Genomic DNA, 268,797 nt, shown 5'->3' on the forward strand with positions numbered 1-268,797 from the left:
GCTATTTTACGATTCCTTTTATTTGGTATTGTTTGTTCTCATCTTTGATTGAAGACATGTTTATATAAATGAAGATTGTTTCTGTTATGGGCATTTTACATATGGACATTTGAGGTGTACATCCTATGTTTTTCGCGACTATAAGCTATATAAATAAATAGCATTTATGAATATTGAAGTCGGCGTTTGTACCTGACCTTAATAAGCATTCTTGGTGAATGTACTTATTTCAAATAAAAATCTCTTTTTTGCTTTAGCTTACAAAAATTGGCGCATAATCTATTTTCTGACATTCAGTGGTATGGAATGCGAGTCTCGTGTGTTTTTGTTGAGATTTCATTTTTTAAATAACTCAATATGTGCTTTTTATATTCCTCAAAAAGTTCTTCACCAAAGAGCTTTGTTAATACCAGACCCAGAATTGCTGCTTCCACAAGTAGGCGCAGGTTAGGTTGGTCAGTGGTCCCACTCCGGACAGGTTTGGTTTAGTCTGGTTATCCATCCCCCTGTCCCCCCCCCCCCCCCCCCCCCCCAATATCACAAGGCCACTGATACATTGAACTGGACAACATTAATATTCCAGTAAAAGTTAAACACAAATGTTCCGCTGACAAATATTTAAAATTCGCCCCAACTGTAAATGTTGTTTGATTTGTATATGTGCATGTACATATTAGGTCGCACCGCCATTACAATTACTGTTAAAATTGAATCGCAGTAAGCCTTGCGAGTTAACCCTATGCATGCTGTGAAATTTGTCTTCTGCTAAAATGTTGTCTGCTGAATTTCTAAAATTAGCATTTTGTTCGATTTTTTTTCCATAAAATACTATCAGAATAGCAAACAGTTTGGATCCTGATGAGACACCACGTTCTGTGGCGTCTCATCTGGATCCAAACTGTTTGCAAAGGCCTTCAAAATTCGGATCCAGCACTGAAAGAGTTAATGATTGCTGTCAATACCACTACCAGGCAACGCTAGATGCACCGTATTGTAAGCACACTGAAAATGCCAAGTTCTCGAAACACATTGAAAAGAAACATAGCCTGCCAAGTTTAGCGAGTGCCTGCTTTCACACTTTGAAGTTAACCCTCTGAGCGCTGGAACCGGATTTTGAAGTATTCTTTGAAAAAAAAATCAGAAAAGAAAATGCTAATTTTAGAAATTTAGCAGACAACATTTTAGCAGACGACAAATTTCCCAGCATGCAAAGGGTTAAATAGTCGCCTTCACAATGCTGATAAACAGAAAACCCATGTTTGCGTATACCCGGTAAGTGGAACGCAGATCGATACAGCTATCTCAAAAGCGAAAATATCTAAATCGCCGAAATGAATGATCGACAGTTCGATCGCTGTTTACACGAGCGAGGGCATTAAGCTGTGTATTGATTAATGTGAACATTACAATGTTCTGATTTCTGTACGATACGGCATTTTTTTATTTTCATATGTTTATCGAAATCTGGATTGACTATGATATTTGTGAATATGGACTAAGGCATTTGTGAATATGAGATGTGAAATTTTCATGTTCGTCTTTTGTACGATAGGCCGTAAATGTTGAATAGCGGTTTGGATTTATAAATTTCTGTGATCGACGGTTTGAAAGACAAACTGTATGGTGTGTTTTCATACTATCTTTATATAATATCTTTTATTTAATCGGTCGAGTTGTCTGTCGGTAAATACCTAATAATAAGTAACGAGTACCAACTGTAGGTACACGCTGGAACTAGTGAGTACATATATTCACTTTAGACTAGTTTGTGATTCGGTTTGTGCGCAATAAAGACATTTTTAAAGGCAACATAATTTTTCACAATAAGCTTATCAATCTGTTTGGTAGTTATAAACTTACAAATGTATCTAGATTTATTTGTAATGGAAATTCAGAAAGAAATACACATCATATGACTGCTATCAAGGATATGTCATTACGACCATTAAGTGAAAATTAGAATATGAATACGCGAGAAGCCGACGAACATGACGGTATGCGAGAGATGTTTGCTAGAAGCACATGAGAATTAGACAAGACATTAACTAAAGAGAAGAAGTGCATAAGTTAGTCAGAACAACTGTCTACTTATGATTATCATTGATTGATCTTTGGCCAGAAGCAAGCGATGATTTACCACTCGCCACCTGCAAAATCAAATTAACGGATCAACCTAACAAATATTGGTTATTTCCGCCAGATGGTCAAACAAAGAGAGCTGGAGCCTCGTACTAAGCTTTTTATACAGAAATATATTTATTGGTATTATTAGCCCAATATCGGCATATTTGCATCTTGTATACAAGATTATACTGTTATTTATATACATTGTACGTGTAAAAAAAAGCGGTTGCGTCACAGCCTCTGTCGCAGGATACATAACCACGTGTTTGACAACCAACGACGTAATTATAAAGAAGCAGGTAACTTTGAATATTATCTTCTCTCATTTTCATAGCAAAATATGAATGTTTTGCAAGATTGTTAACACGCTTGCTATTTGTGTGGACACAATACGATTGAATTCAGCTTTTGATGGCTGCCTTTGTGCAAATCATGTTATTATAATGCTACAATCTATATTGTAGCGAGGATTGATGTTACACATATTTACAATACATAAGTCAAGTATGACACACACAGTCAAGTTCCATTTGTTTACTCCTTACTTCTGTCCATAGCAGCGATAGCCACCTTTAGTTTTGGGCGTTTGATTGTTTTTATTCAGTTTCTTACACTTATGGATGAATTCAATTTCGCTGAATCGCACTATATAACCCGATTTTTATTAAATGAAGCGAAATATGCTGGAAAATACACTAAACTTACCCTGTTGAATTATCCGTAAATTTTCAAATCATCCGGTCCTTAGCGCCACCTTCGAAATAGCATTTGCTATTGATTAATGCATCGCCAAAAAGAGGTGGCGCCCGTGATTAACGACCGTGTGACGGTAGTCCTACAACTGCTGAACTTTTTAGTCCATGTCTCGACTGTAGTTGCTCGAACGTCGCAATTGTCTATTGTCCTCTTGGTAGATCGTTCTTCACTGTAACGACAACTCCCTCGGTAGGAGAATGGTCAGCTAGGGCACTCCCTCGGTAGGAGAATGGTCAGTTAGGGCACGCGGTCAATTTTTCAATCATATGAGCCGCTGCAAGGGCCTGTGTCGGTTAATTATTTGTTTTCTTCTTTTGTGAGGGTGAAGATCATTCATTGAATAAACAGTGTCCTTTTGATTTTCTTTGTACACTTTAAAAGCCATATTTTACTCGCTCTCTTCTGTGTTTTCGCTCGCTGCTTTGAACTGGCGTTACTATATTCACGTAATTTTGCTAGTAGAATTAATGTTCGGCCTGTTTATATTAACTCGCAACATTGGTTAAACTTATAATACACCACTATTATAATTTTCTTCATCTTTATTGTACCTTTTTATGCCCCCGAAGGAGAATATATAGTGATCGGACCGTCCGTCCGTCTATCCGTCTGTCTGTCTTTCCCTCACACTTTGCGTTTAGTTTTCTCAAAATGCTCACAACTTGTCCCTTGAGATATAACCTTCATATTTGGAATGCATGTGTATATGGTAAATGCCTTTCCATACGCACAAAAATGTTGACCCCTGTGACCTTCACCGTGAACTAAGGGTCCGCATTTAGGTTTCGAAATCTGCATTTAGGTTTAGAAAAATTCCCATAACTTCTATGTCCCTTGAGCCTTCATATTTGGTACGCATGTGTATATAGACAAGGCCTTTCCACACCCACACACATTTTGACCACTGTGACCTTCACCTTGAACTTAGGGTCCGCATTTAGGTTTCGAAATATGCATTTAGGTTTCGAAAAATGCTCATAACTTCTATGTCCCTTGAGATATAACCTTCATATTTGGTATGCATGTGTATATGGACAAGGCTTTTCGATATGCACACACATTTTGACCCCTGTGACATTGACATTGACATTGAACTTAGGGTCCGCATTTAGCTTTCAAAATCTGCATTAAGGTTTCGAAAAAAGCTCCTAACTTCTATGCCCCTTGAGATATAACCTTCATATTTGGTATGATCTGTATATGGACAAGGCCTTTCCATGCGCACAACAATTTTGACCCATGTGACCTTGACCTTGAACTTAGGGTCCGCATTTAGGTTACGAAATCTGCATTTAGGTTTCGAAAAATGCTCATCACTTCTATGTCCCTTGAGATATAACCTACATATTTGGCATGCTTGTGTATATGGACAAGGCCTTTCCATGCGCACAAAAATTGTGCCCCATGTGAACTTGACCTTGAACTTAGGGTCGGCGTTTAGGTTTAGAAATCTGCGTTCAGGTTTCGAAAAATGCTTATAATTTCTATCAGAGCGTTTATAGGGGGCATATGTCATCCTATGGTGACAGCTCTTGTTCAAACATGTTTATGTTTTTATTTTACCAAACGTTTCGCAATATATTCCAAATTAAACTGTTTTTACTTTAACACATAACTTTAGTTACAGTACTTCCTTATTCTAAGCCAAAATTTAACTTTTAACTGCTGTTTACTTATTGCTAGTCCAAATTAAACTGTCCCTAAAACCCCTAAAAGTTTAGAATGTCTGAAGAATATTGTGTCTTGATTATTCAAAGAGATTCAGTATATACATGTTCTCGTATTATCATAAAGCGCGAGCTTTGAAATATTAATATATAATCTCTTTGAACTACTAAAGTAATTCATAAAGTTAATCAACACTTACATGAGGTATGGTAAATTATTGGTGAATTACTCGCATTTCGCGACATCTATATGCGCTGCAACATCAAAATGTTCTTTTTAAATATGTTTTGGTTACTTTATTCACATAATTGATCTTGTCTGATAACATCTTAATAACAAGTCGTTCCGATACTTTTCATTTTCAAGCTCGACTATTCACCAACATGGTGGCGTCTGCGTTATATCCTGGTTAAGTTTTTTTTGCTACAACATATTTCATTGAATATTACAACATGGTCTAGGGGTAATTGTTTGGGGTCAGTTACCAATTTCTTTTAATCTGACCGACATTTAGAAGAACTATTCCCTTTTTATTTACTTAGAAAATGTGTTAAGATAAACGCGCAACTTTTCCGTATCACTGTTTCTACAATAAGTATTCATCCCAAACTTCACACATTTTTTTTGACTTATCAGATTGATTATTTAAACCTTGCGAACAAACGCCCCGTGTTTGTTCATTTAATTTAACCAATATTTTTTAGCTCTCTCTACACGTATCACAAATTGATGGAAACGTCTCAGTTCGCCAAATTTTTATACATTTGACGCCCAATCCATTATTTACATTTACAAAATTTCATATTAAGATTATCTTTTCTTTGAAATCGTACTTACACCAAACATCCGTAGCCTGAACAAGAACAGGTACCACAAACGCACACATGCAGATAAACTCTACTGAGTACAGATAATTAGCTATAATACTCTTAATAACGCTCAAAATCAACGAAAATTTCGTTAAGTTTTTCGTAAAATAAAGTTAACACCTTAACAATCAGTGTTCCTTATAGCAATAGCCAAAATTTCAACGCTAGATGTGATATGATTACTTAGATTTTTGTAGATACAAAATGCTCGTTTTTATTTATTTGTGACCACAATTAATTCCCGCGAATATATCTATTCATACGACACACGAACACCGTGTTAGTGTTTATGTGTCGTATGAATAGATATGAAAAACAATAATAAAAACGAGCATTTTGTATCTACAAACATCTATTTTATCAGACCACATCTGGCGTTGAAATTTCGACAATTGCCATAAGGAACACTGAGTTTTAATTGGTTAAGTTTATTTTACGAACAATTGTACGAATTTTTCGTTGATTTTGAATAGTAATGTTACTTTAACATTTTTACCACAGGCTGCATGTAAGGAACCTTATTAATCGGATCGATAGCGAGAATCAGACGTACCTTTGGCAAGAGATACAGTCCTATGTTCAGCGAAAAGAAAACGACTTCTTAGGAAATACCAGAAGCAAGTCATCGAGAATCAGACGCGAATTTAAACAGAACCAGACGACACATCGGGATAAGCAGACGGCACTTATAATTAAAGCGGAATCAAAACGAGATGGCAGAGCGCGTTGTCCGAAACGTGGAGAATGACTACTTGATGTGCAGCATCTGCCTGGGTCGGTACCAGGACCCCCGCCTGCTGCCCTGTGGTCACAGCTTCTGTCGCCAGTGTCTGGATGATCATGTCAAACAGACGGTCACAGACAGCGCGGCCCAGTTCTTCATGTGCCCTAATGACCGTACACAGGTGAAACACATCCCCGGTTTATAAGAATACATATATTTCACATGTCAATATACTCAGTATATAAAAATTATATTTATGTTTTTGTCGCAGAAACGAATTGACGAGTAAATTTAAGAATGTTTCAATCAGTTTCACACACGAGTATATTGTCAATACTCCGTATGAATCCTTTTATACCCTTTTGGGGGTTTTATTTCCCCAAAAAGTATCTTTCTTCTTAACATGTACATATCCATGTTTTAATGTGTGTCTCGACTTACGGTGATGCCAATTATTACGCCAACTTGACGATTGTTTTAGATTGAACGACCAGCGGTCGGCCTTCCACCGAAGCGCTGGGCAGAGGCGTTTCCGGTGGACACGTTCCTGAGCAGCCTGGTGAGCGCCGTCATGATTCACGCGTCAACGGCGAGCGATGGCGAGACATCCACGGCCGTATGCAAGCAGCATAAAAACCGCCTTAAAGAGTTCTTCTGCGTTCACCATTGCGTTTCCGCGTGCGCGCTCTGTGTTGTGAAGAGCCACAAGGAAGACAAATGCGACTGTGTTAGTCTAGAGGAGGCGGTTGATCGCCTCCGACCCAAGATGGACGCGTTACGGAACACTTTGCAAAAACAGGTCAAAGTGGCAAAATCGCTTCAACAGAGGAACGATGCGTCTAGGATGGATTTTCTGGACGCAAGTAAAGATCGCGTTTTAACGGAACTGACCGATTTAGAAACCAAAATGACGTTCTACTTTCGGACGGCATTGCAGCAGATCGCTGATATGAAATCGACGGTACAGGAGGCGGGAAAATCCATGGTGACTGAAAACGCTTCGGCTATAGTCAGCAATATTAACGAGACGATTGAAAAATTTGACGAAGTCTGCAATAACGGATCCGGTCCTGAAATTTTCAAAATTGTCTCCAAAATGGAAACACAGGTAAAAGAATACGAAAACGCGTTAAAGACTCTCGTGATGCTGCCTCCTAGAATCGAAGTACATTTCGCAATAAATAGAAACACTGAGCGAATATTTGAAAACTTCCCTGTCTTGGGTTCAGTTATAATCCAAAGCCCCGGACATCAAGGTTATGTGTGTCGCGGTCACCACGGTTGCTCTCCGACCTCCGCGTACGATCATGCCAACGCAAAGACTACGCCTGTCCCCAGGCTTTCACTGGGATCACTCGAGACTGCCCGGACCGCGCGTTCTTCGCGGTCTGTCAGCCAGAGTACTAACCGCTCCGATTTCACGGATTCTCCCCGTTCCGTCCGCTCCCCAACGCGGCCAAAGGTCACGGTCAGCGTTCAGATTGTGGATCAGGCGAACACTTCGTGGCAACTGACCGGAGTGGCAATCATCGGTGATTGCCTCGTCATCACAGACGCTCATAACAACCAAGTATTCAGGTTTGAGACCCGGCCGTCCGGCGCAATGCCCGAACAGCTGTCCATCGACTGTCCTGTGTGTGTAGCTCCTGGTCATGGAGGCTCGGTTGCCATGGTAACGCAACCGGAACACCGGAAGTTGTCGCTGCTGGACGTAGGCAACGGTCTGGTTGTCAAAGAATTTATCGAAACTGCGAAACCGTATGAAGGGATTGCAAAACTCCTAGAGGAGAGATATGCGGTGTCTTGCTGCGTGGTGGATCGACAATGCATTGACATTATTGATGTCGCCGGTACTATTCTCCAAACCATCGATAAAGACGATACAGGAAATATGATTCTTAGCTGGCCACGGTTTCTCTCCGCGACGACGGGCGGCGACATTCTGGTCTCAGACCGGGACAAACGAGCGCTCATTTGCATATCTCTCGCCGGCCGCGTCAAATGGACGTACCCGACCAACGCTTCTCCCTGGGGTGTCACTTGCCACAACTCGGGTTCCGTCTACCTGTGCCTGGATACCAAGGAGATTCAGGTGCTCACCGAGGCCGGTTCCCTTGTGAAGCGGGGATTCGTCAGCCGGCGAGACGATATTCAAGTGCCGTACGCTATACACGCCGTGGAGGACTATATTGCTGTGACGGAGTGGGGTTCGAACTTGTTCGCTCCGAGCAGTCCGCGTGTGCATATGTTCGCCACGTAAATAAGAAACGATGTGGCTATCAATGCTGTTTTCATAAGAAAGTTAAAATTCATGTACGAGCTTTATGTCTAAGACTCTGTTATCAAGTGTTAGTTCACACTATGTTTACCGGTATGTTTTAGACAATGAAACCTTTAGGTTCATTCCCTGAAACAAATAGACTTGAAAAGTCAATTTGTTTAGAAAATATAGGTTCTTGCCGAAACGCGTTAAATTATTTTGTGATTTATGCTTTGATTATGATCTCTGACTTAAAATGTAGGTTACATATTTCATTTAAACTTTTAAAGTAAATGTTTCAGCGCTTGAATTCGTTTTGATCATTTAAAATCTTCCTAAATCTATATAAAAAAGTTTTTACTGTGGTTCATATTACAGTTTTTTATGTTGATTTATTTTCATTGTTAAATTTCTCCATTATTAGTCTTTAACTAGATTTCACTTGTGTTGACCTTTTCCGTGAGGTCGTGCTAAATATGTGCAAAGTCTACGCGTCATATACATGTAGTTTATCTTGAAATGGAGTATTGGTTTTCTTATGTTTTATTGTTAAACGTGTTCTAAAGCTAGATATGATTGTTTTATTGTTTAACCGACTCTAAAATACTTAGTTGTGTTATGTTTTGTCACTATATGGTAAGTAATAAGACTCAGGCGTAAGTATTAGGACAATAATGGCACGGACCGTAAGCGATTTCCACTGTTCATGTGATAAATGTTTCAGCTTTTGCGAATTATATACATAAAATGTACATATATTTTTATATATTAAAATATGCGCATGCTTTATAAAGAGATATGCGTTGCTTTATTTTAAATTATTTAATATAGCAAGTCTCAGCAATGTCATGGTGATTTAGTGTACATACATTACTTTTACTAAATACTGTACATTAAATTTTCTTCGATTTAAATGTTGAAAAAGATAGGCCTATGTTTTCCTTTGCTACCGTTGATGACAATAATCACGTGTTCTAAATATATTTTAAAGTCCTGTGTGTATTTATTTGTAGGCCCAATTTTTTTACTTGCTACAGAATACAGTCAATGCGATTTATTTCACAAAAATATTGTTTGAATTTCCTTCAATTTCTTTGACTGAAGTTTCTTTGAAGTTATTATGACAGAAATTACGTCAGCGATGTCAGTTAGTAAAAGAAACTTAAACCCGTTGGTAAAATGTAACAGCGTGTTTTCGTAAAAATTTAACCTGTGTTATCGTTTGAATGTATGTGATAACGAGAAATATTGTTAAAAAATATATTTGGCATTCCATGATGGGAAATTAATGTTTTAAATCTATTATTTCTTAATAATTAAATTAACTGCAAATGCGTTTAGTTATCGATGATTCTAAGCCAAATATAATATATTTTCCCTCACATGGCATATATCCGTTCGTTGAATTGAAATATGTAAATTTCCAATCGCAAAGGCATGTTTGTTTTTACGTTAATTTTAATGAAATATATGGTCTAAACGTATTTTACTAAGGCGTAGTTTTTACATGCAATTTGTAAAACATGATTATTTAGATTTTGCTTTATTGCGGTTTGTAAACAAAACATTTGCCATTATATGTTTGAAGTCAGAGACTAAACCTTCAAAATGCGATTTCCATTCAAGGTGACCTTGATATCATGTCACCAAGTGCACATCATGCGGCAAATATTAAGGCAAACGCAATATTTATTCATTTCGAGAGGTGACTAAATAACTGCTGTATCTGCCTTATATTTTAACTCAAGATGCAATACTAAAATGTTTTTATATTCGGTTAATATCGTAGCAAAATGCGTTTATTGCCTCCATTTAATTTGCTAATTAGCCAATGCAAAATAAGAATTTATCATTTGGGCTTAGGTTACGCAAGATTTCCTCAACATTTCATTTGAAATGAATATACACAATGTACTTCAAAACCTGTGTAAGACACTCGGGCGATCTCAGTTCATACCATATTATAAAAAAAAACGCAACAAATCAATGCGGTAATGAAAAAATAATAAGCCTCGCCGTTATGGTATTCTAAGCCTTGGCTGATATATAACAAAAAGATCAGACAGTAACCTGTTATTCTCTATAGAGCATGCAGATATCAATGCGGTGGGATGATAAATCGATCGACCATTGTTCAGTCCGTACTCTAGTTTAATACGATTCTGGTGTATTGCATCGTATTTATGTTTCAAAATCAATTTGAATCGATAAAATATTTATTTACAAGTGGTTTTCAATCAGGATTTTATATTCGACTCGTGTAATTATTGGAACTTGGCTGACTTTCTGTTCACTGCGTTGTAGCGTTCAACCGCTAAGTCAGCACATGTGCTGTGTTTGCGTATTTAATCGGGGGCAAAAACACAGTTTAAAATTAAGATTATACATCATTAAATCGGGCAAAAGTACGCTTTTCAGAACATTTATGTTCATTGAAAAAATATTTTCTTAAAATCATTTTAATTTGCGACAACTTTGGCCAATACTCTGTAACTATTCGCCGTACATGACTTTAACTATTCACCGTACACGACTTTTGCCATAAACAACTATTTGCCGTACACTACAGTTATTTTTATTTTATAGATTTCCACGAACAATAATCAAACCAAGACAAGAAATAGCGTTAAGATGGTATATATTGCATATGAAAATAGGAAATCAACTCCATACCCGATGGCAAACCATGTAATCATGAAAGAAAAGCTGTTTCTTCGAGAAGTTCCAATTTCAACTCGGTATCAAGCAGTCATAAATTTGCGTAAATAACGCTTCATCAATACGAATTGCAAGATAGATACACATTTTTAAACAGAGTAATCTTTCTGTAAGATGCCTAACATGCACTGGTTATCCAGGGGTGAGTTATTATTAGATATTTTAGGTAAATACTGACAGCACTCCATGGTTGGTTTGTTTACTTTCGCTTCGCTGGTAATCTATTTCCGGTGGTGATGATAGACAGTGATACAATATCTAATGGAATTTCGAATATTTATGTCGCAAAAGAAAATAGGCAATATCCCGGACAGACGATTAAATTTTGCCCAGATCTTAACCAAAGACGTGCTAATTTGGTGACATGAAGCAACGATAGTAATCCAAGCACCATCCATTACATACACAAATGATTCAACGTAACATAACAAAATGAAGCAGAAAAATGGGGTAATATTGTTCGAGAATGAGAAGAAACACGTATAAATAAAATAATTCAAACAATACAGAATATGCCGTTACTATAATTAACAAAAAGGTTCTTTCATTAGAGTGCAAGTTTTGCAAAATTTAAAATGAAATGCGTTTGACGGAAACAATATAAGTGTTTTTCTATATTTGGTAAAAAAGTTACACTTAAAAAGATGGCGAAATGCGTAACCAACTCGGTTTTTGGATACATTAAGGAAATACTTTTTGATATCTTTCTACAAGATAAGAACTTCATCTTTTCGTATGCATTTTTATGTGTTTATATAAATTTACAGAACTCATTTGCTTGGTCATTAGGCAATTAAAATATTAAAGCAATACTCATGCATAAAATAAAATCATGTTTATAAATTCTGTTGTTTTTTAACATTTACTACATTCTTTTACTGTTTTACGCCATCATTTTATTTATTTTGTTTATTTATCTTTAATCTCTTCATATAATTGTCAAGGAAAAGTCATATTTTCATTAACATACAGTTGGTTACAAATAGTATGTAACCAAAAAGAAATTGAATAATGTTTATCATTTATAATTTTACTCGAATAAGTCAATATTCTGCTATTTACTTTGAATGAAAGAAGAACAACATTGAAATCACCAAATATCATACAAGTTGGTGTAATTGATTTAAGTTTGAGTATCAATTTTAAAATCTTTAGCTGTCAATAATATCAACATGTTCAATACCACTCACCTCAGATCCATACTTTTAAATAGGAGCAATAATGGAGAAGTGTTTAGGGGCCATAGATTCATTGGATCGTAAGGTGTCGGCTTTCGAGTCAGAATTGACAAATATTTGGTTAGCGCTTGACGAACGTGCCAAACGCACGGAGGAGAAGGTCATGCGACTCGAAGACAAGGACGATTCAACAGATATCGGTATCGGGCTCCTAGATTCACACGTTTGAGAAGAGGAGACAACAGCTAAGTGAAGATGTGGCCTACCTAAAGTCACAATCGATGAGGAATAATCTGATCTTCACCGGTATCGACGAGGACAACACAACCGGAAATGAACCTCTGGCGGTCACCGAGAACAAGCTGTGCGCCTTTCTGCAGGAGAAGCTTAAAATTGCAAAGGAATCAGTCGATTCACACGTTTGAGAAGAGGAGACAACAGCTAAGTGAAGATGTGGCCTACCTAAAGTCACAATCGATGAGGAATAATCTGATCTTCACCGGTATCGACGAGGACAACACAACCGGAAATGAACCTCTGGCGGTCACCGAGAACAAGCTGTGCGCCTTTCTGCAGGAGAAGCTTAAAATTGCAAAGGAATCAGTCGATGCGTTGCGCTTCGAGCGCGTCCACCGTTCACCATCGCATCCGGTTACAGGGAAGGTGCGCTCTGTCGTTGCGAAATTTGCCTTCTTTAAAGATCGTGAGGTGGTGAGGCGTCAGTGGCCGAAGTTGAAAGGCACGCCTTTCAATGTTTTCGAACAATTTCTTCCTGAGATTCAGGAGAAACGGCGGCGTCTTGTTCCGAAGATGAAAGAAGCCAAGAGGGATGGCAAGCGAGCCTGGACGCTGTATATTGATGGTCGACCAGTGAGCCAATAGGACTACGCAGGAGATGAACTTTCGGTTATTTCCTAGAACATTTACGGGCTAACGAGGGACAAAAAAGAAAATGCTGAATTTGTTAATATATTAGGTAAAACTGATATTTGTTTTATTTCTGAATCTTAGTGTAATTCAAACTCTAACATTGATTTAAACGGTTATATTTCTCATAATTTTTATAGAAAATACCAACATAGAAATGCTAAACGTAGTAGCGGTGGTTTAATATTATACTACAAGGAATACTTAAAAAATGGAATTGAAGTAGTTCAGAGCAGTTACGATACAATTGTCTGGCTTAAGCTTGATCGAGATTTCTTTCATACTGAACAAAACATTTATCTATGTGGTGCATATATTTGGGGTGAAGAATCGCCAATTTATAATATTTTTAACGTCGACCTTTTTAATTCATTAGAGAATGATACAAGATAAGTATTGATGCAAAACATCAAAGGGCGTCGGGAATTTCAGTGTTAAAGGCACTCAATGAAGTTAATTTTAAACAAAATAGAAAAAGATACTGGTATAACCATTATCTATAATTTTGTGTTATAACCCCAAAATAAACATTATTAATGATGTGTTATAACTCCCAAATAACCATTATCTATGATTTTGTGTTGTAACCCCCTAATATTTAATAGTTCATTTTATTTACATCGGTTTCCTTTTTTTACTGGCACCCGTGTTCAGTTTTCCTTAATGGAACAGAACTGTGTAGGCTTTAAAAAATCTGCTTCATCTTGTAAGCGTAATTTCATATTTTTCTCAACTTCAAGGGTAGATGATTCTGAACTTATTCTTACGTTGCTCATTTACGATAGGGGTTGAGTACTCATTGATATGAAAACACTGTAAAAATTTGAGAATTTTTTTTAATTAAAACTGTAAATTGCATAAAGAAGCTGCTTTTCACAATACTTTGAAATTCAGTAAAAGATCATAATAGATTTATTGCTCCGATATTCATCATTTTCAATAGGGTTCGAGTAATACTGATATAAAAACACTTAACAAGTTTGGAAAGATTCAGACGAAAGTTGTGAAATCTTTTAAACAAGTGAAAATTGTTTATTTTGTCAAATTTAATAGAAAAAAATCTGGACTTATTGTCCCGACGTTTCTCATTTTTAATGAGGTAAAAATGCTCATTGATATGAAGACACTGTAAGTTTGGAAAGAATCTGATGAAAAATATTGACATAATCACCTAACCAAGCAGTTTTTCATTTTTATTTTTAAATTCAAAGAGACAAATTCTGGACTTATGGTCCGATATTGCTCATATAGAAAGCTTGGGTTGAGTCCTCATTGATAAAAAAAAACCTGTGCAAGATTGGGAACAATCGGATGAAAATTTTGGACTTCGAACAACGATTTCAAAATTTCTCAAATTCTAAGGATGATTACTATGGACGTAATGGTCGGAAAATGCTAAAGGGTCCATACCACGTGGATAGTAATACGTGATCGCTTCGCGCTCTACATGTGGTTCTTAAAACAAAATCCGAGGAGTGATTGAATCTAGGGAAACGGGTTGCTGGGACACAGCTCCTTCTTGATAAGCTGCTGCTTCCTTTATCGCAACTCATTGTTACAATCAATAAAACGTGTCGCGCTTCGCGCTCTATATGTGGTAGGCATAGTACTTAGGGCCTATGATAGACAACCATAAAAATACATGGATAATAGATGTGTTGTTTGCATTTATTTGTTAATATAAAAACACGTGTATGTTTTATAAGATATGTAAGTGATATAAGAAATTTTAATTAACGTTGTCACCGCGCGGCATCCATTAATTTTAAAGGGATCTTTTCACGCTTTGGTAAATTGACAAAATTGAAAAAAGTTGTTTCAAATTCGCAAATTTTCGTTTTAGTTATGATATTTGTGAGGAAACAGTAATACTGAACATTTACCATGGTCTAATATAGCCATTATATGCATCTTTTGACGATTTTAAAACCTAAAAATTATAAAGCGTTGCAACGCGAAACGATTGAATAATTTGGAGAGTTCTGTTTTTGTCGTTAAATTTTGTGAAACTACGAAGATTGCTTATATAAGGTATAAAATACGTCAATATGTGTACTCGGCGGAATAGCTCATTAGGCTAAAGCGTTTTTACTTCAGGACTCTGGCAGGACTCCAGGGGTCACTGGTTCGAAACCTGGTCCGGGCAATGTTCTTTTCCTTTTTTTAATTTTATTCTTGATTTTTTACTGGAGCTTTTACGATCCAATGTTTACATTTATCGATATAAAGCATTTAATGAATAAGTTAAAAAAATGCCAAAATCTGTGAAAAGGCCCCTTTAATAAAAATGTCCAATTGTAGTAAAACGGATTTTAAAATGTTTACATAAAATGAAACTTTAATATATTTATTAACCTTCTGAAAAAAAAAGTCAGCCGCCGAACTGTTCCGTTCGTGCCGGAACCGGGATTGAACCGGGGGCCTTTCGATGATTGTTGCGTAAACAACTTCAGTCTAACGCTCTCCCAACTGAGCTGTTCCGACTGACATCATTTATGTACTGCTATTTGGTGAAGTTGTGTATAGCGATCGTTATTATAGGTCTATTAATAAACTAATGCATTGTACGTTTTCGTACCACTACGCCTTCCAATAAACTTGCTTGCGCGATAGGTCGTCAAATATCGTACCACATTGATTCGCCACTAAATAAGCAAATTAGAAAAACCACAAAATAAATTTCTTTTGATTATGTTTTGTTTTTATACAAAACCAGAAAGTTTCGCGTATCTGCCCAGTCCCTGTGATCTTTCCCCTGTGATCAGTTGCGGATCAGTTATTAATTAAAACAATTAGCTTTGCATTATTGCCATAAATGTTGTAATAAATGTAATAGGCACAAATGCAGTACTTATTTACACTAATTTACACACAAAAAAATCCCCACTATGCAAGATATTCTTGAAACAAAAATATATACATGTACATTGATCCGTAAAATAACTTCTCCTCCCATAAGCGAAAAAAAAATGCATTACATACTAGTCGCCGCTCTCCAAAGCGACGCCAATTAATGTGTATAGTAATTTAGGAGCAGTGTATATTTTTGGAGATTTTAATAGTAGGGTAGGTCAAAAGAATGATTGTATTAAACATGATAAAATTAATTTGTGTATGGATGATATTGATTACACACCTGATAGCACCTCAAGTAGGGCCTCAATTGATGTCCGACACAATAACCACGGGATTAAACTTTTGGATTTATGTATAGCGACCGGTCTGCGCATTGTAAACGGTCGACTAGGCAATTCGAACAATTATACATTTCTTTCACATAACGGTTGTTCTGTGATATATTATTTGCTTACTTGTGATTGCATTTTTGCGCAAATTAACAATTTCACTATTGGTAGTTTTACTGATCATGCACCGTTATTGTTTTCTTTACAATGTAACAATGTTATTTCAGTAGATTCGTCTTTTACAGAAACAAAATTTAAATGGAATGAACAGTTAAGAGATCAAGTTCGATCGGGTGTAATTGCAAATCTTTCAAACTTTAATGTGATTGTTAATAACACAAATTGTACTGATAGATTATCCGTCTACAGTATGCTTAGTGACTTTACAAATATTTTACAAGAGATTGCAAACCCATTATTTTCCAAAAAAAGTTTTTATAAAGAAAGTACGTATTTTTATGAGTGTAAGCGCATTGATACTAAATGGTCTGATACTGAATGCAAAATTTCTAGAGACATTTACATAAACGCCTTAATGCGGTAAATAGTTTTAATAACGAAAAATCGGAACTGAATAGAATTAGTTTATGTGAATGTAAATCACATTACAAACAGATAATAAGGAAGAAAAAGAATGCTCACTTTTAGAAGCAAATGCGTGAACTTGAATGTATCAAAAACAGTCAGCCAAAGGATGTTTGGAAACACTTCAAATCATTTTCAAGTAAAAACACTGGGAATATAACGTTAAATGATTTTTGAGATTATTTCATAAATTTAGGGGGACATTTATTAGATTGTGTAAATGAAGAGGCAGAGAATTTCAAAATTAACAATGATTTTAATATACCGAATACTGTTTACCCTGGACTTGATAATCCGATTACCGCAGAAGAAATCATAACTGCTCTCAAATCGCTGAAACGTAGCAAAGCTTATGGATGTGATAACTTGCTAAACGAGTACTTTATTGAAACTATTGATATTTTATCAGATCATCTATGTGAGATTTTTAACAAAATTATTGATTCGGGCTTTTCCCCCGAGGAGTGGACAAATGGAATTATTATCCCATTACATAAAAAAGGTTCAACTGCTGACGTTAATAATTACAGGGGCGTAACTCTTGTTAGTTGTTTATCTAAAAAATGTACTACAGTTTTAAATAAACGTATCGAACATGTATGTGAACAAAATAATATAATTTCCGACGCCCAAATTGGATTCCGCTAGGGGCGCTCTACAGTTGACGCTATGTTTATTCTCTTTCACTTGTTCAGGATTATTTGTTTGAAAACAAAAGGCTTAACGTTATTTTTGTTGATATGATGAAATGTTTTGATTCAATTTATATAAATGGTATGTGGCTAAAATTGTATAAGTCTGGAATACAGGGCAAAAATTTAAGAATTGTTAAGGATATGTATTGTAATGTAAAATCATGTTTTAAATCATGCTCTAACTTCTCTGATTATTTTAATTATGCCGTTGGTTTACGTCAAGGAGAGGTAATGTCCCCATTATTGTTTTCCCTAGTTGTTGAAGATTTAGAAATGTTCCTTCAACAAGATATTCAATCTGGTATGCCTATTGATGACATTATTTTAATACTTTTGCTTTTTGTCGATGATATGGCGATTATTTGTAAAACACCTAGTGAAGTTCAATATCTTTTAAATAAGCTCTATCAATATTGTGATTCATGGGGTTTAAAGGTTAACATTGAAAAACGAAAATTATGGTTTTCCGGAAACGTGGAGGTCTTTTAGAATCTGAAAAATGGCATTATAATGGGCACCAAATTGGAGTAGTTAATGCTTTTAATTGCCTAGGTACTGTGTTTAACTATACTGGTAATTTTAACATAAATCAACCTAGAGCACTTAGTTGGTAAGGCATTTAAAGCCATGAATGTTTTATTAAGTAAGTGTAATAAATTTGATTTAAAACCTAGAATTTATTGCCAACTATTCGATGCCTTTGTTGGATCTACGTTAAATTATGCAGCAGAAACATGGGGATATTCAAAATCGAAAGAATTCAAAAGAGTACACTTAAAATTCTGTACAAGAATACTTAATGTTTAACCTAATACTTGAAATGCCACAGTTTATGGTGAATTGAGTAGATACCCACTATATGTAAATAGGTACATCCGTATGTTAAATTATTGGTTTTAGTTTATAGCTACAGATAAGATTATTTTAAAAAAGGTTTACGAACAAGCACTTGATAACTGTTCGAAGGGTAACCGTAACTGGGTATATAATATTAAACTGATGTTGGAAAACCATGGTTTTGCTGATGTGTTTAATAACATTCACAACATTAACCCTAACGAATTCGTTAACATTTTTAAACAACGTGTGATTGACTTCTTCAAACAAGAATGGTTTGGTTCCCTAGAAAAGAGCTCTGTTTTAGAAATCTATATGCAATTCAAGCAAACGCTGGAGTATGAAATAAATCTTGATGCTCTTCCCAAAAGTCTAAGATTTTATTTTTGTAGACTGTGCATGTCGGAACATCCATTACGTATTCAGACAGGTAGATATGCAAGAAATAATACACCGAGACAGGAACGACACTGTTTAATTTGTAGCACAAACGATATAGAAGATGAATATCACTTTGTATTTGTGTGCCCGAGATATGAAATAATCAGAAAAAATATATCAAACGTAAAAACTATATAAGGGCATCAGTATATAAGTATTTAAAATTACTTAAATCAAGTAACAGAGCAGAACGTATTAAGCTTTCACTTTTTATAAAAGAATCACTCACTATGCGGGCTGAAATTTTATATGCTCGTGATATATCCAATACAAATTAATGTTTGTTGTTCTATTTATGTATGAATACATATGGAACAATTGTTTGAATTGATCGATTGCAACAAATGTAATTGTATTTACATTAAAATTGTCAACTGTGATTGAATACGCATAGAGCAAATAGTAGTTGTATTTATAAAAATTGTTAACCGCGTCTGTATAAATATATTTTGCAAATACAAATGTATATTCATTACTAGCTCATCTCCACTACAGAGATGGCATTGTCATTTATGTTTACTTGACATCTTTTTTCTTCCTGTTGATTTGTTGTTGTTATTATTATTTATTTTTTTAATTTTCTCTCGGAAATACGGAAATGAAAATGTCTTAGCATGTTGACATATTATTTGTAAATGTATGTGTTTAGACGATGTACTTTGTACAAGTGTTTAATAAAATGTCTGTCTGTCTGTCTGTCTGTCTGTCTGTCTGTCTGTCTGTCTGTCTGTCTGTCTGTCTGTCTGTCTGTCTGTCTGTCTGTCTGTCTGTCTGTCTGCCTGCCTGCCTGCCTGCCTGCCTGCCTGCCTGCCTGCCTGCCTGCCTGCCTGCCTGCCTGCCTGCCTGCCTGCCTGCCTGCCTGCCTGCCTGCCTGCCTGCCTGCCTGCCTGCCTGCCTGCCTGCCTGCCTGCCTGCCTGCCTGCCTGCCTGCCTGCCTGCCTGCCTGCCTGCCTGCCTGCCTGCCTGCCTGCCTGCCTGCCTGCCTGCCTGCCTGCCTGCCTGCCTGCCTGCCTGCCTGCCTGCCTGCCTGCCTGCCTGCCTGTCGGTCTGTCTGTCTGTCTGTCTGTCTGTCTGTCTGTCTGTCTGTCTGTCTGTCTGTCTGTCTGTCTGTCTGGCATCAAACAAATGTAATTGTATTTATAGGCATAAGACTTTGCATAAACAGCAAAACTTCGCATGAAACGTCTAAGAAAAATACAATTATATTATAACGTTATAAATTATCAATTGATTCAGACACACATGATTAATATGTATACTTATTAAATGGACACAACGTCATTTAAATCATTAAAGTAAAAAAAGTATAGGCGATACGTTTTCAACTCGCCTTTTTCTGGATTGACTGCAAACGAATTCTGATAAGTTATCATTGACCAGTGCACATGAGTTTGCTTTGTCATACATATGATACATACTTTTAAACATTTCCAAGCAATATGTTAATTCCTGATCGTGTTCCTAAAGCCATACCTAAGCCATCAATCATAGAAACTAATGCCTTATATGATAAACTTGATCTTTATCCAAAACTCACATAATATTTTTTTTATCCTATAATTTCCCCCTTTTTTCATAAATAAACATCTAATATAGCATTTTTGATTATTTTGTTTTTCCGTAGTTCATAAAAAAAACGGATTCTTCATTTTTTGAAAACCCGAAATCTGATCTAAAAATAGCGATAGTATAAAGCTAAAATTTATACGATCGTTGTTATACTATCGATTTTCATCTGGTAATAGGATAAAAACAAATATAGCTCGCCAGTATTAACATGGCACTGCCCTTCATGCATGATTATACTAAAATACCGTTACGAGTCGATTATTATAATTGTTTCCGTACCGGCCGCGATTTTAATTGATTGAAGCGGTCCCTATCAAGTTGACTGTTATTTCCTCGTTAAACTCGTGCAAAACGTGCACGAACAAAACCGATAGCAAATTGCAATACAGACTTATCAGTTATGCTAATGCGAGTAATGGAGTTCAGAAGTGAGGTCAATGTTGTCAGGCATTTAAGAGTAAATAAACGTCTTTTCTTCATCCAACCGATGGATAAGAATTTTAAAATTGCTTTAAAGAATTCACAGCGCGACTTAATGAAAATGACGTTACGCTATTAATACAATGGTTCAACCTCCGCGCAGATATTTTACTGGAACCAGCATAGCTGGTTCAAATGTATGTCATTGAATGTGAAGGAATGGAACGAAAATTGCGTGGAGATTCAAATTGGTGATCATCGCGTACCTCCGTAAGAGGATTTAAACAATAAAATTAATCGTCTCTGATCCAGAGTGTGGTAAACAGTTCGACAATTAGTGTGCTTTAGCCTCTGCTACCTGGAGTTGCTTCCCTTGACACTTCTCCAGTATGGCGGATGTTTTGAAACATGTTCGGACAAATTGACTTAAAATAAAAAGGCCATGTTTTAAATGATCGGACACAAAACCATGGCAGAAACATTGAGACAAGATATCGATTTTAATTCGCTGTTTAAGAAATTAGGTAATAATATTTATTATTAAGTATATCCGTAACTAGCGATGATTTAAAAATGAAATCGATGTCAAAATCAAAATTGAAATGTCAAAGTAAATGATGAATTATGCTTTCACTGGTACTAGCGCGTTTGTGATTGTTATACCCCCACAAACGAAGTTTAGGGGGGTATACAGGAGTGAACTTGTCTGTCAGTCTGTCTGTCGGTCCGTATTAAGTGTCCGCTCTTTAATTCAAGTTGTTTTCATCTGATCTTCACCAAACTTGGTCAGAAGTTGTATCTATGGTGGACGAACCAGTTATCGAACACCTAAGAAATTACCTTAAATTATGTTAAAATTGAAACACTTAAAATGACAAAAACATTTTGTTTTAACAAATGACTAACAGTTTAATCATTTAATAACTTATCAGTAAAGTTTTCCAGCAAATATCATTCAAGAATTCATAACAATGATTCCCTGGTTATTGTCACCTCTAGCAGACAAAACAAAATGGCGGCCAATGTAAACATGACCTATTACCGGACACTTCATAAATACTACTCTAGCATATACAAAGTCACATGACTGTCATGTGACCCGGACCCGGCGAAAAAATCTGCGTCTGCTGCCATCAAAATTACAAACGGAAATATACTTTTGGTGTGTAAATGCACGTTTTGATAAATGCATTCAAAAAGTAATAGCAAAAAACACATAAAACCTTGTAAATAACAATAAATGCATTCCTTTAACCTGTTTTCGGCACATTTGTTTCAAGCTAAGTAGGCAAGTAGGTCATGCACTTTATGTGCGACCATTTGTTTATCAATGTGACGTAATGCGCACTTTTGCGCATGTGCATACAAAATCAACACAAAACGTCCGATAATACGGGCAAAAGCCCGCGAAGCGGGCGTTGACCGTTCATACATATGGGAATTTAGACATAAAATTACATAAGAATACCACATATGGATACGTCTAAAAAAAATTGCCACGCGACATAGATTTTCGTCCGATAATACGGGCAAAAGCCCGCAAAGCGGGCGTTGACCGTTCATACATATGGGAATTTAGACATAAAATTACATAAGAATACCACATATGGATACGTCTCAAAAAAATTTGCCACGCGACATATATTTTCGCGATGCTATTTATGACCTTGAACAAATCAAAAACACTTTGACATATGCTTAATCACATGTAAATACATACCTCAGGAAAAGTTATATCAATGACATCATAATTGTGTAGCGAATCGCACTAAATATTCTCGCATTATTTGTTTTTCTTCGCAACCGTTCCAGAATTAAGTCATTACTCAATTATCTCCCCTGAATGCTCTTCTTCAGTGGGTATAAGCCGAAGACTGGTTCACTACATATAGTGACAGTCTTTACCAAACACAATTTACATGTAGGTGAACATAACCCGTCTTTAATCTATTGCCGAATCTCAGATTTCTGTCGAATTTATTTGCTTTGATCTTTTCGATATCTTATTGTTATTATTATCCTGACAAATCACAAACGCTTGTTTAAAAATTATTTGTTTTAAACATTATAGTTGGCATCTCTATTCTTCCAGTATTCTTGCGGTATTTCAATAACGACACCCCACTGTTTATTTGTCAGAATTTGTGACGCATTTTCCATTCGCTATCAGAAAGAAGTTTTACGTGTGATCATGAGCAATATTCTGGTAAGTTGTGGTTGTTATCCACCAGAAACACATTTATTCACAAAATTTAAAGATATTCCGATCTAACTTTTTAGTCTTTTAGCTTTAATTTTTAACGTATTTACACCTCGTCTGCTCGCACTTTACCGATTCCCAAAAGGTTACATATCACTATAATTAGTTTAGGCCTAAAACCACAAAATCCGATACCGTTGGATTTTCGTACCACAATCTTACGTAAAAAATCTTCCTGATTCGAAATCAACAAAAAAACAAGACATTTATAAATTGTCTGCATTATTGATCAAATTTTAAGATATTTGATGGTTTTCCGTTTTTAGAAGCTGTTCTGCCAAGGCAAGAGCTGGGCATCATACAAGCCATTCTATCCAGCAAAATTGACAGTTTTGGTTTACAGAAATCAACAAAGGAGGGATTCCTGAACTATCAAAATTTCCAAGCTATACACACAGTTATTATCTTTGGTGATCTTTATTGGTTCTGTTTGTTTACTTGGATGGAACATGTGTGAACTTTTATAGAACTTTGAAAAGTCTATATGTGTATATCTATAACCAAAAATCAGCTATGGTATAATAAGATCAGATGTGCAAACAATGTCAAAGGGTTGTTAAATTAACAATTTGAAGGCAATTATGCTGAAAAAAATATGAAAGTTCCAATGCAAATTTTGTCTGTATATATCGACAAGTGTCTGCCGATAATTGTCAAACTAGTTCTAGTAATACAAAACTTACCACAAGTATGTAAAAGCACTAAGTACCTGTGATCATTTTTAGTAAGATAGTGTAATTCTAAACAGTAGCAAATAGCTTGTTTAGTAAATGCATAATGCAATTAATATGATTTCCGTTCTATTGTGTAATTAATAAATTGGTTGTTACTTGTTAATCCATGATAAATGTTTGATGGCTAGTACAAAACCAGCAATGTTAATTTTGTAAAAGGTAATACAATAACACCACTTTGTAATTTCATATACGTAAATATTCTTGAAATGTAGGTTGATGACAGTGTGTTAGTTTTACTTATTTTGTAGCTATTATTTAATGTGCAAATAAATGATGTGAAGTGTTTTGTATCTCCACACAATACCACATACCTTTTTATATATGTACTGTGCAATGTGTTATTTGAATGTTTAAATAAAAAAATATGGATGATATAACATGATGCATTCTTATATTTGCATTCCAATTGTAACTATAGAGCTAAGTGTATGCAGTTTAGACTGTGATTTTAGAATTGCTACAAAATGGCTAGTTTTTTAGTGGCGACAAAATTTAAACTGTTCAACAATAGTTTGCGAACGAAAATTAGAAACCTGCAAGATATCTGTATTTATTAAATTATTATTTTAATTGCGAAACAAGTGTGTTGTTATGCTGTTACACATAATTATACATTGATAATAAATAAGAAGACAATTAGTGGCGTTAACGTTTCCCAACAGTAGAAATCGTTCTTCTGATGAAGTCAGTGATATACAGACGAAAGCTCCAGGTATGGCTCTCAATACGTAGTGTGTGCTATTTGACAGTCTAAAAAATATTGTATTAAAAAAAATCCTGTCAAATTTGTCAATCAAAATTGATTTGACACATCACATGATTTTGATTATGTTAAATCAGTGTACTGTATGCTAAATGCAACTGCTTTAGCAAGCTGTCAAGTTGAATTGAGACATTTGATGAAACAAACTGTTTCCTGGGTAGGACCAATACTTAGTGTCTATATGACGTACCATGACGTTGAAAGTCTACAAGACCTACTAGGTAGAACGAGAAATGTACTTTGACGTACAATTTTCACCGACCATTGAGTGTTAGCCGATCAGAAGACACCTTACGTCTGTTGCTTTTAGAGATATTTGACATTGAACATTATTATTATTATTATTTATACCGAATTATGCGACCATCGACCGCTTACTCATATATATTGTGCGTATTTATTAAACATTATTATTATTATAATTTATACCAAATTATGCGACTATCAACCGCTAACTCATAGATATTGTGCGTATTTATTGACCTGGCGTGGCGGAATTAACCTCTGACTAATGCAAGTTATGGTTATCACAAAATACGACCAACGGGGAGGTTATAATACATTATTTATCCCGTTAATGCTTGGTAACTGTTTGGTTACAGTTTGGTTACAGTTGGGAATTTCCTACACAGTTATGCGCTGGACGGTCGTGATACTCCGCCCTGCATGATCAATAAATACTCACAATATGCTGAATAATTTTAATTTTAAAAAGGTAACAATTGAATCTTCTTCAAATTTGTATATAATCTATTTTAATGCATTAAATACTTGAAACTTCTATGTGTTTTTTTTTTTTGCCATTCTGATATTTTTATTCATTTTGTCCTCAATTAAAAAAGAGATTTTAAACATTTATTATGAATAAATCTGAAGGAAAAGCGGCTCAAGAGACTAGTGTTTTGATTGGCTGTTCAGAAAATGTGTATGTAGAAGTAAAAACATGTATGTCGAAGTACAAATTGTACTTTGACGTACAAATATATACTTCGAAGTGTATTTTATATTTATGTCGACGTACAATTATTGTACTTCGACGTACATTTATCTTTTTAACTTGTAGGTCTTCTTGACTTACAACCCAAATGGTACGCCATAGTATGTCTTTAGGGTTATCTAAAGAATGCTCCCACTTAAGGGATCAATGCAGATACCTCCCAGTGACTATGCCAGTAAGCAGACACCCCATCCACTATACCACAGACACCGAACCAGCTATAAATTCCTGTGGCTAGAAAACAAAAAATATATAAGATGCTAGATCTTTAAGCTTGGAACATGTAACTCGTTTCAAGATTGATTTTTTGGATGTATTACTTAATTATTGCAACAATTATAATATTTTGAACACAATCATGTCCATATATTTATTAAAAATACATGGTTATCATCAAAAAAACTTAAAAAGCTTTTGCCCGTAAATAAGGTAGCACCTATAATCATATTAGGTGCTGTTCGATAACAGGTACTTACACGGTACATGATGTCTAGGCCAAGTTCGAACACAGGCCTTGCCGGGTCAAAAACTAGGTCACGGGGTCACTTATATATAGTGCGTTTTAAACATTCAGCATGTTGTCCGCTCTCTAATTAAAGTAGTTATCATCCGATCTTCACCAAACTTGGTCAGAAGTTGTATCTAGATGATCTTAAGACCAAGTTTGAACATGGGCCTTGCCAGGTCAAAAACTCGGTCAGGGGGTCACTGAGTGCGTTTTTTAACATTCAGCATGATGTCCTCTCTCTTATTCAAGTAGTTTTCATCCGATCATCACCAAACTTGGTCAGAAGTTTTATCTAGATGATCTGAAGGCCATGCCAGATCAAAAACTAGGTCACAGGGACACTTAGTACGTTTTACACATTGAGCATGGTGTCCGCTCTCTATTTCAAGTAGTTTAAATCCGATCTTCACCACACTTGGTCAGAAGTTGTAACTAGATGATGTGTAGGTCAAGTTCGAACATGGGTCATGCGGGGTCAAAAACAAAGTCACGGGTCAATTAGTGTGTTTTAAACATCACAATGTTGTCCGCTCTCTAATTCAAGTAGTTTTCATCCAATCTTCACCAAACTTGGTCAGAAGTTGTATCTAGATGATGTCTAGGTCATGTTTGAATATGGGTTTTGCCGGGTCAAAAACTAGGTCACGGGGTATCTTAGTGCGTTTTAAACCTCACCTTGTTGTCCGCTCTCTAATTCATTTCAAGTTGTTTTCATCCAATCCTCACCAAACTTGGTCCCAAGTTTTATCTTAATGATCTCTAGGACAAGTTTGAACATGGGCCATTCCGGGCCTCAAACTAGGTCACAGGGTCACTTAGTGCGTTTTTTTAATTCAGCATGGTGTCCGCTCTCTAATTCAAGTAGTTTACATCTGATCTTCACCAAACTTTGTCAGAAGTTTTATGGAGATGATCTTAAGGCCAAGTTAGAACATGGGCCTTTCTGGGTCAAAAACTAGGTCAAGGGGTCACTTAGTGCGTTTTAAAAATTGAGCATGATGTCCGCTGTTTTTTGTGAAGATGACATGCAAAATATTATGTGTCAATGCGGCATGTGGGGGTATTCGTCACGTCTGTGACAAAGCTCTAGTTTTATTAAGCATCAACTTGTAGACTAGCATTTCGTTGTTTTGCCATTTAAGCCAAGTCTCAAGAACCAATGCCAATTGTTACTAAATTTTTAGCAGAAGTGTTCATTCAATTATTCATAAGTTACATCTATTCCTACGTTAGCGTTACTGACCGCCGAAATCGCCATAGGCGATTAAAATTCCTGGCTGGCGATTAAAAATAAGATTTTCATGAAATTGGCGATTGAAAAAAAAGACCCTATGCTTTTCAAATGCACAATGCAAGTTTTTAGGTCGTACAAATCGCCAGAAACATCGATAAGATTACACCGATAACACCCTTACCAGAAAGGCTCTAGGGGAATAAGGACGACCGCCTAGGTCAATAATCAACATGGCTTATGTCTTAATTTTTCACGCTTTACACTGCGACCAGACTTTTTCGAACATTTGGGTTACGCGGCGATTTACGTGATTACTGAATCACTGAAGCGTGTCGTGTAATTACTTATTGTTGTTACGATTCAAGGTAATCGAATTGACCAGTACGGAATTGTCATTTAATAAGATAGGCGGAGTTATGGAATTATTGACATAGCCACTATAAACTAATTTCCCAAGAAACAGCGATTTTGATTGGCTAAAAAGTAGATAAGAGTAACTTCCCTTTACGGTCGCTATGCCACTTGAAAGCCCGATTTAGAAAGTGAGTTGCAGATTCTGGGAAAAATGGATGCTTCGAACGAAAAAGGAAAGTCAACAGAAATTAACACAATTCTTTAGAAAAGAAAGCAGACAGAATAATGTTAGCTCAGGAAATGTCCAAATGTTAGGTTCACGATTGGAGAATGTCTCAAATAGTGCAGACGCGAATGCAGAATCAGAAACGTCTTATCTAACCAGTGTATATAAACAGTTTAAAATAGTTTCAAAGTTCTACAGTTAACTATATTTTTATGCCCCCCTTCGAAGAAGAGAGGGTATATTGCTTTGCTCATGTCGGTCGGTCGGTCGGTCTGTCGGTCCGTCCACTAGGTGGTTGTCAGACGATAACTCAAGAACGCTTGGGCCTAGGATCATGAAACTTCATAGGTACATTGATCATGACTCGCAGATGACCCCTATTGATTTTGAGGTCACTAGGTCAAAGGTCAAGGTCACGGTGACCAGAAATAGTAAAATGGTTTTTGAATGATAACTCAAGAACGCATACGCCTAGGATCATGAAACTTCATGGGTAGATTGATCATGACTCACAGATGACCCCTATTGATTTTGAGGTCACTAGGTCAAAGGTCAAGGTCACGGTGACCCGAAATAGTAAAATAGTTTTCGGATGATAACTCAAGAACGCATACGCCTAGGATCATGAAACATCATAAGTAGATTGATCATGACTTGCAGATGACCTCTATTGATTTTGAGGTCACAAGGTCAAAGGTCAAGGTCACGGTGACCCGAAATAGTAAAATGATTTTCGGATGATAACTCAAGAACGCATACGCCTAGGATCATGAAACATCATAGGTAGATTGATCATGACTTGCAGATGACCTCTATTGATTTTGAGGTCACAAGGTCAAAGGTCAAGGTCACGGTGACCCGAAATAGTAAAATGGTTTTCGGATGATAACTCAAGAACGCATACGCCTAGGATCATGAAACATCATAGGTAGATTGATCATGACTTGCAGATGACCTCTATTGATTTTGAGGTCACAAGGTCAAAGGTCAAGGTCACGGTGACCCGAAATAGTAAAATGATTTTCGGATGATAACTCAAGAATGCTTTTGCCTAGGATCATGACACTTCATAGGTACATTGATCGTGACCCGCAGATGACCCCTATTGATTTTCAGGTCACTTAGTCAAAGGTCAAGGTCACAGTGACAAAAATCGTATTCACACAATGGCTGCCACTACAACGGACAGCCCATATGGGGGGCATGCATGTTTTACAAACAGCCCTTGTTGAATTGATTTCTTCAATTTTCATGAACTGACAAGTTCAGGATAGTTTCAATATGAACATACGTTGAACATATTCCTAGTTTATACAATATTGGTTCGTAAAAGAGATTTGTGTGAGTTTAATCAATCTTTTCTTTGGGTTCTCCACTTTTAAATGTAAGAGGAGATCAAGCCCCCCCCCCCCCTTTTCCTGAAAGTGAGGGGGCAAGAACCCCTATCTACATTTTTCTAGATGCAACCCTGTATATTTCCAATGAGCGACATCGGATGCTAGCCCAAGTCAGTTATGAAATCATACATTTCAAGTCTCATGGTTTTGCCATGAGTCTGATGGTCTTTGGCATGCAATGACGGTCTCACGCTGACTTAGTAATTTTAAACGCATTTTTTCAAAAACAAATAAAAAAAGAAAAAAGGAATGTTTGGATTTCATAAAATGTCGTATAATTACTACCGAGACGGTGGGCTGTTTTAGTGGTTTCTAACCTACATACCACATGTACCGAAAACTGTTTAACCGTGTTAATGTATCATTATCACTACGCCACCGGTGTCTATGTAAACAAAAAAAAATTGGCTGCAAAATGTCAGCAAGTGACTCACCAGCGAAAATAAAAAAAACTTAATTAGTCTTAATTTTGCTCAGGAAATAGTCCCAAAACGCACCACAGATGATCTAGGATCAAAAACATTTCCAGGGGGGCATGCCCCGGATCCGCCTAGATTTGGCTACTAAGTTTTTTTCCTTAGCGCTAACCTAGTATTCTATGGTACTGGGTATTCTCACCCGTAACGCTTTTCTTAAGAAGTAAAGGTTTGCATGCAACAACTCTATATCTCTATTACCACTAGTACTACTATGCTGTTTCACGGCTATTAGTGCTCTCACAAAGATTTTATTTCAGACACCTTGGTTTTGGGACTCAGTTTGTCATGGTAATCTTCTCCCACATACATCATTCATGCCTTTTCAAGTATTGTATCATCTGTTCCTGTGAATTTGGTACAGCTGGATATGCAATATATCATCTAAATTTGCATTCACAAAACTTTCTAATTCATGGCAATCATTTATTAAATTTGCATCAGGGCTGAATGGCTGAATCACACATTTATGTGTTTGTCTCTTAGTGTAGGGATGGAAATTAGTTTTCTCCTGTTTCCCCGGGTTGACAATATTTAGGCGTGGGCAAGTGAATAGCCAAAGTTGGTAGACTGGGCAACTAGCTTAAAAAAACTATTTCACATTTTCCACACGGATTATCCTTTTTTTTGAAGAATCAATTTTCATGTTTATAAAATGGCATTATGCATAGTCATTTTTTTGTATTGTGTGATTTTGTTGTCTTAGAGTAAGTATTAAATACTTATGATGTGTACTTGTTATTGGGCTTCTTTTTATTTGCCCAGGCAACCAAACTACTAAAGATAGTTCTTATAAGTTACCAGTCAGGAAAACTTATTGTAAAAAATTATTTTTTTATCCCTTAAGTGTGTTCAGCATTTTATTGCGATCAAGAACAGAACAGAACAGAAATTTTATTCGGCTTGTACATAGTACATCGTCAGTCTAAACCATGTTATTATAAACATATCAAAAGGTCATGTGAAAAGAAAGAGCTCATACAGTTATAAGAATTGTACATACTATCTAACATAATACATGACAGTGATGGGTTAACACAAAACAATGAAGACAAGAAAAAATTGAATTTTTACAAAGTATGTGTGCAACAGAGTGGCAATCAGCTATTTAAGAAATAGTAAACTCCACTGAGGTCCCTATGGCATTATAGTGACCAGCCAGGCAGCCACAAACCGTATATGGACCAAAGCCGTAGGCTGTCACTATAATGCGATTGGGACTGAAGTGGAGTTTACTATTTCTTATATAACACGGAAGAGAGTTTCCCTATACCATTGTACAGTGTTGTACGATTGTTTATGGTTTAGATCTAAAAGAGATAAACTGAAGAATTTCGCAGGAATAATGATGTCATTTTGTTAAAAAATGACGTCATTTTACAGTAAAACAGTGCAAATTTAGTATATGAACGGTCCATATACAAAAAATAGTAACCGGTCCATATACTATTAGGTTCCTCTATCGCATTTTATAGACTGAAACCGGTCATATAGATATAGAAGGACCAATATCTCTGAGGTGTAATATTAGCATTTATGCAATAATAGGCAAGCACTTACTTTAACTTGTTTTTAATCTAATCATTTGTTTCAATAAAATTACTTAAGAATTTTTATGGATATTAATGTAAGCCTTGAACTACATTATGTCACTTTTATGCCCCTGAAGGAGGGCATATATTGATCGGACTGTCCGTCTGTCTGTTCGTCACACTTTGCGTTTAGGTTTCAAAAAATGCTCATAACTTCTATGTCGCTTCAGATAGCAATTTCATATTTGCCATGCATGTGTATATGGACAAGGCCTTTCCATAGGCACAGTCACACATTTTGACTCCTGTGACCTTTACCTTGAACTTAGGGTCCGTGTTTAGGTTTCAAAATCTGCGTTTAGTTTTCGAAAAAAGCTCATAACTTCTATCAAGCGTTTATAGGGGGCATAAGTCATCCTATAGTGACAGTTCTTGTTTTTTTGGCATAAACAAAAAGCATAATTAAGTCCTTTTCGAAGATTGCATTCAACAGTTTTATTTTTTTATATCTATAAAGAGATAATCAATTAAAACTTCTGGCCACTGACCAAGGCTCATTTTAAAGCCTTAAACCATCATTTTGTATGCCGATATAAACACCTAGAGAAACCGTTATGTATATTTCTAAAATTGGGTTTTATGTCTAGTTAATTAGATGGTTTTAATTTTCGTATTGAAGGTCACCATTTAGATGAAATAAGAGTGAGAGCACTAGAAAACATCTTGTCCAAGTTGGAACATAAGCTGATTTGCGACTCGGACCTCGTCCAAGAGAGACACCTGTTTATAAGGCTGCTAGAATGGTTCAATTTTCCGAAGTCATCAAGGCACTCTGATGTGCTGAACCTGTTTCTTAGGCTGTCACAGGTCTGTTTACTTACTAATAATTGATTCAAGCTTTTTATTACCATATTCTGTAATGTGAACATCTGACTATTCAAATGCTGTAAAATTATTCATTAAGAGAATTATAGGATAAGATTATGTGTATGTGTATTTTTGTATAGTACAATGTATTAAAAGCTTTTTTTTGCTATATTGTTTTAGAAGATAAGATGATGTACAAAATCCAAATATTAACCCTTGAAGTCTCATTCATCATTTGATAGGAAGTTAACTCTTTCAGTGCGGGAATCGAATTTTGAAGGACTTTGCAAACAGTTTGGATCCAGATGAGACGCCACAGAACGTGGCGTCTCATCAGGATCCAAACTGTTTGCTATTCTGATAGTATTCTTTGAAAAAAATCGAAGAAATGGCTAATTTTAGAAATTCAGCAGACGACATTTCAGGAGATGACAAATTTCCCAGCATGCAAAGGGTTAAATAGCTAAATATGAAAACATATCAGGGCAATTCAGTCATTAACCAAAGCAGGGTTCTGCTGTGGGCCCGTATTCGCCAAACAATTCTTAGACTTAAGTCTAAGAATAAAGAAAATTCTTTAAATTAGAATATTCAAGAATTTCTTAAATTTTGAGTCAACCTCTGCAGTAAACATCTCTATCTATATTAGTCTTCATATAGAACATTTTGTTAATGACATAATCACCAGTGGAGGCCTGTATATATTCAAACACTGAACACATTTTTCTTGGTTCTAAGTCTATTCTTTATTCTTAAGTCTAAGAATCGGGCCGTGGTTGTGGACTGTTGGGGACGAGAGATTTTCTAGCTTTTAATAGTGGGGACCAGTTATAAAAATGTGGGGAAACAGAAACAAGTCTCTACCATTGGCCAATTGCTTGATTTCTTCTTATCGTCACTTGATTCAACACTCATTTGAAGACTAACTTGTAAAACGGTTTTAACAGGGAACAATTTTTGACATGTTTTAAAAAATGTCTGGTTTTTTCATTATCATTACATGGGGAACATATAGGATATGTAGGGCTATTCGGACATTGTTGGGCTGTATATAATTACACCACATTTTCTTACTTTAGCACTAGTTGCAAAAATAAATTAAAGTTGATTATGTTTTTGACATTTGACACATTTTTGTTCATATTTACCCAAATACAAACCAAAATGAGTAGAATTTATATGTTCTATGGTAAATTTTTCTTACAGATTATTTTTAGCCACCCGAAGTTAACACTGCAAATAATGTAGTTCATCTAAATGATGTGAACAAAAGTTCTGCTGACTTGATATTATTAACCCTTTCCCACTCAGAAGCTAAGTGAAATGACTACGTGCAAACTCGCAGTCTGTTCAGGTTTTATGCTGTTTTCTGCTCATCAGTATCTTAGGGTTGGAGATGAAGCTTTAAAAACTTGAATCTAGTAAGAAAGGTCTTAAATTAGATATAACTTTATAAGGGACTACACATGTGTGAAAAAAGGTTTTCTAAGTGGTTAAAAAAAGGTTACATACCACTATCCTTTGAATAAGCAAGTCAGTGTGACCAAGCAAGTCAGATGTCTAATTTAACCTGAGTTAAAACAAAATGTTACAAGCTTTTATGATTAAAACAAAGTGTGAGCAACATCAACATCAACGGGCCTGCATGCTTGTGCTTATTTCTGTCACTGATACCAGTAAAAATTCACCACTCCAGCATACATCAGCCGCAGAGACTATTCAGGACATAGGCGGCATAGAGTTCCTGACTCTGCTACGCAAGGATGTGGCCAGCAGTCTTCAGCCATTGGTCGACCAGATCTTGGAGAACTGCATGAGACTGCCGGATGTCGACGTGGGACTGGATCATGCGCCCGAATGTATTTACCAAAGACACGACCATACAGGTATGTGTTTTCTTGAGACTGTTTTCAAGAAATAAAAGGAATGAATTCAAATAATCATGAAAAAAGATGCAGTGGATATAGTGTTTTACTTACAATGTGGAATTCCTTGGTTTGATCCCCACTCAAGATGCACAGAAAACAGAGTGAGACTTGAGGGTGTCTCTTTAGTATTTTGATACATTTGAGCTCAAATAATAATTAGGGTTTTAATATTAATTGGAAAGTGTTCTTTAATACATGACATGTTGTTCAATCATTTAAAGCTGAAAATTTATTTTGAAAAAATAATGTTTAAAAAGTTTCTTTTATAAATATAACAAGACTTACACTCATTCAGGTATGATTTTCTCCTAGATTTATGGCTATGAAATTAATACTAATCAGGAATGGCAATTTTGATGGACTTCACTGGCTATCAAACATGATAACGAAAGGTCAAAATTGTTGTATTATATATGCGATTATATAGGAATTATTAATTAAAATAAAACAATTACTAGTTGTAGTTATCCTGATTTCCAAATCTCTGATAAAACTTTTATTATGGAGGTAAAACTAATGCTGACCAATTTAATGCACCAATGGAAGTTTCAATGAAAAAAACTGAAGTTGATATGGTATGTGATTTTGAACTGATTTAAGATGCTTTAGTTTGGTTTGTATCCCCCCAAAAATAAATGGCTTTGTACATGTACCTGCAAATAAGCACGATTTTCCTAATAGAAGTACATGTAGCAGCGATTTTTGGCGCAATTGGGATGAGGACTGGTAGAACGCAAATTGGGAAAAATAGCGCTAAAAACACGACATTATTAAAATTGTCATTGTGAGATCTTTAGATTGGGCATTATGGGTCTTTCTTATTGCTTAGAACTTACTTTCACAAACACATATTATTATTGTTGTACATGCCTTTTTGCTTTCCTGTGCTCAGGAAATTCATATTTATTCATTCATTCATCAAATTCATGTTATTTTCGTGCAGATAATGCACTTTTGCATTAAAATAAAAGCAATATTCCTCCATTTTGGCAATTTTCCAGGATGGCCATTGGGAATTTTGTACTTTTTTTCCCTCCAGTCAGAAAGTGTAAAACTTGTTTTATGTATGATAGGAGCAGGGGAGACAACAGTGGAAACCATGGCAACGAGACTTACCCAGGACTGCTCCCTGGACCCTAGCAGCCGACATGCTCCATCAGAAGTGGGTTTGAAGCTCCCCAATTACCGAGAGCCGCCCCTTGGGTTCTTCCAGGGTGATGCCCAAGTATCGACCAATCAGCTGCCACCTACTGATCTACCAGTCCACGTCAACGTAGGCACTGGTTGGTAGGCTTGGAATGACTTTCCAAAGATCTTAGCTTTGGTTAGCAGGGATGTGAACAACATTAATTTTGAATTAGTTTGTGTCTTAAAAATACAGAAATGTTTCATAAGCCTTTAGATATTTGTTCCACAGTTGTTGATTCTTCAGGAGAGCACTGTTTATGCAAAGGAAATTGTTCAGTTGTTGAACAATATTTTACAAGTTAATCTTAGATAGTGATGTATAAATACTGTATTATTTTCAAGAAAATTTCTGTTGAATAACAGTGGTTTTTAATTCTTATAAATAAATTTTTGAACCTATATATATCTGTGTTTCAATATTGTGTTTTTCTTCATGTTGAAATAGACTTTCAAATATCCAATGAATACTTCTGCCTCATGTATATACAGATAAATAGATTGGGTCTTTGAATTGTACTCTTAGATCAAAGTGCGTACCTTTCATTAAAATTTCAGATTGCTGGTTATCTTTGATTATTTCATTTTCGTGCTCTGTGAAAAGGGGGTTTAATGCATGTGCGTAAAGTGCCATCCCTGATCCCAGATTAGCCAGTGCAGTAAACACCTTTTTCGCTAAGAAAAGACTTTGAACATAGAATACCATTAATGCAGAAAGTGTCCCTGATTAGCGGGTGCAGACTGCACAGGCTAATCTGGGATGACACTTTACGCACATGCATTAAACGCCCTTATCACAAATCACGGCTCATATAATTTTTAGCCCCTATATTGCAGATTGCAGCAGCTGTTTCCGGATGACAATATTCCCTTGGCTTCCCCTCACACCCACCGATAGACATGTGATCTCTTCCACCAACAGGTGAGCACAATATTACTTGTCAGCATTTATCCCATCATTACGCCTGCACTGACAAAATAACACCTCTCAGTACAAGCCGTATTTCAGTCTTTAAAAAAAAAGCTAACATGCACAGTGTAGTGTCATGTTGTTTACTTTTGTAATGTTATTTAATAGTTATCCCCTGCCATAGGCAAATGGATATTGTTTTGGCGTTTTCCGTCTGTCAGTCTTTCCGTCTGTCTGTCCGGAGCCATATCTTGGAAGTGCTGTGGCGGATTTCATTGAAACTTGGTATGAGTATATATATGGATAAGAGGATGATGCACGCCAAATGGCATTGAACACCATCTGTTAATAACGGAGTTATTGCCCTTTGTATCTTGAAAAATTGCTTTTTAAGTGTCAAATATAACACTTTTGTGTCCAGAAGCATATTGGCGGGGATATCAATTCAACACATTTGCTTGTTTTTATGTAGTTTTTGTATGTTTAAAGTCTAACCTGACCAAGTGGTCACCTTGAATTAGCAGTGACCTTGTTAAAGTGGTTAAGCCTAAATTCATCCATACAAAAATAGTCATTAATACAACTGAAATAAAAGGTAACCAGCTGTATGTGGCTAGTTGTCATCATATTTCATAACAAAATCCCCTTTTCACCTTGTTCATTGATTACCAGACCAGGCATTTCCCCAGTGGTTTATGCTCAGTTACCACAGTTAATTTCTTAATCAATGTCACAGTGATGCTTGAATTTCTTATCATGATGATTCAGCGCTTGAAATTTAGACAAGCACTTAAAACTGTAATTTGATTGTTGCTTTTATTCTGCTAACGACCAATCAACAATTTCTGAATACTTGAACTTTAGCTGAATAGAAGGGTAACTCCACTATATTTAAGTTAATCCTTTACCCCTCAAATACGCATTTTGACGCTTTTGTAGTATCTTGGAAAATAAATAAAACCTTTCTTAATTTATTCAAGTTTTAACGGCTACATTTTCAAACCAAGATATTGATGAGCAGCAAACAGTAAAATACCTGAACAGATTGGCAGTTACTCGCAGTCTGTTCTGGTATTAAGCTGGTTACATATTACCATTTTCAGTTTGGGTCTGAGTGGGAAAGAGTTCAGTCAGGTATTCATTGCCTTTTCTCACTACAGCTCCCTGCAGAGTCGTGAGGGGGCCATGCTGGTGAGCACCTGTGAGTTCCTCAGTGACGTCGTGTTCCAAGACTTCCCCGCGGAGATATTCCTCCAGAGACCCAACATCATCAAGGTGAGGAGGGATTGTTGCTGGCCTATCCTTATGATTTTGTTAAGGCACTGGGGCAAGGATCCATAATTTGAAGGGTTTGATTTTTTAATGAGTGAAAATGGGAAAATGGGGCTTAATGCATTTACGTTTAGTGTCGTCCCTGTCTAGCCTGTGTAGTCTGGACAGGCTTATCAGGGATGACACTTCCCACTTTTATGGAATTTTGGGTTTATATGAAGTCTCTTCCAATGAAAAACAAGTTTGGGCGGGAAGTGTCGTACCAGTTTAGCATGTGGGACCTGCACAGGCTTATCTAGGACAACACTTGACGCACATGCATTAAATCCAGTTGTCGGAGAGCGATACTCAAGTATTTAATGTGTCCTACATATTGTAAACTTCTATATTTCTCCAGAGCTGAAACAAGCCCAAAAGGTCATGTTTGAAAATGTAGGCAAAGAGGTAGAGTTGAGGTACAAGGTAGTACAGTATCAATGCTCGGAAAAGCCTTCTTGGAAAATGCAAGTTGTTGGTAAATGTTCATATTGCAACTCTTTCACGCCTTAAAGTGGAATGTCTCTTGCTGTGACATCATCATTATGGTTTGTTGTTGATACTAAAAAGTCAAATAGATTAACAACTTCATCTTACTTGTAAATGAGTGCGCAACCATGTGTCTAGAGTGGAAGCTTATTGAAAATGTCTGTACCCTTTACCACTTAGATAGGTATTTTAACGCATTTGTAGTCCCTCAGAAAGTTAAATTGAATTAAATCCCTTTCTTACTAGATTCAATTTTTTTAAGGCTTCATCTCCAAACCTTAGTTACTGATGAGCAGCAAACAGCATAAAACCTGAACAGACTGCGAGTCATTTTCACTTTGCTTCTGAGTGGGAAAGGGTTAATCGAAGTGCTCTTGATTACTTGATTACCAAATGGGTCCATGGTATAGTGGTAGGATACTGGTCTAGGAATCGGAAGATCCCTGGTTTGAATTCCGCTCGGACCATGGAATTTTTCTGAGCAAAAGAAATTTTTGTTCTCCTCTCCCCAAGGAGTATTTGTGTACCTGAGAGAGATATTTCTTAATAAACCAATATACGGTGGCTTCATACTGTGCCAAATGTAAACTTATACCCCACTTAGATGTGAAAGTTGGCTGATGATGTCTTCAAGTATCAATATCAGACTACATATATCGAGAATATTATGTGAGTTTTGGATAAAGATCAAGTTTATAATGCAAACCGAGCATGATAAACTGGATCTTGATCCCAAACTCCCATAATATCCTTTTTATCCTATTATTTTTCCCCCTTTTCCATTAATAAATATCAAATATCACATTTTTGGACGATTTTGTTTTTCCGTTATTGACAAAAACAGATTCTCCAATATTTGGAAAACCCCAAATCTGATCTAAAAATAGGGATAGTATAGAGCTCAAGTTTACACGATCGTTGTTATACAAGCTATTTTCATCTGGTAGTAGGATAAAAACCGAAACCTTACTTTTACCTTGTACTTTCCAGAACCTGATCTCGCTGCTCAGTGGTCCTTTGCGAGACCAGGGTGCCCCCCGACTGGCTGCGATACATACACTCGGGGACTACATGGCGTGTTTGCGCAGCAAGATACGCTGTCACCAGGACCCCAACCTTTACACTGTCAAACAAGGTAAGATGTCAGTGATGTAATATTGCTTATGTGTATGATTATTTTGTAACCGATTGGATCTTGAGTTCTTGATTGATGAATGATTGTTGATAGACTACGGTAGTTACAGTTATCTGCAGTTCAGTGATATGGTTTAAGAAAATTTAGTATCTAACAACATTTATCCTGTCTTTCATGCAGATAATGTACGATATTTTAATGAATGATCAGACAGAAGCACTAAATAGCCTCTTTTTTCTGTATGTGAAGAGCTAAATTGACTTTGTATCATAAAAGAAAACAATGTCTACACCTTTTAGCCATTTAACATAAAATTTAAGGTAATTACCATTAAGTAAAGGGAAGATAATTTTGACATTATCGATTCTCACAGTTATAAACGAATTCTGCAAAAACACTCTGCTGATATAACCAAGCTTGTCATTCACAGATTTCAGTACCACCCCATCCCCGTTCTCCACTCCCAGTAGCTCCTCCTCAGCCAATCAGAATGCAGGGGATGGCAGGCCCTCTGTGATTGGCTGGACTGATCCACGGCCACGCGGTGACGGAAGGGATGGGGATACATCAGCTTCTTCAACTGGGTGAGAATTGTTTCTTTGTCTAGTTTATTTTGCATAATGAGCATTACTTGAGCTTTCATTAGATTTTTGGGTGAAATTAATGCAGAAATGTGTCATTTAATCAAATAAACCCTTGTAGTGCATACAAATATATATAATTGTGGCCAGGAAGTGATTTCCACCTTTTTACCACCAAAGGATGTTAAACTGGTAAAACTGGTAAAAAGGTAAAACTCATTGGGGTAGGAATCAGATAAACATCGATTATACTTCATGTATGCATATATAATTATAATATAAAAATAACAAGAAGAAACAAATAGCTGAGTACTCTTGTCATTGGATGCTTACAACTATTAATGAAAAACCATTTCAGGACCTCACGGGCCTCCAGCGTAGGTCTCAGTCCAGTGGACGGCCTTGACCCTGGCATCGACCTTGAAGACACGCCCTCCCTTCAGTACATGCAGGTCACCTTGCCTCAGTTATGCGCTCTTGTCCTGCAGAAGGCCTTGCCCCTGCTTGGGACCCCGGATGAGGCCCTTACTAACGAGGTGTTTTACCTTTTGAACCTGACCCTTGATATCGTTGCCGTGGTGGTGACCCCTGACCTATGGCAAGACCAGTCCATGGCTGCTAGAGAATGTGTAAGTATAGATAAGGGACGGTAAGACAGCATACTCTAAATTATTTTACATGTAAGAAATTTCTTTATCTAACACTTTTAAATCAATTTAAAATCACATTTGCAATTCAAATGTTTCTTAAACATTGTAACAAAAGGAGCAGGACGCAGCACCCTTGTACTTCTGTAGATCTTTTCATATGTATACATTAATGTGTGAAAAATAAAATGATTAATGCCAATTTTGTAGTGTCTTGAAAACATGTTTTAGATAAATTAAGCTATAAATAGCTGACAGATTTTTTATGTCCCCACCACTATAGTGGGGGACATATTGTTTTTGCCCTGTCTGTTGGTTTGTTTGTTTGTTTGCGTGTTTGCGTCAAACTTTAACATTTGCCATAACTTTTGCAAAATTGAAGATAACAACTTCATATTTGGCATGCATGTGTATCTAATGGAGCTGCACATTTTGAGTGGTGAAAGGACAAGGTCATCCTTCAAGGTCAAAGGTCAAATATATGGTTCAAAATCCCTTATTTAATGTATACTTCTGAAACATTGGAGATAGCAACTTGATAGTTGGCATGCATGTGTATCTCATGGAGCTGCACATTTTGAGTGGTGAAAGGTCAAGGTCATCCTTCAAGGTCAAAGGTCACATATATGGGGACATAGTGTTTCACAAACACATTGCTTGTTGTATTGGCTTTTGATAAGGGGCCATAGCCTTCTAAATTGGGGGGAAGGAGCGTGTTAAAACCAAATTTGTTGATAAATTTCAATGAAAAGGAACATTTATTTGTAATTGTGAGTTTGATTATGAGGAACAACTCTATGATTTTGAAGACATTTTTCCAGGGAATATAGCCTATATTTGGCTACTGTTAAAATTATAAAAAGCCCTGTCTGAATACTGTGTTACAAAATGTGCTTTTTGGTTTATTTATGTTTATGTTTATAGGTATAAAAAATGTGAAAATTAATCCAAATGCAAAGAGTTGATGTTAATTAATTGGTTGCCTTTAAGCCAAGGAGCATTAATTTGATTCCACGATTTGAGAATTTTTTTCATTGTGTCCTCTTTCATCACAGCATTAACATAAATTATGTTTATTACACTTGCAGAGTGAAAAGTTCATTGAAAGCCTCGACATGATAGCTGACCTTTTGAAATCCCATCACCATGGTAACGCCCCGTATGACCCGGAGAGTAGTCCGGACCAGGGCCCAGAGGACCTGGTGCAACACAGGCTGTGCGTGCTGGGGCTGCATGTGCTGCTGTGTAGATTCTTGAAGACCCTGGTGCCTGTAAACATGGTAGGTTTAAAAGTTGGGAACTATATGTATGCATTGTAAAGGGTTTAATGTGCAGATGTGGAAAACTCAATGCCAATATTCATATGTGCTCAATCATAAAAAATGCTTTTCAGTGTAAAATTCTGTTAAATCCTCTCAATTGGTACCAGAATATTCATTAGCTTAAAATATGTTTCTTTCACACTAGATTTTCCACAAAAGTTTTTATACCCCAAAGGATAAATTACAGAATCTGCTTTATTAGTTTTTTAGCTCATCTATTTTTTGAAAAAAAAAAATGAGCTATTGTCATCACCTTGGTGTCGGCGTCCGGTAAAGTTTTGCGTTTAGGTCCACTTTTCTCAGAAAGTATCAATGCTATTGCATTCAAACTTGGTACACTTACTAACTATCATGAGGGGACTGGGCAGGCAAAGTTAGATAACTCTGGCGTGCATTTTGACAGAATTATGTGCCCTTTTTATACTTAGAAAATTGAAAATTTTGGTTAAGTTTTGTGTTTAGGTCCATTTTATTCCTTAAATATCAAAGCTATTGCATTCATACTTGCAACACTTACTAACTATCATAAGGGGACTGTGCAGGCAAAGGAATGTAACTCTGACTGGCATTTTGACAGAATTATGTGCCCTTTTTATACTTAGAAAATTGAAAATTTGGTTAAGTTTTGTGTTTAGGTCCACTTTATTCCTACAGTATCAAAGCTATTGCTTTCATACGTGCAACACTTATTAACTATCATAAGGGGACTGTGCAGGCAAATTTATGTAACTCTGACTGGCATTTGGACGGAATTATGGGCCCTTTATACTTAGAAAATTGAAAATTTGGTTAAGTTTTGTGTTTTGGTCCACTTTACCCCTAAAGTATCATAGATATTGCTTTCATACTTGGAACACTCGCAAACTATCATAAGGGTACAGTAAAAGGACAAGTTGCATAACTCTGGTTGTCATTTTTACAGAATTATGGCCCTTTTTTGACTTAGTAACTTTGAATATATGGTTAAAGTTGAATTTTACCTTGACCTTTGAATGACCTTGACTCTCAAGGTCAAATTATTAATTTTGCTAAAATTGCCATAACTTCTTTATTTATGATTAGATTTGATTGATACTTTGACAAAACTACTCTTACCTGACATACCACAATAGACTCCACCCAAACCATCCCCCGTGCCCTCAACCCCCCTCCACCCCCCACCCCCCCAAATCCCCCCCCCCTACCCCCCCTATTTTTTTTATTTTTTTTATTTTTTTTTAATCATCTCACAAATGACCACCACACCCTCACACTATACCCCCCCACCCCCCCCCCTTCAATTTTTTTTTTACAACGGTTAAAAAACACAAATATTTATTTTTATTATTTTATGTTTGAAATACCGTCCAACCATCGCACCCAATAATCCCCCCACCCCCCTCCCCCCCCCCCCCTCGAATCCCCCCCCCCTATTTTTTTTTTTTTTAAGATCATCTCACAAATGACCACCACACCCTCACACTATACCCTCCCCCACCCCACCCCCAATTTCAATTTTTTTTTTTTTTTAAACAGTTAAAAAACACAAATATTTATTTTTATTATTTTATGTTTGAAATACCGTCCAACCATCGCACCCAAGAATTCCCCCCTCCCCCCCCAACCCCCCCCCCCCCATTTTGCATTTTTTTCCGCATTTTTGGAAGATAATGTAATAAATGTCCACACCCCACACTATACACCCCTCTTCACTCCACCCCTCCCTCCTTTGTGATTGAAAATGAGAGTCCCTTCACCTTTTAAGAGAAAATAGATGAGCGGTCTGCACCCGCAAGGCGGTGCTCTTGTTTCCTTTGGATGAGGCTGTGTCAATTGATTACATTCCTTTGCTCTCTGTTTCATCAAATTGTTAATGTAACTGTCAAATTAAGCACATTAAGATCAAAGATCACAAATTTGATTACTTATTCATAATTTAGCCATTACTTCACTATGTTTCAACGGATTCTGTAATAACTTTCTACAATTGTTCTCCTTTTTTCGACTGTTTGTAACAGGTATGAGTCAGGTCTATAGGGTCAAGGTTACACACTAATATGCCTTATTTTGTAAGAATTTAACTTTACATCCTTCCATAAACAAAACTTATTTGGATTGGGATTTCAATGCACTGAATTTGTTTGTTTTCATACACTTGTTCCCTACCTTCTTGCAGAGTCAAGGCATTGTGTCAGAGAGACTTCTCTCCATGATGAACATCCTCGTGTATGATGAGAGCCTTAGCAACACGTTCCCGGACCTTCAACTTCTGTTGCTAGGTTACCTGCAGCAGCTGGATGTGGGCCGCTTCAACGTCTACGTCTCAACGGCAACCATATGCCAGTCGTTGCAGAAGACTTGTAAATTCATGACCCTCGCTCAAGAAGAGGTGGGTTAACAGTGATTTTTATTCTTAGTCAGTATTAAATTGTTCGGATATCTGTGGACTTGATATAAATATAATTATTTCCAACAGTCTCATCTGAACAGCTTTTATTAGCTGCTTAAGGAAAATCTTTTACAAAATGCGAAGAAATAATGCTAAGATTTTCTTATTATTATCTGCGCCTATTTCTTACTTTTATGTCACATCCGTTTGAAGACATTTGTCACATTGCCAATGATTCAAACATTCCTGAGTTATGTGACCATCAAAAAGGCTTATCAAGTTTCCTGGGGGTATAAGTGACAATGCTCTTGTTGATGTTCAAGTAACCAACTGAATTATTAACATAATATCAAAGTCGTAATAAATTACAAGAGTATCTCATATATGCCATAACCAGGGATCATATTTTCCCACAACATCAATCGGTCTGGATTTAAAATGATGGAAAAAAGGTATCCAAAAAAACTACATCCGAAATCCATGCCAGAATTGTTCAGGTCCAAATCGGGACATTCCGTATAAAAATTGTCGACAGACTGGCGAGCGTGGCAGGAGCTAGATAGAGACGTCTCCGCTATACTGGAAACAACCCTCCAGGGTCCAGCTGACCGAAAGATAAGAGCAATGACGGGCCTCATCTATACTGTAAGCAAAGAGAGGTTTGGCTTGGCTGAGAAGAAGCCAGAGAAGCCAGCCCCAATCATCAGCAGAAGACAGAGGCTTATCAAACAGACCAGAAAGGAGCTTACAAGTGTAAAGAGGCAGTATTGAAAAGCCAAGGAAGAAGAGAAAGTAGGACTCCAACAGTTACGAAGCACTTTACGAGAGAAACTGAGCACTCTCAACAAGGCTGAGCAAACAAGACAGAGGAAAAGGAAGAGGGAGAGACAGAGAGCTAGATTCATCCAGAATCCATACCAGTTCTCCAAAGACATCTTTGACAACGAACGATCAGGAACATTAGAGAGCAGTATGGAGGAAATAGAACAGCACTTACGCAATGTCCACAGTGATCCTTCACGGGAGGTTCCACTGGGTGACTGTTCAAGGCTAGAACCAGAAGACCCACCAGAAACTCCTTTGGACACAAAGGAGCCATCATTGTCTGAGGTACAGCACGTAGTGAAGAAAGCGAGGACAGGCTCAGCCCCAGGCCTGAATGGCATTCCTTATCGTGTCTATAAGATGTGCCCTGGCATTCTTCGGAAACTATGGACCCTACTTAGAGTTATTTGGAGAAAGGGCAAAATCCCGGATTGCTGGAAGAGAGCGGAGGGAATATTCGCCCCAAAGGAGAAGGACTCGAAGGATATTGGTCAGTTCCGGACCATTTCTCTGCTCAACGTAGAGGGGAAGATATTCTTTGCAGTCCTAGCCAAGCGACTGACAACGTTCCTTACTGACAACAACTACGTTGATACGTCAATTCAGAAGGGTGGAGTTCCCGGATTTTCAGGCTGCGTCGAGCATACCAGTGTTCTCAGCCAAGTGATCAGGGAGGCACGAGTGAACCATGATGACCTGACTGTAGTGTGGCTAGACCTTGACAACGCTTATGGATCAATACCCCACAAGTTGATTGAGAAGGCACTTGAGCAGTATCATGTACCAGAACACGTTTGTAACCTGGTAAAAGACTACTACAGAGGCATTAAGCTACGCTTTGCTGTGGGAGACAAGACAACAGCATGGCAAAGCTTGGAGAAAGGCATTGTCACAGGATGAACAATCTCTGTGGTCCTGTTTGTGATGGGTATGAACCTCATCATCAATGCGGCGAAGAGAGTGACACGTGGTCCAAAAGCAGCAACAGGAATCTACCTACCTCCAGTTAAGGGATTCATGGATGACCTCACTCTGACAGCAAAGACCCACATTCAAGCAAGGTGGATGCTTTCGTCCCTAGAAGAGGCAGCAACTTGGTCCAGAATGAGGTTAAAACCCAGAAAGTCCAGAGCACTTGTTATCAGGAAAGGCCAACCAACCAAGAAATTCAATCTGACAGTGCAAGGTGAGGACATACCATCGATAATGGACAGCCCCATTAAATGCCTTGGGAAGTGGTATGATGCTACACTCCAAGATGGAAACAACATCAAGCGCATCAAGAACCAGCTCACTGAAGGGCTGAAGCAGATTGACAAAAGCGGACTACCTGGCAAATTCAAGGCCTGGTTATTCCAGAATGGACTTCTCCCACGACTGATGTGGCCACTGATGCTTTATGAGGTGGCAACAACAGTGGTGGAAGGACTGGAGAGAACCATTAGTAGGCATTTGCGAAAGTGGCTTGGCGTACCACCCAGCTTCAGCAACATTGGACCTTATGGACGATCAAATCAACTACAGCTCCCATTGAGTTCGTTGGTGGAGGAGTACAAGGTGGCAAAGGCCAGACTTGTCATGACGCTGAAGGATTCAAGGGATGACATGGTCCGAAGAGCAGGTGTTGAGACCAGGACGGGAAGAAAGTGGTCCGCTAGCCAGGCTGTAGCGCAAGCCGAGAGCCGCCTGCGACACAAAGACATTGTGGGAACAACGGCAGTGGGAACACAAGGTCTGGGCTCTGCGGAGACGAGGAGTTGGAAGAAGGCGGACGGTAGGACAAGGAGGGAGATGGTCCAGGCAGAGGTACGTCTGGCCAAAGAAGAAGATCGAGGCATAAGGGCAGTGGCAATGGGGTGCCAGGGTGCTTGGACAAAGTGGCAGACTACAGGAAAGAAGATGACATGGGTGGATATCTGGCGAAGCGAACCTCTGCGCATCAGTTTCCTGCTCAGGTCAGTCTACGACCTGCTACCTTCACCAGCAAACCTGCACAGATGGGGAAAACGTGACGACCCAACCTGCCCACTTTGCGGAAAGATAGGCACGCTAGAACATACACTATCATCCTGCCAGACAGCCCTTACACAAGGAAGATACAGGTGGAGACACGACAAGGTCCTCCAAGAACTGGCAGACATAGTGGAAAGGGAGAGGCGAAAGAAGAAGACTGTGAAAGAGACCAGGAAGATGCAGTTTGTAAAGGAAGGGGAAACCATCAAGAAGCAGCAGGCGCAAGCAGCATCGATCCTAGATCGTGCGCAGTCATGGGAGATGGTTGTTGACCTGAAACGCAGGCTGGTTTTCCCAAGTGTAGTCCAGACAACACAACGCCCCGACATGGTGATCTGGTCGGCAAAGGACAAGTGTCTGGTGATGGTTGAACTCACAGTTCCTTGGGAGTCGCGCTGTGATGAGGCGATGGAGAGGAAAACAGCAAAATATGCTGATCTGCAGAGGGAATGCAAGGAGAAGGGGGGGTGGCACACGTGGCTATTCCCAGTGGAGGTCGGCGTCCGAGGCTTTCCGTCAAAGTCTCTCTGGAGACTTTTCACTGCACTTGGCCTGACAGGAAGAGACAGAAAGCGAGCGGTCAACAGACTTGGGGATGCAGCGGAGAGAGCATCGAGATGGCTTTGGCTGAGGAGAGGAGCTGGCAGCCGTCTACTGACACGTAGGGGATTGATCAACTCCTGCGGACCCACCACCAGGAGAATGTATCGAGATTAATGGGTCGAAACATTCAGTGATTGGTGGCTCTCGACTGAGGATGTCAGTAGTCCAGGAGTTTAACGACTGTTTACATCTCGTCGGGAAATTTGACCAAAAAGCAGGACACCTAAAACGATCAATCATTCCACCTTTACTTTAAGCAGTATATTACTTACAAAAACTCTAATTTTCTGCCCAATTTTGACGAAACATGTGTTTCAGAAATTCGTGAACACAGCGTTCTCCATTATCCGGAAGTAAACAGACTCCATAAACTGAATTGGGGGTTTCTCTGTATGCCTCGATTTGACATCCAATCGGTACAGGGATATCCCCTTGAACATATGTAAATCGTGTGACGCGATGTGCGAGCACTTTTATTATTCAACCAATCGTCAATTAACTCTTAATTTAGATTGATGCAATATGTTACAAATTATTTTTCTGACCATCAGTCGAAAACGAAATTTAATTTATGAAACATCAATGCGTATTGGTCTGCATCCAATTTGTTTGATGTACAAAATCAGTGTTTTGACAGGTTTTATAACATTAGGCGGTATAATACACAGGATAATAGTTTCATTGGCGTATATTTCTGTATGATACATCTTTCGATAGCAATTAGAGACCCCTATCATAAAAACACTGTGGTGTGAATGCCTGATAAAATCAATAATTGCCGATAAATCGCCGATAAGGTGTCAAAAATAACACTGTAGCACTCGAGTAGCAGAAGCGGGTTGTTAATTGGGAGCAATAAAAGGATTAGCGTTGGTAAGTTTTTGCCAGACAGAGCTGGAATAGCGAATTTTATTGGGAACTTATAGACTTTACATCGTTTTTTACGAATGTCAGGACAGAATCGGACCGACTGTTTAGGGTTTTCAATCGGTCTTTCATGACCCCAATCGGTCTAGGACCGACAAAACGGAAAAAATATGATCCCTGGCCATAACGTTTATGCATATTTTTTGCATGATATGAATCTCGTTCTGGGAGCACTGGACTTAATGCCTGTGCATTCCTCCCAGGCCAATGAAGGACAACACTTGCAGCTTTTATTGTTTGTTTATAGGAAGTCTTTTCTTTTTTTTAATTCCGGCAAATAGTGTCGTCCCTGATTAACCTGTGCGGACTGCACAAGCTAATCTGGGACAACACTTTATCTGTATGCATTAAGACCACCCAAAACCTTGATTCTGTGACCTGCAGGCCTCTCGCCTATCCAAGGACACTTTAAGCCTGTGCGAGGGAGCCTTTGACAGCCTGCCATATCACAGACACATGGCCTATGTCACGGAGACAGTCAGGCTGTGCTCAGATATGTAAGTCTCTCTTTACAATGGCATTTCAGTTTATAATTTAAAGAAACAAAAACAAGCTGGGACTGATTTTACTATGCTTGTAATATCGGAATCTGAGTCTTATTAAATGGAGATTATTATTATGAACATTTTGTGAAAATAGGATATTAGACTTGAAATATGGAAAAATATGGAAAAATAACAATAAAGCACTTTTAGGTAAAATTTTAAAAGGTCTGTGTTCAATTTTGTGGCTGATGATATTTATGGCATGAAGAAATGAGCTTTAATTGTCACAGAGCTTTAGGGACATAGGTCCGGGAGTCAAATATATACAGGCTTTAAATGTGCTGCGTCATGCAAAAATGGTCTTTATGACATATCCAAGCAATGTAGCTCCAGATATGCCTCTGCGTCCGTCTCCAGGGATGAGGAGTCATAATGTCCATTGTCCCTTCACCACTAAGATATGTTTTTTTACGCGTTTGTAGTCCCTTAGAAAAATAATTAATTAAAGACCTTTCTTACTAGATTCAAGTTTTAAAGGCTTCAATTTCAACCCCTAGATACTGATGAGCAGCAAACAGCATAAAACCTGAACAGACTGTGAGTTACTGGCAGGCTGTTCTGGTTTAATGCTGTTTGTACATACATGTAGCAATTTTTACTTTGCTTCTGAGAGGGAAAGGGTTACTGAGACCATGAAATAATGCGTGACTTTGATAGCTGACAGATTACTAGCTGATAGATTACCTCCGGACTATGAATGCGAAGGCTGGTCTGGGCTACGCTGGCCTCAAATGGCATTATGCCCATTTTCACACAACAGGGCTCTAGTATGAGAATTTAAAAATCAAAAGTTCTAGCACTCAATGGTCAACAAATTGGAATCACAAGAATGTCATTTCGTAACGCATGTTTGATGTTTAACATTTTGTTGATATTAATTTCTTTGAATAAAGGTTAATAACTTTTCAAAATAATCAAGTATTTTTTGTAAGTGTAAGTGCTTTTTAAAGTTTTAAGGCGACATTTATAGGTTGCGATGAACATTCATTTGTGTTATGGGACAAAGTACTTTTACCTGTTTTGGGGCAGAACCAATTAATTGATTGTGTGTTGATATAAGCGTAATGTGTTTTCTGAAGACATGATGAGGAGCCTATGTCCAGGTATAGAAGTGCACTACACGTAGCACCTAACACTAACTCTTCCAGTGCTGGAACCGAAATTTGAAGGCCTTTGCAAACAGTTTGGATCCAGATGAGACGCCACAGAATGTGGCATGTCATCAGGATCCAAACTGTTTGCTATTCTGATAGTATTCTTTGAAAGAAATCAAAGAAAATGCTAATTTAAGAAATTCAGCAGACGACATTTTTGCATACGACAAATTTCCCAGCATGCAAAGGGCTAAACCAAGAACCTTTATTCTATGTCAACATTAACTAAATTAAGCAGAAAACATGAATAACCAAGCACAAATTAAGTCGAAGTTTTGCTTGTGAAGGTTTTTAAGTTTTTGAAAAGATTTATGAAGATTGATGAAATATATATACATTCTTGAAAACTTTATGTTTACACCATCCAAGAAAACTACAATAGCATGTGTCAATCGTTTGTGATACTGAGTTACAGATCACTTGATATTTTTAACTAAATAGTTTTTGTCTTACGCAGATCACACAGTTTAATAATAATGTGTAATAAAAAAATTATCTTAGAAATTTAAGCAACTAAACATTTATAAATGATTACTACAAAAAAAGATAAATGTTTACACTTTTTATTAGCGTGGTATTCAGGCAAACGTTCTTGGCTAATAATGTTTACTTATCAGAATCAAAATAGCCTTATTTCAAGTTAAAAGCAGATAATCAATTCATAAAACTTTTTTTTTTTTTGCTGCCCCTTGTTAGACTTTGTTTATATCTGTTGGTGGAAATTAGAAATCAGGAACATAAACTAACACTTGATGTCCATATGTGGCTGTGTACTGTGTCTCGATCAATGATTGTGTGTTACTTGTATATCTTTGTCATGTCATAACAATATTCTTGTTTTTAACATATTGGTGGCGTGGTAATTGTTAGGTGTATGGTATACCAGAAATTGTGCAATCAGCATAATCATATGCTATATATATCATACATTTATGTTGATTGACTCCTTATTGGTAGTTTTTTCTTTGGGCAGAATAGTAAAATTGTATTTTTTGATAATAAATAATGATGCTTACAGATATTATGTAAGATTCAAAGCACTTTTACCTAGTTTGCAGTTAAATTGAATTTGTTTATTGACTTTATACACTCCGTTATTGCCTCCTGATAAGTTTTCAGTCACATATCATATGCAAATCTGAAGTCGCAGTTGAAGTACATTTTCTATATGAAAACAATTAGGTATTCCTCTTAAAAAATGTTAAACTTTTCGAAATGACCACAAAAAACCCATATCAGTTTGGATCTCTTGCTTGGTGTCAACATAGGGTTTATTTTGTGATTTAAGGCTACATGATTTTACATTAAAGCTACATCCAACTATTTAAGACTAAGATAAATGAAGTCCGTTGTTGTTGGGCAAGCTTTTTTTTCTTCATAATTTTATTGTAAGATACTAGCCAGATCACGCTATGTATTTCCCCCCTGCCAGTTGTGCCCGGTCCCAGCACTACGAGACCCAGAAGTCCCACTACAGGAAGCTGGTCCTACAGCTGCTGTCACACCCCATAGACAAGATACGCCTCTGTGGCTATAGCAACGTCCTTCAGGTTGTCAAGGTAACGGGAATATATATAAACTACAGTGGGGCCCCTCAAAACTGAACTCTTTGATTAGAAAAAAAATAATCAAGAGACAGTTGCATATGGTTAGGAGGTTTTTAATTACTGAAATCTAATTTTAATCGAAATACTTAAAAAAATCATACTTTTACGGTCTACAAATAGGAATTTAAATAAACAGTTAGTGATGTAACATGATTTGCCTAATTAAGATTTAATACACACTATCATCAGTATTAGCACTTCTATCGATGAATGTACATATGATATCATATATGATTGTTGCTTAAAACAACAACATTTATTTCGGCAATTAAGCTACAAATAAGCTTCTAGCCTACAATTTGATAAAGCAAATGATAATTCTTCAGGTAAAGATTGCTGTGATTGTTAGTTGAATACAGAGGAAGACAAATATTAGTATTACAGGTCAATATATTCAGGAGTTTTACAGCTTTGTAAAAATTTAATTGCAAACAACTTTAATCTGCAATTCACAATTTTTTTACCTCATTTTGATGTGTAGTAAACAATGCGCAGAGTGGTTTAGAGGGGTACAATTACATTCAGCATAAACCTGTTTATATCAGAGTGTCTGTCAGGTCGTCATTTTTTTTATGTGTTGGTGTTGGGTGTTAATTCGTTAAATAAAACCTGGTTGGATTCAATATGATATTCTCTTTGAAATTGAAGAACACCAAAGGCTGAAATAGTTCTTTGTAAAGAATATCTTATTGTGATAGGTTGTTGATAATTTCTGTGCCCGCAAATGGTGTAAAGAAACTTTGTAAGTGGAAATGAAATATGTGTTAAATAGATACCTCTGAATTTATAAACATGGTTCCCCTTGGGCAGTTGTTTTTGCTTATAACTGTATACATTGGAAATAAATCTACTTTTGTTGCAGAGTAGTTTAAGCGTTATGAAAGCCTGTGAACCAGGGTCTACATCCAGTGAAAAGGCAAAGTTCCTACTGAACTCTGATATCCTATATGAGATTGTGCAGTTCGGGCTGGCCGACAAAGATGATCAAGTATGCAGGGTGTTGATAATTATGTATTACATGTATTACAATTCTCTATTTAACAGGGCTTAGTCTGTCATTTGCCAAATTAGCCAATGGCTACAAATAAAGAAATTTGGCTACAAAATCTTCCATTTGACAACCAGATTTCCTACATTATCACCCATAAAATATCCAAATGATTAGAATTTTGCTACAGAAATGTTTTAGCCAGAGGAGCCCTGATTTAATACTACAAATGAATGACAAAGAACTTTAGGGGTGGTTTACAATCTTAAGGTACACGACTGTGACTTGCATTACTAGAACATGATTCTAAACAGGAATGTCTTCAGTACCAATAAAATTTGTGTCTTGTTCTGAGAAAACTGGGCTTAATTCATGTGCGTAAAGTGTCGTCCCAGATTAGCCTGTGCAGTCCGCACAGGCTAATCAGGGACGACACTTTCCGCCTAAACTTGATTTTCGGTAAGGAGGGACTTCCTTGAAACTAAAAATACCATAAAAGCGGAAAGTGTCGTCCCTGATTAGCCTGTGCGGACTGCACAGGCTAATCTGGGACGACACTTCACGCACAATCATTAAGCCCAGTTTTCTCAGAACAAGACACATTTGTTCTTTACCGGTTTCACAGAATGAGACTGTAGGTCACGCTTTCACACTTTATGTGTCATGTTTGTCCATTTGCCTGTCAATCTCCACGCAGAGTTGTCGTTCCATGCTCTCACATACAATCTCTGCCATCACAAGAAAGTCCTACCAGATTTGGTAGGATTTTATATTTTTGTCCAAGTATTATATTATGAAAAGTTGTGTCATTTTCTTTTACATTTTGAAAGTATTGTAAAGGTTTTGGTTCATAATTAAAAAAAAAAAAAACTAAATAAAAAAGTAAGAATAACAGCAGGCTATTTTACGACATTGCTCGGCTATCATCACGTGGTTGGTAATGAAGGCAGGGATTTGATCCAGCTATGCTGGTTCCAGTCATATCTCTGCGGAGATTCTGGTTGCAGGTGTCTGGTGTTGCCTCTGACCTAGTGACCCACTTACTGAAGAGTCAGCTACTGATGCCTGCAGACATGTGGCAGCGTTTTATGAAGGAACTCATGAGGGGACTTCCCATTCTACAGGTAATGAGACCCAATGACAGGGACTCTTTGGGAAAATGGGGTTTAATTCATGCAATCCGCACAGGCTAATCTGGGAAACACTTTCCGCTTAAACTGGATGTAGCAGCATCTGATGAAGGAACTCTTTTGGGGACTGCCCATTCTACAGGTAGTGGGATTCTTTGACAGACGTGTCTTTGAGAACAATTGTTTCTGTTACATGGTAGTCTTGTCCTGGAAAAATTGGGTCTAGTGCGTTTGCGTTAACCCTTTGCATGCTGGGAAATTTGTCGTCTGCTAAAATGTTGTCTGCTGAATTTCTAAAATTAGCATTTTCTTGGATTTTTTTCAAAGAATACTATCGGAATAGCAAACAGTTTGGATCCTGATGAGACGCCTTCAAAATTTGGTTCCAGCACTGAAAGAGTTAAAGTGTTGTCCCAGATTTGCTTGTGCAGTCCAAATAGGCTACCGCTAATCATTGACAACACTTTCCACTTTTATGTAATTTGTTTGCCAAAAGGAAGACTTTTCTAATAAAAAATCCAGTTTGGTTGGAAAGTGTCCATTTTCCCAGGTGGAAGCTCATTTCTCTTGACAGTAAGCTTGTGCAGGGAGGTGATATATAGTTATCACCATATTGGTTATTGTTGGCCCATCTGTAGATTTGTTCACGTAGAATGTGATAAAGGTGTGGAGCAAACTATTCTGTGGACCATTTTAACAAAAACTTCAGTTCCAATCGAATTACTCAACTGTATAATATCATCATTGGTCAGGTGTTAACATGTCCACACAATTTACCCTGCATATAATGCCAACAAAATTATTGTTATACTTCATGCCCTGTCATAAGCAAGTCTGAAAATGTACATGAGCACCTTTATATTTTCCCTGCTGGAAAAATATAATAGTCAGCTTTTTTTGTTTTTTCACAATTCAATTAAATTTTCACAATGTTCTCATTTGTTTCCAAACATAATAGAGCCGTGCTCTGGGTAACAGGGCTTAATTTATGTACATAAAATGTTGTGCCAGATTAGCCTGTGCAGTCTGCACAGGCTAATCAGGGACGACACCTTCCACCTAGACTGGATTTTTGTTAAGAGGAGACAATCGTTTAATGGAAAATACCATAGAAGCATAAAGTTTGGCCATTGATAAGATTGTGCAGATAGCACAAGCTAATCGAGGACAACACTTTATGCACATTCATTAAGCCCAGTTTTATCAGAGTATGACTCAATTAAAATCATTCTCCACTATTTCCTGACAGTCATACGCCAGTCTGAACACCGTGCTGGGCACCTCCATTCTGTCCATGCTGGATACGACCTCCAGCAGTAGGCCCGGGGAGCTGACCAGGACTGATAAACTGAGGGGCACACTCAGGTGTATGCTGTCAGCTGATATCAAGTGAGTCTACCATGATCACAGCTTGCCAGCATATTTATCTGTAAGAATTTTAAGTTGAGATTTCCCTTAGCGAGTACAAGTCACTGGTATTCACAACGGAATCTTCAATTAAGATTCTTATGGATATATGCATATTTCCACTTTATGTTTCTGTCTTAATTGTATAAGCTCAGACAAACTAAATGTCACTTGTGTCATTCAAGTAATAATACTCTTTTGTTTTTTTTAGCTCACCTGAGCACAACGTGCTCATGGTGAGCTTTTGTGATCGCCTTTTTTCCGTCGTACGTCGTCTGTCATGCGCCATCAAAATTTGCCTTGTTAACTTTCTAGAGGCCACATTTATTGTCTAATCTTCATGAAATTTGGTCAGAAGATTGGTCTCAATGATATCTTGGATGAGTTCGAAAATGGTTACGTTTGCTTGAAAAACATGGCTGCCAAGGGGCGGGGCATTTTTATACGCCCATTTAAAAAAAAGGGATGTATTATAGTTTCACGTTGGCGGAAGGCGGGCGGCGTCCACAACATTGTCTGCTCTCTAATTCAAATAGTTTTCATCCGATCTTCACCAAACTGGGTCAGAAGTTTTATCTAGACAATATCTAGGTCAAGTTCGAATATGGGTTATGCCGGGTCAAAAACTAGGTCACAGGGTCACTTAGTGCATTTCAAGCATTTAGCATTGTGTTCGCTCTCTAATTGAAGTAGTTTTTTTCCGATCTTCACCAAACTTGGTCAGAAGTTGTATCTGGACAATATCTAGGTCAAGTTCGAATATGGGTCATGCCGGGTCAAAAACTAGGTCACGGGGTCACTATGTGCATTTCAAGCATTTAGCATGGTGTCCGCTCTGTAATAGAAGTAGTTTTCATCCGATAATCATCATACTTTGTCAGAAGTTGTATCTAGACAATATCTAGGTCGAGTTAGAATATGGGTCATGCAGGGTCAAAAACTAGGTCACAGGGTCACTTAGTGCATTTCAAGCATTTAGCATGGTGTCCGCTCTCTTATTGAAGTAGTTTTCATCCGATCTCCACCAAATTTGGTCAGAAGTTGTGTCTAGATGATATGTAGGTCAAGTTTAAATATGGGTCATGGTAAAGTTATCAAGTTGTCCAAAACCTTCAAACGGGCGTATTTTGTGACAGTTAGGCACTCTTGTTTACTTATATGGCTATAGTAAAATCTTGTTAACACTCTAGAGGCCACATTTATTGTCTGATCTTCATGAAACTTGGTCAGATTAATCATCCAAATAATATCTTGGATGAGTTTGAAAATGATGCTGGTTGGTTGAAAAACATGGCCGCCGGGGGCGGGTCATTTTTCCTTGTATGGCTATAGTAAAACCTTGTTAACACTCTAGAGGCCACATTTATTTTCCAATCTTCATGAAACTTGCTCAGAAGATATGTCCCATTGATATCTTGGATGAGTTCAAAAATGGTAAACTTTGCTTGAAAAACATGACTGCCTAGGGGCGGGGCATTTTTTCTTATATGGCTATATAGTAAAATCTTGTTGAGGCCACATTTATTGTCTGATCTTCATGAAACTTGGTCGGAAGATTCATCTCGATGATATCTACGACGAGTTCGAAAATGACGCCAGTTGGTTGAAAAACATGGCCGCCAGGTGGCGGGGCATTTTTCCTTATATGGCTTTAGTAAAACCTTGTTAACACTCTAGAGGCCACATTTATTTTCCGATCTTCATGAAATTGGGTCAGAAGATTTGTCTTATTGATATTTTGGATGAGTTCGAAAATGGTTATGTTTGATTGAAAAACATGGCTGCCAAGGGGCGGGGCTTTTTTCCTTATATGGCTATAGTAAAATCTTGTTAACACTCTAGAGGCCACATTTATAGTCCGATCTTCATGAAACTTGGTCAGAAGATTCATCTCAATAATATCTTGGGCGAGTTAAAAAATGATGCCGGTTGGTTGAAAAACAAGGCCACCACGGGGATGGGGCATTTTTCCTTATATGGCTATAGTAAAACCTTGTTAACACTCTAGAGGTCCGATCATCATGAAACTTGGTTAGAAGATTTGTCCCAATGATATCTTGGATGAGTTCGAAAATGGTTTTGGTTGCTTTAAAAACATGGCCACCAGGGGGCGGGGCAGTTTTCCTTATATGGCTATATATGGCTATAGTAAAACCTTGTTAACACTCTAGAGGCCATATTTATTGTCCAGTTTCATTAAATTTGGTTAGAAGATTGGTCTCAATGATATCTTGGATTAGTTTGAAAATTATTATGTTTGCTTGAAAAACATGGCTTCCAAGGGGCGGGGCAATTTTCCTTATATGGCTATAGTAAAATCTTGTTAACACTCTAGAGGCCACATTTATTTTCCGATCTTCATGAAACTTGGTCAGAAGATTTGTCCCAATAATATCTTGTTATCTCAGGTGAGCGACTTTGGGCCTTTCAGGCCCTTTTGTTATAAAATATACGTTGATTGATGTAGTTATTATACAATCACTTCTGATATTGACAAAAACTATATTTTGAATTGAAAAAAAGAAAGAAAAAACACAATTATTAAAAGGTAGGTGGGGTGATGAATAATTTCAAGTGAAAATTGAAAAGGATTATTTTCATTTTAAATAATCAATTTGTTGATATAAACATGCTTCTTATTATCCCTCCCTTATATATGATGCATTCAATTCTATGCAAATTCTATTAAATTCTGCTATCAGGGTGAGATCAGAGGCATTAAAAAGGCTGTCATGGTATCTGTCAACTGAAGACGGAAGCTCTCGCAAGCTGCCGACATTCTCAGAGTTGGATGTCTCCCACCTGTCCAACCTGCTGATTGTGGACACACCGCGCTCAGTGGACGAAGACCTTGGCAGATCTGTCTTCCAGGTTAGTTATTAATTACTCTACCCCTGCATGGTGAGGAGAGGATTTATTAGAGTCATATTTGTTGTTCAGTTGGTCTATTGATCTGTCCACTGAAATAGTTCTCGGAGCAAATTTCTTCTACATTATTGAAGCAATTTTATTGAAGCTTGAACATTTTCATAATATGAAGCGTTAATTGTGTAAGGCACATTTTTTATGCCCAGTGATAAAAAGTTCCTGAGTTATGTGCTCTTGAACTCAGCTATTTTTAGCTCGGCTGTTTTCGGAGAATACCCGAGGTATTGTCATAGCCAGCTCATTGTCCGCCGTGCTTAAACCTTAACATTGGCTCTAAAATCTAAGTGCTTAAACCTACAATGTTGAAACTTCATATGTAGCTGCACCTTGATGAGATCTACACGCCACACCCATTTTGGGGTCACTAGGTCAAAGGTCAAGGTCACTGTGACCTCTAACAAGCTTTCATTTATTCAAAACTGCACCCGCAGCCAAGCATTGACACCCGCTATGCGATGCTCTTGTTATTGCAATAGCATAATGTATTATTAGCATGTGAAGCTAAGTACTTCCATATTTCTTAAATAAATGAAATGTAGATGTGCATTACACTTTTTTCTTCCCCTGTGACTTACACATTCTTTCATCTTTTTATTTTACCCTTGGATTTGATGTGAAGGGAGTGCAAACTAGAATCACTCTGTCTGTCTGTCTGTCTGTCTGCCTGCCTGTCTGTCTGTCTGTCTGTCTGTCTGTCTGTCTGTCTGTCTGTCTGTCTGTCTGTCTGTCTGTCTGTCTGTCTGTCTGTCTGTCTGTCTGTCTGTCTGTCTGTCTGTCTGTCTGTCTGTCTGTCTGTCTGTCTGTCTGTCTGTCTGTCTGCCTGCCTGCCTGCCTGCCTGCCTGCCTGCCTGCCTGCCTGCCTGCCTGCCTGCCTGCCTGCCTGCCTGCCTGCCTGCCTGCCTGCCTGCCTGCCTGCCTGCCTGCCTGCCTGCCTGCCTGCCTGCCTGCCTGCCTGCCCTGCCTGCCTGCCTGCCTGCCTGCCTGCCTGCCTGCCTGCCTGCCTGTTTGTCTGTCCGTTTGTCTGTCCATTTGTCTGTCCATTTGTCTTTCTGTAGACACACTTTTTTCCTGAGAAGTTCTTCTACCCGTTTAATTGTACACAATTAAAACTTGCTTGGATAGTACCTTATGATACTGAGCTGTTCATGTGGTATTAATATCATCCTACAGATCGAATAGTTTCAATCGACTAACCTTTGAAAACAAATTAAAAAAAACATTGTTTCCTCTAAAACTACAAGGCCCAAAACGTGTTATATTCAGTATGTTACATCATATTGCAACTGTCTACAAACATTGTTTTTTGAAGTCCCTGGGGTCAAAACTGGCAACACCCTAGGGCTCAATTTTTTATCGTTACAACATGCTACATATTATTATATGTGTCAGTGGGTATTTGTTATAACTTAGACTATTTCTAGTCACACACACTTCATTTAAATACTGCTCAAAACACAGTCATTTAAGAACCATTACAGTTCTATTAAAAATATATTAGTCATTTTATGTGCATATCAATGTCATGCATACTGTTATCAGTAAAAAAAATGTCCTTCTAAATTTTTGTTTTCCAGGTGGACGGCCTTCGTAAAGTGTATGAGATTTTCACAACTTTATCTGCGGATCCAAGTGTCAAGAAATCAGCAGCTGACCAGCTGGCTATTATTCTGCAAGGTGAGATGCAAGAAAGGCATTCACTGTCATGTACTGTATCTACTCCATTTTGAGACATATTGATGTTGAATATGTGTAGAAGTTATAAAGTATATTTAAACTTAAAGGTGAACATTTATAACTTAAAAGAAGTTTCATTAAAATGATTTTTTAAAAATGTTATCTTAGTACATTGTATATGTAAAATTTACAATTTATATATTGAAAGACATTTAATTAAAGCAGATAATACAAAAAGAAGTTTCATTAAAATTATTTAAAAAAAATGTTATCATCTAATATAGTACATTGTTTATGTAAAATTAACAAATTTATACATTGAAAGACAATTAAATAAAGCAGATAATACAAAAAGAAGTTTCATTAAAATGATTAAAAAAAAAATGTTATCATCTAATATAGTACATTGTATATGTAAAATTAAACAATTTATACATTGAAAGACAATTAATTAAAGCAGATAATACAAATTGGTAACCTCATCCCTCACTCCCTTTCATTATGCCCGCCTTCGAAGAAGAGGGGGTATATTGCTTTGCTCATGTCGGTCTGTCCGTCCACCAGGTGGTTGTCAGACGATAACTCAAGAACGCTTGTGCCTAGGATCATGAAACTTCATAGGTACATTGATCATGACTAGCAGATGACCCCTATTGATTTTGAGGTCACTAGGTCAAAGGTCAAGGTCACGGTGACTCGAAATAGTAAAATGTTTTTTTGAGTGATAATTTTAGAATGCATACGCGGCCAACAGGGCACACTCTGAACAAATTTACTGAAGCAACTGGTCTGTAATCCTAAATCTATAATTATCAGTCCAATGAAACATGTGTTAATGTTTAATTTTGTTGATTAATATAAATATAAGCAGTACAGGGGAGGTAATACACTACAGGGGAAACAAATGCAATAAGTTTAAATTTATTGTTACAGATTTGCCTCCCTTGTAATATATTTAAATTTTACCAAATGTAAGGCTAACTGCATTTTTGTAATGCATACTACTACTACTACTACTACTACTACTACTACTACTGCTACTACTGCTACTCCTACTACTACTACTTCTACTACTACTACTGCTACTACTTCTACTACTACTACTTCTACTACTACTACTATTTCCACCACCACTACCAGCACCACCACCACCACCACCACCACCACCACCATCACCACCATATATGAACGTATTCAGTGACAAAAAGCGTATTCACTCAATGGCTGCTACTACAACTTATAGCCCATATAGGGGGGCATGCATGTTTTACAAACAGCCCTTGTTCCTCATTCCCTTTCATCCCTCTACATATGTGTGTGTTTGCCAGATCCGTCCCTGCATGGGGCCTTTAAGAAGGATGGAGGCGTGGAGAAGATTCTGGAACATATACAGCTTGGAACCATGAAGGACGGGGACTCAAATATGGTAACAGTTTCGTATAGATTTGGTCAGCAGTTTGCTCTTATTTATGGTAAAATGTGAAGTTCCTTATTTTCTTTGGAAGAATAGGTAAATGTACATGTCTTTTTATATGTGCTTTTTAACTGGTCTTTTAATCCAATTTTTTCACTTAATTAGATTTTAAGGTTGCCAAAGGCCTGCTTACTAATGACATGCCTGGACTTAAATATGGTTTGAAATTACAACTTTTTGTTGAGACTAACAAATAACATGAAATTTGTGAAACTCGATACGTTATGTTGCAAGAATGGTAACTGGTTTACAAGTGGTAATTCATTTTTGAGAGCTTATTGAAACATTCTTCGGAGTATGGTCATGTGTTTACAGAACTCTACCATGCAGTACCTGCCAGCCTGCATGACAATACTGAGACACCTGGTGCATAATGACTACACCCTCAGACACAAACTGGCGCATGACGCAAGTCTCTATCTCACCCTTTTTAGAGGTAATTTTTAGTAACCATATCACTTGTGGCTGGTCCTGGTCAATATGCAAGTGATTGCACTGATGCCTTGCACTCAAATAAACACTCTCGAATTTCTGTATAGAGAGTTTGAGAACATGTCCTAAGGTTCTATAGTGGTTTTTTTCCAATTATTTGGTGCAAAACATGGACAATATCCTTTTGAAATTTCATAGATTAAGACCAATATTTTGATTGTAAATGGAGGTCAAGACTCTGGGCTATGTTAACTTTTATCTGAACCTGGATTATCAAGAATTACTTTAGTGATGCAATTTAATTTTAAATGTTTATTCGGCATACTGAAATGGACCCATTGGCAGAGTTTGGTAAGCATAGTTTGAAATGGGGAGGTCACGGTCACCATAAATATTGAAAAAACGGTTTCCTATTTATAACTGGAGAACAAATTTAGCTGTTGTTATGAAACTTCTAATGTAGATTTATTTAATCCAAAGCCTTCTCGTGGTTTCACATGATGATGGAATGGTTGAGGTCAAGGTTACCATTACTAAACAAGAAAAAGGTCTTACGCTTGATATCTTAAGATCAGAATGAAACATTGTCATGCACCAGCAAGTATAGATGCTTTGTATCTAAATTTCGTTTGCAGTTGCATATAGGCATATGGGATCAAGGTCAGTGTTATAGAATATGAACAAGATTTCTAATTTAAACATTTTTTTGGTCCATGATAGCAGGTGTGCTTTAGAATATATCCAGCTCTGTACTCCATGTTCATTGTTCCAGTTGGTTTGCTGTTCTCGAGAGATGACAGAACGTGCTACGAGGTGTCACATCTGCTCACTTTGCTGCTCTTTGATGAACAGGCTCGCTTCCATGTGAGGTAAGTACATTTGAAGGAACTTGCTCACAGATAATTTGACCAACTTGACATGATTTTCAAACAAGAACAACAGGTGTTTTTAGAATATGAATGTAGTGTTATTTTTCTCCCTATGTGCGTTGATCACTGTTTTTTTATGTTTTGAATCAGTGAGGAAAAACTATGGAAACTGTAAATATGTGAATCTGGGTACAAGTCCCTTCAAAGGACTAAGTGTAAACCAATAAATTTTAGTTTGATAGCCTCAGGATCCTACAGGCTACTATAGACACTTTAGTAGGATTCATGGAAAGTACAAGTTCTTGGTGTCTATGGAAAGATTTGGAGAAATACTGTGAGGGGGGACATACTGTAGGCATCTCACCTTTTTGAACAATTGATGTTTTTAGGTAGTTTTTAATGGCGTCACAATTCTGCATTATGTAATAAAAATGCTTAAGCAAAATGATTTTTTTGTAAAACAATATCAGCATGCTTGTTTTAAGGGCAATAATGTAGATATCATTATTTTGGACAGATTTTGAACAATTGTTTAATCTGTCTGAAAATATGCTCTTATAATGTTACTTACAGATTCAATATGATTTGAATTACATGTATATCCAATTATATTAAATCTTCATATACTAAAAAATCAGCAATTAATAGTGAATCATTATCAAAATGAATACAAAGTGATCCTGTAGCATTTCGAAAATTGAACTGACAGACTTTGTATGACCCCATTATCATTGATAAGAAAGGAGTTTTGAAATTGTTTTGTCCATTTTTCTATAAAACAATAATATTTCGTCTAGATTTTTATTGCTACGACACTTCGATACTTACACAGTTGTTGCATATGACCAGTTCCTATCCCATCATAGTAATATAATCACCTATTCTCAGATTTACCATGACTTTTGTCGGTTGGCAGGGTTTGCATGAAAAGACTTTGTTATTTTAAAACTTCCTAAAGAATGCTTAAGATTTCTAACACTTAAAAATATCAAACTCCTTCAATCGAGGACTTAAACTGTGCATTTCAGTGCAATGCCTGTTTATATTGATAATTAAATGTTACTTATGAGACACAAAGAATTATGGTTGGTGAACAACATAGGGCCATCTTGATACTCATCTTGTTTTGTAATTTGTTTCCGAATCTATGTATTTTCCTTTCAGTGGTTCAAAGAATTCGACCTTTTCTGTGCCACATATTCTGAAGATCAGGTGAGATACTTACAAAAATTAAGTCAAACATTAACATTGTATTTACTCGTTTACTTTTGGTTTATTCTGAACAGTTTATTTTGCATTACTTTCATAATTGTCTTCTAGCATCTTGAAAATCAAATTAATTTCCAAATGTGCACAGTACTTAGCCTATTCCTTGTATGTAGATACTTAATATTGAGCGTTTCTAGAGTTGTATACCCATTTATAGTCATCCAATATATCTCTGTATAATACAATATGAAGGTATGGATGAAGAACAAATATTCCATATGACAGTATCACATAAGTTCCCATGCATCTCCCATGCCCCTTAATACCCCACATTTTTTTTATCCTACCTAGAGACAAACTGTCATTCTACCCAGCCAATCTGTGCGACACAACCCCGTCACCTTTTTTAAACCCTCATATATCACATTTACAAAACCATCCTAGAAACTGGGGACAGTTTTCTTAACCCTTTCAGTGCGGGAACCGGATTTTGAAGGCCTTTGCAAACAGTTTGGATCCAGATGAGATGCCACAGAACGTGGCGTCTCATCAGGATCCAAACTGTTTGCTATTCTGATAGTATTCTTTGAAAAAAAATCGAAGAAAATGCTAATTTTAGAAATTCAGCAGACGACATTTTAGCAGACGACAAATTTCCCAGCATGCAAAGGGTTAACCCTTTTCCGCTCAGAAGCAACATGAAAATGGCTGTGAAACCAGCATAAAATCAGAACAGTCTGTGAGTAACTTGCAGTCTATTCAGATTTTATGCTGTTTGCTGCTCATCAGTATCTAAGGATTTAAAATAGGGTCTTTAAAACTTGAATCTAGTAATACATGTTTTAAATTTGATTTGATTTTATAAGGGAATTAAAAAAACGTCAAAGTAGATATCTGAGTGGTATAGGGTCAATAGAAAAACTTTGGTAATCTAAACCTGATGATTCACGTAAACAGATATATCTCTACAGATATAAGCTACCACTACATGGGACAGATTTTTATCCCCACGTTTTTCTGAGAAAAAGTGGGGATATTGTATTGATGTGCGTCTGTCCGTCCGTCCATCCGTCCGTCCTGGCCACCTGCTCCTCCTACACTATTAGCACTAGAACCCTGAAACTTACATACATGGTATTTATGAGCATATGTGCGACGGTGACAGTGACCGAATTTTGATCTGACCCCTGGGTCAAAAGTTATGGGGGTTGGGGCGGGGCCGGGTCAGAGATTTTCACTCATTTTTTAAATGTTATTTTACATTAACTTCTTCATTTCTGCACCGATGTACTTCAAATTGATACTGAGCCTCTCTTATGACAATTAGGTCAATCTCAACTATGCATGGCCCCATTACCAACCCTGGGGCGTCCCGGCCACATAGGCCACGCCCACTCAAACTTGCCTTTTACTATAATTTCTTCATTTCTACACCGATTCACAAATTGATACTGAACCTCTCTTATGACAATACGGTCAATCTCAGCTATGCATGGCCCCATTACCAACCCTAGGGCACCCCGCCCACATAGGCCACGCCCACCCAAAATTGCCTTTTACTATAATTTCTTCATTTCTACACCGATTCACTTCAAATTGATACTGAACCACTCTTATGACAATACGGTCAATCTCAGCTATGCATGGCCCCATTAACAACCATGGGGCGCCCCACCCACATAAGCCACGCCCACATAGGCCACGCCCACATATGCCAAAATTAGGTCAATCTCAACTATGCATGGCCCCATTACCAACCCTGGGGCACCACGCCCACATAGGCCACGCCCACCCAAAATTGCCTTTTCCAATAATTTCTTCATTTCTACACCGATTTACTTCAAATTGATACCAAACATCTCTTATGACAATACGGTCAATCTCAACTATGTAAGGCCCCATTACCAACCCTGGGGCGCCCCGCCCATAGTAGGCCACATCCACCCAAAATTGTCTTTTACTATAATTTCTTCATTTCTACACCGATTCAATTCTAATTGATACTGAACTTCTCTTATGACAATATGGTCAATCTCAACTATGTATGGCCCCATTACCAACCCTGGGGCGCCCCGCCCATAATAGGCCACACCTACATAGGCCACGCCCACTCAAAATTGCCTTTTACTATAATTTCTTCATTTCTACACCGATTCACTTCAAATTGATACTGAACCTCTCTTATGACAATACAGTTTATCTCAACTATGCATGGCCCCATTACCAACCCTGGGGCGCCCCGCCCACATAGGTCACGCCCACCCAAAATTGCCTTTTACTATAATATCTTTATTTCTACACTGATTCACTTCAAATTAATACTGAACCTCTTTTTTGACAATACAATCAATCTCATCTATGCATGGCGCCATTACCAACCCTGGGGCGCCCCGCCCACATAGGCCACGCCCACCCAAAATTGCCTTTTACTATAATTTCTTCATTTCTACACCGATTTACTTCAAATTGATACTGAACTTCTCTTATGACAATACGGTCAATCTCAACTATGTATGGCCCCTTTACCAACCCTGGGGCGCCCTGCCCATAATAGGCCATGCCCACCCAAAATTGTCTTTTACTATAATTTCTTCATTTCTACAATGATTCACTTCTAATTGATACTGAACTTCTCTTATGACAATACGGTCAATCTCAACTATGCATGGACCCATTACCAACCATGGGGCGCCCCTGGGTCAAACATGTGGCGTGGGATACGCGTCGGCCTCTGCCGCGCCTTTTCTAGTTTAATATGACTTCATATAAAATACTGGTAACCTTGAAGTAAAACCCGTCCACAGATATAAGCTGCCATTCCGCCCCGCCACTCAGCCGGATACCAGCCCCCATGCCCCCCTGGCCCCTATGGACCCTGACCCCCTGGTGACGGGCGAGCCACTGGAGATGATGAGGGTCACTTGGAATGTGGCGTGGAACGCTGGCATGGACACCCTTGTGGAGGGCTTGGGCAAAGCCAGGCAGGGCAGCGATAGTGACCTAGAGTATGTATAAACTTGAGATCTCTGAGAAAGTCTCAGATTCATGGATTTTACTGATACTGTAAAAGTCCTTAATCCATTGATAAGATGGTCTCTTTGAAAGTCCCGTAGCCATTACTGACTACCGTAAATCCACGAATATAATACGCCCTCGTGCATAATACGCACCCCCGAGTTTGGTCAAAATTTATCGGTAAAAATTGAAAATCCGAGATAAATACGCACTAAAAAATCAGTGTCAGAAATCGGCCAAAAAAATGTGTCAATATATTTTTGTGTTGTGAAAATAGCAAATCAATTTGGTGTTGTCAACTATCTGTTTCACAGTAATACCCCGGTATATTGATCGGGATGTGTTATAGTGCTGTTGTTATGACAGTTGCATAATAAATATCTCTGTCTGTTGTTTGTATTACCATTGATTGTTACCAATAACACACGGGCCCCTTGCTGACATCCGGGTCAAGCAGTCATTATTACAAAAGAAAGAAGCAGAGACGCTGTTTTTATGTCCCCCACTATAGTAGTGGGGGACATATTGTTTTTGCCCTGTCTGTTGGTCTGTCTGTTGGTCTGTCTGTTTGCGCCAACTTTAACATTTTGCAATAACTTTTGCTATATTGAAGATAGCAACTTCATATTTGGCATGCATTTGTATCTCATGAAGCTGCACATTTTGAGTGGTGAAAGGTCAAGGTCAAGGTCATCCTTCAAGGTCAGAGGTCAAATATATGTGGCCAAAATCGCTCATTTTATGAATACTTTTGCAATATTGAAGATAGCAACTTGATATTTGGCATGCATGTGTATCTCATGGAGCTGCACATTTTGAGTGGTGAAAGGTCAAGGTCAAGGTCATCCTTCAAGGTCAGAGGTCAATTATATGTGGCCAAAATCGCTCATTTTATGAATACTTTTGCAATATTGAATATAGCAACTTGATATTTGGCATGCATGTGCATCTCATGGAGCTGCTCATTTTGAGTGGTGAAAGGTCAAGGTCAAGGTCATCCTTCAAGGTCAGAGGTCAAATATATGTGGCCCAAATCGCTTATTTTATGAATACTTTTGCAATATTGAAGATAGCAACTTGATATTTGGCATGCATGTGTATCTCATGGAGCTGCACATTTTGAGTGGTGAAAGGTCAAGGTCAAGGTCATCCTTCACAAGGTCAAGGTCATCCTACAATGTCAAACATCATATAGGGGGACATTGTGTTTCACAAACACATCTTGTTTGTTTTCACGTTTAATTCAATTTGACAATATTTGGGACGATAATAATTATAATAATAATAATAAAGAAATAAGAAGACAAAATGGTTACTTCCGTTTTTATAGCTGTCTAGATGAATTACTTTTCCAAAGTGTTACACACTCGATACTTTAATATAACTTAAAATACAATTAAACTGCTCATGTTTTTCATGATCTCTTTAATTAAAATAAGCTGCTGTCATTAAGGCTAGTTTTGGAGTAAAACACAAATTAATAAATTATCACCTTTCAATTTAATTCGGCAATCGGCAGACAGGTGTAAAAGACTCTATTAGCATCATAAAACTAATGATTTAATTACCACTCTTTACATCAGATATGGTAAATATGCGGTAGAAAGATAAATAGTGGTCAGCTAAGAAATATTTATGTACGGGTATTGTCAGGTTGTTTTTTGCTAATCTCTTTATACGATTTAACGTCCAGTCGCTATTTTGTAGGCAGACAACGATATTAACTGTGTATTCAAATTATATACAGTGTCTGCGCATGAATTACCCAATATTATCCGATAGCTCCTCCTGTTCTCACGTTTCATTCGACAACGTCATTTCATGTGTAAGCGAGCTCAATGTTGATTGGCCAGCTACCATGCGCACTTCAATAACAATAAGGTCAAGTGATGTCTCATAATCAGGTTAAGACCAGGTTTTGTTTACTGTTCGAATTGCGAACACTTTCATTAAAACAAAGAGACAAATATAGAAAACCAGCCCGATATAAATGGCGGATGTTTTCAATGAAATTTTACTAGATTTTCGCATTTTTATTGAGCCAAATTCTCAATATTTTCGCAAATGACTCAAATGGCGAATGACAGCGCGAGCCCTGTTGCACCCCTTTGATGTAATGGTGTAGTTCAAAATGGCTGCCGCAAAGCTAATAACAGCGATTAAGTTGAAAATTTGCACAGGAAAAAATTTGTTCTGCTCTAAACTCGTATATTATACGCACCCCCTACTTGAAGAAAAAATTGGCAGGTAAAAAAGTGCGTATTATATTCGTAGATTTACGGTACAAGGTCTTGTCATCTGGTATCTATTACTGGCCCAAACTGCAAGTAACAGGCGAGGGAAGTACACATTGGAATTTAAAAAGACTTTTTTTAGGCCATGAGTGTCTTAATTTATTTGTTCATGGATAATTCTGTAGAGAAATTTGAAGAGCATTGTCAGAGGGCGGACATTTTTTGTGGAGAGTGTCATGGTCTAAAAGGGTTTTAGGATGTTTTTGTTTTATTTTGGCACAGTTAAGCAGCTTGATTACAATTACTTCTGGTATTGTGCTTTCAAAGTGTGAGTCATTCAATCAAAATACATGTAACTTGAATATAATTGGTCCCTTGCATGTCTATTTTGTATTTGTGATTTGATAAATGATAAGAAGGATAAAAAAAGGAGCAAAATGGACACGTGAAATTTGTCGCAGACAAAAACATGTAGATCTAGATACATAATTTTATGATTAAGAATAACACAATTTTATGATTAAGAATATTATGATATATACCATAATAAATCTAAATAAAATTTTGATACAGAAAATATTTAAAAAAACTTCAGGTGTCCGAAAATTTAGAGACAAAAATAAAATATCCAAAAATTATAAATATATTGAAATAAAATCAATAAATCAATGCACAATAGTGTATCTACTTAAAAACAAAAACAACTGCACATCTTTGTTTACTGTTGCCTGAAATGATACATTACAGAACAAAAAAGTTAAACCATTTAACATACTGCTTCCTTAATAGAGAGATATCATTTAAAATGCTGTTGGGTAAAGCTTTTGTTTTCTACCTGTATACATGGTTATTTACCCAATTGCGCAAATGCAATAGTCTGTTGCCCTCAGGCATGCGTCTCCCAGGTTTTATTACCTTAATCTGTTTGTAAAACCCCATGATCATAGAGCCACAGTATAAGTGAATACAGTGCCGAAATCTGGTAAAATAGCTCTCTAAAATACACTGTCTCAAAATGTACAGTGATTAATCATAGACGAAAACATTCATGTCCGAAAATTTAGAATTTAGGCGGAGGGATATTGTTTTGGTGTTGTCTGTCCTTCCGTCTGTCCGTCTTTCCGTACTTCCGTCCATCTATCTGTCCGTCCGTCCGGCACGTTTGTGTCGGGAGCCATATCTTGGAAATGCTTTGGCGAATTTCATTGAAAGTTGGTATGAGTATATATATATATATATATATATATATATATATATATATATATATATATGGATAAGAGGATGATGCAAGCCAAATGACAATGAACACCATCAGTTAATAATGGAGTAATGGCCCTTTGTATCTTGAAAAAATGCTTTTTTGTGTCCGGAGCCATATCTTAGAAGTGCTTTGACGGATTTCATTGAAACTTGGTATGAGTATATAAATGGATAAGAGGATGATGCACGTTGGCGTTGTCCATCCGTCCAGAAATATTTGTGTCCAGAAGTATATTGGCGGGGGATATCAATTCAACGAATTTGCTTGTTTGAAAATATATCAGTATGCATTAAAGTCTTTAGGTCAATGACCAATTCTTAAATTTCTTGTTATTATTCAGGTTTTCTGCTAAACTACGTCTCACTCCAACAGACAAGATCATATTGAAAACCAGCCATCTTAAACAGGGACTGCAGTCGGCCATCCATGATATCACCAACTCGACCTCCCACTACGCAGTTCAGAGGTCACTTAGGCGTCTCCTTAGTTACCTGGTTGTCAGGGGCGACGCAGAGGTCATGAATGTTTTCCATACATTAGACTGGTGTGGCGCTTTAGCTAGGTAAGTTGTTAAAAAAAGTAACAGTAACAAAAAATAGGATTGTTATCAAATAATAAACCAATAATAATCATGTCATTTTTATATTATAACAATTGAATGTTAGAATACATGTATATCTTAAGTTTATTTATTGTTAATATGAACACATTATAATTTATACTAAATACTTTAAAAAGTAATGGCTTATTTGTGCTGTAAACATTTTCAAAAGGAATGTATCTTTTTTAAATATCACAACAAACAATAGTACAAAATATTCTTTAATTTCTCGTAACAGAATAAGTGTTGTAATTTTGCTCATATTGCTTTATTTTTTTCTTTCTCTGCAGATTTGTGAAGGTCACACCTTCATCAATAGCGGACGAGAATCTTTTATTAGATATTCTGAGATTTAACAGCCTTGTTTTGAGACTGACCAATCATGCGCCAGATAACATCCTGCAGTGGATTGGGGAGATACTCTATCATCCAAAAGGCCCTCTGATTGGTCTGTTACACAGGCAGACTGCTAGAGAGGTTCCTGATGAAGGGTCAGATAATCTTGTTAGTGTGAAAAGGTGAAGCTTTAGTACTTGAGATTTTCCATAAATAAAAAAAATACAAATGTAATGTTTTAATTTGCATAATTTTTTATGCCCCCTTTCGAAGAAAAGGGGGTATATAGTTTTCGCCCTGTCCGTCTGTCTGTAAGTCTGTCTGTCAGTCTGTCTATCACACTTTGTGTCCGCTCTCTAATTCAAATAGTTTTCATCCGATCTTTACGAAACTTGGTCAGAAGTTATATCTAGACAATATCTAGGTCAAGTTCGAATATGGGTCAAAAACTAGGTCACAGGGACAAAAAACAAATCCAAGGGAAGTAATAAGCTTTAAATGGACATAATTTTCTGACCTGCCAAATTATATATTTTTGTTAAATAAATCAAAGTAGCGCAGTAGGCGGCATTGTGTTTCTGACAAACACATCATGGTAAAAGGTCAAGGTCAAAGTCATCCTTCAAGGTCTAAGGTCAAAAATACAAATCCAAGGGAAGTAATAAGCTTTAAAGGGAGATAATTATTCAATATTGGACATAGCAACTTGATATTTGGCATGCATGTGAATCTCGTGGAGCTGCACATTTTGAGTGGTGAATCTACAGTCACGGTTAAGGCTTTTAATTATTTGCTACTAAAAATAGAGATTTGTTAGAGACAATTATTTTCAAGGGAAGTAATTTATATAATTATAAATCTCAGATTATATATTTCCTCACCAAGAATATAAGTTCTTTTCCCAGTTTCTGTACATATTTTTTATTTTGATTATTTATAACTCAAATGATTGATTTGTCAAAGTTTTTTTTTTAATGATATAATTATCATTTCTTTCCTGTACTAATTTGTGAATGGTAGGGTTCATTACATACCTGTGGACTTATGTCCATAGATACATGATGAACTCTGGCTATGATCTCTTTGATAAACCACAGGCCTTGGTTGTCAGTGTGTCTGCCTTGGTCATTTTTGACTGTCTACAGACCCCCCCACCCGGGTTGGATTGGACAAAATCCAAGGGAAGAAATAAGCTTTAAAGGGAGATGATTTCTATCCCTGCCAAATGATAAATAGAAATTTTATTTCAAAGCAGCGCAGTAGGGGGCATTGTGTTTCTGACGAACACATGTCGTGTTTTGTTTTTCGACATATTTTTATTTATTTTTTTTTTTTTTTAAAGTTTATTGGCATTAATATTCCCCTACGGTTGTAAGCAGAAGGGACGATAGGTTTAATCCTTGTCTGTCCATGTGTGTGTGTGTCTGTCCAAGTCTGGATTCATTGATAACTTAAAACGTTTTTTCTGGTTGCTATTGTTACAGAAATACCTGATATCTTAAATCTGCATCATGCAATAACTTAAAAATACTTAAGCCAGTTTAAAGATATTTATGTAGATTCTGATCTTATTCCGACAACGTTAATACAGTAGGCATTTGCTGTTTTGTCTGTGCCAAACTTGTTAAATTTTTAAGTGATAGGAAACCAAATGTACAAGCAATACATATAAAGCATTAAGGAAATTTTATAAAAGAAATAACTGTTTGAAAGATTACTTGATCCTATTATTTGTTGTAAAATTTACCCAGAATATTCTTGAATATAAAGTATCATGGTAAGAAATGTATCAAGGTATTTTAAAAATGTCTTCCAGGTCCTTGGACAAGGCTCTTCTTGCATTTATCTCGGAATACAATAGTTCTCTCCCTTACCAGCTGACTGTCAGGTATGCACCAAAGTATTCTCCCTTTGTTTTTGTCGTGAATATTGATTGTTCAGACTTTGTAAAAGTATTGCTTGTCTTTGACTTGCCTTTGCTCCAGCATAACATTTAAAACTGTTTAGCGAGAATTGTTAACCATTGCATTTAAACAGTAACATGCAGTACAAAATAACTTCAATTAAAACCAAGAAAAACTGAAACAGATGCATTAATACATTACGATTTACTACAGTAGATAGTAGGCCCAAAACTTAATTTGAGCTGTATCCTTTTGCTTTATGATGATTATATTCTTTATATGCAGATTTAAATGCCAAACCTGAAAACATGTGATCCTTGCTCTGGGGAAAACAAAAATGTCCATAAAAGCAGAAATAGTAAGTCTGTGCATACTGCACATGTAACCCCCATTTTCCAGATTAAAGTTCCACCAGCTGCGAGGTGACCTTGTACATCGGCTGATCCAGCGTCTGAATGTGACGGAGGCCCCACACTTCTATAACCTGGCATCGCTGGAGGGAACACTTCTCTGCCTTATGCACATCACAGCTAGGTGGGTGAATGTTAGATGGAAATTAAGGGATATAGTTTAGATATTTCTCGCAGCCATGAATTCTCATGCTAAGTCCCACTTAGTTGGTGAAGGAATAGAGAACTGTAGCAAGTTGTCCAATTTGGCTTGTTTTCATTTTCGTTTTTTAAAAATGTTAACATTTGGTTGGTTACAACCATGTTTGTGTGCGTTTAACAAAAAAACAACAACAGGAAGTTGCTGTTTCATTTTCCAACGGTTGATGGGTTATAACCATGGTTTTGTGTGTTAAACAACAAAAAACTCAACAAGGAGTTATCTTAGAGTTTCTTTTTATGCCCCCGGTAGGGTGGCATATAGCAGTCGCAATGTCCGCCCGTCTGTCTGTCCGTCACACTTTTGCGTTTAGGTTTTAAAAAATGCTCATAACTTCTATGTCCCTTCAGATGTAACCTTCATATTTGGTATGCATGTGTATATGGACAAGGCCTTTCCATACGCACACAAATTTTTACCACTTTGACCTTGAACTTAGAGTCCGCGTTTTGGTTTCGAAATATGCGTTTATTTAACTTTCATTGTCACCAGACCTGGTTGGAGCACAGAGTGCACGGACCAGGATGGCCTGGCGCTGCGCAGGAACGTGCTGGGCTGCCTGCTGGAGGTGGTGAGTGCGTTCCATGTTGGCCGCGGGGGCACCTCAATGTCCTTCATGGGCAAGGGCGTTACCAAGGCGGCCACGCTGTGCTTGAGGAATCTCTCCTATGAAATGGCTACCCTTGCTGATGATAAGGTATTGGTATACAGTCAATCTTGTGGATGCGACCACTTGTATTAAGCGACCTTTGTCTTATGCGACCATTTTGAAATCCCACGGAGCTTTTTCGCTATATAATGATATTGTATTCAGCGACTTATGTCTAACGCGACCAGCGACCGCTGATTTCTATGTATTTTGATGTCCAAATCTTGAATTAAGCGACCAATAGGAGATAAAAGTGGTTAATGTATTGATCTTTCAGGGACAAATCCGTGTTAATTGTTTATCTAAGCGATAAGATGTACTGTTACACCGCTGCTTTGTTTTCACACCAACCATTATGATTATGCTTTGTCTCGTTGACCGGTTCTGACCGGTATTGTTGTAGACTGCATATCAATTTATTGAGTTCAATAACAGAGGAACGTTTTACGCACAGTCTACAGCTTTAAAAGTTTACTATGTGGAACGTTAAAAGACAACGCTGATTTTTCTCGAGTATAGATAACAGGTGCAGAAACAATGCACTGTACGCGACAAATATTTCCTGAGGAGTGCGGAAAATAAACTAATAATCGGCAACATCTGTCGAAATCCGTACATTACCAATTTGAAATTATGCTAATTAGTAGATATTTGTTAGCCAATCACATTGTTATTTACTTAATAAATTTTCCAATCAGGTCTGTTTGTTTGTTTTCAATTGACGTGTTTTAATTTTTTCAGCTCATTATGTATCATAATCGAGTCAGATATCCTTAAGCGTACATGCAGAAATTAAAATGTCAAAACGAAAAGTGTTAACGTTGAACGAGAAAATTCGGGTTTTGGAATTGTCAAAGAGTAAAAGTGCAAGTAAAATTGCAGATGAGTTTGGAGTCGGTAAAACTCAAATTCAGAACATTCTTAAGCGTAAAGCCGAGATGCTTGAAGACGTGGACAATTATGTGTCAGGTGAAAAAAAACGCGAAAAATATTTCCTAGTCTATGTTGTTTTTGCAAATAAATATCTACACACAAATCATTTATAATATATGATAATGTAAAATAAGTGAAAAAATAAAACACATTATAAGTAAAATATTGTTTATGTATTGTGTTTATATTCATTTTATTATAAAAGATAAAATCATTGTTGACAAAAGAGATTATCCTTCATATAGATTTAAATTGAGGGTAAGCATTCTTCCAGAATGGTCTTTTTTATTTAAAGACCATTTTATTAAGAGACCACTTTTGATTACTCCCTTGAGTGGTCTCTTAATACAAGATTGACTGTATATGATTTTAAGGCATCTCACATATAAAATGGCTACCCTTGCTGATGATAAGGTATTGGTATATATAATTTTTAGGCATCTCACATATAAAATGGCTACCCTTGCTGATGATAAGGTATTGGTATATATCATTTTTAGGCATCTCACATATAAAATGGCTACCCTTGCTGATGATAAGGTATTGGTGTATATGATTTTTAGGCATCTCACATATAAAATGGCTACCCTTGCTGATGATAAGGTATTGATATATATGATTTTTAGGCATCTCACATATAAAATGGCTACTCTTGCTGATGATAATGTATTGGTATATATATGATTTTTAGGCATCTCACATATAAAATGGCTACCCTTGCTGATGATAAGGTATTGGTATATATGATTTTTAGGCATCTCACATATAAAATGGCTACTCTTGCTGATGATAATGTATTGGTATATATGATTTTTAGGCATCTCACATATAAAATGGCTACCCTTGCTGATGATAAGGTATAGGTGTATTTGATTTTTTTGTCTTATAAAAAGTGTGCAGCTTGATTTAAATTATCAAGGGGCCCTAGATATTACTTTGGAAACTCGTATATTTGTTGTACCCAACGTATTGAAAGGACAAGGGTAGTCAAAGATGGGAACATGTCAGTTTCTGTGGTGTACAATATATGAAATAGTAATAAGTAATATAAGTTATTGATTTTTTTGTTAGTTTACTGAGAGTTTTGTTGATTTGATGATCAATAACAGGGCTTGCGCTGTCTTTAAAATTTATTTTGTCAAATTGACAATATGGCTACCAATCACTTAAGAATTTTTCCGATTTAAATATGTTCTAAATGTTTCTCAGACTGTATTCAATCAATCGCAGACTGGAGATGCTTGTAGCTTGAATTTTGTATGAAACATAAAAAAAAAAATTAGATAGCTACAGTGTAATGAAGTTTCCTTGATTGTTTTCATTTCAAAATTCCAATGTTCTGCAAAGTAAGTGACTAATGAATGTTTATATGTTTATGATCTTTCATTGAAATGGCCTTTATACTCCAAATTGTTTTTTTCAGCCCCTCCCTAGTCATTATAGAATTTTGATAAATTAAATCCTATAATAGAAATCCTTGGATTACACATCTGCCTGTCTAGAATACAGATTATTTTAGCCATGTTCTGAAAAAGTAATTGCTTGATGCATGTGTGTGAAGTGTTGCCTAGATTGGCCTGTGTAGTCTGTAGGCTTACCATGGACAACACTTTTCGCCTAAACTGGATTTTCAGTTAGAAGAGACTTCTTATAAACCAAACAAACCTTAAAGAGCGGAAAGTGTTGTCGCTGATAAGCCTGTGATGACTGCAGAGGCTAATGTGGGACGACACTTTACGCACATGCATTAAGCACAGTTTTCTCAGAACAAGCCTCAAATGTTCATTTGCAGACCTGGACTAAGAGCTGGTTGTACAGTCGTCACAGTGGAGGCCTCTCCAGTGAGTCAGGCTTGGACTGGATGTTGACCTTGTGGGCCTACAGGGATGCAGAGGTCAGTTGGACACAGTGTCTACAAAATACTGTCCTTTTTTTGCTGATTAACTGTAGTTGTACCAGCAGAAACAATGTTTTGTAGACATATACATGCATTCTTTTTTTTCACCATATCAGAAATGGGGCTGGGACCCTTTGTACTGGGAAACATTTCATCAATTTGACTTAGATTGGGAAATTAAGTTATTTTTATCCCCCGCCATAGGCGGAGCAATATTGTTTTGGCGTTGTCCGTCCGTCTTTCCGTCCATCTGGCACTTTTGTGTCCAGAGCCATATCTTGGAAGTGCTTTGGTGGATTTTATTGAAACTTGGTATGAGTATATATATGGATAAGAGGATGATGTACGCCAAATGGCATTGCACACCATCTGTTAATAACGGAGTTATGGCCCTTTGTATCTTAAAATAATGCTTTTTTAGCTGAGTGTCAAATATAACACTTTTTTGTGCAGAAGCATATTGGCGGGGGATATCAATTCAATAAATTTGCTTGTTTTTATTGCTTATCTATACTTAAAGATTCAGTATAATCCTTTGTTTTTACTCTCAGAGCAGGAATGGAAAAACAAGGGTCACTTTAAATAAAAAGTAAAAAAAAAAAAAAGAAACTTTATATCGGGAATTTTTGCAGGCATATGGGAAAAATATATACTTTTTCTGGCCCAGAATGCTACCAAAAAAGTTATTAGAGCAAACAGCAAACTTCTCCCAATATTTCTTTAGATTAAAAAATAGCTAACAAATAAGATACAGTTTTTATATCAAAATGCACAACACATTCCTGAGTGATTTGCTCTTAAACATGTTTTCGGCCCCAAATGTTACCAAAAGTAATTTGCTTACATTTTTGCAAGCTAACATTTACTAAAGTTTGAACCACGGTCACGAGGATGATGTGCAACTAAAGTTGTAGTTTTTATAATCATTTAATAGTTTTAATGGTTGCCTAATTTAAACAATCATTGGGACACTACACAGATGAGTCTGACCTGAGCCATGACACTGTATTGTGAAATCATGTTTTAGAGTTATACATGTTTATGTATTTGGGATGGCTGACATATTCATGAAGTTTTAAAATTTCATACATCTAACTTTTTATATAAAATGCTAAAAATCAGTGTGGTCATAAACTCATGCAAAATTGCAAAATGCACAAAATAAGTTAATCCACAGTATTATTTAGGCCTTGCTATTGGAAAACAGGGCTTAATGCATTGACATCAAGTGTTGTCCCATATAAGCCTGTGTATTTTGCACAGGCTAATCTATTGGACACTTTCCTCCTAAACTGGATTTCTGTTAAAAAGAGACTTGCCTTTAAAAAAAATTCTATAAAAGTGAAGTGTCATCCCTGATTTTACTGCAAAGGGTATAAGCAGAAAGTGTCATCCCTGATTTTCCTGTGCAGACTGCAAAGGCTAATCTGGGATGACACTTTATGCACATGCATTAAGCCCAGCTTTCCGAGAGCATCGCTCATACGTGTAAATTACCAGGTGCGCACGGCCGGACTGGGGATAGCAGTGACCTTGAGTTGCGTGGAGGAAGGCCGTCTGCTACTCACCACCAACTGTAAACATATCCCAGGAGGCATCTGGGCCGCCGCCTTCAGCCTCCTCCTGGACCAATCAGAATGCAGCATGGTCAGACAGCAGGTATACAGCATAATAAAACTTCAATATGAGCAAAACTCACGTGCTTGTTCAATCCCTGTTCCCAGAATTATGTGATTTTGGTTGGTGGGGGGTCACCATACTGGACATGTTTGGTTTCCTTAGAGTACTGTCAGTAAAAGTCAAATTGCTGTAAATTCCAGCTATAATTCAAAATGTGTCCCAATGTTCTTGAGTCTAATTAGGTCAATTAGGTAAGAGTGCTGGCACATACCCTCTGTCCTTATATAATGCAGCCTCAGGTGCAAAGGACCTCATAAACATTCAAAAGCACACATATGAGCATAAGGATATGTTAGTGTTGACTGTTTATAGCAGCTGTCGGTTCACACTCTTCTCACCTAAATACAAAGAGAATAACAGGTTACTGACTGATCTTTTTGTAGAATATCAGGGAAGGCTTAGAATAATATAACGGTGAGGCTTGCAAAGCCGATATTTTATTCATGCCGAGGCTGATATATCACTAAAAGATCAGGCAGTAACCTGTTTTTAGCTCACCTGATTGCTCAGGTGAGCTTTTGTGACCGGTCTTTGTCCGTCGTATGTCCGTCCGTCCGTTAACATTTGTTCGTAAACACTCTAGAGGCCACATTTATTGTCCGATCTTCATGAAACTTGGTCAGAAGCTTCGTCCCAATAAAATCTCGGTCGAGTTCGAAAAGAAAAACTTGTAAACACTGTAGAAGTCACATTTCATGCCCAATCTTCATGTTACTTTGTCAAAAATGTTTGTCTTAATGATATGTTGGTTGAGATCAAAAGTGGTTCTGGTCCGTTGAAAAACATGGCCGCCAGTGGACGAGGAAGTTTTCCTTATATGGCTTTAGAGAAACCTTGTAAACACTCTGGAAGTCACAATTTTTGCCCAATCATCATGAATGTGGGTCAAAACATTGGTTTTATTGATTTCTCGGATGAGTTCGAAAATGGTCCAGATCGGTGAAAAAACATGGCCGGCAGTGGGCAGGGCATTTTTCTCGATATGTATATTGTGAAAACATGTCAACACTCTAGAAGTCACATTATTGGCCCAATTTTCATGAAATTTTGTCAGAACTTTTGTTTCCTAGATACGTGAGTTAAGTTTGAAAATGGTTCCGGTCTGTTGAAAAACATGGTTGCCAGGGGGATGTGGCAGTTTTCCTTATATTTATATAGTAAAAAGGCTTGCAAACAATCATAAATTAAGGTCATATAACATGTGAGACAACTCTTCTTAATATTTCATTTAAGAATACAGTAGTTACTCCCCTTTGATTATTAATGTTTTCAAAATAATACAGTGTAGTTGTGTTTCATTTATGTGTTAATTGTGATTCAAGGTTGGATGTTTTTATGCCCCCTTTCGAAGAAAAGGGGGCATATAGTGATCGGACTGTCCGTCCGTCTGTCTGTCTGTCCGTCTTTCCGTCACACTTTGCATTTAGGTTTCCAAAAATGCTCATAACTTCTATGTCCCTTGATATATAACCTTCATATTTGGTATGCATGTGTATATGGACAAGGTCTTTCCTTACGCACACATTTTTTAGCCCTGTGACCTTGACCTTGAACTAAGGGTCCGCGTTTAGGTTTCAAAATCTGCGTTTAAGTTTCGAAAAATGCTCATAACTTCTATGTCCCTTGAGATATAACCTTCATATTTGGTATGCATGTGTATTTGGACAAAGCCTTTCCATACGCAGAATTTTTTTTACCCCTGTGACCTTGACCTTCAGCTTAGGGTCCGCGTTTAGGTTTCGAAATCTGCATTAAGGTTTCGAAAAATGCTCATAACTTCTATGTCCCTTGAGATATAACCTTCATATTTGGTATGCATGTGTATATAGACAAGGCCTTTCCATAGGCACACAATTTTTAACCCCTGTGACCTTGACCTTGAACGTAGGGTTCGCATTTAGGTTTCAAAATCTGCGTTTAGGTTTCGAAAAATGCTCATAACTGCTATGTCCCTTGAGATATAACCTTCATATTTGGTATGCATGTTTATATGGACAAGGCCTTTCCATCTAAATCTGCGTTTAGGTTTCGAAAAATGCTCATAACTTCTATGTCCCTTGAGATATAACCTTCATATTTGGTATGCATGTGTATATGGACAAGGCCTTTCCATACGCACAAAAAAATTTACCCTTGTGACCTTGACCTTGAAAAAGGGTCCGCGTTTAGGTTTCAAAATCTGCGTTTAGGTTTCGAAAAATGCTCATAACTTCTATGTCCCTTGAGATATAACCTTCATATTTGGTATGCATGTGTATATGGACAAGGCCTTTCCATACACACAAATTGTTTTTCCCCTGTGACCTTGACCTTGAACTTAGGGTCCGCGTTTAGGTTTCAAAATCTGCGTTTAGGTTTTGAAAAATGCTCTTAACTTCTATGTCCCTTGAGATATAACCTTCATTTTTGGTATGCATGTGTATATGGACAAGGCCTTTCCTTACGCACACATTTTTTAGCCCTGTGACTTTGACCTTGAGCTTAGGGTCCGCGTTTAGGTTTCGAAAACTGTGTTTAGGTTTCGAAAAATGCTCATAACTTCTCTGTCCCTTGAGATATAACCTTCATATTTGGTATGCATGTGTATATGGACAAGGCCTTTCCATCTAAATCTGCGTTTAGGTTTGGATAAATGCTCATTACTTCTATGTCCCTTGAGATATAACCATCATATTTGGTATGCATGTGTATATGGACAAGGCCTTTCCATACGCACAATTTTTTTTACCCTTGTGACCTTGACCTTGAAATAGGGTCCGCGTTTTGGTTTCAAAATCTGCATTTAGGTTTCGAAAAATGCTCATAACTTTTATGTCCCTTGAGATATAACCTTCATATTTGGTATGCATGTTTATATGGACAAGGCCTTTCCATCTAAATCTGCGTTTAGGTTTCGAAAAATGCTCATAACTTCTCTGTCCCTTGAGATATAACCTTCATATTTGGTATGCATGTGTATATGGACAAGGCCTTTCCATACGCACAAAAAAATTGATCCTTGTGACCTTGACCATAAAAAAGGGTCCGCGTTTAGGTTTCAAAATCTGCGTTAAGGTTTCGAAAAATGCTCATAACTTCTATGTCCCTTGAGATATAACCTTCATATTTGGTATGCATGTGTATATGGACAAGGCCTTTCCATACACACAAATTTTTTAGCCCTGTGACCTTGACCTTGAGCTTAGGGTCTGCGTTTAGGTTTCGAAAACTGTGTTAAGGTTTCGAAAAATGCTCATAACTTCTCTGTCCCTTGAGATATGATCTTCATATTTGGTATGCATGTGTATATGGACAAGGCCTTTCCATCTAAATCTGCGTTTAGGTTTGGAAAAATGCTCATTACTTCTATGTCCCTTGAGATATAACCTTCATATTTGGTAGGCATGTGTATATGGACAAGGCCTTACCATACGCACAATTTTTTTTACCCCTGTGACCTTGACCTTGAACTTAGAGTCCACGTTTAGGTTTCAAAATCTGTGTTTAGGTTTTGAAAAATGCTCATAACTTCTATGTCCCTTGAGATATAACCTTCATATTTGGTATGCATGTGTATATGGACAAGGCCTTTCCATCTAAATCTGCGTTTAGGTTTCGAAAAATGCTCATAACTTCTATGTCCCTTGAGATATAACCTTCATATTTGGTATGCATGTGTATATGGACAAGGCCTTTCCATACGCACAAAAAAATTTACCCTTGTGACCTTGACCTTGAAAAAGGGTCCGCGTTTAGGTTTCAAAATCTTCGTTTAGGTTTCGAAAAATGCTCATAACTTCTATGTCCCTTGAGATATAACCTTCATATTTGGTATGCATGTGTATATGGACAAGGCCTTTCCATACACACAAATTGTTTTTCCCCTGTGACCTTGACCTTGAACTTAGGGTCCGAGTTTAGGTTTCAAAATCTGCGTTAAGGTTTTGAAAAATGCTCTTAACTTCTATGTCCCTTGAGATATAACCTTCATTTTTGGTATGCATGTGTATATGGACAAGGCGTTTCCTTACGCACACATTTTTTAGCCCTGTGACCTTGACCTTGAGCTTAGGGTCCGCGTCAAGGTTTTAAAAACTGTGTTTAGGTTTCGAAAAATGCTCATAACTTCTCTGTCCCTTGAGATAAAACCTTCATATTTGGTATGCATGTGTATATGGACAAGGCCTTTCCATACGCACAATTTTTTTTACCCCTGTGACCTTGACCTTGAAATAGGGTCCGCGTTTTGGTTTCAAAATCTGCATTTAGGTTTCGAAAAATGCTCATAACTTTTATGTCCCTTGAGATATAACCTTCATATTTGGTATGCTTGTGTATATGGATAAGGCCTTTCCATACGCACAAATTGTTTTTCCCCTGTGACTTTGACCTTGAACTTAGAGTCCACGTTTAGTTTTCACAATCTGTGTTTAGGTTTTGAAAAATGCTCATAACTTCTATGTCCCTTGAGATATAACCTTCATATTTGGTATGCATGTGTATATGGACAAGGCCTTTCCATCTAAATCTGCGTTTAGGTTTCGAAAAATGCTCATAACTTCTATGTCCCTTGAGATATAACCTTCATATTTGGTATGCATGTGTATATGGACAAGGCCTTTCCATACGCACACAATTTTTAACCCCTCGACTTTAAACTTAGGGTTCACGTTTAGGTTTCAAAATCTGCGTTTAGGTTTCGAAAAATGCTCATAACTTCTATGTTTCTTGAGATATAACCTTCATATTTGGTATGCATGTGTATTTGGACAAGGCCTTTCCAACTAAACCTGCGTTTAGGTTAAGAAAAATGCTCATAACTTCTATGTCCCTTGAGATATAACCTTCATATTTGGTATGCATGTGTATATGGACAAGGCCTTTCCATACGTACAAAAATTCTTACCCCTGTGGCCACGACCTTGAAATAGGGTCCGCGTTTAGGTTTTAAAATCTGCGTTTAGGTTTCGAAAAATGCTCATATCTTCTATGTCCCTTGAGATATAACCTTCATATTTGGTATGCATGTGTATATGGACAAGGCCTTTCCATACGCACAAATTGTTTTTCCCCTGTGACCTTGAACTAAGGGTCTGCATTTAGGTTTCAAAATCTGCGTTTAGGCTTTGAAAAATGCTCTTAACTTCTATGTCCCTAAAGATATAAGCTTCATATTTGGTATGCATGTGTATATGGACACGGCCTTTCCTTACGTACACATTTTTTAGCCCTGTGACCTTGACCTTGAAGTTAGGGTCTGCGTTTAGGTTTTGAAATCTGCGTTCAGGTTTCGAAAAATGCTCATAACTTCTATGCCCCTTGAGATATAACCTTCATATTTGGTGTGCCTGTGTATATAGACAAGGCCTATCCAACTTTATCTGCTTTTAGGTTTCGAAAAATGCTCATAACTTCTATGTCCCTTGAGATATAACCTTCATATTTGGTATGCATGTGTATATGGACAAGGCCTTTCCATACGCACAAATTGTTTTTCCCCTGTGACCTGGAACTTAGGGTCACCCTTTAGGTTTCAAAATCTGCATTTAGGTTTTGAAAAATTCTCATAACTTCTATGTCCCTTGAGATATAACCCTCATATTTGGTATGCATGTGTATATGGACAAGGCCTTTCCATACGCACAAATTGTTTTTCCCCTGTGACCTTGAACTTAGGGTCCGCGTTTAGGTTTCAAAATCTGCTTTTAGGTTTTGAAAAATTCTTATAACTTCTATGTCCCTTGAGATATAACCCTCATATTTGGTATGCATGTGTATATGGACAAGGCCTTTCCTTACGCGCACATTTTTTAGCCCTGTGACCTTGACCTTGAACTAAGGGTTCGTGTTTAGGTTTCAAAATCTGCGTTTAGGTTTTGAAAAATGCTCATAACTTCTATGTCCCTTGAGATATAACCTTCATATTTGGTATGCATGTGTATATGGACAAGGCCTTTACATCTAAATCTGTGTTTAGGTTTCAAAAAATGCTCATAACTTCCATGTCCATTGAGATATAACCTTCATATTTGGTATGCATGTGTATATGGACAAGGCCTTTCCATACGCACAAAAATTCTTACCCCTGTGACCTTTAACCTTGAAATAAGGTCAGCGTTTAGTTTTCAAAAGCTGCGTTTAGGTTTCGAAAAATGCTCATATGCGCTATGTCCCATGAGATATAACCTTCATATTTTGTATGCATGTGTATATGGACAAGGCCTTTCCATCTAAATCTGTGTTTAGGTTTCGAAAAATGCTCATAACTTCTATGTCCCTTGAGATATAACCTTCATATTTGGTATTCATGTGTATATGAACAAGGCCTTTCCATCTAAATCTGTGTTTAGGTTTCGAAAAATGCTCATAACTTCTATGTCCCTTGAGATATAATCTTCATATTTGATATGCATGTGTATATAGACAAGGCCTTTCCATACGCACAAAAATTCTTACCCCTGTGACCTTAACCTTGAAGTAGGGTCCGCGTTTAGGTTTCAAAATCTGCGTTTAGGTTTCGAAAAATGCTCATAACTTCTATGTCCCTTGAGATATTACCTTCATATTTGTTATGCATGTGTATATGGACAAGGCCTTTCCATACGCACAATTTGTTTTTCCCCTGTGACCTTGACCTTGAACTTAGGGTCCGCGTTTAGGTTTTAAAATCTGCGATAAGGTTTTGAAAAATGCTCTTAACTTTTATATCCGTTGAGATATAACCTTCATATTTGGTATGCATGTGTATATGGACAAGGCCTTTCCATGCGCACCAAAAAGTTTACCCCTGTGACCTTGACCTTGAACTTAGGGTCCACGTTTAGGTTTTGAAATCTGCGTTTACGTTTCGAAAAATACTCATAACTTCTATGTCCCTTGAGATATAACCTTCATATTTGGTATGCATGTGTATATGGACAAGGCCTTTCCTTACGCACACAATTTTTTTAGCCCTGTGACCTTGAACTTAGTGTCCACGTTTAGGTTTCAAAATCTGCGTTTAGGTTTTGAAAAATGCTCATAACTTCTATGTCCCTTGAGATATAACCTACATATTTGGTATGCATGTGTATATGGACAAGGCCTTTCCATACGCACACACTTTTTTAACCCTGTGACCTTTACCTTGAAGTTAGGGTCCGTGTTTAGGTTTCAAAATCTGCGTTTAGGTTTCAAAAAATGCTCATAACTTCTATGTCCCTTGAGATATAACTTTCATATTTGGTATGCATGTTTATATGGACAAGGCCTTTCCATATACACGCAAATTTTGACCCCTGTGACCTTGACCTTGATCTTAGGGTTCGCGTTTAGGTTTCGAAATCTGCGTTTTGGTTTCGAAAAATGCTATAAAAGCATTTATAGGGGGCATATGTCATCCTATGGTGACAACTCCTGTTTTTAGCTCACCTGATTGCTCAGGTGAGCTTTTGTGATTGGTCTTTGTCTGTCATCCGTCCGTCCACATTTGTTCGTAATCACTCTAGAGGCCAAATTTATTGTCTGATCTTCATGAAACTTGGTTAGAAGATTTGTCCCAATGAAATCTCGATCGAGTTTGAAACTGGGTCATGTTGGGTAAAAAACTAGGTCACTAGGTCAAAAAAATAGAAAAAGCTTGTAAACACTGTAGAAGTCACATTTAATGCCCAATCTTCATGTAACTTTGTCTATATGTCTGTGTTAATGATATGTTGGTTGAGTTCAAAAGTGGTTCCGGTCCATTGAAAAACATGGCTGCCAGTGGGCGGGGCAGTTTTCCTTATATATATATATACAAGGTTTCTCACCTTGTAAACTCTCTAAAAGTCACAATTTTTGCCCAATCATCATGAACGTTAATCAAAACATTGGTTCTATTGATATGTCGGACGAGTTCGAAAATGGTCCAGATCAGTGAAAAAACATAGTCGCCAGTGGGCGTGGCATTTTCTCTATATGTATATAGTGAAAACATGTGAACACTCTAGAAGTCACATTTTTTGCCCAATTTTCATGAAATTGTGTCAGAACATTTGTTTCCTTGATACGAGAGTTGAGTTGGAAAATGGTTCTGGTCAGTTGAATAACATGGCTGCCGGAGGTGGGGGGCAGTTTTCTTATATTTATATAGTAAAAAAAAAGCTTGTGAGCACTCTAGAAGTCACATTTTTTGCTCAATCATCATGAAACTTGGTGAATAGATTTGTTTTATATATATCTCAGATGAGTTTGCAAATGGTCCTGATGGGTCAATAAACATGGCTGCCAGGGGGGTGGGGCAGTTTTCCTTATGTGACTATATAGAGAGAAACCTTGTGATCAAACACTATAGAAGTCACATTTTTTGCCTAATCATCATGAAACTTAGTCAATACATTGGTTTTATTGATTTCTTGGACAAGTTGGAAAATGGCTCAGATCGGTGAAACACACTTTTTAGCTCACCTGATTGCTCAGGTGAGGTTTTAATATTGGTCTTTGTCTGCTGTCCATCCGTCTACATTTGGTTTGTAAACACTCTAGCATTCACATTTCTCAAGCATTCTTTATCAAAGTTGCTGAAAGATCTCAGTCAAGTTTGATGATGAGTAAAATCACATAATTAATGCCATAATTATTGCCCTTAGATTGTCCAAATTTTCATTATATTATACAAAATCCTTGTAAGCAAAGTTTGATGTTTGGGGGGTCAACTCAAAATATAGGTCACCATTTCAAATCTTACAAAAACACTCCCTACGCCAGAGTTTTGGTTCAATAATGATGAAACTTGACCAGGATGTTTGTCTGGTCAATATCTAGGTCTTATTGACTTTAGGTAAAGATAGAATGAACTGACTCCTCTCAGGTGAGCGAACTAGGGCCATCTTGGCCCTCTTGTTCTGTTTATCATACCTTTACATCGCCGAGTCTAAAGAAATCACGGAGAAAAAAAAATGCTTAAAAGCTACATTTTTAGTGGGAAAGAATATGATTTTTTGTCGTTTGAAATGTTAATAATGACGTCATGAGCTCTTGTGCTTAATATTTGTAAAACACGTTTTTTGCTGTTGGTGTTACATTTTGTGTTTAAAATATATTACATCTTGGTATCAAATTGTTTGTTTTGTTGAATCTGATTCGATTTTAATAAAAAATATTACTTTATAGTTGATTCCGAGTAATATGACCTACTTCCTATCATCGACTGATATAAGAACTTCCTGTTGAACTGATAAAAAAATATATCGGGCAGTGTTATATCAGGCAGATATCAATTCAGCGGTATGATAAATCAAGTTAAATTCCCAAATCCCTGTTTTTATAAGTTTGGTTGATTGTCAACATATGGAACATATGGGGTTTTCCTCTGGCTATTCTGGTTTTTATCTTGCTATTCTGGTTTTCCTCTGGCTATTCTGGTTTTCCTCTGGCTATTCTGGTTTTCTTCTGGCTATTCTGGTTTTCCTCTGGCTATTCTGGTTTTTCTCTGGCTATTCTGGTTTTTCTCTTGCTATTCTGGTTTTCCTCTGGCTATTCTAGTTTTCCTCTGGCTATTAAGGTTTTCTTCTGGCTATTCTGGTTTTCCTCTGGCTATTCTGGTTTTTCTCTGGCTATTCTGGTTTTTCTCTGGCTATTCTGGTTTTCCTCTGGCTATTCTGGTTTTTCTGTGGCTATCCTGGTTTTCCTGTGGCTATTCTGGTTTTCCTCTGGCTATTCTGGTTTTCCTCTGGCTACTCTGGTTTTCCCACAAGACACCAACACATTTGAATGTTGTTGAGTAAAAAAATAAATTGTGCAGATTCATTTTTAAATAAGTACCAGTTTGTGTTACTCCATTACATTAATTAGGTAGCTGGGTCTGGACATACTCTGGGTCATTTCATAACACCACATCTTAATGGAAGGACCTTATATTCTTTGAAACAAACATGATGGCATTTAAGTTAACTAAGTACAATGTAAGTCTATTAGGAGTGTTAGAACATTAAAACATTACATTAAAAAATGTACCTTTTTACTGGTACATGGTTTCTCTGAATGTATCATCTAGAAATCTAGAAAAAAACATGATTCTTTGTCTTTTGAAACAAAACAGGTATCAAGTCTTTTCTAGGTACCGGTAAATCCTTTCACCACTCAGAAGCAAAGTGTATGCGGCTATATGCAACCAGCATAAAACAATAAAAGTCTGCAAGTTACTCGCAGGCTGTTCAAGCCTTTAAAACTTGAAACAATGAAGAAAGTTGTTAGAATTAATGTGATTTTCTAAGTGACTACAAATGTGTCAAAGTGCATATCTGTGTGGTTAAAAACAGGGCCTAATGCATGTGCATTAGCCCTTTCAGTGCGGGACCCGAATTTTGAAGGCCTTTGCAAACAGTTTGGATCCAGATGAGACGCCACAGAACGTGGCGTCTCATCAGGATCCAAACTGTTTGCTACTCTGATAATATTCTTTGAAAAAATCTAAGAAATTGCTAATTTTAGAAATTAAGCAGACGACATTTTAGCAGACGACAAATTTCCCAGAATGCAAAGGGTTAAGTATTGTCCCAGATTAGCCTTTGAAGTCTGTACAGGCCAACTGGGGATGACACTTTTTGCTTAAACTTTATTTTCATTGAGAAGAGACTTTCTTTAAAGTAACATTGTTACTCAAAATCAACGAGAATTTCGTACAATATTTCGTAAAATAAAGATAAACAATTAAAAATCATTGTTCTTTATGGCAATTGCCGAAATTTCAACGCCAGATGTGGTCTGGTAAAATAGATGTTTGAAGATATAAAATGCTCGTTTTTATTATTGTTTTGTATTGGTACCATTTTTGTGTTTGTGTGTCGTATGAATAGATATATTCGCTGGAAATTAAAATGGAATTAATTGTGTCATAAATAAATAAAAACAAGCATTTTGTATCTACAAAAATCTATGTAATCATACGACATCCAGTGTTGAAATTGTGGCTCTAGCTATAAGGAACACTGATTGTTTAGGTGTTAACTTTATTTTACGAAACTTTTTACGAAATTTTCGTTGATTTTGAGGGTTATAGAGACTTAACCAAAAGATGCAAAAAAAGAAGAAAGTGTCGTCCCTGATTAGCCATGAAGACTGCACTGGCTAATCTGGGACAACACTTTACGCACATGCATTAAACTCCATTTTCCAAGATCAAGACTCGTACTGCGATGTTTGCTTTCTTGCCAGGCTGCCCTGCTCCTGGTCAACCTTACATCGACCCCTCTACCAAGCGGCTCTACGGAGACTGACCACGGCACCTGGCATGGTCCGGTCGTTATGGATACCGAGTACCAGGTCAGTGACTTTTTGCCCCAAATTACAGCCTCTTACAGGCTGTTTTTCAATGGCAAAAAGTGACACTTTCCTAAAAAGTCTGACCAAAATCTCTCCAAAAAAGATGCCAAAGTTTTTCAATTAACTCAATAATTGGTTAATTGAGTTTATTATACATATTCATGATATTATTCTGTAGCACTTTGTAATAGTAATTCAAAAATTCAGTTACACATCCACTTATAAACAATTAATAAAATAATGTCATTAATAATGTTTAATTATTCCGAATCTCATGGTTTATACGCGCTTCTTCCCTTTTCCCCAAAAATTATAGCAAATATAAGCCTATTTAACAGCAAATATAAGGCTGTAAAAATATAAGCAAACACAATCCCTGCAGGTCTCTCTGACGGGTCTCACAGCCCTGCTGGCCCTACTGCACCACTGCCAGTTCTACCGTGAGATGACCCTGCTGCTGTCCAGCTACTATACCCAGCCCACCATTCAGCCCTCGGTGACTTCAGAGCTCTATCAGCTGTCTGCTTCCACATCCGAGAATACGCTGTCTGTTTTAGGTAGGAATAGATCTTTGTCAGGTTTTAGTCGCTTACATGCAAACTTTTTCCTCTGTAACCTCGAGGTTGTTATCAATTGTTGAGTACATCTTCCATGAATTAACTTTTTTGGGTAGCAGTTGATCTTTTGTTTTCTTGCCAGGACATTCGTGAGCAAGCTTAGTAGATGCTTGATTTCTCACAAAGTTCCTGAATGTTTGCTATAAAACTTGGATGAAATGACAACATGTGTCAGATTCTTTATTCAGTTTTATCCTATTATTGCTTCACATTAAGACGTCAGCTCATAATTTTTAGCGAGGCTGTTTTTGAAGAAAACCCGAGCTATTGTCATAGCCAGCTCGTTGTGTCGTGTCGTGTTGTCCGCTGGCGTCGTGCTAAAACCTTAACATTGGCTCTAAAATCAAAGTGCTTCCACCTACAACTTTGAAACTTCATATTTAGATGCACCTTGATGAGTTCTACACGCCACACCCATTTTTGGGTCACTAGGTCAAAGGTCAAGGTCACTGTGACCTCTAAAAAAAACAACACAATCTGACAAGCTTTCGCAGCCGAGCGTGGCACCCGTTATGCCGTGCTCTTGTTTTTCCAAAGCTAATGGTAGCAAAATGTTTCTGTTACTGTTACCTGTAATGTAAGTGTTTATGTTATCTGTAATATTTGTGTTCCTGTTATCAGCTGATGCTGGGCTGGTACCAAGGCCTGGCAGTGCCTCCCACCTCAACACCATGTCCCTGCTACAGGTCAGTACCTCATAGCTCATACAACTGCTCTCAATAATGCCTAGTGACTTGAACTTACATCCTCAACAGTATTTAAACTGAAGTGGTTTTTAGCTGTTTTCGGAGAAAACCCGAGGTTTTGTCATAGCCAGCTCGTCACCCCGCGTCAGCCGTCTGCTGTCCGCCGTCTGCGTCATGCTAAAACCTTGACATTTGTCTCTAAAATCAAAAAGCTTCCACATACAACTTTGAAACTTCATATGTAGATGCACCTTGAGGAGTTCTACAAGTCACGCCTATTTTTGGGTCACTAGGTGAAAGGTCAAGGTCACTGTGACCTCTAAAATAAAATAAAAATCTGACAATCTTTCATTTATTCAAAACTGCACCCGCAGCCAAGCGTTGGCCCCCGTTATGCGGTGCTCTTGTTGTTCAAGGTTTAACTTTGATTTTTTTAGCTAAAATTATTTTTATTAATGTCTTTTCAGGCTACTTGACATAAGTGTAATAATGTTTCATATGATAGGACTTTGTTGATGTCAGTAAAGTTATCATAGTTAAACATATTAATGAAATGTCTTAATCATCATGAGATTGATTCTGTAAATCTCCAACTTGTAACACTGCTTGCAGTCATCAGGCGTGTCGTCACTACGAGGACTAGAGCGTCCAGGGGTCATAGGGTCGGCTAATCCATCTGCTGGCAACCAGACCCCAGGCAGTTCTAATGCTACCTCCCCGACTACCTCCCGACAACAGGGTGAGTCCTTCTGTCATGTGTCGTAGTATTGTTGTTTCATTACAAAAGCGCTTAGTTCTCAGTACTTGGTACTGAGGCATTTCATCATCGTTTCATCTATGCCTCCAAATTAGGGGCTTGAAGTAGTGATTTGGTTTGTTAAGAGGGTTATGTCAGTAACTTTAATCCTTTACAAGGAGCGTATTTTGTAAGCATTTGTAGTCCAATAGAAAGTTTTATTCAATTAAATACCTTTGTTATTGAATTCAAGTTTAAAAGGCATCATTTCCAACCCTTAGATACTGATGAGCAGTAAACAGCATAAAACCTGAACAGACTGCGAGTTACTCCCTAGGCTGTTCTGGTTTTATGCTGGTTGCAAAAGTCATTTTGACTTTGCTGCTTATGGGCGAAAGGGTTAAAATGGAAATGCACTGTTTCAAACTGTACAAAATAACATTGAAAATTATTTATTGTGAAATGATGTCGTATTTGATGTAATATCGTTATAATTCCTGGTTATTCTCCTTTTAAAGCGGTTTTAAATATATAACATGCTGAGAGAGCATTGAATAATTTAAAAAATGCTGGTTTTGGTAGATTACCAATGTAAAAGTCACTTGTGATCATATAAAAATGGATACTGCCTTAACTGTTCATGTTTTAAAATTATTTTGTTTCTGTCCTCTACAGTAACTCTAGTGTACATAAAAAGACAGCAAATTGCCTTTAATTTGTCTAAATTTATTTCCATAAATTACAAAAATATAAATTTGTTTTCTACAACCTAAAGAAATAAACATACACATGTGAAACAATTAGTTAAAACTCTTATGTCTTTAAAATACCATACTGACACACTGTCTCTTGTACGATTTTCTTTACTTCAATTATCCCTTATCCCAAATCCTGATGTTCTATTTTTAGATACTAGGCAGGGAGGCAACTCTAGGACAGTTGCTGGAAGGGAGACAACTCCAGACCAGAATGTGACCACACCTTGCCTGGTGTCGGCCGTTTCCCAGCTTGTTCGTAACCTTATGATACAGGCCCCACAGAACACAGTGACCGCTTTGAAAAATGAGTCCCTCGTACCTTTCTTTGTAAGGTAAATTTGCTTTATTTAGCATTGGATTTGAAATTAACAATTAGCTTTTACTGTCAAAGAAATGCTAGCTCAAGTCAGTTGTAAATAACTTCTCTGTACGGTGTGAAAATTCACTGTTGCAAATATATTCATAAATATCACAACATATTTTTATTGTTAACCAGGTTTTTCGAAGGAAAAAACTGGTTATTAAATTGGGGTGTGGGTGGGTGGGTTGGCGGGCGGAACAAGCTTGTCCGGGCCATAACTTTGTCGTTCATTGTCAGATTTTAAAATCATTTGGCACATTTGTTCACCATCGTTAGACGGTGTGTCACGCGAAAGAATTACGTCGATATCTCCAAGGTCAAGGTCACAATTTGAGTTTGAAGGTCAAAAATGGCCATAAATGAGCTTGTCTGAGCCATAACTTTGTTGTTCATTGTCAGATTTTAAAATAATTTGGTACATTTGTTCACCATCGTTAGACGGTGTGTTGCGCGAAAGAATTACGTCAATATCTCCAAGTTCAAGGTCACAAGTTGAGTTTGAAGGTCAAAAATGGCCATAAATGAGCTTGTCCGGGCCATTACTTTGTGATTCATTGTGAGATTTTAAAATCATTTGGCACATTTGTTCACCATCATAAGACGGTGTGTCGCGCGAAAGAATCACATCGATATCTCCAAGGTCAAGGTCACAATTTGAGTTGGAAGGTCAAAAATGGCCATAAGTGAGCTTGTCTGGGCCATTACTATGTCATTCATTGTGACATTTTAAAATCATTTGGCACATTTGTTCACCATTATTGGGCGGTGTGTTGCGCGAAAGAATTACGTCAATATCTCCAAGGTCAAGGTCGCCACAACTAAAAATAGATTGATTTTGAAACAACTATGTAACTATGAACAATCAGTAACAATGCACATTTTGATTTTGAGTTGTCTCTCTTTATCAGACTTTTTATGCACCCGGTAGGGTGGCATATAGCAGTTGAACTGTCCGTCAGTATGTCATTATGTGTGTATGTCAGTCTGTCCGTCCGTCCGTCCGAAAAAAAAGCTTTAACGTTGGCCATAACTTTTGCATTATTGAAGATAGAAACTTGATATTTTGCATGCATGTGTATCTCATGAAGCTGCACATTTTTAGTGGTGGAAGTTCAAGGTCAAGGTCTTCCTTCAAGGTCAAAAATGAAATAAAAATCAAAGCGGCGTTCTCATGAAGCTGCACATTTTCAGTGGTGGTAGTTCAAGGTCAAGGTCATCCTTCAAGGTCAAAGGTCAACAAAAAATAATAAATAAATAAATTTTTTCAAAGTGGCGTTCTCATGAAGCTGCACATTTTGAGTGGTGGAAGTTCAAGGTCAAGGTCATCCTTCAAGGTCAAAGGTCAAAACAAAAATTAATTTTTTTATTTATTTCAAAGCGGCGCAATAGGGGGCATTGTGTTTTTGATGAACACATCTCTTCTTTTTTTTCTAATTGAAATCAAGGTCAATTTTACACAAGGGGGTTAACAATACACATTTTGAATTGTCTCCCTTTATCAGACTTTTTTCAACTGAAATCCTGGTTTTGTGATAATTCTGTCCCTTGTTTTTACTATACATTCCTAAAACTTCATAATTGCAAATTCTTCAAATGGCTTCTTTTTTCAGTTTAAGATTTAGGAAAATCGGGCAGGAAGGGACAACTTATGTATATTATTTGTACTTAGATAATTTCATTGTATCTCGATTAATTGTACTGTGTTCAACTGAAGAAGTAAATCTTGTCATTAAAGCAAACAAATAAAACTCCTTCCCTCAACTTCACAACATGCTGGACATTCAACCTACTCCATAATTTGAAAAACTTACCCTTTAAAATTGAAACTAATAACTAAAATAAAGACTTTGAAAATAAAGTAGTAATGATGAAGAAACATACAACTCCCTGCAAATCTGCAGATAAAATGATGCAGGAGGTTCACACCACCACCTCCTGAAAATCTGGAAAAATTAATCTGGTTAAATTATTTGAAAGACTTATTAGTAAATGATGTCATCAAGACCAACATTTTTAAATCTTTACCTCCATTTTTCAGCATGCTGGATGCTGGCTTCCTGGAAGGCATACAGGTGTTGACCGGGTCCCCCCAGCTGGAGTTGTTCTTCACAGAGCTGGTGGAGATGCACATAAGCATCCTGCGTCTGCTACAGACCAGCCTCGTACACGACCCAACAATGCGCATGGAGATCCTGCAGGACCATGTGGCCCTTGGGGGAGTTGTCTCCCTGTTCAGAATACACTCTAAAGGTACACCACAGTTGTCCCTCTACTCAGAACACACTCCTAAGGTACACCACAGTTGTCTCCCAGCTCAGAATACACTCTAAAAGTACACCACTGTTGTATCCGTGCTAAGAATACACTCTAAAGGTACAACGCAGTTGTCTCCGTGCTAAGAATACACTCTAAAGGTACACCACAGTTGTCTCTGTGCTAAGAATACACTCTAAAGGTACACCACAGTTGTCTCCGTGCTAAGAATACACTCTAAAGGTACACCACAGTTGTCTCCGTGCTAAGAATACACTCTAAAGGTACATCACAGTTGTATCCCTGCTCAGAATACACTGTAATGGTAAACCACAATTGTCTCCCTGCTCAAAATACACTCTAAAGGTACACCACAGTTGTCTCCCTGCTCAGAATATACTCTAAAGGTACACCACAGTTGTCTCCCTGCTCAGAATACACTCTAAAGGTACACCATAGTTGTCTCCCTACTCAGAATATACTCCTAAGGTATGCCACAGTTATCTTCCTGCTCACAATGCACTTGAAAGGTACATCACAGTTGTCTCCCTGCTCAGAATACACTCTAAAGGTACACCACAGTTGTCCCCTGCTCATAATACACTCCTTAGGTACACCATAGTAGTCTTTCTGCTAAGAATACACTCTAAAAGTACACCACAGTTGTCTCCCTGCTCACAATACACTTGAAAGGTACATCACAGTTGTCTCCCTGCTCAGAATACACTCTAAAGGTACACCGCAGTTGTCTCCCTGCTCATAAAATACTCTAAAGGTACACCACAGTTGTCTCCTTGCTCATAATACACTCCTAAGGTACACCACAGTAGTCTTTCTGCTCATAATACACTCTCTAAGTACATCACAGTTGTCTCCCTGCGCAGTATACACTCTTAAGGTAAACTACAGTTGTCTCCCTGCTCATAATACACTCTATAGTACACCACAGATGTCTCCCTGCTCATAATACACTCTATAGTACACCACAGTTGTCTCCCTGCTCATAATACACTCTATAGTACACCACAGTTGTCTCCTTGCTCATAATACACTCATAAGGTACACCACAGTAGTCTTTCTGCTCATAATACACTCTAAAAGTACACCACAGTTGTATCCCTGCGCAGTATACACTCTTAAGGTAAACTACAGTTGTCTCCCTGCTCATAATACACTCTATAGTACACCACAGTTGTCTCCCTGCTCATAATACACTCCTTAGGTACACCACAGTAGTCTTTCTGCTCAGAATACACTCTCTAAGTACATCACAGTTGTATCCCTGCACAGAATACACTCTAAAGGTAAACTACAGTTGTCTTCCTGCTCAAAATACACTCTAAAGGTACACCTCAGTTGTCTCCCTGCTCTGAATACACTCTTAAGGTACACCACAATTGTCTCCCTGCTCTGAATACACTCTTAAGGTACACCACAGTTGTCTCCCTGCTCAGAATATACTCTAAAGGTGCACTGCATTAAGAATGTACTGTTAACTCTTTCACACTCAAAAGCAATTGCTATATGCAACTAGCATAACATAACAGCTGTTACTCATAACAGCTTGTAAGTAACTTGCAGGTTGTTAAGGTTTTTATGCCCCCAGATCGATAGATCAGGGGTATATTGTTTTTGGCCTGTCTGTCTGTCATTCTGTCCCAAAACTTTAATATTACAGTAAAGTTTTGCAATAACTTTTGAAATATTGAACATAGAAACTTGATATTTGGCATGCATATGTATCTCATGGAGCTGCACATTTTGAGTGGTGAAAGGTCAAGTTCAAGGTCATCCTTCAAGGTCAAAGGTAAAAAAAATTTAAACTTTAATATATTAAAGTTTTGCAATAACTTTTGAAATATTGAACATAGCAACTTGATATTTTGCATGCATGTGTATCTCACGGAGCTGCACATTTTAATGTCATAAATACTGACCTGTTATCGTATGCTTATACTTTCCAAGGGGAAATAACTCATCCGGAATTTTAACTGGGAATCCGCCACCTCAATACCGTTATACAGGCCAGGTTAAACATAGTGCAATGCAACCTAGCCAAAAATCGGTAACCAACCCTCAATATTCTTTCCGGATCAACCAGGTGTATACGTGTCTTTTACGGCTCTGAATTAAAATATTGTTTTTCACTTGGTTGATTGGGGTTTTGAATAGATAAATTGTGTTATTTATCTTTTTATTTCTCATTCGGATTAATTTGTGTGGATTTAATGGATTTTGTTTCATTTGTAAAAGGTAAGCCATGCTTGTTTTTATCGAACAATGATTTATTTCTACCATGCTGGGTGTTTTCAGGCGCGAACGACCACGTGCAAAACGTGCTCTTCTAATACATTGCTAGAACGTGCAAAGCATGTTCTTCTAATGTGTTACGAGATCGTGCAAAGCATGTTCTTCTATTGACAGATTGTTTATCATTTGCCATTGTGTGCAATAATGATTTTAACGTTCCGTATGACAATCTAATTGATCGTCATTTTATTTTTCATCTGTTTTGAATTAAACTTTTGTTTAATTTATGATCTACGGCAGTATTATTATAATTTTCATTATGGTCAAATAATGATTTTATGTGCTGTATGATAATCTGGTCTGTGACCAGTTTATGGTTGAATATGCTTTGCTCTTGTTTTTCATATATTCGACTACATGATGGTCGCAGAAACAAGAGTGGATAAATACCCGGTGACTTCGCAGATCATGGATGATAGTTGCAGTATCAGTCACCGGGTATCGGGCACGATCGCGACCGTACTATGCTAAGTCTCTTAGACAGTCGGTCAACATCAGACCATATGGCGACACCCGTCAGCCGGTCTTTGCCCGATGGCATTGGTCAAGGACATCGACCAATGCCGGACCATTTGGCATCCGCCATACGGTCATTATCCGGTGACAACACTGGTCATGATATGACCGGTACGTCACCGGGGACGTTGATCACGGACCATTGATCGACGTCTGACCGGCCGGTCCGGTCACCGGTCATGTCACCGGTCCGGTCCGGTCATTGATCACCGGTCCGGTCACCGGTCATGTCACCGGTCCGGTCCGGTCACCGGTCCGGTCCGGTCACCGGTCATGTCACCGGTCCGGTCACCGGTCCGGTCCGGTCCGGTCACCGGTCCGGTCATTGATCACCGGTCCGGTCCGGTCACCTGTCCGGTCCGGTCACCGGTCATGTCACCGGTCCGGTCACCGGTCATGTCACCGGTCCGGTCACCGGTCATGTCACCGGTCCGGTCCGGTCACCGGTCCGGTCATTGATCACCGGTCCGGTCCGGTCACCGGTCATGTCACCGGTCCGGTCACCGTACATGTCACCGGTCCGGTCCGGTCACCGGTCATGTCACCGGTCCGGTCATGTCACCGGTCCGGTCATGTCAACGGTCCGGTCACCGGTCCGGTCATTGATAAAAGAGAAAAAGACAAAAAAAAACGCTCCGGTCACCGGTCAACAGTCATCAGTTAGGCCTGCCACCGATAACACCAGTCACCGGTCAAGAAGAAGAACTCGGTCTTCTTCATTGAATTATTCTCCTATTCTTCGTTGAATACATCGTCTTCATCAAGGATTAGACATCGGACACGCTCTTCTTCGTCGAGCAGTTCTCATCGTCGCGGCTCTCGTAAGCGATCACGTCGTCACTCACGGAGACGTTATTCTAGAAGATCTCGGCCTCATCGCAGCCGATCCACATCTCGGCCGATCCAGATCTCGACATCGCAGGAAACGAGGACGCCGTCAACCTTCACGTAGACATCAGCGGACTGCATTGAGCACCACTGGATAGTTATCGAACATACCTCTCCTTCATTGAGCAGTTCTCGGCGTTGATACGCTCGTAAGCGATCATGTCAATGCTCACGGAGACAATATTGTAGAAGACAATATTTCCAGCGTAGCCGAACAATATTTCGGCATCGAAGTTATATGGATGTCGCCACCTCTCACGTAGGCGTTAATGAACCTACTGGTCATATCGACGTTCTCCATTTTATTCCTTTAGGAATATCATGTCTCCATTCCACGTGTGATGGTTCTTCTTATGGCATCCACACATGTTGCAGTCACCGAGCCGTAGTTGTATACGAACACTAGTTCGTTTAACATTCAGGCTTCGGGATAAGCTGTTCTTTTCTCCACTACGACTACAAGGACACTTATGCCTATTAATACTGATAATCTACCGTTGTTTTCCGGTTAACATTATCAGATGACTTCGTGGATGGTCATTCTTCTGCACCAGATATTTCCATTCTGACGCAGTTATATTATACCGGTCCCGATCACCGGACATCGGTCACCATTCATCGGTCATATCACCGATCACTGATCACCGGTCAGAATAAGTGATGTCTCATCGCCATCGGATTGGATTTTTTTGGCATGATCTTCTTTTCCGAGCAGTGCTTGACATTGATAACAGACCATATGGATTCCACCATTTTTCGGTCTTTAACTGGTAACGTCACCGGTCATATTATGACTGGTCCGTTCACCGGGCTACAGTTACCGGTCATTGACCTGTCCGGTTCGGTCACCACTTACCAATTACCGGTATTCCACTGTGTTTTCATCGGTCAATTTTTAGTATCACGGGTATCGTCTACATTTCATAGTTGTATACCCCTGGCTATGATTGTATTGAATACTATATTTTATGGATTCAACAATCTACATGACTTTTTGTGTTTTTCAATACTGATGTTCTACTGGCGACGGTTACCAAATCATGCTATATCTGTTATTTGTACTTCTATCTCAACCGGCTACATGAAGACTACTGGTCTTGCAGATAGATCGGCTGAAGTGGGCTCGGAGACTAGCATTGAGGTCGAACATTACTATTTGACCTCTATTAATTTATGTTCGAGACCCGAAGGATGAATTGTTTTAACCGCCTTTACCTGTCGGCTACAGACTTTGCAGTCAGTGTCACGGAACAGTTGGGACACATTAATGACGCTAGCAGGATTAGCAAGACGACATTTGTATCGACTTCTGCTTTTCTATTGCTCCTACGGCAGTGCATATTTTCAAGCTACTGGAATCAACAAGAGTTCTGATACATAGGATTGCCTATCAGATTGACGGCTACAGTCTTGTAGATGGCTTAGGACCTATTGAACTCAGATCTTAGATCCTAGGATCTGGAGGGACCTCATCTTAAAGTTATTCTTCTATTACACTTCTGGCCATAACAGGCCGTCTTCCTATAACTGGTCGTATTCCTTTCGGAATTCGTCCAGGTTAGAAGTCTTGAAGTAAATGGATTAATCAAGTCAGAATTTAAGACTTCCATGCATTCTACCGGCAAGCGTGGACCCGCTTAAGGTTATCCCTAGGGTTTTCACCTTTTTTCTGCCATCACACCTCCGATTCCGGAGGTACCACTATCAATCATATTTCCGTACTTCGCAAATCGATGACTTCGCGACCTGTATTATCCAGGATTTTAAAGGCGCCTGTTATTGGTTCAAGAAGAGGCTATATTCTGTAGATAGGTCATAAACTTATAAGTGTTAAACACTGTCCTATTCTACCAATTTTCAAGTGTGTTTGGAGTGGGAAAGTTCGGCTTGCCGTGGTTTCTTTGCCCACCCATCCTTGACAAATGGTTCCGGTCACCGGTCGGTATTTACCGGTCCGGTCACCGGTCCTTCTGCTGAGACGTCTTTTCTTACGTCCGTTTCAGCTTTATTTTTAAGATAATTGTATTAATCTCGGGATTATTTAATGACACAGATTTCCATCCTTTTGTCATTATTTACCACTATTCAGTGGTGTCTATACTAGAAGATTATCTTGGCAAGAATATAGTTTATTCTACCACAACCTTCCTTACATCTTATACAGATGTGAGCAGATAAGGTTATGGACGATCACATAGAACAACGTATCTTGATTTTCTCAATTATGTGGTATCCTAACGAATATCACCTGCACATCTACATCTTGAAAAGCGAAAATTCTTTATAGCTGTTTTTCATTTACAACACATTTTCACGATTCCTTTGTGATGGTTTCAACTATCACACATCGGTCGTGGTTTACTTACAGACACGGAGGTGATCATATTATCACTCCTTGTAACTGGAAATCAGGAACTTATTCGTTCTTTGCAAGAACAACAAATTTTCTCTATCGTCTTTCTCATACCAGTTCGTCTCGCCCTGTTGGACCTTTTGTCCTGCAGTTCTTTCTTTCGAATTATTTTTTTCCGTTGGGTTCAATAATGTAATTGCGCATGCGCGGCAGTGAAGTTGCAGACGAGTTGCATGGTGTACATAGTATATCAAAGAATGTTGTTTATCATCAAACGCTAGTTATTAGCGTTATGCGATCGTATATCGCAGTGTATACCGGTATGCTGAACAACGTCAACAATGCAGTTCACAGAAATCGATCCAGCAGGGTGTGCGATTGTTATACATTCGTCCATTGACATAAACTGGAATATCTTGCCTTCTTGGTGAGTTTTTGCAATAACTGAGTTTTTGCCATAATTTCATGAAATATACTTAATGAACCATGGGATTATGGTTCTACGACCTTTTAAGTCTCCTGTACAATTATTTTCAGGAAACTTCTTCACAGGTCAAATATCATATCTCACTGAGACATATTTTTACTGATCCAAACATGTGCCACTTCATGTCTGGCCATTAATAACTTTTAGTTATCTCTACAGAAGAACGTTTTTCTGTTAGAGTTTCAATCCTTGTTACTTGTGCAAGGATAATTCCATCAGAACTGTATAAAGGTTCTATGGAAATTCATTTTTTACTGGGTAATTGAGAGCATAGTTATTACCTTAATCACTCTGCTAGATACATAGAGGTTTTTCTCATCTTTTTCTTGATGATAAGAAATTTGTTCTTTTCTTCATCAAAGGATAGAGATTATGCTTTCGTATACCTTGTTTTGTGTAAGTCATCGCAACTCTGTGCTGTCTTACCTATTTTGGAACTGATCCAAACTATGGAACGTCAACACTATGTTTTTCGTTCCTTTACCTTCTTAAGCGGTTTTGACTTGTGTAACATGTTGGGATGCTTAATGAGCTCCTTATGAACCTTTTTCATCAGGCTTATTAACAGTTCCAATATAATTTTAAGACGGTTTTCCTTCTTATTATGGCTTTTACGATACAGAGAAGTGAAATTCATGCTTTTTCTGTTGAATACGACCAATTCCAGTTGGATCTATTGTCGTTTTCACTTTGTTGTGTCAGCCAGGATTCCTTGCTTAATATCAAGTCCTCTATATGGCTTCTACCTTCAAGTTTCCAAGTTTTCTTAAACTGGTAGTCATGAAGATGAGGATAAACTTCTTTGGGCAATCAGGGCTTTGAAGTTCTATCTCAGCAGTGTTAGTCAGAAGTCCATTCGAGGTTCTCAAAGACACTCTTCATTTCCCCAAAAAAGGGGGGGGGGAGATGTGTCTGCGGCTTCTATTTCTCGGGGTTAGACCTCGACTAAGGAAAGTTAATCTTATCCTATCTAAGGATTCATTCCTTTTTAGGATCTGACCGCATGAATTAAGAGCTCTGTCTGTTTTGTGGGCATATATTAATCACACCCCACTTTTTGACGTGCTCTAAGCTGTTTACTGGAGGAATCCGACCACCTTGTCATCTTTTTATCTTCGTTTTCTGAAGTGCCAACAATACAATTTGTATACGTTTGGGCTTGTTGTGGTTTCACTAACGGTAGTGTCTTCTTTACGACATAGACATATTACTCTGTCCGAGAAGTCATAATTTATACCGTTTTAACGAAGATTACTTGATATCATTAGCTGATAACCCTGTTTATGGGTTCTACTGTGTTGGGAAAATATATACGAACCTTCCCACCGCAGCTGCAAAATCAGCATACGATAACAGGTCAGTATTTATGACATTAAAACAAATTTTTTAAATAAAATTCATTTTAATTATTAAATACTTACCTGTAATCGGTAAGTCCCACCTCCCACCCCGCTATTCGATTAATATTTTTGTATATATATTGAAAGAATATTGAGGCTTGGTTACCGATTTTTGGCTAGGTTGCATTGCACTATGTTTAACCTGGCCTGTATAACGGTATTGAGGTGGCGGATTCCCAGTTAAAATTCCGGATGAGTTATTTCCCCTTGGAAAGTATAAGCATACGATAACAGGTAAGTATTTAATAATTAAAATGAATTTTATTTAAAAAATTTGTTTTGAGTGGTGAAAGGTCAAGGTCATCATTCAAGGTCAAAGGTCAATAATTTAAAACTTTAATATAGTAAAGTTTTGCAATAACTTTTGAAATATTGAACATAGCAACTTGATATTTGGCATGCATGTGTATCTCATGGAGCTGCACATTTTGAGTGGTGAAAGGTCAAGGTCATCCTTCAAGGTCAAAGGTCAAAATTTTTAAACTTTAATATAGTAAAGTTTAGCAATAACTTTTGAAATATTGAACATAGCAACTTGATATTTGGCATGCATGTGTATCTCATGGAGCTGCACATTTTGAGTGGTGAAAAGTCAAGGTCATCCTTCAAGGTCAAAGGTCAAAAATTTAAAACTTTAATATAGTAAAGTTTTGCAATAACTTTTGAAATATTGAACATAGCAACTTGATATTTGGCATGCATGTGTATCGCATGGAGCTGCACATTTTGAGTGGTGAAAGGTCAAGGTCATCCTTCAAGGTTGAAAATTTAAAACTTTAATATAGTAAAGTTTTGCAATAACTTTTGAAATATTGAACATAGCAACTTGATATGTGGCATGCATGTGTATCTCATGGAGCTGCACATTTTGAGTGGTGAAAGGTCAAGGTCATCCTTCAAGGTCAAAGGTTGACAATTTAAAACTTTAATTTAGTAAAGTTTTGCAGTATATTTTGAAATATTGAACATAGCAACTTGATATTTGGCATGCATGTGTATCTCATGGAGCTGCACATTTTGAGTGGTGAAAGGTCAAGGTCATCCTTCAAGGTCAAAGGACAACAACAAAAAAGCGGTGCAATAGTGGGCATTGTGTTTCTGACAAACACATCTCTTGTTTCCGTTGGTTTCTCATAACTATCTTTGGGTAAGAAATAAATTTTGTAAAATTAGTTTCTATTAAAAAAGGTCTTTAATTTTATGTGATTTTCTAAGATACAACAATTGGTGAAAATGTGTATATGAGTGGTAAAAATGCAACAACATTTAGAATGTACTGAAAAAGAACACCTCATTTAGAATGCACTTTGAAGTGGTAACCTAATTAAGAATGTACTGTAAAGGGGTAACCACATGTAGAATGTACTGTAATGAGCAATTACATGTAGAATGCACTGTAAAGGGGTAACCACATGTAGAATGCACTGTAAAGGGGTAACCACATGTAGAATGGACTGTAAAGGGGCAACCACATATAGAATGTACTGTAAAGGGGCAACAACATGTAGAATGTACTGTAAAGGGGCAACCACATGCAGTATGTACTGTAAAGAGGCAACCACATGTAAAATGTACTGTAAAGGGGTAACCACATGCAGAATGTACTGTAAAGAGGCAACCACATGTATAATGTACTGAAGAGGGGCAAACACACTAATAATGTACTGTAAAGGAGCAACCTCATGTGGAATGCACTGTAAAGGGGCAACCACACTAAAAATTTACTGTGAAGGGGCAACCACACTAATAATGTACTGTAAATGGGTACCCTACCCATAGTATTTGGTTGTGATGAAGGAACTTAAGCTTTTCACAGAAGAATCATATCAAAAGTTTTCATTATACAGTTTTTGTTTGGGTTTGATAGATTTGCTTTAATTATTAGCCCACATTAGAATATGCAGTCCACACAGGCTAATCAGGGATGACACTTTCTGCTTTTTGGTATTTTTAATTTAAAGGAAGTCTCTTCTTTGCACAATTCCTGTTAAGGCGGAAAGTGTCGTCCCTGATTTGCCTGTTCCGACTGCACAGGTTAGTCTGGGGTAACACTCAATGCATATGCATTAAGCCTGGTCTTCCCAGAATGAGGCTTATATGACTAATGTTTGTTTTCAGTGTCCGAGGACACACGTGCTACATGCAGTGAGCTGTGGGAGGCGGTGCTCTCTTTTCTCACCACGCTGCTTCAAATGCAGGGAGGTCCTGCTGTGGAGGTGCTTGCCATAGTGCTCAGTAAACAGTGGGAGCCAATCACAGGTTAGTTGTTGGAAGTATTTTTGTCCCCTACCGGTGAAACCGGAGGGGACTTATGGTTTGCGCTCTGTGTGTCAGTCTGTCAGTCAGTCAGTCTGTCTGTCACACTTTTCTGGATCCTGCGATAACTTTAAAAGTTCTTCATATTTTTTCATGAAACTTGAAACATGGATAGATTACAATATGGAGATTATGCACGTCATTTCATTTTGTTCCTACGTCAAGAATTCTGGTTGCTATGGCAACAAATATATATATATATATATAAAAATACTGACAATTGTGGAGTTTCACTGGTGGGGGACAATATTGCTCGGCAATCTCTTGTTCAGTCATTTTAAAGTACACAAGAGTTTGAGGACAGAACAAAATTAATACATGAACCGTTAAGACAGTGACTTTAAAAGAGTCATGTTCTTGTATTTTAAATAGAGGATATTTGTTTGTTATCGATTTTCGATTCAAGATTAATCAAAGAAATTCATATTTTCATGAGTGGTGCGTCCACGAGTTAAAATATTATTTATTCTATTATCACTTGTGAATTGAAAATAGATAATCTAATGAAACAAGCAAATGTTCGTTTTATTTAATGCTTTTCCACCGTTTTCTTATACATTTAAAACAGGTTCACAATGTTTATTCCCATTGATCCACACACCCCTATGTTGTGTTCCCTTTAATTTAGTACTCCATCTCCAATATTTTTCAGACTGCATTCAGCGTATCTTGGATGGTGAGTTTGCAAGCCGCACTCTGTACGTGATGTGTGTAGACTTCCTGTGTGTGCTTTGTGCTGAGGAAGGCAAACTGCAGGCTCGCCTGGGCAACGAGAAACAGGGGAGGGAATCCCTGACCAAGCTGCTCAACCTCCCAAGAGGTTCAGGTGGGTCAAGCTTATGTGGCTTTTAGTTGTAAATTTCAGGGATTATTTTGAAATAAGTTATAGATCCTTAATGGAATTGTCTAATATCTGTATCAACTATGTCAAACTGTGTGTGTTTTACTCAGCAGAACAATTTGATTAGTGATCTTCGAGAAAAGTATTAATTTTCTCAAATTGTCTCAGTTATAAACTGTTGTTGTAAAGCATGTTCTTCAAAAGGGGATTAATTTGTACCACATGTGAATTTTCATTAAAAAATTTAACTCTTACAAAGAGGAAAAAAAGGACATGTATGCGCTATATCTGATGTTTGCATTCATTTAAAAGTGACTGGCCAAAAAGATACTTTTACAGGTTTCATAATTGCATAATTCCCAAATTGTTAGACTTGAATTTAAATGAATGAATGAAGTTTAGCCCTACTATTAATATTTTGTAATGCTATCTGTTGTTGAGCCTACTTGTGTTAAGAGTGAATAAGCTGTTAAAATGGTTGAGTGTATGTGTGTGTTTGGTGCCTGTGTAGTTCATCCAAGGTTGTCTACAATTTTATTTCATCATTAATCTTTCAATTCTAAGATTTCTTACCTCAACCATTCAGCATATATCATACTTTGGAGAAGGTGTGTGACTTGTTAAACCAGTGAGCCTAGCCTAATTTTGTAAATAATCAACAATTCCAGACACAGAAAATACAGAATCTGGTCAAGTGACAGGAGGCTCAAGCTTCTGCAAGTCCCTGATAGCTTCCTGTGACCAGTTCATCCTCCGCAAGCAGGAGAGCTCACATTCAGGGGAGAGAATCCATGTGATTTCTGCATTGAAATGTCTGCTGGCCATATCACAGAGTGCCAAGGCTAAAGCTCTGGAACGTAAGGCTGTTGTTTTTGCCATGACAACATTTTGGTAGAAACATCCAAAGTGTTCTCTATTTATCTTGAAACCTTCACTTTATTTTGAAAAAAACAACAACACTATTGTTGATCTTATAGTCTTTCCAGATGTAAGTTTCATTTACAAATTTATTGAATGCAATTTGATGTTCATGTTTTAATTAAATGCAATAAGAAAACTTATTTATGTAACTTGCCTATGTAGAGTTGCCTATAACGATAGGCCTGTCCGTTCTTCTTTCTGTCCGTGTAAGGTTTACCCTAGTTGACATGTTATGTATACATGTATAGAGAATACTAGGTCGGTGCCGAATAAAGCAAAGTTTATTTTGCGAGGCTTAGAAAATCTGAACCACAAGCCTTGGCCAGTGGTTCGTATTTTCGTGCCGAGCAAAATACACTTTGCTTTATTCGGCACCGACCTAGTATTCGATTTATCCCATCAATTTTCATAGTTGTAAATTATTTCTTTAAAAATAGAATAGGAAAATCGAACTACACGGAAAATCGCAAAGTTATTTTAAGCAAACATTGTTTCATTATTTTAATCGTGCCGAGCCTAATACATTACAAAAAGATCAGTAAGTAACCTGTTTTTCTGTTTATCATACCTCTACGTCCCTGATTTTTAAGATATAATGAAAAAAAAAACACACTAAACAACTGCAGCTTTAGCGTGAAAGAATATGCATTGTGTCGTATGACGTGTTACTAATGACGTCACGAGAAGGCGCACTTAGTATTTGTAAATAATGTTTTTTTGCTTTTTGAGTTGCATTATGTGTTAAAAATATATATCATCTTGGTATCAAATTGTTTGTTTTGTTGAACCTGATTCGATTTTACTAAAAATGATTACTTTATAGTTGATTCCGAGTAATATGACCATTCTCCGCCTCGCGTGACAGCTATATTTCAGCACTGCCGAAATAGAAGAAAATTTATTCCACAGTGGTTTATTTTGACAATGCACGTCTGATGATGGGATAAATAATAAATATTGCTTCCTACAAAATGTTGATACTTGCATAAATATTATCAATGAACACTCAACATACCTTACCTTCTTTTGGACTAAGACTTACTCAGAAGGTACAAAGTTTTGTTTAACCTTAAATGAGGTGACTGGTCTAACATCAATCGTTTTTTCTACAAAACTAATATTCTTACATGGATGATATCTTTTAACACTATCAACACATCAAAGCACCTGACCACATGTTTGCCTTCACCTTACCCTACTCTTTGACAAATTCAGAATGTCAAAATTCTTGGTTAATCCAAACTGACCATACTGTTAACATAAATATAACTTATTAAAATGCTTTGATACTTCCATTCAGCTCTCAGCACACTCAATTACTTGACCTGGATTTGACCTTGAATTTTACCTTGTTTCTTTTCCAGTGGGTCTGGTTGAGAACCTCATGGAGCATGTGAAGCAGACGCATTCCAAGCTCAACTTGACCTCCCTGCAGACCAATAAGCAGGGGTCAAAGGTCAAAGACGAGCCTGCAGTTCAGGAACTTATTCTGACCTTTGACCTGTTGAGAAATTTCATGTACAGAAATGATGATGTGAAGGTGGGTATGAGGTGGAATAAATACAAAAACGAATTTAAAGATCATTCTGTTACTTTTGGATCAAATGTACCCAGGTATGTTTTGTTCTTAACAATTGAATACCAAGTTACAGAAGATTTTCAGAATGATGGACCCTGCAAAAAGTACTTGAATTTGTCAACCAGAAGTGCACCATAACTTTGGACTTTTTAGTTATGTATTTTAGTAATCAAATTATGAAAGAAATAGTTTGAAACTTAGGTACCACAACATTACTGAGGACGGAATAAATCATTCTTAGCCTTTGTCACCAATTATTTTATCAAAACAAAATCATTTGGCAATTATAGTTTAGACTTAAGTTTGAGATTTACAACTATGTTGTCATAGAGTCTTTAGACACTTCGTCCTCAATTATCACATACGTTGAAAAAACACATTGTGCCAATTGTTACACATTAACACGTTGTCCCCAATGTCATATATTTACACATTGTCCCCTATTGTCACATATTTACATTGTCCCCAATCGTCATATACAAATCCCTGTTGATACCCCGCATGTGTTCCAGATGGCCTGCTACCACTGCGGCCTCCACAGCCTGCTACATCGCCTCTGGTCTTGGTGTCAGCTAGATACGGGTCTCATGGCCTGTGCCGTGGCCCTGCTCACCACGTACACAGCTTCCTGTCCAGCTGGTAACAAGTCTGGTTTTCTTATAGTAACAGCTGGGTTTTTTTTGCATGCCAGAAGCATAATTATGTAATTTCATAAATGAGTTGATTTATTTAATGTTAAATTTAGTGTATTGATCCTTGTTTTTAAAAAGTTGGATTTTGTTAATCAGGTGAACAATTATTTATAAACACTTGCATAAAAAGTAATCAGTTAATGCAGTATTTTTTTAGCTTGGCGTTTTCGGAGAAAACCCGAGGTATTGTCATAGCCAGCTCATCGTGTAGTCCTCCGTCTGACTTCCGCTTCGTGCTAAACCCTTAACATTAGCTCTAAAATCAAAGTGCTTCCACCTACAACTTTGAAACTTCATATGTAGATGCACCTTGATGAGTTCTACAAGCCACACCAATTTTGGGGTCACTAGGTCTAAGTTCAAGGTCACTGTGACAAGCTTTAATTTATTCAAAACTGCACCCGTAGCCGAGCGTGGCACCCGCTATGCGGCGCTCTTGTTATACTAAATATCAGATTTAATGCTTATAATAAATGATAAGCCACTTATTTTTTTTTTATAAATTACTTAAAGCCAAGAATCAGTTAATTGGTCCTCACAAGAGTAACCACTGACAACATTAACCCAGCAGGGGACTAATGTGATAAAGCTTTTGTTATCCTTGCAAGCAAGTTAAGAAAGACCTTAAATATAGAGGCAATTTAGCTGCCATTTAAATCCATTTGGGCTGAAAAATATTAGGACATTTTATTTGTTTACTGTTATGTTAAATTGTAAATATTCACTTTTTTCATAATTAATGTTTTCTAAAGGGAAAAATGTAAGTGGTTGTAAACATTGATTCATATGATTGAAAAATAAATTATTAAAATAGGAGGTTTTACTAAATGAAAAAAGTACATGTACATTTTTGGTTTTAGCTACCAGCTCCTTAGCCTACACCAGCCTAGGGGTCACACAGGGGTTGCCCCAGGGCAAGTCAGGGCTGAGCCCAAACTCTCTGGTGCACTGTGTGATCAAGCACACCTGCAAGGAGGGCCTCAAGGAGCCCATGGTGAAGAGCCTGTTTGGTCTGCTTGCCAACCTAGCCCTGTCTGCCGAGTGTAGAAACATCATCTGGAAGGTATGGTAAAAAGTACACAAAGTATGAAACAGACAACAGATTAGAATATATCGCCCCCCCCCCCCCCTGGATGCAAAAAGGTACCATGTGACATTGAAATTAGAAGGCACATGGTACAGTTTTGCATCAATGGGGAAATATGGTTCTTTCGAATTTTTTAGGTATATTTTTACACTGGACACATGATATTAAACCTTCCATCTGCTGTTGCTTAATAAAGACAATTTGGAAGATATTTGACACTCTTATAATTGATGAGAATACTAATAAGAAAATATTTTTCTTGGAACTTATCCCAAATCTCTTGCACAGATCCTTCATAGGCCTTCTACTTGAACTTTAATTTTGCTTCCATACTCTGACATCTTGAAAAATAAGAAACAAAAAAGGTTGTTTCGTACTTGAAAGTTGAAAAGAAAGCTTGCTTTATACAAGAACCAATTCCTTCAGTATAGAGAACTTCTTCAACTAACAAATAAAAACATATGCTATGTTGAATCTGCGATGAACACCTTTCACGTAAATTTAGAATAGACTGACACATGTGGTATTATCACCTGTAATTGGATCCTGTCAATTTATAAGATTTTGTTCTACCGTTTTTTGCGTTTCTAACTTACTTGATTAAAAAATATTGTATTACTGTAGTTTATAATGTAAACTGATTTTTAACAAAAAGCACTTATTTTAAAATAACAGAGTAACTTCCTGCAAGACTTCAGCAACCTTAACCCAAAGCGCTCGAAGGCATTCAAGTCTAAAGGGAAACAATACCTCACTGAGACGCTGTGGCTAGAGTTACTTCTCAACCTGTCCTTTTCCTTGGAGGGTCAACAGATGATCCTGAAAATTCCAGGTACAGTGACAATCAATTGATTGTGTATGGGGGTAGAGGGCGGGGGGAGTAACCACAGATATTCATGTTTTATTCTGCTGACAAAGTGCTAAAGGTTTTACAAGACAAGTTCCTTACAATAATTATTTCTGACTAGCCAAATTGATAGAAAGAAGAGCTTATAGTGCCTATTTACTATTTACTTAATATGGGTTGCAGTGGTGTAATGTACATAAGTGACCACACTATCAGGAATACAGCGTTATCCATCTATCTGAGAACCACTTAAATGATCTTGTTAGACAAAATAATAATGGATCTGTGAAAAAGCCATTAGCTATATTAACATTGCTTTTGAGATTAATTCAAGCTGAAATTTTATGTTCAATTGTATATTCAATTGTTAATTCAGGGCCGGGATTTCTCTTCTTTTAAGCTGTTTTAGTATTTTATATTAATAGCTTTACAAAATAGATATATGTTTTGAATAAATTTTCTTGATCTATTGAAATATGAAGATTTTCGTGGAATATGGATGGGGTATTTTTTCCCTTTAGGTGTATCCAAATTTATGTAAAAAGTAAACTAATTTACAATCCCTTTCCTGGCCTACAGACTGTGTGGACATTCTACTGGAGTTTTTGGAGAGCCCCCAGTCTGGTCTGCAGGAGTCCGCTGTCGTGGTGATACGTAACCTCTGCTGCCACACCAGTAACAAGCCTAAACTCCTGGCTAGTGGTATGTAACCTCTGCTGTCACACCAGAAACAAGCTTCAACTGCTCGCTAGTGTTACACCAGTATCAAGCTTAAACTTCTCACTAGTGGTATAAAATCCTGCTGCCACACAATTTAAAAACCTAAACTGCTGGCTGGTGGTATGTAACCTCCGCTGCCACTCCAGTTACAAGCCTTAACTGCTAGCTTGTGGTATGTTACCTCTGCTGTCACACCAGTAACAAGCTTAAACTGCTTGCTAGTGGTATGTGGTCCATTTGCTGATGCTGAATATGCAAGTGGCTACAATAATACATATTTTGGCAACACAAATATTTTTCTAATGTTGTTACTTCTGTTTCTTAAGTCACATACAAAATTCTACTATTTTATCTAAGAGATATAGAAATTTGTAATGTTAAAACTGCTCTTTCAAAAAATCACATAAAATACCTTGCTTGAGTTGACTTTAAATGTCTTTTGGACAAAAATGGCTAAAGATTTTAGAAAATCAAATGCCTGGGCAAAAACATGTCTCTGTTTGGTCTAGTGTCAAATCGCTAGAACTTAAACAAAAAGTTTTTTTGCCTGAAAAGTTGTTTTTCTGGATAGCAAGTCATTTCACATTTACTGTACACCATGAAAACGATCTTTCCACAAAAACCAAGCTCATTTACTACAAATATCCCCCCCCCACTCCCCCGCACACACCCAAAAAAATATTGGCCTGCAATCAATCATCCAGTAAACATGCACTTTGACTTTAAATGTAAAATAATAAATGTTCACAACTGTACTCCTGAATTGTTGTTTTTCCAGAAAAATTGTTGCCAAGGTTACTCCAGTGTGTCGAGTCTGACATGGAAAAGTTGAGGACAGGGGCTGCGTCTGCCCTCTGGGCCCTGGTCTACAACAACCAGAAGGTGAGATCATGTATGCCCTGTTCTGGGAAAGCTGGGCTTAATTCATGTGCGTTAATCGTTTTCTCTGATTAGCCTGTGCAGTCTTCAAAGGCTAATCAGGGACGAACTTTTCCTCTAGACTGGATTTTTTTTAGAAGAGGCATTCTTTATATAAAGAATTTCATAAAAACAGAATGTGTCTCCCTCATTAGCCTGTGTGGACTGCTCAGTCTTGTGTCTCCCTCATTAGCCTGTGTGGACTGCTCAGTCTTGTGTCTCCCTCATTAGCCTGTGTGGACTGCTCAGTCTTGTGTCTCCCTCATTAGCCTGTGTGGACTGCTCAGTCTTGTGTCTCCCTCATTAGCCTGTGTGGACTGCTCAGTCTTGTGTCTCCCTCATTAGCCTGTGTGGACTGCTCAGTCTTGTGTCTCCCTCATTAGCCTGTGTGGACTGCTCAGTCTTGTGTCAACCTCATTAGCCTGTGTGGACTGCAATGTGTCTCCCTCATTAGCCTGTGTGGACTGCTCAGGCTTGTGTCTCCCTCATTAGCCTGTGTGGACTGCTCAGGCTTGTGTCTCCCTCATTAGCCTGTGTGGACTGCTCAGTCTTGTGTCTTCCTCATTAGCCTGTGTGGACTGTTCAGTCTTGTGTCTCCCTCATTAGCCTGTGTGGACTGCTCAGTCTTGTGTCTCCCTCATTAGCCTGTGTGGGCTGCAATGTGTCTCCCTCATTAGCCTGTGTGGACTGCTCAGTCTTGTGTCTCCCTCATTAGCCTGTGTGGACTGCTCAGTCTTGTGTCTCCCTCATTAGCATGTGTGGACTGCTCAGTCTTGTGTCTCCCTCATTAGCCTGTGTGGACTGCAATGTGGCTCCCTCATTAGCCTGTGTGGACTGCAATGTGTCTCCCTCATTAGCCTGTGTGGACTGCAATGTGTCTCCCTCATTAGCCTGTGTGGACTGCAATGTGGCTCCCTCATTAGCCTGTGTGGACTGCAATGTGTCTCCCTCATTAGCCTGTGTGGACTGCAATGTGGCTCTCTCATTAGCCTGTGTGGACTGCAATGTGGCTCCCTCATTAGCCTGTGTGGACTGCAATGTGTCTCCCTCATTAGCCTGTGTGGACTGCAATGTGTCTCCCTCATTAGCCTGTGTGGACTGCAATGTGTCTCCCTCATTAGCCTGTGTGGACTGCAATGTGTCTCCCTCATTAGCCTGTGTGGACTGCAATGTGTCTCCCTCATTAGCCTGTGTGGACTGCAATGTGTCTCCCTCATTAGCCTGTGTGGACTGCTCAGGCTAATCATGGATGACATTTTGTGCACATTCATTAAGCCAAGTTTTCGCAGAATCAGGCACATGGGACCTTCATCTTTTGTACCTCTTTTCGTTTTACAACTGTACAATCCCATTTTATATTTATAGGATGTATCAATTTTGATGAGGGCTTGATTTTAAAATTACAATCTGCATGTTGACCTGTTTTGTTATTTAATCTAGTGCATGTTTGTTTGGTGTAATAAACTAAATATCATAGACATTTTTGAGGTATGATTAATATTGCCACCTTTGAAGATAAATATTAATCTCAGCTTTTGGCCTTGGTTCTCATTACTTTCTACAACAATGTATTTTCTACTTTGCCCCTCAACTGCCCATGATATTTTATAAAACATGGGCTTTATTTGGAGAAAACTGACCTAAATGTAAGTACGTCTGCACAGGCTAACCAAGGGCCTCACTTTCACTTTAAGAAATTTTTCATTTGAAGGAAGTCTCTTGTAAACAAAAATCTGGAAAGTATCTTCCCTGATTAGCCTGTGCGGACTTCAAATGCATCAAACCCTTTCAGTTCGGGAACCGAATTTTGAAGGCCTTTGCAAACAGTTTGGATCCAGATGAGACGCCACAGAATGTGGCGTCTCATCAGGAACCAAACTGTTTGCTATTCTGATAATATTCTTTGAAAAAAATCGAAGAAAATGCTAATTTTAGAAATGCAGCAGACGACATTTTAGCAGACAACAAATTTTCAAGCATGCAAAGGGCTAAACCCTTTTTTCCAGAGCTTGGTTCTTATAATATTTATCTGGCCCATTCAGGCGAAGGTGGTCATGAAGAACTGCAACGTGGCTGCTAAGCTGCAGGAGATGCTGTCAAGTTGGGAGGACGACACTGGGCCTCTGTCAGACACCTGTCTACTGGACATAAATGCAGTGATCACCACCGTCAGTGAATAGATCGCCACCGTGAATAAACAGATTATCACTGTCAGTGAATAGACTCCGCAAAGGGCTACACTTCATAAAAACTCACTGGTGGTACAAATGAGTCTTGTTATTGGAAACTTGGCATAATGCTTTAGGTTAAAGTGTCTGCCATTGTAAAATTGGTTATAAAAATCTCTTTGCGCATAAATCGTTATTGTTTGTATGAATTATTAGTTGATCACATATGACAGCATTTGTTTTATGTTTAGATTAGATGTTTTTTTCTGAAGCTGTGAAGATTAAGAGTTACTTTCTTTACATTTATAAGAAAAACTTTCTAAATGAAAGACATTTGTAAGATACTAAGAAAATCGCAACATATAAAGTTAAATAAACTATGCATACATATTTTTTGGTAATAGACAAATATGCTTAGTCAGTAATTGTATCCTAATTTAAGTGGGTCATACAATGTTAAGTACCAATGATTCAAATGCCTCCTGTAAATAGGAATGTGCTATTATGACATTAGACTGAGTTTGTCAATTAGTTACAAATCTTAGCCTTGTTCTTTATAAAATATGTGTGTTGTTAACTTGTGTAATAAGTAAGGATGCTATGTCCATTGAATAGTATTCTATAAAAATATGCTGTGTGGTTAATTTAAGCGCAAGAACAGTAGCTTTCATGATGTATAACCTCTTTGTTCCTTTAGTCTGACTATTGGTCTGTTTGGAAACTTGCCCTGACTTGAAGGCCACCAATTATTTTAGGAGTTCACAATTATTTTAGGAGTTCAAAATAACCTTGTGTGCACATGTCTTACTCATGTAAAATCATTTACTGAACGCAAGACTGCAAACTTTGAATGTCAAGTCATGCTGACTCTTTTGCTGAACTTCATTAAATTAATGTGCTTTTGAAGACATCAAAATAAATGCTACACTAGAGTAGATGAAACATCTTATGTTTCACACAAGAATCATATACAAAATAAAAGCACTTTGTCAAAATTTTGCCCTTTTTTGCATAATTATGCTGATCATTTTTAGTGTAAATGCAGTATTTGGAGGAATTTTCACATTGAATCCGTGTGGTAGTTAAATTAACTCTAGCAGTAAAATAAAGTGTCAGAACATTTTCTGTGATAGGTTTAGAAAGTTCAGTAAAGATTTGATGAATATAGCATTACTTTTAATCAGTAGCGGATATATGTTTATTGTAAGGTTGGCACTGTTCATTCAACACTTATTTATTAATTCATATTTTGAACAAATAAAATATAAATTTAAGGAAGGCATTAAACAATTGTAATCAGAGAGATAACTGAACTTATACTTGTTTATTCATTTGAACATAACTTTCAGCGTTCAAATTTGCCCCATTTTGTACATTTTATGTTTTCCGTCCAATTGTATCGTGCTGAGGATAAATAGAAAGATTTGTTGTAGTATTTATGTAATAAACACAAAAAAGGTTTGTTCAGTCACATTCCTTCTATAGTATGTGTAATGTAGTTTTGTGTGATGTGCTGTGTGTGCTTATACACATAGTTGCCACGGTTACTGCAGTGTGTTGAGTCTGACATGGAGAAGTTGAGGACAGGGGCTGCGTCTACCCTCCGGGCCCTGATCTACAACAACCAGAAGACACCCTGCAGTCATAATGAAACTACGATAATGGTAGCAAGAAATATCCTTTTTTAAAGATGCTGGGTGCATATCCCTATCGTGAAAATTAAGGTTGAAATAAAACGTTTTAATTAAAAAAAATGATTTTGTTTATAGTTGATATCAAACACATCAAATGGGCCATTAAATACAAAAGCAGTCTGCTTTTATTTCACTACGATGCATCTATCGCTAGCTATTAGTGACCCCATCATAAAAACACCATGGTGTGAAAGCGCGATAAAATCAATAATTTGCCGATAGATCGCTGATAAGGTGTCAAAAACAACACTGGATCACTTGACTAGTAGATATGGTTTGTTAATTGGTGGCAATAAAGAGATTAGCAATGATAATTTAAGCCAGACAGAGCTTGATAAGCGAATTTTATTGTGAACTTATAGAAAAAAGGTCGTTTTTCTTAATTTGACAATCTAACCACAATACTTTACGACAGAAAATTTAAGTTAGACTAATATATAAGGGAGCTGGCCGATGTCTGATCTATATGAGATAACTTGACGCTGAAATGGATAAAAAAGGGATCACCACAGCAGGTTGCTAATACACAATGTAGACTTCCGCTGTTTTATTGTTGTAACATGTTTGTTTAGAACGCATAGGCAAAATAATATGGAATCCAATTTTGAAATAAAAATTCGTCTGGAAAGCGCCGTTGACTTTATAATTGAAGAGCATAGATGACATCAAAGTCGATGAAGTGATTTTCTAGACAACTGGAGATAACTGAGGACGACACATACAATTAAGTAAATAATAAAACAGCTAATAAGCATCCCATGGAGGCAGATAATATCTTACTTAAAAGTCAACAGATAAGTTCAGGCTAAAAATCGTATTTTATAAAGGAATGTAATTGCATCTCTGTCCCATTAGATGTCTTGCAAGTGAATGTTTATTTCAAATGTAGTATGTGCTGTTATAGAAACCAACTTTGCGCCCAAATTATTAAGTTATTTAATAACGTGCATTGAATTTTTTTCCTGGTATGTGAGACTTTAAACTTGTATTATACTGTGAAAAGCACCCATGTTACTTCACCGATGTTATTTCCTTGAAGACAATTACATACGGACAAGTTTTTAATGTACACACATTCAAATAGACATACATTATGGCAAATAATCGTATCAATTTAATATTTATCAAGCATCTTACTGAATGACCAGGATGGTTTAATCGCCTTTCAATTAAATATATATTTTTAGTAATTTACACTTTATCAATTGAGAACGTTTTTTTAATAATTTTATTTAGGGAGGGAGGGAGGGAGGGAGGGAGGGAGAAACGAAGGAAGGAAGGAAGGAAGGAAGGAAATAAAGAAGGAAGGAAGGAAGGAAGGAAGGAAGTGAATGAATAAATGAACGAACGAACGAATAAATTATCGAACGAACGAACGAACGAAAAAAAGAATTAACCAAAGAACAAATTAAAAAAAAGAACGAAATAACAAAAGAACAAACAAACGAACAAACAAACGAACGAACGAACCGAGGAACGAATCAAAGAACGAACGAACCAACCAACCAACAAACAATAAACAAACGCACGAATGCACAAACGAACAAACAAACGGAGGAACGGGCGGATGGACGGATGGAACGATAATTGAATAAATTAATTTATAATTAGATAAATATATGGGTTAATAATTAAAAAAATAAAATAAATAAAATTACGTTCACACTTCTTGTTTGTTATTATTTTTGCTATTGCATACTTAAATATAAGTTAACTACATGTATCAACAAATGCATAGTGTATTTCAATATTATGAATCTATTGTACATTTCACAGGTATTACAAATAAACCACGCGGTAACAAGATTCACGTTAGCATTTATTATAATCAATCTTAAAATGTTCTAAATTCGTTGAACAAAATATAAGTTTATAACCAATATTTCCATTCTTTACTGGTTTAAGACCTAAAAAGGCGTGTTTCTTTCATTATTATTAATAAATAATCGAGAAGATCGAGATGCCGTAGCCTAATCCCTTTTCCTTCGATATCTAATTATAGACTATTTATTTATAGATCTTTGAGCCAGGTTATCTAGAGGCTAACCCCATACCAAATGGTATGCTGGTAATACCATTGCCTGTCCGTACAGGCTAACTCCGTTAACCTAAGGCCTGTCGAACAGACTAACTCGAGTCGTATCGGGTGACTAATAGCTTTAATATACCGAACCATGAAACTCCGGAATTTTTTAAGAGAAAAAATATTGTTCTTAACCACTACTTTCATAACATGACACCATAACCATACCATTAGGTCTTTTCGTAATTACGAAGTTGTCTCCCATTCGGGAAGGTATCACGAGTATCCCGTGTAAAACGCGGTCCGTCTAACATGCGAATATGACTCATATCCGCGGATTGACCGAAAAGTGCGGATATGGACGAATACAGGCAATATCGACACTTTGTCTGCAATGTGTAATAAAAAAACACAATATGGGTTAAATATGTTAGTATTGTCTCAAAATATAACAATTTAATAGACATTATCATTTTTCCAACTCTTAATTCATATCCGCGAACATGACGAAGTGCCAGAAGATTTTTTTAGGGCTACACACCATATACAATATACCCATGCCGACACCACATATGTTTTGTTGAATAAGTTTACATAATGTTTATATAATATACTGAATGTATCATTATTCTTGATGTCGTCTCAAAACTTTAGTATTTAGATAAACGATATGCTTTAGAAAATATTACAATATTTTTGGCCGATTACCGCCAGACCACAAGTAATTAATGATGTTACTTTTTCCCTGGTTATAATTTTATTTGATATAAAAATGTTTATATACTGAATGGTATGAATGCAGTAAATATTGTCTGAAATTTTACTGTTTCAAGTGGCATTTTTCATTTGAAAATAAATGATGATTTTAAATGCGCGAATATGATAAAATCGACGAATGTGGTTTATCCAATAAAGGATCTATATTTGAAGTGCTATAATAACTTTATGTAAGGTAAAAATATCTTATATTCGATTGTTACTATTTATTTTATGCTTTCCGGTGGTTTATTGAGAAATATAAGTGAATGGAAACTGATAATGTCAATGTTTCAAACAGTGAAAATTAACAGTGAAAAATATCGATAATTTTCACTTTTTACTGTGAAATGACGACATTTTTTTGACGAAATGACGTCATTATCCCACCGAAAATCTTTAGTTAAACTCTTAAACAATATGTCCCGATTATCGTAATTCCGTCTTGACAGAGTTGTCGTTCGTGCGGGTAGGTATAACTACTTCCGGTGTTAAGGAAAACAATGGGGAAATACTACTGGTCAATCGTCAAATGCCTTATTTGTAGCGGTATAATAGGTACATTTTCAACAAAAGTAACATTACATAAATTGCCTAAATACGCATTACAAGAAAAGCTTGGATGACAGCAATTAGCCGGAAAACTTGGTTTCCAACGGCGTATACTCAAGTCTGTTCCGACCACTTTCGAGACGGAATCGGTCCAAACTCTGTTGACCGAAACAAAATTCCTACTGAAAATTTTCCTCAGCGCAAAGTAGTAACAAAACATGAAAGAAAGCAGTGTATATTAAGGCAGCCACTTCCGGAAAATATCTCTGTCACCTCTGCCCTACATTTCCATTCGTAAGTACCAGACAGGTGACATGTTTTGTAGTCAATATCCAAAATGTCCACATCATGTTCATAAAACCATTATAGTTGCACTGTTATTGAAAAGCAATGCATGTCCCGCTAAAATATTATATTTATCGTTTATATTATGTTTTATAAGTGAATGTAACAGCTGTAATATTAATCTTAAACATATAGGCTTCGTATTTTAACATTTCGGGATATTGGATATGAACTGTTGAAATATTAACGACAAATCTAAAAAATTTGCGGGACATGCATTGCTTTTCAATAACAGCGCTAATATAATGGTTATACTCATTCTTGAAACATTTAAATGTAGCACTACGATATCCTTTGTTTATTTGAATAAATACAATAACGTGCAATTTTTTACGTACCAGTAAACTATAATGTATAGTAACAAACAAATATAAGATATTTCACCTTGCATATTTTATACATATTGTGTATTATTCATTGAACATTGAAATGAACATTACAGAAAAAGTGTCGATATTGCTTATATTCGTCCATATCCGCACTTTTCGGTCATATCCGCGGATATGAGTCATATACGCATTTAAGACGGACCGCTTTTTACTCGGGATACTCGTGATACCTTCCCGAATGGGAGAAAACTTCTTAATAACGAAAATCCCGAATTATTAAAACTGGGCTCACCGCAATGGAACAGTCAAAGCAAAGCATTTGGGGTTTAAACCTGTGTGCGGCTGGTTAAACCTCACACCTATCCCAGTATAAATCACAAAATAAATTAAACAATTCTTTCGCACTTGTGTATATAATGAGCAACAGTGATTAACCGCTTGGGTCCTTTAATGGCGTCCGCAAACGTTGCGCCATTTTTGTTTCAGCAATTGATCCGGATCGGGTAAGGTTCAATGTGACATGAACGAGTAACTGAACTGAAAATAAACTCAAACGCAACTTCATTGAAAATCCACACTTAAGTAAATGTGGTATTTTATCTATTAAAAAAACAATATAATGAGGGCGGGTTTTTCGCCTTTTTCTCCTGATCCATATTTAATCACCGTCAAAACACACGCATCGAATGACGAATCTATATATAATTACAATCCATATAAATCACAACACGCTTTTAAGCACTAAACCATTATCGTAGTACTACCGTGGATGTCTCTTTTAAATAAAATGCATGCTAGCAACACAAAACCGTAGTTTTCTAAAAGAGAATAATATCATTTGTAGTTACATATTGTTCTTATTTCGCTTAATTTGTTAAAGGCTAAACACGACTTCTATAATGTATGGTTACATGTATTTTCGTTTTCAAAAATAATATGGTTGAAACAGACAAAAGAGTACCATCGCAATCAACTCCGGATCCTGATATTACCAATAGCATAATAGTGCGTGTTCGCTTTCGTGTTAAATAGTGAAGGAAACATAACTCAATAAAGTATGGCTGGAGTTGGTTGGAAGAAGTTATTTTCCTAGTCACAAAAGCACTTAAGCAGGTTAGTATTATTGCTGCTGTTCCGCGCATAAATTTTAAACATTTTCTGCTATTACTAGAAATAGAAATAGGATTATCTAAAAGAATTTGGTCAGGAATTTTCATCGCCCTTGTGTAATTAGTTAAGTGTAAGTTATTTATCATGCGTGTCCTTGTTACATATTGACGTTATTAATCGCATTCATTCAATTCTGGTTATGTATTGCTAACGTCCATGGATTGTTTATTCTTCATCACCTACATGTATTAAAAGAGCTACTTAATATAAAATTTCCCGATGGATTCCGAAATTCAATATCTTTCAATGCGATTGTGTTTGTGATTTACAAATTATGTAGATGTAACATTTCTCTATGATGTGGATCAAAATGACTTCCGCCTTGGCGTTGGATATGACACAATTAAACACGGTTTATTGAACATATTTAAGGACTTGATTGGCGTTGTGAATAAGTCAATTTTATTTGTTTATAATCAAACGCCTAACGACCAAATTTTATAACTTCCTGAGTCATAGTTCATTGCAGTTAAATTTGTTACGCTTATGTTCATATTTACAGGTTATGAAACGGAAAATGTATTCATGTCTTATTTTTCTGATTTTTCTTATACAAAGCATAATATACGAAAGAAACTCAATACAATTCGCATAATTACATGTGGATGTACTTCTTGAAGAAAATATACTAGCCCGTGGTCAAAAAGTTTCAGAGCATCATCCGGATAAACGATTTCAAACCAACATTGTGGCTAAGTATCTAAAAAACATCATGAAATTTCAAGTTGATATCGTTAACCATTTTTTAATAAATAAGAATTCTACAATTGTTAGACGTGCGACTGAGAGTAAATGCCGACTATTAGATGTATTTGCAAATTAAAAAGTGTATGGGGTTCTTCCGTTCCCGATGATGCATTATGGGGTACCCATGTTGGAACCCATCTCTCCTACCTTTAACTTTTAAGTACAACACAAGTTAGGACAAGTTCAGAATAAGGGCTATTTTATTCCCTTAGGTTATTACTGATACAAAGTTTCGATTGGCAACGGGTGGTCGCGGTAACGTGCGCGTATTTCAACCGTTGCGCTTAGCAAACTGTTGTGCCAACAAAGTATACATAACGTTATTATTTTATTTTATCAGTGCTTAGCATCAGTCCTAATAATGTAAGTTACATATTATAAAAGTAAGCTCAACTTAACTTATTATACGTATTGAAATATATTTCCTCCGATTTCTTTGACCAACTAGTTTTAAAAGGCCATTAACACTCGAAATCAACGAATATTTCGTACAATAATGCGAAATAATTTACGAGCGAACGCGAGATTGGCTTCGGGCAGCTCATGAGACCTACGTATATCTTCCCATACTTCCGAAGCTGCCAGAAGACAATCTCGCGTTTGCTCGTAAATGTGCGGATATCGTCGCGGGAAATTCACATGGAATATATTGTGACACGAAAAAAATAAAAACGAGCATTTTGTATCTCTTTTAATCTATGTTACCATTCCACATATAGCGTCGAAATTTTTACTTTTGCTATAAGGAACACTGATTTTTATGGGTGAACTTTATTTTACAAAATATTATTCTATTTTTTTATTTATGTGACAAAATGTTTATAATTGATGGATATTAAACAATGGTAATATCTCAATATATTGTTTCAATTTTCAAAACTAATTCATTAAAGTGTTAAATATTGATTTTACACCAATATTTAATCGTTCACATTCATATACAATAACTGTTTAGTATAATAAATAAATACCCAGTCAGCGATGTTTTGCATATGCACGTGTTCTTTAATGTTTGTTAAAGGTATGTTCGAAGACGTATGTTTTTCTGTTGATATTTTTATGGCGAAATATAGTTACTCTGAAAAGTTTTTCATGTAAATCGGGTTACACTTCAACGCAGTGCTCGGTTCACAACGTGATTTCACCAATTTAATATCATCTATGTATGCGTGCAATAGCCTGTATCTATCACTATTGATCAGCGTTTATCTATCAATGAATCAGGGATCTGTCAAACGACCTTTTTTACGTGACACAGTGGTTATCATATAAATAAGTACTATATACAACTATAAGAACATTCTGTTATATGCAAGTTTTTATCTGTTAAATACTAGCTCAACGCTGTTTAAAACTACAATTCCTAACAATAAACGTCAAAACAAGTCGTTCTATCGATCGATCTATACTAATTAATCCATATTTAATCGTTCTTAACTTATTGCATTAGTAATGCTCACCTTTACCTTCCTGGTATGTAAATATAAGCCATTTTATCAAACATGGGTAATAACCGACTTCAAAACATTAATTGCAAAATGCTAATACTGGATTTCCCCTAAAGAATTGAACGTGCCCGGGTTATTGCTTGTGAATGCAATACTTCGAAGTGAATCATTCTATTCAACAAAACACACATTTTTTTTAAAGGAGAAGTAAACGACCCGCACATGAAAAATGGTAATTATCAATTGAAATGGAATAAGCTCCACATATTTGGAATCAAATGTTAGTCTGTGATGTTTTTAAGTAAAAAGACGTCATATTAGGGAAAAATATCTGGTCGTATACGGTTTTATTCAAGTGAAATGGGACAATTAACTATCTGAAAAGTTTCTTCTACAACAAGGCACCAAGCAAGGAGCAAAGTTATCAACAACCTTATATAAATGCTACCACAACAGCACGCTAGACTCTTTAACCAGAAGTAACATTGGGGCAAATTTAGGAGAAACGAGAGTAGCAGCTCCTACATGTGCAGATGACACGGCACTGTTAGCGACATCCAAATCAGACCTACAGTCCATGCATGGCATAGTTAATTTTTGCACTAGTAAGGATAAAGTGACTATTAATCCAGAACAATCAGATATACTTACAATTAAAGGAAACTCCCCTGGCTCCATCTATCTCAACGGCGCACCTGTAAAACATTCTACTGAAGTAAAACACATAGGAATCATAATAACACCAAAGAACAACCTCAATACGGACGATCGCCTTAAAACTGCAAGGCAGACAATATGTGCACTTCTTGGCCCCGGGTTACATGCAAGATAAGGTTTCTCACCAGTTGTTGCTCTCAAATTATGGAACACCTATGCAATACCAAGAGCTTTGTATGGGGTTGAAATCTTAAAGGTCACCAAAGGGGATGTAGAAAAGCTTGACATACAACAAAGGAGTATGTTTAAGCACTTCCAAGGCCTATCAACTCGTACTGCGACTGCAGGAGTACATTACTCATAGGCAGTTAACCTATTGAGTCGATCATAGATAGACGAAGCCTCTCACTCTTCACCAATATCTCTAGGCTCTAAGGCTCAGCAGAGTACATCATACTCTCTAGACAAATTACCATGGCCTCATATGGCAGTCACTCTTTAGCTTCTGTCTCCAGGAAGGCTCTTCAAAAGTACAACTTCCCAGACGTCAGATACCTTTTTGAGCATCCTATTGAAAAACCCAAATGGAAAACCATGATAGACAAAGCGATCAATCAGTATGGGCATCAGAAGTGGTCTGAATAAATTCAACAGAAACCTACACTTAAGTACATACAAATACAGGACAACCCCACAAAAGTAGCCCATAACATTTGGAGGACGGTTCTCCCAATGGAGCATGATGTTCGAAAAGCAGAGATCAAAGCCAGAGTAATAACAGGAACTTATATCCTCCAGACAAATACAACCCAATATAACAAAGTCAAGGTCAGTCCAACTTGTTTGATGTGTGGAAATGGTGATGAGACACTGCAACACTGCCTGCTTGATTGCGAACAACTCGAAGGAACACGAAAAATTGGGACCAAAATGTTAGCAGAAATCATTGAAGAGATCCATCCCCTTGGACTTTCACTATTCAACACCAGGGAGGACCTTACCCAACTTATTATGGACTGTTCACACAAAAACATTAGTATCATACAACTACCCATGCGACTACAACTCCGTAGAAAGAGCTAGCCAATGCTACATCTACCATCTACACAATAAAAAAGTGCAACAGGCTACACCTGGCCCCTTTGTTCACCCCACTTAATAAGTCAGACCACACATAAAAATGGCAAGCGACAATAACTTTTTAATAACTTTCAATAATGATGCGGGACCGAATATTTTAAGCTAAATGATATATCATCTGTCCATATACCATAATAAACCTGTGTTGAGTCGCAGTTTAAACCAATGCTGAGACACGGTCTGCTGATTTAAGTGCTGTATATATTGTACAAAGGCATGCGTGAAAAGTGCTGTATATAGTGTACAAAGACATGCCTGAAAATTTCAATGTGTTTATGTGAATTCACTATTGGATTTAAACGTGAAACTTGATTTAAACCCTATCTTGCCTGGACTACCTGCCAAGAGTGCCTCAATCAGATTGGGGGAAAGTACAGGACAGAACAGAACAGAATGGTAAACATTTGTATTTTTGTTTTTCCACGCATACGTTTTAGAAACAAAATATGCATAGCGTTAATAAAGAGCTCGCTCACTGTTATAATGCCAGCTAGATTATTATGTACGGGTAAATATATACAAAATATATTAATATATACAAAAAAGTTATTATTGTTTGTAATAAATATATTCAACTTAATTTGTTTATAGAAATGTCCGAAAATCACGGTAATTAATATATACAATTTATTTGTTTACAGAAATGTCCGTAATCCTATATATCGTTTTAATTAAATCATTATTAATAATAAATCTATATACATCTGCTTCTCTTATTATTTATTTTAACTATTACATCGCCATTACTAGATCTGTTGTTGTTGTTTTTTTTGTTATAAATGTATGCACTGCCATTTGTTTACAGATTTTTGCAAGCTACTACATCACACTAACGACAACCTTTGCTGTATCATTTTCAACGGCTTCGACGTCGTGCAGCAAAGCCTTCTCTGAATGGCGTCCAACGTGGATGCCGTTACGCGACGAACTTCGATGCAAGCCGAATTGTGATGCCGACGTTAAAACGAGCCATTTTTCCGGAAACTGGACCAGCTATGACAAATGCTGCGTCTGCCACTCGTGCGCATCGTGGGAGGGAAACGAAATTGACCTTGTCATCGAGTATGTGTCCGTTATGGGCAAATCATTGGTTATTGTTGAGAAACCCTTTGAGAAAGTTTCCGTGTATAAGATAGAATTACAATACGGAGAAATGTCAGAGTTTCCGAGCAATATATGCAACTGGGACGACGACGTAAGGATTGGTACGCTCTTTGGGAGCGTGAGTATAGTGTCTTCGTTTATTGATTTCCAGGAAAATGTGGTAACGATTGATCTGACGGGAAATAAAATCAGAAAAATACCCGACATCAATTGCCTTATTCGACTTGACACATTAAAACTTGCCGGGAACAAAATAGGCCTGTTGTCGAATACATCAATAGCCAATCTAACATATTTGCGACACGTTGACTTGACCAATAACATTTTGAAAGCAATTGATCCTAACACCTTGGTAAACCAAAATTTGAACATTTTAGTCGGCTTATTTGCTGGAAACGAGATTACGACAGGGGACGTTAGTAATTGGTTGAAGGAACGACCCTTTTGCGAATATGACTTCAGTAACAACAAAATAAGCCAGCTAACAAACACCAAAAATATAACACTAAATCCGGATAAAATCTATGGAACGGGATTTTTGATTCTTGCAGGTAACTTGATCACTACATTTCCTGACTTGAAAACACTGTTAAACCTTGACAGTCTTAATATGTTCGGAACGTTGATCAATTTCGGATTCGATTTGCGGAACGTCCCATTAACGTGTGACTGCCACATGCAGCCTTACCATCATCTGGCCAGCAGCACGTTGGTACAGCTGTGGAGAGACTATTTCAACTTGACGTGTGCCAGCCCGGAATCTTTAAAAGACGCGTCCATCTATAGTGTTGACCCACATGACTTTGTATGCGAGCTTACACAGGCGGACAAATGCCCTCGGGGATGCAAGTGCATTGATCAACCTCAAAACGACACCATATATATCGATTGCGAAAGCGCAAACCTTCTGGAAATGCCAACCGAGTTGCCAACGTCGACTTTTTCTAACAAGATCTCGCTTAACTTGGCTCAAAATGATATAACCACACTCGCAAATGTGTCATACCTTCACAAGCTTTCGCTAATCAATTTGTCTCGTAATGATCTGGGCGATGTCGGCAATAACATTTTTGGAAAGCTCGAGAATGCCGTGATTGACATCTCAATAAACCCTCGAATCCGAGTTCTACCGCGTTTGATTCAGTATAGGAATGTCTGTGAAACTGTGCTGTCCAAATTGATAGTGGATTGCAACTGTGACACTCTGTGGATTGAAAGCTGGCTTAAAACGCGGTCATGTGACAATATGGACCAATCGAATTACTTCAAGTGTCATGTACCTGGAAAAGGTACAATCTATGGTACCGAGTTCTCTGAAAGTTTACTTGATTGTCAACATGACCTCACGCATTTGATTTCAACACCCATATTATGTTCAACGGCCCTGGTTATTGTCGGTGCCATTGTAACTTACATATTTAGGTATGAAGCACTAGTCATTTGGTTAAAACTCACCCACAGTACCGACTTTGCCAGCTTCTCATACGACGTTGCGTTGAGCTTTAATTCAGAAGACGAAATGTTACGTAAATGGGTCATCAAAACCCTTGTTCCTGCAATTCACAATGAAGGCTATAAGACATTCATGCCGTTTGTTGATGTAGAACGTGGTGATGACAGAACAACGGGTGTTATTGAAGCCTTTAAAGATAGTCGGAACTTTGTCCTTATTTTATCAACCAGCTACTTGACGGATGGTATAGCTCCAGAAAACGACATAGAAGAAGCAAATGAACTAGAACGAAAGTGGATCGAGAACGAATGGAAATATGCTTGGCACCTGTTCATAACTGACCGTCGCAGGAAGGCAATAATCGTCAACTACGATCACATATCAGCCTCTCAAGTAGCCGACAAGAAAATAAAAGCCATTCTTAGAGTCGGCGACATGGTTAATTTTGGAAATCATAACGACGACATGCTCCAAACTATTATCCAGAAGATAGAAAAACGAGTAAAACGGACAGGAACGGACGATTTTGTAGAACTAAGGGTCAGGCCAAACGCGAACCAGGTGACACCGGCGATAATAAAATTTCGTACAAACTATGTAGACGAAAAATATCGCTACTGAACTTGTATGACGTGAATGCTTATACATTCCATCAATGGTTTGCCCCATTTATTGTTATGTTTGTTTATTTATTTTTTTCATCATTTTTTTCTTTTTTGGCATTCCGTTCATGACCATGCCATTTCGTATTACGTTTGGTCAACGTTTTTTGCATATGTGTACCTTTTATATCAAACAGGCTGTGAAATTATCTGCACTTTTTATTGTTACATGTTACATGAATAGTTCTGTTCATAATACTAAAGCGGATACCCACCTTAATAAAAAAACAATTGAATCGGGTGCTAAGGCACTGTTGAATACCAATTCAGAAAATATCATGACAAATTACTTTAATATTTATTGCATGACATTATTTTTTGTAACCTGATGTTGTACCGACTTTCGTGGTTACATCGTATCAGAACTACGATAGATACCCATTCTTTTAGTTGTGTTTCTTTCATATTTTGAATTTGATATTGTAGCAGAATATTGTTTGAAATTGTTGTTCTGTCCTTTGTTCTTTGTTTTCACTTTTGAAACCCACAGCAATGTAATAGTATTGACATGTTTAATTGACCAACTACAATATACGTAAGTTTGTATTTGAAGCCATGATTTCAAAAAAATGTACAAAGACGACCAATTTAATCTAACCGTGAACGTTTAACGTGCGTCTCTGGCCTAGTTACTAAACGCTTTTGCCGGCTGCAGGACAACGTACCACCTTCCAACCTCCGCACAGAGATTTGACTTGAACCAGCATAGCTGGATCAAATCCCTGCCTACATAACCAACCACGTGATGATAGCCTAGCTATACTTTTACTGTTGTTATTTTTACTTTTATATGTAATTAATATTTTATTATGAACCTAAATTTATACATTATTTCAAAATATAAAAGAGAATGATACTTCTTTTCATCATATGATACTAAAACCAAAAAATAAATAAAAATAGTAAAATCCAACCAAATCTGGTAGGATTTTCTTGTAACGGCGGAGATTTATGTGAGTGCACGGAACGACAACTCTGTGTGGATATTGCGCACCTACTAGTCAATGCATCAATACACACACGCCATTGGGTACAAATATTTTCTTTTTTTATTGGATCTCTTAATAAAAACGATAAAATTTTCTGTTTTGGGGTACGAAAACATGTATTTTATATTTTTGTATTTATTTAAATATGCTTGGAATTACTGTTAAATTAAGCATTTTAGTTATACTAGCATCTGCTTGGACACATCGCCTACTGAATGTAATAAGTCATGTAACTGACATTTTTATAATTTTTTACTTTTTTCCATTTTTGTGTTTATTAAGGTGACATGCATCAACTGTTAAAATATTAAGTCAACCTTTTTGGTAAAAATAATGTTTTTATCAAATTTTTGAAATTGACAAAACCAACACATGTCATTTTCTGAATGCAAAAAGTAGTGTAACTGACATTTTGTTTAATTTTCAGGAGAAGCAAAAACATGTTCTATTAAAATAATAAACATGTTTCCGTATTCAAAATTTCTGATTAGTATTATAATAACACTTGAAAAACGAAACAAAACTCCAAATTGATATGTCTTTTTTAAAACAATAAAAAATTAAGAAAGGAGCAGTTACCATAATTTTCAACACTGAAATATTTTGAGCGCAAAAAATAACGTAAGTGCTCTTACTGTATTTATGAAAATGTCTGAAAATATGCTTTCCTGAACAATTCACAAAATGTCAGTTACCCTAGTTATTACATTCAGTAGACGACATGGATACAACCGATATACTTTTAATATGCATTCAATGTTCAAGATCGACATTATACTTAATAAAAATATAAATATTGAAAACACGAATCCTATACTAAGTACTGCTCATTGGGTCATTGTCGACCTGAAATGGCTTGAAGTCACCCGGGTGTGACTAGAAGCTGATTCATGTCACCATGGGGTGACTTCAAGTCGATCGATTTTAGTCGCCCGGTCGGCTTGAAGTCACCATAGGATGAAATGAATCGGCTTGAAGTCACCCTAGGGTGATAAGAATCGGCTTCTAGTCACCCCCGGGTGACTTCAAGCCATTTCAGGTCGACAATGACCCAATGCGCCTAAGTACTCGTCAGTTTGGTCATTGAGTCAGTGTTGACCTGAATTGGCCCACAAGTCACCCGGGGGTGACTAGCAGCCGATTCCTGTCACCCTGGGGTGACTTCAAGCCGACGCTAGTCACCCCCGGGTGACAAGAATCGGCTTCATTTCACCCGAGGGTGATGAATCGGCTTCTAGTTACCCGCGGGTGACAATAATCGGCTTCTAGTCACTTGATTATATTTTTATCAAACGGCACCGCATCCAGGTATCTTATATAGGCTATTGTGGATTTAGTTTTTATAGACATTTAGCTCTGACTTTCGTTTTTGTAGTATTTTTACACAAATTCCCTCGCATATGAACGATCAATCATGTATTTTTATTGAAAAGTAAAATTGTTGCCGAGGGTGACTTTATGCTGATTTCGAGGGTGACTAGAATCGGCTTGAAGTCACCCCGGTCGACAAGAATCGGCTTCATGTCACCCCCGGATGATTACAGTCGGCTTCATCATGTCACCCGGGGGTGACTCGCGTCGGCTTGGAGTCAACATAGGGTGACAAGAATCGGCTTTTAGTCACCCCCGGATGACTTGTGGGCCAATTTAAGTCGACAATGACCCATTGAGCCTCAGTTTGTGAACTGAAACGAACCGAGATTGTTCAGATGTGTGTTGATGCTCTAGTTTAAATTATTATTGTCTGTTACGGACATATATCTGAGATACTCTTATCTTAGTATTTATTTAACTTCTAAGAATCGCTAATAAATAAGCAAATGTCGGTGGTTTAAGCACGGTATAATTGTATGGAAACAAAACTTTTACATTCAATTGTGTAAAACACTTTTTCTATATTACTAGTATACATCAGCTAAACCACATCAAACATTTAGGAAATTAATAAAATTGGCGTTGTGAACAAGTCAATTTTCTCCGTTTATAAGCAAACGTCTACGGCCCAAATGTGTATAACTTCTGATTCATAGTTAATTGTAGTTAAATTTCTTACGTTCATGTTTATATTTACGTTCATTGGGTCATTGTCAACCTGAAATGGCTTGAAGTCACCCGGGGGGTGACTAAAAGCCGATTTATTTCACCCTGGGTTGACTTCAATCCGATTCTAGTCACCTGTTCGGCTTGAAGTCAACCCAGGGTGACAATGAATCGGCTTGAAGTCACCCTAGGGTGACAAGAATCGGCTTCTAATCAACCCCGGGTGACTTCAAGCCATTTCAGGTCGACAATGACCCAATGCGCATTAATGTGAATATAATTATTTAAAAAAAATATCCGACAACGACCCATTTAGTGTTAAATTTCCCGGGTACCTTTTAGTATATTTACCGTACCCGTGGTACATGTAAGTATACTTAAGAGTACCCGGGTTACATGTTAGTAGTACCCGAGCCGACAATGACCAACCGGTTTATTATTAGGACTGATTTTTAAGCACTGCTAAGCGCAGCGGTCGAAATACGCGCACGTTACCGCGACCACCCGTTGCCAATCGAAACTTTGTATCAGTTATAACCTTAGGGAATAATATAGCCCTTATTCTGAACTCGCCCTTACTGGTGTTAATCTTAACAATTAATTAGACACTGGAAGGAGACAAGGGTTCCACTTCGGGGACCAGATTATGCATCATCGGGCACCGAAGAACCACACACACCCTGTTTGGAATATACTTCCGGTACTCTCAGCGCACGTCTAACAAGTGTATAGTTCTTATATCTTAACAACGGTAAAGGACATTCACTTGAAATTTCATGTTGTTATTGGAGATACTATGTTACAACGTTCGATTGAAATCGTTCATCCAGAAGATGCTCTGAAACGTCTTCACCACGGGCAAGTATAGCTCGATTGGCAATTGTCGGCTCGGGTACTACTTACATGTACCCCGGGTACTCTTAAGTATACTTACATGTACCCCGGGTACGGTAAATATTTTAAACGTACCCGGTCGATATTAGACTATATTAGAGTTGTACGGTAAATATACTTAAACGTACCCGGTCGATATAAGACTATATAAGAGTTGTATTCCCTACTAAAATCAGATGTTGTAAAACGCGCTACCGATTACCGTAAAACGATATTGCTTGTCTTAAACTAACTTCTCGTTTAAAAAAAACTGTATCAACATGCTTTTTGAGTAGGAGTTTCGATAATATAGAGGCCATTTAACAGAAAATTGACATTAATGTGAACATAAGTAATTAAAAAAAATAGCCTACAACGACCGATTTAGCGTTAAAATTCCCGGGGACGTTTTTGTATATTTACAGTACACGGGATACATGTAAGTATACTGAAGAGTACCCGGGGTGCATGTAAGTAGTACCCTAGCCAACAATGACCAATTATATTTTCCTCGAGCAGTACATGCACATGGAGTTATGCGAACTTTCTTTCGTATATTATGCTTTTTATAGGGCATCCCGATCAGAAAAATACGACATAAATACATTTCCGATTCATTTCATGTAAATATAGCGCATTGCGTCATTGCCGACCTGTAATGGCTTGATGTCACCCGGGGGTGACTAGAAGCCGATTCTTGTCAGCCTAGGGTGACTTCAAGCCGATTCATGTCACCCTGGGGTGACTTCAAGCCGACCGGGTGACTTCAAGCCATTTCAGGTCGACAATGACCCAATGAGCCACATTAATGTCAATTTACTGTAAAATGGCCTCTATATTTTCGAAACTCTTACTCAAAAAGCATGTTAATGCAGTTTTTCTAAAGAGAAGTTTGTTTAAGATAATCGGTAGCGCGTTTTATGACATCGCATTTTTGGCGGGAATACAATTCGGGTACAGTCTAATACCGTCCGGGTACGATTAAGTATAGTTACCGTACCCAGGGTACATGTAAGTAAACTTAAAAGTACCCGGGGTACGTGTAAGTAGTACCCGAGCCGACGATGACCAATAGAGCGTAAGTTACAGATTACAAAAGTAAGCTCAACTTAAGTATGCATTTTGCTTATACGTAGTGAAATATAATTCCTCCAATCACTTTGACTACATAGATTTTAAATGCCCATTTTAACTCGAAATCAACGAATATTTCGTACAATAATACGAAATAATTTACGAGCGAACGCGAGATTGGCTTCGGGCAGCTCATGAGACCTACGTCGTGCTTCCGAAGCTGCCTGAACACAATCTCGCGTTTGCTCGAAAATGTTCGAATATCGTCGCGGGAAATTCACATGGAATATACTGTGACACAAAAAAAGCATTTTGTATCTCTTTTAATCTATGTAACCATACCACATCTAATGTTGAAATTTTAGCTTTTGCCATAAGGAACACTGATTTGTATGGGTTAACTTTATTTTACGAAATATTCTTTTATTTTGATTTAATGTGACCTAAATCTTTATATGTGATGGGTTAGAATAGATGGTAATATCTCAATATATTGTAACAATTTTAGTTTTCAAAACAAATTCATATAAGTGTCAGATCTTGATTTTACACCAATATATAATCGTGAGTTAACATTCATATACAATAACTTTTTACTATAATATAAATACTCAATAAGTTATGTTTTGCATATGCACGTGTTCTTTAATGTTCTTTAAAGGTATGTTCGAAGACGTATGTTTTTCTGTTGATATTTGTATAGCGTAATATAGTTACGTTGATTTTTTTTTCATGTAAACCGGGTTACACTTCAACGCAGTGCTCGTTTCACAAAATGATTTCCCAAGCTATTACCATATGTGTATGCGTGCAATATCCTCAATCTATCACTACAGAAGATCGACGTTTATCTATCAAGGAATCAGGCATTCTATACATAGATGGTGACGTCACTACGTCAGAAAGACCGGTGTGTCCACAATGAGGAATCAGGGATATATCTGTCAGACGACCATTTTTTCAGTTACACAGTGGTTATCATATAAATAAGTACTAAATATAATTATAAAAACATTCTGTTATATGCAAGTTTTTATCTTTTAAATACTAGCTAAACGTTGTTTAAAACTACAAATTTTAACAATTAACGTCATAACAATTCGTTCTATCGACCGATCTATACTAATAAATTCACATTTAATCGTTCGTAACTTATCGTATTAGTAATGCTCACATTTACCTTCGTGGTATGTAAATATAGGCCATTTGATCAAACGTGGGAAATAACCGACTTTAAAACAATGGCAAAATGCTAATACTGGTTTTCCCCTAAAGAATTGAACGCGCACGGTATTTATTGCTTGTTAATTCAATTCTTCGATGTGAATCATTCTGTTCTACAAAATGCACATGTTATAATAGTGAAGTAAACGACCCGCACATGAAAAAATGGTAATTATCAATTGAAATGGGATAAGCTCCACATGTTTGGAATCAAATGTAAATCTGTGATGTTTTTAAGTAAAAAGACGTCATATTGGTGGGAAATATAAAGTCATGTACGGTTTTATTCAATTTCCCCTTGGATAGGCAATGCAAATGGTAAACAGTTGTATTTTTATTTTTCCACGCATAATTTTTAGATACAACCTACTCATAGCGTTAATAAAGAGCTCACTCACTGTTATAATGCCAGCTGGATTATTATGTACGGGTAAATATATACAAAATATATAAAATATAAATATATACAAAAAAAAAGCCAATTGAATTGTAATAGTCATTATTGTTTGTAATAAATATATTCAATTTTATTTGTTTATAGCAATGTCCGAAAATCATTGTAATAAATATATTCAAATGTATTTGTTTACAGAAATGTCCGTAATCCTATATATCGTCTTAATTAAATAATTATCAATAATAAATCTATACACATCTGCTTGTCTTAAAAAAACATAAACTACCTGTACTACATCGCCATTACTAGATCTGTTTTTAGCTCACCTGAGCACAATGTGCTCATGGTGAGCTTTTGTGATCGCCTTTTGTCCGTCGTCCGTCGTGCGTTGTGCGTCGTGCGGCGTCAACATTTGCCTTGTTAACACTCAAGAGGCCACATTAATTGTCAAATCTTCATGAAATTTGGTCAGAATATTGGTCTCAATAATATCTTGGATGAGTTTGAAAATGATTACGTTTGCTTGAAAAACATGGCTGCCAAGGGGCGGGGCATTTTTCGTTATATGGCAATATATGGCTATTGTAAAACCTTTTTAACACTCTAGAGGCAACATTTATTGTCCGATCTTCATGAAACTTGGTCAGAAGATTCATCCCAATAATATTTTGAACGAGTTTGAAAATGAATTTGGTTGCTTTAAAACATGGCCACCAGGGGGCGGAGCATTTTTCCTTATATGGCTATATATTGCTATAGTAAAACCTTGTAAACACTCTAAAGGCCACATTTATTTTCCGATCTTCATGAAACTTGGTCAGAAGATTTGTCCTAATGATATTTTGGATGAGTTCGAAAATGGTTTCGGTTGCTTTAAAAACATGTCCAACAGGGGGCGGGACATTTTTCCTTATATGGCTATATGTGGCTTTAGTAAAACCCTGTTAACACTCTAGAGGCCACATTTATTGTCCAATCTTCATGAAATTTGATCAGAAGATTGGTCTCAGTGATATCTTGGATGAGTTCGAAAATGGTTATGTTTGCTATAAAAAATGGCTGCCAAGGGGCGGGGCATTTTTCCTTATATGGCTATAAATAGCGATAGTAAAATCTTGTTAACACTCTAGAGGCCACATTTATTGTCCGATCTCATGAAACTTGATCAGAATATTTATTTCAATAAGATCTTGGACGAGTTAAAAAAAAATGATGCGGGTTGGTTGAAAAACATGGCCGCCAGGGGGCGGGGCACTTTTCCTTATATGGCTATAGTAAAACCTTGTTAACACTCTAAAGGCCACATTTATTTTCCGATCTTCATGAAACTTAGTCAGAAGATTTGTCCCAATGATATATTGGATGAGTTCGAAAATGGTTCCGGTTGGTAGAAAAACATGGCCGCCAAGGGGGCGTGGCATTTTTTCCTTATATAGCTATAGTAAAACCTTGTTAACACTCTAGAAGCCATATTTATTGTCCGATCATCATGAAACTTGGTCAGAAGATTCGTCCAAATGATATCTTGGACAAGTTCGAAAATGGTTCCAGTTGCTTGAAAAATATGGCCACCAGGGGCTGGGAATTTTTCTTTATATGGCTTCATGAATCTTCATGAAACTTTGTCAGACTATTTGTTTAAATGATATCTTGGATGTGTATGAAAATGGTTTTGGTCTGTAGAAAAAGCGACTTTGGGCCTTTCAGGCCCTCTTGTTTTTTTTGTTATAAATATAAACACTGCCATTTGTTTACAGATTTTTGCTAGCTACTACATCACACTAACGACAACCTTTGCTATATCATTTTCAACGGCCTCGACGTCGTGCAGCAAAGCCTTCTCTAAATGGCGTCCCACGTGGATGCCGTTACGCGACGAACTTCAATGCAAGCCGAATTGTGATGCCGACGTTACAAAAAGCAATATTTGGGGAAACTGGACCACCTACGACAAATGCTGCGCCTGCCACTCATGCGCATCGTGGGAGGGGAACGAAATTGACCTTGTCATCGAGTATGTGTCCGTTATGGGCAAAGCCTTGGTAATTGTTGAGGAACCCTTTGAGAAAGATTCCGTTTATAAGATAGAAGTACAATACGGAGAAATGTCAGAGTTTCCGAGCAATATATGCAACTGGGACGACGACGTAATGATTGGTACGCTGCTTGGGAGCGTGAGTATAGTGTCTTCGTTTATTGATTTCCGGGAAAATGTAGTAACGATTGATCTGACGGGAAATAAAATCAGAAAAATACCTGACATTAATTGCCTTATTCGATTCGACTGGACACATTAAAACTTGCCGGGAACAAAATAGACCTGTTGTCGAATACATCAATAGCCAGTCTAACATATTTGCGACACGTTGACTTGTCCAATAACATTTTGAAAGCAATTGATCCTAACACCTTGGTTAACCAAAACGTGAACATTTTAGTCGGATTTTTTTCTGGAAACGAGATTACGACAGTGGACGTTAGTAATTGGTTGAAGGAACGACCCTTTTGCGAATATGACTTCAGTAACAACAAAATAAGCCAGCTGAGAAACACCAAAAACATAACACTAAATCCGGATAAAATCTATGGAACTGGACTTTTGATTCTTGCAGGTAACTTGATCAATACATTTCCTGACATGAAAACACTGTTAAACCTTGATAGTCTTAATGTGTTCGGATCGTTGATCAATTTCGGATTCGATTTGCGGAACGTCCCATTAACGTGTGATTGCCACATGCAGCCTTACCACCATCTTGCCAGCAGCACGTTGGTACAGCTGTGGAGAGACTATTTCAACATGACGTGTGCCAGTCCAGAATCTTTAAAAGACGCGTCCATCTTCAATGTTGACCCACATGACTTTGTATGCGAGCTTACACAGGCGGACAAATGCCCTCGGGGATGCAAGTGCATTGATCAACCTCAAAACGACACCCTATACATCGATTGCGAAAGCGCAAACCTTCTGGAAATGCCAACCGAGTTGCCACCGTCGCCCTTTTCAAACAAGATCTCTCTTAACTTGGCTAAAAATGATATAACCGCACTCGCAGATGTGACATACCTTAACAAGCTTTCGCTTTTCAATTTGTCTCGTAATGATCTGGACGAAGTCGGCAATAACATTTTAGGAAAGCTCGAGAATGCCATAATTGACATCGGAATAAACCATCGAATCAGAGTTCTACCGCGTTTGATTCAGTATAGGAATGTCTGTGAAACAGTGCTCTCTAAATTGATAGTGGATTGCAACTGTGAAACTCTGTGGATTGAAAGCTGGCTTAAAACGCGGTCATGTGACAATATTGACCAATCGAATTACTTCAAGTGTCAGGTACCTGGTAAAGGTACAATTTATAGTACAGAGTTCTCTGAAAGTTTACTTGACTGTCAACATGACCTCACGCATTTGATTTCAATACCCATATTATGTTCAACGGTCCTGGTTATTGTCGGTGCCATTGTAACTTACATATTTAGGTATGAAGCACTTGTCATCTGGTTAAAACTTACGCACAGTAGCGACTTTGCCAGCTTCTCATACGACGTAGCGTTGAGCTTTAATTCAGAGGACGAAAGGTTACGTAAGTGGGTCATCAAAACCCTTGTTCCTGCACTTCACAATGAAGGCTATAGGACGTTCATGCCGTTCGTTGATGTAGAGCGTGGTGCTGACAGAACAACGGGTGTTATTGAAGCCTTTAAAGATAGTCGGAACTTTGTCCTCATTTTGTCAACCAGCTACTTGATTGATGGTAAAGCTCCAGAAAACGACATAGAAGAAGCAAATGAACTAGAACGAAAGTGGATCGAGAACGAATGGAAATATGCTTGGCACCTGTTCATAACTGATCGTCGCAGGAAGGCAATAATCGTCAACTACGATCACATATCAGCCTCTCAAGTAGCCGACAAGAAAATAAAAGCCATTCTAAGAGTCGGCGACATGGTTAATTTTGGAAATCATAACGACGACATGCTCCAAACTATTATCCAGAAGATAGAACAACGAGTAAAACGGACAGGAACGGACGATTTTGTAGAATTAAGGGTGAGGCCAAACGCGAATCAAAGGACAGCGTGGTCAATTGGTTCAACAAGAGAACGTTCTGCTGTTTCAATGACTTTCAGCCGGCAGAGTACCATTACGCCCAAAGTAATTCACGTGACACCGGCGTTAATAAAATTTCGTACAAACTATGTAGACACAAAATAACGCTACTGAACTTGTATTGCGTAAATGCTTATACATTCTATCAATTGTTTGCCCCACTATGTTAGTTTGTTGTTGTTGTTTTTCATCATTTTTTCCTCTTTTCAGTTTGTTTAGGCATTCCGTTCATGAACTTGCCATTTCGTATACGTTTGGTCAACGTTTTTGTATGTGTACCTTTAACATCAAGCATGCTGTGAAATTATCTGCTCGTTTTGTTTTGTTTCATGTTACATGTATAGTCCTGTTCATTATACTAAAGCGGATACCCACCTCAATATAAAAACCATTGAATCGGGAGCTTAGGTACTGCTGAATACCCATTCAGAAAATATTTATGACAAATTAAATTCAAGTTTTGGTAAATTGACAAAATTAAAAAAAGTTGTTTCAGATTGGCAAATTTTCGATTTAGTTATGATATTTGTGAGGAAACAGTAATACTGAACATTTACCATGCTCTAATATAACCATTATATGCATTTTTTGACGATTTAAAAACCCGAAAATTATAAAGCGTTTCAACGCGAAACGATTGAATAATTTGAAGAGTTCTGTTGTTGTCGTTATATTTTGTGAAACTACGATAATTGCTTATATATAGTATAAAATACAATTAACATTGTATGCGGAAGAATGGTCTATGTCGCAGACTTTTTACGCCAGGACTCCAGGGGTCAGTGGTTCGAGCCCTCAGGAGGGTTACTTTTTTCAATTTTATTCTTGATTTTTTACTGGAGCTTTTTAGAGCATATGTTTACATTTATAAATAGAAAACATTTCATGACAAAATCTGTGAAAAGGCCCCTTTAATTTAATATTTTTGCATGACATTATATTTTGTTATTAAAATGTTTTTATTTATATTATGAAGGTGTGTTGACTTTTGTGGTGAAATCGTATCAGAACTACGGTAGAAAACCATCCTTTTTAGTTGTGTTTCTGTTATATTTTGAATTTGACATTATAGCAGAATAATTTGAAATTGTTGTTCTGTCCTTTGTTCTTTGTATTCACCTTTGAAACCCACAAAATGTATTAGTATTGACATGTTTAGTTGACCAATTACAATATTTGTAAAGTTTGTATTTGGCGCCATGATTTCAAGAAAAATGTATAAGCATGACTAATTTAATCTAACCGTGAACATTTAACGTGCGTCTATTGCTCATTTACTTAACGCTTTTGTCGGCTGCAGGACAACGCACCTGCCAACCTCATCGCAGAGATTTGAAGGGAACCAGCATAGCTGGATCAAATCCCTTTCTTCATAACCAACCACGTGATAATAGCCTAGCCACGTGGTACAATAATTTTACCGTTGTTATTTTTACTTTTTTTTAATTTTGGTAATTAATGTTTTTATTATGAACCTAAACTTATACACTTTTTTCAAAATATAAAAAATGATATTGCTTTGTCATAATATTATACTTAAAACAATAAATATCTTTAAAAAGATACACGGCGACGCGTTGATTGTGGTTGGAGTTTGTGAAAGGAAAAGAGTTCAATGAATGGGATCAAGGATAGCGAATGCCTTTTTCTGTGCAGTTCTTAGCTGCATCACACGCAGTACGGGATGTTACGCGGAGTTTTCGCGGCTTATTTTACATTATTACATATTGCTGGTCATAAACCTATAGATACAAAACAGAAAACCAAAAGAAGAATGGAAGTGAAATTAAAACATATGAGTCAACCGGCCACACGCGAAGTATCCGTACGTATTTTTAATATTTATACGCGCGTTCTTTGAACAAACTTGTTTTAGTGGTTTGTCGGGCATTGCTATTTGATTCGATTATTAACAGTATCGAGAATCATCGCGCTCATGCTTAATTCACTAGTCAATATGGTGGACTAATTCTTGTTAAATTAATCAAAAATAATATTTATCATGGTATTGTTGAAAACACATTAAGAATCTATTATTGACATACCATATTTATATCGCTGAATATCTTCATTTAACATATTTCTGGTCTAAAGAAAATTCCTGTTCAACTAGTTCACGCGATAGCGTCTATATTATATAACGATTATTTTACTGGCCGCGAACTCAGGTCAGCACATAAGGTAGTCGTGAAGACGCAGCGATGACCTGTAAATAAACTCTGACATTCACACACACTGGCCGCGAACTGACCCCGATACCTCGCGGGTTGAAATGCAATGCATTAAAGTGATGCCACGGTTCCACTGCTTTTTATGATTTTACATGTTAACATGTTGACAGGAATATAGAAGTCAGTACTAAAAGAACATAGCCTTTAAGTACAAACGCTCTTGCGCTGGCAATCCTCTGAAAATAACAGGTGCACGCACAAACTGTATTGATGTCGAGAGTTGAGTGTAAAACTGTTCTATTCATTAAGCCTTTTCATTAGAGATTACAATTGTTTCATGCAGTTAAACAGTGTTACAAAGACGCGGACATGTTTCCAATGTTCTGGTGGTATACTCAAATCAGCCAATGGAATAAATGAAGTGTATTCATTCTTGTCTAGCCGCGGGAAATTGTATTTGAATTTTATTGGAAACTTACACAGGTCAGGTAATGTCAAAATTGACGTTAAACAGATACGCCGAAAAAAATGGTACCAACTCTGGTTTGGGATGGCAGAGTTGTATGTGAGGACAAGGAACGACAACTCTGCGTATAGATTACGCACATACAAGTCAATGCATCAATACAAGTGAACACGGCGTTGGGTACGAATATATTTCCTTTTTGAATGAATATGTTTTTGTTAAGTTCATATATCTTTATAGGAAACACAAACATTTTACATTATTACGTTGAATAATAGGCATTAAATGTAAATATTTTTATATTGTGTACTTTTGTGAATTTTTATTGTAGAGTTAATATACTAGTTTAATTAATTTAAAAAACGTAAGAAGTGCGATTTCAAACAAAACTCAAATTATACAAGCCAAATATATAATCAAAATTGTATTTCAAAACGAATGTAGCGAGCTGATTCACAATAATGAGGCATTACACGGTTAAAAATATGACGAACTCGATATTTCTTTCTTTATTAATGTTACTTCTCGTCACATCTGGTCATTTTGACTAGCAATGTTCCGATGATTATTTCTAAAACAATGTTTTAAAAACATGTTCACACATTGTCAAAATGACATTTTTCCCAACTTTTTTTCACAGATTCAAAAAATTAACAAAAACGTTGCCCACATATGAAAAAATAATTACTATGGTTTTTAAACACATTTAGTTAAAAAAACACACTTATATAGTAAATAATAAATAACATTGTACATCAAGGAGAAAAATTACACTAATGATTTTGATTCATAATGCAAATATAGTGGGTTTTTTTAATTTGTATTGATCAATTGAACTTGATAAAATATAGAACGTTACAAACGCGAATCAATTGAACATTTTGGAATGTTTCAGCTGATTCGTTAACTTGTGTAGTAAAACTAGGTCCAATTTTATCGAGTATAAAACCACGGCTGTTAATCACGGGCGCCTCTCCCTTTTTTGCAGTGCATATATAAATGATCCAATGCTACTTCCGGTGTCGCTAAGGACCGGATGTTTTGGAATGTCATGGATAATTCAACAGTGAGTATGTTTATTTTTCAACATATTTCGCATTATTGTAAACATCGGGCAATTTAGTGCGATTAAGCGAAGATTTATCCATTCACAAATGTACAGAAACATGGGATAACAACCCGTTTGGAAACGTGATTACCTTTATAAGTTGTGGAATGAATGAGTCTTTAACAGAAAATCGATGTATTTTGCCTGTGTTACGAGCAAATTTCCACACAAGGAAAGCGCTTACATAATCAAACAATTGCTTTGAACACGTATTAGATGTTCAATGCACAAAAACATGGCTTCTTGTCGATCTAATAGACAATGTTGTATTTTCCCAACAGAGATGGAGCCAATGCCAAGGAGATAGGAGGTGGCGCCGATGCACTGTTCAGCTATTTTATTTTTCGATGCCGACCATAAACTTTTTGTGTCGTATTCCAGGTTGAGCGTTCGATCTTTTATTTTTCTTAATTCGACCATAATGAAATATAATAAAAAAGTGAAGTCTGCATAATTATAAAGAAACATTCGTTTCTAAGAGAATTTGAAGATAACTGTCATTGAATATACTATAAAACTTGAAAGACTCTCGAGTATAATAAAAAAACCTAAACGATCAAAGCCGGAGATATCCTATTTGTTTGCATATTTAGTAGGAACAAACGACGTAATTAAGTTTCGTTGACCTTTGCATTTTACTGAATTAAGCAAATGGAATAGAGGAAAAAACTCGTCGTTTCAAGTAGAAGTAATATCTTTTAATTATTTCGAGGATTATATTACTGTATCAACACATTTGTTGTAGAAAATAATATGTTTAGAATTTTAGGAATCTAATCTAATTATAGGATTTATTAAATATTACATTTTTGGGGATTATATATTTACATTTCTTAAAGGATGTCTATTTGTTCTATATATATTTGGATTAAAGTATTTACGTTGACAAATAACAAGAAATATGGAAAATGAACATTATCTATCAAATGCAAGTCATGTGATGATTTATATATCGTGTATTGACACCACCTCCTGTCATTAGCGCCACCTCCTTGGCATTGGCTCGATCTCTTTTGAATTTTTCTATTTTTTTATTTATTAGATCTGCAAGAAGGCAGTATGTTTGTGCATGCAGCAACTAGTATATGTTGAACGCAATCGTTTGATGACGTTCGCGAATTCATCCGGTGGAAATTCGCTCGTCAAACGGGAAAAAGACATCGATTTGCTTTCAAAAACTGCACCATGCCGCAACTTATAAAGGTCCTCACGAATTCAAATGGGTTTTGATTGTATGTTTCTGTAATTTTCGAATGAATTAATCTTCCGTAAATCGCACTAAATTGTCCGATTATTTAAATGATAAAAAATATGTTGGAAAACAAGAAACCGTCGGAGACGGGTGATGCTCCCCAAAGTTTTTTTTTGTCACAATATTGCACTATATATTCAGATAAAAGGAAACGTCTTGAGGAGCAGAACTTTGGACAAAACAAGAAACCGTCGGAGACGGGTGATGCTCCCCAAAGGTTTTTTGTCACAATATTGCACTATATATTCAGATAAAAGGAAACGTCTAGTAGTTGGGGGGACAAGAATTGCACTATATGTACAGTTTATAGAAAATTTCAAAGGGCCATAACTCTGTGAAAAATCATCCGACCAGAACCGGCTGATAATATGCACATCTCCTCTTAGTAGTGAAGCTTCCCATAAAGTTTAATTGAATTCCGGTCATTAATTGCTGAGAAATAGCCCAGACAAAAATTGTGCACGGACGGACATACACACGGACGGACAAAGCGGCGACTATATGCTCCCCCCAACAATTTTTCATGAACCCGGTCTTATTCAACGCAGAAATGAATTTCCTTTTTGGAAATGTATATATCTTGCTATATTTCTACACATGCTGGGTCAAATTTTAAGAAATAAAACGATACACAATTCGCTTGACCTACTTGATACCGATCAGACAGAATTCATGAATGAAAACTCCAGTTGTAAAGACACACCTTCGCATTGGACCAATGGAATCACTCGTGTGTTTAAAATGTCAGTTTGTTGAAATGTACAAACAAATGTTTCAAACGGCGCTGGACAGTTAGTTTTGATGCATAATGCGACGGCAAGCACGGTAAGAATGTTTTTTATACGTTTTATTGAATTATGGTATCGAGGTCCGTGAACTTTGCAAGGAAAATGCCTTTTACTCCGTGGAGATTTCAGTCTTAAATACTGTCTGATCGATGTTAATTGGGCCATGCGAGTTGTGTATCGTGTTATTTCTTAAAAGTTGACCCAGTATTTGTAAAAATATTGCAAGACATGTACATTTCCAGAAAGGAAATTCATTTCTGCGTTGAATAAGACCGGGTTCATGAAAATCGCTGCACAATTGATGAAGTAATGGCTGTTTTCGGGTGATTTCGAGTTGAATATATTTGAAAGGGATTTTTTTAAAGAAAAGTTGATTTTTCGTTATAATATGATTATTTATCATTCAAAATGATGTTTTCACTAGTTAATTTAGCCACACGCTAATTAACCACCTGTGGATCATAGTGTTCGTAAAACTGTTGATAAATACATATATTATGGTTACTTTATAGTCTATACATTTCAACACGATAACCTTATGTTACAATACTGCAAAAATATGTGTCAAATGTTTCGTAAAACATATCTAAGCGTCAAATATCCCGGGCAAATATCACTATAATTCTATGTGCATAATATAATATATAGTGCAAACCGGTAATGTAACGACTCGCCCCCTTAACGACTCGCCCCATAACGACTCGCCCCACTTTTTATAACGACTCGCCCCACATGTATAATGACTCGCCCCACATATATAACGACTCGCCCTATCAAAATAAAATGTTATATTATATATGGTAATATAAATGAAATCAATTCATAATATGAATTTAATGTTCGGCATTGTTTGATAACCATCGTTTAGCGGTTTTTTGCCTTATACCTGACCTTATATACGTCTATTGCAGGCATATTCTGAGAAGTAATAATTGTTATTTAATGATGTTTTTTTTACATCTGTGTTCAGTGACAATATTATCATAAAGCAACACTATTGGATCATGTCATACTTTCCTTTATATTTATAAAAAGAAGCAAAGGCTAAGAACATATCGACAATTAAAGATTCCCAGGTTAAATTACTCAAGAATTAAGGATTATCGTTATAAAGGAGACCGATGAATTAACAACATAATTGACAGGTACATTACCGCGGGCGGGTGATGACAATCAACAATACACGTGTCATAATCGCGAAAGCGTGTAATACCTTGCTACGTGGTAAAGATATTTTCATATATACGGGTATTGAAAGGTAAGAAAAATGAAAAAAGGTCTTTGCCGAAATTTATTTTTTGCAGAAATTTTACGGACACAATTTATCTGTAAGATAATTTTTTATTTATAATTTTAAAATTACCATTATAATTTTAAATCTACCTATTTATTACCTGTTGATCTGAATACACAACACACTTTAAAAGATATTTTTTCATATTATAAAAATGCGTATCAGTCCTTTTGTGTTTTTCACACAAACTTTAAAATGCTAATCATATGGCGTTTCTTTTAAATTTTGGTGTGAACAATTAGCGCGGAAAGTTTTCAATGGTTTCAAATAAACATTAAATGCTAATTAAATGGCGGTTCTTTTAATTTGTAGGTGTGAACAATTATCGCGGAAAATTTGCAATGGTTTCAAATAAACAAGAAACCATTCGTGATAAATCAATTAATTCCACGATTTGTTTAATTACTTTAATGGTTATAACTTTAATTGAGTAATACGTGCCACTGCGGAGTTTAGTATTTAAAGATGTATACATGGTAGTATACCATTATTTAAAATTGATAATTCGACTAACACCATGCCTGTGCCTCCTTGTTTGTTTTGCCTACTACGGGTGTACCATAACTCCAGAGCGGTGACATGTGACAACTGTTCACGGTGGCATCAGATAAAATGTGGTAACACTGGTAAATACTTCTAAAACGTACAATCGAAGATAAATTATTTCTTTGCGTTGTAGTATTTTCGTGTGTCAACTTTGCACTCTGTATTTGCAGCGCAGCATCGTTTACCTATATATATGAACAAACTTTCAAGCAAATACGTTATACAGTTTATAAATATTTAAGTATATAATTTCAGGGATCACAGATGAGCAATACGACGCCACTGTTGCCGAAAATCGGGATCTTCAATTTGTGTGTATGCGCTGTCGGCACAACAACACCGATGAGAATGGTGATCTGATGGACGAGATAGTCAACTCGATACCGGATTCGACAAACACCACCATGGAATCAACGACAACGTCAGCCATGTCACTCCTTGAAGAGGAAATGGAAGTTGACCACGCGTTCGACATCACACGACCGGAACGGGAACTCCCATCGGAAGAAATGGAGCAGTCGCTACATGACGCCACAGTGACGGACATCGTACCCACTGCTCCAGTCACCTTGAAGATAAAACGAGCGTTCCATCTCAACTAGTCAGCTGCTGGACTTGTGTTCAGCCATGTACGGACCTGTGTAAATAGTTGTTGTTGCTGTTGTTGTTGTTTGTGTTAATAGTGTTTAAATTTGTTATGAATAAAACGTTTGAATAAAATCATTTTCATAAATTCAATGTTGATAATATTAAGATATAATTATATTGATTACTGATGTATTACTGTCTTTTTGTAAACTTTTCTTATTAATTCAATGTATTGATATTATTATACACACTGCGTAACTTTCTATTTTTATAAGTTGTTGTTGTTGTTGTATATACGTACATAAGTATCTATCAAACCATCAATACAAAAAAGATTTTCTTATATATTTCTCTTTCTATTCATCTGTACTGTTTACACTTAACATAGATACTAAAAATGTAACAATAAAAATGAGGGGTCGAGTCGTTATATATTATATACGCAAAAACATAGTTATGTTACTGTGGTAACGCATAATATTAATTGCAAGAGTTGATAAAATTCCAGGTGTAGAAATCTTGAACATATCATGCAGGATGCGATACAGTATTCCAGTTTCTGTTGAAAGTTCCTGAAAAAGGTGAAAGTTAAAGTAATGCATTTAAAAAAAATTTCATCAAACTTCTAATTTGCCAAATCTTAAGATATTTTTTCAATACCCCACCAGTTTTTACCGACTCAAAACACATTAAAATCGAAATTAAATAAAAATCCTACCATATAACACGGACTCTAGATTACACGGATATGAAACGGGACCGTTACGCCAAATATCTTGTTGTGTCTAAGTCACGTGACCGTGTCGTATCTGTCGATCTTTTATCGAAGCGCCGATGTTATACATTTGATGTACCCACTCACGTATTTTGTTAAATTATAGTTTCATTTCTAGGCCGAGTTTGACAAATTATATATCATTAGAAAGCTTACGTAATGTAGTTTTCAGATATATAAATATATATTAAGTTTTTCTTCTGATTTTGGCAGCTCGGCGAGTTATAACTTTAACTTTTGCAAATATCATACCGTTTTGGAGTTTTAGAATCTAGATTTACGGTTGACATGTTCGTACTTTATACCGATTTGTAGCGTTTATATTTGGAGTTCAGTTTTAAAAATAACATCTTGCTTAGGAGAATAGAATTCTGTATATGATAGAAAAAAAATTGGTTTAAAGATGAAAGCAAGTAAGGAATGAAGGCGGAAATAAGTAGCGCGCGGTCCTAACGAACCGAACTGATGGCGCTTATGCTTTTGTTTAGATACCGGCCATTGAATTTCCTTTGCCACGATTATTATATTTTTTATGGAATATATTGAAATATTTTGTTCTAGAGACATATCCATAAAGCTAAGTATTAATGAAGCTTAATAAATTTACGAGTTCAGCTCTTGATTATAACACAGAAAGGGTGTTAATTTTATGATGAAACAGCGTATACAAATGTATAGCGGACCCTCTTGATATTTTTCGGCTTTGCATACTTCAAATATAATGGGTGTCAAAACATTCATCGTTTGTTGTTTATTATCAAAAAGGTAATTATGTAAAATTATATGAAAGGTTATTAACCATAAATTATCAATTAATTAAAATTATTTAAAGATTCTTGAAAATCACGGTCAACTGTCTATGCATGTATATTGAAATATCTTTATAAGTTAACAGAGTTATAAATATATAGAATTCTAAATTAAAACTCTGTATTATTTGTATTTTTCGGAAAGATTATTTAACCCCGTTGTGGTCAAATGAGAATGCTGTTTTAAATTATGTTGTTCCGTACACTACCATACACTCTTTATAGGACTACGAAATGACGGAGTTTTTTTACCGGTACCCGCTAAATACGTTAAATGTTAAGTATAAGATTTTTTTAAATGTTTAAAATGTACATGTATAGGTATTAAGCACTTATAATTATTGTGATTTAGCTGGCTGACATCTATACAGTATTTAGTTTATGGCAATCTGTATGGGCAGATGACTTTAAATGTTTTCAATACGCTACATATCTTATAAACGCAAAATTGAGTATTTGGCGTTACATTACTCCAAGAAATGACCACTAATACCACGATAAGACATGGAGGTATCATAAAAAGTGTAATCTGACCAGACATTGCCACCTGTGGTTAGGGACCAATATACAAGTATAGGTCCCTGCTGTGGCGTATGACACCATAGTGTTATTTAGTATTGGTCGGCACAGTTTCTGATCATAACGAGATAATTGGTTTGTGCTGAACACAGGGGCAATAAAACCACAGATCTATCAATAAACAAGATTATTGAGATATCTTTTTTGAACACCGCGATAAAAATGCTCAAACCATGGACTCTAGATTACACGGATAAGAAACATGGCAACATTCTCAGAATCATCACTGCTATATGTGTAATCACCTAACAATTCGTCTAAAAATAATTTATATATTTGAGTTGAAGACGATGTACTGTTGTTTAAGTCTGAATAAACTATCTGTCTGTCTGTCTAAATCCAAGCCGTCATCGTCCGGTGAAAAAAAATCTGATTTTCAATAGTTGGACATGATGCCCTGATGTCGAAATACGAAATGACCCGCGTAACACGGACCGTGATTTTTAAGAATCTTTAATAAATTGATAAGTTAAGGTAAATAACATTTCAAATAATTATACATAATTACCTTGTTGATAATAAACAGCAAACGATGAATGTTTTTGACACCAATTTTATTTCAAGTATGCATGCAAAGCCGAATAATATCGAGAGGGTCCGCTATATACGCTGTTTCATCATAAATTTTACACCCTTTCTGTGTTATAAACAAGAGCTGAAATCGTTGATTTATTAAGATTCATTTATAATAAGTTTTATTGATATGTTTCGTGAACAAAATACTACAATATATTCCATAAAAAATATAATAAGATGGCAAAAGAAATTTAATGGCCGGTTTCTAAACAAAAGCATAATCGCCAAGACCGTAGCATCAGTTCAGTGCGTTAGGAACGCGCGCTACATTTTTCCGCCTTCATTCCTTAATTACTTTCGTTTTTAAACAAATTTCTTTCTATCGTATCTAGAATTCTATTCTCCTAAGCAAGATGTAATTTTTAAAACTGAACTCCAAATATAAACGCTACAAATTGGTATTAAGTACGAACATGTCAACCGTAAATCTAGATTCTAAAACTCCAAAACGGTATGATATTTGCAAAAGTTAAAGTTATAACTCGCCGGGCTGTCGAAATCAGAAGAAAAACTTAATATATATTGATATATCTGTTTACTACGTAACGTAAGCTTTCAAATGATATATAATTTGTCAAAATCGGCCGAGAAATGAAACTATAATTTAACAAAAGACGTGAGTGGGTACATCAAAATGTATAACCTCGGCGCTTCGCTGTACGCTAATCGTAAAAGATCGATAGCCACAACACGTTAAAACGCGCGGTGGTAAAACATAAAATGTGTATTTCTTGTGTTTAACTCGCTATAAATCCATTAATAACAACGGGAATATACTCAAAGTTATATTTTTTTGAAAGAGGAATTAATAAGCAACAAGATAACGTATAAACCAATAAAATTGGATGAATAGTTTTTGCATAAGATTGAATTTACTACAGTAAGGGTCAAATACTCGATTCATCTCCTGTCAATATACACTCCGTGCATATAAGTAATGATGGGGCGAGTCGTTATCTATGTGGGGCGAGTCGTTATACATATGGGGCGAGTCGTTATAAAAGTGGGGCGAGTCGTTATAAAAAGTGGGGCGAGTCGTTATGGGGCGAGTCGTTAAGGGGGCGAGTCGTTAGTAAACCGTGCAAACCGACCAATTGCAACAACAACAACAACAACAAACATAACAACAACTTACTTCAATAACATTTGACACAAATGTGTTAATTAACAAGTTTGACATCCATATCAGCAACCTGAATTTTAGTATGTGTATGTTATTGTAAGATATAAACGTTTGATGTTATATTTTGTGGTTAATCTACTTTTAAATAATGACTATAGCACCAAAGAATGAGTTTTATTTGCGTTGAGTAGTTATTCGGATAAAAAGTCACAAGTGAAATCAATAAATATTATTATTTTACATGCGAAATCGATTGAGGTAGTTGTTTCTTTATGCATTATTTTGAACTTTTGACTTTGGCATCATAAAAACGACATCAATCGAATCTTATACGATACTGTCATATATATATATTGGGTACTCGGATGTTTCGCCCCCAAGACGTTTCCGCCCTCGTCGTTTCGCACCTGGTCGTTTCGTCCCCAATAAGCGGAATGTTCAAATGTAGAATGTTTTGTCACATATCATTATTGTGTAGTTTATTCATTGATGGTATTTTAATAAAATGTGTAACAGTTTAATTGGTGATAATTATATAATCATCAAAGAAAGTATCCTGAATCAATAATGAAAGTATATCACGCTTACATCCGACAAAGGGTAGGTGATAAAAACACTGAGTCACAATAAGTATATATATTAATGTAAAATGCATGCAGTCCAAAAAAAATTAATTGAGAGTAAGATGATGATTTTTTTATTGACTTGATAATCACAATCCAATAAATTTGATACAAGTATCTTTTATAAGGGGGTCATAAAGCCGGTATACACATATATATTTGAGGCAATCGACTGTTAATTTTAATAGCATGAGTATTAAATTAACAATGTATTTCATTCCTTCATAATGTAATTGTGATAAAACAGGTGTTAGTTATGGTAGCTATAGCGCTTACTATTTGTAGAAAACGAAATGTGAAAACATTTGGCGATCCTGATTTATGAAAAAAATAATAGTGTTGCTTTATTGTAATGTATAATAATTACGACTCATTCAGTTAATAATTGTGATTTGCTGTATATCCTTATTGTGTATTATGTATACTCGAATAAATGAAGTGATCTGTTATATTCACAAAAGAAGTTAATGGTAAAAAGTTAATGAAATGAGAAGTTTTAGAACAAGTATCAGTGAAATGCAACAATTTGGTAAAACAAAATAAACTCCTTTTGGGGTGATGGAATATAGTATCGCTAATCAGATATGGTTTTAATGATTATGGAACTTCGGAACTCTTAATGTTTTTTAAACAGTGTTTGTTTATTTACCTATGAAAAAACTACAACATATTTATGTACTGCAATTTCATATTTAATACATAATAATTTAATTTAAGTCGTAAGACATTATTAAACATATTAGCTGCGTTAAATTCCTTTGATTAACTTGACAGCTAACGCACAAAGTGGTGCTTGGACAACAATCAATTAATGACACACGCTTTCAATTGTCAATAACCAAACAATTCGGTGCTCGCTCAATGGGTATTTGATTAACAGTCTGAACAAGTGTCATAAACATGCCACTCAATGCGGGCATCTTATCTTTGACAACAATGCCGCTAATCTGATGTTAAATAGATAAAGATCGTCATATGGAGTGGCGGTTCTACCAACTCTCAATGATATTTACATGCTGTTGTTGTTTTTTTAAATGAAAACATTACAATCTCAAGTTTTAGTCTTTTGTTTTTTTAAGAGATATATATTTTTCAATAATAGTTGTTATACGGAACTCTCCAGTCTGGGGTTTTCCGATATTTGAGCACACGCGGTAGGTACACACAAAAGCCACCTAGCATATTTTAAAACAGAGAGTGAATCAATAATTTCCCTTATCGCTCAATAGTAAACACCACTTTTTCTGCTCAAACGTTCGTTATAATTGATAAAAATACCACGATTTAATCATTTTCCTCGATCGTAGTACTAGAACTAATATATCGTTCCAGATCAGTTGGATATTTATATGTCTATTGATATAGCTCTATTGTGATGCTTTTTTTACCATACATTACTTTTATTTGCTATATCTATAAAGCATGCCGAAAAAACAAGAACATGAATAATGCTTTTCAGAAGAAATAATGCATATACATCTGAAATAGTCCTATTATGAATGTCTAATATATTAAGTGTATTGACAAATATATGATTTAAATATGTTAATTTTCAAATACACATTTCTTTGTCAACAAAACTTTTGCGCAAAAAAATAAACGAATAGATTATTGACTTATATGAAATTTGACAGGTGTCTCAACCGATGCATTATAAATCATTTTGATATAAAACTGTTCAAGCATACACAAACGCAAATGAAACTGTGTGTAAGAAGCATATTACAACCGTTTCTTTCTTATTTCTGTGTTCCTTATTATTGAGAAATAGCGTATTATTAATTATTAAAATGAAAGGACAAATAAACTTGTTTTTCTATGGACTTGATTTACTTATAAAACAATATACATTTGAAAGGACAAATAAACTTGTTTTACTATGTACTTTTACTTATAAAACGATATATGTGTACTTATTATGAAAAAGTTATTATATAATCCAGCGATATATTGTATGGATAATCTGATAAACAATAATTCCGTCATTGCACAGGTATTTCTCTTGAGGAATACAAAGCTGGTGTGAAGTAAGGATGCTAGCTTGACTTCGTATGCAGTCCTTGTTCAAAAGAACAGACATGTAGAACAGAGGCCACCGATATTGATGCCCACTACGGACTTTTCTTCATGTTGCTTGTACGCTGTTATGCTTTCATTGTCGTTTACTACTGAATGATCGTATGTGTTCATCACGTTGTTTTACACTGTTATTTTACTTTCTTTTATGTCAAATAAATGAATAAATAGATCAGAAAATTATTTCTTATTTTGTTTTTTGTTACTACTCCAGACTATAAGTTAAATTATTGACGTGATAAATATCCTCTTATTCAAATTAAAATTGGGGGCAAAACGACGAGGACGGAAACGTCTTGGGGGCGAAATAACTAGGATGCAAAAATACTTGGGCGCGAAACGTCTGGAATTCTATATATGCAAGACACAATGTCAGGGTTTTTTCTCAGCATTTTGGGAAGATAGCCCATGGCTTTGAAATTGGGAATATTATCGGCACTTTTCAAAAAATTGGGAAAATAAATTGGGATTTAAAACTACATGAAAGAGTTCAACATCTTTAATCACAAACTCCACAAACACCATCATGATCAACAGTTTTCCACATAATACACTCACACAAAGTCTTCAGTCACAAACTTATTTCCCTAGTTTTAACATGTTGAATATCAGTCAGCACTTTGTTTTCGGAAATCAACGATGACGATGCCATAGAGTCATTTGTTATTAAATTACTATCATTGACAATGGAAGGAGTTTCAATGGGAGGACTTGTACTTGTTGACGATGTTTGATTATTTAATGATACTTGCTTAAAAAAATCAACAGTTTTTGTTTGGCCACATTTTGGCTAAGGAATCTTTTTCAAGTTATATTTCGAATTGTGTGACATATTTGTTTTCCATTCAGTCGAATCACAAAACACTTAAATTTCATCACAAATATAATAAGCGCCTGAACAACACAGAGAATATCAGCACACGAATAATGCCTACGTAATTGTATGTGCTATGTTGTTACACATGTATCATGTAAATGTTTTAGTTTATAAGTCGGCTTTAAAAGCTCTTCAGAGCTTGTGCTAAAATGTTCTTACATGCCCGACTTTATAAATAAATATTACTTGACTTGACTTGACTAACAGATTCCAAGAATATTGACTGACCTATGATGGTCAAATATCATGTAATTTACTGTACGCAATAATAATTTCATGGCTTTCATTTAGGGGAAAATATTAAATTTCCTGTCTTCCAAGCACATAACATTGTAAATTGTGATCATTTTCAAACATGAAGAAAGCTTTGTTTAAAACAAAATTTGGTTTCTTTGTCAATAGGTGGCTGTGCTTATATGCATAGGGTTTTGATGGCTCAAATTCCTGAACAACTGGGAGTTAATTTCTTCCACGCTACCATGCAAGTTGTCCTGTAGTAATTATGAGTAATTTTTGTTAAATTATTTTCTTTTAATTTTAGAATGGATCTACTTAGAAGAACACTCTTGTCTGCAGTTTCCTTCTCCAGACTGAAATGCATGAATCAGACAATAAGGTGAGGTGATATTAAACTTATCGGACAAAATACTGTAACAATTTACTGACAAGATTGTCCTGCCAAGATAAAATATTACTGGCCAGTTGAAAATTTCACCAGCCTAAAATATTTATGTGCTAAATTAATTTGTATTCTACTGTTTAATGGGAAACTTCCGAAATTACTGTAAGTTTTTGGACAACCCCCTTTTTGTCCCAAATAATTAATTTTGGTGACTCTTCATTTTCGGACATGCGCGTTTTCGTCTATCATTAATGACTCTTAATTTTCAGACAGTTTTGTTTACAGCGCTATTTTTACAGCACTGTATTTGTTTATCTTGTAACACTTTGATCATGGATTTTTACAAACGGATTAACGTCATAAAATCTGGGAGAAGCATGGACCATAACATTTGCATAATTGGGTAAATAACCATGTTAAATGGTAGAAAACATTCGCTTCACCCAACATTCAGTAAGCAGTATGTTTAATGTTTATACCTTTTGTTCTGTATCATTCCAGGCATGAGTTAGCAAAACTGTGAAGTTGTACGTGTACTAATTTTCAGTAGAAACACTTACGTAAATTGAGTTATTGAATTTATTTCAATATAATTATAATTTTCTGACATTTAATTTTTGTCTCTAAATATTCGGACACCACTGTCCTGTACTTTTGGAATATTTTCTAATCTAATTTTTTTATTTATTTTTAAAACTAAGAGTAATTACGGTACACACTTTTCTTTACCGATAAATATTCCTGATATATATGTATCCTCACACAAAGAACATTCAAGATTCTTCTCTTATTTTAATTTTCAATTGTAAATTTTTTACACACAAGGTAATTAATTTCTTTCATATCTCAGTGAGTCAAGCGCAAAACCAGTTGATCTATTCGATGAATATACAAGAAGTCAGTGTGTTGATATCTTCCATACCCTTTAAAAACGCCACAAAAAACTTTGCCAACAATTCTTAAAACACAATGGTTTGTTCACTACCATTAATGAAACAATGTTTAATGTTTTTATTTATAGAAAGGAAACAGCAAAATCCTTTTTTTAAAACATGAACACAAAAGTAAGGAAGCTGAAATATAATTGCAAATACTTTTACTTTTGAAAATTACTTTTTAGTAATTAATGTATTTAATATCAATTAAATGTTACCTTAACAAAGTTTAATAAAAATGTTTTAATGTGATCATTTGGAATACCTCCTTTAGTTATATATTTTTAACATCAATAAAGTGTGATGTTTGACATTATCTGTACATACACAATTAGGAACTTAAATATTGAATGCAAGATCAACATTCTACTAAGAGGACATTCATCTGCATACACTTTCTCATTGGCTGAGTGTTAAGTTGACTTTCAGGATCATTCTCAGGAGTTATCGATGTTTCAGTGACTACACTTAAGGTTGATTAGAATGTATGGAAATAACATAGTTGTTTGAACTTCAAGAGCATTACAATCTTGAGAAGCAAAAACTACAGGGCAGTAAGTCAGGCAATCTTGCATTTCATATTATCAGGTCAACGATTTTTTGCCATGTCTGACTTATTATCCCCTGCCAAAGTTGGAGGAATATAGAATTGGGCCTGTCCGTCCGTCTTTCACAAGACTTTTTAGGGCAATATCCCAGAAACTATATAAGATATGAACAAGAAACTTCATAGGTGTAAAGATATCAATGAGGAGAAGTGCCATGCACAAGAACCATAGCCATACACTTTCTTTAATCAGAGACATTGCCCTTTTTTTAGTATGATGAATTTTTTTAAGACTATATCTTAAATACCATGCAAGATTTCCACATGAAACTTCATGAGTGTATTGATATTAATGAGGAGAAGTGCCATGCTTAAGAACCATAACCCTTCATTTTCTTAAATGAGAGTATTTCCCTTTGTTGTTTTTGTTTGACAAAACTTTTCAGGGCTATATCTCAAATATGATACGATATTTCAACATGAAACTTCATATATTTCATATCACCAGTGTGGGTGGTCATGAATGAAATCATGCTGCCATAGCACAAACTTTCAATATTTCGCAAAATATCACAATATATGAGCAACACAATTTAACCCTTTCAGTGCGGGAACCGAATTTTGAAGGCCTTTGCAAACAGTTTGGATCCAGATGAGACGTTACAAAACGTGGCGTCTCATCTGGATCCAAATTGTTTGCTATTCTGATAGTATTCTTTGAAAAAAAAATGAAGAAAATGCTTACATTACAAATTTAGCAGACGACATTTTAGCAGACGACAAATTTCCCAGCATGCAAAGGGTTAAAAATGGGTCTTATGCCATACACGGCAAGCGTAGCTTCAAACTAGCCTGTGTATTCATGCAGCCTTGTCAGGATTAACCCAATTAAAAGACCACAAAATATTGAATGAAGAAATGGAATCTCCAAAACAGACTGCGCAATTGTGCAGGCTGGTCTGGTGCTACGCTTGGCGTATATGGCATGGGCCCATTTTTGCATGACGCAGATTAAATACCATTGGGTGAATAATGCAGTTTTTATGATTGAACCAATAAGATTTTCATAAATTGTGATTGAATTAGCTGGTTTTTTGCTAGGCTGGCCCTATTTGGCATAAGGCTCATTTTCACATAACGCGGGTAAAATAAAATTGGTTGAATTATCATGCATAATTGCAATCCATTTTATAATGCAATTATGGTTAATAAAACCACGAATAATAAAAAATGATTACACATTTGACCGATTTATTATCGGTACCAACAATGAAGCAACTGTTTTGTTTTAACAAAGTCAGAAATATGTTCAAGATTTCTTTATTACAGCTCAAAAATTGCTAGTCTTTCTTGAATAGCAGAAAACAAGATACCGTCAGAGACGGGTGATGCTCCCCAAAGTTTTTTTTCCCCCACAATATTGCACTATATATTCAGATACAAGGAAATGTCTTGAGGGCACAGTAGTTGGGGGGACAATAATTTTTTTATAGAAAATTTCAAAGGGCCATAACTCTGTGAAAAATCATCCGACCAGAACCGGCTGATAATATGCACAACTCCTCTTGGTAGTGAAGCTTCCAATAAAGTTTCATTGAATTCCGGTCATTAGTTGCTGAGAAATAGCCTGGACAAGAATTGCACTATATGTACAGTTGATGGAAAATTTCAAAGGGCCATAACTCTGTGAAAAATCATCCAACCAGAGTTGGCTGATAATATGCACATCTCCTCTTGGTAGTGAAGCTTCCCATAAAGTTTCATTGAATTCCGGTCATTAGTTGCTGAGAAATAGCCCGGACAAAAATTGTGCATGGACGGACGGACACACGGACGGACAGACGAAGCAGCAACTATATGCTCCCCTCAATTTTTTTTTGGGGGGGGGGGGGTGGGAGCATAATGAACTACATCTATTCTATTAATTTTGTTTGTTTTGCAGACGTTTTTCCATTACAAGGCTGGGTCTATACAAATGGGAACCAGACGGATTGGTATGTAAAACACTCTAATGATACAGTCATATAACACTAATCAAGGTGTAATTTCTTTCGGACCTGAATAGATTTATTTTCTTAAGCAAATCTTAATTAATTCTCTGTTCTACTGATAGAAGTTTTGAAATTGCCACACTTCATTTTGTTTGTTATTGCTTGTGCTTTTAGTGTGATTCAATAAAGTGTTGTTGGTTTTACGAGTACCGGTAAAAAAATGTTTAAATTATGCGTGATTTTATGCAGGTGATTGTAATGTAAACTACATATTAATATTTGAGGTACTCATTCATAGAGAGTAAGGATCAAACACACCACCGTGACCTTTAAGTGTTATTACATTCTCACAATTCATTCATTTCTTTACAGAAAATCTTACTAGCTTTGTTATTTTGTTATATATTTTGTATGCTGAAAGCAACTGTAATGATGTTCTTCAATACAGGATACACGTTTTAAATAATACTATGCACAAAGCTGACTATATTACCAACTGTGTTTGCAGGTCACAGAACCAGATATTCCCCCCTATCCTGGAGTTTTGGTCAAGCTCCAAGGTTACGACTACACAATACTTGAGACTTATGCCAAATATGTAAATCGCATTGCTGGAATCATGCGAGTAGAAACCAACATGTGAGTGATTGAATTTGAGAGTTAAACATTTAATTGTTTTCTGCTGAATATCTCCACATTTGAAAAATCCATTAGAAAATTTCTGCTTCTTTTTGCTTCCTACACTGCTGCACCACTGGACGGAGAATCTCAAAGTGTGTGAACATCTTTGGAAATTATGAATGGCTAAAAATCTATTCTTAAAAAATAAGACTGTCTTAAATCCCTAATTACAAGTGTCTACTATACTAAGAAACTCATCAGCAAAGTAATTGAAATATCATATGCCCTTTATAGCAGTACCCTTGACCATGGACGAGACCGACGAGTATTTATAAATATTATTCAGTAATAATTGTATGTTTCCTCACACAGCAATATCATTCATATATGTGAACATTCTCTCTTCAGAAATATACCTAAGAAGGAAAATGTTTGATAAACGTATGACTTTTTTTATTGGGATTTAAGGCGAAGGATTTTGTTTATCTTTTTAATATGAAACTGGAAAAGTGTCACAGTCAGTTATGTTCTATATGTTTTGACACATACACAGTTGAACAATAGACAATTAAATGGTCATAGATTCAGATAAAAATAGTAGATGTTAAAAGTATTTTTTCAAAAATAATCTGCTCAGTTAGGTCAGTCAGCTGTCAAAGTTTGATCGAGATCTATCCAGACATAAAGAGCATCTGAAAATACATCATTTTGGGATTTTATATTTTTTAGTGAAAAAGTTTACCAAGGGTCATAATTATGGAAAAAAAAGTTATAGTCTAATTTGTTTTATTGTCCATTATCATCACATTAACCCTTTCCCACTTAGAAGCTATTTAAAAATGGTTATGTGCAAACAGCATAAAACCAGAATAGCCTTTGAGTAATTTGCAGTCTGTTCAGGTTTTATGCTGTTTGCTGCTCGTCATTATCTAATGGTTGAAACTGAAACCTTTAAAACTTGAATTCAGTAAGAAAGGTCTTTAATAAAATATAACTTTCTAATTAAGTGACTACAAATGCGTCAAAATACGTATCTAAGCGGGAAAGGGTTAAGGTCATTCAACTGTAAAAGTTTGTGCGAGATCCATCCAGTAATTAAAGAGGAGTAGAAAACACAAGCTTCACGACCTGAAAAGTAGACAAATGGCCTTATTAATACTCCCATTACTGGTAATGGAGGCTATATAGGAGTCACTTTGTCGGTCTGTCAGTCTGTCCCGAAATTTCATCCGATCTTCACCAAACTTGGTCACAAGTTGTATCTAGATGATGTCTAGGTCATGTTTGAATATGGGTCATGCCAGGTCAAAAACTAGGTCACGGGGTCACTTAGTGTGTTTTAAACCAAAAGTTTGTCCGGACCATAACTAATTGTCAGATTCGTTAGATTTTAAAATGACTTGGTACATTTATTAACCATCATGGGACGGTGTGTCGTGTGAAAAAAGTACGTTGATGTCTCCAATGTCAAGGTCAAATGCTTGTCCGGGCCATAACTTTGTCGTTCATTTTGAGATTTTAAAATCATTTGGCACATTTGTTCAACAACATTGGACGGTGTGTCGCGCGAAAGAATTACGTTGATATCTCCAAGGTCAAGGTCACACTTTGAGTTTAAAGGTCAAAAATGGCCATAAATGAGCTTGTCCAGGCCATAACTATGTCGTTTATTGTGAGATTTTAAAATCATTTGGCACATTTGTTCACCATCATTGGACGGTGTGTCGCGCCAAAGAATTACGTCGATATCTTTAAGGTCAAGGTCACACTTTTAGTTCAAAGGTCAAAAATGGCAATAAATGATCTTGTCTTGACCATAACTATGTCATTCATTGTGAGATTTTAAAAAGACTCTGTACATTAATTGTGTTCACAGTCATTGCACGGCGTGTCATGTGGTAGAATTTAAGAGTTCAAGGGGCAAAATTGCTATAACTATAAATGATAATGGCATAATAATTCTTAAAATTTGCCATAAATTAGATTCTCTTGTTTTGTGAAGACAGCATGCAAAATAGTCTGTGTCAATGCGGCATGTGGGGGTATACTAACGTCTGTGACAAAGCTCTAGTTCTGCCAAAAATGATTCCATCCACAATTTCTTTCTTAACAATTCTCAAGTCTCTAGAGATCCACCCATTAGTTAGACGAGTTGAAAACACAAGCTTGGAAGATATGGACAGACCTTAATGCCTCCCACTTCTTGGTGGCTTGAAAATAACATTCAGAAAAGTGCTAGGTTGTCAAAAACAACTTAGACCTATGTTAGGGTTACCGATTGCCAAAATCACATGTGGCAATTAAAATTCTTGGCCAATTAAGCTTTGACCCCTATGATTTTTTATGCAGTTTATACTCGCAGATGTGTCACCCTGGTTTCATTACATTTTGAGAACTAGTTATAAAATGTTGAAAAAGACCCATGGCGTGAAAATATGAAGGATCAAAATGAAACATTAGAAACATGGTCAAAATACTATTCATCTATTTGTTTCTAAATACATGTTTGATGTTTTTAAAAAGGTAATTTGTCAGAATAAATTAGTTATAAAATGTTTAAAAAGACCCATGGCGTGAAAATATGAAGGATCAAAATGAAACATTAGAAACATGGTCAAAATACTATTCATCTATTTGTTTCTGAAAACATGTTTGATGTTTTTAAAAAGGTAATTTGTCAGAATTAATAAAGTAAAATGAAGTAGATCGCTAACAAAATTACTAATCCAAGGCAATTTATTTGCTAGAATTTTTAAACATGAATTTAACATGAGGGGAATAGCTCTATTTGCTTGCATTAAAAAGCTGGGTTTTGTTTCTTTTGAAATACATGTTGTGTGTTGATAGGTGGCCCTTGCCAGCACAGAAGTTGGAGATGCAAACTCTGCAGGCCAACTCCACAAAAATACAGAGCACATGTAACTTAAATGTTTATCAGCGAGTGGTTGAGGTAAGAATTGAATGCTTTGATTCATAATACTAGTATTTTCTTGTACAATATATAAGCAGAACACTGCGAAAAAAAAGAGTGCAGTGAAGGGTTGTTGTTAAATACAAACAAGAGGACTATGATGGCCCAGAAGCACTCATCTGAGTTTAAGGAAGACTAATCGTCATAAACTTGACATGCTGACCTATTGTTTAGACCCCACTTTACCCAAATGCAAATATGGCATTAATTTGGTAAAAATAAACATTCTGACCAAGCTTCGAGTCATAAATGTGAGACTACTAATATGGGTGTTCTTACATATGACCTTGGGACCCTAGTTTATTAGACTCCGTGGCCTAGATTGAATTCCACCTATATATTGCCAAGATTACCATTCATATTTATGAGCTTCGAGTGCCAATGATGGATAAAACAAAAACTTTTACAAACTGACTTAACATTGCAAAGCAGTTGATATTAGTAAGTTCCCATTGGATAGCATACGCAATATCACAATTACTTATCAGGAAATATATTTTGAACTTAATATGTTAATCAAATTAAAGATAATGTTTATATATATATATATACATTTCAGAGTCTATTAAAGCGGGTATATACGATTTTTATATGTGCTGAATTGTAAAATATTGATACAAATATGTTATAATAACACACAATATGCAAGAAAAATGATACATTTAAGACGAATTTCATAAAATACAGCAAATACAAATTAGCGCCCCGAGCCGATTGTGACGAAGATAATTCGTAATTATTTTCCTACAATAACCGATGCATTCGTCTTTTTAGTAAGTGTTCGTGTGTCGTATGAATCGATATCGCTGCAGGAATTTCAAATGAACCGTTAAACTAAATTTAGATTCACATCGTACATGCATGATATACATGCTGGCGAATTCGGCTGTACAGCCTTTTTCGATTTCAGAATTAAATATCTGGCTTATTCAGCATTTTTCGACACATGTTCTTCTTAACTTTTATTTTAGTTTATATTGAAATATATGTATAAGTTTTTTACACATTTTATATTAATTAATAAATATTTGACAAGATCGTATATACCCGCTTTAAAAACAAGATCCACAGTCTTGTGTAAAACAGTTTCCTTCCTTACAAATTGCATCAATAACATATGACATTGTTTGAACACAATATTTTGTCTGAAATAGGTATTTACATGCATCTTCAAATTTACCTTTGATATATTTCAGTTGCAGAATATAGACTCCACCAAGCTTCCCATTTTTCTGGACAATATCTGGTCCCATATACCAGAGGGCGTCAAAGTCACTGTAGCTGAAGTATGTACTTAAATTGAGCTGTGTCATGAAAAAACAGGTCTCATGCCATAAACAGCCAGTCGCAGTCTGGTCTGAAGCAACGCTGTCCACTGTCAAGTCATGCAATGTTTTGTGGTCTCGTTAGCTGACAGTGTAGCTCCAGACAGACTACGCAGATGCGCAGGCTGGTCTAGAGCTGTGCTGTTCGCATGGCATGTTAGACCCATTTTTGCATGACAGGGGTCAATTGATATTGAATTTGTATGCTTTTCACTTCATTGTGGAAGTCATTGAGCATTGCCCTTGTCTAATGTCTGTTAGTCAATACATCTAGAAGTTTATGTACATAAATGTTTGGGTGGTTTTGGCTTAAATCTTTACAGCTGATTTAACTTTAACTATTTTTTAAGCTACGACAAATATAGAAGTCTGCTATGCAAATGTGGTTCAAACTTTTACTGAAACTGAATGACAAAATTTTAGTATCTAGTATTTATATTTTTGTGTATGGAAGCAAGTATTTTAGCTGACTAGTGGATTTGTCTGTGTTCAAACATACGAGTCGTTTTCTGAGAAAACTGGTCATAATGCATGTGCGTAAAGTGTCATCCAAGATTAGCCTGTGCAATTCGCCGCAGACTGCACAGGCTAATCTGGGACAACACTTTACGCACATACCTTATGCCCAGTTTTCTCAGAACACGACTCGTATGTCTGTGACTCATAATGTTTTAAACTCTTGCATAAAGGGAGCTTTTATGATACAGTTATGTCTGTCATCCATTAGTCTGTGTGTTCATTAACTTTCTTTTCTATGCATTTCTTTTCCTAAACTGTTGGGCAGATTTTATTAATGAAACTTCACAAGAAACATTTTTGGATGACTACTTCTATGCAACCCCAAGGTCCAGAAGTGATCTTTGGCATGTAACATGTAATAGTGTTCCTATGCTTAGTGTGTTAAAATAATGTCCCTGGGGTCAAAACTGTTCATTACCAGGGCCCATTGATTTAGAAAGACATAAACAGTAAAAAAAATCTTTGAAACTGCAAGTAAAAGGGGTTTAATATTTGGCGTGTAGCCTTGTTCAGTTTTCCTATACTGTTAAAGGTTGTTCAAAGCATGTCAATTGGGTCAAAACAAGGTTTATCTATGTCATGCATAGTTAAAAACCTAGATAAGAGCCAGGCATATCTAAAATTCACAAAATCTGCACACAACAGTTTAGTTATACCCCCACAAACGAAGTTTAGGGGGTTATATAGAAGTGAACTTGTCTGTCGGTCGGTCGGTCCGTGTCCGCTCTCTAATTAAAGTAGTTTTTATCCGATCTTCACCAAACTTGATCAGAAGTTGTATCTAGATGATGTCTAGGCCAAGTTCGAACATAGGCCTTGCCGGGTCAAAAACTAGGTCAGGGGGTCACTTAGTGCGTTTTAAACATTCAGCAGGTTGTCCGCTCTCTATTTCAAGTAGTTTTCATCCAATCTTTACCATACTTGGTCAGAAGTTTTATCCAGATGATCTCTAGGCCAAGTTTGAACATGGGTCATGCCGGGCCAAAAACTAGGTCACGGGGTCACTTAGTGCGTTTTTTAACATTCAGCATGGTGTCCGCTATCTAATTCAAGTAGTTTTTATCCGATCTTTACCATACTTGGTCAGAAGTTTTAACTAGATGATCTTAAGGCCAAGTTCAAACATGGGCCATGCCAGGTCAAAAACTAGGTCATGGGGTCACTTAGTGCGTTTTAAACATTGAGCATGGTGTCCACTGTTTTTTGTGAAGACAACATGCTATATATTCTGTGGCAATGTGGCATTTGGGGGTATTCGTCACGTCTGTGACAAAGCTCTAGTTCCTACATGCATAGGTGAGCAGCCTGGAGTATTGAGGCCCTCTTGTTAAATATTGTAGCCTGGCTACCAGAAGGAAAGATTGCGGATTGTTTCGGTTGTAATTTATTTTGAGTTTTAACTTAATAAGTTCTTAAACTAACTTGCCAAATTTGAAATTTCATGGCACAAATGGAGCTTTCATAAAACATTCAAACTTCATCAAATGAGCCTGGTTCTGGAACAGCTGGGCTTAATTAACAGGTTAATCAGGGAGGTCACTTTCCGCTTTAATCAAACATATCCTTTAAAGGAAGTCTCTTCTTAAAAAAAATCCAGTTAAGTCAGAAAAAAATCATTCCTGACGAGCCTATGGCAAAAAGTATTGTTCCTGATTAGCCTGTGCAGACTATGCAGGCTTATCTGGGAGGACACTATAGCAGTTGCATTAAGCCCAGTTTTCCCAGAAAGAGGCTCAATAATACACACAAGTGCACAGCCAACCCCCCTGACTAAAGTTAACGCTCCGAGATTGCTTGTGCTCCAAGATTGCTTGTGCTCAGAGATTGCTTGTGCTCCAAAATTGCTTGTGCTCTAAGATTGCTTGAGCTCCGAGATTGCTTGTGCTCAGAGATTGCTTTTGCGTGTTTTCAGTCAACGGATGAAGAGCAGGAGGCCAGGTATGTACCAGATCACGCCAAACAGCAACTGATCGATGCCCTCGGCGAACTACCATCGAAGAAGAAGTAATCTTCTGTGACACACTGTTTGCATGAGAAATTCTAAATAAATCTTGATTAAGCGTTATCTTTTAACTTTTTATTAATTCAATTAAGATTAACTCATATCATGTTTTGTTGTTTCAACCCCTGGATTTTGTTAAATGGAAAGTGTGAGGAGCGTATTTTCAAATTGAAGCTGTTATTTTGCAAGATTTTTTGTTCTCAGGATTTTTTAAAATTCAAAACAAGAATATTGCCAAGCAATAAAAGTCCCCTACCGGTAAAACTCCACCATTTTCAGCAATATTTCTAGTCTATTTGTTGCCATAGCAACCAGAATTCTTGACGTAGGAACGAAATGAAATGACATGCATAATCTCCATTTTTCCATCTGTCTATGTTTCAAGTTTCATGAAAAGATATGAAGAACTTTTAAAGTTATCGCAGGATCCAGAAAAGTGAGACTGACTGACAGACACACAGAGCGTAAACTTTAAGTCCCTCTGGGTTTCATCGGTAGGGGATTAATAAATAATACAATGCATCACAAATAAAAAAGTCGCAGGTTATGAAATGTACAAGCTTTTTAAAATGGTGATTGTGCTTGTTATAATTTCCAACACAGAAGAATAAAAGCACTAGTCATGATGGAAATCAAAGCAATAATAGATAAAAGTTGTGTGATATAAACAGCTATGTCGCAGCTACAGAAATTTTTAAACCTTCCACAATGCATTATCAGCCCAGTCTTTTTCCCCCTTGTAGGTTTATAACCTGTCAATGTACCCCACCGATTCCTACTACACTGTAATACTGCTCATATTTACATAGCAATAAGTTTGAGACCTCCAACTGCACAAGTTGAACAGATAAACGCAGACCACTTTCATGTTTTGTTTTAAACCTATTTATTTGAGTCATGTTCTGAGAAAACTGGGCATAATGCATGTGCGTTAAGTGTCGTCCCAGATTAGCCTGTGCAGTCCGTACAAGCTAATCAGGGACAAGACTTTACGCCTAAATTGGATTTTTGCTAAGAAGAGACTTTATTTAAGCGAAAAATGTCATAAAAGTGGAAAGTGTCGTCCCTGATTAGCCTGTGCGGACTGCACAGGCTTATCTGGGACGACACTACGCACATGCATTATGCCCAGTTTTCCCAGAACGCGACACATTTAAGCTCGATTGCATATAAAAAACTTACTAATTATTTGAAATGCTCTCAGGTCCATTTCCTGGGCCAAGAACCAGTACTTGTTTGGAGTCTATGGGGGGAGATCTAAAGAACGCTCCAAGTGATTGATCCTGTGACCTCCCAGTTGCTAGGCGGATACCACATCCATTACACAACAGCGACAACTTTCATGTTGTTGAGCTTTACCATAGGCAAAGTTTTAAGGAACTTTTTGTTTACTTTTTATATTTGTTAAGAAAATGGTCAATGAACAGGTTGTTAAAATCCTTTATTTCAGTTGTTTTACTGATTACACATTTACAACAGGATATTTACAATAAATAACACTACAATAACAGTGCCATCATATGTCTACATTTAGAGCACTACAGTTTGAACAAAATAAAATATACCCCTAGCATTATCTTGTAAGGAATATAAGTACATGTACTTTCGAAATCATTTCAGAAGCCTGAAATGTTGGTTTTTTATATCTATATATTAGAACAGTTATATTGCCCCATGGTTGTTTGTTTCACACATCAAAACAAGAGTTCCGCCTTCGGAGACATGCCCACCAAACAGGGCTTTGAACTCGCCATTCTGGCCCCAATTTCAATAGGGGTCATCTACTGTCCAAGGCCAATGCACATCTTTAGTATCAAGCCAATCATTCAATTCGTTAAAGAGTTATTGATCAGAAACTATTTTCACACTCATTGTGACCTTTGACCTAGTGACCCCAAATTCAATATGGGTCATCTTCTATCCGAGGCCAATGCACATCTCAAGTATCAAGCCAATAGGTCAATTTGTTGAGTTATTGATCAGAAATGATTTTCAAACTTATTGTGCCATTGACCTAGTGACCCCAATATCACTTCTTCAAAGGGGGCTTAATAATTAAATAATATATGTATTATTTAAAAATAAGTATTTGATACCAGCTCATCCAAGGAATATATCTGTAGTCTAGAGTAAAAGTCTGTAAGCATTTTCAAAGATGTACACAAAGGTTTTAACCCACAATACAAGGAAAAGTGACATATTTTCTAACAAATCAGAATAACTCATAGGACTTATAGAGGGTCACCCTAGCAACATTTCTTAGTTATTTTAAAATTAATTAATTAATTTCTTAAAATGTTAAATGTCCTCAAATTAGCCAAGTTACTCCTGAGGATATCTCAGCCCTGCCTGGAAGCCACGTTTTTCTAATCAAAATTATTTGGAATTTGGTAGACGTCAGATCACCAAAACTGCCTTGAAGCAAGTTTTTTTTCATAACAATTCAAAATATTTTTTTCAGGAATTTGCTAGAAGTTTAGACTTTAAACATTTCTGTGAATAGCATTTTGAAATTAATCTCAATTTTTCAGATTTAAAGATTTTCAAAGTTTGCTAGTACATTTAATTCAGCTTTGTTTGCCATGGCGGTCATATTTTAATAGACATCTGTTTGGTAGAAAACAATTAAGTCAAGGACCATCAAGACAAATTATCATCAAGTATTGGTCATACTCCAACAAGAAATTTCAGAGGGGGTAAAATGATGACCCAACACAACAGACGTGTGACAGCAGATGATGATGACCACAGTAGCTTACCATTGAACACAAAACACGCAATATCTCCATATTTCACTGATGGAAACAATCACACACACAGGAAAAAAACAGTTCAAGTAGCATCATATTCTAAGGACCTGAGCAGTTATGTTTTTAACAAGCGACTGTCTACTGGAAAGCTTATTTGTTTGAATCGCAATCTTGGCAAATGTGCTGCCAGTGAGTCCCTTAGTCAAGCGACCTGGATTGATGCAGCAACAGCCCTTTATGTCCTGGAAATGGAGCAAGATCATATGCAAGTACTCAGTGAACTGAAATGAGTATTTTGGCATAACAGTGTCTTGCAATTTAAAAGGTTCTTTGATGGGTTAGGTAGATTATTGATTATAATTTACAAGAGATCAGAGATATGAATATTTTAATATTGTTCTAAATGTTTCAGTAATAGACATGGAAAAAATGTCATACTTAATTGCAATTGTTCACATGTAAGCAGGTTTATCTGAATACCCACAGACAAGGAGAACACTGACAATGCAAAATACTTGTCTTCCAATGGCGGGCAGTCGGGGTATAACCAATTCAGCCCTAATGAACCTTGATGACGTGTGACTCGTTCTGGGAAAATGGGACTTAATACATGAGTGTAAAGTGTCTTCCAAGATAAGCCTGTTCAGTATGCACAGGCTAATCAGGGACAACACTTTGCACCTAAAACAGATTTTTGTTAATAAACTTTTTAATAAAATATTCCATTAAAGTGGAAAGTGTCATCTCTGATTAGCCTGTGCATATTGCACAGGCTCATCTTGGATGAAACTTTACACACATGCATTTACTCCTGTCTTCTCAGAACAAGATGCATGTTATGCATCATGTTTACCTTGACAAACTGTTTAAATTCCGATGGCACCACAAGGACATGCGGGGTTGTGGGCAGAAAACATGTGGTCTGAAATTTCTCAAAGTCGACACACATTTCCTCGTTTGGTGGGCACAGAGGGTAGTAACTGCAAAAGAAGAAGTTTTAACAATATACTAGCTATGGAGATTAAAAAGTAAATGCACATGTAAAATGGCCAGAATAATATAATTCTAACTGGGGTAATGGTTATGGAAAAACACTCCTAAAATCCAAATATAACATTCTAAGACTAGATTGTCATTATTGTTAACATTATTAGCTCACCTGAGCACAACGTGCTCATGGTGAGATTTTGTGATCGCCTTTTGTCCGCCGTCCATCCTGCATCGTCCGGCGTCAACATTTGCCTTGTTGACACTCTAGAGGCCACATTTATTGTCCAATCTTCATGAAATTTGGTCAGAAGATTGGTCCCAATGATATCTTGGATGAGTTCGAAAATGGTTACATTTGCTTGAAAAACATGGCTGCCAAGGGGCGGGGCGTTTTTCCTTATATGGCTATAGTAAAATCTTGTTAACACTCTAGAGGCCACATTTATTGTCTGATCTTCATAAAACTTGGTCAGAAGATTCAACCCAATAATATCTTGGACGAGTTCGAAAATGATGCCGGTTGGTTGAAAAACATGGCCGCCAGGGGGCAGGGCATTTTTCCTTATATGGCTATAGTAAAACCTTGTTAACACTCTAGATGCCACATTTATTTTCAGATCTTCATGAAACTTGCTCAGAAGACTTGTCCCAATGATATCTTGGACGAGTTCAAAAATAGTAACCTTTGCTTGAAAAACATGGCTGCCAAGGGGTGGGGCATTTTCCCTTATATGGCTATATGTGGCTTTAGTAAAATCTTATTAACACTCTAGTTTGCCCAATCTTCATGAAATTTAGTCAGAACATTTGTTTCCTGTGTAGTAAAGTTTGGTTTTATTATGCCATTATTATGTAACATTAACTGTATTATGGAGTTTTTCATAACACAGAATTTTCATAATTAACATAACTGTTTTAGCCATTAGCACTTATGATAAGCCTATCAACTAAGATTTAGCTGAAAGAAAGACAACATGTACATGATTTTGCAGTATTTATCTCCCTTGTTTAACCTGGTTCAGTAATCGATTTTTAGTTCTGCTCTGGAATTTGGGAAGATATTGATCATTGATAAATGGACTGTTCTGAGGGAAAATATACTACTCTGCCAGTGATCTCTTCTGAACTGTATAAAATAAGCTGTTTTGGCTGATTTAATCACCTCTTGATGCTTTCTTGAAAAGGTAACAGCTCTTGAAAAAGGTTGGAATTTTGAAATAATTAAACTCTAAATTATTTTAACACCAGCATCAAGACATTTTGGCATTATAATAATACTAAATTATTCTTATTATTTAGATTATTTTTATTTGGTATTTTCTAAATTAGAAAGACTCTATTGTATTTCAATTATTGTATTTCAATAACTTTAGTAAATTCTTCTTATTTTTACATTTGATTCACTGAAGTTTCCTAATCTCCATAAATATTGTTCTTTAGATTAAGTTAGACCTATTTTGTAAACTAGATTTTTGAAGCACTTTCTAGACTTACAGTAACTAATATTTATATCAGTTTTTTGACAGATTGTGAATTTCTTTTTACATTCATTAAGGTATTTGCTGTATGTTGTTCATTTTTGTAACGATACTTAGATTCCTTAGACTTGGCTTGTGCCTGTTTTTAATTCTGTCATTGTTCTTCATTTTCCGAGTTCTTGGAATAAAAAGTAGTTATTTTTGTTAAAGCTGCTTTGGTTTTCACTTATAAATAAATTCTTTGAGTTTATTCAGGCGTCTCTTGCTGGACGCCTTTAGTTAATTGAATTACAACCAGTCAGTGGTGTCATCCAGACCAGAAATAAGCGTTCGTCAAATAAATATTTCCGCATTACATAAGTGCTCACAAAGTTACATAACTTGTAACCGTCCTGTGACCGGTTCATTTGCGTAAGCGAAGGAGACCGCACTACCACACCTGGATACGACAGTTGAGTTCGATAATGGTTTGGATCGGTAAAAAAACATGGTCGCCAGGGGGGGTCTTTTTCCTTATACGCTGTATTTATATAGTAAAAATGCTTGTGAACACTCTAGAAGGCACATTTTTTGCCTAATCATCTTGAAATTTTGTCAAAACATTAGTTATGTGGATGTCTCGGACGAGTTTGAAAATGGTTGTGATTAGTGAAAAAACATGGCCGCCAGGGAGTGGGGCAGTTTTCTTTACATGTATATAGTGAAAACATGTGAACAGTCTAGAAGACACATTTTTTGCCCAATCTTCATGAAATTTGGACATATCTTGGAAGAGTTAAAAAATGGTTCAGGTCTGTTAAAAAAACATGACCGCCAAGGGGCCATTTGTTGTACATTCTTCATGAAACTTGGTTAGAACATTTGTTTCATTGATATTTTGGGCTGCAAAGAACAGGTCATTTCTTTTTATCTCAGGTGAGCGACTTTGGGCCTTTCTGGCCCTCTTGTTATTAAAGTCATTCATTATTGATAATTTGTTTATATCCATGCTGTGTAGAAAGACCCAATTTCAAAAGCTTATAATTCTCAGCCAAAAGGAAGATCCTTGCTCGCTAGATTTTACTTAGTAGAGCACTAAACTAACGAGAGTTCCGCGGTCGGAGACATATGCCCCCCAACAGGGCTTTGAACTTGTGACCCCAATTTCAATAGAGGTCATCTACTGTCCATGGCCAATGCAAATGTGAAGTATCAAGTCAATCGGTTTATTCGTTGACGAGTTATTGATTGGAAATGATTTTCAAACATAATGTGACAATGACCTTGACCAAGTGACCCCAATTTGAATAGGAGTCATCTACTGTCCAAGGCAAATGCACATGGGAAGTTTCAAGCTAATGGGTTAATTGGTTGACCAGTCATTGATCAGAAATGATTTTCACACTTATTAAGACAGTGACCTTGACCTTTGACCTAGTGACCCCAATTCAATAGGGGTCGTCTACTGTGCAAGGCCAATGCACATGTGAAGTATCAAGCCAATTGGGCAATTTGTTGACTAGTTATTGATTGGAAATGATTTACACACTTATTGTGACAGTGACCTTTGACATACTGACCCCAATTTCTGTAGGGGTCATCTACTGTCCAAGGCCAATGCACATGTGAAGTATCAAGCCAATCTGTAAATCCGTTGACGAGTTATTGATCTTAAACGAACTGGGGGGGGGGGGGGGGGGATAAAAAACCGAGGATCCTATGTTCGATTCCTTACCTAGCCACATAATTTGTGTTGGAGTCGGTCAAGAAATTAATCTGTTGGTCGTACTCCTCCAGGGCCAAAACGCCAACTTTGGGGAAATGGTCACAGCCTTTTTTCGAGGAAAAAAACACACAATTTTCTGGCTTTGGGGAATGAAAAATACTGAGGTAGATTGGAAATTTAGAGAAAAAATGCATGATTTTAAGGAAATTTTCTGTACGGAAAAGGGCCTTTTTGGTTAAGGGGAAAAAAAAGAGGCCCCTTGGGAAGAAGGGTTTTTTGGCCCTGTCCTCCTAAACTCCAATTCAAAGAGGGCATTTACTGGCCCTTACTACTGGTTAACTGGCTTACCCAGGAACCGTGTGAGTAGCTTAACTGACTGCCATGATAAAACTGAAATACTGTTAAACATGGCAAGTCCAAGTGAGCTTTTTTCAGGAAAAAGGGGGCTATATACATTTGCGTAAAGTATCATACCAAATAAGCCTGTGAAGTCAACAGGCTGTCTGTGACAACTCTTTCCATTTTTATTAAAATTAAAAACAAGGGACAAAATTGTCACAAAACCAGGTTTTCATTGTGAAAAAAAAATCTGATAAAGGGAGAGAACTCAAACTGAACTTTTGAAATGAACAAACAAAATTAACCCCCTTTGTAAGTTTGTTTTTAAAAAAAATAATATATTTTTAGTCGTGGCGACCTTGACATTGGAGATATTGACGTGATTCTTTCGTGCGACACACCGTCCCATGATGGTGAACAAATGTGCCAAATGATTTTAAAATCTCACAATGAATGATATAGTTATGGCCAGGACAAGCTCATTTATGGCCATTTTTGACCTTTGAACTAAAAGTGTGACCTTGACCTTGGAGATATCGACGTAATTATTTCGCGCGACACACCGTCCAATGATGGTGAACAAATGTGCCAAATGATTTTAAAATCTGACAATGAACGACATAGTTATGGCCCAGACAAGCTTGTTCCGCCCGCCCGCCCACCAGCCAGCCAGCCCGCCCGCCCGCATTCGCCAATCTAATAACCAGTTTTTTCCTTCGGAAAACCTGGTTAAAAAGTCTCTTCATAACAAAAATCCAGTCTTGGCAGAAAGTGTCGTCCATGGTTAGCCGGTGCAAACCGTTTTCCCAGATCTAAGTTCAAATATGAACAAACCTTCCCAAAGAACTAATGCACACTCTCATGTATTCCAGCCTACCTATGCTGTGTCAGCAGATGTTGAGTCAGACGACCTAGTCTGTCACTACCAGAGGGACTGAAACGGGACAAACAGTCCTGACATATCTTTTTAAAAAATAGTTCAATAATGTTAATGTTCAAGTCGCCTTAGCATAGTGGATGTGGTGTCCACCTAGTACCGGTTTGAACCCGATTGTAAGTGTGTTCTTTGATCTCAAAAGACACCAAGTGCTGGTTCTTAGTCCCAGGAAACGGACTTGAGCGCATTTCAATAAGCCTTAGGTTCTCGACTTAATCAAGCTAAAATAAATAGGTTTAAACTAGTAATGTTTAAGTACATGTATATGGCACACCAAAATGAGTCCCTGCGTTTGCTTCTCAAGAATTTTTTTTTAAAGATTTAAAGCCGACAGAGAATCCTTGCTTACATTAAATAGTTGTGTATATGCCAAAACAATAAAGTCATTGTTTATCACACAAATTTGCGTGTACTAAACAGCGACTTACAGTCCATTGGAGACTATGACTTACAAAGCGATCTCTTCATTTCCTAAGTGGAACATAACATCTGTTGATGTGAGACCAAACACGATGTCGTTGATCTTCAAGGTACAAGGATCAGAGAAGCATTTTACATGCTGAAAAAAAAGGATGTTGTTATAGTCATGGAATAGAAATTCAAAGTTGAAAACTTGAAAACAATCAATTTTGACCACAAACTTGCCTATACTTTAAACAATAAACAAGAGCTGTCTCCATAGGATGACATCTGCCCCCGATAAACGCTTTGATTGAAATTATGAGCATTTTTCTAAACCTAAACACATTTCTCGAAACCTAAATCCGGACCCTAAGTTCAAGGGGGTAAACATTTGTGTGTGTATGTCCATATACACATGCATACCAAATATGGATGTTACATCTGAAGGGACATAGAAGTTATGGGCATTTTTCGAAACCTAAACGCAAAGTGTGACAGACAGACAGACGGACAAAGCGATCACTTTTTGCCCTCCTTCGGGGGCATAAAAACATACGTTTGTATATATCATATGAGTTCAATGATCATAATGATATTTTTTACAGGAAACAAATATGTGTGCATGTTTCAAATGATGGAAATTTCCCAATGAGACCTAACAACATCAGACTTACTGTTCATTCCCTAATAAAGTCGGGCATTCACGATTTAAAATTGAATTGCATACACCTTGCATACCTCAATATTAAAAGACAATATATGGAGAATACGTTTAAGATACAAATCAACAATTTTTTTTTGCAAATTTAGACAGTGTATGTATGTCAAAAAAACAAGTGTTTGAAAACATTTTACAAGATAATTGTTCAAAATGGAAAAAAAGACAAAACATGGCTTGATTTATATGTTAGTGAATCTGCATATTCATCTGCATTCCATCGTCACTCAGTACATTACTTTGCTATACCATGTAAGGGGAAATGAAATATATTTATAAGTAAAAATTAAATATACTCTGTTAAATACATCAATAACACTAAACAGTGCATGTTTATAGCTGTTAATACTTTCCCCAAACTGCCACTAACATGCTGAAGTTTTCCTCAAAATTGGATTTTTGCGCAATTGTGTCCCTTTGTTAAATGAACCAAATGTTAAAATGCCCTTTTTGAATTTACTTTGCCATGCCCCTAGGCCCTCCTGGGTAAAACACTAACACTAATTGTCTTTAACACATTCAAATATGGCGCAATACATTTGAAACCTATTTGTAACAAACAAATTTTGATGTAGAGGGCATTTTCAAAGTTAATCAGATTATCGCAATTGGCTTAAATTGACAAAATACCAAAAATGATACAAAATAAACACTGTCAACTGCAAACTGTAACCTGCAAATCACAATTATCAAGAATTGTTTTTTTTACCTTGTGCCTGAAGTTTTCCAGTCGATATGGTGGTGTTGGATACACAGGGTCATGATGAAGATCCCGTGATGAAGATATCAACACCATTTGAACATTTAAACTGGAACATACGTACAATTACACTTGAAAGGCATTATTCTAGTGTTCAGCTCTTTCAATGTTAAACTGTACACATACAACTATTAAAGAAACAGATTTTCTACATATTGTTTATCTAAAATCCTAAATTTACAGCTGTCTTAAAGTATTGTTTTACTGATGCTGACTTTTGTGTCAAGTAACACTAAAGTTCCTTTTTCTTTTTTGCTCAAATTTCCACATGTTCCAGGTAAATATTTCTAAATAAGTTTTATTCTACTGCGTTTTATTTAATTGTTTAAGGAGGTATTATTGTTCAAATCATCTGAATCTTTGAACTTAATCTTCAGCAACTTACTTTTCTGTTGCATTTGCAATCTCTTCCAGTTTGGCATGGAATATGGCATCATAGGACACAGGGCAATTTCCATTCTGCAATAATAGAACTTCCATTTACAAAGCAGGCAAATATGAAAGAATAAAACATTTACTGGTGGGTACTATAGTGTTGTTGAAGTCATTGTATGATGCATCAAACAAAAAGTTATAAGTAGGAAAAGATCTAGAAATTGCCCAGCCTCCTTAGGCCTGTAGGTTGATCAACACAATCAATATGAAAATCTTCTGGAATTTAACTACTTTGGAAAATATCCGAATGCAAATAAATAACAAGAGCACCGCCTTGCGGGTGCAGACCGCTCATCTCTTTTCTTTTTAAAGGTGAAGGGACTCTCATTTTCAATCACAAAGGAGGGAGGGGTGGAGTGAAGAGCGGTGCATTGTGTGGGGGTGTGGACATTTATTACATTTTCTTCCAAAAATGCGAATAAAGGAAAAAAATCGGGGGGTGGGGGGGGGGGGGGTGGGGGGGTGGGGGGGGATTCTTGGGTGCGATGGTTGGACGGTATTTCAAACATAAAAAAATAAAAATAAATATTTGTGTTTTTTAACCGTTTCATAAAAAAAAATTGGGGGGGGGGGGTGAGGTGGGGGGGTATAGTGTGAGGGTGTGGTGGTAATTTGTGAGATGATCTTAAAAAAAAAAAAAAAAAAAAATAGGGGGGGGGGGGGATTCGGGTGGGGGGAGGGGGGGTGGGAGGGGGGTTATTGGGTGCGATGGTTGGACGGTATTTCAAACATAAAATAATCAAAATAAATAGTTTTGTTTTTTAACCGTTTAAAAAAAAAATTGGGGAGGGGGTGGGGTGGGGGGGGGGGGGGTATAGTGTGAGGGTGTGGTGGTCATTTGTGACATGATCTTAAAAAAAAAAAAAAAAAAAAAAAAAAAAATAATAGGGGGGGGGGGGGTTGGGGGGGGGCACGGGCGATGGTTTGGGTGGAGTCTATTGTGGTATGTCAGGTAAGAGTAGTTTTGTCAAAGTATCAATCAAATCTAATCATAAATAAAGAAGTTATGGCAATTTTAGAGAAATTTAATAATTTGACCTTGAGAGTAAAGGTATTTCAAAGGTCAAGGTAAAATTCAACTTGCCAGGTACAGTAACCTCATGATAGCATGAAAGTATTTGAAGTTTGAAAGCAATAGCCTTGATACTTAAGAAGTAAAGTGGATCGAAACACAAAATTTAACCATATATTCAAAGTTACTAAGTCAAAAAAGGGCCATAATTCCGTAAAAATGACATCCAGAGTTATGCAACTTGTCCTTTTACTGTACCCTTATGATAGTTTGCGAGTGTTCCAAGTATGAAAGCAATATCTATGATACTTTAGGGGTAAAGTGGACCAAAACACAAAACTTAACCAAACTTTCAATTTTCTAAGTATAAAGGGCCCATAATTCCGTCCAAATGCCAGTCAGAGTTACATAACTTTGCCTGCACAGTCCCCTTACGGTAGTTAGTAAGTGTTGCAAGTATGAAAGCAATAGCTTTGATACTTAAGGAATAAAATGGACCTTAACACAAAACTTAACCAAAATTTTCAATTTTCTAAGTATAAAAAGGGCACATAATTCTGTCAAAATGCACGCCAGAGTTATCTAACTTTGCCTGCCCAGTCCCCTCATGATAGTAAGTAAGTGTACCAAGTTTGAATGCAATAGCATTGATACTTTCTGAAAAAAGTGGACCTAAACGCAAAACTTAACCAAAATTTTCAATTTTCTAAGTATAAAAAGGGCACATAATTCAGTCAAAATGCACGCCAGAGTTATCTAACTTTGCCTGCTCAGTCCCCTCATGATAGTAAGTAAGTGTACCAAGTTTGAATGCAATAGCATTGATACTTTCTGAGAAAAGTGGACCTAAACGCAAAACTTAACCGGACGCCGACGCCGACGCCAAGGTGATGACAATAGCTCATAATTTTTTTTCAAAAAATAGATGAGCTAATAATATATAGCTCTAAAACCTCGTTAACGAGCATTACAAGGCTAACACATTCCATTGATTCATTAAATTATTAGTGAATGTCAATAGCACTCTTCCATGTTCAAACCTACCCCATATTAACAACACTCTTTTGTGCTCATAGATCTTAGAGTAAGATCTGTAGTTTTTTCTAAGCCCCTTTTGGAATACAGAATATTGCCAAATTTACCATCACCATGTGCAAAGGGGTACACTTAGTTAAGAGTACATAAATGTTGAACTTATGAAACATTTTATTTATTAGCGATTTAAAGACGAATGAAGATTGAAATGAGATCTTGATAATCACAATTTCACAACATGAATATTCCCATGTTTGAGCTGTATTTGAGGTGGCGTTGGGGTTAAAAAAATGTAGCCTTATTTTTGTTATATCATTATTGAAGAACCTACCTCTATTTCTGTATTTTTGCCATCGACAAATGGGCCCATCTAAAAATAGAAACTAGAAATGAGTCTACAAGACATGGATGTCCCCACTTCATGTCCCTGGACACAGAAATCACTATTGTGATACAGACATAATGTGTATAATAATGAAACTATCATCCAGGGCAACAGATAAAGATCCTTTTATCGTTTTTACCATTTGTATTTAACAGAAAACGAATTGAAAAAAATTAAACTAAACGATAACGAAATTGGAAAATGAATTGAAATCGATTCTTTGTCGTTTTATTTTACCGATTCGTACTGTGTTTGATTTGAATATGTACATTGTAACCTTTAGTGCGGTCGTAATATTAGTGAAAAGTTTATATGAACACTGGTTCCAAAACGGTGTCTACATAAAAAATTTCTTCAGTCTAAAAAAGTACGCAAAAATGTCGGCATCTAGTTCTAAACGCAGACGTGCTAAGAAAATTTCATTAGCGGCATCGGCGCCTAATATGTTTCAATTTGTAACGCGAAACGAACCGTCGGGTAAAGACGTTGTAGAGAGTGTGTTATCGGAATTAATTTCACAGGTTGTGACAGAAAAGGAACAAGGGCTGTTTGTAAAACATGCATGCCCCCCATATGGGCTGTCCGTTGTAGTGGCAGACATTGTGTGAATATGTTTTTTGTCACTTTGACCTTGACCTTTGACCTAGTGACATGCAAATCAATAGGGGTCATCTGCAAAACGATCACTGTACCTATGAAGTGTCATGATTCTAGGCAAAAGCGTTCTTGAGTTATCATCCGAAAATCATTTTACTATTTTGGGTCACCGTGACCTTGACTTTTGACCTTGTGACCTCAAAATCAATAGGGGTCATCTGCGAGTCATGATCAATCTACCTATGAAGTTTCATGATTCTACGCATATGCGTTCTTGAGTTCTCATCCGAAAACCATTTTACTATTTCTGGTCACCGTGACCTTGACCTTTGACCTAGTGACCTAAAAATCAATAGGGGTCATCTGCCAGTCATGATCAATCTACCCATGAAGTTTCATGATCCTAGGCGTATGGGCTCTTGAGTTTTCATCCGGAAACCATTTTACTATTTCGGGTCACCGTGACCTTGACCTTTGACCTAGTGACCTCAAAATCAATAGGGGTCATCTGCGAGTCATGATCAATGTACCTATGAAGTTTCATGATCCTAGGCCCAAGCGTTCTTGAGTTATCATCTGACAACCACCTGGTGGACGGACCGACAGACCGACAGAAATGAGAAAAGCAATATACCCCCTTTTCTTGGAAGGGGGGCATAAAAATTCAGTGGAAAACACCGCGGCGACTCAGTTTCCGAGAAACAATTAACCACGTGGAAAAAGGAATTCCCCTGGCTTGTCTTACATGGAGAGGGCTCGCAAATGCACCTTAAGTGTACCATTTGTATTACAGGAAATGCTCAAACAATATGGGCTAAGGCTGGGTCATGTAACATTCAAAAGGACACGAAAGTCAAAAATAACAACAGTGCCGAACACAGGGATGCAGAGAAGAAAAACTTGTTTAATTCCATAGCAGAAGCTTCAAACTCTAGTGTTGGTGAAGAGTCAGTATATACCAGTCAAAAAATTGAAGATGATGATATGAAATTATTCTGGCGGTCATGTTTTTCAACCAACCAGCATCATTTTCAAACTCATCCAAGATATTATTGGGATGAATCTCCTGATCAAGTTTCCTGGAGATCGGACTATCAATGTGGCCTCTAGAGTGTTAACAAGATTTTACTATAGCCATATAAGGAAAAATGCCCCGCCCCTTGGCAGCCATGTTTTTCAAGCAAAGGTTACCATTTTTGAACTCACTCAAGATATCATTGGGACAAATCATCTGAGCAAGTTTCATGAAGATTGGAAAATAAATGTGGCCTCTATAGTGTTAACAAGATTTTACTATAGCCATATAAGGAAAAATGCCCCGCCCCTTGGCAGCCATGTTTTTCAAGCAAACTAACTATTTTCGAACTCATCCAAGATATCATTGAGACAATTCTTCTGACCAAATTTCATGAAGATTGGACAATAAATGTGGCCTCTAGAGAGTTAACAAGGCAAATGTTGACGACGCATGACAGACAAAAGGCGATCACAAAAGCTCACCATGAGCACGTTGTGCTCAGATGAGCTAAAAACAGTGGCCAAGTATGAGGGGCATGTTACAGGGCTCATACAAAAATTATTCACTTCAGAATCTGTGTAAGAGGGTCATCTTAATGCATGCAGACTTGGCAGAATTTGTTATGCTTTGTAAGATAGCTCTGTGCTTCTCAATTACCAGTGTGAGAGAAGTTTTAGTACCCAAAACCGCATAAAGAACAAGTACAGGGGGTCTATTAAGCCAGAAAATCTTGACACACTGATATTAATTGCTATGACCAAGTGTGACATGTCATTATTTAATCCACACAAAGCAGTTCAGCTGTTGCTAAGCAAGAAGAAAAGGAGAAAGGGTAGACTATCCAGGATTTCAAAACCAGAGCTAAAAAGGTGTGCTCTGAGACTGAAACACAGGAGTGTTAAAAAAAGAACTCATTATCATATATGCTTTGTCAATAGACAATTAAATGAATTTATTAATATAAACAAACAAACATTGACAATATGAATACATTATTATTTTAGTTAATTTATTGCAATTAGAATTGCTACAAATCGTCAAAGCCTAAAACAAGAAACCGTCGGAGACGGGTGATGCTCTCCAAAGTTTTTTTTTGTCACAATATTGCACGATATATTCAGATAAAAGGAAACGTCTTAAGGGGCATAACTTTGGACAAAATAATATGATGGATGGTTTAGCAACTTAAAAATTTCAAAGGGCCATAACTCTCTAAATAAATCATCTAACCAGAACCCACAAATAACATGCGCATCTCCTCAAGGTAGTTAAGCTTCCCATAAAGCTTCATTGAATTCCAGTCAGTAGTTGGGGAGAAATAGCCCGGACAAGAATTGCACTATATGTACAGTTTATAGAAAATTTCAAAGGGCCATTACTCTGTGAAAAATCATTCGACCATAGCAGGCTGATAATATGCACATCTCTTGTTGGTAGTGAAGCTTCCCATAAAGTTTCATTGAATTCCCGTAATAAGTTGCTGAGAAATAGCTCGGACAAGAATTGCACTCTATGTACAATGGAAAATTTCAAAGGGCCATCACTCTGTGAAAAATCATCCGACCATAACAGGCTGATAATATGCACATTTCCTGTTGGTAGTGAAGCTTCCCATAAAGTTTCATTGAATTCCCGTAATAAGTTGCTGAGAAATAGCCCGGACAAGAATTGCACTATATGTACAGTGGAAAATTTCAAAGGGCCACAACTCTGTGAAAATTCATCCGACCAGAACCTGCTGATAATATGCACATCTCCTCTTGGTAGTGAAGCTTCCCATAAAGTTTCATTGAATTCCGGTCATTAGTTGCTGAGAAATAGCCCGGACAAGAATTGCACTATATGTACAGTTAATGGAAAATTTCAAAGGGCCATAACTCTGTAAAAAAATCATCCGACCAGAACCCGCTGATAATATGCACATCTCCTTTTGATCGTGAAGCTTCCCATAAAGTTTCATTGAATTCCGGTTATTAGTTGCTGAGAAATAGCCCGGACAAAAATTGTGCATGGACAGACGCACGGAAACACAGACAGAGAAGCGGCGACTATATGCTCCCCCCCAATTTTTTTTTGGGGGAGCATAATTAAAGAGCTATCCAGAAATAAAGGTAAGTTTTGTATAAACTGTAAAAACTTTTTTGACAAATTGATTCGAGGAAAAAAAAAAATTGTTTCAAAAAACTTGCAGTGAAAACTAATTGACATGAAATCTTATCTGTTGCCCTGATCATCTAGCGCAATAAATATAGGCATTTAATGGAGTTAAAAACACGTATTTACCTTTCTGACTTTGTTACAAATTTCGACTTGTACCTTATTGGGTTTTACCTTTCAGTTTGCAACTTAGTTCAAGCTAGCAAACATCTACTGTAGTCCTGACCTTAAAACAAGTTACATTATTCATGCACACATATCTTCTTGATATGGTGATTATTTGTGACTATTTACATGTATATCAAATCCAAACATGCACCATGAATTATGGATTGGACACAACCAATCACCTATTACTTTCACATTGTCCATTAAGTAATATTTGCAAACATTGATTGTCCACTTTGACTTTGACCTGTCAAAATGATTGTTGATTTTGACATGTCATAGTTTTTAAAGGTCATGCAGATATTTTGTGGAGAAAGTTAAAATTTTCCTTATCAACTTTTAGAGATTTTGCTTGGTGATGCAGGTCTGGGGCATTACTTATTTTAATGGAAAACCAGTCCAATTCTTAACCCTTTCCCACCCAAAAGCCATCAGCATAAAACAAGAACAGCCTATGCTGTTTGCTGTAAATCAGTATCTAAGGGTCGAATGATGAAGCCTTTAAAACTTGATTCTAGTAAGAAAGGTCCTTAATTTAATTTGATCTTCAAATTGCCAACAAATATGTCAAAATGCGTATCTAACAGGTTAAGAAATTAAATATTAAATGCTTATGCGTTAAGTCTCCTCTCTGATTAGCCTCAGTGATTTTTTTCCTTCTTCATAAAGTACATGTAATGGGCAAAACATCACTGAGCCTGTGCAGTCCACACAGGCTTATAATGGATGACACTTATAAATAAACTTCCTTTAAATAAAAAATGTCATTAACATGCAATATGCCATGTTTTTCTCAGAACACCAGAACGAGGCTCACATCCAAGAGATAAAGGGTGAACCGTACCAGAATGCAGACGTCTGGCCTCATAAGGCGTATCTGCTCCACAAGGTCGGTGAAGGGCTCGTAAGAGAGACTGTCCGAGGTGGTGAAGGGGCCAGCAGCCACCAGCAGGGTTAGTCGCCCACTGGAACCTTCCTCAGGGCAGTCTGGGAGAGGTAGCGCAACACTCTGCAGCGTAGGAAAATACTAAATATCAATATTATTTAAGGGAGTCGCCCCCCCCCCCCTCCCAAACAATTAAATGTATTATTTCATAAATCAAAATACCTGGGAGAGGTAGCACAACACTATGCCGCGTAGGAAAATACTTAATATCAATATTATTTAAGGGAGTTGCCCCCCCTCCCAAACAATTAAATGTATTATTCCATAAAACAAAATACCTGGGAGAGGTAGCGCAACACTCTACCACGTAGGAAAATACTTAATATCAATATTATTTAAGGGAGTCGCCCCCCCCCCCCCCTCTCAAACAATTAAATGTATTATTTCATAAATCAAAATACCAGGGAGAGGTAGCGCAACACTCTGCCGCGTAGGAAAATACTTAATATCAATATTATTTAAGGGCGTCGCCCCCCCCTCCCAAACAATTAAATGTATTATTCCATAAATCAAAATAAGATCACGGTTAAAGTTGTATGCACATGCCGATGATGGGAGGTATCAAGCCAACTGGTCAATCCGTTCACAAGTTATTGATTGGAAAGGATTTTCACTCTTAGTGTGACAGTGATCTTGACCTTTGTCCTAGTGACCCCAATTTCAATAGGGGGTCATCTACTGGCAATGGCCAATGCACATGGAAAGTTTTTTAGTTTATCTCCCATCCACTTCTATAAGTTGAACGTTAGTGAATATTATAATAAACACACTTTAATTCTCAATTTTGAAGCATTTGTAAGAAAAACAACAACAATACTGATTTCCAAATTTTAGATAAAATGCGCCCATTTTTACCAATCCAAAGGGACCGGCCCTATTCCCAAAATGGTGAAAACCCCACTGCATATAGGGAGAAATGCCCTGCCCCCTGGTGGCCATATTTTTTGACGAACAATAACCTCTATCAAACTCATTCAAGCTATTATAAGAACAAAAGTTTCATAAAGATTGGACCATAAATGTGACTTCTAGAGTTTACATAGTTTTACTAAGGAAAAAATGTCACACCCCTGGAGGCCATGTTTTTCAATCGACAGGAACATTTTCTAAATCAGCCCAGATATCATAAGAACAAATGTTCTGACCAAGTTTCATAAATATTGTACAAAAAATGTGACTTTTAGAGTGCTAACAAGGTTTTAATTTTACCATACGAGGAAATATGCTCTGTCAACTGGCGGACATATTTTTTGACAAACCATAACCATTTTTGTACTCAGCCAAGTTATCATTTGAAAAATGTTCTGACCAAGTTTTATAAAGATCGGACCATATATGTGACTTCTAGATAGTTAACAAGGTTTCACTATCGAAATATAAGGAAAAATGCCCCGTCCCATATCGGCCATGTTTTGCAACAGACCGAAACCATTTTGAACTCATCCAAGATATAATGAGAACAAATGTTTTGACCAAGTTTCATGAAGATTGGACAAAATCTGTGACTTCTAGAGTTATAACACGGTTTTATTATATCCATATAAGGACAAATGCCTTGGCCCCTGGCAGCCATGTTTTTTTAACCAACCAGATCCATTTTCCAATTCGTCCAAGATATCATTGGGACAAATCTTCTGACAAAGTGGCATGAAGATCGGACCATACATGTGGCCTCTAATGTGTTAACAAGGCAAATGTTGACGATGCACGAGAGACAACGGACAAAAAGAAATCACAAAAGCTCATTATGCGCACCTTGTGCTCAGGTGAGCTAAAAACTCACCTCAAACAACTTATTTGCCACAAACTTCTGCCCCGTGCTGTTATGTCCGGTGAGCGCGACAATCTGCCCAGGAAACAGTGCATACTCCTTGAGCTGTGATACATCCAGGGGGATCACCTTTCCCGCAGACGTATCGATGGATCCCTCAAGCACAACAGACTTAGCATTGAGTTTGCCGTTGCTGTCACAGCACACCCGGCCACACACGGTAACCTCCTCCTGCGTAGGCAGAACTGCGTGGGAGAACTCCTCGATATTGTGAACCTTCTGCAGGTGGTCAGCCATGTCCTCTATCAAGTCATTCAGCACTGGAGATTAAGACAAGTAAAAAATGGAACAGAGACAAAAACATTTTAATTTCTTTTGCTTGTGTTGATGCACAAACCACACTTTAAAAGCAGTATCTTCTTCCAATTTCTAGTTATTAAGTACATGCCCTTTTTCTATTTTTAGTAAAATAGAACTCAACCAACAAATTCGTTGAATTGATATCCCCCGCCAAATAAATATTGTTTATGGATGGGTGTAGAACTTACAGAAAAGTTCTCCTGTTTCGTATGATGATCTTCTCAGTGTCCAAGCTTGCAAAACGAAACTCTGTACACAAGTACTTTTAAAATCGTTCATTGATACCTTGATGCACAGTAAAGCAATGACTAAATAATGAATAATTCATCAAATTTGTGACCTTTGACCCCAATGTGTGACCTTACTTTTGCCCCTAGGATTATGGGTGTTGAATGTGAAGCACCCCCAGATGATTGAGAACAACTATGGCAAGTTTTATGGCTCTGGCGCATGTGTTAATGGAGATAAAGCTGTAAGCTTATATTAAAAAGCAATTTTTTCATGATACAAAGGGCCATAAATCCGTTATTAACAGATGGTGTACAATGAAATCCGCAAAATCACTTCCAAGATATTGCTCGGACAACGCCAAAACAATATCCCTCCGCCTATGGCGAGGGATAATAGGCGAGGGATAATTACAAGCTATATCTCCCTGCAATCGTGCTATATACACATTTTCATAACAATTGGTCAATGCAAACAGAAACTAGGCATAGACTGAAAACTACCAGTTCGACACTATGCTATCAGAATAATGAAACACCATTATTTGGTAAATGCCATCTACTTTAAACAAAGAACAGCATACCATCTCGCTTATCCGACATCTTCTGAAACATGTACTTGAATTTTCTTGACACAGTCTGTTCTGGTATGAAGCTTTCAATTTTCACCTCCTTGCCCGACCCATGCCAGGCAAAGTCATTTGTGTTCCCTTCAGAAGCCACAACCTCGCCACTATTTGTGCGAGAGATGTACTTTTTGGCTGGAGTAGTACTGTAAAAGCAAACCAAAAGGCAAAACTACAAGTGTGAGTAATATTAACAACAAATGTAAATGAGTTGCATAAACTTAATATTCTAACATAGAGCAGCTGGTTTACTTTACAGAGGAAGTAGGAATCATGTTCTTTATATTTAATATAAATGCACTTTTATGTGAGAAAGTTTATTTTTCACAAAGTTAATTAGTATAGAAAGGTTCTTTCTTCTATTTTGGGAATTGGCCAGAACATGGTAGGGGGAGTATGGCCATAGAAATAATTGCATGACCGAATAAAGCTAGTATAAATATCTCTTATAAAGTGTGTCACAATCTTGAAACACATTAATTTAAGTCAAATACCTTCAACCCCACAACAATAAATTATCTAAATTCTAGCTGTCCCTTATTTTCATACAGGGTTCCCAGCTTTTTGTATGAACAAAATTCCCTGATTTTTCACTGATTTTTCCCTGATGGAAAATAAAAATTCCAGGATCATAATTTCGACCTATTTCTTGTTTTAGACACAAAACATGTTACATATTACAAGGTTATAATTGTATATATATGACAGCTGCTATATAAACAGAGAGAAAGATAGAAAGAAGTAGGTACTTACTCATAGTACACTAAGCTACATGTATACTACAAAGCCACCATGGAAATGCAGAGGAATCGATCTGCTGTTTTAATTGTATGGACTTTTCGACACAAGTCGGGAAAGTACAACCATACAAAAGTTCCTGATTTTTCCCTGATTTCATAAACTTTTCCCAAATTCCCTGACTTCCCTGACTGGAAAAAGTGAAAGTATTTTTCCAGGTTTTCCCTGATTTCCAGGTTGACTGGGAACCCTGTCATACCCCAGTTGTCTGACCCCTACCTACCTGGCCGGTGAGAAGCTAGCTGGGCTGAAAGGGGCAGCAGGACTCCTGTTGGGCCCGGTGAAGCGTTTGAGGGGGGCATTTTCTGGTGTGTGTTGCCTCTTGTTTGATATCTGCTATTGTGAAATGTACATTAAATTTTAATATGCGAGCCTATGGCTGGGTACGGGGGCCTTATGCATGTGTGTCAAGTGTCCCCCATAGTCACACAAGCTTATCAGGGACAACACTTTCCCCCTAAACTATATTTTCGGAAGAAACAATTCAAACAAACAAACTCAAAAAAACATTAAAAGGGGAAAGTGTCGTACCAAAAAGTCTTTGCTGAAAGCACAGACTAATCTGGGACGACACTTTACGCACGTGCATGAAACCAGAGTGATGCTCACAGACAATATGAGCAGCGTTCTGAGAAAACTGGGCTTAATGCATGTGCGTAGTGTCGTCCTAGATTAGCCTCTGCAATCCGCACAGGCTAATCAGGGACGACACTTTCCGCTTTTATGGTATTTTTAGTTACAAGGAAGTACCTCCTTACCAAAAATCAAGTTAAGCCGAAAGTGTCTTCCCTGATTAGCCTGTGCGGACTGCACAGGCTAATCTGGGACGACACTTTACGCACATGCATTTTGCCCAGTTTTATCAGAACAAGACACATATATCACGGCTTTCCCCAGGCAGTTTTGAATTCTGACTCGAGCATTCATGGGGTGCCTTCAAAGTTATGCACTTTTATTTCACTAATAAACACTTCCCAGTGCACCCATATTACATCAATCAAGCCGCTATGATTACTTCAGCAGATGGCAATACTGTTGCCAAAGTTGCCTTTTTAAACTTGAGAAAACAATCGAAATGACACTTGTGCTTTAAAAATGTTTAAAATTCATGTTTTTTCATTAATAAAGAACAAGGGACAAAATTGTCACAAAACCAGGTTTTAATTGTGAAAAAAAATCTGATAAAGGGAGACAACTCAAACTGAACTTTTTAAATGAACAAACAAAATTAACCCCCTTTGTAAGTTTGTTTTAAAATAAATGTATTTTTAGTCGTGGCGACCTTGACATTGGAGATATTGACGTGATTCTTTCGTGCGACACACCGTCCCATGATGGTTAACAAATGTGCCATATGATTTTAAAATCTCATAATGAATGACATAGTTATAGCCCAGACAAGCTCATTTATGGCTATTTTTTACCTTTGAACTCAAAGTGTGACCTTGACCTTGGAGATATTGATGTAATTTTTTCGCGCGACACACCGTCTAATGATGGTTAACAAATGTGGCAAATGATTTTAAAATCTCACAATGAACGACAAAGTTATGGCCCGGACAAGCTTGTTCCGCCCGCCCGCCCGCATTCGCCAATCTAATAACCAGTTTTTTCCTTCGGAAAACCTGGTTAAAAACCTGGTTAAAAATGCTTTTCATCATTGATGTAGCAAAGATATGTATTTCCAAAATAGCATGTAAATAATAATCTAATTTCAAAAGCCTGTGTGCTGTTGTGGCTGCATCATCATGTAAGCTTTTGCATTAACCCTTTCAGTGCAGTAACCGAATTTTAAAGGCCTTTGCAAACAGTTTGGATCCAGATGAGACGCCACAGAACGTGGCGTCTCATCAGGATCCAAACTGTTTGCTATTCTGATAGTATTCTTTGAAAAAAATCGAAGAAAATGCTTATTTTAGAAATTCAGCAGACAACCTTTTAGCAGTTGACAAATTTCCCAGCATTCAAAGGGTTAAGAGGTCCCAGGTAAAAATGACAGCGAAGGAATACTTTTATTTCATCATTTTTCTTGTTATTAAAATAAATCAGAACTATTAAAAATATTGCAGTTTCTTGTAAATGAATTTTATGTCATTTTTCAAAAATACTAAAATCGGTGAAAATTGTTCTTACTTTTGACGTAGGAGTTTTGCCACCGTATGCACTGTATAGTTCTTCTGCTCCTTCCACATCCATCCTTAAAATGACAGTGAAAATGTCGAACAGTAATTCAAAATCATGAAGTTAACAGGTTTTCTCCATTCAGCTATTATTCCTTTATGCTTAACACATTCATATGAAATATCCAATTTATATATAACCAAACCAAAAAAAGATCACCTGAACTCCCATATTAATTATGCAAATGTGCGTTTTCTACACTATTTCCGTTGTATCACGGCTGTCAGTTTACCATTTCACACAATCCTGGTCAATCTGGTTTAACCAGAACTAAGAGCCAGTGTTTTTTTCATTCAAAATCGGGTCCGGTAACCTGACCCATTCCCAATGGAAAAAAGTATACATTTTTCCCAAATAAGAGCTAAAAATTCCCAATGGAACCAAATTTTTTTTCTTTTTTTTAGATCAATTTTTTGTTCATTTCCAATCCATATAAGATCAACCTTAATAAATATAATACTGGACACACTTGTATCCTCAATTTTGAAACATTTGTTAGCAAAACAACAACAACAAAAATTTCCCAATTTTAGTAAAAACGCCGCGAATTTTCCCAATCCACAGGGACCCTGGCCCCATTCCCAAAATGGTGAAAAAAAACACTGAGAGCACATACTTATGCTAATAACTATCAACTGCCCTGCTTTAGTCAGAGGAAGGGGGAAGCAGGAGAATGGCCAAGTATCAAACCTGTCTTCCTGGGATGTGTAGTTCGGCACTCTACCAATAATTGAGCTAATTTTATGGTTGTTTAATCAACAGTTGACACAAAAATGTCCATCAGATGTGTAGGCAGTGTAATCATGTGGCTGTTCTTTGGAGAGAAAACACAGGCTGAATAGAACCCCACACGTTTGAGAAAAAGTCGTTTATTTTTCCATTAAAAAACAAAAATAGGAACATTTTAATATTAAGATTCTAAAATGACGAGACAAAAACATGAGCAAATGAAACTTTATTTCATAATTTGATTTGTTTATTGGACAATGTTGGACAGTTTCAAACTGATTATTACATTATTCTGTAATTAAAACCAAAGTATCATGCTTGCATATTTAATCAAATTTGCTTACGGCAGAGAGTCAATGCTATGGATAACTGGTCCGTTTTCCTTCTTTATTGTCTTCGGAGTCTTCTGATGCCTCTTTGACAATCTCTGAAAAATAAACACAAGTTTGAACCATGCTTGAACAAGAGATGTGTTTGTATGGGGGATGAAGCACGTGACATGGTGTAAACGTGCACGAAAATTCGTGCTCCGATATTTTGGTTCTTTTTGCTATTTCTCTGGACATTTTAGTGACTAACTGTTCTAAACTCTGAACAAGGGATTTTTATTGGCAGTGCTTATACAAAATGAGGGGAAATCAGCGTAAAAAAGGCCAAACTAGTCAGGAAATGCACGACAACAAAGGACGTGGCAAGGACAATGGCGGCCATAATGGTCAAACGTGTCAGGCAAATCAAAACTCAAAAAGAAAACGGAGATCCACAGGTGGGACATTTGACATTATATCTGAAAATACTATCAATAAAAATACTGTGTCCAAAGATGACTTTATGCGAATGAATACTGATGAGAAATTAGTTACAATTTTCGATTTGTTACACAACGAACTCGTTATCGGAGAAAATTGACAGCATAGAACATGAAGTCAAGTCATTTAAAATGGAAAGCGAGAGCACGTGCATCAGGCTCAAAATACTGGAATATAAAATCATTGACAATGAAGCAAAAAGCAGAAAAAATAATCTTATATTTCGTAACTTCCCCGAATGTAAATGGGAAAACTTAGAAGTTGTTATAGCATCGTTCATAAATGACCAACTCGAACTTGACACAACAAACATGTATATCGACAATATACACCGTATCGGGTCATTCAATGACAAACAAACTCGGCCAATTATAGTCCGTTTCCAAAATGAGCGCGACATCGAAGACATACTGGCTAATGCATACAAGTTGAAGGGCACTAAATACGGGATAAATAGAGACTACCCTAAGGAAATAACCCAAGCGCGTGCTAGGCTTTGGTCGTTGGAATCGCTTCAAACAAGAAAGAGCGAACAATCCCAAGGGTAGTGTCCACATTGGTTACCCTGCCAAATTAATAGTACAAAAAACTGTAGTGCAAGACGAATTTCCAGACTGGAAAATCATCACGCAATCGCATCGAACGGAACAACTAAAAACATCTGAAACGGTTACTAAATCTCCCATGCATAAGACACCGTCCAACCCAATCTCTACTAGCAATAGGTATGCTAGCCTACCCACGGAATCGGACGAATCCCACATCGGCGACGACAGTGACTCAACAGACGACACGCACGGGACTGACCAGTATAGTCAGTCTATGATCCAGATGGAGGCCCACGTGAACCGCAGACATCACAAACCGGATGATGCCCTAGGGGCAACCAGTGGGACCCCAAATACTGTTGCACCCCAAAATCGCTAGGACAATCGGGGGAATGTTAACAATACTAACAATGTGACGAACTGTGCACCAAAAAGCGGACCAGAAACAAACTTTGACTCTGTAAATATTGCTGTGCTTAACGTTTGTGGCCTTAAAAGGCGTGCATTATACCCTGAATTTGTCTCATTAGTGAATAGTTATGACATGTTTTTTGCAACTGAGACAAAACTTGATGACAATGACATAATTGAAATTGATAATTACTCTTTTATTAGTAAAACCAGAAAACAAAAATACAAACAAAAATCTGGTGGTATAGGCGCTTTGATAAAAAATAGTATTTACAAACACGTTGACGTAATAGACAGCCAGTCAGAATATGTTTTATGGTTGAAAATTAGAAATGATTATACTCATATTGGTAGCGACATTGTTATAGGTATTGTTTACATACCACCACTGCATTCCAGGTTCTATAATTATGATGAGTATGAAATTTTTGAAAACGAAGTAGCTATTAAATGCAGCAGCTTTGAACATGTTTACATCTGCGGCGATATAAACGCACAAACTGCAGACTTATCTGACTATACAGAAAATTATGATTTTTTGACAGATTTTTCAATCTTGATAATGAGACTATTACTTTTTTCGATCAAAAGGCCCAAATGGAAAATTGTAACATACCATTAAGAAGAGTTTCTCAAGATAAAAAGAACAAGGGACAAAATTGTCACAAAACCAGGTTTTCATTGTGAAAAAAAAATATGATAAAGGGAGAAAACTCAAACTGAACTTTTGAAATGACCAAAAAAAATTAACCCCCTTTGTAAGTTTTTTTTTTTTTTTAAATCTATTTTTAGTCGTGGCGACCTTGACATTGGAGATATTGACGTGATTCTTTCGTGGGACACACCGTCCCATGATGGTGAACAAATGTGCCAAATGATTTTAAAATCTCACAATGAATGACATAGTTATGGCCAGGACAAGCTCATTTATGGCCATTTTTGACCTTTGAACTCAAAGTGTGACCTTGACCTTGGAGATATCGACGTAATTATTTCGCGCGACACACCGTCCAATGATGGTGAACAAATGTGCCAAATGATTTAAAAATCTGACGATGAACGACATAGTTATGGCTCCGGACAAGCTCATTTATGGCCATTTTTGACCTTTGAACTCAAAGTGTGACCTTGACCTTGGAGATATCGACGTAATTATTTCGCGCGACACACCGTCCAATGATGGTGAAAAAATGTGCCAAATGATTTTAAAATCTGACAATGAACGACATAGTTATGGCCCGGACAAGCTTATTCCGCCAGCCCGCCCGCATTCGCCAATCTAATAACCAGTTTTTTCCTTCGGAAAACCTGGTTAAAAATAACCATGGATATCGCCTCTTAGACTTATGTAAAAATAACAACATTAATATTATCAATGGTAGGTTTGGTAAAGATAGATTTATTGGCAAAATGACATTTAGAAACATATCCGTAATTGACTATTTAATATCTACAATAAAAGCCTTTTCAATTCTTAAGGAATTTGAAATTATGAATGTGAACAGACTAAGTTCAGATGGCCATGCTCTCATTAACTATAGAATAAAAGTCGAGGCCTGCATTAACAATAACACTTTTGAAACAAAAACTTACAGACCAAAATGGAAAGAATCCCTTTGTGGAACATTCATGTCAAACGTAAATGTAGAAGCTATAAATAGCATAGTGAGAGAAATTGAATCTGACCACTTTACTGCAAACCAAAATAATATAAATAGAATAACACATGAAATGTCAAATATTCTTATAAATAGTGCTAAGGAAAGCTTCCCAGAAGTCCAAATAAACAAAAAACGAAAAGGCAAAAAATATAAACCCTGGTTTGGCATACAGTGTGAAAAGGCTAGGAAAATATATGTAAAAGCAAGAAAAAAATATAATAAACATCCAACAGAATACAATAAAATTAGTGCAAATCTAGCATGTAAAAAATATAAGAAAATAATGAATACTCACATAAATAAATATAACAAAAATAGGGAAAGTGTCCTTAGAACCATGCAAAAAAACAGCCAAAGAATACTGAAGTACTTAAATACAGTTAAAGCAAAAAATAAAAATGATGATACGCCACCTCTAGACTTATTACATAACTATTTTGAAAAAGCTAGCAACCAGGACCATGATACTGATGAGTCACATATAATAAATAGCATTGATATAGAAAATGATAATAATATATTAAATGTAAACATATAACAGCTGAAAAAATAGATAAATGTATAAATAAACTTCAAAATAATAAAGCACCGGGCTTGGATGGCATTGTAAATGAATACATTAAACACTCAAAAGAAAATATGTTACCTTTATATGTATCCTTATTTAATGTAATACTGGAAACAGGTATACTACCAGACCAATGGGGTGAAGGGGCCATAATCCCACTGTATAAAAATAAGGGCGATACTGGAGCTCCAGAAAATTACCGCCCAATTACTCTGTTAAGTTGTGTAAGTAAACTTCTCACAGCCATTTTAAATGACAGACTTGGTAAATTTCTTCAAGATAATGAAGTACTCTCTGAAAACCAGGCTGGCTTTAGAAAAAATTATTCTACAACTGATCACATCTTCACCTTAAATTCAATAGTAGAAATACTAAGGCACTACAAAAAGAAAATCTTTGAATGTTTTATAGACTTTTCAAAAGCTTTTGATTCTGTTTGGCGTGTGGGTTTATGGACAAAAATTATTCATTACAACATAAATGGTAAATTTCTCAGGTTAATAAGGAATATGTACTCTAATATAAAATCCTGTGTCTCGGTTAGAACTCAAAACTCTCCAATTTTCTCATGTAACTTTAATGGAACTCAAAACTCCCCATTTTTCTCACGTAACTGCGGCGTGCGTCAGGGAGAAAATTTATCGCCCGTCCTCTTTTCCCTTTTCCTAAATGACCTTGGGAATTACTTAGAATCTAAAGGCCACCATGGTATAGAACTTACAAATCCAGAAAACGATATTGCTACTTTTCTCAAAATTATTGTACTATTATATGCAGACGACACAGTCTTAATTGCTGAAAATGCCCAAACACTACAAAACTGTCTGAATGACTTTGCCGATTACTGTAAAACATCGAAGTTAAATATAAATAAGGATAAAACAAAAGTAATGATTTTCGGATCAAGGCAAAATAGAAACTTCTCTTTTAAAATAGACAACACGTCTCTAGAAATTGTTAACTCATACAAATATCTAGGTGTTTTTTTAGCAAAATCTGGTAGCTTCCTAACTGCAAAGAAACATCTTGCACAACAAGCAAGGAAAGCAATGCACCTACTCTATTCAAGAATTAATAACCTTAATTTACCAATAGATCTGATATTAAAACTTTTTGATAACACTATCCTGCCAATATTAACATATTCAGCAGAGGTTTGGGGCTATGAAAGCATTGATTTACTAGAGAAAATACACAATGAATTTCTGAGAAAAAAATTTCAATCAAAGAAAAAGCACCCCATTTTATATGATATACGCAGAATTCGGAAGATACCCGATAGATCTCACTATAAAATGCAGAATGATTGCATACTGGAATAGATTAATAACTGGGAAACCGGATAAATTAGCATATCTCATATATAAATACATGTTAAACCTTCCTAACTTTGAATCTAAATGGATAAATTACATAAAAAATATCTTCACACAAACTGGCAGAAATTACATCTGGCTAAATCAAGATCAAATCCAAAATAAAAATATAAACAGGGGTTTTTTTTACTAAGAAAGTGACGCCGATATTCGGCGTCTTCCCCTACCAGAATTTTTCCCCTAAAAATACCATTTCCCCTCCAAAAATATAATTTTTCACCAAAATATAATATTTTACCCTCAAAGAAATTTTTTTTTCTTTTGGGAAGTCGACGCTTATCCAATTTGTACCATGTACAACGATCTCTCTCTCTCTCCCGACGAACACTCAAATCTGGGAATCCCAGTGATGCTATATATAGCTCTTAAATTACGTCATGGAAAACCGGGCAACTAATCGTATTAATCATGTGACTATTTTACTGGATTCCGGTCTTGCGCGAGAAGGGTGTTTCGTCAATTAATTACCGGAAACCAGTCGAATTTTCATCCGGGTTATGTGAAAGCCAAGATATAAACGTTAAAACAGAAAAAGTCTCACAATTGGCTTTCATACACGAACAAAATAAAACGTTCGGACTCGGAAAATATTAATTGCGTTGACGTATTTTTTAAGAATGAATCATCAAAAACCGTTGAAACCCAGCAGGATTCGGAGGTACATGTAATCAACATCGATTAATACTGTCGGATTATTGTGAAAGTAGACAATCGGCAGCTGCCGCACCTTTCCCTTCAAATACTGTAGCAGATCTAGATCGTCAACCCATTCATCATGAAATTGAAATCACAATATTGACATCGTTCCCCGGCCCAAGTTGAAAACATTTCCCATTATTAGATCTACCCCTGCAACTTTATTTAGGACTTTGACTTTAATATCATACTTGTTCATGTGTTTAAGAACAAAAAGGTCAGAGACATGACTCTTTTTCTAAAAAAAAACCTGAAGTCTGTAGGTCAGTTATAGACATTGAAATGAACAGTTTTAATTTTTTCCCCAAATATGTCTTACGCGCTCGATTTTCCCCTTTTACCCAGCGTCCAGCGTCTTCCCCTTTTTCTAAAAAAAACCCCTGATAAAGTACACTATAAAGGGAATATTACTTGATCAATACCAGCAAACCTGGCATACCTCACTTCAAAACTCAACAAAAGGCTTAAACTATTCAATATTTAAGGATAAGATTGAATTAGAGAAATATTTAATCACACTAACTAAATATGAATCATCTTTATTTATTAAACTTAGAACTGGTAATCACTTTTTCCCAAATGAGACAGGTAGATGGACCAATCAAGACATAAATGAGAGAACATGCCCTCATTGTACATGCAGAGATGTGGCGGATGAATTTCACTACATGCTTATATGTCCCTTTTTTAATGAACATAGAAGGAAGTTTATAAAAAAATACTACTACTGTAGAACAAATACGCTAAAATTTAAAGAATTTTTGACAACAAGGTCCTTAAAGGATTTAAAAAATTTATGTAAATTCATAAAAGTATTATTTCAAACATTAACCCGCTGATAAGTTTAACTTGGTGTATATGTTAAATTATGTTTGTAATCTTTTATGTATTTCAACAATTAAACTTCATAAGACTAATTCATATCCACAAAAAATATTACTTTAAACGCTAACACGTTGATAAATTTATTTATGTAGAGAACAAAATCATGTCTAATGCAGTACTTTTTGCATTTCGTCTCAATCAATCAATTAATATTTTATAAGATGAATTAATCATCTTACATATTGGTATTACTACATCATAGTTCATGTTGAATACCTAACTTCATTCACTATGCATGTTTAAAATATTTTTACGCATATTTTTTCAATCTGGCAACAAATATCAATGTCACAAATTTGAATTTACTGATTTACTCATAAATGTTGTTAGCAAATTGTGATTTATATTTTAAACCTTGCACTAGCCAAATTATATGCAATGTACATGTATGTTTGTATCTCAAGCGTATTGTTAACCTTGCTGGAATATGTTTTTTAATCAATGACACTTGACACTTATTACTTATTGCAGCACTTCTACTCATCCCCCCTCTCCATCACCCATCCATGCCTTTCACCATTGATTTCATGTGCCAGGTGTAAGCTTACACAACTTCACAAATACATGTACAGTAAAGTACTTTTTGTCATGCAATCTCACTACTGCAGGTCAAATCGACACAATTTAGTACATGATTATATAAAGCTACTTGCTGAAACAATAACATAAAGTCCTTTACTTACGTATCACATGGTCACTGACACAGGACAAACATGGGCATGGTAAATCTGGCCTGACACAACATCGGTCAATGTCACATGAATGGGTCACTTCACATTTGATCATTACTTCATTTAAACACACCAATTAATCCCAAGTAGAATTACATTAACAGACAATTTCGGTCTACAAAATGTAAATCTATACGTTACTTTTGAAAGTTTAGTTAATATGCGATCTATAAATGAAACACTCTCCACGATTATTCTACAGAGGAAACAGTGAAAACACAAACAAAACGCACATTTCTGACCTAATTCCAGGGTTTACACACAGATCAGCGAAGCGCTGCAGACAAAAATAAATTAACCAATCAAATTCACCGGGTTTTAAATAGAACCGAATGGAAAAACCATAACTATAGTCTGTATCACTAATCCATGTAAACAAACAGGTTATTCAGGCCAAAGGCAAAAAAATGTTTATTTCTCAGGTCAACATCATCATTCCCCCACTCAATTCAAATGTATGTCTCATATCTTTTTTCATCTCCACTTCTCTTTCTCTTTTCTTTTTTCTATGTAAAGTTTAACACCATGTCACAATTGTAAATAACTCTTTGTAAAAGATGCATTGTCACTGTATACTCATGTGTCACTATATTTGTGATTTGAGCTTAATAAAGGTTATGTTGTTGTTGTTATTGTAAGAAACACAATGCCCCCCCCCCCCCCCTCTACTGCGCAGCTTTGTTTGATCAATTTTCTTGATTATATCCCTTTAAAAAATATTACTTCCCTTGTAAAAATGACCTGTTCCTGCCAAATGATCCTTTCACACTCAAAATGTGCAAACGCCAAATATCAAGTTGCTATGTTCAATCAGTGATTGTTTTTGCTTTTATTTGTTACAGCCTGTGCCATTTAAATTGGGAAAATTAGCGCGATAAACCGTGAAATTGGGAAAAATAGCGCGATAAACCATGAAATTGGGAAAAATTTAGAATTATAAATATGAGTATAAGTAACAGAATTAATATTGTTTTTAAGTGCATGTTCAGGGGGTTTTCTAGCCATTTTGAGAAAAGGAGTCTGGTGAAATTGGGAAATTTTTTTAATGAATAAAAGTGGCAAATTTGGGAATTATTTATCGACAAAAAGGACTAAATTAAAGGTATATAGTTTGTAAGATGTCTAAAAAAAAATAAAGTTGAAATCTAGAGTTAAGAAATCACAAGACACTTCTTTCTTAAAAAAAAAACAATTTTTTTTTTTTTGGGGGGGGGGGGGAAATTGGATTTTTGTTGCAAAATTTTGGTCAGATTTTGGGGAAAAAACGTGAAATTTCGCGATTGGGAAGCAGCCGAAATTCGGCGGTAATTTTGGGCAAAAAAAATCACTGTCAAATATTGCAAAAGTTATGGCCAATGTGTATGTTTTTAAACGGATGCACAGACTGACAGACAGACGGACTGACCAACAGTTCAACTGCTAAAATTAAGTGACAATAAAAATTATATTTGTGTTTTGACTATCAAGATTTATTTACATTTATTTTTGGCAACTTGCAACAAACATTCTCAGAATTTCTTTGATTTTTTTTTAATTTTATTAAAGCCGTAACATGTTGGTACAAATGTATAACTTCTTATAACATGAAACTGTGTCATTATATTTTCCATATGTACCTAACCATTACTTGATCTACTTGATCACAACATTTGCAAAATAACTGAAACTTAAACAATTCAGACACTGTGAAATCTCTCAGACATGCTGACAAACCTTTGGGTGCTGTAACACACAGTATCTGACAAAAAACTGAAGAAGTTCACAAGTAAAAAGCAAGCAAGTCTGACAGATAGACCAGGCTTTTTCCGCTCCATTTTGGGAATACGCCACACTGGAATTTTGGGAATTTCGCATCGTGAAAACCCCCATTTTGGGAAAAAATTATTCGCAAAATTTTCTCAATTGGGAAAAATTATCACATGTAAATAGTGTTTCTTATATTTCAAAGAAGCCGTTAACTGGTAAATAACGACTATTTTGATAACTTATTATTAAAATTTTACAAAGTATTATGAACATGTTACATGTGAGATAAGTGCAGGTTTTTTAAAAGGCCTGGCCTTTTGTGAGGTGAAAAAAATCGTGCGAAGCGCCAGATTTTGAGGAAAATAAGGAAAGTCTTAAATAATCATTAGCATATTTAACAGTTTTTAAAACAAATTCAAGGCAACAGATAATTTAATTATGCAACACTTTCTATTTTCTACACTGGATCAGGTTAACCTATATATTTTAAGGTAAAAAAAAAAACAATTTTTTTTTTTTTTTTTTTTTTGGAATTGAAACAACCAGATTTGCATTGGGAATGGGGCCGAATTTCGGACCCGTGGCATAGGGCGGAAAAAACCTGTAGACTAAATGTATGACAAAATAATAACAAATTCTGACAGGTCCTACCCTGAGTCTGACAAACTCTTGGCCAAGTTAGTCCTGGGTTGCAAATCAAAGATAAGTATGCTAAGAATACCCACCTCGCGTTCAAATTGTTCCAGAACATCCATCTCAATGGTGAGATTTTTCTTGGAGTGAGCAAACGCCATCCACTCAGTTACCATGCCACCAGCATCCAGCCTGTGCATAGTGCACAGCTCTTGCACTGTAAATAGTAAAATCTTTTAATTTACAAATATAATGATGTGATATTTATTCCAATATGCTCAAGAGCAAGTTTGTGTTGTACCGTTCAGTGTGCTCATATACTCTGTGTGAACGCAATTTTCAATCTGCTAGTTGAGAGACATATGACTTACAGTGTCACTTAAGCTGGACTTGATGATCAACAGCTTTAACAGGTCATCTCATTCAATGACATTAGCACTTTTGACATTAATCAATCATTATAGTGGTCGGAAACTGCAAAGCAACAAATCAGCTTGGTGATTTTCTAATATGAATTGCCACCCTATGAATAAATTTGAAAGTGAAGCAGACAACTGCACTAGTGTTTACACATTTATTTATAAAAAACACACATTAACTTTTTCCTGATTATCAACAAATGTTTCATGAAATCATCGTAAATTCTTGCATAAGATGTGTGCTCACTCATTGCATTAGGTAATATTCGCATGTTCAGTGGCAATAACCCTGTCTGGATTGAATGTTTATTTCATCAAATCTTTTAAAAGTAACAAATGTGCACAAATTTATTTGATAATTTAAACAAATGGGGAGCGTTTGGGTTAATGAAATTCTTGAGCACTTTTAAGTGTCTATGTGGCTGAAAAGAAGAATGACCTGTAGAACAGAAACTTGATAAATTGTAAATAGAAGTCGTAAATTAGTTTAATTAGCCTACTGTTTAAGTTTCTATAATATATGTTCAGTGAATCAAATTTATAAGTTTAGTTAGCCTAATGCCTATTGCATTCGAGTACTCTCCTTTTTTGGTGTGACATCCTCGGTCAACCATGCAAGTAGTGAATGATATTGCAGTTTGTGAGTGGAACTATCGGCTTTATTCCATACTCTCATAGTATCTGTCCTTCTCATAGTATTGTGCGTTTACAAAAAACCTTTAAGAAGTGCTAGAAAGTTAATGGAAAGTTTTATTTTAGAAGTTGTAATTTATTTGATGGTTAATTATGACTGTTACATTCCACGGTGATGCTATGATTTTTAATTACTTTAAGTCGTTAACACATCATTATATTAGTTTGTTTATGGATAATCCCATTAATAGTATCAAATGTTTTACAAGCCGCTTATTTTTTAATAAAGTGCAAAAATATTTTAAGAACAATGAGGAAGAGTTTCGTTTTTTTCCATTAAGTTACTATTTTTAGAACAAGCACATGCCTATAGTAACAAATCTTAGCTACCAATCAGAAGGGCCGATACTATGAGGCAATTGTACATGAAACAGATTACTACAGGGAGCTTAGTTTAGCCAGTATTTTGTCAAAACATTGCCGATTTAAATGCAATTTTCGTTATGTCAAAGAATACAAATTAATCTATAGATTTACATATGCATGTTTTTGTATTTTTTCACTTCCAAAATTCGTATGTATTCAGCGATTTTCCTTGTCCAATTGGGAAAAGTACCCGTACCGATCCGATTGGGAAAAATTGAGTCGTGAAAACCTCAAAATTGGGAAAAATCGAGTCGTGAAATCCTGAAATTGGGAAAATCGCGGCGTGAAGTTTGGGTCTTATTGAATACATCATACAGTTCATACTTAATTGAACATACCCATTTAAATAATCATTTGCAGGCATGCCTTAATGACCATTAAGTTATAAAGTTTATATAAATAACAAAATATTATAAAGAACACACCAAATCAATTACTAGTTGTTTTAATCTCTTTTAAAGCAATGTCTCTCTCTTTCATTTTTGTGAAAATTTCAACAATCTTTGATGTTTGATCATCACTCAGTTGCTTGCATCCCTCCCTGCACAGCATCATTATTGCTGTCAATGTGTCCTGTGATAGATGGTTCCGATTGGTTTTTTGGCATAATATTTGCTATTATGACTCATTTCAAACTACGATAAGGTTACAAACCGACGTAAAACAGTACGCTGGCTGACTGGCAAAAGAACCGGAAACAGTAACAACTCTATTGATTGAATGCGCTGAATAATAAAACCCGAAATTAATCGAGCGCGTGGTTACACACAACTATACGATTTTCTTTGTTCGCTCGCCGAAAGTTGTTTTTTTTACGAAACTTTCTATCGTTTTGAGAAAAAATTCGGACGCTGATTGGGATTTTCCAGATGCCGATTGGGAATTTGGGAATTTTCGCTCGATTGGGAGCGTACCATTTTGGTAATTTGGGAAATTTCGTTCGATTGGGAAAGTACCGTTTACCGGTACTTTATAAAGAAGGAGGAAAATCGCTGGTATTCATTTAAAGGGCTGATACTATGAATAAACATGCTACACTATGGATACAACTAAAATGTGTATATGACTAATATCCGCGGATATTACTGAAAAGTGCAGATATGAACAGATAACGGTATTTTAAATGCGTTTTCGTTTATTTTTTATATGCAATTTGTTCTATGAACAAAAATACACTATGTGAATGTAAAATTTTAAAGTAAAATTAATTTTAAAGTGTTTTTCATTGGCATTTTAATTACAGTAACTCTTAATTTATATCCGCAAATATGAACGACCGGTCACCGATTCCAAAAGCAAAATCCATACCAAAATTTAATCTGTAAAGCTGATATTTGTATGATTATTATATAAATTCATATGGTCTATATCTTCCGACAAGTAGATTTTATTTCGCAGGATTTGAATAGTGAATGTCTTCATATCCGCAATTTTCAGTAATATCCGCAGATATGAGTCATATACGCATTTTTAGCGGACCGCTACAGTACAAGTGGTTTAACATGCTGTATATTAACACATTTGACATGGATTTAACAGGAATTAATTAAAATTCCTATTTGAATGAAAAAATGTTATAACTGCAGTAATCCAGAAATTCTGTTTTTAATATATGGATATCGGTAATTTGAAAATATGCAATGTGATCACTTGAACATAGCACCTACGTAAACAAAGAAAGACACCAGAAACTAGGATGTAACAAAATAAGTCAGCCGTAGATTGAAAATACGTTATGCATTTTATTGTGGACCCATATACGGATATCCCATGCGGAATCTTAGAGACCCACTTATGATAGAAGGACGAGGTACGAACACGCTTGGGACGAATTGATTAAAAAAACTCATAATATCAATGAATATCAATGGTACATTTGGCAATGATCTCTTCACTGGACAACTCAACGCCAAACATTGAAAACTCGTCTGCAAGTTCCTCTTCTGAGACAAAACTTGTCATCTTGACGCTGGTTGAATATTATCTTCGGCGGAAAAAGATTGCAAAAAAAGTAAACACGGAAGTCAAGTTTCCCGCGTAAATACGGAAGTTGCTAAAAATCAAAGGTGAACAAATGATTTAAATATTTATAGTTTGTTTTTAGAAAACTAAATGTATATGAAATTAAATAAATTTAAACAATAGATAACGAAAACAACCGGGTTCTTATAATAGTTTTCGAAACAATAGTTCCGCAGTAAAGCGTCCTAAGATTCAAGATGGACGACTGCAACCTTGAGAAGCTTGCAATCAAACCTGGGAAACTATCACCAGTGTTCCATCAGGAAACCTTAGAATATAAAACAACTATCCCGAGTAATGAGGCAGAAGTAACAATAGAATTGCTGACACGCGATTCTGGTGCATCCTATACTATCTCAGTATGCCCTGACTTAATAATTGAGTGCATGCGTTTACACTGACATACCGTAATTACTCTATGTTTCAGACACTCTAAGTTTTCGGACACCCCTTTTTAGCAAAAATAATTATTTTTCGTGACTCTTAATTTTCGGACACACGAGTTTTCGTCCATAATTAATGTCTCTAAGTTTTCGGACAGTATATTTTACAGCGCTATTTTACTAAATTTCGGTCCTGTTTTCGATAGTATCTAATGACACTTTGTTCATAGGGTTTAACAACCAGATTAACATCATTAAACATGGCAGGTGCATACCTGAGGGCAAATGACCATTACATTTGCGTTATTGTGTAAATAACCATGTAAACCTGTATTAAACAATGGTTTCGCCCGATAGCATAAGCGTTATGACAATTAACAGGGGAAGTGCCAATTAAAGCGAGATTATACGATTTTTATATGTGTTAAATTGTAATTTATTGATAAAATATGTTACAATAACACAAAATAGGCAAGAAAAATTATATATCAAAGAATAAAATGCAGCAAAGACAAGTTAGTGCCCCTAGCCAATTGTGACAATGATATTTCATAATATTTTCCTACAATAACCAAAGCATTCGTCTTTTTATTAGGATCAGAGTCAGTGTTCGTGTTTGGTATGAATATATATCGTTGAAGGAATTAAAAATATACCTTAAAACTGAATTAAGATGTACATCGTACATGCATGATATACATGCTGGCGAATTCGACTGTACAGACATTTTCGATTTCAGAATTAAATATCTGGATTATTTCGGATTTTTCGGAACATGTTCTTCTTAACTTTTATTTTAATTTATATTGAAATATATGTATTATAAGTTTTTTAAACATTTTATATAAATTCATAAATATTTGACAAAATTGTATAATCTCGCAGTTCAATTATCTACCCCTTCTCAGTAAAATAAATGTGACAAATACTAAACGCTTCAAAGTGTGATGCACCCTATTGCAAGTTTTACGAACAATGGAAGGTGTTAGACAACAAGTATCGGAAATGAACAAACAAAGAATTCATAGTTTGCTTTTTTATTGTGTTAATTACAGGTTCATACTAGCGAGTATCGGTACATCTCATGCTCATCTTTGAACTCGTTGGTCAAAGTACAACCTTGTTGTAACTTTCTGTCAAATAAATTAAGCATTTAAAATTATTTAAAATGCAGTGCATGGTATTTTACAAGCGCGTGCTATTACCGGTAGTCGTTGATACAACTGACATTATTTTCGGACACTTCAATTTTCGACTCTAAGTTTTCGGACATCTGTATTTTGTGAATATTTTTCGTATCTAAGTTTGCGGGCTCCGCCAAGGACGGTCCCAAGCCTGCGCTGAAAAAGGAGGAGGGTTGGGCGTAGGGCTAGCTACCCTACCCTGTTGAAACCTTATTGCTACAGAAACGCCAAACAGAATAACAACAGACATCACGGACCTGGGAGAAGGTGGACCTCTAGCTGGAGGACGTATGACGCCGGACGGTGAAAGCCAGTGTCAACTGGAAGCCATCAGGCCAAAGACCATCATCTCCACCAGGACCTCTACCACCATCGGTACATGGAATGTCCGAACCATGTATGAGACCGGTAAGACAGCACAGGTGGCCGCAAAGATGAGGAAGTTCAACCTCACCATCCTAGGGATCAGTGAATCAAGATGGACTGGCTCTGGGCAGAAGCGACTGACTTCCGGTGAGTTACTGTTGTTCTTGGGGCATGAGCAGGAGGATGCAGCACACACCCAGGGAGTAGCCCTAATGCTTTCCAAGTCGGCACAGAGAGCGCTCATCGGGTGGGAGGCACACAGACCTCGGATCATGACGGCCTCTTTCTTTACAAAGAAGAAGAGGATCAACATTGACATAATCCAGTGCTACGCCCCAACAAACGACAGTACAGAGGATGAGAAGGACAACTTCTACAATAGACTGTCAACCATCATACAAGACAGACCAAAGAGAAACATCATTATTCTAATGGGTGACTTCAACGCCAAGATCGGCAGTGACAACCGAGGATATGAGGAGATCATGGGAAAGCAAGGGTTAGGCGAGATGAACGACAACGGGGAGAGATTCGCCGACCTGTGCGCCACAAGTAACCTGGTCATCGGAGGAAGTGTTTTCCACCACAGAAGGATACACAAGGCAACTTGGGTGTCACCAGACCTGTCAACGGAGAACCAGATTGACCACTTGTGCATCGCAAGGAGTTTTCAGTCGCTCTCTTCAGGATGTACGTGTCAAGCGAGGAGCAGACATGTCTTCAGACCATCATCTCCTTGTCTTCCGATTGAAACTAAAGCTGAAGAAGAGTTGGACAGGGGGGCCCAACCAACGCCAACGGTACAACACTGCCACTCTGAAAGACACCTGGAAGCAAGAAGAGTTCAAGGTCACTCTCTCCAACAATTTCCAGGTCCTAGAGGAGCTGCTTGAAGAAGGGACGATAGAGCAGAAGTGGCAGAACGTGAAAGAAGCAGTGACTTCAACATGCCAAGACGTACTGGGCCCCAAGTCTTACACCCACAAGGAGTGGATGACAGCAGAGACGCTTCAGAAAGTTAAGGAAAGACGAGAAAAGAAGGCAAGTGTAAACAACAGCAGAACACGCGCCGCAAAAGTAAAAGCACAAGAAGAGTACACCGAAGCAAATAGGAGCGTCAAGCGAAGTATCAGAGAAGACAAGAGGAACTACCTAGAGACGCTTGCAACAGAGGCGGAAGAGGCAGCCTATCAGAACAGAATTAAAGATCTGTACTCCATCACCAAGAGATAAGCAGGAAAGTTTGCCAAGCCAGAGAGGCCAGTAAGGGACAAAAATGAAGGAGTTATACCAGATGATGAAGGGCAGAAGAAGAGGTGGATTGAGCACTTCCAGGAGCTACTCAACAGGCCTGCTCCTGTGAACCCACTGGAGATTCTGCCAGCTACAAGCGATCTGCCAATCAAATGCTGCACTCCCACAAAGGAAGAGATCAGCATCGTCATCAAACAATTGAAGAACTGCAAATTTGCAGGACCTGACAGCATACCGGCAGAAACTTAAGGCTGACGTGGAGACCAGTGTGGACCTACTACACCCGCTCTTCAGCGAGGTATGGGAAGAAGAAGAAATCCCAACAGAGTGGAAAGAGGGTTACCTCATCAAGCTTTCCAAGAAAGGCGACCTCAGTTCCTGCTCCAACTACCGAGAAATCCCGCTGTTGTCCATCCCAGGAAAGGTGTTTAATCGCATCCTACTGAACCGAATGAAAGACGCAGTACACCCGCATCTCTGTGACCAACAAGCAGGCTTCCGAAAGGAGAGATCGTGCACGGATCAGATCGCAACCCTGCGCATCATTCTGGAACAATCCCTGGAGTGGAATTCGCCGTTGTATGTCAACTTTATTGACTATGAAAAGGCGTTCGACAGCGTTGACAGCGAGTCCCTCTGGAGACTTCTGAGACACTACGGAGTGCCAGAAAAGATCACCAACATCATCAGGAAGTCTTATGAGGGAATGACCTGCAGAATTGTTCACGGTAGACAGCTCACGGATGCCTTTAAAGTGAGAACTGGTGTGAGGCAAGGCTGTTTACTCTCACTTTTCCTGTTCCTTCTGGCCATAGACTGGGTAATGAAGACATCAACGGAGCAGAAGCGGAATGGAATTCAGTGGACACTCTGGGAACAGTTGAAAGACCTTGACTTTGCCGATGATTTGGCTCTTCTCTCCCACACCCAACAACAGATGCAGGAAAAGACAAACTCATGGTAGCGGACAACTCAGCTAGACTGGGCCTCACCATCAACAAAGGGAAGAGCAAGGTGTTCAGGACCAACGCATCAAACAACACACCCATCACAGTCCAAGGCGAGGCGCTGGAGGAGGTTGACAGCTTCACCTATCTCCGCAGCATTCTGTACAACCAGGGAGGAACGGATGCAGATGTCAGAACCCGCATCGGTAAAGCACGAGCAGCCTTCCATCAGCTGAAGAACATCTGGGGATCCAGCGTAATTGGCATCACCACCAATACCATCATGAAGACGCTACTCCTCTATGGAGCAGAGACCTGGAGAACCACTGTCACCACCATAAAGAAAATACAGGTCTTCATCAACACCTGGTTCAGGAAGATCCTCAAGATCTGCTGGCCAGACAAGATCTCCAACGAAGAATTATGGAGAAGAACAAACCAGCAGCCAGTTGAAGAAGACATCCTTCAGAGACGTTGGAGGTGGATAGGCCACACCCTTCGCAAGCTTTCTTCTTCTTCTGTGAATGCTGTAAAATTTCAACTGTCTCAAATATGTCTACATGTACAGCAGTTTAAAAGCTTTTGTCTACATGTGTAATGACAAACTTGGCTGGAGATTTCAGTTTACAGGTGTAAATGCACGCATATTTTACATCTATAGGCCCCACATTTCTTTGTAATGAATGGAACTAATAAAACATAATTACTCCACATAGGAAACAGTAATTTCCATTTAGTATATTGTTTTTAAATCTGATGTTTTCTTCTGAAATAAACATAAATTGAACTTGCAAAATCATGGAATTGTGACAAAAACTATTTTGTTTGTTAATTAGCCAAACTAGTAAAAAAAGTAATTATTTTTTTATTTAGTTCATCTAAAACATTAACATTTATAAATGTGTACATGTTATCTTAGATATTGAATTGTATTGAGGTATTAGTTCTTCATATCTGGGCATTCAGTGGCTCCATGTCAGGCCTACGGCTGTCTGGCTAGTGCAAGTGGTTGGTACACTCGTTTCTAACCTAGGTTTAATTCCTGTTCCCAGCAGCATGTGAGTTTGGTTAGTGGTCTCCATAACGGTCCCTGTCGGACAGGTGGGGTTTCCTCCGGGTAGTCCAGCTTTGCCCCAAAACACTAGACCACACTAAAATTGAAAAATCTTTCAGTAAGAACATAGTAGCTGGAAATTGCAGCTATAATATAAAATTCGCCCCGAGTTTCGTGAGTCTAGTAAGTTAGTTAAGTAGGAATGCTGGGGCACACTATGAGTCCACACATAATGTAGCATCTGGCTCAGAAAGGACCTAATAAACTTCGAAATACGCACAGACCATGTCAGGCCTTTAAAAAATATCAACCTTATGTACCATCCAGGAAGTTAATGCAATCGAAAGAAGTATTTCTGTTTCAGTTATATTTTTATTTTGTTTAAACACCTTTTGATTGTATTAAATAGAATTTTCTAGTATTTTCCTCAGGCTATTGGTCTTCTACCAGCTAACGTATCTTCTCTGTACAAAAGCAGCAGGTTATTATAAATTATAAAGGCACACAACCAAGTCCACACTTAAGTGTCAGTCAAGAAAATTATTGGTAAAGCAGTGAATTATTTCTAAATTGCTCTAAATCTAAAATTCGTACACTTTCCATTTTCAGGGTAGTGGTGGCTCCAAAAAAGTTCCAGTCAAAGAGGGTGCTATAACAGATATAAAAATCAATGTCTGCGCTGAGGATGGAAAGACAACTAAAGTGTACCTCATCAAAGTCAAGCGTTTATCGGCAAAGGATGCAACTCTGTCAAATCTGCTACTGGAACCGGGCACTCTTGTACCAGAATTTAGTCCAGATGTCTTTGAATACTTTTGTAAATACGTTTTATTATTTTGTTTCTTTTTTGAAACACAAATTGTACTTAATTCGGTTCTTTAAATATATTATGTATACTTTGTATTCTTCTCTGACCAGTGACTTGTTTTCTATAGACACGAGAAAAAAAAAGACTTGTTTTCTATAAAATAACAAACAACGCTTTTAAATAATTTTCTGTATACTCCCAGTATGGACAAATGATAAGTATCAGTTGCCAAATCCAGTCAAATTAAGCAAGAGGTTATGCATTTCTCCATAATATAAGCCTTCTTAAAACCTTTTTGCACACAACACTCTAATAATACAACAAACTTTATTTCAGGTTTACAGCCATGTAATGTCAACACCATCAAGGTAATACCGACAGCACCTGATCCTAAAAATGCAGTAACAGTCAATGGGGAGAAACCTGGGTCGGCCACAAGCCTCAGTGTGGGCAGCACAAGAATTGATGTTGAAGTCACATCAGAGGACGGCTTAAATAAACAGGTTTATTTTATGCTTTCTGGTGGTTTATAGAGAAATATCAGTGAAATAGAACTGGTATTTCACTGTTTCAAACAGTGAAAAAAAACAGTGAAAAATATTGATATTTTTCACTGTTTTGCTGTGAAATGACGTCATTTTTTTTCGACAAAATGACGTCATAAATCCAGCGACTTTGAGTTAAATTTATGTGATGGTTGATATTCTGAAATCTAAATTAATGTTGATGATCTAAATTATAATAATTTCAATTATGATCTGATACAAGTTGCAAAAAGGTAATAATGGATGTAAAGTTTCATTTTCAGTTATTTCTGATTATTATCACCTTTCTTACATAATTTACAGAAATACAACATTTGTGTAACTAGAAAACAGATCCCTCGTCATGTGAGGATAACAGATGAGGCTCTTGCCCTTCAATATGAGGACCCAATCTCCTTGAGCACTCTATATCGACCAATCACCATTCGCAATAGTGACCCAAGGCACACATTCTCTGCACCAATCATTGACGAGTTAACAAAGACCTCCAAGTTTGATCCAATCAATGACACCCCTCTTGATCAAGATTGGAGAGTGGAAGACTTTGAGTTAGACAAGAAAATGAGTGCAGCCATTGCCTTTGTGCCACTCACATATGGGGGTAGGTTGGTTTGATAATAAATCTGTGGCCAGGCCCAGCCCCTGTTTGGTTCTCTGATGAATGGCTATTTGAATAAAAAATAACTTACTTAAGTACAATAATAGTATTTTTGTTGTAACATTGTATGCCTTGAAACACATGTATTTAGTAACACAACATTTATCAAATTTGATCTATTCTTTTTACAATTCACCAAATACATGTACACACAACATGAAATGGGGAAAATTGCACAACATGAAAAGAGGAAAATTGTGTAAAATTATTATAGGTTTTTTAGTACAATATATTGATATTCTTTTTAATTTTAATTTTAATTTTAACCTCTGAATTGGAACACTTGTGTTACTTTTAATCATCAAAACTATTATTGGTATACATAAAACAATTACATAAAGTCTGAATTCCCTAAATGTAAAAAATGTGTCCATTTTGAATGGCTTTTAATCTACCAAATTTCATAAATAGTTGCAAAAAATCTAGGTTGAAAGTATGTTAAGACAGCTAAACCGAAAAAAAAATCATATGGAAAAGGGAGACAATCTAGATTTATATATTTTCGCAATTGGTCATGAAAATATTTATTGTCTCCCATTCTTGTAATGGTATTTTACAACATAAACAAACCAATGTCCTTTTTTGGATAAACATTATATATATTCAGACATATGTCTAATGTTATCTGAGAATAAAGTAATATTTCACAATAATAATTTTACTCTAAAAGAGAAATGCAATTCTAATTAAAAAATATATGTTTTATTATGTCTCATTTGAATACATTTACAGGAACATCAGAGTCTTGCACATTGAAAGACCTTGGTGCACACATTGCAAAATGTAATGTTCCTCCGAAAATAGAGGTAGGTTCTTGTGTTTTACAGGGCTATAGATAACAAACGCATTTGCGTTAATACGCAATTAAAATAACCAAAAAACGTAATTAAATTCAAAATAAAGCGTACAAAAACGCAAATACAAATTTAATAACGTATTCCTGTAAAAAGCCTTGCGCCATAAACCGCAATTCTTACGAACACCAGGTGTATTTTTTAGACTGGTTATTTTCGGTACAAAAATGTATCTGATAGTTTATATGCCGGCCTATGAAGAAAAGAAGACAGTCTTTCCAGCGGTTATAAATTTTTGGGGTATTATTGTAATTATTTGTAGACCTGTTTCCGATTTCTATTTTCATTTTCAAGGTATTCAACTCCAAATGACCCGAAAACGGGGTGCATCACTTTGAACAGCCATAACTTCATCAATTGTGCAGTGATTTTCACGAACTCGGTCTTATTTAATGCAAAAATGAATGTACTTTGATCAGAAATTCAGTAATTGTTTGTTGTTATGTACAGGTACCTTTTTGAATTCCATTTGTATAAATAATATAGTAACCTTAGTAGATTTTTATTATATTAGATATGTCATTCCCTAAATTACCCAATTGAGTAAAGAAACCGGGGGTGAAAAACCCATTTAAGCTCAAAAGTAGGGAGTGAAAATGTTTGCTAAAACTCTATTGAATTTACAAAAACCCAATTGTTGTCAAAAACAGGGGGTGAATTACCTAATATACCCCTTAAGTTATCTATAGCCCTGATTTAATCTTGTTTTTTATCCCCCGCCATAGGCGGAGGGATATTGTTTTGGCGTTGTCTGTCCGTCTTCTGTCCTTCCGTCCGTCCGGCACGTTTGTGTCCAGAGCCATATCTTGGAAGTGCTTTGGTGGATTTAATTGAAACTTGGTATGAGTATATATATGGAAAAGAGGATGATGCACACCAAATGGCATTGTAGACTATCTTTTAATAACACAGTTATGGCCCTTTGTATCTTGAAAAAATGCTTTTTTGTGTAAAGAGCCATATCATGGAAGTGCTTTGGCGGATTTCATTCAAACTTGGTATTAGTATATATATATGGATAAGAGGATGATGCATGCCAAATAGCATTGTATGCCATCGGATAATATCGGAGTTATGGCCCTTTGTATCTTGAACAAATGCTTTTTTTGTGTGTGTTCAGAAAACTTTTGTGTCCAGAAGTATATTGGCGGGGGATATCAATTCAACGAATTTGCTTGTTTTCACAGTAGTGATCACTTGACGCAAATAAATTTCACAATTTTCAGAATGTAACAATCATGTCATTTGCAATTCAAGAAAAGTTTAAAAGGGCTGTGTGCAAACTACTTGCATAGTGAATTATACTCTGCATCCCTCGTGTCTATATCTGACTCGCATCGGATGTTTTCTTGAATATAATTTACAAAAGATGGTCATGAGTTGATCATTTTTTAATGTGCACTCCAGACGACAATCTTTAGTACATCTGAACTCTTAGTATGTACAATATAACTAACACAAGTCTCTTTAACAATTTATTCCTTATGACCAAGTTGTTAAAAATGTTCTGTTAGCAAATATGCAGAACTATACTAATTTGTGTTAACTGTGTTCACCTATACATATACTGACAGGTAATCAAATAAAAAAGGGGCATCATGTGAAAATGGGTCTAATGCCTTAAGTGACCAGCGTAGCTTGAGACAAGACTGCAATCTGGTCAGGAGTCACGCCTTTTGCATAAAGTAATAAATCTCACAAGGCTATGTGGTCTTATCAGCCCACTAGGGTAGCTCCTGATCAAACTATGGAAATGTGCAAGCTGGGCTGGAGCTAGGCTGGCTGCATATGGCCTATGGACCCATTTATCTGTGACATGGGTCATATGTGCGATAGCAATATTTCCATGGTGAGCTAAATTTAAAATCATTAGTTAAATTGTTGAATTGCTACGCCCCGGATTTAAAGATTGCTGTAATTACTGAATACTTGCTGATTTTTTATCGATCAAATAAATTTTGGTGTTTTTGTGAAATGCCAGATAAACGGCGCAAAAGTAGTGAACTTCTAAGTGAAAGATGGAAAATGCAGCCTTCATTTCATTTGTCAATATATTTGTCAGATTTTCAAAGAAGCAAAATAACTGTGCAAAATCTTTGTAATTAACTCTTAAATTCTGATTGTATTATTATGTCCCAGAATTTCAAATTTTAATTTATTGGCTGTGAAAGAAATATTTATTTGAAGGCAAAACATGCTTTTATAGTGTGAAGGGCTTCTATTTATTTGGGAAGAAAGACAAAGGTCACTTTTTTATACGCATTTATGATACAATAATACAATTATTTTTTTTTACTGTTATTGATTCTTTGCTTTTCCTTGTAGGACACAAAGGATAGGTTCAAGGACATCAATGCTCCAGTGAACCACAAAGTTGAGGTACGAATGTTCCATACTTACATGCCTCATTAGACCACACTTTAACCCAAGCATTGATTCTCTCCTACCCCTTAACTGTTCAATAGCGTGCTTCGTCGTTTAAAGAAACAAAACAACCAAAGTGTGGAATAAATTCAAAATTCGCCCAATTTCAACTGTGCTGAGCAAAATGATATTAACCTGTGTTTTATAGTAGCAATATGATCCTGAAAATTTAGCTGTATAATTTTATAGGTCTACATCCCATGCGTATTAATATAATTACAGCCTCATATAATATGTATGACAACTGCCCCAGCTCCAATCCACCAAATATAAATGAGCCGTGCTCTGTGAAAAGGTGGTTCAATGCATGTGCGTAAAGTGTCATCCCAGATTAGCCTGTGCAGTCTGCACAGGCTAATCAGGGATGACACTTTCCGCTTTTATGATATTTTTCGTTTCAAGGAAGTCTCTTCTTATCAAAACTCTAGTTTTGGCGAAAAGTGTTGTCTCTAATTAGCCTGTGCGGACTGCACACTTTACGCACATGCATTAAACCATTTTTTCACAGAACGAGGCTCAAATTGATTTTCTCATTAATTGAACTTCTCCAAAGGGACATAAATTACCAGAGTATTTTTATGTCCCCCACTATAGTTGTGAGGGACATATTAATAATTTTTGCCCTGTCTGTCTGTTGGTCTGTTGGTCTGTTTGCGCCAACTTTAACATTTTGCAATAACTTTTGCTATATTGAAGATAGCAACTTCATATTTGGCATGCATGTGTATCTCATGAAGCTGCACATTTTGAGTGGTGAAAGGTCAAGGTCATCCTTCAAGGTCAGTGGTCAAATATATGTGGTCAAAATCGCTCATTTTATGAATACTTTTGCAATATTGAAGATAGCAACTTGATATTTGGCATGCATGTGTATCTCATGGAGCTGCACATTATGAATGGTAAAAGGTCAAGGTCAAGGTCATCCTTCAAGGTCAGAGGTCAAATATATGTGGTCCAAATCGCTTATTTTATAAATACTCTTGCAATATTGAAGATAGCAACTTGATATTTGGCATGCATGTGCATCTCATGGAGCTGCACATTTTGAGTGGTGAAAGGTCAAGGTCAAGGTCATCCTTCAAGGTCAGAGGTCAAATATATGTGGCCCAAATCGCTTATTTTATGAATACTTTTGCAATATTGAAGATAGCAACTTGATATTTGGCATGCATGTGTATCTCATGGAGCTGCACATTTTGAGTGGTGAAAGGTCAAGGTCATCCTTCACAAGGTCACGGTCATCCTTCAAGGTCAAACATCATATAGGGGGACATTGTGTTTCACAAACACATCTTGTTCAAGTTAATGCTTAATTTTCTTCTTGGTATCCCATTTCAGCAAAGAAAATGGGAAAAAGGTTTACAGCAAGTGTTTGGAGAGACAAGTGCAGATAAACTGATTGCTGAGGCTAAAGAGGATCTCAAGAAATATTTCTTATCACTGCCCAAACCCAGTTTGTATTTTTTTTTTTAAGTTTAATAAAGCTTATTAAACACAATTTTTACAAACTATCTAAAATCATTTTGGTTTTGTGTATAAATAATTAATAACTTTTGACACAATAAATATCTGAATTATCTAATTCACATCATTTTCATTTTTGTTAAATAACCATAATAATCATAACCAAATAATTTAAGTTCAAAAGTGTTTGTACAGAAGGTTTTGTTATCAAAAGACCATATTATATATTTATGCCCCCTTCGAAGAAGAGGGGGTATATTGTTTTTCACATGTCGGTCTGTCCGTTTCTTGGTCTGTCCGTCCACCAGATGGTTTCCGAATGATAACTCAAGAACGCTTAGGCCTACGATCATGAAACTTCATAGGTACATTGATCATGACTGGCAGATGACCCCTATTGATTTTCAGGTCACTAGGTCAAAGGTCAAGGTCACAGCGACTCAAAATAGTAAAATGGTTTTCGAATGATAACTCAAGAATGCTTACGCCTAGGATCATGAAACTTCATAGGTACATTGATCAAGACAGGCAGATGACCCCTAATAATTTTCAGGTCACTAGGTCAAAGGTCAAGGTCACAGTGACTGGAAACAGTTAAATGGTTTCCTGATGATAACTCAAGAATAATTAGGCCTAGGATCATGAAACTTCATAGGTACATTGATCATGACTGGCAGATGACCCCTATTGATTTTCAGATCACTAGGTCAAAGGTCAAGGTTGCAGTGACAAAAATGGCTGCCACTACAACTGACAGCCCATATGGGGGGCATGCATGTTTTACAAACAGCCCTTGTTATTTCTAGTATTATACAATTAGCTTTTCTTGATAGCGTTAGTTCTTGTCCTCACTTTTAACAGATCAGACAAAGTCATGGCCTGATGGGGAGTCACCGATGGACCATTTGCAGCAGGCCACGTATTGCTATGCCAGCGCCCTCAAACTGAAACCAAAGGACGCCAGCGTTCATTTGCAGCTGGGCATGCTTCTAGAGGAGAAATACTACATTGAAGACATGTTTGGGCTCAAGAAAGAGGTTCCAAATATTTGTATAATTATAGTTATATATGATTCCTGTGGCTAGTAAGTAATTAAGTACTAGGTGATCACAATATGTTGGAATATTAAACTGAACTTCAGCATACTGTTAGTTTTAAAAAATAGTGGAAGAATAATAATGCCAGATTTTATTCCATTATTAAAAAAATATGACTATTTTTGTCAATATTTTCAATAATATATAGAATATATGATTAGCACTGTAGGTACCATGAAATTAGGAGTGAATTTTACAAAAGCAATATTGAATGGGTAACACCATTTTTTTGAACTTTAGAAAACGAAGATGAACACAAGACAGTACAGTTTAGTTGTTTTACGAAGCTAGAACCTCAAAGCTTTTTTATTTTGCACAAAGCATAAGTAACATTCATTTGTAACACAATTTTTACCCCATTCAGACACACAATGACCTTCCAAGCCTGAATCTCCAAGCTTCGGAAAGCTCGAAGGATGATGAGTGTGCAGCAATATGCAAACTTCACGGGGTGGAGCCTACTGCCCCTCTCCCCCTACAGCTCAAGGCCATTGATATGGAGTTCCACAGCCTTATACAGGCCGGCCAGTCGGCCAAGGCAGACCATGTCATGGATCTGTTCCAGTGGAAATCAAAGCAGGCAACACAGGTAATGGGCTTTCTATATGTTGGCAATCCATTGTATCCTACTACAATCTATATTGATATGTATGCGAAAGTTAAAGCAGGCAACACTATTGGGATCCTTTATCTGAGCTAAATCATAATGTCTTGGACACTATGTAGACATAGGTTGAAGTAAAAGCCGGCGACACATGTAATAGTTGTGCTTTAGCTTAATCATAATGCACTGGATCCAATAAAAATACATATGTGGAAGTCAAAGCAGGCAACACAGGTTATAGGCATCCTTTATCTTATCTAAATACTCGTCAACTGGATCCTATATAGATACATATGTGGAAGTAAAAGCAAGCAACTAAGATAAATGGGCATCCTATGTGCTAGTGATTTTTTCTTCATGTATTTTTTGTATACATGTATATCAGGCCCGTATTTCTCAACAATTTAAGGTCCATTATGAGAAGATTAGCTCAAGGTCACATTTTCATATTTTAATAAACCTTCCACTACAAATATTTTGAAGACAAATTAGATATTGCATTAAAGATGTGATCTGATCCTATCTGTCATGCCACGAAAGATGAACCGACTCACCTTCCTGTACAAAGTAGTCGGGTGGGAAAGGTGCCAACCTTACCTTGTCATGACATATTAACACCAGCAAGGAATAAACATAACATCAAGCCTAACTCATTTTATGACTACCAAGCCTCAAACATTTCAGACAACCAAGTGACTAATTATTCTAAGTGTTTTAAAACTTTCTCATGTAAAACTGCGCTGATAAATCCACAGTTGGATTAATCTCTGTCTGGTTGCGACCTACGCCCTACAAGGCCCTGCAACATATCAACTTAGATTCAGATCTTAAATGAGTGTCCCTCTGGTAAAAGGGGCTAAAAAAGGTACTTTTCACCTGAACTGGATTTTAGCTAAGAAGAGACTTCCTTTAAACAAAAAAATACCATTCAAGCTGAAAGTGTTGTCCTTGATTATGCTGTGCGGACAACACTTGAAGCCCAGTTTTCCCCGAAGGAGGCTTAAAATGTCTGGTATATCCAGGAAGGGGCTGCAGCCCAGAAGGCAGAGGATGAGGAGTCCCCACTGGGCCAGGCCTTCCTCAAGTACATGGACGCCCTAGCCTGTGATGAGGCTAAGGCGCTGTTCAACTTCCACGTGGGTAGGATGCAGGTCGTGCAGGGAAAGTATGACGATGCAGTCAAACGTCTGGAGACCAGTCTGAACTGGAATTCACAGCACCAGCTGTCAAGGTGAGGTATATGTGGAAGTGAGGAAAAAATGGGGATTAAGAAAATTTTTCAATTTCTTGTTTTATCTACAATACTTTAGTAAGCAGAGTAGTGCAATTTCCTAAAAAAAAAAAATATAGATTATTTTCTTTAATGCGGATAAGCAAACCAGTTTCTTTCCAGAGACATCTTGGCATGAAGCATCATGTAGAAAAGGAACTTATTTCAGGATTCAATTATGCATTATTAATTTATTTTGCATCTGTTCTGCAGATGCAGCTTGGGTTTTGCACTAGCCTTGAAGAAAGAAAATAACAATTATTAGTTGGTTGTTCATTTTGTATCCCTTCTTAATCCATTTGAACATGTTGCCTATTTCTAAAGAGTTCCTTTTCTCTTTAGGTTTAAAAGCAATTTAGCAATCACACCCATGCTTTTTGTGATTATTTTTTGCGTCCTATGTGTCTGCAACAGTTTGGTGCATTTCAATAGGGATTACTTGAAAGATGAATGGTTTATTGAAGTACGCAGCTTTCGTATAAATTTCACTTACGAAATCTGTTATCTGAGGTTGCTCTCCTTTGGGCAAATGTTATTTTCTTAGAAATTGCAAGAGCATATATTTTGACTGCATTTATTTAAAGAGGACAGATTAATGTTTAAAATGATACCGGTTTTGCAAAATTTGTTACCTTAGAAATTCAAGAAAACTGCTAAGAAAAATGGCAGTTTTCTAATGGGACTCTATGGCAAATGGAATTAGCAATATGCACCTGTTTCACATCTGTTCTTCAGGTTTTACCTGGGTCTTGCGCTGGCCTTGAAAAAGGATGGGCCAGGTGGGAGGGTCAAGGAGGCGATACAGTATCTCTTGGAGGCTTTTGAAACCCTGATGACCGAGCGAACAAAACAGGCCGTGAGCAATGAACCGGAAAGGTAGGTGTATTGTGTATGAGTAGCTTTCTTGGGAAAACTGGGCATTATGCATGTGCGTTAAGTGTTGTCCCAGATTTGCATGTCTGCACAGGATAATCAGGGACGACACTTTCCGCTTTCATTGTAGTTTTCGTTTTAAGTATTTTCATAGTGAAAATCCATTAATGGTGGAGAGTGTTGTCCTAGATAAGCCTGTGCTGATTACACAGCCTAATCTTGTACCACACTTGCAATACGCTCAGTTTTTCCAAAACAAGGCTTGTATTATTGGGAATGGACAGTATTGTGTTTACAAAAGTACACTACTGTATTGAGTTAATTATTCATTTAAGTAATTGTATTCAGCTTCAATATTTTACACCATTTGCTTAACCCTTTCAGTGCTGGAACCGAATTTTGAAGGCCTTTGCAAACAGTTTGGATCCAGATGAGACGCCACAGAACGTGGCGTCTCATCAGGATCCAAACTGTTTGCTATTCTGATAGTATTCTTTGAAAAAAATCGAAGAAAATGCTAATTTTAGAAATTCAGCAGAAGACATTTTAGCAGACGACAAATTTCCCAGCATGCAAAGAGTTAATGTAATTGTCTTGATTAGTATTCTTATTATACTTTCCTTTGCTGCCATGTATGATACTCTTGTTATAATTTTGCTGAGATAAGTAACTGGAAGATGTTCAGTAATAAATATAAATAATTTATAAAAAGATATATACCCAGAACAAAAATGTACCACGTAAAATATTGCGTAGAATACCCATTGATAAACTTGTAGCAAGGGACGTACATTAACCTTAACTGCAATATAATTTTGCATTGCTGCAAGAGAGATAACTACTTGATATGTAAGCCGTTGCCGAAGGCACAGTTAAAGGCCATTGATTCTAATATTCTGCAGGGAGTAGTAAGTTGGAGCTTAGTCTCTAAGTTTTATTTGGTGACCTCATTTAGACAAAGGTTGAATACCTAGCAAATATTTAGAGATAGGGGGGGAATGGGATATCTTCACATACAATCTTACAGTCTAGTATATTATGAAGAAACAGTTAAATTGTGTAATAATATTGACAATACGATTGTATATAGATTTCATATTACCTTTATAATATAATATTTACCATAGTGTGGAGTGAATCAACTCAAGAATAACATGGATAGCAAACTAAGTCACTGGTAGTTCGAATACAAAATGTGTGTTAGTGCAAACAGATCATTTGTTGACGTTAATTTTTCTGTACAAAACAATCAGCAGGGAATGCAAGCATAGGGGTATACCCAAATGCCGGAAATTCCATAGCAGCTTACCCCTGTGCCAAAATGTGACTAGGTATTATCTGTTTAAGCTATCAAGTAATGAAGAACTTAATCGAAGACGCATACAAAAAAACGTAATCCAACTCTCTGCCCTCTGCAGGGCTTCATAGTGACTTTAAAGCTTTCATTTCAGTTATGTGGTAGACATTCTGAGGGCAGAGAATCTCATGCAGCCTACGAACGTCCATCTGATGCGGGGGTTCATACAGCTGGGACGTCTAATACAGCAAAACCCCGATATCAAGGACACTATGTCCCCACGGGACATCTATCACAAGTAAGTGAATGTCGTGCATGACTGTTACTGAAATTACTGAATACAATTTTTTTAAGTCTAGAACATTCTCTACAAAAGTCCTTCAACTTTCAGACATTGTTTGTTTAACTGCGTGACCTCGTGAAAAAAAAATCCAGAATATTTGCCCTCATGGCCCGTAAACAAGTCTGTTTGAGTACTGAATTGTTATTGAATGCATAGTCAACTGCAATTTGGGTCAGAAATAGTTACTAGTTTACAAGACCTTGTGGGCAGGAAATTTTCGTAATTTTGCTGAGACTGTTAGAATTTGTGGCTTGTGTAAAGAAGTATGCATTTGACAAATATAGCATGGTTATCATTTATATGAACAATGGTGAGGGAACAATTGATGATCAGCATTAACTGCTATTTATTTGAGCAAAATGCATTGGAGTGATATTAACTTTATACTTACTTGTAATAGAATTGATTTATTTTTAGCTCGGCTGTTTTCAGAGAAAACTGGAAGTATTGTCATAGCCAGCTCGTCATGTCGTGTCGTCCGCCGTAGGCGTCGTGCTAAAACCTTAACATTGGCTCTAAAATCAAAGTGCTTCTTTCTACAATTTTGAAACGTTAACTGCACCTTGTTCTACACGCCACACCAATTTTTGGGTCACTATGTCAAAGGTGAAGGTCACTGTGACCTCCAAAAAAAAAATAATCTGACAAGCTTTCATTTATTCAAAACTGCACCTGCAGCCGAGCGTTGGCACCTGTTATCCGGTGCTCTTGTTGGTCTTTCTGTCATACACATGACAGTCAAGGGCCAATCTGAAAAGCTATTCAAATGGTTTTAAATTCTACAAAACAAAAACAAAAAAACTTGAACTCAATTATCCATTAATCTTTTGGGGCAAATTAAGAAGATTGGTAATTTAAATATTTGATTTCTGTAGGACAACTGAATGTGCTAAGTGCTGGATTTTGATGACTATCTGTTCCTTTAATTATCCCGACCGTTTAGTAAGAGGGCATTTATTGATACCTTTGTTTGTGTGTCGGTGTATGTGTGTGTGTGCGTCTCTCCAAGATATTTCCTACATGTGACTACTCACAAATAGCAGGACGTAACTAGAATTATTAAATTGAAGATAAGTGGACATTTCTAAAAAGTTCATTTTCTGGTATACTGTATTGTATAAGGAATATTTAGGTAACAAATACAAATTGTTTCACTTCAGATGTGTATTAGTCATGTTTATTTAAAGGGGTTTGAAAGTATAATAAATATCCCATCATTTTCTGGTATACTGTATTGTACTAGGAATAATTCGGTAACAAATACAAATCGTTTCTCTTTAGATGTATATTAGTTATGTTTATTTAAAGGGGTTTGAAAGTATAATAAATATCCCATGAAAGTCAGTACACAGAAGCGTAAACACTTAAAAAAACACTTGACTCAAGTATATTCAGTTTCATCTATTTGAGGTATTTTCAATGACACAAGTACTGTAACAACTTCAAAAGTACAAACTTGTTTGGCAAAGTACTTCTTCACTTTTCATAAACTTTCAAATGTTCATAGCATTTTTCAGTATGATATGGAATCTGTGCATGCACAAGTTTTATTTTCATATAATATGCACAGCCCATTTTTCAAGTTAGAAATTCTATAAAATGATTGTAACATACTTTTAAGATGAAGATCTCCGTTTGTGCATTTAAAATTCAAACTTGAATAGATAGTCTTTTACGATTTGAAGTGTTTTTGTGTAGTTTTATAATTGTACATCAAAATTGCTATTGTCATCATTGTCTAAAAGAACTTGCCACTCAATGAGAAGTGAGTATTTGTCAATACATGTACTGTGACAAGCTCCAGTCTAGATTTGTATCAATATTGCATCTTTTAAGGCAACTGAAAGAAGTCAAACATACAACTTGAAATAATGAAGCACATTGAATAATGACTTATTGTCCCTTTGCTCAAAGTTGTGCAATAGACTTGCATAAATCTCATTTGTAATTAACACATTTCCCGTTCCTCTACCTAGCTCAGCCCTGCTGGCAACCCAGATGCTACCGTTTATTTCCCGAGGCGACATGTATAAGCAGCTTGAGTGGGTCATACTGGATGCCCACGCGCAGCTGCTGGACATTCTGGCGACCAATCAGACAGGACACGAGAAACTCATTGTACAACGGTGCGAGCGTCTTACCGCACTGATCTTCCATTCAACCATTCCGCAGAATGATCAACTGCTTGCTTTGCAGGAAAAGGTTTTGAAAAGTTTTTGTATTACTGCATCCCCCTTCCCGTCCCCCTTATCCCCTGCAACAATGTTTCTGAGTCGGAATAGATAGTTTTTATAGATATTTTAAAACTGTTTTATTGTTTGTTTCAGCCAATAAATCCTTTTAAGGTTCAGTGTTCCTTATAGCAATAGCCAACATTTCAAGGCTAGATGTTGTTTGGTAACATAGAGTTAACAGATACAAAATGCTGGTTTTTATTTTTTGTGTGACAATATATTCCATGTGAATTTCCGGTGACGATATCCAAACATTTTCGTGCAACCACAAGATTGGCTTTGGAGAACTAAGTTGAACTACATCGTGCTTCCTACACTGCCCCAAGCCAATCTCACGTTTGCTCGTAGATGTTCTGATATTGTCATTGGCAATTCACATGGGATATATTGTCACACAAAAAATAAAAAAACAAGCATTTTGTATCTCAAGTGCGTCTCATTAACATTAATGTTTTCAGACATGTCAGCAGTTAATCCAGATCACGCCATGCTCTAGTCATGCCCTCTATCTGCTGGGCTCCTCCCAGTTTGCACGCTTTGAGAACACGCCCCCGGGAGAGGAAGGCGACAAACTTCTAGGCGATGTGAAGTCTTCATTCCAAGCCTCTATTGACCTGGAGGGCAAACCTGCATCTGGGAATGTACCTGAGTCAATCAAAGGTAATTCAATCTCAAATGTGTGTGTGTGTGAGTATGTTTTGACACTAACTATATTTTAGCCCTTTAATCTATATGAAGAGATTTTATTCCATTTAATAAAGTCTATGAGTTCTGAGGCTATACATTTTGCAGTTTAGATATTAACCCTTTAAGCGCTGGAACCGAATTTTGAAGGCCTTTGCAAACAGTTTGGAACCAGATGAGACGCCGCAGAACGTGGCGTCTCATCAGGATCCAAACTGTTTGCTATTCTTTGAATTTTTTTTGAAGAAAATGCTAATTTTAGACATTCATCAGACGACATTTTAGCAGACGACAAATTACCCAGCATGCAAAGGGTTAAGACTGTGTGGCTTTTGACAATTAATGTGCAAAAATATAGAAAATTCAGAGAAATTACCAGAATTGCCTGGACAGATCCAAAGAGTGATACTGCGTGCAGAATCACATGACTTTGTGGGGTTTACAATTTTAAATTGAACATTAATGGATGTAAACACACAGTGCTTTTCTTCAAATAACTTTTTAAAACATTTTTCTTAAGAATTTCAACTAGCACAGAAAATACAGTTTTTCATACTGCTTATGGCACTGTGAAATACACAGAGAGTTATGGCTCTTTGAAATTTTTATGTTGCTAAACCATCCATTGTATTATTTTGTCCAAAGTTATTCGCCTCAAGACGCTTCCTTTTATCTGAATATATAGTGCAATATTGTGACAAAAACACCTTTGGGGAGCATCACCCGTCTCCAACGGTTTTTTGTTTCACTCGTGGCTCTTGAATTAAAATGGAGAATCCACCGAATCTAACAAATATCCTCTAATAACTATCAAGTGCTTACTTTGACCTTACGCGGAGTTTTGCGCGAGACGACGTCTTAATATGATGCTCTTTGTGCCGATTTATTTCGAATTCCAATCATGAATAATACATATAGGACATGAGCATTTATGTAATTTTATTAGTTAAAATCCCATCATACATAATAAGGGTATGTGTCTTACAAGAGCATCCACGTTCAGAACTACAAGCATACTTATATGAGGAATATTCACAAATTGTACGTGCCAACTGTGAACTTTTCCTTTAACTCTTTCAGTGCTGGAACCAAATTTTGAAGGCCTTTGCAAACAGTTTGGTTCCTGATGAGACGCCACAGAACATGGCATCTCATCAGGATCTAAACTGTTTGCTATTCTGATAGTATTCTTTGAAGAAAATGCTAATTTTAGAAATTCATCAGACGACATTTTAGCAGACGACAAATTTCCCAGCATGCAAAGGGTTAAGCGGACGCCAAGGCTGTAGCACGCAACACTTAGTCTTGTTTTCTTGATGTGATGGTCTTGGTAATTTATGTATTTCGAAATCCCATAAAGTACAACGAAGTAATGAGGTTGACAAACACACACACATAAACATCAACATACAGGGTAACCACTAAAATCCTTCGGCCAACATTGCTGCGTAGAGGTGGATGGAGGGGGGGGGGGTATAAAAACGAGCAAAGCTCAAACATATCTCAATTTTTCAAACACAGTTTCAACAAATTTTGTTCTAGGTTCAGAACTATTTCTATGGAAGGTCTGTCAACTTGACCTATACACATGTTAGCGTATTTATCACACCGATAGCTACGGAAGGGCGCAATAAGGCTTTGTTCAGGGAAGGATCTCCATCAATATCTGTATCTGATCAATAAATAACATCTTATACAAGAAGCAAGTGGGTGTATCTTTTTATAATTTGAGTTCACTTTCGTCGGTACTTTAAATCATTTGTGTAGTGTTTCGGAGAAGTTGACCACGACGTCTTGACAACGTGCCACGTAAACAGGACCTCAGCTCAATAAACAAAACACTTCAGACGCGGATATCGAATATTGTCACAATGCGGATCAATGGGGTCTCCGTTCCACTTGCAAAAAAGTGATTAATATGGAACGCTAATACGGCTTAACATGAGAAAAACTTTAATATGCTCCTTATTTCTATATTAAGAGGGGATTTGCCATTATACGAGGTTAAATTTAAATTAAACGCTGCTATCTAAACATAATGACGATTGTCCATAATATGATGTCACTTTGACAAAATACCCTGCCTATTTATAATAGCATAGTCATATTTGTTTATTATAGGATTTTTATTATCCAATATACAATGCGAATACGATGATAGTTTGACTTTATACGCTTTGCTGCCTATTTGTAGATCAGTACATGATGTCAATTTTCCACAATGGGATGTCAGTTTGAATCTATACGAGGCGCTGTATATGGGTCGTTATGTGAGACGTGTTCTGAGAAAACGGGACATAATGCATGTGCGTAAAGTATCATCACAGATTAGCATGTGCGGTCCGCACAGGCTAATCAGGGACGACACTTTCCACCTTAACTGGATTTTCGTGTCGAAGAGACTGCCTCTAAACGAACAATATCATAAAGCGGAAAGTGTCGTCCCTGATTATCCTGTGCAGACTGCACAGGCTAATCTGGGATGACACTTTACGCACATATATTAAGTCCCGTTTTCTCAGAGCGCGTCTCATGTGATGCTAATTTTTCAGTAAATGATGCTAGTTTTACATTACAAGCTGCTTAATTTTAATAACATGGTATACATCACATAACATCAAACTAGCAAATGGTAAAAAAGCATATATAATGTCGAACTAGCAAATAATAAATAAGCATATACATGTATAATGCCAAATTAGCAAATGATAAATATGCATCAAATAATTGCAAAATAGCAAACGATATAAAATACCAAATTGGCAAATGATCAATTAGCATCGAACCTGTAAATAATACCCACAAGGGGAGCTGGACAGTATAGATAGACAGACAGACAGACAGACAGAATTTTCACACATTTCGATCTACTTGCCATTTCCATTCAAACTGGTAGTGACGTCAGTTGGACGTGTGTTCATTCTCCGCAATAACAAACCGGAATAATAGGGCTTTGGATGTGATATTTCTCGCAACTTTTGTAAGAAAAATAAATGAAAATGGAATGTGATATTTATTATGGAAGATATGCATTATTTAATGGAAAATGAGCATCATATGATGCAAAAGGAGCATCACATAATGAACAATAAGCAGCATCACATAATGAACAATAAGCAGCATCACATAATGAACAATAAGCAGCATCACATAATGAACAATAAGCAGCATCACATAATGAACAATAAGCAGCATGAAATGGATCATCAACATATTTTCTCATGCTAAGGGAGAAATAGCGTTCCATACAAAATCCGGTAAAAATACTTCGCATATAACAATACTACATTTGACAGTATTGTTCGTCAGAGTTTCAGTCGGTTAGGCGCATTTACGACAGAATACTGGAACAACTTTATTCGTGAAAGGCGCATTGCTTCACAAACTATATTATCCAGAATTACTTTATTTGACAGGCCTGTTTTCTTGGCGAAAAAATTAAATATGTAACACAATCATAAACATGGTTATGCTGCACGCAACGTGAAATTTTGGCACCGATTTCAGACGTATTCAATGATTTATTCTTAAATCTTAAGATATTGGCACAAACTGCAAGTAAAACATTATTTTATGCGCTAAAGCTTTTTGAAAATTAATTTAAATAACTTGGGATATTTGCAAAATAAAGTTCTTAACGCAGTGATTACATTCTGTCCAGCCTGTGTGTACACCCCCATGAACCCCGTTGCTCCTGCATCCTGAATAGCTAGAATTTATTAAATAATTCAGAAATAAACCAAACAATTGTTATTGTGTTTAGTATTGGAACTTACTACTTTATGGCTAAATAAAATTAACTAGTATATTTATGTATGTTTCCAGCACTTGTCAATTATTTGTAAATGAATGTTAAGGAAAAACCAAAGTTTTAGCAGTGAAAAATCTGGAAAACTTGTATGAATTTCTTTTTTGATTTCCATGGTTTTCATGAGCAAATTAGGAAAAATGAAAATCTTTGATCAAATCCGCAAAGGATTCTTGTTTTGCCCAGGTTTTGGTTTCGAGTTATTGACTGAATAATCAATAGTTTCTGTAAAACAATATAATCTCTTGACACTGTCTAGATCTCAGTTGTATATTATGTTGATTTTCGTCAAGTGCCACTTCGGAATGACTAATAAAATATTTGCATCCTTGCAAGATCAAAGCTAGAAGAAACCATAATAAACACAATTTTTTTTAAATATTAAATGCTTTGAATGATTGTTAAACCTAATACTATTTATTTTAATTTCGATACAAATTCTATAAATGCATAAATATTCCTACAAAACTGTCATTTTTTTCCCCAAAATATGTACAAACAAAAATGTTTGGCTCATTTATGTTGTCATTTTTACACATTTTCATCACGTTATAATGAACAAACTCATGACTTATATGAATTGTTTATTTATTGCACAAAAATGTAAAATAAGAAAAAAGTGTGTTGCTTTTGGAAAATTAATCAAATATTAATTTCACTTAGGTACATTAAGTTCACTAATGGTATATTAATACTGACCACCGCTCTGCTTACACAATACAATCACTCTTTCTGGGAAAACAGGGCTTAATGCATGTGCATAAAGTGTCATACAAGATGAGCCTGCGCAGTTGGCACAGGCTAAACAGGGATGACTCTTTTGGCCTAAACTAGATTTTCCTCAGAAGAAACTACCTTAAAACGAAAAATACCATAAAATGCGGAAAGCATCATTCCTGATTAGCCAGTGAAGACTGCGCAGGACAATCTGGGATGACACTTAACCCTTTGCATGCTGGGAAATTTGTCGTCTGCTAAAATGTTGTCTGCTGAATTTCTAAAATTAGCATTTTCTTCAATTTTTTTCAAAGAATACTATCAGAATAGCAAACAGTTTGGATCCTGATGAGACGCCACGTTCTGATCCAAACTGTTTGCAAAGGCCTTTAAAATTCGGTTCCCGCACTGAAAGAGTTAACCCACATGCATTCAGCACAGTTTTCTCACACTGAGGCTCATATGTCTCTCTCCCAATGCAGGTCAGCAATGGTGGCAGAAGAAAGCTGCCCTCGAGGCAGAGAGACAGAAGGCTCTGGAGGCAAAGGCTGCTGCCCCAGGGGGCAAGCCTGGAAACGGAGCCTCAGCTCCCCGGGGAGGGGCTGCAGCTAGAGGGTCCCCTGCAGCTAGGGGTCGTGGAGCCCCAGCCCCCGCAGCAAAGGCAGCAGGTATATAGCAATTTTTTTCCTATCAGCATTCTTGTATTTGGAAAAGAACTGTGAGATAAACTTATTATTGGTTTATCTACACACTTCGGAATGAACGAAACATGTACACAGTCTATTGACGTAATCTTGTTCTTTTTCCTAATGTTGGTAATAAACTTAAGTTTATTTTTTTGAACAGAACCCAAACAGGTTTTCCTAATAAAGTAGGCTTCATTCAACTCTTTTAACACTAAGGGTGGAATGAGAGACTGAAGTATCAGCTAATCATTTCAATATCAAATATATTTGTTTCACGGGTGGATATGCTGGTAGAGTGCTGTCAGAGTGAAGGAAATAATTTGGAAAAAAACTAACAAATCTGTACAAATAATTATACAGTGATACTTTTTTATGTGCATCTAGCAGTTTAAATCAGGTTTTCAATATACTAATGTACTACATGTAGTAGTTTTGAAAATCTTGGTTATTACAATAGTTGCAGGAAGTTAGTGATGTGGGGGCATTGTCAAAAGTGGGTTTTCCATCCACGGAATGCATTTTTTTCAACAGGGGGGTTCCCGTCAATAATCAAGTTGTGATGAAACTTAGAAAAGCATCCGCGATGTATTTAACCCTTACCCACTCAGAAGCAAAGTGAAAATGGCTAAGTGTAAACAGCATAAAACAAGAACAGCCTGTGAGTAACTCTCAGTCTTCAGCTTTTATGCTGTTTGCTGCTCATCAGTATTGAAGGGTTGGAAATGAAGCCTTTAAAACTTGACTCTTGTAAGAAAAGTCTGTAAGAAAAGTCTTTAATTCAATTTAACTTTCTAAAGGACTACAAATGCTTCAAAATACGTATTTTAGTGGTAAAGGGTTAAGAATGTGGGGGGGGGGCTGGGTGTGAATCAGATTCCTAGGGATATTGTCATGGGTCTTGAAAATGGTGAGAAGTAAGTAAAGAGTGGGGATTCTTTTGTGCATAATATTTCTTCAATAAGGGGCTGACTCATGTCTGGCCTCTTTTTGTAACAATCAAGTCCATTGTGTGAATTGCTATAAGTGTATTTATCATACAATACAGTGAAATCACTTGACCTATTATTTAAACACTTACTCTGAATGCTCGTGACTTTTCTTGACGATTGGGCTTTAGATCACAACCTTTATTTTACTCTCAGTTTGGCACAGATTGGAGACGAAAAAAAGTGTTTTTAATTATTGGAAAAAAATAGTTTATCTTGATGTATGTATTTACAGCTGCCCCAAGAGGGGCTAAAACTCCAGCCCCAGCCCCAGCCAAGGCAGCCCCTGCAAAGGTATAAATGTACTCGTGTTTGTTGTTTTACTTTCCTATAGACTGAGAATGACTTGTTATTGATAGGCTTAAAACTACGGTGCCCTAGCATTTGCTTTTTTAATACCCCCCCCCCCCCCCTTAAAAGAGTCATTTAGCAATTGCATTATCCAAATATTCCTTTTTCAGCCATAACTTTTCCATATATTCATTGATTTTATAATAACTTGCCACAATAAAAGAACGTGTCTCATACAGCAAATGATGTGATTCAACCCCAACGGGAAAGGTGAGTAGAAAGGACAGAAAATAGCAAAAAAAAGATCATTGCCATTCATGTCTCAGCTGTGCCATATAAAGATGGATTTTGAAATAACTTGGAACATTATGTTGACCTTGATAATTTAGTTTGAACAATTGTTTTTAAACTTTAAGAATTCTAAAAGTGTACTCTTATAGACCTCATACGTGTACCATTCAAACTATTTTTTCCATGAAGTTTTGAAAATGAGTCTAATTTTCCATTAGTTTCCTGCAGTATAAGTCATTTGTCCTTTATGGAAAGTATCATTAGGATATCAGTCAAAACCAGAGGAATATGAATGCAAATTATATTTCTTAAAAGGAAGAAAGAAATCATTTGAATAAAAAAAATAAAATAAAAACCAAAAGTGTCATTTTTTAGCACAGAAATTCAACATGCTTAATGTCTCTTTGTAAAATCAATTGATAATTATACTTGGTGGGCCAAATAACTTCTATGCATTTTGAGAAAGAATTCTTCTCTCAATTAAATTGCCAAAGAGACAGAAACAGTTAAAATGAATATTATTCAAGTTTATAATAGCATGCTTCATGTGCATATAAGTTTCCCCTCTTCCTACTTATAAAACTTGAGTCAGGAGATCAGTGAATACATTCTCACAACTACAAAACCCGTATTTAATTAGTTAAAATGAATAATAATACATAATAATTTATAAATAATTTTGATTAATTATTACAAATTTGTAATCAATTAAGTTTAAACAAATTAAGTATTCAATTAATTTTAGATTTTCTTTTGTTTAAGTCTTCATATTGAAACTATAAATGTTTGAACTTTTAGTTGCAAGGCCAGGCCATTTGTTCACATGACTGTTTCAGGCCTATGTTTCTAATGACTTGTGTTTCAGGCCCCAGCTGCCAGAGGGGCTCCTGCAGGGAGAGGGGCCGCTGCCCCTGCAAAACCAGGGGCCAAAACTCCTGCTGCACCAGACGGTCCAGAATTACTCCTTGCTTTCATTTTTGTCCCGTACCGGTTTCACCGGAGGGGACTTATGGTTTGCGCTTTGTGAGTCTGTCTGTGAGTCAGTCTGTCACACTTTTCTGGATCCTGCGATAACTTTAAAAGTTCTTAATATTTTTTCATGAAACTTGTAACATGGATAGATGGCAATATGGACATTATGCACGTCGTTTCATTTTGTTCGTACGTCAAAAATTGTGGTTGCTATGGCAACCACAAAATTATTTTTTTTATGAAAATGGTGGAATTTCTGACAATGGTGGAGCCGGTAGGGGACCATATTGCTTGACATTAGCCTTGTTTATAATCTAATTTATGATATTTTTATAATTTAATTTATGAAATTTTTCTGTAAAATTGTTGTTGGATGTTGCCATTATTGCTCATTTAAAGTGGTGATTATATTTATTTGACCTTTAATTTTGATATTGTAAAGATGTTAGCACAAATATGAATCACATCCAAATTAATATGCAATTATATCCAAAAATTGCACTCGCAAGTTGGAAAACATATCTTTGAAGGTTTGATCGTGTAAACTTTTAGCTTGTGATGTGTTTTTGATTTTCAATAAATATAATTCAATTCACACTCAGTGGCACAGCATGTGAGCAGAGGAGAGATTGTCTGTAGCATCTGGAAGGATTCTTACTGCCTGAGGTTTAAGTTGATAATCATAATCCCCATGAATAAAGTATTATCAGATCCAATAAGACGTTCCATTAATCCTATCTTTTGCATTTATTAGTCTTATGCTTGTGTTATTATAAATACTTATTTACTATTAAATCACCAATGATGTTTTTTCTTAAAGCCCCAAAAGATCCAGTGAAGGAGGAGCTAACGAAAGAGGAGGCCACCCCTAAACCGGCTCCTTCATTAGGCCCCACCCCAATAAACAGGAAGTCCTTCAGGCCCCGCCTTGGACTGGCCAGGGCACATAGGGCAGCCAATGAGATTCCGGATGCCAAGAAATATTATAATGAGGTCATCACCATGTCCCCAGAGGTAAAGGTTCTTTCAAATTTAAAATAAATATAAACATTGAATAAAGATGGGACAAACTGAAATTGTGATTTACTGGTAGGTAATAAGATAAATCATCTAAAGTGTACAAAAGCAATATAAATGTGTTCTTATAAAAGCATACATAATAAATCTATATTAAATATTGCATGCATATTATCACATAGCGTATATTGTCATCTAGAGTCCGTGATATTATTAAACTCTGATTCAGTAACTTCTAATTGCAAGTCTGTACCACATTAGAATCATTAACTCTACGTTGAGAATATCACTATTGGATACCAAGATTGAAAACGAATTATGCCATAATGAATACAATCAATTCAATTGTGAAAGATATCGCAATCTAAACTGTATGGTATCAATTACGGAGCTCATTGATTCTTGATAAATGGAGGATACAGTAACACCATGCACAAGAACATGCTATGTGTATTTCGGGCAATTAGATCCTGTCCTATCAAGACCCAATAATGGACTCATTTGAAACACTTGCAATAAATTTTATATAATGGAATAGAGATTAAACCATGTAACATGTAACATGGTGGAATCTGTAATTGTCAAATTGTGAACAGACTGCAACCAAGTGCAGAACAGTGGATTATAAAGTACTGACACGCATTATATCATATCTTAGCCGGATATCTTAGACAATGACAACGATCGGTTACTTTTAACCCTTTCAGTGCGGGAACCGAATTTTGAAGGCCTTTGCAAACAGTTTGGATCCAGATGAGACGCCACAAAACGTGGCGTCTCATCAGGATCCAAACTGTTTGCTTTTCTGATAGTATTCTTTGAAAAAAATCGAAGAAAATGCTAATTTTAGAAATATAGCAGACAACATTTTAGCAGACGACAAATTTCCCAGCATGCAAAGGGTTAAGGTTTGACATAATAAGCTTTCTTATGTAGATAACAATTGTAGTTTTAAATACAAATACATGTACATCTATTAAATATTTGAAATATGTGCTAAGATGTGTACTGTAGAAAAATGATTAAGGGCTCTTTTTTAAACCTGGAGAGTCTGAATACTCAATTACTTAAAATAAAGAAAACAACTCTGGTTTCGGGTGTGTTTATCAGGTCATCATATGTATTTCAAATGTAATTAGTCCACCTTGTGACGTATCATATGAGTCGTGTTCTGGGAAAACTGGGCTTAAAGCATGTGAGCAAAGTGTTGTCCCGGATTAGCCTGTGAAGTCTGCACTGGCTAATCAGGGTTGACACTTTCGGCTAAAACTGGGTTTGCGCTAAGAAAAGACTTTCTGTAAAAAAAAATATATATTAAAGAGGAATGTGTCTTCCCTGGTTAGCCTGTGTGGACTGCACAGGCTAATGTGGGACGACACTTTACGCACATGCATGAATGCCAAATTTACACAGAATAATTCTGATAATATCATACCAAAAGTCACACAAAGAACTTCTATTTTGAGCCGCGTTCTGAGAAAACTGGGCTTGATGCATGTGCGCAAAGTGTCATCCAAGATTAGCCTGTGCAGTCTGCACAGGCTTATCAGGGATGACAATTACCGCTTTTATGGTATTTTTAGTTTCAAGGAAGGCCCTCCTTACCAAAACTCAAGTTTAGGCGGAAGGTGTCGTCCATGCTGTGCGGACTGCACAGGCTAATCTGGGATGACACTTTACGCACATGCATTAAGCCCAGTTTTCACAGAACAAGACACATTTTGTATTGAAATGTCCTGAAAACTTTTGACATGAATCTAACAATGAATTCTTTGAATGCACTCACATGATGTCACCTTATAGATGAAAGGAAAATTACAAAAAAACTTTGAAAATAATAAACGTAACATTCATCATTCTCAACCCCAGGTTCACGAACGCATACATAGAAATGGCAGAGATGTTGATGAAGACCGATCCACTGGGCGCTGTTGATGTGTACTGCAAGTTTCCCATCTCGGAAAAACCCTCGTTCGATGATGCCTACATTTTCGGTGACATTGTCCGTCTGTTGATTAAAGCTGAGAAATATGACGACCCGAGGCTTGGACCAAACATGATCACCTATGGCAAAATTCTTGGTCTTGGTTAATACAGATTTTAAACATTATTATCAGTGATATTCATACATTGTGTTTAAATTGTTACCTGAATACATACTTAGCTTTGTCATGAACAGGATTAACAAGCTGAATGGTACATTAATACAAATGATCGGCGCAGAAAATATCATAAGAGCAGAGAGTATCTTCCCTGATTACATTGTAGCTTGTGCAGACTGCACAGGCTAATCTGGGATGACACTTTACACGAACGCATTAAACCCCTTTTTCATAGAGCACCGCCCAAAGTTTTAGTGGGATACTTTATTATCTGTTTTCCTCAATCCTATGATGCAAAAGTACTAATCATCATAAGGTAGTTTAATAAATTCATGAACAAAGGTTATGTGGGAGAGCTTAATTTGCCAAAAAACATGTTGTACATGTATATGTAAAATGTACTGATCTCTGAACCATTGCAACAATCACATGAACCATCAAAAGAAGCAATTAACCACTGTACTTTGAAGAGGCTTATTTCACTAGTCACACGTTAAGTTCAAAAGGTCATTTGGCATTTTCTGAAATTATATAACGTATATGAGGAACCAGAAAATGGACAATGTAGTATTTCAATGTCTGAACACTTCTTTAACCCTTTGCATGCTGGGAAATTTGTCGTCTGCTAAAATGTCATCTGCAGAATTTCTAAAATTAGCATTTTCTTCTATTTTTTTCAAAGAATACTATCAGAATAGCAAACAGTTTGGATCCTGATGAGACGCCACGTTCTATGGCGTCTCATCTGGATCCAAACTGTTTTCAAAGGCCTTTAAAATTCGGTTACCGCACTGAAAGGGTTAAATAACATTAGTACACTTCACTTGGATATTTATGTAAGGGATATTCAGTTAAGATTACATTGTCCAGTCATTTAAAAAAGACATTAAAGAATAAAATAACTCTGTGTTTCATGCAGTACTCTGAAAGTGTTAGAATGAAATCGTAATATATAAGCCGGGTTCTGGTGAAATCTGGGCTTTATGCATGTACTTAAAGTGTTGTTCAAGAGTAGCCAGTGCAATGCACACAGGCTAATTAGGGACGACAATTTCCGCCTAAACTTTATTTTCATTTAAAAGACAGTTTCTTTGAACAAAAAATCACTTAAAAGCATAAAGTGTCTTCCCTGATAAGCCTGTGCAAACTGCACAGGCTAATCTTGGACAACACTTTAAGCCGTCCCATAGTGGAATATTGTTCGGATACAAGTCTTTGATTTAATTGAAGACACAAGTCTCAAAGAAGTTTTAACTTGTTTTAATTGTCAACTTAAATAATATTTTCAGTATCTAAAATTAATACAATGGTCTAAATTAGTATCTAGCCAAATCCTCCCTAACAACTGACTTGTGTGTGATTTAGCCGGAAAGTGACAGACATGAACGGAAATCTTACACATACTGTGTCGCAATTAGCACATCCAATGACTATTTGATTTGCTTCCACAACCAATGTGTCGGCATTTGATCTTATTTAGAGGAAAAGCAACACCATTAATTTATGGTGACGACATTAATTGACATTTAAACCCCCGAGGGAAGGAAATATTAATGTTAATTATATCAATCGTCGGTTATGCAATATACATGTTCTCTAACCTAACATTTGCCCGAAATTTTAAATAAACTAATTTTATAAGAAATAAAAATATAGGTATTTAACATTATACTGCAAAACATTTAATAATAATAAATCTATGTATGATTTAATAATGTCTATTCTATATCTTAATTTTGTATGTATTATGTTCTGTGAGAATAATTTCTAAATTAAATTAATGATGACAATTCTGTTGTATGATTTAATATACATTCCCTGAGAGTAATTTTAATGTAATTTAATAACAAAAATCCTGTTTTACGAGAGTTATTTAGTACTAATTATTGTATCCATGAATATTTTGTATATGATAATTGTGTCGTATACAATTCATAACAACAATCCTATATAATTCTTACTAGCAATTATATTATGTGACAACGCACATACATTAATTAACCCATTCATGCCTAGCGTCCTGAAAAAAGGACATTGCAAACAGTGTAAACCCGCATCATGCGGCGTCTCATCTGGGTCTACGCTGTTTGCTTAAAGGAATTTATGTATGAATTGTTCTAAATATAGATATAAATATACTAGACATCCCTAATTTTGGAAATAAATTGATCCAACTTAGAAGGATGGGAGAGTCCACTAGGCATAAATGGGTTAAGCCCAGTTTTCCCAAACTGCTGCTCATATAATTCTACCTGCATGCAGGTGCACTAGAGAGGTATGTGAAGATCCTTGAAGAGAAGTTCAAGAACAAGACCTTGCATCAGGTGTACGCCGGGGTGAACGGACGCAACGTGGACGATCCTGAGATGCAACAGTTCTTCAAGTTCAAATGCTGGATATAGACCTTAATGTTCAGAAATAGCAACATTTTGCAGGTCCGGATGGGTTTTTGTCATACTTTTGGGGATTCAGGTTTTGAAAATTTGGAAGGTCTAATGTTTATTTTAAAGCTTGCATTATGCTTATGACAGCTATGATCTTGAAAAAAATAATATGCTCAGCATTGTTAAATATTAATGTACATTTTATGTCTTTAGAGGCTATTTGAACTTGTATATATAGACTCATTTATTCAAATGTGATCTACACATGAAAAGTATGTTTAAATATATATATTATATTATACGACAGAACATATCACATATATAATTATCATCTGTGTATCACATTTCAATCTATTTGGTATTGTATTCACAATGTTGACTGTCACTAAAATGCCACCAGAGAACAAAATACGGGGATTTTTTTCTTTTGAAACTGAAATCATTATTTTCACAAGCCGATGATAATATCAAACCTGTCTCAAACGAAATCAGTATGGTGTTTTTTGTAACTGCACTTTCATGCGACATTTTAAATGTGTATATATACTATGTTCAACCTTTAAAACAGACCTTTGAATCTTCTTTATGATATTTTTTAATTTAAGTTACAACCACCTAAATCATTTCATCAGTAGATGTGTCGGAATGTTAAACATCAACACCGAACTTTGAAATCTTCGGAAATGCCAATAGTTTCTTTGTGCATTCACATATATGTACAAGTCCTACATCAAGCATGTAATATGCATAACATACACTGGCATCTAACATTTGAACATGCATATCATCCGTACCTTTCAATGCAATTTAGGGACTTTGACCTTTGTGACATTTACAGGTCTAGTCCAATCTCTCTTTGAACTCTCCAACCCCATTTTCCTTAACCCTTTGCGTGCTGGGAAATTTGTCGTCTGTTAAAATGTCGTCTGCTGAATTTCTAAAATTAGCATTTTCTTCGATTTTTTTTCAAAGAATACTATCAGAATAGCAAACAGTTTGGATCCTGATGAGACGCCACGATCTGTGGCGTCTCTTCTGGATCCAAACTGTTTGCATAGGCCTTCAAAATTCGGTTCCAGCACTGAAAGAGTTAACGAAATAATGTGTACAACGTTTCTGTGTACTTGCCCCAGGGCTGTGAAAAGTCACTTCTAACATCAGCTTAATATCCAGGGAGTCTTTGCAGTTGTCTTTTAACCCAGTTGACTCTCCCATCCTTCTAAATTGGATCAATTTATTTCCAAAATTAGGGATGTCTAGTATATTTATATCTATATTTAGAAAATTTCTTACAGAAATTCCTTTAAGTAAACAGCGCAGACCCCTCATCTGGGTCTAAGCTGTTTGCCAATACCTTTTTTCTAGACGCTAGGCATAAATGGGTTAGTGTCCGCGGATGTCGGAAACCGATCACAAAAAATCACTCCGGATTTTTGTTCAAATCGTTTCTTGATAAATATGTCACAAAGATGGAATTGTGTGGACTTTATAATGTGTGACCTAAATTCGCAGCAACCGTTACTTCGTTTACACGCCAAAAGCGTTAAAAAATATCTACTTTATTTATTTTACACGAAAATAGGTTAACGTTTATGGGAGTAAAAGATGGGTTGGCATTCTTCAAGGTAATGCACAGCTACAAAAAGATCGCTTGAAATTTTACAAAAACAAACACTTGATTTAGTATGTGATTCGTGTTTATGCGAAACTGTCAAACTTCCTTATTTTATCGACAATAGATTAACGGCAAACTAATACTTTGGCATTTACACAATGTACCCTTAATTAATGTCTGGTTTACCTAACAACAAGACAAGACACTTTATTGAGACGTGTACAGAGTACATCGTCTAAATACATCAATAACATATAATAATAATAATAAAATCTTTATTTAAAGAAGATAGACTTGTTAAGAAATACATCAGATGAAATTACATAATATGCAATTTATATAATACATTTCTTATTTTCAACAAGGTCTTCTAACAAGATACAATTTACAACAAATACATCATATTTCATCTTGAGCAATAAGAACAAAACATAAAGAATCATATATGCATACACATATAATAATATATATTATAATTAACTGAGGAGCTGCGCCATGAGCGCATGATACGCCCGTCGTTCGCCAATGAAGTAGTAAGGTAATAAATAACCCTTTGAATCATTTTTTTACTTCAGTTTATTTGTATTTGAATACATGGTTTATTTTATAAGTACATGAGCATGGAGCGCCGTCTCCTTGACATTCATACCATATCTTTTTTTGAGTATATGTATGCATTTCTTTAGAGGATATGGAGTTGAAGTAAACCTGTTATAGATATTTTGACCAATAATAAAAGAGAAATGTAGATGGGTAAGTGGTAGTGTACAATCGGAATAGAAAAAAGCTCACCTTGTTCAATTTTTCAGGGATACTATTTCAATGGAGCATAATGTATCATCTTGCAACATCAATTTAGGTAGGACAGTCAATGAAATCACGAAATTTTGACGAACAAAGTCGCATAACTCTGGAACAACAATTCAGAATTCCGTCAAAAACGAAAGGGGATCAGGGTTTATCAATATTAAGATTGTGTTGAAATTTGAAAAAAATCCATCGAAGGATATTTGAGCTACGGTAGGACATTCAATGAAATCACGAAATTTTGACGAACAAAGTCCCATAACTCTGGAACAACAATTCAGAATTCCGTCAAAAACGAAAGGGGATCAGGGTTTATCAATATTAAGATTGTGTTGAAATTTGAAAAAAATCCATCGAAGGATATTTGAGCTACGGTAGGACATTCAATGAAATCACGAAATTTTGACGAACAAAGTCCCATAACTCTGGAACAACAATTCAGAATTCCGTCAAAAACGAAAGGGGATCAGGGTTTATCAATATTAAGATTGTGTTGAAATTTGAAAAAAATCCATCGAAGGATATTTGAGCTACGGTAGGACATTCAATGAAATCACGAAATTTTGACGAACAAAGTCCCATAACTCTGGAACGACAATTCAGAATTCCGTCAAAAACGAAAGGGGATCAGGGTTTATCAATATTAAGATTGTGTTGAAATTTGAAAAAAATCCATCGAAGGATATTTGAGCTACAGTAGGACATTCAATGAAATCACGAAATTTTGACGAACAAAGTCCCATAACTCTGGAACGACAATTCAGAATTCCGTCAAAAACGAAAGGGGATCAGGGTTTATCAATATTAAGATTGTGTTAAAATTTGAAGAAAATCTGTCAAAGGATATTTGACGTAGCGTACGACATTAACAGACGGACGGACAGACGGACGGACGGACGGACGGACGGACAGACGCGGGGTATACCATAATACGTCCCGTCATAGACGGGCGTATAAAAACAAATGACAGACATAAAACTACAATAACCATTTATGCAAGAACAGTATTTAAACATAAAACTAATGTTATTTACTAAAACAACATGAAGCATGTTCAGTTTATTTCATAAAGTGTGGAACTGGAAGAAAGATAAGCTTTTAATTTTTTCTTAAATGTAATAAAATTGTTTGTTTGACGTATAGATTGGGGTAACGAATTCCAAATTGTTTTGCTAGAAAATTCAAACGATTGTTTGAAATAGTTTGTTTTGGGTATTCGCACTAGCTTTAAATCCCCCTTTTCGCAAGATCGCAAGTTATAGTGAATATTTTGTGAAGGTGTCAAAAGGTCACGTATGTATGTTGGGGTTTGATTGTGAAATGCTTTAAATACAATAACTGACGTGAAATAGTGATTACGCTGTTCGAAAGTCAACCATTTTAGATCTTTAAATAGTGTTTTTAAATTAGTGTTGTACTTTTTATTTAAAATATGTGCACCACAACGCTTTTGTATTTTGACTATTCTATTAATTTCCGTTTTGGCCGCTGAACTCCAGGTAACGCATGCGTAGTCGGATATAGGTGAGATATAACCATTATAGAAGAGCTTACGCATTTCAAGGGTTAAATAACGTTTTGTTTTTTTTTGCAAAAGAAACATTCGTGATGACATTTTTTAACAAACGCTGTTAATGTGTAGTTTCCAAGATAGAGTATTGTCAATATAAAGGCCAAGAAGTTTTTGACAATTTACTGTTTTGATCACCATATAACATATACATATAACAACAAAAGCAATGATCTGTTTTCTGATCCGGTGTTTTTAAACTTCATATTTGATCACGCGCTCACCATTGGAATGGCGCATGTGGATAACTTGATGCGCGACACTGGCATAATTATGAACAACTCCGTAACCTCGCCATTCAAATGGGACATGCGTGAGTACGATTGTTTCATGACGTTGTGTATCAGACTGAGTGATCTATCTCCTCATAATAATGCCCCTTTAACGATTAAACAATTATTTTAATAAATTATATGTTTAATATCTGGGGAAAAATAAACAACAGACGCGAATGAAATGCCACATATACAGAAGTCACTTCATGTTTTCGTACATTTAGTAAAAATATATTCGGTACTGTTTCACAAGACGATTTATAACAGTACACAATACGGCGAAATGGTGTACTTTTTTCCCATGAACGGCGCTGTGGAACTCAACTCGGGCGACATTTCGTTGGTTTATATAGGCAACGCGCCGAAGACAAACACCAGTATCACTTGCAATACCAGTAGTGTGATAGTAGAAGTAAAACCCCGAGATCCCAGCAAACAATCTATATGGGACCCATATGGGCATCTATATGGGCTGCCAACATGGGAAGTGCAACCGGGCTCCACATGGGTCCCATCTGGGCTGCCCCATGAAAGTATATGGGGCAGCCCAGATAGGACCCATGTGGAGCCCGGTTGCACTACCCATCTGGGTCCCATGTTGGCAGCCCACATGGGGCCCATATAGGTGCCCACATGGGACCCATATAGGTCCAACATAGGCATCCCTTTTACTCAATATGGGCTACATACAGGCAGCCCTTTTACTCAATATGGGCTACATACGGGTAGCCCTTTTACTCAATATGGGCTACATACGGGCAGCATTGTACTAAATATGGGCTACAAACTGGTAGCATTGTATTCAATATGGGTACACAGAGCCTGTAAAATTTTGGACAACGCATTAATGGAAATTCAGGTTATGTTAGAAATAATATGTAGGCTGCAAACATGAAATACTGTGTTCAAATTGAACATAAGACAAAAGATTCTTGTACATGTACTTCCAATTTCATTTTTTTAATGTTTTATCTATTTCTTCTTGCTGGAACAGAGCGATATCAAAGGGTTCAAGAGCTAAATAGCATTATCCTGCAAGAAATACAAGGTTTTTGTTAAAAGACTTAAAAATTTATTTAAGTACTCTCAACTTTTATTCACATAAAGTATTACACACATATACATGGAAACATACATACATACATTCAAAAAGTTAGGAATCACCATATTATTTTAGAATTCTCTGGTAGAATAGTTAACATCAGCAAAAATATTTTACATGAAGTTGCTAACGAAAACATGTTTCTATCTAATGTTCTATCCGCTTTTACATGAAGTTGCTTACAAACACATGTTTCTATCTAATGTTCTATCCGCATGGTGTAATGAAACTCATAATCTATAAACCCAAACCAACAGTAAAACTATTTCATGGAACAATAAAGACATAACTTCAAACAATAAGACGTTTTTCTTTAACATTATATATGTTGACCAGTTATACAACTATAGAATTAAGGACTTCTATTATTTTGATAATAAATATATATTACATATACAGAATACCTTCAACTATTTTCCTGATGTACTACACATTACTCAAAAGCATACCCTTGCATATAAAATCTTTAACCAATACAAATAATACACCATGTACTCAAAGAACATTTGTAGAAAACATACTTGCAAGACTAAACAAAATATTTTATATAGAGGATATTTGTTGGATCCGGTGGTTTATCAATTTTAATTCACGAGTGATCATAGAAAATATATATTCACTATGAACACGAGTTAATTAAAATCGATAATCCACCGAATCCAACAAATTTTCTTTTTATTTAATGCATTTTTCACCGTTTATATACATTGTTAAAGAGTTTAACTAAAGAATTTTGCTGGGATAATGACGTCATTTCGTCAAAAAATGACATCATTTCACAGTAAACAATGAAAATTATCGATAATTCTCACTGATAATTTTCACTGTTTCAACCAGTTTTAATTCACTGATATTTCTCTATAAACCACCGGAAAGCATTAAATAAAAACTAGAAATTAAAAACCCTGCAAAAAATCCAAAACTCAAATAAATGGCAAATCCTTGTTCGAGAACAAGTCCATATTATTATCTTTGATATCTTCATACATTTTAGTGTATTTCATAATTGCACATGATATATATATATATATGTCTTTTAAAACCTTCAAAAACTGGAATGCTATTTCTTCTTTTGCAAAGGAATATATACCATTTCATTTCCAGATAAAAAAGATTGTATGCTTTTTTAGAAGACGAGCCTTAAAGGAATGGTTTAGGATCAATGGAGAAAGAACTGTCAAATACATTTACAACATTGCTTAATATATTTGATAAAAAAGCTTGAACTATGCAGCAGTCCTAGAAAAGATGGATCGTAGCTTCATCACCAAGATGCTCTTCAAACTCATCCATTTGCTCAAATGTTCCAATTGGAAGACTGATGTTCTCTGGCAGTTGCATTGGCTCGTCATCAGTAGCTGACCTAGCCAAGAGCCGCTGCAGCATCCACTTCATTTCCCTGTTCTCGTCTCTCATTGTTTCCAACACCGTTAAAATCTGTGTAACTGCATCTGCAGACAGAGTAAAAAAAAAACTTTACCTAAAATTATGTTGACAATAATATATATCACAGCTGGGTCTTATATAATTATATCGGATGTGTGCCGATATAACGGCAGCGGGCCCGATTTGTCCCAACAGCTGTTGTACGGCTAGGGCTGATTATAGCAACTTGCACCTAAATGCCTGTCAAGGTCAATTTGTTTCTTTTATTAGTAGAAGTATGTATTACTATAGATCACTAAATGACTGTGTATTTAATATTTTTTCAGTTGGATTATCTGTTTACATTAATTATTTATGTAATTAACTATCATTTTATAAGCAGTAATTCCAAAACTGAAATTATTTTAACTTAAAGTTTCAAGCACAAAAATTAGTTACTTTGTCCTATGAACTGGGAAGGCTCTTCAGCTGGACTTAATGGGAGTGACCTAGCTGAAATAATTCGCGTTCAGAATAAATCTGAACGCTGAAACTCCGGTCTGTAAAAACCATAACGAAAAATGCATACAATGCTATTATATCAATATGCTTAAAATTGCAAAATAACATAACCAACTCATAAAGTTTTAGATAAGAAGTCCATTTTTACCTCAAATAGCGTCGAATTGAAGTTAAAAGGCATAATTTGTTTCAGTTAAACTTCTGCTTAAACCACAATACAATCAGTGACCTATCGTCATATAAACGGGCAGTACCCGGCTCAAAATAACCACCCGAATATATGTTGTATTCGTCTTTATTATTATACGAATTCCATGTCACTGAAACATATATAAACATGGTATCGGACACTATATTATTATATGCAAAGTAACAAATATATAAAACATATCATGTGTGGCCTTTAACAAGTTACAATGAAATATATATAAAAGATCTGGTAACATGATAAATGGTACATATACAGCATAAACATACAATTACATGAGATCTCAACTCTTTCTCGTTCTCACTTACCATTTGTGGAATGTGTACGGAACTCTCTCTCAATCTTATACAATTCTCTGCGGGTGTTGTGCTACTGCTGCAAATAAGATTATACATGTGAAGAGTATGGGAAACTGTGAATTATAGGAATCGTTAGCACGTTTAGGATGGCAATGCTGCTTTTCTGAATTTAACCTAATTACTTATCAAATATGAGTTATATCAACTCACAACATAAATACAACTCAATGCAAATACAAGAAAGAGTAAATGCAAACAGGTAGAAATAGAACTAACCTTATATTGAAGTAATGGCAACTCTGTACTATAAATGTACATCTTAAAAGTAGATGTGTACAGCTCTGTGTTCAAGTTAGAAGTGCCCAGAAGACAAAGGAAAGGGCGGGAAAATAACTGGTCAAGCCTGACTGAACAATTATATAAACTGGACATGTGTAACTCACATGCTTGACTGACTTTAACTCTAAGACTGGCCACAGGAGCACAGCTTAATAAGTAACCCAGGTAAACACAATGCGGTATATGGAAATAATAACATTTAAAACAGAACACATGAACAGAATCCTTGAAATGAATATTTCAACCCTGTTACAGACTTCCCTGGCCCGAAAAATGATGTCCTCATCATAACAAACCAAGAAGAAAACAAAATTGTCATGTCACAGTAAAAACAGAATCGTCCGTCAACAAATAACCTTTCTATACAAAATAGATACAATACCTATCTATCTCACTATACTGTTTATAATAACAGCATTGTACAAGCAAGAACAACATACTTTATCGAAACTACATCCACTAGTTATACTACTGAATAACTGATACATACTTACCTTACATAAATGTATAAATATGATTCTGACTCTTTTCCTCCTGCTCTTCAGAACTGTGTCCTCACATTAAAATAATACATTAAAAAAATCAATTGATACTATATGCAATATCAGCAATTCACATTGTTAATAAGAAAGTTACAAAAATAACATCACGTCACTCGCATGAAAACTCACTGAAATTTATTTCAGAGATAACTCTTTTTGATAATTATTAATCAGAATAATACTGCCCGAACTTTGCAAAAAAAAAACAACATCTGATATAAAATACACACAAAATACATACACAATATTGTTTAAAATATGTTAAAACAAATTTTTAATGAAAATTTCACTGAAAAATACTAGAAACCATACGTCCAGCTGTCTTACTGTCTAATTGATTTAAAACACCTGAGACAATCAATTTATTTAATGCCTCAAACCTGGCATCTTGTGGTCTTGGTACCACACAAGCATTCATCTGGTAATCCTTATACCGATCTGGAGGTCGTCTCTCTCTGACAGATTGTCTTGGTTTTGGTGTTGGAGCTCTAGTATCCGATGTAGATGTCTCTGTCCTTATCGGTTGTGCTTCATCCATTTCTATAGGGACTTCAATTTCTTCTTGATTATTATTATCTTGATCTTGTATAGGGTATTCAGTAATGTCTGGTTCTTCAGTAATGTCAGCTTCTTGCGACAAATCTACTTGATGAGGTACGTTTTCAGGCATCTCTTCTTCGTTGTTCTCTTCTTCATTCCCTGCTGTAGATTCAGGAACATCTTCAACAACGTCATCTACTCTATCCTCTGCTTGTATTAATTCTTCCCTATCTTCGTTTCGTTGTTCTCCGGGAACTTCACTAGAAATATCATCTCTGTCTTCTATCCTCGATTCTTCTGTAGACATATCTATGTTTTCCGTCCTTGATTCTTCTCTAGACATATCTATGTCGTCAGCTAGGATATGGGCGTCCCCACCTCTTGAAAAATATACAAGATCTCCTGCATCAGACTCATCCTCATCATCGTCTTCCATCTTTTCTACTTCTTTGGATGCATCCATGGTCTTCTTGTCTGATAATTCTTCTACTTCTTCTTCTGCTACGTCTACAGGTATGCTGTTACCTGAAGTAGTCTCCTGATTATCCCGGAACTCTTCTGCTTCATCCTGATTAACCAACAGGCGCAGATGATTCCTGTGCAGAGTTTTCTCCTTACCTGATTCTGACCTGACACGATAGACTGGTATATGGTCATTTACTTGTTCTAGGACAGTAAAAACTTCCTCTTCAAACTTATCTACCAGTTTGTGTTTTCCTTCAGTATGGGATAGGATTTTTACAAGAACCTTATCCCCTACTTGAACTCTTGCTGCTCGAGCTTTCATGTCATAATACTTCTTTTGCTTACCTTTGGCATTTTCTACATACTGTTCAACTATGTCTCTTGTCCTCTTCATTCTCATCTTTAAATGTTCAATGTAATCTTTGGTTTCTTTGGTCTTGAATTCTGATGTTACTTGTTCAAACTTGGTGTCCATGGGTAATTTTGCTTTACGTCCGAACATTAATTCGAAAGGTGATACTCTTGTCGATTCGTGTGGAGTACAATTGTAGCAAAATACCAGATGCTTAATGTAATCAGTCCAATGTTTCTTCTGATCATTCTCTAATGTTCCAAGCATGCCTAGTAATGTTCTATTAAATCTTTCTGGAGTTCCGTTTCCTTGAGGATGGTAAATAGAAGTATGAGTTTTCTTTGTATTTGTTAATTTGCAGAGCTCTTTGATTATCTGTGATTCGAAATTGGCTCCTTGGTCAGAGTGTAAAGTTGTTGGAATACCATACTGAACAACAAAATTGTTATAAAAGGCTTCGGCGGTTGTTTTCGCTGTCTGGTTCTTTGTCGGAATGGCCATGGCAAATTTGGTATAATGATCCGTTATCACTAGGATGTTACTATGTCCTTTAGATGGTTCAACTGACAGAAAGTCAAAGCACACTAATTCTAATGGATAAGTTGTATTCACATTAATCATTGGTGCCCTTGTATTCACTGTTGTCTTTCTCCTTAAACATCGATTACATCCTGTGACATGTTTCTCCACATCTGTTGTAATTCCTGGCCAAAAATAGCGTTCTCTCAGTAATCTTAGTGTCCTATCTCTTCCAGGGTGACCACAGTCGTCATGAAATCCTTCTAGTATTTCTCTCTTATAGCAGTTTGGTATAACGAGTTGTTCAATAATCTCTTCATTCTCATGTAAATTCCTGTACAGAATGCCTCTCTTTATGATAAAGTTTTCAAAGTTCTTTTTCATTATGATATCTCCAGGTAGAGTATTAAATTGGGGTAGGGTCTTGTCTATAGTTGCTATTCTCCACTTTTCAATTAATTGATCTTGTCTCTGTGCTTTCCTAATTTCTCTTAATTCAAGCTGTGCTATAGGTTGCATTGGTGTTTCTGTAGCTTCTATGATGTTGAGTGACAATGCTGGTAGTGTGTCAATGAGTGCTGGTGTTATGTACTTGCAAATTGTTTTCACTGTTCTGTTGTCTATTTTGATGTTTTCATGTTGTTGTTGGTCTATGATTTTGTGGTGAGGATATCTGCTGAGTGCATCTGCATCTGTGTTGTTTCTGCCTGCCCTGTATATGATGTCAAAGTTGTAATTGCCCAAATCTGATGCCCATCTTTGCCCTGTTGCGTCTAATTTCGCTGTAGTGAGAATGTAAGTGAGTGGATTGTTATCTGTGAGTAATGTAAAGTGAGTGTTGGTTAAGTAATCTGAAAACTTTTCGGTGACTGCCCATTTTAATGCCAAAAATTCTAATTTGAAAGCTGCGTAGTTTGATTCTGATTTACTGAGTGACCTGCTTGCATATGCTATGACGTGTTTGGTGTTGTCGTGATGTTGTTGATATAGCACAGCTCCTAAACCCTTACTTGATGCCATGTTCATTTAACTTCAAATTCAACTTTCAATTATCAGTGATTTAATGCAACCTATCAATTAATCAATTAATTAATTCTGTCAAATAATCAATTCATGTCAACTTCAAAGTCAATAGTTTCCGAAGAAATAATGATAACCCTTCCAAGTATATTGTGTTTCAAAGAAACACTAATCTCTTCCAACATACATAGTATAATATAGCTTAGGCCAAATAAAGTTCAAAGTCAGTTAAATGCTACCCAAAATTCAAAGTTGCTGCCAATAAAACAACAAACAAACACCTCACTGATGTCAGTATTGCATCAACTCAACCTTAAGTTCAACCAAATAAATCCTCAAAGACTAATTAAGTTGCAATTCAAAGTGAACTTCTATAAAATCAATTCAAAGTATAAGTACAAACAAATGAATCCACTTTAAATCAAATTCAATAAGTGGAAACACCAGTTAAATCACTTTTGCACTGTCTGAAAGTCAATCAATAATCACCAAGTATAATGAATAATAAATAAATCACTTGTGCGCAAACGGATCCTGGACTAAGAATATTATCACAAAGTATAAAAAAAATAAAGTTAAGATACAAGTAAATTAATTGACCCACAATGAACCAATCAATCAAGTATCACAACTAAAACAAAACATCAAATTCAAACTTCAAAGTATGAACAGTGATGCACTTTCACACAATTTCAGCAACGTTCAAACTAATTCGGTCACAAAAGCACAAACCCAAAATTGAATGAACTGAAAAATAGACTCCAAAGTACAAGAACAAGCTAACACACTATTGCGTCAACTTAAGTCACAACTAAACATGCACAACTTCAATCACCTATATCAAACAGAACTTCAACACACTATGTGTAAATGGAATGCAATGTACATGAAAATAATTAATTATCCAAAATGTCCAAGAATAATTCCAAATAAGATATGAAATGAAATTAACTAAGTATTTCCATCCGTAAACTGCAAGGAAGAACCTAAAAATCAAAGTCCAACTTAGAATAATACAATATAAATAAAACCAAATATTTCAAATCAAACCTAAGTATCAATAATAAATGAAAATATTTCACACAAAAATAAAGAAGCGTCGAATTGAAGTTAAAAGGCATAATTTGTTTCAGTTAAACTTCTGCTTAAACCACAATACAATCAGTGACCTATCGTCATGTTATGAAATATTTAAATATCAACCAATCAGAAGAAGGCATTACAGTGTAATAGGCTGCGTTATCGATTAAAATCTACCTGCGGTATACAGCGGGCACAGCGATTGGAATGGAAAATGTGAGTAGTGTGTTGATTTAAATTGGTCAGGCGTGCAAAATTGAAAGATTCATAACATAATTCTTACGGAACATTATTGAGAAATGAATTATCTACACAGGTATGTAAATATTATTGCATTCCGTTGATATTAACTGTCTGATATCGGGGCTTGAATGTTGCGCATCAAATTCCTTGCGCATCAATATAGACAAAGAAGGAAAACTTTCGCTATTAAAAAGATAGAGTGGACTATTGACGCCAAGAGTCTGCCACAGCAAAAATCATCAAAAGACTCTATGGCGGCAATTTATATTGACTAGGGAGTGACCGGCCTCTGTCATGCACTGCTGGACATTCCTTGTAAAGACGATGTTGGCAAACCAGGTGGTGGTGAATATTTTATTTTCTGAAATAAATGTGTACAATAAACATTACGATTTTAATTATTTCTTTATACACAGACTTTTTAAATATTCTGCAAATATGTGTTTAAATAATCATTTGTCCACAGGCAGACAACCTTGGCTTGCGTGCAAGTAATCAAAGACCTATAAAAAAACATGATATTATAATATCTCATACATTGATAATATTATTATTAATTTAAACGTATAATTTATACGTTTAAATTAATAATAATATTATCAATGTATGATATAAGTAAGATTCTCATGCATTAGCATGATAACTTATTAAGTGTTCCATTTTTTCAGACATGCGCCTGTCTGCTATAAATAGTTTGTATTGAATTTTAGGCAGAATCAAGTTGAATTAAGCAGTTTAACTAAGAGATTGATCTATGGCGACAAACGAACGTTACGACTTACGTCGCGAAAATACATGACAAAGGCAAAGCGATGAAGAAATCTAATAATTTGCAATTTAAATTATTAAACACACAGGCATTCATTGAAGTAACAGATAAATAAATAAAGAGTGATCAGCAATATATATCTGATTTCAAAAGAAATATATAATTACGTGTATAATATCACAATTTAACAACTTAACGTTTCGAGTGTTTTTGTTTTGAATGTTTTTGCGAGGCGGAATTAACATCTGCGCATGCGCATATTATTTAAATTCTTTATTTTTCTGCGCGATTATTTAAATTGAAATTATCTCTTGAAAATAACTTCATATTAATCAAAGTATATACATTATTTAAAACAAAGCCATATCAAAAACAGATTTTTCAAAAAAATGTGCGCCCGAGAGCTGATTTTGTCCTTTGTTGGGCCAAAGACCTATCAATATATATTGATAGGTCTTTGGTTGGGCGGCCAAAATGGGACCCATATGGGCTGCATATTATTTGCTTATGCATTGAGTTTATATTTTTGGGTAAAATATTAGCAGTTGAGATCAAATTTATCATACATACGTTTTAAGAAATTAGTTTTTAATCAAATAAATAAAAGTTTATATCTTTTTCCTGATAACTCAATAATATGGGACCTATATGGGACCCTTAAGGGCATTCCCATATGGGCTAACCCATATAGGTCCCAAATGACTCCCATTTGGGCTACCCATATGGGTTTGCCCAGAAACAGCCCGGTAGCTGATTTTGTCCTTTGTTGGGCGGCACAAATGGGACCCATATGGGGCCTATATGGACTGCATATTATTTGCTTATCCATTGATTTTCTATTTTTGGGTAAAATATTAGCAGTTTAGATCAAGTTAGTCCAGCATGCGTTTTAAGAAATGAGTTTTTAATCAAATAAATACAAGTTTACATCTTTTTCGTGATAGCGCAATAATATGGGACCTATATGGGACCCTTATCGCCGTTCCCACATGGGCAAGCCCATATAGCTCCCAAATGACTCCCATATGGGACCCGTATGGGACCCATATGGGCCGCATATTATTTGCTTATGCATTGATTTTCTATTTTTGGTCAGAATATTAGCAGTTTAGATCAAGTTAGTCCTACATACGTTTTAAGAAATGAGTTTTTAATCAAATAAATACAAGTTTACATATTTTTCCCGATAGCGCTGTCATATGGGACCTATATGGGACCCTTGTGGGCATTCCCATATGGGCTGGCCCATATTGGTCCCAAATGACTCCCATATGGGCTCAATAAAATGAATTTGTAACATTAAAAGCAATTAAAGGTATTATACTTGGACAAAAATAAGATTATTTTTATTCTTATACTTTTAACCTTTTGCCACTTAGATATGTATTTAACGCATTTGTAGTCCCTTTGTTAAAATTCTTGTGATTGTATAATATAACCAAGATGATTTTTATTGTAGATAATGCATTTCCATGTGGGGGTGAGGACCTTCTCATGTGTGCTGCAAAGCGGATGCATTTGTCGCATTTATGTTATTTGTTAAAATTTGTGAAAATAGGTTGTAAGGTGGGTGCTCCTGTCCATTCATTGTGTAGACAAGAAAAGGACAGGAGTTACAGGACCTTGTTTTGAAAAAGAAGGCGAATTTTTTGGCAGATTTGTTTTTACACAATTTTAGGCTTATATGCATCATCAAATTAAAAGCAGTCACAGTGACTATTGATTTAATTTAATTATTTGCACCAAGGCATAACCAATTGTGGTTTATTGTTGGTTATTATTCTAAGATTATGAAAAGGGGGTTATTGACATTTAATGGAGATGAATACATTTTAGTTGTTGTATATTGCAGACGTTGCGCAGAAAGAGAGGTCGAACGAAAGCTGGCCGGCATGCAGACCTGACTTTGAGGTGTTAGGTCAAGGTGCTTACGCGAGGGGCACTATTACTTCATCGGTAGCTCCGGTACGATTCCTTCGCTGTGTGGCGTCGTCCCAAAAGGAGAAAAGTGGGAGGAGTGTTGTGCCGGTGCCCGGCCTACAAAACGCGCACATACCTCGTGACTGGGAACCAGCGACAAATCGATATAGTGCATGCTGGGCAGCACGAGTTTGTACGGTCTCTTGTGCACGGGACGTTGAGGTGAGTAGATGTGTTTATGTGCCTATGTCCCAATGTGAGTATTGTGTGAGGAATTGTGAGCCTGTATATTTTATATGGTATTGTATTGTATATGTGTGTCTGTAACTGTGAGCCTGTAACTGTGAACCTGTGCATGTAACCCTGAGTACGTTAGTAGTTCCAGGGGGTTAAGCCTGTGCATGTTAGCCAGTGTCTAGCTGTGAGCCTGTGTGTATTGTATTATATTGTATTTTATGTGTGTTCAACACGTATTTACCTGGAAGGCCTTTCCCAGAAGATATAAGTGAGTCTGTGACTGTGTATGTGAGTCTGTGAGTTGCCTGTGATTGTGTCAATGACACGTATTTCCCTGGAAGTGTATTCCCAGAAGTATATGTGTATGTAAGCCGGTGACTGTGTGTTTAAGTACGTATTTGCCTGGAGGTGTATTCCCAGAAGTACATGTATAGTGCCATTTCGTGACGTGGACGAGCCGACGAGTGTACCCGACGAGCCGACGAGTGTACCCGACGAGCCGACGCGTGAAGCCGACGAGTTCCCTCGAAGACGACGAGGACGTTTGGTGCCATCCTGACGAGGATTCCGGTCGATGCCCATGTGAGTAGTCTAGTATATTATCTTTGCTAGCGGTTGAGATAATTGTATTAAAAGCCACGAATAGCTAACCGGGTGAAAACACTACAGTATCTACAAAAATCTATGTAATGATACCGCATCTAGCGTTGAAATTGTGGCTATTACTATAAAGAACACTGATTGTTTAGGTTTTAATTTTATTTTATGAAATACTTTACGAAATTTTCGTTGATTTTGAGCGTTATAGAGACTTAAAAAAATAAATCGAATTAAAGCACCACTTACCGTCGTGTTTACTACCATTCAAGTTAAAGGGGGGAACCCCACAAAGTCACGTGATCCTGCACCCTGAATAATTAATAACAAATGGATACTTACCGTGTTTACGATTTCCTTGTTTGTTATACACTAATTCCTCCTTATTACAAAAAGTATACGCTCTAACTAAAGGGCGTGAATGTGTACAATACAACTATTGACCACTCGCCAAAGTATCGATCACTCCGCCCACATTTTTCGATCAGCCAATCAGATATCGATTTTTCACACACCCCCTCAGCAACGCTTATCTGTCCGCCATTCTGTCCGACAAACAAAGCTTGTTGTACATATGGAATGGACGTAATTTTTAAGAGTTTTCACAGATTTTATATCAAATGCATGATCATTACTGTTCGATCATTATTCAAAATTGTAGGTGCTATACATACTTTATAAAAGGTTAATATTTTATCTTTATTTCTTGAACATGTGAACGAGTAATGAGAAAACAAACACAATAAATAGTTTAAACCCATCATGATATGAATATGTCATTTGCATTTAATAAAAATATTTTCAAAATTATATATGAATAGCCACCGGGTTCACTTTCAGACGGTTAAATACAAGTTCAAAATCAATATGAAGTAAATGCTCATTTTTACAACGGATTTTTCATCAACTCCCTATATAATATGTATAAGAAACGTTTCTGATAGTCAGTCTGCCGTTAACTCATTTATTTTGATTACGCCATTTCTCTCTAAAGTATTTATGATTGTAATAACGTTTTACAAAGCAGTTTAGTTTAGTGTGCGGCTTTAATAATTTATATTATAGAAAAGAGCATAATACATCATTACAAATATAGAATTTCCCTCACGTAATCCGCTATAATTGCGAACTGCTTGTCGGAGTTTTCTAATCACTAGACCACGTGACTATGTGGGCGGAGCGATCGATAATTTGGCGACTGGTCAATTATCAAAGCACTCCCGACAAAGACAGGTCTTTGCTCCCGGTCATATTTTTACAGGAAGTTATACAAGTCAATACAATTCCAGCCATTAAAAAGGTGCTTATAATCAACATACAGTTGACAACTAGGACAGTTTTGACTGTAAGTAAGGAAGTAAGTACTAAGTGTAATAATGTAAGTGTAATGTGTAATATCCCAAAACATCATACTAATTTGTATACAAATGTGTTTTGCACCCGACCCGATGGTCCTATAAGTCACCTAAACCGAATATTTCAAATTATATACAATAGCTGCACATACACTGAAAAGTGTGAATAAATATTCATATGAAACATGTCGATGACTTGTGTATTCGTTCAGAACTATGCCTAGATAACTTTTAAAATATGCTTTAAAGGGATCTTTTCACGCTTTGGTAAATTGACAAAATTGAAAAAAGTTGTTTCAGATTCGCAAATTTTCGTTTTAGTTATGATATTTGTGAGGAAACAGTAATACTGAATATTTACCATGGTCTAATATAGCCATTATAAGCATCTTTTGACGATTTTAAAACCTAAAAATTATAAAGCGTTGCAACGCGAAACGATTGAATAATTTGGAGAGTTCTGTTTTTGTCGTTAAATTTTGTGAAACTACGAAGATTGCTTATATAAGGTATAAAATACGTCAAGAATAGGTACTCGGCGGAATAGCGCAGTAGGCTAAAGCGTTTTTACTTCAGGACTCTGGCAGGACTCCAGGGGTCACTGGTTCAAAACCTGCTCCGGGCAATGTTCTTTTCCTTTTTTTATTTTTTTTCCTGATTTTTTTACTGGAGCTTTTACGATCCAATGTTTACATTTATCAATGTAAAGCATTTAATGAATAAGTTAAAAAAATGCCAAAATCTGTGAAAAGGCCCCTTTAAACATTTACGATATTATCGATTGTATATATAAATTACTCACATTAAGAAATTGATATTTCGAGATACATGTGTAAGTTAACAGCCTGTTTTTTCTACGGGACGCTAATATATTATTCATACTTGAATATACTTGAGAGAGGCGAAATGATTTCCTTTTTTATAACTCTCTTCAATCATAACAGGTGAACACTGGTTGAAGTTTGTTCTTGAATCGCAAGGAATTCGTCGTCCAATATTATGTTTTTTTCTAGTTTGTTTTGACAACAGCTTTAGTAGGTTTTGTAGAAGGAATTCAATTGAACTCATGACTTAACGATCGATATCGTCATAGCGGATCGGACCGTAACCGCCAACACAAAGTTTATTTATAAAGGGCATAACACAAAATGCTTGATTTAGGTTAAAGCGAGATTATACGATTTTCATATGTGTTTAATTGTAATATATTGATAAAAATATGTTTACAATAACACAAAATAGGCAAGAAAAATTATACATTGAAGACGAATTTCATAAAATGCAGGAAAGACAAATAAGCGCCCCGAGCCGATTGTTACGAAGATATTTCGTACATATTTTCCTACAATAACCGAAGCATTCGTCTTTTTAATAGGATCAGAGTTAGTGTTCATGTGTCGTATGAATAGATATCGTTGCAGGAATTTAAAATGAACCGTTTAACTCAATTAAGATTCGCACCATACATGCACGATTTACATGCTGGCGAATTCGATTGTACAGACATTTTCGATTTCAGAATTAAATATCTGGCTTATTTCGCATTTTACGACACACGCTCTTCTAAACTTTTATTTTAACTTATATTGAAACATGTTTATTTTATTTTTTTTACACATTTTATATAAATTCATATTTGACAAAATCGTATAATCTCGCTTTAAACGCGGTATACAGCAAAACGGAAGGGTTGGAGGGAAGGGAATTGTTTGATAAACGGTTCATTTCAAATTCTAAAACTGACTGTACGTCCATGATATATCAGTAACCTTTAAATGCTCTTAAAAAAGAACTTAAAAGAGGTTGCTTTCAAAATAAATAAAATAACTGATATAATAACAAACAAACAAACGTGTTCTTGTGTTTTAATTAACTAATTATGTATAAGTATAACATAAATATCAAATTGTCAACACTTATTTTAACAATAAATGCCGAATATCTTTTTTAAAAGATATTTTGTGTTACTCATAAAGGCCACTATAACCCCTATCGGTATGTGTGCTTATAGTAAAAGGTCGATGCGGGTTTAACCGGTTTTATTGATCGAGACCTTGAAAATGCACAGAATGCCGTACGTTTGTATGCAGTCACGTTTAAATATGCGGGTCTATTGAGAAAAAATGCTTTATCTGGCCATTCGTGTAAGCATTTATCACATTAAGAGAATTTCATCGGCATTATGTGTCGTTGTTGGTGTATAACCGTTAATTATATGCCTTCCAGTTAGCGGTAACCTTTGGTCGTTGGAAGTTATGAGTTCGTTAACCGTGTAACATAAAACCACAATTAAAAAATATGTTAAATATAGGTCACACTTTCAACCAAGAAAGCGTAACGTTCTTATTCAAAAGAAGAGCTTTTAAACATGTACATGTTACTGTCGTAAAAATATAATACCATCCTATTTCGGCCTCTAAATAAGAGTGAAACATTTTTTTAAATAAGATACTATGATAGTCTATTCTTAACTTATTAACTAAAATAATTCGACTGTTTATAGGTAGATCCTAAATTTATTTTAACTTAAGGACAGTTTGCTAAATCGTAATTTAGGGACTTTAAAGAAGTCGACATGTTTTTACCTGCGTGAAATTATAAAAAATATCCCACTGAAATGTTCTAGCTCTATCGGCGGCCTCGACAAACGTTTAGTCCCAAAGCCGTGTAAACGGAGGGACTAAGCCCTTGTTCCGTAGTGCGTCCGATTCTGTATCATGCGTAACTCGCATATACTTAAGCACAGTTGATGAAACTTGGTATGTGGATAGAGAGTCATACGCACTATATTTCAAGGTTTTCGTCAGACAAAATGGTTGCTATGGTTGCAGAATAATTGGCAACTAAAACCTGAATCCTGCGGTAACTCAAATAGTACCGGGTACTCTAGCTAGAATCGTGCAACTTGGTATGAGGATAGATGGTCGTTTGGCGAATATGCACCTTATTTTAGTAGTTTTATTTCGTCAGACAAAGATTGGCGTTGCTATGGTAACATATGTTATGATAAGAGAAGTAATTGATAGCAAAAAAATGTAAGTTAGGTTGATGTATGGATAGCTGTATCTTGAGCGTAATGAGCCATTTCGGAACTATACTCGTTATTTCAGCTTGATCAATGTGCTCGTCCGTCTGTCCGAAAACACGGTCTGGAACATCGATTCGATATCTCAAAAAGAATTCAAGCAAGGTTGATGTCACCCAATATGTGGATGAAAGGCCATATGGGGAATATGAACGTTAGTTCAGTTGTTTTATTTTAAGGCAAACATGGGGTTACTTCTTTTACATAAATGAGTGGAAACTAAAACCAAGATTCTGCGAAACCTCAAAGAATACTTAAGCGATGTTATTTAAATTCGGTATGTGGATACTGGATAGACGTGCCATAGATAAATGTGTAGATTGCATAATTTCAATATGCACATTAAATATGTATTGTTTATCGTCAGACCAATATGTTTGTTGCTATAATAACAACAAGAGGGCCAAGATGGCCCTAGTTTGCTCACCTGAGGAGTCAGTTCATTAAATCTTTACCAAACATCAAACTTGACCTAGATATTGTCCAGACAAACATCCTGGTCAAGTTTCATCATTATTTAACCAAAACTCTGGCATATGGAGTGATTTTGTTTTTGTAAGATTTGACCTGGTGGCCTATATTTTGAGTTGACCCCCCTTACTAAGCATCATACTTCGTTTACTTTGTATAATATAATGAAAATTTGGACAATCTTAGGGCAATAATTATGGCATTAATTATGTGATATATATAAAACCAATCTTTTCACCAAGTTTCATGATGATTGGGCAAAAAATGTGACTTCTAGAGTTTTCACAAGCTTTTATATAAATATAAGACGACTGCCCCCCCCCCCCCCCGCCGGCCATTTTATTCAACTGACCGGAACCATTTTCAAACTCAACTCTCATATCAAAGAAACACATTTCCTGACAAAATTTCATGAAAATTGGGCCAAAATGTGACTTCTAGAGTGTTCACATGTTTTCACTATATACATATAGAGAAAAATGCCCCGCCCACTGGCAGCCATGATTTTTCACCGATCTGGACCATTTTCGAACTAATCCGAGATATCAGTAAAACCAATGTTTTGACCGAGTTCCATGGTGATTGGGCAAAAATTGTGACTTCTAGAGTGTTTACAAGGTTTCTCTATAGCCAAATAAGGAAAACTGCCCCCCCCCCCGGCAGCCATGTTATTCAACTGACCGGAACCATTTTCGAACTCAACTCTCATATCAAGGAAACAAATGTTTTGACCAAATGTCATGAAAATATAAATTGGGCCAAAATGTGACTTCTAGTGTTCACATGTTTTCACTATATACATATAGAGAAAAATGCCCCGCCCACTGGCGGCCATGTTTTTTCACCGATCTGGACCATTTTCGAACTCGTCCGAGATATCAATAAAACCAATGTTTTGACCAACTTTTATGATGATTGGGCAAAAAATGTGACTTCTTAAGTGTTTACAAGGTTTCTCTAAAGCCAAATAAGGAAAACTGCCCCCCCCCCCCCCCCCGGCAGCCATGTTATTGAACTAACCGGAACCATTTTCGAACTCAACTCTCATATCAAGGAAACAAACGTTCTGATCAAATTTCATGACAATTGATTCAAAAAAATGTGACTTCTAGAGTGTTCACATGTTTTCACTATACACATGAAGAGAAAAATGCCCCGCCCACTGGCGGTCATGTTTTTTCACCGATCTGGACCATTTTTGAACTCGTCCGAGATATCAATAAAACCAATGTTTTGACCAACTTTCATGATGATTGGGCAAAAATTGTGACTTCTAGAGTGTTTACAAGGTTTCTCAATAGCCAAATAAGGAAAACTGCCCCCCCCCCCCCCCCCCCGACAGCCATGTTATTGAACTGACCGGAACCATTTTCGAACTCTACTCTCATATCAAGGAAACAAATGTTCTGACCAAATTTCATAAAAATTGGGCCAAAAATTGTGACTTCTAGAGTGTTAACAAGGTTTCTCTATAGCCAAATAAGGAAATCTGCCCCGCCCACTGGGGGCCATGTTTTTCAACAGACCGGAACCACTTTTGAACTCAACCAACATATTATTAAGACAAACATTTTGACAAAGTTACATGAAGATTGGGCATGAAATGTGACTTCTACAGTGTTTACAAGTTTTTTCCTTTTTTTGACCTAGTGACCTAGTTTTTGACACGGCACAATCCAGTTTCGAACTCGGCCGAGATTTTATTGGGGCAAAGCTTCTGACCAAGTTTCATGAAGATAGGACAGCAATGTGGCCTCTAGAGTGTTTACGAGCAACTGTTAACGGACGGACGGACATACGACGGACAAAGACCGGTCAGAAATGCTCACCTGAGCAATCAGGTGAGCTAAAAATATTATACTCAAAATATAACCTCTGCATACTGCCATTTGAGCCGCGCTCTGTGAAATTGGGGTTTCATACATTTGCCTAAAGTGTCGTAACAGATAAGCCTGTGCAATCCGCACAAGCCAATCAGAGACAAACCTTTCCGTATAAACTGGATTCTTGCTGAGAAGGGACTTCTTGAAACGAAAAATATCAAAAAAGCGGAAAGTGTCGCCCCTGATTAGCTTGTGCGGACTGCACAGGCTTATCTGTGACGACAATTTACGCACATGCATTAAACCCCCTTTTCACAGAGCTCGGTCCAAAAAAATGTATTTAAGATTTTACTCTGACAACATTTGTTTATATGCTGTTTTGTCTGTGACAAAGCTCTTGTTTAACTGGTCACAACCGAAACGTTTGGGTTTCGGTAGGCTTGTTTGAAACATTATTATGTGTACGTGTATTGTTTAAGTCACAAGGTGGTAGAACAATCTAATTACCACTAATTATGCCAGTGAAAATAACTAATAAATATTTGGTAAAATATACATGATGTTATGCGTTAAACCTGTAATATCATTATGTCAGTAAGTTTTACATTTATTTTTGTCTCTTAAATTAATACCAAAACATTGAAAGTAATGTGTATTCGACTGTTCAGGTATTTAGTTTGCACAGTGCTTAATTTGATAATGAATTTGCGATATGCCTTTATAATTAGTCGTATTTTTTTCAGCCTCAAAGTTTCTTGTATAACCCATGCACTTGACAAAAAGAAATAACAAGACGATTTTTTTCACCAATGACAATATCATTACAACAACATAAATACAAAGTAAATGCAATACATACAATTATAATTTAATTAATATTGCGACCCAAAAAAATCAACAAAAGCAGACACAAAATATATGCAATCACAAAGCTAAACGGAATCAGGAAAACAGAGGGTTGTTCTTGCTTAAATAATAATACTTGCTATAGCGATTTGGGTTTGCTAAACAGGTACAGAGTGATTATTGTTAAATGTTGTTATTAAGCGCTCTCAAAGTATTGATTTAGGAATGTGATCGTAATCACGCAGAACGACTTGAATTTAATCACACACGCTTGAGAACATTTGAGTCGTGTTCTGAGAAAACTGGGCTTAATGCATGTGCGTAGTGTCGTCCCAGATTAGCCTGTGAAGTCCGCACAGACTAATCAGGGACGACACTTTCCGCTTTTATAGTATTTTTAGCTTCAATGAAGTCCCTCCTTACCGAAAATCAAGTTTAGGTGGAAAGTGTCGTCCCTGATAAGACTGTGCGGACTGCACAGGCTAATCTGGGACGACACTTTACGCACATGCATTATGCCCAGTTTTCTCAGAACGCGACTCATTAATATTCGCTGTTCCATGAACTTAACAATCTGAAGTTTCTTTTCTAAAACGTGTCTTGTAACAGATATATTCTTTCACAAGTTTCAGCGCTCTGTACCTCGAGCCGTTTCTAAAACTAGAAATCTCACTAACGGATATTCATCTCATTTTTTCTCTGGCACATACAGCAATGTTTGAGATTCTCCATAATCCTTTTGAGCAATTTCTTACACTCGCGCCTAAAATTTATGTTTAACATACTATAAATAATAGGATTCATGAAGTTACTAATAAAATACGAGCGCACACAGAAGTTATACACGACTTCCTCTGCGTCGCTGTGAATCTCATAAAAGGCAGCCTTTGTGAACTTCAAAATGTTCGCAATTAGGTACGGCAAAAAGCTTACCACAAACGCGACCGACACCGCGAAAAATATAGTTGTAGTCCGCACTGTCCGGATCGACATTCGCCCCATTGATGACGTTCTGCGTTTCAGGGGTCTTTTAGCACCATCATCGCCATTGGCCGCTGAGTATTTCTTGCTGTTCATGCTCACATTCTCGGTAACCGCGAGATTCTCGCATCCGGCGCGAGATTCGCCCTTAGAACCACGTGACTCGTCGTCTGTTGGTCCCGAACGACTTGAAGGGTCGTCATGAAGCACGCTTCTATCTTGCTTCGCGCTTGACGCTTGGCTTTGTCGTTCCTTAAGGACTTTGATTTTGTCCGGAAGTGACTCGCCTATTGTCAGTCGTTTGCGTTTCCAGATTTCCGAACCGATTCGGATATAGAGCAAAATGAAACATCCTAGCAATATAAGGAATGCCAGAAATAAAATTATATAGTACACGACCGGGTAGAGCGTCCCTTTAACACTGTCCTGAGTTGAGCATTCTGTTCCTTTAAGTCCCGGTGTGCCGGTGTCGACGGTTCGAATTCCGAAAATGAGAACTGCCGGAAATGCTAGCACAAAGCTCAGCGTGGCGACCACTATGCACAGTGTCTTCACTTTTCTGATGGGAAAGGCGTCCAAAGGTCTGCAAACTTTGTAGTAGCGATCAAAAGCCACGCAAATCAAGGTAAAGCTTGCCGCTATGATAGTGAAGGAAAGTCCGAAACGGAGAAGCTTGCAAGACCAAACAGCGGTGAACACGTACGGTTGAAAAAGATCGATTAATTCCGAACCGGCTCCAACCACGCACGAAATTAAATCAAGCAAAGCTAAAAACAAAATAAATATCCGAGATGGCGATCGCCGCAGACGACGCCAGTAGATGTAGCAGACGAACGTGTTCCCGATTATGCCGACAACAACGCTGAGAATGACGTAAACGATTACCGGAAGTAAGACTATAACCTTGTTTTTGTTTAGCTCCCAAATTAAGTCGTTTTCGTGGGTAGTTTCTCCATGGAAATCATATTCCAATGAAGTGGCGTTGAAGTCGCTTTGATTCGGACGAATTTTCAGTGCCCTCGTTGTGATGTCAGACATTTTCATGTACAACACTGTTGTCCTTTTTGAAGTATAAATGGTCAGAACATCGTCATGGTGGTTTTTGCAGAAATTGGCTTCAGTGCGCGCAACTGTCACAACATAGCGTCTGTAATCAAACAAAAACGCAAATAAATCTTGGTATCAGTGCGATTATCGGCAAAGTAAGACAAACAATGATTGACTGTTTATGGTTTAAGATCAAGAGATCCTAAGTGATACCGTTAAAGTGTTCCTATTATCGAACGTGACTTTCACACATATCTCAAGAGAAAACAGGATATTTTCATTTCCCACACTAAGATATGTCAATAGGGCTAATTTTTATATACACATGTACATAATTTTCAGCTAATACAGATGCCCAAAGTGCTTTAATACATGTTTCACATGTTTTACGCTTTATTATGAGCGCGAATCAAGCGAGTATTACCACCGTTTGGCAAAATAGCATGTTTTTCCATACGCTTTTGATAATTCTTTCCATGAATTTGAATGAACAATTTATGAACTCGTCTTATCCTTTACATGTTAGCCGGTAACTAAATGCTGGTATTCTTGTAGCCTGAGTGGGAAGCTTTGTTACTTTAGATTAAGTATGATTTTCGATTTCAAGACGATCTGAGTTATTTGAGGTGAAAAGACGTGAAACAAATGTAGTTCAAAAGAGAGATGATTTATAATCAAAAGATTTGAGAAAACGATACACATTTAAATAAAATAAGGAAGGAAAACATCGGTACCGGAAAATAGGTTCGACACAGATATGATTTTAGATGAACGATGCTGGTAATGTGTTTAACGGTAAATATATTTATATTTATGTTTTATAATTTCACTGTATTGATGCACACATATGTTTTTGGTATTTGGTATTTGAACTAGAAACCTTGTTAATGTTGTTAATAACATAGATTATAGAAATCATTTGTACCAAAACATGCATAGTAAGCTGTTAGATTATTAGCACACTAGCGCATTAATGTAAGATTAAAAACACATAACCTTCATAACACAAGCTCGAGTGCAGAAGTATAAAACGATCTTATACATATATTATTTTCCTCCCCTAAAATGTCGATAACTACCTGCAAATGTATTATTATTTGTACATGTCTTAAAATATCCTTTTCAAAACGATCAGTGATAGAGGGAAAATAATATTTTGGCAATTGAATGCGTACTTTTGACATCTTTAATTAGCATTTTAATATGCGTACATGTACATTCAATTCTTTAAAGCCAGTTCACGAGGCTACCATCTATATTATTTGTATTTTCGAAAATTATTAAATGATGCTTAATACACTGAAATGCGTGAATTCCGATTGTCATAACTAATCGTTAAAAACGCGAAAAAGCGTGTCATTTTGCTGAATGTACAAAACATGACAGAATAACCTATCAGACATGTTCCCTTTTGAACTGTAGACTTTGCCTCTGTGCACAGTAGCAAAATTTTGAGGAAAGACTTGCATTTATTTATATATTGATACAAATCTAGTTGAAATGATTCATTTGTATTTCGGACTATAAAGCAATCATCCGGGCTTAAAAATACACCATGAGTCATAGTCAGTCATTGTCCGAAGGACTATAGTCTAAAGGTTTTGGCGCAGACTGAAATTGCATGACTAGGAATTTAAAAAGCACTAGTAATTGGTGGAGGATGGCGATAATTGCGAAAAATACAGACCAACGCAGTGTGCAATAATTGCTTCATACAGAGGCAAAATAATCCTCGGTCAATAGCGACGCAAGGGTATAACAATACTCGAATGCTTGCTTGCAAGGAGTTGGATACCCTGCTAGTTTGTATTGGGCACCAACATATAATACAATACCAGAGCATGTCGGTATGCAGGAATTTGACTAACGGTAACATGCAACTAATAATTCTGAAGCAAATTGAATCTTTCGTTTAACCTACAATCATATCGATCACAAAGGGAATTGAAGCAAAACCTCGGTAAGTGTGATACCGTACTCCTTTCCGACCAATCAATAAATGGGCCGTGCTCTGTGAAAAGGGGTTTCATGCATGTGCGTAAAGTGTCGTCACTGATTAGCCTGTGCAGTTCAGGGACGACACTTTTCGCTTTTATGATATTTGTCGATTAAAGAAAGTCTCTTCTTAGCAAAAATCAAGTTTAGGCGGAAAGTCTCGTCCCTGATTAGCCTGTGCGGACTGTACACGCTAATCTTGGACGACACTTTCCGCACATGCATTAAACACATTTTTTTACAGAGCACGGCCAAAATACATAATGAATAAATAAACAAACATACACAATAAATAAATGAAATAAAGTATAAATAAATAACAACTTAATAAAAATTAAATGATAATAAATAAAAAACAATAAATTAAATAAACAAGAGCTGTGTTCGTGAAACACAATATCCCCATACTGCGCCGCTTTGAAGCCATATATTTGACCTTTGACCTTGAAGGATGATCATGACCTTTCACCACTCAAAATGTGAAGCTCCATGAGATACACGTGCATGCAAAATATCAAGTTGCTATCTTCAATTTTGCAAAAGTTATGACCAAGGCTAGAGTTTGTGACACATACAATGACAGACACATAAAATGACAGACGGACATACAAGCCAAAAACAATATACCCCGATCATTCGATCCGGGGGGGGGGGGCAAAAAAACCAACTAAATACACATTAGACAAATTACTAAACAACATTTAAGTAATATTTTTGATGGATTAGCCACACGCTCACTTGCCCCCCTCCCCTCCACTTCTGGCCCTTGGTTGATTTGGAATTTGATTAATAAGATTATAAACGATAAGTTTAAGGATATGGCACATTTAAAGTACAAGTGGGAATGTTAAAAGCCCTTGAACATAATAAATCCATATTATTATGGACAATATTAATCTTAATTATAGGTAGGCCTATGACTAGACAAAACTTAGACTTTGGTAATAAAATGGATTAAATGGTTAAGCTTTTAGAATACAACTTTTAATGAGAAAAGTTGACAATGTAGTTGGTGTTTTTATTGTTTCTAGTTAAAAGCATTAAGTTACTCTGTGCTTTATGAATATTTGATAAAGTGTGACTGCAAGAATTAGAAGTTGATAATACTATGAGAATGACTTCGTATGGTGATGACAGATGTTCGATACACACACTTATTAGAATGTGACTGAGAACAGACTGTTGAATATACGTGTAGAACAGACTGTTAAATATACGTGTAGAACAGACTGTCGAATATACGTGTAGAACAGACTGTTGAATATACGTATAGATCTATGTGGACGCCGTGAAATTAAATACGGATAATTTGCATCCACGTTAACTTAAAAATGGCACACATCTATGC

General features: G+C 36.5%; 9 protein-coding genes across 18 annotated transcripts in view; 7 read left to right on the plus strand and 2 right to left on the minus strand.

Moving 5' to 3' along the window:
* The window catches only part of LOC127874522 (BTB/POZ domain-containing protein 17-like), a 12,864-nt gene extending 12,697 nt beyond the window's left edge, over positions 1-167 (plus strand). For all 6 annotated transcript variants that reach the window (XM_052418884.1, XM_052418889.1, XM_052418886.1 and 3 more), the window contains exon 3: positions 1-167. This exon is cut by the window's left edge and continues 3,688 nt beyond it. The gene's annotated coding sequence lies outside the window, so the exon portion shown is untranslated.
* A 1,155-nt stretch (positions 168-1,322) lies between these two features.
* On the plus strand, positions 1,323-9,733 carry LOC127874524 (tripartite motif-containing protein 3-like). Its single transcript, XM_052418891.1, has 3 exons — positions 1,323-2,423; positions 5,919-6,322; positions 6,623-9,733. The coding sequence occupies exons 2-3, from the start codon at positions 6,131-6,133 to the stop codon at positions 8,399-8,401; spliced, it is 1,971 nt and encodes a 656-aa protein (XP_052274851.1). The 5' UTR covers positions 1,323-2,423; positions 5,919-6,130; the 3' UTR covers positions 8,402-9,733.
* An 11,245-nt stretch (positions 9,734-20,978) lies between these two features.
* Positions 20,979-117,261, plus strand: LOC127874525 (rotatin-like). Of its 2 annotated transcripts, XM_052418892.1 has the most exons (46): positions 20,983-21,480; positions 32,120-32,307; positions 34,004-34,193; positions 35,309-35,518; positions 36,258-36,342; positions 37,491-37,605; positions 39,118-39,262; positions 39,693-39,846; positions 40,202-40,472; positions 41,579-41,770; positions 43,968-44,180; positions 48,933-49,045; positions 51,680-51,806; positions 52,717-52,842; positions 53,850-53,966; positions 55,222-55,361; positions 58,082-58,250; positions 59,882-59,981; positions 61,310-61,407; positions 61,771-61,891; positions 62,660-62,756; positions 63,921-63,968; positions 66,770-66,970; positions 70,816-71,037; positions 71,367-71,594; positions 73,229-73,300; positions 73,716-73,850; positions 74,418-74,622; positions 77,300-77,401; positions 78,905-79,063; positions 90,239-90,346; positions 90,729-90,903; positions 91,585-91,649; positions 92,262-92,388; positions 93,295-93,475; positions 95,543-95,754; positions 105,830-105,970; positions 106,680-106,853; positions 107,537-107,725; positions 109,154-109,329; positions 109,881-110,007; positions 110,921-111,123; positions 111,823-111,979; positions 112,574-112,696; positions 113,493-113,596; positions 115,675-117,261. In XM_052418892.1, exons 1-46 carry the CDS (start codon positions 21,408-21,410, stop codon positions 115,810-115,812), a joined length of 6,816 nt encoding a protein of 2,271 aa, XP_052274852.1. In that variant the 5' UTR covers positions 20,983-21,407; the 3' UTR covers positions 115,813-117,261. The 2 variants fall into 2 exon arrangements, with proteins under 2 accessions (XP_052274853.1, XP_052274852.1); XM_052418893.1 differs by lacking the exons at positions 113,493-113,596; positions 115,675-117,261 and having other exon boundaries at positions 20,979-21,480; positions 111,823-112,003.
* An 8,069-nt stretch (positions 117,262-125,330) lies between these two features.
* LOC127874923 (protein toll-like) lies at positions 125,331-130,643 on the plus strand. Its single transcript, XM_052419619.1, has 2 exons — positions 125,331-127,057; positions 127,467-130,643. The coding sequence occupies exons 1-2, from the start codon at positions 127,055-127,057 to the stop codon at positions 129,837-129,839; spliced, it is 2,376 nt and encodes a 791-aa protein (XP_052275579.1). The 5' UTR covers positions 125,331-127,054; the 3' UTR covers positions 129,840-130,643.
* An 8,115-nt stretch (positions 130,644-138,758) lies between these two features.
* On the plus strand, positions 138,759-141,592 carry LOC127872295 (protein toll-like; the record flags this gene model as incomplete). The annotated part of the gene is made up of 1 exon (XM_052415625.1): positions 138,759-141,592. A coding segment is annotated over one exon (1,938 nt), but the record flags the coding sequence as incomplete, so codon positions are not given.
* Positions 141,593-152,586: 10,994 nt separating this feature from the next.
* Positions 152,587-167,838, plus strand: LOC127874527 (39S ribosomal protein L48, mitochondrial-like). 3 transcript variants are annotated; one of them, XM_052418896.1, is made up of 7 exons: positions 152,587-152,746; positions 156,784-156,858; positions 160,289-160,340; positions 160,846-160,976; positions 163,806-163,908; positions 165,126-165,215; positions 167,686-167,838. In XM_052418896.1, exons 2-7 carry the CDS (start codon positions 156,785-156,787, stop codon positions 167,779-167,781), a joined length of 546 nt encoding a protein of 181 aa, XP_052274856.1. In that variant the 5' UTR covers positions 152,587-152,746; position 156,784; the 3' UTR covers positions 167,782-167,838. The 3 variants fall into 3 exon arrangements, with proteins under 3 accessions (XP_052274856.1, XP_052274855.1, XP_052274854.1); XM_052418895.1 differs by having other exon boundaries at positions 152,661-152,762; XM_052418894.1 differs by lacking the exon at positions 152,587-152,746 and adding an exon at positions 152,823-152,924.
* A 1,361-nt stretch (positions 167,839-169,199) lies between these two features.
* Positions 169,200-205,912, minus strand: LOC127874528 (DNA polymerase alpha subunit B-like). 2 transcript variants are annotated; one of them, XM_052418898.1, is made up of 15 exons: positions 205,716-205,912; positions 202,456-202,580; positions 192,644-192,726; positions 191,523-191,586; positions 189,613-189,722; positions 188,550-188,737; positions 187,391-187,698; positions 185,506-185,670; positions 180,668-180,706; positions 178,240-178,313; positions 177,804-177,903; positions 176,427-176,533; positions 175,915-175,971; positions 171,379-171,505; positions 169,200-170,767 (listed from the first exon to the last, which is right to left on the minus strand). In XM_052418898.1, exons 1-15 carry the CDS (start codon positions 205,801-205,803, stop codon positions 170,618-170,620), a joined length of 1,785 nt encoding a protein of 594 aa, XP_052274858.1. In that variant the 5' UTR covers positions 205,804-205,912; the 3' UTR covers positions 169,200-170,617. The 2 variants fall into 2 exon arrangements, with proteins under 2 accessions (XP_052274858.1, XP_052274857.1); XM_052418897.1 differs by having other exon boundaries at positions 189,613-189,725; positions 205,716-205,907.
* A 112-nt stretch (positions 205,913-206,024) lies between these two features.
* LOC127874529 (uncharacterized) lies at positions 206,025-242,004 on the plus strand. The gene is made up of 20 exons (XM_052418899.1): positions 206,025-206,222; positions 211,661-211,868; positions 212,196-212,362; positions 212,708-213,005; positions 213,795-213,868; positions 216,242-216,295; positions 217,679-217,793; positions 218,666-218,841; positions 219,266-219,490; positions 220,528-220,736; positions 221,511-221,651; positions 223,100-223,243; positions 225,265-225,490; positions 225,981-226,182; positions 231,214-231,399; positions 232,639-232,697; positions 233,851-233,935; positions 234,778-234,978; positions 236,852-237,061; positions 239,339-242,004. Exons 1-20 carry the CDS (start codon positions 206,061-206,063, stop codon positions 239,476-239,478), a joined length of 3,282 nt encoding a protein of 1,093 aa, XP_052274859.1. The 5' UTR covers positions 206,025-206,060; the 3' UTR covers positions 239,479-242,004.
* A 21,362-nt stretch (positions 242,005-263,366) lies between these two features.
* The window catches only part of LOC127874531 (orexin receptor type 2-like), a 10,507-nt gene continuing 5,076 nt past the window's right edge, over positions 263,367-268,797 (minus strand). The window contains exon 2 of the mRNA XM_052418900.1: positions 263,367-265,554. Coding sequence (XP_052274860.1) covers positions 264,099-265,451 — 1,353 coding nt within the window. The 5' untranslated portion in view covers positions 265,452-265,554 and the 3' untranslated portion in view covers positions 263,367-264,098. The remainder of the gene's footprint in view (positions 265,555-268,797) is intronic.

The sequence above is a fragment of the Dreissena polymorpha genome, chromosome 3 (genome assembly GCF_020536995.1).
Source record: "Dreissena polymorpha isolate Duluth1 chromosome 3, UMN_Dpol_1.0, whole genome shotgun sequence".
Taxonomy (NCBI): Eukaryota; Metazoa; Mollusca; class Bivalvia; order Myida; family Dreissenidae; genus Dreissena; species Dreissena polymorpha.

Excerpts from the sequence above, each read along its gene's own strand:
- LOC127874525 (XM_052418892.1), top strand. The coding sequence starts at position 21,408 with ATGATCGGACACAAAACCATGGCAGAAACATTGAGACAAGATATCGAT. Across the intron at positions 53,967-55,221 it reads GGGGACTTCCCATTCTACAG|TCATACGCCAGTCTGAACAC; the intron begins GTAATGAGACCC and ends ATTTCCTGACAG. Across the intron at positions 58,251-59,881 it reads TTGGCAGATCTGTCTTCCAG|GTGGACGGCCTTCGTAAAGT; the intron begins GTTAGTTATTAA and ends TTTGTTTTCCAG.
- LOC127874527 (XM_052418894.1), top strand. Across the intron at positions 156,859-160,288 it reads TGCATGAATCAGACAATAAG|ACGTTTTTCCATTACAAGGC; the intron begins GTGAGGTGATAT and ends TTTGTTTTGCAG. Across the intron at positions 163,909-165,125 it reads TTTATCAGCGAGTGGTTGAG|TTGCAGAATATAGACTCCAC; the intron begins GTAAGAATTGAA and ends GATATATTTCAG.
- LOC127874529 (XM_052418899.1), top strand. The coding sequence starts at position 206,061 with ATGGACGACTGCAACCTTGAGAAGCTTGCAATCAAACCTGGGAAACTA. Across the intron at positions 213,006-213,794 it reads TGTGCCACTCACATATGGGG|GAACATCAGAGTCTTGCACA; the intron begins GTAGGTTGGTTT and ends ATACATTTACAG. Across the intron at positions 221,652-223,099 it reads GTGAGCAATGAACCGGAAAG|TTATGTGGTAGACATTCTGA; the intron begins GTAGGTGTATTG and ends CTTTCATTTCAG.
- LOC127874524 (XM_052418891.1), top strand. The coding sequence starts at position 6,131 with ATGGCAGAGCGCGTTGTCCGAAACGTGGAGAATGACTACTTGATGTGC. Across the intron at positions 6,323-6,622 it reads GCCCTAATGACCGTACACAG|ATTGAACGACCAGCGGTCGG; the intron begins GTGAAACACATC and ends CGATTGTTTTAG.
- LOC127874528 (XM_052418897.1), bottom strand. The coding sequence starts at position 205,803 with ATGACAAGTTTTGTCTCAGAAGAGGAACTTGCAGACGAGTTTTCAATG. Across the intron at positions 187,699-188,549 it reads GATGTCGGATAAGCGAGATG|TGCTGAATGACTTGATAGAG; the intron begins GTATGCTGTTCT and ends CTTAATCTCCAG. Across the intron at positions 171,506-175,914 it reads CATCTGCTGACACAGCATAG|TTACTACCCTCTGTGCCCAC; the intron begins GTAGGCTGGAAT and ends CTTCTTTTGCAG.